Source organism: Pipistrellus hanaki (genome assembly GCF_964339955.1).
Source record: "Pipistrellus hanaki genome assembly, chromosome: 7".
NCBI classification, from domain to species: Eukaryota; Metazoa; Chordata; class Mammalia; order Chiroptera; family Vespertilionidae; genus Pipistrellus; species Pipistrellus hanaki.
Window position 1 is genome coordinate 68,820,939 of NC_140509.1, and position 288,358 is coordinate 69,109,296.

General features: G+C 36.8%; 1 protein-coding gene across 5 annotated transcripts; it reads right to left on the reverse strand.

Annotated features, from left to right (window-relative positions):
- Positions 1 to 13,149: 13,149 nt before the first annotated feature.
- On the reverse strand, positions 13,150 to 237,134 carry EYA4 (EYA transcriptional coactivator and phosphatase 4). Of its 5 annotated transcripts, none has more exons than XM_084889506.1 (19): positions 236,536 to 237,134; positions 207,864 to 207,961; positions 115,673 to 115,722; positions 73,342 to 73,466; positions 65,203 to 65,295; positions 60,564 to 60,630; positions 59,171 to 59,313; positions 58,894 to 59,037; positions 57,126 to 57,205; positions 53,829 to 53,994; positions 46,809 to 46,945; positions 44,947 to 45,030; positions 36,471 to 36,560; positions 28,099 to 28,157; positions 27,831 to 27,991; positions 25,102 to 25,216; positions 22,191 to 22,312; positions 19,847 to 19,947; positions 13,150 to 16,507 (listed from the first exon to the last, which is right to left on the reverse strand). In XM_084889506.1, the coding sequence occupies exons 2-19, from the start codon at positions 207,894 to 207,896 to the stop codon at positions 16,427 to 16,429; spliced, it is 1,851 nt and encodes a 616-aa protein (XP_084745632.1). In that variant the 5' UTR covers positions 207,897 to 207,961; positions 236,536 to 237,134; the 3' UTR covers positions 13,150 to 16,426. The 5 variants fall into 5 exon arrangements, with proteins under 5 accessions (XP_084745632.1, XP_084745633.1, XP_084745630.1 ...); XM_084889507.1 differs by lacking the exon at positions 19,847 to 19,947 and adding an exon at positions 19,986 to 20,086; XM_084889504.1 differs by having other exon boundaries at positions 53,811 to 53,994.
- Positions 237,135 to 288,358: the final 51,224 nt, after the last annotated feature.

Consider the following 288,358-nt stretch of genomic DNA (forward strand, 5'->3'; position numbering starts at 1 on the left):
TCTCTATCTCTATCTCTATCTCTATCTCTATCGATCTATCTATCCATCTATCTTGATTTCAGAGAGAAAGAGAGAACTAGAAACATCAGTGATAAGAGAGAACCACTCACCAGCTGACTCCCATACACCCCACACTGGGGATAGAGCTCACAACTTGGGATATGCCTGACCAGGAATTGAACCATGACCTCCTGGTTTATAGGCCGACACTCAACCACTCAACCATGCTGGCTAAGCAAGAATGTGTACTTTAATTGTCTTATATCCTTATCTTCTCACCTAGTACCTGCCATATAATATGTTCAATCATTGTTTCTTTAAACTCTCACCTCTCAAACCAGGAGGTTTGTAATCTGTCTGCCAAAGCACTGCTAACTTCTGCCAAGGCAAACATGTTCTGCTGCCATCTAAGAAGTCATTCCTTTAAAATGCCAGTGAAGACAGGAAAGTCCAAGAAACATTCCTCCAGAAACACATGCAAACATTCATTCCAGAATGCCTTGGCATTCTCTCATAAGAATAGCTCAGAGAGAGCCCAGCAGAAGGAATATGAAACCAGAGACTAACATTTGCTCATAGAAACTTACAGGCCTTAATATAGGCAGTGCTGAGAGTTCAAGGTCAGGAGGATTAACAGGATGAAGAGTTATCAGTAAAGGACTTCTACAAGCCCCATGAATACATTAAATTCTGCTGTGGAAATAGTCCCTATACTAACGAAATACTTTTAATCTAACATTTGCTGGAATCTTACTCTATATTACCTTTTATTTTGACCAATAGAGACCAAAGATGAATAAGATTTGCCCTTGCCTGACTTGCTTCCAGTAGGGGAGTAAAGCACTGTACAATCGGCATGAATCCATGGAATTCTATGCTTTACTAGCAGAATGGATTGCAAAGTGTAGGGAGGTGGTCTCAGTAAGAGTGGGATTTTTCCAACCTGAGATATATAATCATGTTCAGAAAAGAAAAGGAAGTTTTAGGAAGAGCAGTGGTGAGTACAAGGTTTTACGGAAGTCCAAATGAGGTCCATGTGAAAACCAGCATCCTAATGGGGAAGAGGAGGGTGAGTTCAATACCATGGGTGCCACATTGTCATACTAAAGAGTTTCTGCTGGTCTCCCAAGAGATCCTGGGGTCTTGTAAACAGATTTTCAGTGGGCTGGCTCACACGGTATGCATTAGAGGGTGAGGGGAACTTCAGGTAACAATTTCATACTGTTAATCATCTTGGCACAAAGGAGTTGAAATCTTTAATCAGGAATAGTGCCAAAGGAATGATGTGAGGACATAGATTTAAAGAACATTTCAGAAATAGCATTGGTAAGCCTGGGAGAAGGAAGAGCGACGGAAGGGTCAATACTGAGTCCAAGGTTTTCAGTTTGGAGAACAAGATGGTTATGGCATAAACAAAAATGGGGACTCACAGCTGAATCTTGGACAAATTAAGTTCAGAATTTGTAAAAATAAATGTATAAAAAGCGAGTGTTTTACATAGGACTCTGAATCTATACTTAATAAAGAATGTTTCATAAATAATATACTTTAATATAATGGGTCATTATTATGTAGAAAAAACAAGTCTGCATGGAGGAATACAAAATTAATGATTCATCTTATAATTTCAAATAATTTATTGATCTCCAAACTACAAATTTGAATTTATTGCTTAAGTAAGGGAGAACTGAGCAAAGAAAGATCCTACAAAGGGCTTGGGAAAGAACAGTTTTGGGTGGGGTTGGTTACAGAGGCAACAGAAGGTTGCTATAGTCTTGGAAGCAAGGTGTCGCATCAGTGATAGAGGCAAGAGTGGGTTGATTTTAGAAGCATGCTCACTAGTGTTTGTGCCACCCAATGGCTGGCTTTGAGAATGAAAGGCTGCCACTGATTGGTTGACTTCAGAGTTGGGTTCTCTGCAGCAAGTCTCGTTTATTTTTAAATATATTTTATTGATTTTTTTACAGAGAGGAAGGGAGAGGAAGAGTTAGAAACATTGATGAGAGAGAAACATAGATCAGCTACCTACTGCACACCTCCTACTGCGGATGTGCCTGAAACCAAGGTACATGCCATTGACCAAAATTGAACCTGGAACCTTTCAGTCTGCAGGCCGACACTCTATCCACTGAGCCAAACCTGTCAGGACAGTCCTCATTTCTTGATGAGGCAATTATAAAATTAGCTCTGGTGTTTGTTTGTTACCACAACCCTTTAACATAAGTTTACTGATTAAATAGGTTTGAAACTAGTTTCTCTCTTCACTGGTTAGCAAAGCTCTAGAACTCTCATTTTCTTGGAGCATGAAGAGTTTAGGTTTTTCTTTAACCACTCTTAGACTTGAGACCAATTGAGCAATGACCGAATAGTCTGTTTGATTGCATTACTACTCTGAAAATTCTCAAAATAGAAAGCATTTCCATTTTTGACTTCTCATAACAATAACAGAATATCAAATATGCAACGATTTCCAGTATTGCCAAGTGTTTTGAATGGGTGTGATCTTACCAATTACTCTACCGTAATCTGGCCAGCACCTAACATATCTTTGTATTTGGCTTATTTTCGTGGTGCTTTGAATTGTCTAGCTCTATGGAGAGGATTTCAAATTCAGTATTTAAATGAGACCACTGAAATTCAGAATGGTTCCTTACTAAATTTAGGGGCTGTGCATGTCTGTGTATTGTGGGTTTTCCTTTGTAAATTATTAGTTGTGCCTGTCAAACTATTTGGATACTTTGCATTCTCAGGTAATTTTTGGTAAGACACCATTTGGTTCCCTTACAGCTGATGTCTGGAGCTATATGTGTTTCAGCTGTGGTTCTGGTCCCGACAGGCTGACAGAATGCTTGCTAAGTGGATATCTAAACAGATGTCTGAGCACATATGCCTTCTCAGCACTGGATTAACAGAAGGCCTGAATTTTTTGGAATCCACCACGCTGTTTATATTTTGATGTAAGATTTGGAAGCTGTTTTAGTTATTACTTTAATGTGGCTGAAAGGGATTACACTTCAAAAATTATTAAACGGGAAATAGCATTCAATTCCAAATACCATGCCTTATAGCTTTTATTACAAACCTTCTCCCAGGCATTGTATTTGTCTGTGCTCCTAACTATCTACTTCCCCAAACACCCTTAAGGGACCAGGCTCCCTTCCTTCGCTGTTGGTCCATGGCCTGGTAGAGGGCTTGATTGGTCATAGGTGCTCAATGGTTTTTGTTGAATAAATAAATCAGTAGATTTTTAATGCCATATACCAAAGTGTTGCTCAAATGCAAATAGAACTCACATATTTCTTTTTTAAGCTCATTTCCAAGTTACAATAAACTATAAATACTTCCAAACAGGAAGAAACATTGGAAAAATCATTTTAAAAAAGTATTTAATAATTTTTTATTTTCAATAACAGTTGACATACATCATTATATTAGTTTCAAGTATACCCACAGTGACCAGACATTACATAACTTAATAAGTAATCACCCCCCCCCCAAATAAATTTCTCACCCATCCAACATCATGCCTAGTTATTAGAACATTAACTGTATTCCCTATGCTCTACTTTACATCCCCATGGCTATCCTGCAACAACCAGTTTGTACTTCTTAATCCCTTCCTCCCACCCCCCCTCCCAACTGGCAACCAGCAAAAAGTTCTCTATTTATGAATCTGTTTCTGTTCTGCTTGTTCATTTTTTAAAAAATATGTATTTTATTGATTTTTCACAGAGATGAAGAGAGAGGGATAGAGAGTTAGCAACATCGATGAGAATCATCGATCAGCTGCCTCTTGCACACCCCCTACTGGGGATGTGCCCGCAACCAAGGTACATGCCCTTGCCCAGAATCGAACCCAGGGCCTTTCAGTCCGCAGGCCGATGCTCTATCCACTGAGCCAAACCGGTCCGGCTCATTTTGTTTTTTTTATTCAATTGTAATCCCCTTATTTTACTTTATAAGGGTTTCTAAAACATAGAATGGAGAGAAAAATAATTTTTTATGGACTCGAGGATATTGTGATAACTGAAATAAGTCAGACAAAGAAAAATACTGTATGATCTCACTAATATGTGGAAGCTAAATAAAACAAAACAAACACAAATTGAACTCATACATACAGTGAACTGGTGGTTGTGAAAGGTAGGGGGTGTGCAAGTGGGTGAAATTGATAAAGGTGGTTAAAGGTACAAACTTCAGTTATAAAATAAATAAGTCATGGAGATGTACTGTACAGCATAGTGACTATAGTTAATAATACTGAACTGTATATTAGAAAGTTGCTAAGAGAGTAGATCTTAAAAGTCCTTATCATGGAAAAAATTTGTAACTACATGCGGTGGTGGATGTCAATTGGACTCATTTTGATGATCATTTCACATGATATACAGATATCAAATTGTTATATTGCTCACCTGAGCCTAATATAATGTCATATGTCATTCATATAATGATTAAAAACAAACAAACAAGTAAACAAACAAAAAACCCCCCACCACATTGAAACTAAAATCAGGAAATAGTTCTCTTCATTTCTAATCCAGTGCTTTTCCTATCATCCCATCCTGGTCTTTTAATAGTTATTTTTATTTTTTTCTATCAGTCAAAAAGAGTTTCTAAACTTCACTTTTGTATCAACTTTATTGGACTATTTAAAATTTAATCCCCATATTTTCATTAAAATCAGATTTGGAGAACAGAGCCCTTGTGATTAGGTCTTTGCTGATAATAAAACACTAAAATATTTTCCTAATGATTTCACTAACTACTTCCAGCTACTACTCTTAGCTTCTTTTCTTGTAGATAGCACACAAAAGAATGTCTCTAAAAAAGGAACTCTAATGATAAAAAGGGGATGAAAGTTAAACATGTAACTTAAAGTAGATTTTAGGCTTGATCAAAGATCAAAATATATTGTTAACCCATGGTCAGATATACTAAACAAGCAACCTTGGTTTTCCTTGACAAGTTAACAATATCACATACTCAATTAATTCCTTCCTTTTTCAGTCAGGAGAATACTTTACAACTCTAGACCTCAGAGATGCTCTTGTTGGGGGGCAGACAAAAAGGAGAATGCCTTTAGTAGAAGGAAATAAGTTAGAATATAATGGAGTATATATTTTTGGCATTTTACAAGGTGTGAAAGGAATCATACTTTATAGAATTTCTGCTGCTAGAGAATTTTGGGGTAAATATTGTGTAAGTGAAAAAAAAAATAACACAAAGAAACTAACATATAAATATAAAAATGTCCAGAACATCTCTCTCTCTGTCGAAAGCAGACACTTAGCTACTGCTATGAAACTAATAGTAATAGACTCATGGGCTCCAATTTTGTCTTAAAATGGACCACCAAGTTGACTTGAAAGATCTAAAGCACATCCTTTTTTCATTGCCTAAACCAGTGTTTCCCAAACTTCTCTCATGATGAGAATCACCTGGTGGAGTTGTTAAAACACAGATTCCTGAATCCCAACTAAGAAGTGCTAAACTAGAATTTTTGGGAACATATAGGTAAAATTGTATACTTAACTAGTGCTCTAAGACAGATTTTATATACAGAGCACTTAACTAGTGCTCTAAGACAGATTTTATATACAGAGCACTAAGTTAGGTATGCAATTTTACCTATATGTTCTCAAAAATTCTAGTTTAGCACTTCTTAGTTGGGATTCAGGAATCTGTGTTTTAACAACTCCACCAGGTGATTCTCATCATGAGAGAAGTTTGGGAAACACTGGCCTAAACCAATGGTCGGCAAACTCATTAGTCAACAGAGCCAAATATTAACAGTACAACGATTGAAATTTATTTTTAGAGTCAAATTTTTTAAACTTATACTTCTTCTAATGCCACTTCTTCAAAATATACCCAGGCTGTGGTATTTTGTGGAAGAGCCACACTCAGGGGGCGAAAGAGCCATATGTGGCTTGTGAGCTGCAGTTTGCCGACCACAGGCCTAAACGATCTAAGTAATTGAAAGTAGGCATTGGTACTTACTTGTAGACATTAGAATCCCCCCTTCTCTGCCCATGCTGCACACACTGCTCTTGTCCCCTCTAGCTGGCACTTCTTTGCTTGAATGCCAAGAGCTGGGTGAGGATCCTTGTCTGCTCTTCCAGGCAGTCGGGCCCTCCTTCCTCTGAGCAAGCACACTTCCTCGTTCAAACTTCCACTTAAGTTTAGGCTTTCTTGTGCCTGTCTCCTCACTCTGTTCTCTACTCATAGGTAAGACTAGGAGCAATTTGACTTTAGGAACTGAGTTTTCCTTGGTTTTGTAACTCTAGTCCTTCCAGTATCTGGCGCCGGGGGTGCTTAATAAATGCTTGGGAAGTGAATCAGCAGCACTCCCAGGAAACTCTGGCCAATATAGCGATGTAGGAGCACTACCTTAGTTTCACTAATAGAAACATTACTCTTTCTGGAACATTATCAACACCCTCAAATCACCTGTGGCAGTTCATGCTTGAGGCCATTGTACCTTCAAAAGTATACTGTGGCATACTATTTTTGGATTCCTTTTGCTACCTTACCAAAAAACAAACAAATAAACAAAAACACAAACACACACATTTTTATTTTTGTTGCTAATTTCCTTTAAAAGGACCTCCACAGAAGGAAAGCTTTGTAAATATTATCCACTTAACACTCACAACAACCCCATGAGAAGTTAAGGGCTAGAGATGGGAAGTTGAAGGCTCAGGGGTTTAAGTAATTATTAGAAGATATCAAGAATCACTCTAGGATTTAGGCCCATGTCCAACTCTAAACTGTGTTCTTTCAAACGGACTCTGCTGACTCATTTCACGTTTTAATATGTTCTAAAGCATCGCCTAAGAGTAAGGTAGCCAGCCTCCAAGCTGGACTCAAGTGATTTCTACTTCCAGGAATTGACACCCTGTGTGGTCCTCTCCCATATTGTCTCAAGGATAATGTGTGTGACCTGGCAAAAGGTATACCACTTCTAGGATTAGCTATAAACAGCGCAGCTTTCATTTGGGGCACTTTCTTGTTAGCTCATTCTATCTTCTTATCTTGGTTTTTATTATGAGGCAAGCAAACTGCTATATTGTGACTGGGCTTATGATAAGGTCCATGTGACAAATAACTTACGTGCAGCAAAGAGCCATGGAAGAGCTGATTCTTGTCAATGATCATTTAAGTGAGCTTGAAAGAAAGATGATGCTCTGGTTGGTCCAGCCTTCAGATGATTATAGACCTGGCTTACAGCTTGACTATGATTTTGTGAGACTCCTCCAAACCAGAACCAGCCAGTTAAGTTGCTCCTTGATTCCTGACCCTCAGACAGACACTAGGTAAGCTAATAAATGGTTGATGTTTTAAGATGCTAAGTTTTGGAATAATTTGTTATATAGCAACGGATAACTAATACAAAGGGCACACAAGTAAGTTTTTCTCCATTAGCTTTTCTAACATAGTTGAGTAGAGGAAACTTTAGTCTCTAAAATTATACCATTTAGCCTACTGCTTGACTCAGTGCACATGATGATGGATAAAGACCTTCATTAAGCTACCATGTTAATGTTCAAGCCCCATTTCTAGTGTCTCAAATATAAAGAAAAAATAGGCCAATGTTTCTCTCTTTCTCAATTTAGCAATTGGGGGGCAAGCATTCCCTCTTAAGCCCTTGAGTCTCCCCAAAGCTCTGGTAGGTGGTTATTTATAGCTGATTCTGAGTTATTACTGCATAACATTCCCACGTGCAGTTTGCACAGTATTTATTGAGCAGCCTTTAATGATGAATAGAGTGAGAAACGCCAGGCAAAGAATATGGTAATAACAGTACATAAATTTTATTTTCATTTAGCATGAAAACACCTGATTTCCTTCAACCCTGTAAACATGTCACATTATTAGGCAGTGAAAGGCTGATGAATTTAGACATTCATTTAGACATTGTTTTGAATGGAAAATGTACTTTAACTCCACTTGCCTACACTAATACAGATAATCTTATTTTTTGTTTTATTTTGTTTTGGTCTGTTCTAAGTTTAAAAAAAAAAATCCCAAGAAGAGAAAGCAACTGGAAAGTTTGCTGAAGATGGGATTGGTTATTTAAAAAACATTACACTTCTTATTCTCCTGAGAACAGAGGCAGCCTCAGGATACAACACTTTATGGTCACAGTTCGCAAACGTCTTATGTTTTGTAGTTAATCAGCATGATTAAAACTGTGTTCAGAAGGAAACTCTGATAACCCATTTTGTCTTTAACAAAACACACAAATATGCATTATGTAAAATTTTGTCATTCAAGAGGAGAATTTCAGGGAAATTCTCTACAAGTTCCAAGCAACTCCATTGCAGTAAGTGGACAGCCATGTACAGTGCAAGGAGCATAACTTTGCATTCTAGAGAGTCCACCTAATAGATCTAAATTCCAACTCTTCTTGGGAGGTTAAACTGTACAACAGAATAAATGATACCAACTCCGAGGGATGTGATAATTAAAGGAGGTAACATATGTCAGGTCTTGGCTCATTATGAGTGTCTTCAAGTGTTAGTTTCCTTCCTCTTCCTCTTTTGATATGCTTACTCCAGAGCTGGCTACTGATTAATCAAAGCCTGACCACGCCCTACACTCCCCCATCCTCCATCATGCTTCAAAAGTGCTGTTTCTGCCAAGTAGATACTGCTTAGGTTGGATGAGTCAATGACAATAATAATAAAGGCTTCATAGATATGGAAGGAGGTACAGGAATAGTTGTGGGAAGCCGTGTTCCGTGGGGCCCGAGGGCAAGGATGGAGCATAGGGTAGGGACGCCTACCTGCTCTCCTACAGGGGATTGAGCACAGGGTAGGGACGCCTACCCGCTCTCCCCTAAGCCTTCAGGGTCAACCAAGGACAGGGCAGACCATAGCCCCATTGTTAGAGAGTGCGCGTGATGTACGACTTATCTGGATGTTCTCAGCTAGGCTGTTCTCAATGATATCTAACCAGACGCTTGCTCTATGTATCTTTTCCAAGAATGTCTTGAGGGGCTGACAGGCGGCCTTGTCCTGGGAAAGGGGCACTTGGAGAAATGCCCAGAAAAGCCTCATAAATGTATGCTTGCAACTAATAAAGTTGCTGCAGTCTCATCATGGACTAGCAGTCCTCCTGAAGTCCCGCTTTCTCTTTGTCTTTATTTCTCTTAAACCTCCTAGCCCTACCTCCAGGACCTGTGATGCCGGCTGGATCCGGTAAATAGTCCCTTTTCTTTTCTTTAAAATCAGTTCCTGAATTGAGCATGGTAATAATATATGTTGCCAGAAGTGGTACCTGTTTAAGGTAGTCGGTTTTATTTAGGAAAGCAGTGGGTCCTCAAAGTTTAGAAAATGTACTTGCCATTTGTAAAACTTTAAATGAAAGTTAAAAAATGATCTGTTATACCACTTTTTTTTTTTCGAGCCCTCCCTTGTGTCTTTCCTACCTCACATCCCCCCACTGTTCCCATAGCTAATGTAAAGTAATTTAATTTATGAGCCAAAATAGGACTGTCTCATAGGTGTGTGTTTAGCATTCACTTTAATTTCTATTCATGTACAATTTGTTACTGCCCACTCTTCTGAAAGTTTATTCCACCAAAACATATATTTTAATGAAGGTCATATTTTTGGAAGACATTAATCTGTCTAAGAATAAATGAATAATTCACCTGTCATTCTGTTGTAAAACTCTCTAATTGCTTTCTTTTTTGGCAAATAAGAAATGTCGTATTTGTTCCCAAGAAGACATAAGCTGGCAATGTCTTGTACATAAGTCACCAACAAGAAGTTCATAGAAGAATTTTAATTTCTTCAGGGATGTAAATCTAGATATGTTATTTTTACTGGAATTTGGGGTAAGAGATGGGGAAGAAAGATGTTAAATTAACTGGTAACCCCAAATAATTTTCTGTGGTATTCCTTGTATATACACACTCTACTTTACTGTCATCATTCCTTGCTTTCACCCATACTGTCATAAGGCTGCACAAATAGCAAATGCTTTTTAGATGACTGATATTTTTTGAGACATTTATTTCAAATTTTATTGACCCTTTTTAGAATTATTCAGTTATGACATGGCAAGGTGTTTAACAAAGAATGAGGGAGTCATACAAATTCATCTTCCCACTGGACAATTCTGATGTCATCCACCACCTGCAAATGAACACTTCCAAACACTGGACTCAATGCCTCCTCCCAATAACAAGCACCACCAACCAATAAAAATAACAACTATTGATAGAATCATTATTTTTTTCTTATTTAGCTTTCTCTGTGAACTGTACTTCTTATATCACATTTTCTGAACCAGAAACCTAGAGGTCAAGCTGAGTTTGCCTGAGGACATGAGAAGGGAGCAGCATACGTTACATCGTAATTATTAGCATCTTCATCCCTTTGTTCACTTCTCTCCAGGCTTATGGCCATCCCATCAGGAATCAATCACTAATTCTCTGGGATCCTGTGCCAACCTCTTAGATTCCTCAATCTCTACCAGAGTAACTATTATTAAAATGCAAATACGGACACATAAATCTTATTTTTACCCCTCAAACCTTTCCTTTGACACCTACTGATCCCAGGACAAAATAAAAACTCATTAATTGTAGCCTGGCTAGTGTGATTCAGTGGTTGAGTATCGACCTATGAACCAGAAGGTCACGATTTAATTCCTGGTCTTGACATATGCCAGTTTCAGGCTAGATACCTAGTGTGGGGCATGCAGGAGGCAGCTCATCAATGATTCTCATCATTGATGTTACTATCTCTCATTACCTCTCCCTTCCTCTCTGAAATCAATACAACTATCTTTTAAAAAGCTATCTCATTAATTTTATTGAAAATCCTTATAATCTGGCCCTTGTTTACATCACAACCTTATTTCTCGATAGTCCCTCTTTTTATTCGGTGCTCCAAAAACAAAAAGTATTTGCAGTTCCCTGACCACACCATTCCACTTTCTGTTGCTTATCAATTCTCTCATCTATAATATTTTCCACTTGTTAAAGTGCTTCCAATCCACCTTTGTCTGGGAACTCCAGCTTGGGAATCTTCCCTTTTAGGGCTGGTTAGATGACTCTGCAAGCCATCGACATGAGGTTCAGGGTCAGGAATGTAATAAGTTCAGTGTCAGTCCTACCTGCTGTAGTTCTGTGGAGACTGATGTACTAGGTGGCTCCTTCATTTCTTCACTCAATTCCATGTATTTTCACTAAAGGTTCACCAAAGAGCTAGACTGACATTTTCTTAACAGCCTCAGATTAAGCATTAATCTAAGATTTCATTACTATAAAGGACAATAAAAGTGCCCTTTAGCCACAGAGAGAGTGTCCCCACAAGCCCCAATTAAAGCATTTCATGGGGAGGAAAAATAATCATCTGGCTTGTATAGAATTATCTGCTATATCAGAGATTCCCTCTCATATTATGTTTGGCTATCTTTCAAATGGCGTGCTGACACAGTCCTAGAAGTTCCTCTGGATGAGGGAAAGGCCTGGCCTTGAAAGTCAGAAGTTGGAACATTTTCCCCCTTGATGCTCTGAGGGAGCATCTTTGTGGACCACAATACATCCCTGGAATTGACTTTGGCCTGGTCAGAGTTGAGACTGCTTTGAGTAGTGATCTGTGAATGAGAATAAATGTACTTTTATACAATTACATCCTGTAACTGAGTTTAAAAAAATACAAATCATGCATAGATGGGTTAGCTTTGGCTAGTTAAGGAAAATCATACACCTCTCTTCCTTCTTCTTTTTGTTTTGTTTCTAAGACTCAGATTCATGAACCACAGTTGGCAAGCAAATCTGATTTTTGTGATATTTTGTGGTTTTAAGTAATTTAAAGCAACTAAATCCTACTGATGTTGTATATTACTTTTTTTATTTATCTTTATTGTTGAAAGTATTACAGATTTCCCCTCTTTCCCCCATTGACCCCCTCCAACAAACTCCTGCCCCCCATCCCCAGCACTATTATCTGGGTTCATGGATTATGCATATATGCATATAAATTCTTTGGTTAATCTCTTCCCAGCCCCTCTCCCCTTTCCCTCTGAGATTCCTCAGTCAATTCCATGCTTTTTTTTTAATATAAAAAATAAAAGATGGGGGCAGAGGCAGCAATCATTGATTCATTGTAAACTTATTTTTTCCCCATAAGATCATTCTTAGTTCATGTATATTTTTTTCCAAATACATATTTGCTTTCAGTAATACCTGCTCTTCATTTTTGTAAATCATTAGGTCATCAAATACTCCAGCCAACTTATAAAAATTTACATTGGTTTCATCCAAACTTACCTGTGTGTTCTCTCATTTTATTTTTTTAAAATCTAGCTCTACCATTGCAAATCTCTTTAATTCCAGACCATGTCTATATATATGTTCTATGGTTTATGCACTCATAAAACAAATATTTTCTGGATACATACCATATGCCAGACACTTTCCTAGAAGTTGGTTATACAGAAGTGAACGAACAAAACAGATATCCCTGCCTTCACAGAGCATACATCCTAGTAGGTAAGTCATCCAATATAAAAGTTAAGTTAAAATATGTGTCATGTTGGATACTTATAAATCCAAGGATTAAGTATTATTTAACTGTAAAGCAAGGAAATGGTAGAAGTTTTAGGGTACAATTTTAAGAGAAGGACCTATTCAATTCAGAAGCTAACATTTTAAAAGTTGTGAAGGAGGTCGGTCTGAAATTTGCCTTTGGTTTAGGTATGTAACAGGTTTGTGAGTACTACATATAGTATAATAAAGAAGCTGTTGACTTTCTTTCAGAAAAATGCTCCTTATTTATTACTCTTGAAAGCTACTTATAAACTTTGTCCATATTCATCTCAAGGGAACTTGCTTTAAATATTTTAAAAGGTATTACTTTATTACCAATAAACTATGACTACATTATGCATTATACCTGAATGTAGCACCTCTGTGAAAAAAACTATGCAACGCTCATCTTTTCAGTATGACAGCCCACTTTTAGTTACATTTTACTGTGTTATATCCTAGCTTGTCTTAACTGCAAATTATGCAATTAAAGCACACACAAAAAGGGAAAGTAAGAATACATCAAGAAAACAAAATAAAAAATTCACATCATTTAGAATCGAGCTAAACACACACAACAAAAAACTCTACAACATGAAAGGGTGAAGAAAATGAAAACATTTTCAAAGGTATTTATTGAGAAATAGTAAAGATGTACATATTTTTACAAGCTTTTAATATTAATTTACATTTCTTTAAATTATGTAGGCCCCCATAATCAATACTTTACTAATACATAACAGAAACCCTTGCCTTTGACTGTGAGATCTCCATAATGCTACCATAGTAGGGAGTCAAAATGCAACTTTGGCTCATGATGCTTAAGTGTGTTTTTAAAAGAAATTCTAAATGCCATATTCACTGAGAATATAGGCTTGTCAAAAACAAATGAGTTTTAAAATAATTCATACTGGAGCATGCTATTGACACTATTTTGCATCTTAGCTCATCAGAGAATGGAGAAAAAATTTTAGAGAGTTATTATCTACTGTGCACAAACTGTATGATTCTTTTCTTTTCTTTTCTTTTCTTTTGCCTCTGATTTTGATTTACAAACCTTTGAGGGGTATAGTGACTTAATCTTGTATGCGGTAATATTATACCCAGACCATCTATCTTGATAGTTAAGGTATAACACAAGATGGTTACCTTTCCTAGTCATATGCCACATTGGTACATAAAGTTAGCCAAAAATTCATTTTAGTGGCAGAATATTTTTCATACTGGCTTACCATAAGGCACAATATTCTATGGGTAAGTAGAATGTGGATATTGCCAAAAGGTTTTTTGTTGGTTGGTTAATTTTTCTTTCTCTTTTTTTTTCAGATCAGAAAGGATGAGGATCTTTGGTTATTAAAGTGGGAAGGGAAGGGTTCTAGTCTGAGCATGCTCAAAGTCTCATGACAGGTTGTGATGCTGGCTCAGTGGACTGCTCCATGGTGCCAGACAGGCTCTTCTCCTTCAACCCAGCATGTAGGTTTTATGCTGGCAGCCTCTCTAAACACACAATCAGAGAAGATGAGTGTGGAAAATAGCACTGAGTGGTGCAAGCAGCGACCCCTCTCTTTGTCTCGGGAAGGGTGTTTCTCTCTGCACCTGCAGGTTTAGCAGCATAAGAAGCCTTGCTTGTTTAATAGGAGAAAGAATTTAAACTTTAGATGTAATGCCACAATTTTGTCATTGAAAGAAACTGGCTATACCATCAAGATACTTTTGTTTTATTCACAGCAATAAATATTTATGGTTTTAGTGCACAAAATATAATTATTGATAATCAATGCAGTTCTTTAATTTGTTAAACTTATTTTCAAGCTACAGGCTAACAAAAATTAAGAATTATTGTTATTATCGTCATTATTAGAAGCATTCCAACCTTAATTTGTCTGCAACTGTACTTAGGGCAGAGGTGGCCAAAAGCTAAACAACTTAAAGAGTAAGTATAAGTTCTGCGTGATGAAATCACAAGCTTGTATAAAATTGGAGCTCCAATTCTTTCTGCCCAACATAAACATGGCCTTTGCATTCAGTAAAGAAATACAGATTTGTAGCCTGGAAAATAAAATCACATTTCTAAGTGAATGTTGTGATCAGCGTGCAAACCGCTGACCTTATGGGAGCCACTGGAGCCTCCAATGGTGAGCTATCCCAACCAGCATCTGGTTGACCCTAGTTCCACAGTCTGACATTTAAACACAGAACTGCAGGTGCAGACGTCATGAAAACACACCTAGATCTTGAAGTCTTAAATTTCCACAAGGGAAATCATGTCACACAAAATGACAAGAGAACCTGTACTGTGTTCCTAACATGGGCTACACACCAAGAAAAATAAAAATAAAAACACATGCAAACACAACAACGACAGGTTCTCTGTGCAATGAATGCAGTCCATTTTGCAGTAACAGTGCAGGCAGAAGCCAATGTATGTAGGTTTGTAATGGAGAGAAACTTGATTGATGTGCAAAGACAGAGAACCAGGTACTATTTCACTGCTGTAATTTTAGTAATGCTGCCAGGATCCGGCTCACTTGCTAATTTATTTTATGCTGATATTCTAAGTAACATTTTCATTGATTCACTTTTTCCCCTAGAAACCATCAGGGGCATCCACCTTCCACTACTAGAGACGTTTCATTTTTGCAATGGCATTGGGAATAAATACACTTAGCTTTATTTTAAGCCTCGTTTACTCAATGTGAATTTTAAGCCATGTTCGTGGCATATTCTAAGAAAGTTTGTGATACTCGCTTATCATTTTTATGAGAATATTTTCTTCTACACAACTTATACTTATAAAAAAGCCACAATCAAAACAGTGCAAGTCATCATGAATATGGCAAGTCATCATTAATTTTCCCCAATAAAATTATAGAAAGGGTACTCAGGACTTCAACATACACTTCAATTTCTAAGGAAAGATCCCACAGTCTTTCCCACCTTCTGCTTATGGTTGGATGCACAAATAGTTGCCTCATATAATTACTGGAATTATTAAGAACCCAAATAAAACACACGCTTTGTTTTATTAGTATTGTTTTCTTATTGCAACGGATATTCAGTTTCTCGCCGATGCAGTATTAAGCTTTGATAGCTTGAATTTTAAATTTGGTCATGTTAAGAATGATCACAAAAGTTTGATTTTTCAGTATCTACAGAGATTTTTTTTTTTAAACCAAAGTTACATTGTAACACACAAATGCTGTCTTATCTTTAAGGCACAACACATCAGTATGAACATTCTGTTTGCCAAACTTAAAAAAGAGACAATATTAAGTTCCCATCTTCCCCTCCCGCTCCCCTCCCCAACAAGTGAAAGAAACATTGCATCCACTTTCAAAGTCAGCTGCTAATAAAGTCACAGTAAATTATCTTCATCAATAATTTACACAAATTACAGGTCTAGATAGGATTGTCCTTATACAGTCTGAGTGCATTCCAATTCAGATTTTCTGGGCTAGGTAGGCTAAAGTCAGATTCAAACCTCAGGGCTGAGAAGATCTCCAGTTGTGAGGAATGTTGTTGAACACCACCTTGTCAGACGGAGCACGAGTCGGTGCTTTGCCAGGGTAAGAGTTTTTTGCTAAAACTGTTAATTCCAGTTAGGACTCCTTCGGTGTGTACCAGCAACCTCCACAGATTGTTTTGTTTTGTTGTGTTAAACCATTAAAGTGTTGTAAATATAAGACCATAGAGCTTCCTTTCTGTAGCACTAAAGTTCACCAATCTGAATTCTTCATTCTGGAATTTTCATTCCAAATATGATTTCATCCTTTAAGACAATTTGTATGTGTAAAGCCAGAGGCATTGAATCACACATAAAATTCAGTGTACTTGAAATATATATATAAAAAACGGATCTCCAGCTAGAGAACACAGTTACAAATACTCTAATTCCAGTGCTTGATGTAGAGCCAAGAGGTCTGAGTGACTTGATATCCTCCAAAAGGGCATGTTGTGCTGTGTGGTTAAGAGAGGGGGGCGGGAAAAAGAAGGGGAAGGGATGGAGAGAGATCATAACTATGGTCTCAGTGAAGCAGCCATACACACAAGGATGTGTAGTTCACCCAGGTTCAAGGAAGGGAGTCTAGGAGAGGGATGATCATATTCTAAGGCTTGGTAGCATCAATATGACATTGCCAAAATAATAGAGAAATAGATCTGAACTGGATACTGATGGTAGGAAAAGTACATATAGAAGTTTTTTAGGTAGTTTACTATTTATTGTAGAAAGTATCATTATCAACAGCAGCATCTGGGAGAGCAATTTGGGCATCAAAATCCTATGTGGCTGATGGAAAGCAAGTTTTAATCATGACCTCACTCCTAAAGTTGCATCTCTTAGTTAAAAACAAAATTTAAACATGATAAACTTCCTAAGTCCAAGGTCTTTTGTCTTTCTGAGAGGAAAAGAATGAGTCCCTTTCTATGTAAAAAATCATTCGAAGCTGATTTATATAAGGTAGAAAACAATGTGGAGATGATCAACTCTCTTACTTTTCTGGAGTAACTGGTTTAAGTACGTAGGTTTGATCAATTTATTTCACTGTGGGATTGAGAGAAAGCACTCTTGCAATCATTTTCACTGGGGAAGAAACAGGGAAAGGGACAAAAAAGGGTTCTTCTGGGGCAAAAATTCTTAGGCATTACAATGGTTTGTGGCACTACAAAAATATACCAGTATCTGGTATCTGTGATGGCTTAAAATTTCATAATGGGGTGTTCTCAGAGAAATTTGTATAAAATAACTCCATTGTGGATAATGAAAAAAAGGAACACTGTACTAGAACAATTAAGATCAAAGCATTACTTATAATTTTTGAATGATGACATCTTATAAAATATATATTTATATATGAATTTGTATAATGGAAATACAGTTGTATAAAAATGAAGAATATATTTTATTATAAAATTAATCATTAAAATAATAATCACTATTGTTACATAATTCTTTGCTGTCTAAAAGGATAGCCAGTAGTCCCATGTGGTTATTGAGCATGTGAACTGTGGCTTGTCCAGTTCAAAATATATATTGAATAGTAAAAAAGAGAATGTAAACATCTTATTAATAATTTTCATATTTGTAATGAGTTAAGACATAATATTCTATATACATTGGATTAAAATATATTACTAAATTAATTTTGTCTGTTTTTTTTACTTTTTTTAAAAAAAAAACAGCTTCTAGAAAATTTAAAATTACAAATATGGTTTGTATTATATATTTCTATGGGATATGCAACCACATTACTATTCCTAAACTTTGAAATTTCTTTTCCATTTTACAAAAAAAACCTATATTTTTAGGTCAAATTTAACACATAAAGTCACCTAGAATTACATTTTTTCCATTCAGCTCAGATCTATTTGTAATAATAAAACAGTACTTAATATTTCTGCACATGCGATTACAGCTACATTCAAAGAAAAGCATGCATTATGGTCACTAGAGAAACCAACCACCTGTGTTTCAAAATAGAATTATAAGCCTTCACCATCACCAAAACTGTACCTACATAAACAACCATTTGGAAATAGCATTCTGACCAAGATTCTCATCCTTCTGGAGTCATCCTTTATCTCTTGAAGTTTTAGGTATAAAGCAGAAGTCACAACAAACTGGTACCCCAAATCTACTTTTCATGCTATAAACAAGTAGGGTGCAAGTTTTCATTTTCAAAGGCATAGACTGTTTCTGGTTTGGAAAAGTGAAAATTTTATTGCCCTGACCTAAATATATGTGAATGTCACATAGATTAAAGACATGGAAAATGTTCACTTGTAGTGGCTTGCACTGACTGCTAATTGTTGTGTGTTATTATGGTATCCACATGAAGATTAAAACAACATGGACTCAGGACACAGAGACAGACTCCAGAAGAAATTTCTACTTGTTTGTGACTGGAAGGATTTCAAACAGTAGTCCGCAATGAAAGCTGCATTTCTGGAGGCAGCATCCCTGACGCATCATACAGAATGTCCATAGGCCAGTTGCTCTCCAGGGTCACCGATGGCTAATTAAGACACAGGCCCTCTGTGGGAGGCTGAGCCTGCACAGGCTCTCTGAGTGCAAATGGCTGCCAACACGTCAGCACACCTTCTAAAGTGGGAACTCTTAATCTTTCTCCATTTTGCTTGATTTGAATTGACTACACACACAAATCATCTCCTTTCTCTTTTTTATGAAAGCTCTAAACTTTTCTAGGAAATTGTTTATGTTGATTTGGGGGGAATCAGGCGAACACCTCAGCACATGTGAGTGTTTAGTGAAGGCTTTATTGATGATGATTTGAAATCTCCTCAGGATAAAGAGAACAGCATTCTTTCTACTGAAACAATATTAGCTGATGTGTCATTGTTTCCAAATATTAATTCATCATTTTGCTTTGTTTATAAATCGTACCACTATTGTCTTGGCTGGATGATAGTTTTGTTATCATTCAGAGAAGGAAGCAGTATGTCTCTGTTGTGTTGACCAACAGCCTGGTATCTGGGCCAATCCTGGTATCATTCCTCTTTTGATCTTGGACCAACCATTTAATGGTTTTTTATCTGCCTTGATATCTTCCTCAGAAATATGGGCCAGATGAAAAGGCTTATTTAAATACCTAGGACCTAGGGGAACTTCTGAATATGTTCCAAGCCAGCTGCTTGGCTCCAATCACGTTGCGGTGGCTCACCAAAATAGACAACACACTTCTAGAAGATGTGAGGCATGTTGCCTCTAAGTCTCTACAACAAGTTGTTGGCACAAAAGGATCTGAATAGTACATCCCATTCCAGTAGCGCCTATTAAATTTTCTCACAACAGTTTCTCCTTCGACTATTAAATCTACCCTCAGCATCTGTCACCAGGGAGCATACTTGCTACCAGGCACACACAGGGAACATATGGCATAGAGGAGGATGGGGAAAAGGGTAAGAACTGAATCCCATGATTTTCTATGAAGCTCATTAAACATCTTTATATTGTGAAATTCCATGTGCTTAAAATTGGTTATTTCCCCCCCATCTTTCTTATATAGACCATTATATCAGTCTCTCTCTATCTCTCTCTCTCTCAAATAAATATAACTAAATTTTCCTGCATTTCCTGTCAAATTTCAGGCAAAAAAAAAAAAATGCTAAACTCCAAATGGTTTATTTGAATGTAAGTATTGACCTTCTCATGCTCTTACTGCTTTGCATCTATAAATGGAAATCACTTATCAAGCTGCCATTGGGCCAAACTACAGGAATGCAAACGAAAAAGCTTGCATTAGAAGTATCACACCAACATTGTTTGAGACAGGTTACCTTTTTTGCTGCCTGTTCTTCTTCTACACCATCCCCAATTACAACATATACTACTTTTCTGCCAAACCTTTGCATTATTCGTTCAAAGCAACTTTCTTTTCCTGGAAGATAAATGAGATAAAGTTCAGAGTGAAGTTACCTGGTTAGCGGCATGCTCCTCATCTCGGCCATCTCCAATCACAACATAAGTTATGTTAGTGCCAAATCTGGACACTATACGCTCAAAACAGCTTTCCTTGCCTGAAAAACAATGCACTGCTTATTCTTCCAGCCATTGCATTCATTAACCTAAAGATTCATATAAAGTGGCAAGTTAATTTCTCTTGAACATCAATCACTTAAAACTAGCTAACTAGCTTGCAGCCTCTGGGTTAATAAAATCATCAAATATATTTGAACAATTTAAGTCTTTGCTTGGGGACAGATTATCAAACAAATGTGTTTCATGCTTCAGAAAAAGCTATAGGGTCAAGCATTTGACCCAGAGAACATGTTAGTATTGTTCACTCCACCAAAAGGATATAGAACAACCTTGCAAGCAACTGTAGGTTTTAACATCTATCTTTTCATTCGCTGTATCACTTTTGCCAGTTACTTTTAAATAGTATAGACAGGTAAGCTGAAAACATTATTGTGAACTATTGAAGGTTCACCTATAAGGAAAGAGGGAATACTACGATGTGGATTTACCTTAACAGATAACTTTTTATTCAAGTGGCTGGAAGCTAGTCTGCCCAGAGGAAGTGTACTAAGAGTGCTGTTTGGGCCACAGCTCTAGTGACTCCAAATCCCCTGACTGCACTATGGGAATACCACACAGGACCTCTACTTGTTCTTTTGTTTTAAAACTTTAGCATTAGTCTCTGATTTTCACTCCCGGAATGCTCATGTAGTCATGGTTATTTCTGTACTCTTTCTTAACCTGGTAGTTCCGAAAAAAAAAAAAAATACTAACTTAAAGGAAAATATAAAAATGATTTTTTTAGATTAAAAATTAGAAATAGTTTGGCCAATAAATAAATATTATCCTTACTAGAAGAAATGCTTATCCTGGTATAAAATTATTTGATTTTTCATACAGCAAAATTCTATATATTAATCCTGCTAGCACAAATACATACATTTATGCAAAAATGAATGGGGCTGAGATCAGGGCTCTGAACTGCAGTGCTGAAGACAATGTAAAATTTACTTTTTCAAAGACTGGCTCTCGTTCTCTGCACTCCTGAAACAGCTGCAAGGAGGGCTCCTTTTGCCTGTGTCAATATCAAAACTCTGCAAGGCCCGGGCGGTTATTTTTGGGAAGGGATTTTAGGATTTTGAACTTCTCTTGTCGAGGTGCCAGAGCCTAAGTTTGTTGACCTTCAGGGCACATTACCCAACCCATCTATTTCCCCAGGCGTTTCCTTGACAGGCAGAGAATACATGCACTGTTTTCTTTAACTCTTTCAGGATGGCAGAAGTTGATAAGTTTTGTTTTTCAAACGTCTTAGTCTGCGAAGGGCACTTCGAGTAAAAGAGGACTCCACAAATTGATATTAACCAAAGAAGCAAGGTTGTTATCCTTTGATTGCTACTCAACATTTTTGGAAATGTGGGTTTCTAGCCATTCAGGTGTTATGAATGTTTCAGCTTAACAATAACCCACAACCTTCGGACCAACTAGGTGTTATGAATGTTTCAATTATGTTTTCTAATTCATGAAATTATTAATTTTTTTCTGGAATTAAGGACTAGTTCAAGCCATCTGACACTCTCATGTCAAAATAGTATTTTTATATTAAATTTAGATTACATATGCAAGGATAAAATACTATGTGCCATGTTAAATAAAATATTAAATGCCATGGATAGAGATACAGTGTATTATTCGGAAAACATGTGCCAGGATGAAATATATCTATAACAATAAAAGCGTAATATGCTAATTAGATCAGATATCCTTCCAGACGACCTTCCGAACAAAGCCAGGGCTGCAAGGGAAGCCTGGGTCCCACATGCTGCAGGGAAGCCGAGGTCCTGGATGCCAGAGGGAAGCTGGTGCCAGCAGCCAGGGGAAGGAAGGCCTCCTCTTGCACAGATGTCATGCATAAGGTCTCTAGTATATATATAATAAAATGAGTCAGAACTACCCAGTTGCTGGGTTCAGACAACGGGTTTTATGAAATTTGCATTTGCAAGAGGCGTTGAAGAGGACTTTGTTATTTGAGTGCTATCCAAATGTGCTTGATGTTCTAACAGCAAAATTGATGACCCAGAGAATCATGCAGAGACTCGCTTTAAGAAAATCCCCTAAACACAGAAGTGAACACATTTCATACAGATTTAGAGGTAATTTTCTTACCTATTTTAGTTGCACTGTAAATATTCTCAATGGGGAAAGCACCTCCTAAACTATAGAGTAGAACCTTCGCAAGTGCTGGGATCAGTTGCGTTGTCGTTACCAAGACATTTACACAGTTACTCCTAAGACAGGGAGGAAATACACATATTTGTTTTCTAATAATAAATAGTCTCTTTGAGTATAGATTTTAAACTATCACTGTTCTCAATTCCATAGTATAAAGCACCTGATATTCTAATCATTTATTCAACAGTTATCTATGAAGTGCCTATTATATGGCAGGCACCATGGCAAATGCTAGAAATCTATCCCCAAAATGGGGAAATAGAAGAAAGTGGGCAAAAAGTTGTGGATGTATGGGTGTTATTCTCCCCTTCTGGATCACAAGATAGATACAGAGACAAGTGAATAAGACACCAGCAATTTTAAATGTGTGCTGTAATAGCTGTCTTGTCAGGTCCCTGTGGAACCTCAGAGAACACCTATCCCAGCCTTTAGCCCAACCTTCCCTAAGGTTGGGCTAAAGGCTGGGATAGGTGTTCTTGGTTATGAGAGGGAGGATGGCCTAACTCTAAGTTTTAAATGTATCCAGAACAGGTGTTGGTTAGGGTGATAAGACTCTGAGTTCCCATGTGCTCAGACCCTGGGAAAGTAGAGGACATAGGCAGAAAGAGGGTAATAGGATGGGTGACAGGAGTTTTGGGATTTTGTACAAGAAATAGCATAGATGATGGATCCTGAAGAAGGAAGCCTGGAGAGGATCCTTATTTAGTACAGAAGGGGCTGAATCCCTGAAGCTCCTCTTCAGCGACAATAAAGGGCAATTGCATTAATGGCTGAAGTTTTAGTCCTCTTCAAAGGTCCTCCCTTTGAGAGTGAGAGTCTCTCATTCTGCAATTTATAAGCATTTCTTTCCTGGTAGTACTGGGTGGGGAGAAAAAGGAAACGCCAAGGGAGTGGAGATTGCTGTGAGGCAGAGACCCAGGAAGAAGAGACGGTGGTCCTCCTTCTATGGGAAATTGAGCTATCCTACTTGGAGGGGCTCACAGCCACATCTGTGAAACCGGGAATCAGAGGGCACATAGCTATGGACCTTTCTCTGTTAGATTGTTTGTTTCATGAGTTTTTAATGCATATTAGTGAGGGCTGTAAAACATTTTCTATATTAATTTTCAGAAACCTGGCCTCAATAATAATCTCTATATAATTGTATTATATATAACACATGTAGAATCTATATAATAATGTCATAACCTTTGGTTTGTAACTATCTATGAGACCTCTTTTTAGAAATAATGAAAGCTGTTGAACTCTTCCCCAGAGACATACACATGCCACTATGTTTTATATAGAATTTCAGGGTCTCAGGAATCCTCACCCCCAGCTTTCTTGACCTTTGGTCTCTGTGTCACCAGTTACAGAGATCTCAAGGCAGCAAGTCAAATCATAAAAGCAACCTCCAATTGTTAGACAGTTCTTCCTCTCATGGAGCAAGAACCCTCTTTCTTAGGATTCCTACTAAGCAGTCCTAATTCTTTTCTTCACAGACGAGAAATGTAATTTGTTTTCAGCCTAACATCTCAAGTAGTTGAATTGGTATTATTGTTCCACACATGACTCTTCTTCAGACTAAACCCTGTAGTTCCTCCTTCCAACTGTTCCTTTTATGTGGTTTCCACAGCCTAAACCCTCTGGCCATTGGAAACAAGAAACTTCAGATATGTCACAGCCTGTTGGAATGTAGTTCCCAGAATGGAACAGAGTACCCTGTCCTGGCTCCCCCAGCCTGACCCAGGGGGCCACTCCCCTTCCCCTCCCCACTTAGCCTTTCTGTGATCAGTGCAGTTGCTGGTCATGGCCCATGCCTAGAAACTGGGCACAGGATCTGACACACTCCTTCACTTCCATGTTCCGAATATTGGACTCTCTTTCTACCCTGCCAAGTTTTTCCTGTATGCTGGCTCAAACAGCCCAAATATCCTCTTCCTCCCTGAATTGTTAAGTTATCCACACTTTGCTAAGCATGCGTTTATTTACTCACTCAAATGAAACTAAGACATATGATAATTCAAAGACTGACCTCTCACCTTTCTAGCTATGACTTCCAGATTTACATTATTTTATTCATTAGCATTTATGGCACATGCTATTAAACTAGATATGTCTATTCAATACTATTATTGACATTAACAAGTCAGTACTTCACTGCTTAGTTCAAACAGCACTAAGGTTACAATTTTTTCAAGAGTTTTCCTTTTTTTAAAAAAAACAAAACACACACATATTTTTATTGATTTCAGAGAAGAAGGGAGAGGGAGCGAGAGAGAGAAACATCAATAATGAGAGAGAATCATTGATTGACTTCTTCCTGCACACCCCACACTGGGAATTGAGCCTGCAACCTGGGCATATGCCTTGACTGGGAATCGAATCGTGACTTCCTGGTTCATAGGTTGACACTCAACTATTGGGCTATGCTAGCTAGGCTTTTCTCTTTATTTTTTTTTAAATGTATTTAAGTCATGCATGTTGTCTACAATAACACAGAGACTTAAAACATCCACTCTTCGTATAGAGAGTGCTGTTTTATTTTTGCCATCATTTCCTATACTTTGTCACCAACAGTGATACCATTTTTAAAAATTAGAAATCCCATGATCTTATGCGGGGATAAGTCGTTATGAGGAGAGAAGGGTAAAGAGATGGGATCTCCTGGTTATTCTTAGAGGCAGCAACTCTCATCCTTTACCCCAAAACACATAAATAATGAACATCATTGGACACAGTGAATTGTTAGGTCCCTTCAAATACTAAAATAGTCTAGAAAGTAAAACATATTTATGTATGTTGTGCCAATAAGACTATACCTTTAATACAACATATATATTTAAACTGCAACAATACCACTTACCTAGTACTAATAATTGATAAAGACTTAAGTGCATTTGTTAGCCAGGAGTCTGTCAAACCTTCAATCTCGGCCCTTAGCTGCAGCCATGCGTCTCTCTTGGCAGGGCCAAGCAGTCCTGCAACACCAAAAGCAAGGCAGGGTCAAGAGATGAATGTTATCTAGGAATACCTAGTTTGGTCTCCCTTCCGTCTAGGTTAGATAATTTTTATTCCAGCCTATATTAGAAATTGAGAGAGAGAGACTGATTTATAGTAGCATTATTCTTCATTTCAGAATTGATTATCCATTCATTCATTCCGTAAGTACTTATTGAACAACTTCTAGGTATCAGGTTCTGGGCTGAAAACTGGGATGTCACAGTGAAACAGTGGGCAATGGGTCCCAGTTTCTTCCCTCCCTGAACCTAGAATCTGGCACAGTGGATGCTAATCACCTGAGGAGCTTTGACCACTCCCCTGCCTGGGTCCCACTCCAAGGCTCTGATGCAAGAGGTTTGGAGGAGAGGTCAGGGTCTACCAGCCTCATGTAAGGGTTACCATACCTCAAATGCTTTGGCTGTCTGAAAATGTGTAGCTTCTTAATAACCATAGTCATTACCACTCTGAAACAGTAACAATGGCATTACCACATGTAGCTAATAGAATGTTCCTAATATTTGTACTAAAGCTGTCAGAAATATTTTGTTTTATTACAAGTTAAAAATTGTGTTGAAAATCCTGAATCTATGACACAGTTATAGACAATGGTTGAAACTATGTTGATGTTATGATAAGAAAAAAAGCATGCTAATTTTTTTTTTTTTTTTTTTTTTGCTTAAGTCCTTCCTTTTATGGCAAAACAAGATCACGTAAATCTATTATAAAGACAAATTTCTTATTTTAATTGTATTTCAGAATACTGGGAACTCATATATAGTTCTTATCCCAATAGAGAGATGCTACCATTTCACAGCAATGGGGGGATAAGACACATATGTAATACCTTAATCAATAAATAAAGAAAAAAATTAATATGTTGTGTCATGGCCTTATGATGGAACAATATGCAGCCACTAACTATGATATTTATAAGAAGTTGTGATGGTGGCAAAGTGTTTACAACCATGAAAAATAAAGGCAAGATTTCAAATTTTCAAGAAAAAATAAAGAAATGGACTTTAATGCCATTTCTTAAACTTTTTAAGATATATGATTATTTATTAGTAATCTTGTTAATTCTGAAATAATTTCAATAATACTCTTTAAGAAAGAAATAGTAACATACATGAGTGATAAAAATTCAGATTTTCCAAAAGGATATTTATTTTAAAGTTAAACATATCACACACAATTGATTTTAAATAGAATACCTATTTACTTGATTTTAGAAAATGTCTTATATAGAGCATTAGAATGAATTAGGAAACCTGAGTTGCCTTCCTTAAATCCCGGGCAAGTCAGAAGCCTGCAAGGGCCCATTGCTCATTTGGAAATGAAGGTCATCCATATGGAAGCCTCCTTTTGGTTCTAACATTATTGTTTAGATTCTGTATTTTTTCTTCTTTTATAGTTACTGAGTATCTGTTATGTATCTTAAGGCTAGCAAGTCATTGGGGACATAAGTGAATGGACATGCACTTCTACCTTTATGATGAGTATAGGTGTGTTTAATATGGATAAACATTTTATTTACTATATTGTATTCAATGGCATGTATGTGGATATGCATATACATATATACAAGTATATTTGGTTGTATCATCCCATTTTAATTCTCATTTATTCATCATTCTTTTTTTTTCATTTTAAAAAAAGATAAACAAAGCCCTGAGAGAAACCTTTTATGTGACCTCATGGCTAATCTTAGGATCTTGACCTGAAATTGATCCTAATAGTAGAGATCATCAAGGTTTACGATATCAAGAAGCACAATCTTAGTTTTAAAGTCACAGGTTTTAAAATATATTTTAAAAATTGATCTCAGAGAGGAAGAGAGATAGAAACATCAATGATGGGAGATAAAAATCATTGATTGGCTGCTTCTTGCACGCCCACTACTGGGAACCGAGTCCACAACCCGGACATGTTCCCTGACAGGGAATTGAACCGTGAACTTCTAGTTCATAGGTCAATGCTCAACCAGGGACCCACACCAGCCAGGCTGATGTCACAGGTCTTGATATCATCTGTAATATGTGGATGAATATGAAATGATTTAGATATTACCTTCAAAGTATTTGAACTTTTAAAAACTATGGTAATCATAGTTCACACTATACATGGAAAAGACATAGTCAGATAACATACAATTTTAAAAGGATAAAATAGACTTCTTAAAGTTTTCAAAACTTGGTTATATTTATTTCTGGTAAAATTCCAGCAAGGTAATGCTTGCTAACAACTCCATTTCCATGACTGGTGCTCTCAACTTTAAACAGATCTTCTGGTTTTTACTGGTAGCTTCCTAGCTGAAGAAGGTAAACTGAATGTCCTGCTGTCAATCTTGACTAAGCACCTGAGAATAATTAATTCCCAATGCCCTTGACAGAGCTGCACATTTTATTTTGCTGTCACATCTCCAACCCCCCCTACCCACTCTAAGAAACTTAATATTTTGGCTCCATGTAGGTCAGAATGAGCTCTTGATAACTTATTTCACAGTAGGCCAATCTCTAATATGGAACATAGAATTGCAATTCAAATTCTACCTCTATATAGAGTGCCTTTATAGAATTAAAAAGCCACACATACCTCCGACATTGTTCTTGTAGGTGTTGTATAATTCTTTTACTCTTCTGTAACGAAAAGCCAACTTCCTCATCCAGTCAACCCCTCCTCTTACACCTGTTGGCAAACAAAGGTTTGCACTACTTGCAGCTGCATGGAAGCCATCAGTTGCAAAACTGTAGGTACTGCAACACCCAAAATATATTAAAAAGAGATAAAAGAAATAATTACATGTGCAAAACTCCATAGCTGAATTTCTGTAGGAAATAGCATGCTAAAAGGCATGGCTTACCTTAGGTCCTGCCCATTATCATCAGAGGAGACATCATCTATATGAACTTGATCACACTCCTGTTAAAAACATTGGAAAAGTTATTTGTTTTTCCAATGATGCTTTTCACCAAATGTTTTTTCCATCTTCCCATTTTGATCAGGCCATGGCCAGAAGATGGCAGCATTTGCCCATTCTCTCCTGCTGAGAAATGGCACCATTTCTACTCTCTAAAATCTAAATCCATAAGAATGCCTTAAAAAGGGATCTGAGAACATATGACATGTGAGCAATTTGAAAAATAATATTAGTGTTAATATTATTGATAAGAAACTGTCTTTTGAGTCTTCATAATAATCACTGGTGTTTCCTTTCAGCCATTTCTTCCATTTCAGTACTTAAGTACTGAAGACAAGCTAAACCTGAAGATAAACAGAATTGTTTGGTCTGAGCATCTCGGGTGGTTACTATTATTTATTATTTGTTGAGCGGATGGGGGGCTCGGTGATGAAGGTGCTCTGTGAGATTTCTATGACTTTCTCCGTTGTGCTGGGCCAGGAATGCCATGAAAGAATTCACGCTGGTGTTATTGTAAAAGGCCTGGTCTTTTAACACAGGAAAAAAGTGAATAAGCATGGAAGGTGACATTTTCTTTTGCTCAAGTTTTAAAATCTTTAAATAACAACAACAAAAAAATACTTAAAAAGTAAAAGGGAAATAATGAAGAATTACCACATCCAATGTGCTATACACTCAGAGGAAAATAAAGTGTAGGTACATACACCCAACTATTGGCCTGATTTAAATTGCAGTGTGCTCAGAACAAATGATAACTTTTCTGGATAAGAATTCAGTTCTTCTTTACTATTCTTTACTACTCTATCTTAAAATAATCTGCAAAGTTCCAGTGAAATAGTATCGGACCAAAGGATGACATTTGGCTAGGATACTAATCTCAGAATAAATATGCTTTAGCCTCTTCAGCTTCTTTTCCCCTGAAATTACTTGTCATACTCACAGATTCTGTCTGTATACATAATGCTTACCATCCAAAACTATTAAAAATTATAATCTTTGAAAATAGGATGCCATAGTAAAAAGAAAAAGCTTCCCAGCTATTATTTTTATTTCTTTTTAAAATATATATATATTTTATTGATTTTTTACAGAGAGGAGGAGAGAGGGATAGAGGCTAGAAACATCGATGAGAGAGAAACACTGACCAGCTGCCTCTTGCACACCCCCTACCGGGGATGTGCCCACAACCAATGTACATGCCCTTGACCGGAATCGAACCTGGGACCTTTCAGTCCGCAGACCGATGCTCTACCACTGAGCCAAACCGGTTTCGGCTGTTTTTATTTCTTATAGGACCTGAAAATACTTGATAGTGAAATTTTGCTATTTCATCTCTAGCTTTCCACATTGACTTTAAAAAATATATAAAACCTTAATGACTAGCCCAATCAATACAATTTTAGTTACACAAGTTGAAAATACATGTGAATTAATTTTAAAGGTTCATAAGATTTACATAAATTATGGGTTTAGTAAATTTTGAATAAATCTTTACCAATAGTCACAGATAAGAGAAGGCTCAGTAAAGCTAATCTTAATGGAAACTCCCAGAGGTAATGTTTGGGTCACTTAGATATACCCCCACTAAAGGCACATCTGTTACAGAGTAATCACTCGATGATTTCTTGTTGAATAAATGGCAGAAGTCTAGATATATTATCATTACTGACAGAAGTACCAGTTATTTAATTTTTAAAAATATATAACTTTATGATTTCAGAGAAGGGAGAGATTAGAAACATCAATGATGAAAGAGAATCATTGATCCACTGCCTCCTACACATCTCCAACTGGTGTGCGAGCCTGCCACCTGGGCATGTGCCCTGACCTGGAATTAAACCCCAACCTCCTGGTTCATAGGTCATCACTCAACCATTTAGCCACCCTGGCTGGGCAATTATTTAAATTTTTTGAACATAAAGTTATGGTGATATGAAATAATATTCAAGATGGTAAGAACTGTAAGAAGATAGTTATACCAAGAGTAGAGGGGATGCCAAAACCGGTGTGGTTCAGAGCATCGGCCAGTGGACTGAAGGGTCCTGGGTTCAATTCTGGTCATGGGCATGTACCTTGGTTGTGGGCACATCTCCAGTAGGGGGTGTGCAAGAGGCAGCTGATCGATGATTCTCTCTCGTCAATGTTTCTAACTCTCTATCCCTCTCTCTTCCTTTCTGTAAAAAAAATCAATAAAATATATTTAAAAAAAAAAAGAGTAGAGGGGAACCACTGCACCTAGGAATTAAGATACCTAGGAATAAACTTAACTAAGGAGGTAAAAGACCTGTACTCAGAAAACTACAGGACATTAAAAAAAGAGAGATAGAGGAAGATATAAACAAATGGAAGAATATACCATGTTCATGGATTGATAGAATCAACATTATTAAAATGTCCATACTACCCAAAGTATCTACAGATTTAATGCAATCCCCATTAAAATACTTCAAAGATCTAGAACAAACGCTCCAAAAATTCATCTGGAATAAAAAAAGAGACTGAATAGCCACAGCAATCCTGAGAAAAAAGAACAAAGTTGGAGGATCACAATACCAGATATCAAGCTATATTACCAAGCCACTGTTCTCAAAACTGCCTGGTACTGGCACAAGAACAGACCAATGGAACAGAACAGAGAACCCAGAAATCGACCCAAGCCATATGCTCAAATAATATTTGACAAAGGAGGCAAGGGCATACAATAGAGTCATGACAGTCTTTTCAATAAATGGTGTTGGAAAATTTGGTACATGCAAAAATTAGAACTAGATCACCACTTAAACTATACACAAAAACAAATTCAAAATGGCTAAAGGACTTAAATGTAAAACAGGAAAACCATAAAAATCCTACAAGAATCCATAGGCAGCAAAATAGCAGACATATGTTGTAGCAATATCTCTACAGACATAGCTCCTAGAGCAATGAAGACTAAGGATAAAATAAACAAATGGGACTACATCAAAATAAAAAGCTTCTGCACAGCAAAAGAAACAATCAACAAAACAACAAGAAAGCCCACTGCATGGGAGAACATATTTGTCAATGATATTTCAGATAAAGGTTTAATCTCCAAAGTTAACAGAGAACTCATACAACTTAACAAAAGGAAGATAAATGATAAATGATCCAATCAAAAAATGAGCAAAGGACCTAAATAGATACTTTGCGAAGGAGGACACAGAAAGCCAAGAGACATATGAAAAAATGCTCAAAGTCACTAATCATCCCAGAGATGCAAATCAAAACAACAATAAGATACCATCTCACATCTGTCAGAATGACTATCATCAACAAATCAACAAATGACAAGTGCTGAAGGGGATGCGGAGAAAAAGGAATCCTCTTGCACTGCTGGTGGGAATGCAGACTGGTGCAACCACTGTGGAAAAACAGTATGGAGTTTCCTCAAAAAGTTAAAAATGGAACTCGCATTTGTCCCAGAAATCCCACTTCTAGAACTATATCCCAAGAAACCAAAAACACCAATCAGAAAGAATATATGCACCCCTATGTTCATAGCTGCACAATTTACAATAGCTAAGACTCGGAAACAACTTAAGTGCCCATCAGCATATCAGTGGATCAGAAAACTGTGGCACATCTACATAATGGAATAAAAAGAACAAACTTTTACCATTTGCAACAGCATGGGTGGAACTGGAAAACATTATGTTAAGCGAAATAAGCCACTCTGAGAAAGATAAAATATCACATGATCTCACTCACATGTGGGATATAACGATCAATATAATTTGATGAACAAGAATAGATCCAGAGACAAATGGTAGGGGGTGGGATAGAGAGCAACCAAAGGACTTGTATGCATGCATATTAGCATAACCAATGGACACAGACACTGAGGCGGTGGGGGCTAGCCTGGGGTGGGGATGGCTTGGGGGGAGGTCAAGCAGGGAAAAAGGGGACATATGTAAAGCTTTAGACAATAAATAAAAAATAATAAAAATAAATAAAAAAGAGTGGAGGGGAGGGTGAAAGAATGAGCTAAGAACTGAGGCCATGAGAGGCATGGCAGGACAGGCACTTAGAATGGTTCTTCCTCATTTTGAATGAGTATTCTTTGCAAGGAGTACAGCCCAAATTTTAACCAAAAGGGGTATTTTGCTTCCAGAAAAAACCTCAGGGAAAAGTACTGCGAGCAACAGTAGTAGCTCTTTGAATTCTAAAAGAAAGAGTGGAAAGATTTAACAAATTAGCATGAAAGTTGGAAATAAGTTTCTTCCCCCAGAATACGGAGGCAGCAAAGTAATTCTAGTTGACAAGGATCACTTCTTATTTAAAGATGGTGACATTCTCGGTAAGTATGAAGACTGAATTAAAACACCATTGAAACGGCATCGCGTGAAATTGCTCATTTCCACCTATGTTCTAAACTCTTTCATCAGGTAAGTAATTTCCATGTTTCTCTTTTACAATAAACTAATAATATCCAAAAGAAGTTTGAATGACATTTTTTTAATTACCCTGCCAATTAGATGTTATTTCTATATTTAATATCCTCTTATCCTAATTTTTAGAGAAATTCCTCTGACATTTAAAGTATTAACTCACATGATTAATTTGTACATTTTGTCCTAAATCTCATTTTTTTTTTTAACTCCTGAGGACATCAGTATATCAAACTTATTGGACCATGAGTTCCATATTTGAAGTTATGTTTGAGATTTTTCCAAATGGAACTTCTCTTTAAATTTATGCCTAGTTAGCTATGCTTGTTGACTTTGGACTCTTGCCTGAGAATTACACTGCAGTGAAAGCAACCTGAATTTCAATCAAGTACATTTTTAGAAAAATCAAAATAATTGTTCTTCAATTAGTTTTCACTCAGGAGAACTTTGCAGGAATCATCTTGGCCAAAACATGAGATACTAAAAACAACGTAATGCTTTGGTTTTAACAAATTTTGGTATAAGAACTCAAACATTTGGGGTAATTCTGGAACTAATCTTAAATTCTTTAATTTTGTTTTTTAAGATGACCGCAAAGTTGTCGCTGATCTTTATCAGTTGTAATCCACAGCAGTCTCCTCTCACTTTTGTGAGCCAGAACTCCCTGGTGCCTTTTTTTCTGGAAGTTATTCTAACTGAAATAACACCGTGTTTAAACAGTACATTCTCTTCTTCGGGGGAGTAGTGTGAACATTTGCCTTCTCTGCAGTTGGGCAGGATGTCCTGAAGTATCTATTAGGGGGATTTAAATGTGTGTCTTCTAAAGAATTATGTGAAAGCAGCTGCTACTTACTACATGTGGTACAGTATCCACTGAAGGATTTCAGTCTCAAATTAGATTTTTAGGTTAAGAAAAGAAACCTTGAGATATTAAATACACAAGGGTGGAGGGAGGGACTGTAACAGGCTAATGATAGAGTTACTCTCCTGAGGAATTATCCTATTTGTCAGAAACAAAAATAGCTTAATATCAGTGATGAAGCCCCTAACAATCTTTGCTTAGAAGAGGCTTACAGAAATAAAAAATTGGGTGAAAGTAAAGTTGACTTTCAAAATCAGATGCGGAAGAATAGTGGAAATGTATGTAATTCCACTGAACGATCTTGAAACCCATTGTTTAGATTTTGTTAGGTTTAGTACTTATCTTACTTAAGTCAGGAAAAGTTTTTGAGTTCCCTTGGGCACTTTGTCTGAATGTGCATGTGTACATGGGGCATGTGTGTGTGTGGTGTGTGTGCGTGCACAAGCGCGCATGTATGAATATTCAATCAATTCATATGGAAGAGAACCAAACACTTTTTTAAAAATTAAGTACAGAATTGTTGGATACTAAGTTTTAGTGTTTGAGTCAAATACAATTTTTATCATATTCTTAACGCAATTAATAAGCTGTAATCAAAGAAAGTCAATACCAATGTTTTCTCAGTTAATTTTTCTACCAGAGATCTTGTAGGCATTTAAAAGTATTTTATATAGTATCTATTCCAGAATAAAAATGCTTAAAGCATCATAGCTGAGCACATGCTTACGACACGCAAATATTCATGTAAAAAGTATTTGAAAATTCATTATATGCTACTTTCACTTTCTTTTGTGTTTTGTTAAAAGTGGATGGCAAATTTATTCCATCTGTCTTCTAATGTGCTAGTAAAATAGCTAATGGGTCATTTAGTCCATTTATTTCTAGTAAAAATAATTAATAAAATAAAATAAAAACTATGAAATTTGGATAAAACCACATAAACTTCCTTTTTTTTTGTTTTTTTACAGGTTTGGAAGGACTAATAATCTTAGAATTCTCTTTATAATGAGGCCAATTTATTTCAACCAACAGAAAAACCAACCTAAGAAGTTATGAGTCTATATAAAAATTCAAGTTCCAAATAGGTTAAAATGTGTTTCCTATTATCATGTATATATAAAATCATTCTGTATACTAGACAGGGATCAGTAGTAAGATTACTTTAAATCAGGTTTTAGAGAGGTGATTATTATTTCTTATAATAAAACTGAAACACATGCCTAGAAATACTAATCATTCCTATTGTCCATTAATAATAATAAAAAAAGAAATTGCTTTAAACAGACAATAATTTTATTATCCAGTAAAAACAGTGACTCGCTGAAGAGAATACAACAAAATGCTATTACACAGGTTTCCAGTTCATATGTTTATGGGGTATTCTGAACAACACAATTTTTGCTCTTATGAGTCTCAACTATGAGTAAAACTGGATTTTAAGACCTTGCAATTAAAAAAAAAATCTCATTGAAGACACTGATTATCTTGGCTTTTCTTTCTCACACACTTCTTCCCCCCCCCTTTATTGATGAAAGTATTACATACGTGTCCTTATTCCCCCCACAAACCCCCACCCCTCCTCCATTCATGTCCTCACCGCCCTGGTGTCTGTGTCCATTGGTTATGCTTATATGCATGCATACAAGTCCTTTGGTTGATCTCTCCCCCTACTACCTTCCCTCTGAGGTTTGAGCATCTGATCAGTGCTTCTCTGTCTCTGGATCTGTTTTTGTTCATCAGTTTATGTTGTTCATTATAATCCACAAATGAGTGAGATCATGTGATATTTATCTTTCTCTGACTAGCTTATTTTGCTGAGCATAATGCTCTCCAGTGCCATCTAAGCTGTTGCAAATAGTAGGAGTTCCTTCCTTTTTACAGCAGCATAGTTCATCAGGGTATGGGGGCAGAAGTATATGCTCTGGAGCCAGACTCCAGAGTTTCAAATCACAGTTCTGCCACTTGGCTAGCAGTTACCCTAGACATAATTTTTTATGCTTGCAACCCTACAATTTCACCTCTACAAAAATAATGTGGTAAACATATTAATTTCTAGAGGTTGTTAATTATTCAATGGAAAGCCCAATAAAAAATGTTGAACACAAAGTGGGGAGGATTCAGTAATTAAAAATCTCCTTCTTCATTCATAATACAGACAAACATTTTTACTCTACTGTGAAGCCATGCGATAAAAAACTAAATTTAAATATGACATTTAAAAAAAGAAACAGAAATCTCTTCCAGCATTGTGGTGCTTGACTGGGAAGTATTCCTGGTCCAGTGCCCAAGCTACTCAGTTATTTTAAATTTTATTGTCTGAATGCCTAATGACTCAGATCATTAACACCCCGATTATATACCTATTATAGGACCTATTCAGCTATTCTGAAGCTATTTTTTTTTCTTGGGTTCTTTCATTTTGTTGTTGTTTCACTTTCTCTTCATTTGAGGTTGGAAATGGAAAGATAAATTAGAATACTAGAGAAAATAAGTGTAATCAAACCAGTCAGATGTGCAATGTAAACAGCTCTAGCAGTGTTTCATCTGAAAGGGGAGGAAATGAGGAATGATAATGTTGTCTAAAATTAGGTGTCAGGTTATCTACAAAATGTAATGACCCATGTTAGCACCATGAATAGCATCTGAGACTACTGTCCGGTGATTAACCAAAAGAGTATCTTGGTTCATATCCCAAAAAAAGCTAATGCTAATTCCAAAAGTGAACATGGATTGTATTTGAGACACTATCAGGATGAGGAACAGTATAGTGTATAGGGGCACATGCAGATCTTCGGAGATATTTTTGTCCTAATTATATGCCAGTATATAGGTATAACTCATTACCTAAATTTAGCTTTTGTTTGCATTTATATATTCAATTTTCCCCTTGGCAGGAACTTTACTATTCTCTTATGCTAAATTTCTATCTTTAAGTTTTCTTGAGGTTATCTGGTGTTATAGAAACCATTTAAACATTTTACTATACAACTATTTAGTATACAACTATTTGGTAAACAACTATTCTTACCTTTTAAAATTCTTACCTCTAAATCATTAAAAAATAAATGTGTGTCAGCAAGGTTAAAAATCATTTCCTCCATTCGGAGACCAAGGGTTACAGCCATGGGAGGATCCTGAGAAGAAAGTACACACACAATGAGGTAAAAACTTCAGTTACTACAGTTATTATTAAACATACTTTAAGTGCATATTGTTGTGGGGGTGGGGTGACCATAGATTTCTACTTCAGATTCAAAAGATTTCCCAACTACCTGAAAAGGTACCTTTCCAAACGATTCATTTAAGACGTAATAAGTATACAGATGCATCTGTGAATTTATAGGAATTTATAGGCACATAAAAATGACCTAGGGAACGTTTTGACATAAATCTGTATGTTCATGACAGGATCCAGTCTACATATACCCCATGGACAGTCCCTTGGAGAAATGCATTTGGATGGAATACTGAACAATGCTACGGACTTGTTAAAAATATGAAAGGATTTCCTTTAAAGAATGATACATAAGAATTAGGATTGGGAGAAAAGTAGGTCTACTGGATGTTTGCAGCACTCGAGCAGACAATATCCCCTGAAGGCAGGATACGAAGAGCTGGTGAGGCATGGTGAAATCACCACTTAATTATGAACTTCATTTTGATCAACAGGCAATATTTATCTGCATGAGTGTATAGTTTGGTCTAACCTGCATTTGACTAGGAATAAAGAGAAAAGGGTTGAGGATAACAAAAGGAATTATTAATTGAGTAGATGTAATCTATGTAGGAAATATTATATATACACTTAGAAGTTTAATGAAAGTATGGGATTAGTAAAGATTCAAGTGATTTTTTTCTTTTTTTGTTTATAGAAACCAAGATGTTACACAGCAGCAAGGGGCTGAGAATCAAGACCAGAGTTTGTACTTTACCATGACCAACTACAGTTGAAAGCCTGGCATCAAGAGGTGAAAGACTAAAAAGTAAGGAGGGTTTAGGGATTGGGCTAAGGGAGCAATTCATGTTCAGACATGGTGCTTAAATGATAAAGTTGGAAAGATCTCTAAAGAGAACTACTATAGTGATGACCCTGAAGATACAGAAAATAGAAAACCTAGATGGAATAAACTCTCAGAATTTGAGACCAGAATGAGCCTAATGTTAGTAGGGAGAGTCTGGGTTTGAATAAAGCTGACAAGTCTAGAAGAATACTATTTGTTTGGCTGAGAAATCTTTTTGGAAGACCTCAGAGAGTGATTTGGGTTGAGTGGCTGGGCCAGGAGCCAGACTGTAAGAATTTAAGGAGACAGTACCAAACTTGTGTTTTCAATGGTCTAATAAATGACATTTTTAGAAGTGTATTTTAACTTGGGAAAATGTAATGCTACCTTGATATTAATTTATGGTAAAATACTCAATCCAGGTCAGGCCCAGTAGTATTCATATACACCCCTGGACTTACCTTACTTAGCAAGTAGAAGCCCCTCCTCATTCTACACCTATGCTGCAATAACCAATTTTTTCCCTTTCTTCCTTCCATAATGCTTTGAGAGGGACACACTAGAGCAGGGGTCCTCAAACTTTTTAAAGTGGGGGCCAGATCACGGTCCCTCAGAGAGCTGGAGGGCCGGACTATATGAACTACTAATCCCTACTGTAACACCTTGGCTGCGCTCACTGCCCAAAAAACCTGGCGGGCAGGATCAGACTCCCCTGGGGGCTGCATGTGGCCCGCGGGCCGTAGTTTGAAGACCCCTGCACTAGAGTATAAATATATTTGAAGTGAGTGCCACCTCATATTCTGTAGTGATTAAGAGCTAGAGAATAGGAATTGAATGCTAAGCTAAGAAAGAAAAAGGTCACTGAGGGTGTTGAATAAAGCCAAGACTTGATATCAAAGAAGAGAAAGGACAATAAGAATATGTTAAATGTCAGCATAATTTTCTAATTGTCTATTTCGCTTCCTCAGAGACTTCTGTGGAATTCATAGCTCAAGATTCTCTCTTCTCGAAAAGAGATGTGCATTGTTCACAGCCCTGATGGTATCCTGGTCTTGTGTCCTTCATAAAGAGGACTCTACTTTGATGCTACTGCTAAGTTCATCTGTCTTCCAGTGTCAGGATCATTTGCAGAAACATATCCAAAGATCAACTCAATTCCATTTTATACAACGAAGAGCAATTCAAGAAGAAGAACAAAAATATGAAGCTTTTTAATTTATTTTATTTTTGTCTCAAAGTCTTTCAGAATTCAGAGAGATCTCTCTTGTTCTGCTTCCTTCAAGTATAGAATTCTTATTTTTTCTTATTCCTTTATGCTGTTCATGTTTTTGTTGTTATCTTTGAAAGAAAATATTTAAAGGTTGAATAAAAGTTTTAAAAATATACATTTGTCTTTTTTTGTGTAAAAAAATTCCCCTTTCTTTTTGGGATGGGGTTTGCATAGACTGAAGACATAAAAAACTTATAAATATCCTGTATAGTCATGGGATCATGAACAAAATGTCTACAAAAATATCAGGAAAAATCAAATGTAATTATAGCATGAAAACATATAATTCCATTAGTGACGCTCTGTGCTTTTCAGGAATGTTCACTGATGCAGGACAATAAAACTGAGCTCCATACTCCTCCGTATGTTTCTGATGATTACTGCCTTAAAGATATATATTTCACATGGGCATTCAGAATAATGTCTTCTTTAAAAGGTTTTCCTTCTCCATTGGGTTGGTTAAATTCTTATCCTACAATTTGCCAGTTTTTCTTCTTTAAGTTTTAAATAAAACTATTGACTTTCTTATGTTCTGACCTCACGTTCTTTGCATTGACAAATCAGATTTATGGGGATGGAAGAAAATATACTGCTCCTCTTTGATTGTTACTTTCATTAATTCCACTCTTCTGAAATACATAACTCTCTATGCTACCCCAGCAGTGATAGGGAAGTCCACAAAAAAAAGCACTTTGTGTATCTGCTAAGCATGCAAACAAATATAGCTTTTAGAAAACCAACAATAATTCTCTAACAAGTAAGCAAAGCGCATGGTGTGATGAAAACTGTTTGAGAATTCCCACTCTGGTGGGAATGCAACTCCATGGCAATCGAAGGGATTGCTCATTTGTTTATCATGCTATGGCAATTCCACATCACACACTCTGGGAGAGCTGGGACTTAGTAAGCACTTGGGCAAAATATCATTTGTGAAGCAGGAAAGTTTAGGTTTGAGGTTTGCTGTAGTGTAAACTAGCTGTATTTTACCAAGGTTTCCAAAGAGCAAGGCTTATTCTAAAGGGAGGGGTTTCATCTGCCATGCCAAAGGCTTGGCACAGACAGGCTAAGGATAGTTATGCCACAAGCCCAGGGAAACCATGCCTGGAAGAGGTGATAATCTGGTTTCTAAGAGAATGTCCAGTGAGGGCTGACTTTCAAATATCTAATTTTGCTTTCTTTCCCCCCCCCTCCCCCCCGATCTTACTAAATCCTTGGGAGAGTTGATTCTAAGTAAGTGGATTACAGTATCACATTTTTCTAGCTAAAGGATCCACAGATGTAAGAATCCAAGAAAGATGAGCAGGGATTTGGTGGGGGTCGCCTTAGAAAGGTCTCTGAAGTGTTGGGCTCGCTGGGCCTCGCCAGACTACTGTGAAAGAGCTGCCGGCGCCTGCAATTCCATGGTTTTATCAGGCATTTGAGAGTTAAATATACTTCTGGATTGAACCCAAGTTTTACACAGAGATGTTTGCTCATTTTCATTAGATGTTTGTAGAAATATGGGCACCTTATGAATCAAGAATTACTGCCTTTTTTTTTCAGTTTACCTGTAGGGAGTGTTGAGTTTAGGGTCTGAAATTAAGTGAAAACTTGGACAGAGGAAAAAAGTGGGATAATAAAGGCACCAACAGGAAGCTCTGATGCATATTTTACATATATAACAGTTCCAATAGGTTCAAAGTGTCTACAGCGGAGTTTAATATGGGGCGAACTGAACTTCTGCCAACTTATTCTGTGCTCTGCCCTATTAAAATACTGAAACTACTCCCAAGACATTTGGAGAGAGAGAGGGGGGGGGGGAAGAGAGAGAGAGAGAGAGAGAGAGAGAGAGAGAGAGAGAGAGAGAGAGAAGTAAGGGGGGGAGAGACGATGACAGACAGAGACAGAGAGAGAGAGAGAGACAGAGAAAATAATGAATAACTTTTGGCCCTAAAATATGTGATTCTAAACTAGATGTCACACATGAGGGCCATCATATGACTAAGTCAGGTTCAAGTACAGCAGATCTCTATATCTAAATACTGTGTTAACACAGAGCAAAATTTGGAGCCAGACTGTCTGTCTATGGGCCTCTGCCCTGTACTGGGTCATCAGCTGGAATACTTCTCTAGGGACACAATATAAAAATATCTTAGGAGAAAAAGCAATTATGTGTTGTTGTTGTTGTTTTATTAGGGGACTTTTCTTTATAAAGAACTAAAGTCCTTGGAACTCACTTGGGACCTGAAGCACATGTAGACTAGTGATAAAGGCAGAGATGTGCTAGATAGAAGAAGGAAGACAAGCTTGCTCACAGACTGAAGTGGAAATAGTGAGAGGGTCTGTTAGGAAATAAACTCTTTTAATCAGTGAGAAGAGATGAAGTTCAGTCATGAATCAGAAGGAAAATTTAACCATTGTGATGTTTGTCTATGATGGATAGGCAGTAGGCTGGAGTTCTCATGGGGAATTGGAGAATGGTTTCAGGAACATTCATTTATTTAGCACATATTTACTGAATGTCTACTATGTGTTAAGGATATTCAAATTCTGGGTTGAGAACACAGAATTAAATAGACAAAGTCCCTGTCCTTAGGGGTTTTATATTGTCACTGAATCACCTACCAGATATATAAACAAAGAAAAAACCCCAAAGAAATATATAGTATTTCAACTGGTGAAAAACAAACAAACAAACGAACGAACAGAGCTAGCAGATACAAAAGGCTTTCTTTTCAAAGAAAGCACAGGGAAGGCCTTCTTAGGAAATGGCAGCTGGAGAGGAGACCTAGAAAAGGGGAGGGAACTAGCCATGCACAGACTCCAGTGGTGGCAGGGAACATATGCAGAGGTGAGACTGAGTCTAGTGCCTGTGGAACAGTGTAAGACAGAGATCCAGGTTAGGGAAGTAAAGCAAAGTTAACTATGCAAAAGGAGAGAGAGTGCTCAACTGGGCCAAATGCTGAGAGCCCCAGAAAGATAAACCAGGAAGTTGGCAAGAGAAGGTCATTCCTCGGACTTGAAGAGAGTCATATGACTGGAAGGGTAGGGAAGAGCAGAGAGAAGGGGCAGCAACTGGAAAATGGGCTCAGGAGGATTTTCTGGTGATGGGACTATTACAGCATGGTCAATGGTGGTAAGAATAATTGGAAGGTGTGGGAAACTGGGGACTCAGGAGTGAAAGGGATCATTTCAGGAGAAGATTCCATGAGTAAGTGAGAGGGTCTGGATCCAGGATATGAGTAAAGGTGTAAAGAAAAGGCAGAGCATGTGGTATGGTGCAAAGATGAGGTAATTATTTCAGTTGCTTTTTTTTTTAGTGATGGAGGAGGAGTTTTGTGGGAAATTGAGAGGAGAGCTGAAGGTGTGAGGGGAGAGGTTTGAAATAGTCAGTTGGAAGAGTTGATTCCCCCGGGCATGCTGAGACCCACTTGAGATGTGTGGTCACACTCAGCTGTCGGGGAGCAGGCAGAAAGGACAACCGTGAAACACACTGTCAAAATGTTAGATGCTTTCAAACTCTGCATTCATCATTTCATACATACCACACTCACTCTCTATTCACCCTCTGCTTCTCTAAACATTGAGCTCAGTGACTATCTTACATTATAAGCTAGAACAACAGATACAAATCCATGAAAATATCCTCAGAAAACATCCAGTTCCACCAAGATTCAGATTTCCTTGAAAACAAATAAAATAGGCTACACGTTTGAAGGTTTATTATGTGGTAGGCCATTTTTGAGTTTTAATGCATTAACTCATTTAACCCCACAAATAAAATTAGTCCCTTTATTCTTCTTCTCACTTTAGAAAAAAGATGACTAAGTCTCACAATCACTAATGAAACTACCCAAAGGCACAAGTGTAGAAAGAGGTAGCGCTAAATTTTGAACTCAGGTCCATTCTTCCTCCAAGCCAGAAGTCTCTAACCATCATGCTCAGAGAGATGGTGACCTGCACGGGGTTAGCCAATTAGGGAGGCCTCCAATCCATGGCTCCAAACACTTGATTAATTCTAATCACTCCCCATTAAATCATATTGCTTTCCTTAGCTGGTGCTTTCAGAATTCTTTCTCTAAAACTCTGTACAGACTGTTTAATATAAAAGTAACCAATAGATTTATTGGTTCCCCAGTGCTGCTTTTATATAGGATGTTCTCTAAAATGAGCAAGTAGTGTTGGGAGCTTGGATTTTAATTTGGCACTAGAAGGCAGGGATGGGGAACGTCCAGTCCGAGGGCCATATAAGGCCTATGAAATCATTTGGACTGGCCCTGCCAAGGCATTAGGGTTGAGCTGATTAAATGTTTGACCAAATATGACAGGGTAATTTTTACACTAATAATTCTGTATGGCTTGTGAATAATGTTACAACTATCCAAATGATCCTTGATAGAAAAAAGGTTCCCCACCCCTCCTATAAGGTAATAATTCACCTCTCCTTCAGTCTTTGCACTGCCTTAGGCTGCTTGCTTTGCATTCTTACTGTGAAATAACTTTAGAGAATCATGGCTTCATAACACATGACGTATTAATGCTACAAAATAAGTCAAATCCTTAAAGCACAATCTATTTAGCTTCATTGTTTCTGTGCATCTGGGTTTTCACACCTTTGAAATATCCCTTTGCAGATCCCTCCTTCTAAAGCAGACCACCCTCGGGAAAGCACATAATCTTAACTATTCTATAGTCCAATCCCTGACTTGCTTTCTCATATCTTTTTTGTAAAATTCCTAAAATTCCATCCTTAATCTCAAATGCATAAAAGAAACTGCACACTGTTATTCTCTGGAGCATTTGAGATATTGCTTCTGGAAACTATCATTAGTTTGGCTCAAATAAAGTCCTATAAAATATCTCCTGACTTCAAACCTTCATTCTTCCATGGTAATTTTGATCTTTAGAAATAAGATCATTTGAACCCTAGGCAATGAACAAGGAGTATGGTCAAAATATCATTGTTTTTCTTTTTTACGAAAATACCATAAAGCTGCTTCCATCCCAGAACTGAGCATGGACTTCCTTTTGGAATAAGAAGGGGTGCCAATAAAGAGGCGAGGAGGGTGAACCATAAAAAAGAAATGAAGCTGCTTTTCTTGAGTGACTCATAAACGGTTTCTAAGAATAATTCGAAAAGCAAAGTTCTCACGGTTATAAGAAGCTAGCCCACTATGACAATGGCAGCGTTCAGTGGGTGTGGCTCACTGGTTGAGCAACAAAAGATTACTTCCTTATTCCAAATAGCATTCTTTAGCAACATTTGAGGCAATAAATCAAACAATTTCTTAAGGCTCCCTTATTAAGGACTAGAGGCCCGGTGCACAAATTCGTGCACTGGTGGAGTCCCTCTGCCTGGCTAGTGATCGAGGCTAACTGGGGCCATCTTGCCCAGTCCCTATTGGGGCAATCAGGGCTGGCCAGCCAAGGGGGAAGGAAGGGGAGAGGTATGGTGAGAGATTGGTCCACCACAGGAGGTTGGCTGTGCGAGCACACTGACCACTGGGGGCAGCTCCTGCATTTAGCACCATATGCATTGAGCATCATCACTGGTGGTCAGTGAGCATCATAGTGACTGGCTGACCAGTTGTTTGGTAGCTTATCTATCTATATCTATATCTACATCTATCTATATCTATATCTATATCTATAGATCTGCATAATATATATCTATATATGTAATTTTTATGCTTAAAGTCCATTTCGATTTACAAAAATTTTATAAAATAATTATATCAAAGTAATAAGCTTTATTTTGATGTAGAAAACTCAATCATGAAGAAGAAAAAATAATGCAATTTCTTATTAATTTTGTAAAATTTGCCAATTCACATAAAAAAATAATGGGCTAGTAGAAAAAAATAATTAAGAGCAGATTTGATCGATTGCAATAAAACCACATAAATGTATTTTTTCTAATTATGCTTTTAATTCTCACCCCAAAATATATTTTTTATAGATTTTTTTAGAGAGGAAGAGAGAGAGGGAAGGAGAGAGAGAGAGAGAGAGAGAGAGAGAGAGAGAGAGAGAGAGAGAGATATGTGAAATAGAAACATTGGTTGCCTTCTGTTTGTGCTCCAATTGGGGATCAAACCTGAAACCTAGGTATGTGCTCAGATCAGGTATTGAACTAGCAACCTTTCATACATAGGAAATGCTCTATCAATAGAGCCACCCAGATGGCTAAATATATTTTTAAATGGCTCTTGATTTTTGAACAAAATAAAATTCTAGCAAGGTTTCTTGGGATAAAACATCCTGATTACTTACCTTGCCATACTTCTGGGCATAAGAACCTGTGAGCAGTGAATGAAAAACAATGATGGTTTCATCCAAGTCCCAGACAAACACACGCTAAAGAAAAAGATAAATATCAAAGAATTATTAAATTATAAGGAAGTAGAAATCTCTTTAGAAGTAAAAAGCACCTCATTTTGTTGTTGGATATACTCTTGGTACCATTTTAGAGAAACCTATGTTACCCCATTACTTTCCCCCCAATTTTCCAGATCTAACCCTTGTAAAACCTGAGGAGTAAGATTTATGCAAACAATAAGCTTAAAAATCAGATGTCCTGATTTAAAGAAATTCACCCAAATATTTATCTGCAGTTAATACTGCAAAAGACAAATTTGGACTTAGTGATAAAAGTGAATTTGAAACTATCTTAAAGTTTTATGCCTCATGTATTTGTGATATTTTGCAATACATTCAAAGAATCAAAAATTTAAAAATATTTAAAATACTCATTAATAATCCCTAAATAGTACCAAGTATGAGCTCTTGAGTCAACCTAGACCATCAGGTGGGTTGTTTGGTCTGCACAGTGAAATATTTCAAATTATTGATCAACTTTTTAAGATTAGGAGATTTCAAACAAACTTCAGGGTTCTTGCTGTAGCAGAGAATGTTGAAGCTGTAGCAATGCTGGCTGAGGTGCCACAGGGATGGGTGGGCCCCTCTTGATCAGGCCAATGCTCTCTGTTCTCACAGTAGGCTCGCTTCTTAGCTCAACTGACCCATCGGATTGTCACCTGCTGAGTTCCTCAATGCATTTGAATCTGCTACTGTTGTTCAGGTAAAGGAAATGATCTCTTATGAAGAAGGAGTAATGACTATTACTTAATTGACCAAATCTGGAAATTTAATGTTTTTTCTTAATTGAAGCATGCAATTGCTTAAGAAGTAACAGATTATGGTTAAGAATAGTTTCTCCTGATATTTTATAATAAAAGTCAACCTGTTTCATATGGATATATCACAAAAGAGCTTTTAACTAGAAAAAAAAGACTCATAAAAATTTCTACAGATCTAAAATTTTAACCTGTATTAGATTATTGGAATTTTTTTTTCTATTTTCAGAAAATAACTTTTCATTTTCATACAGATTAATTTTACCTTTTAAAATTAATTGACCCATATAAGTATCTTTCATTACATTAGTACTACCAAATGGTTGTTTCTCAGAAAATTACCCCGGAAACAATTATTTTTAAAATTTGTTTGTACTAATGTGGACCAAAAGATGCAATTATCTCAGACCTAGAATTTTTAACTCATTATCACTTTTAGTTTTTTTTTTTTAGTGTTTTTTTTTTAATTTGGTCATTATAATGGATGAAATCTCAAACTTTCAGCTCTGAAATGCCTACTGCAGAGTAGATCTATTCCCTTCATCATGATATATCCCATATAATAAAAGGCTAATATGCAAATTGACTAAACAGTAGAACGACTGGTCGCTATGATGCACACTGACCACCAGGGGGCAGATGATCAACATAGGAGCTGCCCCCTGGTAGTCAGTGTGTTCCAACAGGGGATGCACCGCTCAGCCAGAAGCTGGGCTCATAGCTGGCAAGTGCATTGGTGGTGGCGGGAGCCTCTCCTGCCTCTGTGGCACTCAGACATCCCCTGAGGACTCCCATACTGTGAGAGGATGCAAGCTGGGCTGAAGAATCCCTTCAACCCCCTGGCGAGTGCACAAATTTTGTGCACCACACACACACACACACACACACACACACACACACACACTTAAAGTTTGAAACTTTATGAAACTGTAAGTATAGAATATGTATTCAATAAAAATAAAACATCATATTACGCTCTTTGAGGATGAGTCAGCATACCTCCAGGTCACTGTCGGGAGGTGGGGAGGGATTATTTTTCCGGCCTCTTCCTCGGGACTTTGACCCGGAACTCCTACATGTTCTCTCATCAAGATCTTTAATGGGTGTGGAGGGGCTCTGCACGGTATCAAACTCTCCTATAAATACATAAGTCACATCAAGAATAGCACTTCATTTTTAGATTAGGCATGAGTCTTCATTATTAATCATCTTAACAAATTCTTATTTCATAGAAATCTTAGGATGAGAGAGAGAGAAGAAAGAGAGAGAGAGAGTAGGAGAGAGAGAGTAGGGGAGAGAGAGAGAGAGAGAGAGAGAGAGAGAGAGAGAGAGAGAGATATTGATTTATACTCCCAAATACCCATAATCCTAAAGGGACAAAAATATCTGTCTGTAGGTAAGACAAATCCCTCCCAAGTTTCAGTCTCTGTGATCTATTACACCTGAACACCTTTTATACTCCATATGCCTTCAACTTCCTGTTTCTACCCCCACCTATAGATTTATCTAAATTTAAATCTGTTCTCACCTCCTGACATCAGAGTTCAGAGGATGAAATGTCTTGTGGATCAATTCCATGTAAACTTGACTCCCCTACCTCACCTCCTAAGGAATCTTGCTCCATTAGTCAAAACCTCTCTCATCTTTGGTCCAACCTTTTCCTCTTCTGGGGTCATAGGCAAGTTTAAAAGTCCTTCCCTTTGACCTTGTATTTCCATCTAGAAGCTATCTGCTTGCTATTTTATTTTTTTTAAATGACACTTCTTAAAAGAATATTGCATACCAGTGCTGTCTGACAGAAATATAATGAGAACAACACATGTAATACAAAAATAATTTAACATTTTCTGGAACCCTCATTAAAAAACGTCAAAAGAAACATGTAAAATTAACTCTATGTTAATTGACCTAATTTATTCAAAATATCAATTTCAATATGTGATCCATATAAAATTATCAATGACATGATTTACATAATCTCTTCTTTAAACTAAAGTCCTGTGTATGTTTACACTTACAGCGGACATCAATCTGTACTGGCCACATTGCATGTGCTCAAAAGCCACATGTGGCCAGCAGCTACAGTACTGGACAGCACATCTCTCTCCACTTCCTGACAGCCAATTTGTCATCAATTAGCTTCAGTTCACCAAAACTGTAAAACTACTCTTTTTCAAAGTCCCCAATAACTATCTCATTGACAAATGAACTAGAGAGACTCAGACCTTATATTCCTGGGTCTCCATGCTGGGTTTGATCCTCTTAGACAGCACCCTTTAGACCATTATTTGGCAGCTGATACCCTGCACTCTCCTAAGTTTAGGTTCTCTCTCACCTGCTCTTCCTAGGAGACCTGGACTCCTTTTTCTTCTCCCATTCCTTTTGTGTTGGTATTTACAAGTTTCATGCTTAAATCACTGTCCTTCTCATGCCACACCATCTGGGTTATCCATGATAATCACCCCCTGTGTGATGACTGTTAAATAAATCTATATCCCCAACCAGGCTGCATCCTAAGTTTCAGACTTTGTATCTAATTGATTTCTTCATGTCCCATAGATTCTTTAAAGTCCGGCATGTCTAAAGCTAATGGTGAAGCATCTTATGAGATAGGAAGTACTAAGCACTGGCAAATCTGTGTGTATATGTGAGGTTGGGGTGTGCTAAGATAAACAAATGGAGACAATAGTGAGGTGTGGTAAAACCTCATAAGTAACCAGAGTCAGATTTATATTATGACTGCAAGCATTTTATTCAATTTCTCTGAATCTCAGGTAGTGTGTGTGTGTGTGTGTGTGTGTGTGTGAGAGAGAGAGAGAGAGAGAGAGAGAGAGAGAGAGAGAGAGAGAGAGAGAGATTAACGCATGAGTAATAGCAGCTACCTTTTTAAATTATTGAGATAGATCTGATTTACATTTAATTGGATTTAAATAATATGCACAAAGTAAAAACTTCTAGGAGAGTCTGATGGCAAGCTATATTGAATTTAGGTTATGAAATTTTAAACATAAAGATGCTATGACTTCATGTTTTATAATGAAATTAAAGTAAAATAATTTTGAGGACAGCTAAGCAGTTCTTAATATAAATAATCAAATCTGAACAAACTATATAACATGTAGGTAATATTTTTTTCTGAGATGTTCTAAATAATAGTAAATTCTACATTGATAGCTTATAATCATTTATAACAGTTATAACATCTTTGGGAAATATTGTGCATGTCAGAACAGTATCAAAAAATATATCTGGCCCTGACTGGTTTGGCTCAGTGGATAGAGTGTCTGCCTGGGGACTAAAAGGTCCCAGGTTTGATTCTGGTCAAGGGCATATACCTTGGTTGCGGGCACATGCCCAGTAGGAGGTGTGCAGGAGGCAGCTGATCGATGTTTCTCTCTCCTCAATGGTTTTGACTATCCCTCTCCTTTCCTCTCTGTAAAAAAAAAAAATCAATAAAGTATATTTTAAAATATATGTCTGTGCTCCAAATATCCTTTGCTCTTAAAACATTACTAGCACAGTTCATTGTGTGGATCTTTGCTATCAACTGTGTGAGAGTAGACAGCATAATAAAATGTTTTAGTAATGAGGTTAAATATAGCTCTATCTTACAGTAAATCATGTTTCAGCTTACTTGCATAGGTATGAATTAGGCTTTAGGTATTTAAACACACACCAACTTCCAAAATACAGCATATTACAACATTTTTTTTCTATGTTTAGTTGTTGTTGTTTTTTAACAGAATTTTCCTAAGGCTACTATGTCCTGCAAATCAAATGTTCTCTTTCAAATAAAATGTAGATTCAAATTAACTCTAATATTTAAAGTAAGCTTATAATAATATTTTGGGGACGACATTACATACAACCTGTCTTTCTCTTCACTATAGATCATTTTTCAGGTGTTAACTATCACAAGGCAGCTTTGTTCTTGCAACAGTGCAAGAGCTGAAAGGACAAAAACTTGCAAAATCCCCAAGCCGCTGTGATGTTATAGGTGGTTGATGGTTGACTGGATCTATAAAGAAGGAGTTTGGCAGAAACAACTTAGCTATTCCAATAAATTGGGAGCAAGCAGCAAGGGAGTGAAAAGAGCGGGAGGGGCAGGAAAAGGAGAATTTATAAGAAATGTTTGGGTTTCAATAAAAATGGGACTTGATACCACTGATTCTTTCCAAGTTACTGAAAGATCTTAAAAGGGCTCTAAAAATTTGGACACAATATGGACAGAAGTGTTTTGGTAAGCTTTTTAAAGAACTAAGAGGAGCAGCTCCATATTTATTAAACCTTAATTATTTTTTTTTCATATACTGTCTTTCCTTTTAAAATGCTTATTGAAATATGTTTGGCTAATCATTGTTTATTATCTCTGTGTGATTGATTGACATTTGTAGCTTGGGGCAGTCATCTGTTCTTTTTTTAATGTGGCTAGAACATCGATATGTATTTATATATGCTTTATTTATTATTCTGTTCATATACATTTGGATTATTCATAATTTTAGGCAACTATGAATAAAGCTGCTATAAACATTCTTGTTCTTGTCTTTGTGGACTCAGCTCCCATTCCTCTAAGGTATATATACCTAGCAGTGGGACTGCTGGGTAAGAGGACAGGCATATGTCCATGTTTAACAGACTCTGATCACCTTTTTCCAAAGTGGTTGTGTTAATTCACTATCCTACAAGCAAAGAGAATTCCAGTTGCTTGACATTCTTGCCAATACTTGATATTGTTAGTTTTTGTTACTTTAGTCATTGTGGGGGTGTGATGGTATCTTAATGTAGACTTAATTAGCATTTTCTTGATGAGTAATGATGTGAAACACTTTTTTTTTATGTTGATTTCCCATTTGATATCTTCTATTTTTGATATAAGTGTTTACATCTTTTGCTCATTTTTAAAATTGGGTTATCTTTTCCTTATTGATTTGTCAGCACTCAGAAACATTTTTATCTATATCTGCATCTTTGTCTATAGCTCTATGATATAAACCTCACTTTGACTCCGTGAATCTGGTCTTTCATTATCCTCTTTTAATCATGGGAAAACTGGAGACATGTGAGACTTAACTTACCAAGATGAAATGGTTTGTGTGTGGAATTCTGATATGATTCCATAACTGCTGACTTAACCACTAGACTTACACTTCCTCCTCCAAACCGCAACACTCTCGATTACAAACCTATATCTGTTTTTTACTAATCAAAAATTATACAGACTTTTTCCATTTTTTGAGAGCGAAAGCCAAGAAATTCATCAATAGGACTTTATAGTAAAAGAGCAGGTCCTGAAGAGGCCACAGCAGAATCTGGGCTCCTACAGCAACCATCCAGGTGGAACTATTCTGACCTCTATAGCTTTTGGAGATGCTATCCTTTTTTTCTGATAAAGGGCAAAACCAGGAACTTGAGCTCAACTGGTCATTAAATATTTATTGACACTTTTTTTTTTTTTTAAGGAGAAAGCTGTCAATTCCAGGGCCTCTGCCAAATAATTTCACTCAGGTAATTGTCCTAGGGTACATTAATGCTGCAGGTATGGAAAATGCAGGTTGGTGGAGAAGTTAAATGTGGTCAGTTCTTTCTATCTAAATCCTCTGGTTAGCTTCCACGAATTGAATTAGCACTTTGTTTCCTTCCTGTCCTTAAGTGAAATGCCATGAAGCTATGGAAAGTCTACTGAGTTCTGCCTAAGAAACTGGCTTCTTTTCAAAGAGTGAAGTGATCTTACTATATCCCTTACTTTTCTGAAGCACTTGTAAAATTTAATCAGCTAATGTATTGTAATGCCTGCCAAGGGTTCATAGTAAAGGATAATATTGTTACAAATGACTAATTATATATAATGTTAAAGATGTTTAAAATATTTTAAAAGGAGCTATAAAAATATCTCAAAATTTAATGTACGAAAGTCACCACTTTCTGAATGCAAATCAAAATTAAAATATACCTAAGATAATCTTTATGCTAAAAGCAAAGAGAGGTCTTTATAAAGATAATGATCTAAAATATTTGTTCTTAATCAGCATGGTAATGTTTCTTTTAAATACACTGTCAAAATACCTAATAAGGTAAAGTAATAACTGAATGTTATTTGCAGTTTCCAAACATCAGTCATTACCAACTACCTTAGGCATTTTCTTGGGCCAACACCATACATGATTGAATAATTATCCTTTAATCAGTACAGTAATGAGTAACTGTACATTCCATGCTTTAGATTTTTAAATCCAACTTTATTTCATTAGGGTTTATCACTAAATCAAAACAACAAGCTGTCTCTTATAGAATATGAAGTATGTTTCTCTTTTAAAAATGAGAGAAGTCAACAGAAAATGATTTATGAAAAATTTGGATTTAATTTTTAGGTCTCTGATTTAATTACAAAATGCAGAGTTGGTTAATAGGAAATAATTTTCATACCATTAAACTAAATACCTCAGAGTTCATCAATAATAACAAAGAAAAATCTCATAGTTACGATCTACTTTACTTTTTGTATGCATGCAAGATCTGAAAGACAAATCAAACTTAAAGTATCTTGACTAAAGTTCTGAGATCACAGAATACCTTAAAAATACAGACTTGTATATTGTTATGATTTTGGTTGAGATAATAATATAGTTACAAGTAGAAATAATTTCTTCTTTAAATTAAACAGAAAATCTGATAAGATCTGAATATTATTTATCATATCTATAAAATCTTTATATAACCTAAGGCCACAAAATTTCCCCCAAGTCTTCCTCTAGAAGCTTTATAGTTTTAGTTTTAACATATATTTATTGTATATGGTATGAATTAAGAGTCAAGATTTTGGCAGATTTTATTGTTTATTAGTTTATTAGTTTTGTGTGTGTTTTTTTTTTTTTTTTTTTTAAATTGCTTATGCATGTTCAGTCCAAGGAGAATGGGGTGGGGAGGGGTGAGAGATTAAGCAAAAAAGAAAAAAAATAATTCACGGACATGGACAACAGTGCCATGATTGCAGAAGCAGGGGATGGATAGAGGTGGAAGAGTGCATAGAAGGAATTAATTGAGATGGAAAAAATAAAATAAAAAATTTAAAAGTCTAAAATAAACAAATAAACAAAAAATACTTATTCATTCTCCAATTGCCTTTGCATTTTTGTAAAAACCCATTTTCCAGTATATGTAAATAAGTCTATATCTGGGCTCTCTGTTCTATTCTATTGCTTTAAGTATGTGTCCTTTTGCCAATGCCGCACATTCTTGATTACTGTACTTTATAATAAGTCTTGAAATCAGGCAATGTGATCCCTCAAACTTTATTATTATTTTGCAAAAATTATTTTGGCTATTCTAGTTCCTTTGTCTTGTAATTTTAGAGTCACCTTGATCATTTCTCCAAAAAGTCCTGCTGGAATTTTTATTGGAATTATGCTGAATTTCTATTAAATTTGCTTTTAACTCTAAATGTTTCAGCTGGGTTAAATATGTGTCAGCAAATCCAATTACAATAAGAAAACAGATAAGCCTCATACAACAAAAAATACAATGGATTTTAAATATGTGCTGACTAGGCAAAGATATTAGACTACTTAGCAATTATCCTAAAAACCCTAGGAGGGTATGGAACATTCACTGATTGGAGGCCCTGATGACTCATGAAGGTGAAGGAACTAGGCAGTCTCTCAAGCATAAAGGAAATATGGTCAGTTATATACAACGAAGATAATACTACAACTTTTCTATGTTGTCAAGACCATCACAAAAGAGTCTGCCAAAAGGCCCACTGACCTTTTTATATCCACTTATATTCACATATACACTGCCATTTAAGATTAAAAATCTAAATCTCCTAACTGCTCCACATCTAAAAAGAAGTGTTTTCCAGATGCCAGAAGGTCATCTTACACAGTGATACTAGCGCAGATTAACATGAGCATAATCGTCTGGGAGCTTTCAAGCCTTGTTTCTGAAATGTCCATTTTCTCCATATTATTAGACACAGCAAAACATATGAAAGTATTTCACCTGGATGAAGATCTGTACCTGGTTGGCTAGTCAGTCCTGGGAGAGATTCCTGCAACTGATAGGTTGAGGTTGAGGACGATGTGCCATCAGCTGTGTTATTTGATGTCATATATGCTCCATACGTTGATGCGGAGTAATACTGTGCATACTGGTTTTGGCCAAAGGCTGTGTAGGATGGATAATCCTGAAACAGTAATTGAGATGTGTGTGTTTGAAATAGAAATTACTCTCTGGCAGGTTTGAAAAGGAAGCAATCGCTATGGTAAACTGTAAGATTAGTATTTGGTTCCATTTGTTTTAGAGTCCACAGCTTTGAGTTGATTCCAATGGCCAGAGACAATTTTGTGGACACCTTCTGTATACACATTGTCTTGAATTACCCTGCTGGTTTAGCAAACCAGATCCAATACACACATTTTTAAAATATATATATATATATATTATTGATTTTTCACAGAGAGGAAGGAAAAGGAGAAAGATTGAGAGCTAGAAACATCGATGAAAGAGAGACATCGACCAGCTGCCTCTTGCAAACCCCACACCAGGGATGTGCCCGCAACCAATGTACATGCCCTTGACTGGAATCGAACCTGGGACCTTCCAGTCCACAGACCGACGCTCTATCCACTGAGCCAAACCGGTTTTGGCATCAATACACACATTTTAATCCGCCTAAAGGGTACATATGCTTCATTTTGGCCCCAAAATTATTTATCCAAGGATATACATCAACATGTCTTATGCACTTGAAGAGGCAAGAAGGGGATGGAATCAGTTCATATTCATAGCATCCGTTCTCCTACATCTAACATCACCTGCAAGGGGGAGGGAGGTGTGGCTGCCCTCCCAGCTTCCATGCACACCTCAGTCTGCATTATTGTGATTTTCATTCCCCTTCTTGGCTATCCAGTATAATTTTGTTTTCTTGTCAGGAGATAAAGAGTAAGTAAAAGGAGATGAATATAATATTTTCCTCAGTCTCTCACAGGACACATGTCACCTGAGGCCCTGACTTGGAGATGTCAGTAAGGTATTCAAACATTTATTTGCCTCATTTGTTACGGGGGGGGGGGGGAGAGAAAACATTGGATCAAATCCTCTGACTTGCTTTTTATTTAAAAATTTTAAGAACCTTAAAGTGACCTTAATAATCCTTCAAAATTTTTTACATATTAAGATCATGAACAAGGATTTGTTGTGATAACTGATATTTAATATATCTAGTGTGTTTTAGCTCAAATTATTATTACTACTAACGACAAAGCCTTGGTCAGGATTAAGGTTCCCTAATACATGGTCCTAAGGGAAAGAAGATCCATGTTTGATGTGATTCCCAAAAGAGGTAATTCTCTGTGTAAGTACATATGTGTACAAAGAAATATCAGAAAGGATTAAGTAGTGTGGCAGAAAACTAAAATTCTATCTATCTGTTAATTTCTAAATTTGATGTTCCCCATTACCACTTGTGAGCCCATAAACAAACAAACAAAAAACTTGCAATATTTGGACAAAGTGCCTAGCAACACATATTTTTCAGAGTAAAGCAGTAAAAACATTGTCATAGTGACTACTTTGTGTCAAATACTGTTCTAAAGCCTCCCATGGACTTAGTCATTTAACCCTCACAACCCCCTCTGCAGTATTATCATTATTCATATTTTACTCTGAAGGCGATGGAGGCATAGAGTGCATCTCAAGGATCTAACTGCTTCTCTTTATTTCCTCTACTGCCATCCTGGTCCAAGCCACCTTGACTTGCTGTTGGAGCCAATGGACAGGTTTTCTAATTTGTCTCCTCCTTTTTTTTTTTTTTTTTTTTGGATTTCTCCAAAGTCCCTGAAGCCAGAGTAATCTTTTCAAAACATAAATTACATGATGCTATTCTCCCGTTCAAAATCCTTTAACAGCTTCCCATTGGGATTGGAATACAATCTAAATGTCTTCCTATACATCACAGGGCCCTACTTGTGCAGGCCCCTGACCATCTGTGCAGATGTGTTTTCCCACTGGACTCTCAGGTACAAACTAAACTCCAGACTGACACACCAAGTTTATCAGCCCTGGACTATCTAATACATGCTGCTACCTATGCCTGAAACACTCTTGCCCTCATTCTTTACCCAGCCCTTAGGAGACTTGGCCTAAATGTCAGTTCAATGGACAGGCCTTCCACAACATCTCCCCTACTCCAATAAGACTTCTAATAATATTTTTAATAGGACCCTGTTCTCTCCCCTCATGCTAATTGTGTATTTACCTATCTACTTACTGGTTTATTGTCAACTTTTCTCAGGAGGCTGTAAAATCCATGAGATAAGATCATGTTCGATCTAACCCATCCCCGCATTCTTTTCTAGAATACCTCCCATTCCTAATACAGAATAAGTACTCAATAAGTATTTGCTAAAATAATAAATTGGTACATGGTCCATGGTCCAAAATACAGGCTACATTTTATATAGGAGCCACTGTATTTAAATATTCAGGTAGCATTGGATCTGTTTTATGATATAAATCTTTCCTCTCCTTTATGAATCTTTAATCCTATCAACTGGAACAGACGAATTCTTTCCCTTATGTTATCACTATACGTAGTAAACAAAAAATAAAAAAAAGTCAAAAGTTGCCCTAGCTGGTTTGGCTCAGAGGATAGAGTATTGACCTGTGGACTGAAGGGTCCCAGGTTCAATCCTCCATTAGGGCAGGTGCTCAGGTTGTGGGCTCAATCCCATGTAGGGGCATGCAGGAGGCAGCTGATCAGTGATTCTCTCTTCTCTCTCTCCCTCTTCCTTACTCTCTGAAATCAATAAAAATATGTTAATAATAAATAAGTAAAAAATAAAAGCCAAAAGTAGTCCAAAAGCGATTTTATTTAGTAATAAATATCATTTTGGATGTAAAATGACAACATAATCCAATTATTGATTAGAGTTCAATCAATTCATGTTCATAAACTGTTTTATCAAAAAATAAAGTTATATTTAGTATATTTTGTTTAGTCTTAAAATACATTATGTTTAGTTTACAATGACAGGAAAGTATGCAATACATTTTATAATTCCATGCCAGATAATTAAAACAATCACAGCTTAAAGTTTAAAGGACAAACCTTTAGCAAACAGGAAATCTAAAATATATAGAGTTACCCAAATCCCCATAATTCTGGATGGCTAATTTTTATTTCCTCAAATATGTTATCTTAATTTTAAATTTAAAAACATTATTCTGGGAGAATATGCACTTATTTGGCAACCTGAAACTATTATTCTTCCCAAATATAGACATAAAGAAGCAAAAATACAAAAACTACCATACCTGTTGTGATCCACTGAAATTCGTTGAATTGGAAACTGAATTATTTGCATAAATAGTAGATGATGGTGCAAAACCAGAACCTACAAGTAAATAAAAAAGGAATTTTTAAAATATTTACTGTAAAATAATAAAAATATTTCACTTTGCAGATTCAATTATATATATATATATATATATATATATATATATATATATAAAAAAATTTTGTTATTAATACAGTGAAATTTGAAGTTGCTATATTTATAAGGAAAATGTGCTTGACTCTATACCTCTTGTGATAACAGGTAACATCTAGAACAGTCTTATCAAGGACTGCAACTAAACTTCAAAGGTTAAATGTCTAGTAGTACAGAATATTCAAAGAATAATATATTAGCCAGACTGAAGACTACTTTCAGACTAGTGGAACTCCATTCTATTGAATTTTCAAATGGTCATATCAACTGCATTTACAAAAAAAATCACCCAAGTTAAATATCTGGACAGTGTTAGTTTAAGAGATTAATAAGAGAATCCACTTAGACTTAATTGATGCTTGCCTCCCCTGTCTTTTCATTATTGGGCTCTTTCCTTAGAACAAAAAGGAAAGAACTAGGGCTCAGACTCAATTGGGTTTATACCGTAATACTAAGGTAATCTAAGGCTTAAGGGCCTTCTAAAATTTACTATTAGGAAATTTATTCAATGATTTTTTAAATGAAGGCAAACAAGTGAACTATCAATTTGCAGATTATTATTTTTTAAATATGTTTTTTAAAGATATGTTTCTTAAGAGGTGAAGGGAAAGACTATTTAGGCAGCTTATTATTTTACCAATGGGGTTGAATAGTATGCAATTAACACAAATTGTCCTGAGCTGGAAAGTATAATATGAACGTATGTGGGGAAATAAATGAAAATGTCTCTGTGGTCTCTGTCACATACTTACTGAGGCTGTAGCATGTGGACAAAGATATTTCTCTCTACATTCTAGATAAAGAGAGACCTGCCATGTCTGCTAAAAAAGTCTAAGTAATCATTTCATTTTAGTCAATTGACTCATGTCTATTCTAGTTGCTTCAAATATGTTAATATATCCCCAAATTTTTGACTCTAATAATATAGACAAAATGACAGCTAGGAATAAGATTTTAATATTTTTATTATGTCACTAATTTTTTTCTGCAGTAACTACACAGTGATTAAAAAGAATTTTTAATTGGAGTAAAAAACAAGGGGAAAAATTAAACAATGACCACATAGGAAGGATTTGGGGGGGTGGTATATTTAAATTATATAAATATTCCTATTAAGAAATATAGTGTCAATATGGGAGAGGTATTTTAGGAATGAACAAAAAAATCATCATTCAATGATAAATGGGCCTTAGAAAGTACTAACTTAATATTAAATAGAATAAAAACAGCATTACACCCTTAAAAAATGCTAACAAGGAAATGGTTGTTTTGTCATGAATCTTTGAAATCACTTAAGTAGATGCTAAACATGTGACTGCTGGCATGGTGACTGGCTCAGAGGTTGCTTTGCTTGGATCAAGTTTACTATCAATTTGACGCAACTTAAATTTAAGTATTTAAATTGAGTATGAGTCATATAATCTTGATGTATATTCAACTTTTTTCATCCTGTTTCTTTGCTGATGAAATCGTGTGAGTAAAGGTTCAATGTTTAAAACTATCTTCATGACTGTATAATTCTACTCTGAAGCCAAGGAGTCTCATTCAAAGAATCTGTTTTCACATAACACATCTCCTGTGTGTCTACTTACCTGGCATCTGGTAAGAATAAGGTGTCTGGCCTGGCTGTGGGGTGGAGAACCCGGGGCTGTAACTGAGGCACCCGCTCTGTAACGGAGACTGAGTTTGTGGAAGTCCACTCTCTGTCTTGATGCCTGGCAACATCACACCCAAATCTGTTTGGAAAATACATGTGCAAACCATCGAGTTACTGAAATGATCTTACTTCCGTGTGATATATTAGAATATACGACTGCCAGCAGGATTACCAGCTTATAACCAAAGGAGAAGAGAGAAGACGTGAAATACCGTAAGTGGGCAGGCTGTAGGGCTGTCCTGTCTGTGAGTAGGCTGTGTAGACTGCTGGCTGCTGCATTCCCGAATACTGAGTCTGGCCTGCATAGGCAGACATTGTTTGAGCTGCTGGTGTAGAAAGAATGTGTGGATAGGGCCTAAATATCAGAAAAATAGCATTACTGTGGCAACAAAGACTGCATATTAATTCAGACAGCTTAGATTCAGTGAAACCTCATAATAGCCAGGAAGTAAGCCTCTTCTTTATCCACAATATAATTTTCACAGTGTAGGAAAGGACATGAGTCTGAACGTCAGGAGCTCAGGTTCGGATACAAACCAGGCTAGTGACCCTGGACAAATATTTTAAACTCTCTAAGTCTATACCTTCCTGAAAAATGAGAAATTTTGGTTTAGATATTATATCTAAAGTCTCTTTCAGGTCTATAATTTTTATTTATATCAAACATGGCAGTCTACTTAATATATCGTATATTTCTTTTACCAATCAGATGAGTAATTTAAAAATACAGCCCAAACTATATATTTCCTATATATATTAGGAAAATGGAACACAGGCAAGTTAATTAATATGCTTGTGAGTATATTTCCAGTTGCTGTGAGTGACCTAATACTATGCAATGACTACAAAAGTCATTAAAAGTGCTACCAAGAACTAAAATCTAACAACAACAACAAAAGGTAGGCAGCTAGCTTTTTGAAAATAAATAGAATGCCATTCCCCTCATCATGCTACATTTTATAGAATGTTCCCAACTGGATATCCAATCCCCCACCTATTCTTAAAGGCACACACTTTAGCTGCTGCAGAAAAGAATGCTTAAATGTGTATGAATCAGGGATCCCAAATCTTGACACCTCTGGCTGACTGCAACCAAATTTAGATATACAATCAATACGGTTAAACTTGAAATTTCTACCACTTCCCTCAATAAGTTGACATTATTTATAAAAAAAAGTACAGCATATTCTTCAAAAATATATTTATTATGACTTGAAATCTAAAAGATATATACTGAGATGATGGAATAGATTATAAAGTGATATTTGAATAAAATGTAATATTTTAAGTTTGTTTTAAGCTCAATAGCATTTTAGGGTTTTCATTTAAAAAATCAGTGTGCCCTGTTTTGAACTTAATGCTTTCCTCAAGGTATACCAATATCTAGGATTAAGTGAACTGTTCAGATAAAAAGGAGTATATCTCTATTTCTATATTTATACAGGATATATATCTGTCCAACTAATCTATCAGAGTATCTATCTATAACACATTTATATACATAAATGTATCCCAATTTAAAGTTCTATTGTGTGACCACATATTAATAAAGGTAATCCTGAAAAATTATTCTAACAAATCTGAAAAAATCTACTGACCACTTACTTGGAAGGATAGAGCTGTGGGGAATATTGATGTGCTGATCTGGGACTGTAGCCACTACTTGTTATTACTGTAAGACACACACAAAAGTTCAAAAAGGTTGCTTCATAAGTATATTTCATTAGCGTATACAAAACCAATTTAAAGACATTATCACATTAAAGATATATATCTAAAAATTCACTGATTTTCCAAAAAACATGAATTCATTTTCTAAACAGAAGCAGATGCCCATTTTATTCTAACTGAACTGCTTCAACTTTGTTCTAAGAGCATGAAGTGAATTCTTAAAAATCATCCACCTCCATTATTCTTTCATTTTCTCAAATAAGTAACATGCTTTTATGTATTAATATGCTATGGATAAATATATATTTAATTATCGGTGATTATTCTTTCATGATGTAAAGGTACATTTTTTTCCTTTGCAAACTTTATGTTTTAAATTCCAAATATGATGCCAATACATTACCCTTCCTCCATATTTATTTTAATATAATTATAATAAAAATTAAGAAAAAATGTGACAGTCCACCCTTGATTTACAAATTGTCAAATGATATCATATTCTATTTTCTTTCTTTTACCAATCAGATGAGTAATTTAAAAATACAGCCCAAACTATTCTACTAACCATTGCAATATACACAGACCGCATGGGTGATGATGTAACACTTAAAAAAACCCCACACAAACCATAATTGCAAAATGCAGTAGCAACCTTATTTACAAAAATATTTTGACCTATCAGAGATAGAACTTTTTTGAGAAGAACAGAAAGGTGAAAGCCAGGTCCTGTTAATATTTCACCTAAACATGCAGCCCCAAACTGGAATATGTCCAAAAGTTTGGAAGTTTCTCTTTCCTTTAACCATCTGCTTGACTAAGACGGATGTATTGCAAATATATGGGCTCTACCGTGTTGAGGAAGTCCCTTCAGAGCCAATCCATACTGGGCAAGCACACAGAGTGTCTTTATTAGGCCATCTGCTGTTCATTCACCTTTCAAAAAGATTAAAGTAGTACACAATGCAGCGCTGGAATTAGTTTAGTCTAATCAATCATAGTTATACTTCAAAGTACTACGTCCTTTCTAAGTTGTTCATAATAATTCTAGAGCTAAACTTTTAGAATTGTAAAAGTGACAAATAGGTTTAGGTTGCTAACTATTTCATGAAACATGAGATTTTTCTATATCAAAATGCTATTAAGTGCCCTTGTGATCTGCTACTTCATAAACAGGTAGAATTTAATGTATTTAAAGTGCTATTTGGCCTGTGAACTCTGAGGATGAAAGTCTATTATAGTTGTCATAGCAACAGTACAGAAAGTATGTTTTCAAGAATATTATGAATCAATTTTGAAAATCATTAATTATGACTAGGGTGTTATGTTGTAAATATTTTCAGCAGCCATTATTTAAGTGTGCTTATTATGTGCAGTTGAAAATACATTGACTAATGAACCATTAATTTTCTATTTTTTTTTTTACTATACTAAGGTCACTAACATTATATAATTTTAAGTGTGACTCCACAGGAAATTCAGTCTGATTCATTAATTCATAATAGTGAATACTGTTTATCAAAAACATAGTTGAATGAGGTTTAATTCCATGACTTTTTATTTATAAAACTTCACTTGGGCACACTCAAAACTTAGACTATACTAATCTTTTGTTTTCATGGTTGTGAAACACAAGGATTTTCCAAAGAGATATAAAATACTGAAAAGAAACATTCTCTGAAGCAGCTTTTATTAAATAAGCCAAGTAGCAGAATTATTTCAGAAAAATCCATATGGGTGAACACAAGAATGAATATATAGGATCCTTTCTCCCTCAAAGAATGAATCTAGAAATCTTTAGAATAATGCACTCATAACAGTATAAAGGGTCAATTAAAATTTCACATTAATGTCTATATGTTCATTTTCTAAATATAACCTAAGATCTTTGTTTTAGAAAACTAGAATGTTTGCATAAAACTTGGAGAATTTATTCTTCTTAACTAAAATTTCTACATTTCATTCTAGCATAAAATCTCCACATAACTGATAACAACAATAAAATTTAAAATGAAGTTGAGCTTATGCTGAACAAAGTAAAGACAGTCGCTACCCAGGCAGCCTAATCTTCAGTATGATTTCTGGAGAACCATGGAGGCCTCCCCCATTGCCATGTAACTAATCTAGACATATTACCCAAAGCACCATACTCATTATACTCCATCATTTCTGCCTATAAAAGTAAGAAAAACTGTTTGCTTTAAAAATTTCCTGAAAACGAATTAAGACAAAATTATAAAGAATATTATCAGCCGAAACTGGTTTGGCTCAGTGGTAGAGCGTCGGTCTGCGGACTGAAAGGTCCCAGGTTCGATTCCGTTCAGGGGCATGTACGTTGGTTGCAGGCACATCCCCGGTAGGGGGTGTGCAAGAGGCAGCTGGTCGGTGTTTCTCTCTCATCGACGTTTCTAGCTCTCTATCTCTCTCCCTTCCTCTCTGTAAAAAATCAATAAAAATATATTTTTTTAAAAAAAGAATATTATCAGGTTCTCCGAGTATGATATCAAGCAATTTTAATGTTTTATTCTTATGATCATGGAACCTTAGCTCAGTGACTGTCAACAGGGTGAGAGGTAGGGGATGCAGTTAGGGGCTGAGTAGAAATTTTGCTTGCCAGGGGACATTAAAAATGTCTGGAGCCACTTTGGGTTGTCATAAGTGGAGGGTGCTACCGTTCTCTTGTATATGGATGATAGAGAAGCTGCTAAACATCTTGCAATGCAGAGGACAACTACCTCACAAGAGGAAATAAGTCCAGTTTAGATAGTGCTGCTTTTGAGGATCGCTGACCTAAGTCATTGCTGTCCTAAAGAACTTGGTCCATGGTGTTAGGGATGTTCTATACCTGAGTTATCCGATATGAAAGCCACTAGAAAAACCACATACAGCTATTAAACTCTTGAAATGTGACCAGTGTAACTACATGGCTTTTTAAAATTTGTACCAAATATTAGTCAATTTAGACTTAAATAGCTACATATGTTTAGTGGGCACTTTATTGGACAGCATGGTCCTAGATAATTCTTAAAAGAAAACAGAGAAACTTTGTTAAAAAAAAAAAAGTGTTTGTGTTAGTGTGTGTGTGTGTGTGTGTGTGTTATTTCCCCCCCCCCCATGTTTATATTTTCCTATGGGTATTACAGAAAGACTCCTGAATAGTCCAGAATACTGTTCTAGACTATTTATAGCAGTTTTGATTGTCTGGTCCTTACCACTCTTAACTTCTCAGTGCCTTAGTATTCTTACCAATAAAATGAATCATAGATCTCTAAAATTCCTTCTGGAGCTAACATTCTATAAGTTTGTCATTCAGCTTTCAATTAACTTGTGATATGCTATTTAACTATGTATGTCATCAATTATAATTCCATTCCTTTCCTGAAAAATATGTTCATATGCATTTACTTTGTAGAAAGTTTACCAGGGTTATAATGAGTAGTAAAAAATGCTAGAGTTAGTTGGTACCTATTTAGCTCCTGGGTGGCAAGTGAATTGCTAGAAACAATATAGATGAACACATATGAATCTTTATTATTTCTTTCTGTTTGGAGTACTAATATTTATGTAAATATAAGACAAGCACTCCCAATCAGTGTGAACACAGGAAATGGGATCATCTTTATCTTAAAAATCAAATATATGCTATAATGACATTATTCTCAAGGTTATATCTCAATGCTTTACACGAAGCTTACCACATGAAATCCCTGTCCATGAGAACATGGAAAAATGTAAAATAAAACAGAATAACAGAACAAAGATTTAATTACCACAAATACTTTTCCAGGTTTAATGTTCATCTTTCTGCTAGCTATACACATTCCTCCTCACATTAAAAAAAAGAAAAAAGAAAAAAAAAAGAATCCTTTCACCGGATAATAAACCAAACAAAATATTGTAACTTTAACTAAGTCAACTTTGTGCGTGTCCTCTGTGCCCACCTGGGAGTTATCAGGTATTGGTATTTAAAAGGATTGATGTTTAAAGACACACCATTGTTCTCTTTGAAGCATTTGAATGAAAGTAGTGCTCTCAGAGGCTGGTTCTAATGCAACCCGCATGTGCTCTCCTGCAGCCCATTAACCTTTAATACTTGTCACTCAGCTGCTTGCATGGGAGGATTTTTTTTTTTTAAACCCAGAGAGGAAACAAGGTTATTTAGAAGGAATCAAATGGATAGTTTTACATCTCGAATGTTGGAGGAAAGGCAGTTTTTATGTCGTTTGAATGGGCAAGTTGATGGGATAAAGTCAACTATTACAACCTAATTATTAAATTAAACACGGTATAAAATAATTATGAAGGAAGCCAGACCTGCTTAGTTCTGATAAGAAAGTCAAGGGGGATTGTTTTGCTGTCAACTAAAAAAAAAATGTAGCAAGATGATTCCAAATATAATTTCTAAAAATGCATAGTTTTATGACCATCAGTTCTCAAAAAAGTTAATGTATTGCTAAATGTATTAAAAAAAAACAAACCTACGTTCTAACAGCCTTGGTGTTTACGCTGCTCATCCACTAGGAGAACTGTGTGTACCCCAATGTGTACGTAACAACACACGAGCTTAAGGCTTTACCTGACCCAGTAAAAGTGTCAAGCGCTCCATCTCCAGTCGTGGTTGTGGTTTCACTGCTGTTCAAAGGCTCTGTTTTGACTGCAAGGAGAGACACTATGTAGAAGAATAAGTACATGTGAGTTTTATTTCTAAATTGATATCAAAGATGCTGACTGTTCTACTAGTGGTTTTTCTAGCTACCATGGGCATGCAAGAGAGAACTTGAGAAAGTCGATGAGAGTTTTGTTAATTTAGCTTCTAAATGGACATGCATTTGGAGAGAACTTAATAGCAAATTCCTCTGGCCAAACCAGTTCTCTTGAATCTGGCTTTTCAGGGCAGTCCACCTTATGAAGTTGAAACAGCAGTATACATATTTGCATTTTTAACTCACCTAAAGCACACTCTGACATTATAGTCAAAAGACAGAAAAAAGGAACCATCGGTCAGTCTTCAGAACATTTAATACAAAACGCAATAATGAGATGTACTAGTTTATATTTTATTCTCCTCAAGAAGATATTTTTTTAAAAAATAATTGCATAAGAGTACAATGGAAGCATACTGAAATATAGAAACCATGGGTATACTCATGTGATGGGTGAAAAGTGAGGCACTCAAATTTTTTGCTCTTAGAAAAGACTAAAGAGGTGTTGATTTTTTTTATTTTAATGGCATAATGATTTTTAATGAATTATAGGGCAAAACATAGAATAAAAGATGATTTCTACAGCAATCAGTGTATCTTTTGAAAACTCTTTATGTTATTTCTTCTTTGAGGTGGTATATTTTGGCAAAATCCTCACTTGGCAATGATGCATCTTGGCACACATAATTGTCATTATTTAGATGTGAGTCGGGGGAGGGAGGCAGTGGAAAAGCCTCTACTGATTTTGTCACACCATATTTTCCCTCTGTGGGCGGAGCTCTGCTACATATACCACAGCAGCAAGGGAATACACTGAATTATTTTCTACTTAACACCTCTTACGTTTCCTGGAATGATGCACTTAAATAACTTAGAACCAAGCAGAAAACTAGAAAGAAGAAGGCTGAAGGCTAGCCAACCACGAACAAATATGACAAAAAGAATGGTGGGTCAGAACATACCCACCAACCAAAGAAGTCAGTTCGTTAAGCTGTTAGAAAAACAATTAGTGGAGAAACATGCAGTCATGATTACGCTCTCTTTCCACAGGAACAGAACTCACTGGACCCTCCCTTAGCAAGCTCTAAAGTTATTTTACTATTCATCATTCAATAACGTCCTGAAGGTTTGCTGGATGATTCTAAGAGGTTGGAAAGGGGGAGTAAAGAAACTTGTCCTACTTCTCCTAGCAAAAGGGAAATTTAAGGTCCACCTTTTTTTCAATAGCAACATCGTTTGAGGAGGAGTATCTCATTATTTGTATAATGATAAGTAATATATTGAGGTTACTACTTTTTAGTAGTAACTTGAAAGGTAGTTCCTATTATGCTTATAGCTGATCACGAATGAAATTTACCACCACAAAATTATTTGCTACTATGTAATTATTTATGGAGAGGTTATTATGTGCTAGATTATTCATATTTAACTATTCCTTAAACCAACTTTGATCAATGCAAACTACTATATGCAATTTACACAGGAGGAAACTAATGTTTGGGTGAGCTGATGGGCCTGTTCCGTTGCAGGTGATATCAAGCTAAAACCCATATGCAGGTCTTTAGCGCCAAATCAATGACCTTTCCACCATAACAGACTCTCTTCAGGTATGGAAATGGTTTACATTCATGACAGTGACTCTTCATGATGGCTCAGAAAGTGGTAAGAATGGGCTATTTTTTAGATGGAGCAATTAGGCACACTTTGATAATAATGAAAGCTCCAAAGTGTGGGAATAGCTAATACTGTTTGTTTTCCATTTCTTCCTCATGAAATATTGATATTTTAAAGGACAACAAGAAGTAGTTTCAAGAAGTTTGAAAGCAGATGACAACACATACTTAAAAGGTACTTAATACATTCCAGGTGCTCTTGCTGTGCTTTATAGATATTAACTCATTTACTCCCCGTGACAATCATATGAGGTAGGTGATACTATCATTTTCATTTCTCAGATGAGGGAACAAAGAGGCACAAAGAGGTTAAATAGCTTGTCTATAGTCACAGAGCTAGTGAGTGCTAGAATTTGAGACCAGGGTGGTACAGTTTCAGAATCCAAACTCTCAACCATACTGCCTTTGCAGGCTGTACTAACTAACCAAGAATTCCTTTCATCTATGTCTGTATAAAGATGATCTAGAAGGGTGTAAAGGTTCTCTGTGATGCAATGTCCACATTTCACTCCTGATATTTATGACAAAAACACCATCCAAAGCCTTCAAAACTAAAACAAGAGAAAATTTCTTGGAACTTCCAAATTCAAAGTGTGGTCAAATTCCTACTTAAACACATCTAAATCTATGAACACTATTTGTAAAGTGCACTTGTAAATGCTTAATAGTAAATTATGATTTTGATTTCAAAAATAGTAATTATATTTTGATGTTGTAGATTAATGAGTCCTGCAGTTTTCTACATGCTCAAAATAAGGGTCTATTTCCATAAAAATAAAATGAAAAAAAAACTATATATGGTACTTTGCACAGAAGAAATACTTTAATTGCCTGGTCCCCCTGCCCACTAATAATCCACTTATGATTCGTTTTTAATAAATCCAAATCATTTTTAAAAGGGTCAAGTTAATTTTATTGTTTTGAAATGACTGACTTTTCACCTTTAAAATAATCTACAGATTTAATCAAGATTGTATGTGATTACTGCCAGGTGTTAGCTATGTCTACTAAACCAATGATTTCCTCCCTTCACATCCCAACCTTTATCCATATCCTCATACACATATTTTCAAATTAAATCTTGTCCCTGCAGTTTATCTTGAGTATTCAAGTACAGCATATTTTTTGGAGAAAGTCTGACTTATTATCATAATAGCATTCACGTCCATTTGTTGCAATAGCGCACTTAATCCTTAAAAGAGCTGACCCAGTAATTTACATTTTATATTTAAGTGTCCACTTAAAAGAGTGTATATCTACATATATAATTCCAAATACACTTCTTGCTGAATCACAAAATTAAACATAGCAACTTTGACCCTTTAGGTTCTACAAAGAATTTCAGGAGGATTTAGATCAGGAGGGAGACAATTCATACCACAGGGGAACAATAAGTATTGCCTGCCAGTTTTAATAATTGCTACAGCCTATGGTTTATGTTTGTCTAAATCAATATATTTATTCAAAAACCTATGAGCTCCAAGTATCTTTTGGTCTTAAGTATTGAAAAATAATTTGATGAAGCAATTTAGGGTTCTCATTCCAAAAAGCAAATGTAAAAAGGACCCTACTGCACATGTATATAATATTTAGAAATAAATTAATTACATGTGATTCACTCACTGATATATTAAATATTTTGGATGATTCTTTTTTATGCTATGTAGATTCTAATATACAGGGATGGGTAAAAGTAGGTTGATATATAATAATTATAATAAATAATACAATCATTAATTAATAAATAATAATACAAGAATAAACTGTTACACGAACTCACAACTGTAAACCTACTTTTGCCTACCCCTTTATAGAAAATGCCATAAATCTGATCACAATGGCTGATTTTGGTTTCCTCAAATTGCTCCGAAGCATTTTCTAAATTTCCATGTAGAATAGAATAGTACCTCCCTCTACTGATTAGGCAACCCACAGGTTGAGAACCCCTAGCAGGGTCACCTAAGACCATCGGAAAACACAGATATTCACATTACGATTCATAACAGTAGCAAAATTACAGTTATGAAGTAGAAACGAAAATAATTTTATGGTTGGGGGTCACCACAACATGAGGAACTGTATTAAAGGGTCACAACATTAAAAAGGTTGAGAATCACTGCTGTATAGAAAGTTTACTGATCCCTGATCTATATGCTAAGGTATGATTGCATTTATTCTATTTTTAATAATAGTTTTATATTTTAACAATTTTATAAGAGACAAAAATTTGAAAGGAAAATTTAGATACCAATATAAATATGCAGATGAAATTAGGATTAAGGTGATAAAACATTTTAAATTAAAGTAATAGTGTAATATATTGAAACAGCAGCAATGTAATATGGTAGGTTAAGGTAATACTATCAACTCATTGATATTAGTATAAAATATATAACTAAATTTATCTTTTTGAAAATCTCAAAATTAATGGAAAGTTCTTAAAAACACCCTAAATTAGCTTTTTTCTTTTTTATTATAATAATTTTATGCAATGATCCAATACCAACAATAAAACCCAGGATTAAAAATAAAATAATTTACTGTCAATGGGAGAGATTATGCACCAAATGCTTAGTTTGTATTATAAACAGCCAACATAAAAAGTCATTAAACCTCATCAAAAATTTCATATCAATATGCCACCAAGACTATGTCATTAATAATCAAAGTATAATCTCGCTAATCAAAGTATAATCTCACTAAAGATTTGCCTTCTGTGGTCAATTTACATATTGTAAATTCAGAAGAATTTATTATCTGACCAAACATTGGAGGATATGTTAACATAATGCATGTTTTATTTTCCTTAAGAATTTATTGCCAGCTCAGGTGGCATGGCTCAGTGGTTGAGCACTGACTTATAAACCAGAAGGTCTCAGTTCAATACCCAGTTAGAGCACATGCCCCAGTTGTGGGCTTGATCCCTAGTGTGGGGAGTGCAGGAGGCAGCAGATCAATGATTCTCTCTCATCACTGATATTTCTATCTTTCTCCATCTCCCTCTTCCTCTCCCTTCCTCTTTGATGTCAATAAAAATATATTTATAAAAAGAATTTGCTGGCCAATTATTATTAAATTATTAATAAAAGAAGGAAATATTTTGACATTTATTATCAAGCAACTTACATTTGCCAGGGAAGTGCTATTAACCTTCTTTTATAGAAAAGAATTAAAGCTCAGAAAGGTTCAGTAACTTGTCCAAGGTGACACAGCTCATAAGTGTAGTGACAAGATTCAAATCACATCCTTCTGACACATAAGACCCTGTTCTTCCCAAATGGCCACATGACACTTAATATTAACAATACGAACCAGAAAACTTGAAGTGTAACACTCAGAAAAATGTTTCCAGTTAAGATTATAAGATTAGCAATGAATTACTAAATATTATTTATATATTTACTATTTAATATATTTACTATTATAAAAGTTGCCTGTGTTATATTAATACTACTGTAGAATAAAACATCAGCCAATGAGCTAGAAGTATTTTAAATCTTAAATGTTTTAAAAGTGATCAAATTTGCCGAAACTGGTTTGGCTCAGTGGATAGAGCATCAGCCTGCGACTGAAAAGTCCCAGGTTCGATTCTGGTCAAGGGCATGTACCTTGGTTGTGGGCACATCCCCAGTGGGGGTGTGCAAGAGGCAGCTGATCCATGAATCTCTCTCATTGATGTTTCTAACTCTCTATCCCTCTCTCTTCCTCTCTGAAAAATCAATAAAATATATTTAAAAAATAAAATAAAATGAAAATGATCAAATTTGGAATATTTTGTGACATGAAATTAATATAAAATTAAATTTCAGAGTCCATAAATAAAGTTTTATTGGAACCTAGTCACACTAATTCATCTATATACTGTCTATGGCTGTTTTGGGAATAGAGGCAATATGACCTACAAAGCCTAAAATATTTACTATCTTGCTCTTTATGAATAAAGACCTATGAAGAGAAACTAATTCAGGCAATATAAGTTTAACTATGAAAAGTATATTTTAAGTGTGAAATTGAAAAAAATTGAAATGAAAATTATAAATATAAAAGTAATGGGCATGATGGAGTATTCCTCATTCACTGGTCATATAATCTAATATAATTGAGATTTGGCAAGTCCAGAAAGATGTGCCTAGTCTAACTGCTTACTCATAATGCACATTTGTGATAGGTAGTGAATTCTGTTTAATCTTGAGTTGGGTGATTCTATCATAGTGCTGTGGTATTATATTTATTTTTAAATTTTGATAGTATGTTAACTTTTGATTTAGAAAAAAGGTTTGTTTATACTTTAATACATATTACCTATATGAATGTAGTAAATGTCTATAGTTCAAAATATTTTCAGACAATATTAATTTACAATTTTAAATATATAACTTTAATCACTGATGTTTTTTTAAATGATGGGATTTTAACTGTTAATGTTACTTTAATTGGAATATTTAATAAAGCCTCTAAAATAGCAAATACCTCTGCCATGCTAAAAAGTCAAAATAAATTAGAAGAAAAATATATAGGTTAAAAAGATAAATGAGTTTGTATGTACACACAATCTGTTTCAAATTCTCTGATTGACATGGATGTGGTGCTCCATTAGCCACTTAATAAATTGATGTGTAGTTAGAAGAACAATAGATGCATCATTTTTTGTAAAATTATGAAAAAAATAGAATACTGCTGATAATAAGAACTTGAGATGAGAATAGTAGTTGATATGAAAAATATAGCCAATAGTTATCAATAAACAACTAAAAGGCATGATCATTTCTTCTTTTCCTTTACAAGTATTGGACACAGAAAGAAAAAGGTGCAAACACAGAAACAGCAACGCAAAGCAAACCAGAGGGGCAAGTCCACACACCCAAACACATGCCGTGTACCATCATCTCTCATACTTGTTGCGGAAGAGGGGGTGTTGCAACTCAGCAACCAGTCTGCAGTGTTTAAAACAGTCATGTTGTCCCCTGAGAACAGGAACAGTATAAGGGTTCATTGTCTGAGTGCCTGCTCAGTGTACACGAATAGTTTTCAATGCTTGCACTGGTTTCTGACCTTTTCGCCAAAAATTATAACTGCATGGTATGACTTTTACATTTTAGTTGGTCAGGTCTGTTTTAGTTCCGTTAAATATATACACATGATGATTAGTGAATTCCAAGGTCTGCTTCCAGAATGCATGGTTTTTAGAAAATATTATTATTTGGACCATGCTAAGGTTTAAATATTAATGTTTTTACTCCAGAAGTCATCACTAAACAGTTTTATACATTTGCAATCCTATAATTAATTAGCCAAAACTATAGATGCATGTTTAGGGACAGGTAAACATTATAAACAAGAAAAATGTTAATTTACAAAGGGTTTGGTGTAAAACATTATTAAATACAGGCAAATTGCAATGCACACAACTTTACAAAGGAAATTTTAGGTTGCACAGTTCTAAAATAAATGAAAAGAGGTATATCAACTTCATAAATATTTATTGAAAATTTTAAAGAAAATATGATGTGGCAAATGCTGATATCTAATAATTTGAAGTTTATAAGTTAAAACAAATTTCTTGTAATTTCTCACTTACTGAATAAAATAACTAGATCTATAAAACTTGAAAATAATTGAATAATTTAAAATGCAACTTATGTGTATATCGATGTAGTCTATATATTGTGATGCAAAAATAAGATTATATTTTCTGGCAAATTAATGCATTTTATAAAAACAATAAGGCAGAATATTTGAAATAACTGTTATTGTTGTCATATGCTGTGTGTTAATTATGGGTTAATCAAATGAGGAGATATCTAGAAAAGTATTAAATTCCTATTTTTAAATACATGCTAGGTATTATTCTCTTAGTAAAGAAAATTGCAGCAGATACACCTTTTCTGTTTCCAAACTTACTTTTAAGGAAAACTACATTTTAAGAAAAAATTTTTGGTAGACTTTCTCTTTCTTATAATTCAAAATAAAATTATAAAATAATGTAATTTTTTTATTCTTTGTCTTCTTTTTTTGTAAGAACCTTTTGGCCACCTTTTCCACATTTTAGAAAAATATCCACAAGGGAAAATGCAAAAAAAGAAGCTTCACTAAAGGCCTTCAATGTTGCCCAAGGCTGTTTAGATGATTTTGAATGTTTCCAGTTTTAGAAGAGGAACAAAAATTTCAAGAAAATGAACAGAACAATAAATAATCCATTAACTATATATTCCTTTCATATAATGTTGATTGTGTTATTGCCAGTGAGATATTTACTTATTAGTAGACCCTAACATGAAATTGTGGCAAACATTAAAATGTGAAAATGTGCTTCGGGGGTCTTGAAGGTTGCACACTTACCTCCTGTCCCATTTGTGGTGACTGATGTGCTGCTGAGATTCGCTTTCTCCAGTTTGGAGCTACCAGGGGCATCACCACCTCCAACAAGAGGATGAGGACTCGCTAGGTCCTGCATTTCCATAGACCTATCAGAGCAGGAAGCAAGAGAGCAAAAGTTGAAATCTCAACAATTACTACCTTTTAAAAAAAATATGTTTCTATTGATTTCAGAGAAGAAGGACGAGGGAGGTGGAGAGAAATATCAACGATGGGAGCTAATCATAGATCAGCTGATTTCTCAGCAGAAAATTTACAGGCCTGAGGGAGTGGCAGGATATATTTCAAGTGCTAAAAAAAGAAACCTACAAACCTAGATTACTCTATCCATACAAGTGAACACTAAAGGATTTCATCACTATTAAACTGAAATATAAGAAATATTTCTATTACAAGAAATATTGAAGTTTCTTCTTCAGGCAGAAAATAAATAGCCATAAGCAGAAATAAAATATGTGAAAGAAAAAAAAATCACTAGAAAAAGTGATTAGAAAAAGCAAACATATAATAAACAATGAATCAGACACTTAAAAAGATTATATGGTCTGGCTGGTGTTGTTCAAAGGTTGAGAACTGACCCATAAACTAGGAGGTCACTAGTTTGATTTCCAGTCAAGGCAATATCTCTGGGTTGTGGGCTCAAACCCTAGAATGGGAGTGCAGAAGGCAGGTGATTAATGATATTTCTCTCTCACTGATGTTTCTATCTCTCTATTCCTCTCACTTTCTCTCTCTCTAAAAATCAATAAAAAACATTTAAAAAAAAACAATATGAAGTTTAAAAGACAAAAAATAGCAAAACCAACTATAACTACAATAAGTAGTTAGGGAATTTACAAAACAAAAATTTCTAAAACATGATGAGCCAAACTGAAGTGCTTTAGAATGTGTTTGAACTTAAAATGTCTATCTGCTTAAAATATACAACAAAATATACAGATCAATATATATGAACCTCATAGTAACTATAAATAAAAACCTACAAAAGATACACAAAAATTAAAGAGAAAGAAATACAAAGAAAACAACTATATAAATAATAAAAAATAATTAACAAAATGGCAAAAAGACCATACCTATTTGTAGTTTAAAAACAAATGGACTAAAATGCTCTGATCAAAAAGCATATGATAAATTAATGGATAAAAACAAAACAAACAAACAAACAAACAAAAAATAAGCAAGACCCACCCTTCTACTGCATACACAAGACTCACTTCAGATCAAACGAAAGACACATACTGAAAATGAAGATATGGAAAATATACTCCACATAAATACAAATGAAAAGAAAGCTGGAATAGCAATACTCATATCAGACAAGTTGGACATTAAAACAAAGACATAAAAAGAGACAAAAAGAAGACTATTACATATAATCAAAGGGTCAAAAGATATAATATTCATAAATATCTATGCACCCAATATAGGAGGACTAAATATACAAGGCAAATATTAACAGACATAAAGAGAGAAATTGAAATTTTTACAATAACAGTAGGAGACTTTAACACCCACATTATATATAATGAAAGGCCAGGGACCATAAGCATAATGACTGGAACAACCGCTTGACCAGTCTCCATGAGGTGCATTGACCACCTCTTGGTCCCCTCCCCCTCGCCCCCATGAGTAGAGGGTCATGGTGGCGGGCAGGGTGCTCATGGCTCATGGTGACAGGTGGTGGACAGGGTGGTGAGTGGTGGCAAGCAGAGGTGAGTTATGTGTGCATGATTTCATGCACTGGGCTTCTATAATAGTACAATAAGAAATAGAAAATCCAGGCAAAAATTCAATATGAAAACAATGACCTTAAACATCATATGAGAAGATGCTCAACATTATTAATCATCAGGAAAATGCAAATCAAAAGTACAGTGAGATATGTCAGAATGGCTATTATTAAAAGTCAACAAATAGGTGTAAGAATGTGGAGTAAAGGGAACTCTAGTGCACAGTTGGTGTGATTGTAAAATTGTTGCAGCCACTCTGGAAGGCAGTAAAAAGGTTCATCAAGCAATTAAAAATAGGACTACTGTACAATTCAGAAATGCCAATTTTGACTTTTTACCAGGAGGAAACAAAATGCTAATTCGGCCCTAGCCAATTTGGCTCAATGGACAGAGTGTTGGCCTATGGACCAAAGGGTCCCCAGTTGGATTCTGGTCAAGGGCATGTAGTGGGTTGCAGGCTGTTCCCTGGCCTGGGCCCTGGTTCGGGCTCATACAGGAGGCAGCCAATTGATGTGTTTCTTTCACATCTATGTTTTTCTGTCTTTCCCTCTCTCTCCTACTCTCTCTAAAAATCAGTGGGAAAATATCCTTGGATGAGGATTAAAACAAACAAACAAACCAATTCAAATATATAAAAGCACCCCTAGTTCACTGCAGCATCACTTATAATAGGCAAGAAATGAAAGCCACCTAGATGTCCAACCATAGATTAATTGATAAAGAAGTGGTACCTATATACAATGGAATATGACTCAGCCATAAAAATGTATAGAATTTTATCATCTGCAACAACAATATAGATGGGCCTAGAGGTATGGTCCAGAGTGAAATAAGTCAGACAGAAAAAGACAAATACCATATAATTTCACTTATACATGTAATCTAAAAAAGAAAACAAAACATAAACAATCTCAGTGATGCAAAAAATGAACTGATCATTGCCATAGGGATGCAGATTGGGGAAGAGGAGTAAAAAATGTAAAGAGTTGAATAACAGAGACAAAATTCTAGTTATAAAATACATAAACCACAGGGGTGTAGTATACAACAGAGAGAATATAGTCAATAATATAACAGTAACTTTGATCAATAGACTTATTATGGTGTTCACATCATAAGGTATATAAATGTCAAAGCACTATATTGTACACCTGAAACTAATACAGTATTATATGCTTTAATTTTAAAAAATTAAAAAATTAAAAAATTCTTTTAAACAAATCTCCTGAGAGGTGTGTGCTTTATTGAGTAACTATATGGGTTGGAAATCACGAACACAAATATAAGTCTATGATCTACTACCTAGAAAAAGTTATTGGGTTTGTGTGTAGATGGTTTTCCAAATATCTTCTCAGTTTATAGGGCTCACTAAACAACACCGAGTGTCTCCCATAGACAGGCATTCTTTACTCCCTTCCCTTTTATGCCAAGACATTCTGTATCTTTATGAGGTTACTCAACCCATTCACTTTGAGCGCAAGGAAGTTAGCACCTGCCACGAGGGATCAGAATGTGAAATGTGATGAGAGAGCCCTGTGATAAGGGCCTGACCTTAGCAAACAAAAATAAACCCTCCAAGAAAAAAAGATGAAGAAAAATGCCATAATATACAACATACAGTATTGTGTGGCTCTTAACACAAGCAATGAAAGTCTTGCTCCACAGGAAGCTGTGGCCGAGGCTGCGTGCGATTCACGAGCCACGATGCCAGAAGACGTCAGGGAACTCCCCCGTTGCCCCATCCGTATGACACTATAACATGATAGTCCCCATTTAAAAAAAGTCAACCAGCCATCTTAATGATAGGAACCTGGGCCCCACTTCTCATCTGGCGTAATACTTCATGGAGCAGGTCCAAACAATGCAGGGCCCTTGAAATCAGCAGGAGCTCAGCACTCTGGTCCCTGCCAAAGTGCAACATGAGAATTGGGGCTGGTATAAATATTCATTGGGAAGTTACGGCCAACCTCCTCGCGCTGTGTGCTTAGTGCAACTCAAAACTGCTCCACCTGGTCCCTTCTGGCTCCCTCATGTCTACCAGGGGCTGGCAGCTGGAAGGCAGGCTGAGCCTTACGTCTTTCAATGTGCTGTCGCACCAGAGGGGCAGGCAGGAGGGATGACAATGCATATGCTCAGATTCAATTACAGGACTGTCATTTTCCCAGGTGGGAGGCAACACTGACTGTAGAGAATTCAATGCTTCCGTCTGTGCAGGTCCCTTAGGAGATGACTGGTGGTTTGCAAATGCTGGCTGGGGGTGTGGAATAAAGCACTATGGTCGGCCCACATCACAAAACTCTTGGCGAAAAGTATCAAGCAAACTGAATAATTCGTTAGGTCTACATGCAATCTTTAGTTTTCTCTTGTTTTCCCAAGTAAAATCATTCTGTAACTTCTGCCTGCAAAATACGAACAGCTGCCCATAAGTTCTGAAATAAGGGGCCATGTAGCCTATATGATATAGGATGGAAGTTTTGAGATCTCTGTCAGAGGAATCTCATTGATTTACATGTGACAAAAATTAGAAGTGTCTCAACCATTACCATTTAAGGGGAACACACAAGGTTCTGAATTTAAAGCCTTGAACAGTTCCTAAAAGCTTGACAAAAATACATACAGAATAATCCTTTATTTATAATAAAATGGTCTACTGTAATTAATTTTAAAGACACTAATCTCAATCTGTTATAATTTGTTGGTGCTGAAGGGGGATGGTGGGCTTTATATTCTGCCTGCTACAAAGCAGGAGTCACTCAATACAAAAGTGAGGCTGCATGCAGAATAGTCAACTAGCATTAACTGGATTATCTCTCTACAAATAGTTACCATGCTAGAAATTACAAAAATGTTCTATTTTTAGTCCCCAATAAATGATTTGATGCCTCAGTGGACTATAACATTGAAGATGTCTCCTAAGCACAAACAACTAAAATATAAGTAAGATTATTCTTTGTTTTCAAATATTTCTGAATTCTTCCTTCTCTGTGCTATATTTCCCCCCTTTAAGTGATGAGCTCCCAAAGAGAGATTGACATGTTCATTAAGCTTATAGAACTAGTCACCAGAAGAGCTTTCATCAGAACTTGATTAGGAGACACTTAGACTTTAAAACATCAAATTGCTGTTTGTAAAACAACCCTTCTCACTACTTTTCCCTCCTAGCTGCTATATTATCATTATTCTTTCTTTCAAAACCCAGAATCTTTAAACTTGTGTTAAAGCTTCATATCCTCTTTCTTACCTCACAGAAACCCTATCTCCACTTCAATCAGTATCCATGAAGTCTATCTTGAGTTACCTTCTAGTTACTAATTTAATTGGCTTCTTTTGTTTTTTATTTCTTTAACTCTTACTTTGACTCTCTTTAGCCCCTGATAATGTTAATGACTTCTTAAACTTTCTTCCTCCTAGACTGACTTAATATTTCTATAGTGGCCCTAGCTGCCTGGTTATGCATTTTCCATTTTCCATTTCCTTCTACCCAAAGAATCATGATTTTTGTTTAGGTATTCATCTCTCGCCAACAAAGCTCAGCATCTCAAGAAAAACTAAATCCACCTTCAGCTCTGGGAGATGGAGGCCTAATTCCTCTCCCCAAGTTCGTGACTATTTCAGGAATCATTAGGTATCATATTTGTGCCAGTGGAACACAAGAAGGACTTTGTTGGAGACTAGTGGCAAGTTCTTCTCCACTCTTTTAGGAGAGCTTCCTGAGCCAAACTGCTTCTTCAGCCAGTTGTGAAGAGAGAATGTGTAGTTCTGATTTCCACAACTAGTTATTCTATTCCCAAAGAAACAGAATTAGGACAAATCCAAACAGTGGATGGCAGAGCAGAAGAAGACAAAGGAAGCTGGTTTCTTGAGGAGGCTATTGAGCTCCCTGATCAGCCACTACCCCGGCCATTCTACCTCTGGAATTCCAGTTATGTGGACCAATAAATTACCTTATTGTTTAAAGCTAAGTGAGTCAGCTTCTCTATTACTTGCACTTGAAACCATTTTCACTGATACAACTCCTCTTTCCTGGTTTCTTGACGTCACATCTGGCCGTTGAATTTCAGTCTTTATGTGTCATTCTTGTCCTCTTAACCTTTTGATGCCTGTAATCTGCGCCTCAGCCCTCATCTCATTTCACTCAGGTAAGCGCCCTTTTGGGGAATTTCCACACAAGCTTATGTCATCAACATTGTTGATCAATTCAAAATCCATCCTCATTCTCCTATATCTTTTAAGCAGTAGGTCTTATCTACAATTCTATATTACTCAGACCCTCAAATGTTTTCCACAGACTCTTCTAACATTGTAAGTCCACAGCAAAGCTCATCATCATTCCTTTCATACCCACTCATACTCTTATCTCTAACTATACTATGAAACTGGTCAATCAAATCAGGTCTGAAGCCCTCAATCTTAACAGAATTCATCAAATACTTTCAGTGCTTTTGCCTAAATAAATTTCAAAATATTCATTCCTTTTCATCCTCATCACTACTTAAATTAAGTCTTCATAGTTCATCACCTAAACTTTTCCTACCTGCTATGCTTCACTCAGACTCTTAGCAGCCAATTCTCTTTTAAATGCACACCAACAAGAAGATGCTCTATAACAGTATCTCAATAAATAAACAACTTTCTGGTTGCTGTTTTTTCTTTTCTTTTTTCCCCCCCTGCAAATCCTCCTTCAGAGAATAATAAGAATTATTTTTCTCAAATGTAACTGGGACTTTGTCACCCCCTTCTTAAATATTTAAGTTCAAAATTTAAATACTACATTTAGATAAATGAACACAGTGATTTGCTAGTCCTGTTATTCCACTTTAAAAAATCCATCAAGCCTGGCTGGTGTGGTTCAGTGGTTGAGTGTCAACCTATGAACCAGGAGGTTACAATTTGATTCTTGGTCAGGGCACATGCAAGGGTTATGGCCTTGATCCCCAAAAGGGTGTGTGTGTGAGGCAGCCAATCAATGATTCTCTTTCATCATTGATGTTTCTGTCTCTCTCTCCCTCTCCCTTCCTCTCTCTAAAATCAATAAAAATATGTTAAAAAATTACCTCTAAAATATCACATTGTTTAAAATTCAGAACTCACATTTATTCATATTTCCTTCAGTTTTTAAAAAATTGTTACTTATTGGTTTTGAGAGAGAGATCAATTTGCTATGCCACTCATCCATGCATTCATTGTTTGCTTCTTGTATGTGCCCTGACCAGGGATCAAACCCACAACTTTGGTGTATCAGGACCATGCTTTAACCAATAGAACTACCCAGCCAGGGCTCATAGTGCCTTTCTGAAGAAAAGAATATTTGAAACTCCATCATGTAGTAGACATTTTCATTCCTTTATTTATTTACTTATTTGACAAATATTTGGGTGCTTTCTAAGTCCTTAGTTTTTCTTTATGAACAAAACTAGAGGCTTGATGCATGAAATTCATGCAAGGGGCTTGGTCATCGCAGCCACAGCTGCTTGCCTAGGCCCTCACAGCCCTGACTTCATTCAGAAGGTTGTCTGGAAGTTTGTTTGGCTGTCTGATCTAATTAGCATATTATGCTTTTATTTTTATAGATGGACAAAAATTCTCTGCTTTTGTGGAGCTTATAGTCTTATGTGGAGTAGGGGAGAAGAATACAGTCCCTTGTATTTTAACTACTATTTACTTTGAAATATTTTGCAATGAGTTATCTTACCTATTTATAAGACTGTCTACAATGCAGTTAGAATCTGGGTGCTAAGAGATGAGAAACACCAACAGAGTCCATAGGAGATGTGGCTCGGTCACACTGGTGCAACTTCAGACAGACATAAATTATTAGCAGAATTCAGACAGATGGAGGTGAGAGGACAGGGTATTCTGGTGAGAGGATAAACTTGAGCCCTGGAACACAAGCTGGAATGAACATAGCTTGGCATGGGGAAGTGGGAAGAACAGGCTGGCGAGAATGGAGAATGTGTGTTGAGGAACAGAAAAAAGCTGGATTGCTAGAGTAGCTAGAGCTTTTTGAAAGCCAGGCAGTAGAATCTGAAAGGGGGGTAATGCAATTTAAGCAGTCTTACAGGAGATTAGCTAATCTGCATCAGTATGCTTTAGAAAAGAGGGAGAATTTAGTGGCATAGGCTGGTTAGGAAACTAAAGCAACAATTCAAACAGGAGATAGAGCAGTTTTTGACTAAAATGGTGATGAGAAGATTGAAAACAAGTGAAAAACATCAAACATATTTTAGCTGAAAAATTATAACTTGATCAGATATTTAAGTCATACATTAATCTATTCCTGTGCATTGAGCACCACAATTTGAGTTATCATATTTAGGGAGCATCCTCCATATTTATTGGGTACCTCCTTGGCAACTGCCATGGTACCAGTTACTAGAGTCAAAGGTAAAAGGGTCATGACCTGCACACTCTGTGACAATAGACATTGGTAGCACCGATGAGAAGTGACTAACTTTGCTGGGTTTTGTCTGAGTGTGTGTACAGGCGTGCAGAGGGACAAAGAAGGCTTCCAAACTGAGTTGAATCATTGTGCCTGGTCAGAATTGGTGACAGATTCCAGAAGATGGAAGGACAGGTGTATTCAAAGGCACAGAAGTGGGACAGAACATTGTGTTCAGGAACCCGCAAGTAGTTAAATATTTTTGCATCAGAAAGGTTAGGAGGCAGGTGGTGTAAAGCCTAGAGCCTCTTGATTTGTGCTGAGGACCCGGAATTGTAACCTGCAGGCAGGAGGAGCTAATGGAGACCTGGAAGCAATGCAGCAGCATGGTCAAAATGACATTTTAGAAAAGTACATGTGATGACCAGGTACTAGAAACTTCAAGAGGGAAAGGGAAAAAAGAGTCTGGGAGGCAGGATGGGAGAAACTGACATTCTGAGGAAGGAGATGGGTAGAGACCACACTAAAGCATGATAGGGGAAATGGACCAACACTTGTAGGAAGCTGAGGTACCAGAACCTGGAAACAGATTAGACATGAAGAGAGGGAGATTCAGTGACAGTTGAGGTTTTGAACTCAGCGGTTGGGTGAAGGACAGAACAAAAGACAAACAAAGGAGGAGACTTTTCAGTTAAAGACAAGTGATGGGCTGCTTTGAAGGATAGACTTCCAAGGAAGCAGTGCCGGATGCCCTGATATGTGGGTAAAAGACTATTACTGACTTCAGTTCAGTTCAACTGCTCCATGCTCTTTAACTTCTTAGGTTCACTTGCTTTGTATTCCTAATTAGCTCTCAGATCTGCCAACAGATACCTAGTGTTTCATCATATAATTATCACTGAACACCTATACATGCCAGACACTGTACTAGGCTCCGATTTACAGCAGGGATTATTTCATGTTCAATGTTTTGCATATGAGAAGATTTATGGATATACACATTGGGCAAAAGTAGATTTACAGTTGTGAGCATGCAAAACAGTTTATTCTTGTATTATTTATTAATTATTATATAATTTACCACATGAACAACTATAAACCTACTTGTGCCCCACTGTATGTATGTATATATATATATATATATATATATATATATATATTACCCTAAAAATGTTTAAATGGTCAGTTAATTCAGTAACTGGAATACACATGTCCATCAAGAGGTAAATGGACAAACTGTGGTACTGCCACCCAGTAGAATACTGCTCAGTAATGTAAAGGAATGACCCATTGAAAGATGCTTATGACACAGAGGATTCTGAAAATCAGTAGAAAGGGAGACCCATGGTTGCCAGGAAATGGGGATAAGGAGAGTGGAGAAAAGACAGAAATTGTTAAGAGGCAGAAAGAAACTTTGGGGATGATGGAAAAGTCTCTATTGATTATAGTGATGCTTCCATGGTGTAGCACATTTCAAAACATCAAATTGAATGCCTTAAATCTCTTTATAGAGCTATTTAAAAACAAAACTAACAGGCAGCTTTATGTGGTAGGTTATGCATTTAAATTTATTTGTATTTTTTTACATTTTAAATATAATGTTATAAAACCATTTTGCCTTTATAATAAGATGCATTTTAAAAATTATAAAAAGTATACTGGCCAGGTACTCAACTACTCTTCTAATAACTGGGGAGCTGCAACTTTTAAGGACAATGAAATACTATATCAAACCCACTTAGCAAATGTTATAAAATCATATAAAGTCAAGTACTAGCTAAATGTGGTAAGATGGGTAATTCCTACACTTCTATTGAGAATGTAAATTGGTACAGCTAATTAAGAAAGCAATACTGCAAATATCTAGTAAAGTTGAAAATGTATTTATATTACTATGATTGCAGAACCAGTTTTCAATTTTCCATCATTCCAGGATTTGGTGTCATTCTAAAGTACTGGCATATATTTATGTGTGTATATTTGTGTAAACATTGGTATTTCAGACTCTCCTAGATTTCTCCCCATCCTTCTCTCCTTTCCCTCTTCCTTCTCCTCTGATTTCTCACTGCAAACCCTCTAGTCATTTCATTACTCTTGGAAACCCCTTGCCTCTTAGTATCTTACTTTCTCTTCCCCATTCCCACCTCCCCATACATATTTATGCCCCCATCCCTCCTCTGAAAAAAAAAAAGAAAAAAGAAAAGGCTGAGCAGGAATCAGAAGTGCCACTTGAAAAACACACATCTCTCCTCTGAGTGGGAACTGTCAGTGGGCAAGGTGGCACTGGAGGAGCTGATGGAGGATGGGAGAAGAATATATAAGGTGGATAGGAAGAGGCCACAGTGTCAAGTAAACACACCAGGAAGGTACTGAAGCCCTTACAGGGCCAGCCAGGGTGGAGGTGGCAATCCCAAGGGCATTCTTGCTGGAGGTAACTAAGCACCCAGAAAACTGCAAAGCCAACAGTAGTAAGGGAACTAGTTTATAATTTTATAATTTATAGCCCTTAATTTTTAATTGAGATGCTTTAGATGTTTAGTGTCACAACATGTTTTATTGAGTTTGTACATCCTGAAATTTTAAAACACTATTACTAACATTTTTGTTACAGGGTAAATGCTGGCATGCTGATGTTGACATTTGTCAAAATAAAATTCCTCTTTCCTTTCAACTCTACAAAAAAGTTTTCCATATCATTGTTTGTAAGAGGAAACAATTAGACACATGTAAATGTCCATCTAGAAAAAATGCACGTGCACACACACATATGTATGTATAATAGAATATTATATAATTTCATAATCAATGAGCTAGAACTACATGTATTAATACAGATAAATATAAAGAATATAACCTTAAAGAGAAAAAAAAACAAGCCACAAAACTATGCATATTGTTTTATATTCGCATGGAGTTAAACATAGGCTAACAGATATTATAATTTTCTAAATTTATAAAGTATTGTGCATTCATCAGAATAATAACTTCTAAATTCAAGATAGTACTTTTCTGAAGTAGAAAGGAGACAGGTATCTCAGAGGAGTACACAAGGTCCTTCAGAACTGTCTGTAGTGTTTATTTTATGATCCAAAGTGATATGAACTGATGTCAAGATCTCATCTAGATAGAAGGTGGGTACTAATGTTTACAAGTGAATAAAAAAAAATAAAAGTTTTGTTTCCTTTCAAACCAAAAGGAGTAGTAACAAAAACCACGTAGACATAGGACACCTCCAAACAGCCATTATAATAAAAAATAGCGAGCTGATCAGTTTCAACAGAGGTAATCAGGCTGACAAATTTCCCTTCCAAATTCACAGCCCATCTCTGATTTTATGAATAATAGGAATATATTCTGATTAAGCTGATCATGTAAAGAGTTTGGCTCTTAGTAATGTGAAGGTTCTTACAGGAAAACATATAAAGCTGAGCTGCTCTTATTTGAATTCAGCTTTAAGCAAAAACAATAAACATGGTTTCAATCCCTTCCCATTATTTGATGCCCAAATTCAATAAGCTCTGAACTCTGCAATTCAATTCCTCTCAGCGTCACCTCCAAGGGAGGTAGAGATTTGGGACTCCCACAGAAAGACTGCCTAAACACAAAGACACTAAAGAACCTCTAGGCTGCTCTTGAGGACCCATGCAAAATAAAAGCTATTGTAACCAAATCAATGTTAGGCATGTGGAATAAATTCAAAACATTATGGCTTGTCGCAAGCTCACTGTATTAAACCTCATCCTAAATGAGATGTTACTTGATTTATTTAGATTCCTTGGCATGTTTGGGTTCATGTGTTGGCAGTGGGAGCAGCTCTTCTTCCTGAGAATTCTTGGATGGAAGAGCTGAGCTAATCTGAATGACATTTATTTTGGAATAGACTCCAGGTGCATTTATATGTAATAAGCATGTGGTAGGAACAGCAGTAGTTCTTTCTGCTGAGCACATCTGCCCAGGGGGAAAAGCAGGGGCTCACTTTGACCTGCCTCTAGCATGACTGGGCTGTCTCTCCCCTTGTCCTCTCTGGAGAGGAGGTGTGTCTAACAGGGAGCCAAGTGGAGGGGAAAAGGAAGCAAGGTTTTTGTTTTTTTTTTTAAAGGCGTCTGCATCTCCTTATCTGCAGAGAAACCTGACTTGGAGGGCAGGCTGTAGTCACAGGAGTAAGTGAGAAGAAAAGTGAGCCAGATAAAAAGGCTATTAAATAGTGGCCTATTCTGTGTCAAGTGTGCGGCTCTTTCTTGAATGAACTGCAGAGCCTACTCGTTTTGCATCGAATTGAGTGTCAGAGTTTAGAGAGCCGCTTGTCAGATTCCACAGGCTCATGCCATCCCTAGCATTAACCCTAGCAGATTATGCATAGCTCAAACTGCAAGCACGCAGGAGGGTTAGCTTCTCAGCCCACAGTCACCTACAGGGACACAAGTTTGGCAGCGCTGGTTTTTCCCATGCTTACACAAGTGCTGACGTTCTCAATGTCATCGAGGTCATCCCTCCTTCAAACATTGTTTTAACAAATGGTCAACTCAAGAACCTGCTTTTAGAGTTCTATTTTAAAAGTCCAAGTGGCCTGGCAGGAAGAATGGCATGTCTGGAAGGCCTGGGCTCTAGGCCTAGCCCTGCTCTTTCCCAGAGGCATGACATGATGGAGACTCAACTGAGTCTTCATGTGTAGAATCAGGAAGGTAACTTCATTCTGCCTACCAAGGAAGGTGGAGTAAAGATGATAGAGCATAGGTTTGGGAAGTTTCTTTTAAATTTGTAACTTCTATTCAAATGCAAGATATTATTTGTCATAATGGCAAAAATAATCATCAGAAGAGATGTAAACTTATGTTTACAAAGTACCCCTTCTTTCTAAAGTTTTTATTTAACACTGGGATGATCATAAATATACTATCAGCTGTGACTATGAGGGATGCTGAGTCCATGTTCATGCACTTCCTAAGGAAAATTAATGCATGAATTTATGCATGAATTTATGGCCACCCCCCCCCCCAAAAAAAAGAATGTCTCTTAAATTATGGACAATTCCTACACACTAAGTTATGAGTGATTTTTTTGGTAAAGTTCCAGGGAGGAGAACTACAGATCATACCAGAGCTTTCCTTCGCAGTTACCCGCCCAGATACAACCCCACAGCTTTTCTCCTATGACAGCTCACCTCAGAATGTATTCCCAGTGTTTATATTTATGCTATTTCCCCCACTTACACACTACACAGGACCCCGAGTGGAAATAATAACATGAAACAACCTTTCTGATTTCTCAGATATGAGACATTTCATTCATTCATTCAAAGTCTTTTACGATGCCCACTTTGTGGTAGGCACTCTAAAAGCAAGATGAAGAAGATATGCTTGTCCTGCTTAATGAGATCCCACCTATTCAGACTGTCATGGCTCATACACTGTTGGAATATACTGTGCTCCTTTCCAGTGTACCAAATCCTCTCGTTTTGGGCAGTAAGATGTTCGAGTCTTCTCTTCCCATGGGGGGGGGGGTGCGGGGGGGTGAGTTGTCCTAGAAGAAACAGTATTTGTGGTGTTGCTTTTCATGTCATAGTTATTTTCATATAGGGTGAGATTATTTCATTCCCTAACAAATAACTTATCTGAAATCTTCATCTGAGGCACATTTAGAGGATGGCAAGTTTTGTGAGCTAGAATTCATTTCCTTCAAGAGTTTAGTTAGGAAGGCAAAGCATAACAATAACACATGAAAAGACAATAACAGCAAGATATTGTGAAGGAAGGCACAGCAATGACATACAGATAATGTGTGTTCTGGGGGTCCCAAGACATAAGGCTAGGGATACGTCACAAAGGAGAAACTTTGATACATCACTAAGGACTTGCAATGGGAAATTAGTCAAATGCAAATGAAATGTTTCCATTGTGATATAGGACCAACAACATTCAGGGAAGCACATGCCCTAACTGTCGGGTTTAAGCGATCAGACTCTCAAACCTCAGAGGGAAAGTAAGGGAGGATGGGGGTAAGGGGAAGAGATCAACCAAAGGACTTGTGTGCATACATATGGGCCTAGCCAGTGGCCATGGACAACGGGGCGGGTGGAGGGCATATCTAGGGAGGGGTTTGGGATGGGAATGGGGGAATTAGGACAATTATGTGAGACCATAATCAATTAAAAAAAAAAAAAAAAAAGCAGGGTGACATTCCCTAACTGTTGAGTGTAAAGCAGGGTGGCATACTGGTTCATGAGTTTATGTAAATGGAAATCATACTACTGGGCATTTATCTCTCCCAGTCTCTATCCCTTCTCCTTCATTTGTAAGCTACTGAAGTCACATCAGGAATTAAAGAATCCAAGGAACTGCAGGAAGGAATCTTGAAACACTACTGCATAATTCCACCCTCTATAACAAAAAGGAAAGTTTATCCCATGCCCTATAAGTGGATGTAATTAGACAGTGTAACAGTGGCCCAGAGACAAGAGAGAAAAAACAGAGAATTATATCACTCTATTTACATTTATCATCACAAGGAACAGAATGCCACGACAGTCTTCACCAGTTTAGAAATTATTGCTCATAGTTTCTCTATTTTCATATTTCAAAGAACAAATTATATAATATTCTAACCTGAAAATGCCAACATTATAAACTTTATAAAATCATAATCTATCATTAGACCTATGATTATTATAAAATTGGTTAATCTACTTATAGAGATTAGTTTCACCCTTTACACAGTTAATCTGTCTAAAATAAAAAGTACTATGTTAAACAAAAATTTAAATTCATGTTTCAGACTTTATACAACATACCTGTGTACTCTTATCAATTTTGAAAGGTATATTTGAAATTTATTGGGAATAAGCATGAGTAGTTTATATTTCTGTGTGTATATACAATGTATGTGCATTTATGTAACTGTGAATATATTTCAATGTTAAATTCCACAGTTAAAAAAAGCCCACAGTATTATGGCAATAATAACTTTCATTAATCATGCATTTAACAAATATTCTTAAGCAATTAGCATATGCCAGGTGTTTGCTGGACACTGTGGGAGAAGAGGTTTGTGAGACATCTAAGAGTCTAGCACACACATAACAAAGCCCAGAGCTGTCACATCTTCTGTGTGAAAAATGTGAGCTATTACTCCAGCAGAGACTTGCAATCAAACTCCCAGAATGCAGTCAATCATGACATGAACTTTACAGATTTTTGCTAGTTAGTACATAGGTTCAAAATTTTATTGCTTTCCTAAACTGCTAAATGATGCAAAGCTACAGTAGGAAAATGAAAGGCCACAAACAAAACTAATACCACCGTCATAGTCATCAAACACCCAGAAAAAAACAGTAAAGCCAAAACACATCTGGAAAATTGGAGAAGAGGTGTGGGGTATGTTTTCTGAGCAGGAATGCTATGCATTGCATACAATACAGGGATTGAAGCACATATCAGGTTTAAAAAGCAACCATGGCTATATATATATATATATATATATATATATATATATATATATATGTGTGTGTGTGTGTGTGTGTGTGTGTGTGTGTGTGTGTTTATTCTATGTTTTGGGTAATTAAAATCTATAGAAAGATCCAGGCTTTAATTCCAGAAGCTTGTCTTCAAGTCCCAGTTTTCAACTAGTCACACTAGTTTGTAATTTTAGACAAACACTGAACCTCTTGAAGCCTTACTCCTGGCTGTATAGTAGGAACAATATCCCACAATTAGATATTTATAAAACAAATAATGTTTTGGGTGTTGTTTTCTATTTTATGAGTAAATACAGCCTGGTTATGAATATCCAATATAGAGTGTATCTGTGACATGTATAAATATACTTGCATATGTACATAAAGTCCTTATTCATTCAACATTCTATTATATATAGAATGTACAAATATGATTCAACCATCACAAGTCCTCTGAGTTTATCTTGAAAATAGGCCTATATTCATCTTTTATTTCTTAGTCCCATTTACTATATCCTAATCCAGGTCCTCTCTCTGTCTCAAATCTGAATCACTAAAATACCAACCAGACTTAGTTGCTTTCACTTTCATTTCTTACCTATCTACCAATTGACCCGTCTTTCTAAAAGATGGTTTTCCTTCCCCTGTTTAGGTACCAAATAGCTTATAGAACAAAGTGGAAAGAGAAATAAAAGTCTAGTAAATAAAGATTTTTAAGTTCTCCACAATAAGGGAAAACATGCAACCATTTGGGAATGTATACAAGGAATTATTCACCAACTCTAGGAGGTACAGTTTTGAGAAAGTTTCTTTGACAAGAAAGAACTTCATTTCCTTAATATGAGCTTTCTCCTTTCTTTCCTTCTAATTCAAACTGACTCATCCAGCACACTGACTCACCTGTCTCCTTCTCCCTTACACTTCACTCACTAATCATTTAGCCCTCAGTACAATGAGGTTCTGCTCAGCATCAAATGATCCAAATATTAGTCACCATGACTAATGTTTCCCCTATATAACCCCATCCCCTGGCAGCTCACCTGTGACTCCAGGCATAGCACCACTTCCTCAATTAATTAAATCTTAGTTTCTAGGCTGCAAGCTTTTGTTTGTGTCTTATTGGGTGGGCTGTGATACACACAGGCAAGTGACCCCCTTAGTCCATTAACAGTAATTAGCAGAGAAAATCACAAGATACATTCTAAAACTTAAAGAGGAGCTAAACAAAGAAAGGTAAGGCCATTCAGGCAGAGTTGGGGTTACATGTAAAAGCCCAAAGTGGGGGTGAGCATGAAGAGCCTGCAGAATACAAGGAACAAAGAAAGAAAAGATGGTAATGGGAGGTCTGTAGGCACCAGATCATGAAAAACCCCACATGACTGGTGAAGAAGAGGATTAGTATTGCAGGCAATGGGGAGCAACCAGTGGTTTAAGCAAGGAAATGTTCATTGCATTCTCTGGGTGATCATAACATGTCTATGTCCAGCTCTGTGAAAATTCACAAAGCCGAACATTTATAGTGTGTGCACCTTTTTGCATGTGTTTTACTCTTCAAAAAATAAATTTAAAAACTGCCCAACTGAAAAAAATACACATCATTTTTACTTCTGAAAATAGCAAAAGTTAAAGAAAAACATTAATGCTTAATGTTAGCACGTATAAGACATGAACTCCTATGCCTTGCTGGTGTGACTTTAATGTGGCATAAACTTAGTGGAAAACTAACTGGCAAAATGTTTCAGGAGCTTTAATATATCCATGGTCTTTGTCCTAGAATTCCATTTCTAGAAGTTCTCTATAAGAATATCAGAAATATGAGGAGACTTATGCAAAAATATATTCAATGAATTATTTATGAGAGGAAACTCTGAAAGGAACAGAAATGTCCCCAAAGAGGAAAATGATTACATAAACAGTTATATCCTGTGATGTGATAATTATGCAAATAATTTTCAATTATAAGGTGAAATGCTCATAATACAATGCAGAATTTAAAAAAAAAAACACCAGAAAGATAAAAAAGTGAATATACAGTATTATATATATATATATATATATATATATATATATATATATATTTTTTTTTTTTTTAAATATACCAAAAGTGGTTATCTCTGGGAAGAATCATGTAAAAAAAATAAGTTTTGTATTTTCTAGATTTTCTAAAAATAGTATGTGATATTTAGTTAATTACAGATAAAAATATCATCCTGGTGTTGCTTTTCTATTGACTTTTCTCATGGAGTTTCATATTTATTTAACAACACAAGCAACTACTGCGTTCTGCTTCATAAGACCTATATTAACTAGTTGACTCAAAACTGTCTGAAGGCAGGTGTATTTTACTTCAAATACAGCACTGCTATTTTGATCTTCTCTCACCTCCCTTCCCCTTCTCCCATGACTCAAGGCTGAAGGAGGTAAAACCCAACAAAGAGGAGGGTGAATCAACACTTGGGGGCAATCATTTAATTGACCCACTGGGGAACCAGAGCTCTGTTTGAAGTGGGCAGCAAGGAGTCCACAGAGGGGAGGAAAGCCAGGTCAACAGGAAGTACTGTGGCTGCATGAGAGAGTAGGGAGCTTTCAAGGGGGGAGGAGGCAACCATGACTGATAGAAGAAATGAAGATCTTAGGCCAACAAAAAAATATGGATGATTTTTTCCCTCCAAGGAACCTCTTCACAGCCAAATTGTAACTTTTGCTTTTAAAATTGCTATTTTTTAATGTTAGGTGTTAATTTTTGAAAAGTTTGTGACTGAACAGCAATTGCCCAATGTCTTTAATTAAACTGGATTTACACTAAGTTAAATAATACTGTTTCAAATAATGTGTTTGTTTTTTTTCTCTCTCTCCTAGTTTTCATACCCTGTTGTTCACTCTAAAATTTAAATCAAATTTGGAGAAAAAGCAGCATATAACGCATATTTAAGAAACATCATCAACACATCCCTATTTAAAAAATATGTATTTTTTAACATGAGTTCATTTTACTCATATTATGTTCAACAGTAAGCTTTCTAAAATGCTAACTTATCCTTTTTTTTAGGCAAGTACACTATCCAATTGATATTTTACTCTCACCTCATTAAATTAATGAAGTAGATGTAATCAACAGATGTAGGTAGTACACAGAATGCTAGCGTCATGATCTAACTTTATATCCGTATCCAATTTGCTTTCACAAATATTAGCAAATTTGCTATGTTAAATGTTTAATAAATATGAGTTGGTTGTAGTTGTATTTGAGATGTTTTAAAAGCCTAGCTGCCTTCCTACTTTATTTTTAGTCCATTCAAATGACTGTGAAAGAAGTAAATGTAAATTTCAATGCTTTAATTTTGGTTGGGAGCAGTAGATGCTTCCAAATGATCCTGCCAATCCAGCCCTGAGCATCTTCTTTGCCATCAGTATCCAAGCCCTTTCCATGTGACATGGCAGTTATAGACTCAGAACCTAAGGACCACTGACTTGTTTTCACTTGTAGTAAAATCCACACTGGAACAAGGGTTATCCATGATTCAAGTCTAGTTAGGAGAAGGTGAGCTCTTTCTTCACTACTTAAAAAGGACCTGATATTACTCTCTACTCAAAACGACCATGTGGCTCCATGAGCCCCATCAAAAATAGCCTTAAGCTACTGCACAGTTAAAGCCGAATTTAATCCTAAATCCCATACAAATGAGAACACACTCTAAATTAGATGAATACGTGGGTAGACAATACATCATGACTAACATTCACTGAGGGCTCAGTTTATGCCAGGCACTATCCTAAAAGCTTTGGGGGTATAAACTTAACCCTCCCAGATATATGTTATGTAGGTACTTTTATGTTCACCTCATGTTTGGGTAGGTGAACTGAGGCACAAAGAGGTTAAGTAACTTATCTGGCGCTCCACATGTAGTAAGTTTCCAGGTTTCAAGTTAAGTCAGATTGGTTCCAGAATCTACAGTCTCTACCACACATTTTACTAGGTTGCCTTTATAGGAATAACTTAATTTTTTTCTCTGATGAAATTCATTTAATCTTATGTGTAGATTCTAGAAACCGGACAAAGAATTTTTTTAAAAAACCTCTGCACAAATCAGTTAGGAGGACAAGACTATGCAGACAGTCCATCTGCAATGTAACCACATAAAAAGGTTTCCCTGTAAATTCAAGCCCATTAACAAAGGTGCCTGGTGGGATCTCAAGGAGCTAGATGCAGCCTTTGAGGAGGAATATCTCCCCTAACTCTTCACCAGAACCTTCTGCTGGGCATTCATTAGGATAAGCAGGAGGAGGGATGGTCTGCTTATTATGCAAATGGCCCAAATGTAAAATGGGTGATGTTTGCAGTAAGAATCCCTGAATTTTCAGTAATAAATGTTCTTTGGAAAAATTCAAACTATAGCACCAACAATAAAAGAAGTTCTATTAAAGTATGGCATTATAGTTCTGGGAATATTTGCATAATTAGATAAATTAAGGCTTTTTAATCCCCTTTTCATGTTTAGTTCTTAATATAGGCCAGATTGGTGGTGGTGGTGGTGGTGTGTGTTTGTGTGTGTGTGTGTGTATGTGTGTTTCCTACTTTAAATCCTCCAAAGAATGCTAGAGGAAACCAGGCAACCAAAACATGCAGCTTTTGATTTTCTAGCATTCTACCATTTGGACAATTGACTTGAACTGCATGACAGATAGTGGTCTAGGAATTTAAGAAATATGAGTTTGGTTTCAATAAGAAATACCTTTACGAGAAAGCTGAAAAATGGAAAACAGCAGCAGTTTTCTGAAAAAGAAAATCAGTAACAAACATAGAAGCCCTGCGTTGGATATGAATCTATACAGGATTCACTATTCAATTTACAAATTTCTATGAGGCTCAAGTTAATTGAATTTAAGAGACTAAAACCACTAGAGCCGGGAAGATTTATGATTGCATTTTATCTGTGGCATCAGGGGTCTTCAGATGATTCCAGAGTCAGGGGAGCTGGCACCCTGTGAGCTGCTTCAGTTAAACCTGCTGCAATGTGAAGCCCCTGGAGGTAGCATTGTGTGTGTTGCAGGCTCTTACAGCAACGAAGGCAGTGAGCAAGGACAAAAAAAAGAGTTTGGAGTTCCTGGGTCCTGTATCCTTCTACCCCTCACCTCCATTCAATATAGAATCCAATCTTTTACCAATTTAAGAAACACTAACAAACTTCCAAGACTAACTAGAACGATCTAAATAAACCTCTTGTAAGGAATGCCTTTCGTTCATTGAAAAAATGTGGAGACTCTTACTTCCTAGCAGTGTAGGTTGATAAACCTATGCGAGAATATGTAGTTAATAAAACTGAATTAGCATTTAAACAACTAATTTAGCTCAATTGACATGTTTTAATTACTCCTTTGCCTAAAAACAACAACAACAAAAAAGTGATAACAAAGTTTGTTTCTCTTTCTTCCTAAATTCAAAGACATAGTGTATTGTACTGAGATTATACCAATGGCTATAGGCAAAATGCACTAAAGGGAAACACCAACAATGAATCTGAAAGTTAAAAGTCAAACAAGCAATTAACCTTCCAACCTATAAAAAAAAACAATGCTATAAATGTGATTTCTCTAGTCAGCTATTCTTTGTAATTAAAATAATAATAGTGTATCTGGAAGTTATATGTTTTGTTAAAGTATAAAAATAGGTTTTATATGACTTGCTAGCAGGTTCCAACTTGAAAATGTATAAAGGTTATACAGTTTAACTGATATATATGAGCTATGCAACCTATATGATATACATTGGGATTTAATTGAAGACAACAGAGGATTTCTAAGAAGAACATCATGAGAAATCTTAGGACATTTTAAAAAAGAAGATTCACAAAACATATACTGGGCCCTTGCCAGGTAGTCAGCTGGTTAATGCATCATCTTGATACACCAAGGTTGTGGGTTTGATATCTGGTCAAAAATCAACCAAGAATACATGAATATGTGGAACAACAAATCTCAATTTCTCTCTTTCTACCTCCCTTCCTCCCTCATTCCTTTTCCCTTCCTCTCTATCTCAAATCAATAAATAAAAATTTTAAAAATAAAATAAACATATACTGGTTCAAAGGCTTTCCAAAAGGAAAGCTGACCAAAGTTTTCCTTGCCAGCCTTACCTTCCACTCCTGCTTACACTTATCTTAGTATGTGAGTTACAAAGCAGACATGCCCACATTTATGCCATTGCATATGATGTTCTGTTTGCATGAATGCCTCCCAAAGGGCAGCTAGATATCGTTTCTTCCAGGAGATCCTGACTTTTCTCTTTCTCCTTATTTGACCAATTAGCAGTCATTTTTTAATAGATAGTCTACAATCTATTTTGTGTCATTACCTGTGTATACGTTCTCTCTCCTATTAGCCTCTTTAGGGCAAGAACTCCATCTAATAGATTTCTAATTCCTTTCAATACCTAGGACAGAACCTGGCCTACACTAAATACTGAGTAATTAAGTGCACTAAAGCAATGAAAGAAAATGATAAAATTAGACAGTCTAATATATAAATACCAGAGGCCCAGTGCATGAAAATTCATGCATTGGAGGGGGGTCCCTCAGCCAGGCTTGCCCCCTTTCACAATGCGGAAAAGAGGAAGAGAGAGGAACATTGTTGAGTGAGAAACATTGGTCAGCTGCCTCATGCACCTACCGGGTATTGAGCCTGTAACCTGGGCATGTGCCCTGACTAGGAATTGAACCAGTGATCTCTTGGTTTATGAGTTGATGCTCAACCACTGAGCCACACCAGCTGTGCAATGTGGCTGTTTTAATATAAATTAATTAAAATTAGAAATTCAATTGTTCAGTTGCACTCCACAGTTCAAACATTCAATAGCCATATGTAACTATTGGCCATTACACTGGAAAGCATACATCATAGAACATTTCCATTACAGATAATTACATTGCATAGCACTGCTTTACAGAGAAATAAAAATGATCCTATCAAAAACAAAGGCAAATTATTCAAATTGACCCTTAGCTCACAGTCTTCCAATAACTTTCCAGCTCATTCAAAAGTAAATAGTAAAACCCTTACAATGTCCTTAAATGAACTGTCTATCTACCAGACCCCAACCGCCACCCTATCACCTACCAGGCTCTCCTATTCTCACTGTTCTTTGGCTGGCTATAATATTCCTAAAATAAAGCAAACATACTCTTACCTCAGGACCTCTGCACATGCACTTATCTGTGCCTAGAATTCTTCTCTCAGGTATTCCATGGACTTAGACTCTCACAAAAGGTTTCTCTGTAGCATATAGTGCTCTTTGACAGCATTTACCCACAACAAAACTCCTTTCAAAATTGGAGTCAATCCTCAAGCTCTGCTGCTTTAGCAACTAAATTTATGTAATATTCTGAATCCGTTCTTGTCATTTCAAGTATCTTCACAGCATCCTCAACAGGAGTATTATTATTAACCATCTTAATAAATCACTTTCTTTGCTCATCCATAAAAAACTCCTCATCCATTAAAGTTTTATAAGATTTCACCAATTCAGTCACACCTCCAGGTTCCAATTCTAATTCCAGTTACTTGGCATTTCCATCACATTTTTAATTACTGCCTCCACTAAAGTTTTGAGCCTCTCAAAGTCATCCATGAAGGTTGAAATCAACTTCTTCCAAACTTCAGTATATTGGTATATTAAACTCTTCCCATGAATCAAAAATGTTCTTAATCACATATCGAATGATAAATCCTTCCCAGAAGTTTTTCATTTGCTTTGCCTAGATCCATCAGATGAATCACTGACTATGGCAGCAATAGCCATACAAGTTGCATTTCTTAATAAGTCTTGACAGTTGAAATTACCATGGGCTTCAGAATGGGTGTTGTGTTAGCAGACATGAAAACAATATCAATCTATTCTCCATCTCCAGAGCCCTTGGGTGACCATTGCCAATGAACAGTAATGTTTTGAAAGGAATAGTTTTTCTGATCAATAGGTCTCAAAAGTGGGCTTCAAATATTCAGAAAACCATGTTGTAAACATATGTGCTGTCATTTGGGCTTTGTTGTTCCATGTACAGAGCATGGGTTCAGCAGAATTCTTAAGGGCCCTACAATTGTCAGAATGATCATTGGCTTCAACTTAATGTCACCAGCTGCATTAGGCCCTAACTAGAGAGCCAGTCCTTTGAAGCTTTGAAGCCAGGTATTGATTTCTCTCTAGCTATGAAGGTCCTAAATGGCATCTTCTTCCAATATAAGACTGTTTCATCTATATTGATAATCTGTTGTTTAATGTTGCCACCTTCATGAATTATGTTAGCTAGATCTTTTGGATAACTTACTGTTGCTGTTTCCCCTTGTACTTTTATGTTATGGAGACAACTTTCTCAAAGTTATCCATGAAGTTTTCTTTAAACTTCATGAACCAATCTCTGTTAGCTTCATATTTTTCCTCTTCAGCTTCTTCACTTCATTCAGTCTTCATGGAACTTATGAGAGTTGGGGCCTTGCTCTGGATTCAGGTTTGGCTTAAAGAAAATATTGCAACTGGTTCAATCTTCTATCCAGACAACTACAACTTTTTTCATATCAGCAATAAGGCCATTTTTCCTTCTTATCATTCATGCCTTCCTCACTAAGTTAATCATTTATAGCTTTTGATTTCAAGTGAGAGATGTGCCACTCTTTTTAAAAAAATATATATATTTTTTATTCATTTTTTTACAGAGAGGAAGAGAGAGGGATAGAGAGTTACAAACATCAATGAGAGAGAAACATTGATCAGCTGCCTCTTGCACACCCCCTACTGGGAATGTGCCCACAACCAAGGTACATGCCCTTGACTGGAATAGAATCTAGGATCCTTTAGTCCACAGGCCAATGCTCTATCCATTGAGCCAAACCAGATAGGGCAAGATGTGCCACTCTGTCTTTCACTTGAACACTTTCAGGCCTTTGTAGGGTTATTAATTGGCCTAATTTCAAAAATGTTATGTTTCAGGGAATAGGGAAGTCTGAGGAAAGGAAGAAACATGGGGGAACAGTGGGCCTTGGTAGAGCAGCCAGAACACAAACAACATTTATCAATGAAATGTTCTATCCTATATGAGTGTGGTTCCTGGAGCCCCAAAACAATTACAATAGTAACATAAGATCACTGACTACAGATCACCATGACAAACATAATAATAACAAAAAAGTTTTAAATATTGCAACAAGTGCAAACATGTTATACAGACCCAACATAAACAAATGCTATTAGAAAAATGGCTCCCACAGATTTGTTAGAGGCAGGGTTGTCACAAACCTTCACTTTGTAAAAAAACAAACAAAACCAAAAAACAAAAAAACAATATCTGTAAAGCACAAGAAATCTAATTCCAATAAAATGAGGTATGCCTGTGCTGTCTTTTCCAAAGGAGCACAGTGACTGGGAGAAATGAAGCTTTTCAATAAATACTGGCTGACTGGAAGTAAATGAATCAATGGAATGAATTTATTCATCGCTTCAGTAACTAGGGATCTTATCTGCTCTCCTTGCATCACTAAATAACATCAGAATTAGAAAAGAGACACTGGGCTTTATATTTTTCATCCAATCTATCTCTTGGTAGCAATGCTCACTTTGACTTTTATAAAGAGAACCGAGGAAGCAGTCCAAAGACAACAAGAGTTTAAATTCCCTAGATATTTTAACAAAAATACGTAAGTTAGAAAAAGATATCTCTCAGTTCTGAAGTAGCTTATTTCTTTCATAAGAGATAGTCTAAATTGTGAATGTGTAGATATAGGACTATAATTCACTTAAACTTGAATACATTTTTAAAAAATAGTTTCAATCATGAAAAATAAATATTGCTTGAGATAAAGAAAAATGCTTAAAGTATAATCTTGCTTAATAAACAATTTCATCAAATTGTATATGGAACTAATAGTACACTCTATGTGCTATTCTGGACTTAAAGATGCCAGAATAAAGTCTTATTTTCTCTCTTTATTTTTAAAAAAAGGCATTTAAAGGAAAACAGAAATATTATTTATTTTATATGGCTATGCCATCTAAACACTACTACTTCTATTAAGCCTCTAGGAGTTAAAGCTTATAAAAATATCAATAAAGCAAGGTAGATAGTTATTTCAAAGTTTTCATCCTCTATCAGGTCATTTTCTCTTTTTCTATATAAACAAATCAAGATGGTCTGCAAGAAGCTTGATATTTTTAAGCTCTTCTGTTTGTAGAATCCCAGAATCCTGTTTACCTTCAGGTGCACTAAAACCACATGTATTTTTATTTAACAAAACACTTTATTTTTCCTTTGCTATTTGACCTGCACAATTATTAATATGAATTTTTTACATAACTGCATAAACACAACAGAAATAATAAAAATAGCATTTGATGTTATTCTAAATGCTAAATTAGCTTACTTAATTCGGTCTTCACAATGACTCTAGAAGGTAGGCACTGTTGTTATTATTATTATTATTTTAAAATATATTTTATTGATTTTTTACAGAGGAAGAGAGAGGGATTGAGAGATAGAAACATCGATGAGAGAGAATCATTGATCAGCTGCCTCCTGCACACCCCCAACTGGGGATGTGCCCGCAACCAAGGTACATGCCCTTGACAGTAACTGGACCTGGGGCCTTTCAGTCTGCAGGCCGATGCTCTATCCACTGAGCAAAGCTGGTTTCGGCAAGGCACTGTTATCATTTATCCCCATGGTGAAAAGTAAAGAAATGGAGGCACTGCGAGGCGAAGAGAAGGGTCCCAGGTGGTAGGGCAAATGCCGAGAAGCTGGGATGCCACCCTAGGCCAGTCTGTCTGCAGGGCCCCTTCCTTCACCGCTGTGCAATGCCATTTCTCAAGCGCTCAGCAGAAGGTGTATATTATTAGTGCTACTATTTTCACAGTTAATGGAAGTAAAATAACAGTTCTGTAACCCATGCTCCTCAGTGATTCTTACTTTTCCTGTTCCCTGTTGTCCTCTGTTTTATTTCTCCATAGACATGAGATTTTATTATATTTGCAGAAGGATTTATTCTATTATTATTTGGGGTTTAGATTCTAATCCTGCTGGCTAAATATATATCTAACATAATCCTAATCATTATCGCCCGAGCTCATATATAAAGACCATACTTAGTGATGGTTCAGGATTTTTACCACAAGGGATTAATAAAGAACATCTCCTTGCCATGTCTGACAGCTTTACATTGCTCTGATCCCTGAATCACTGAACTAGACAGAGGCAAGCATACGATTCCCAGTTGCAGTAAACATACTCATCATGCTGCATCAAAATGAATTTGCTCAGGGGAAATGGACTAGGTTATACATATTTCAACATTTGTTTGAATTTAAGATTCTGGATACTTAACTGGATTCTCACTTTGGAATGCTTTATATAATACTGTGTAATTTTATGAGTGCTACCTTTTTAGGAATCTGACAGGGAAAAATAAAACATTTTGCTAAGCAATAAAAAAAAGGGCAGGTGTATTTGGAGAGTCAATTTCTAAATAATGGGCAAATAATTACATAATATAGATTGGATAATAAGAGCTTGCCACTCTATAATTTAACAGATGCATTGAATAGTTGTCCCTAACATGGTATTTAGGGGAAGTTTTAAGAATTGCCATTAGACAGCCTTTGGGGCCATTATGCGATCTGCTAGGTATGCTTGCTGAGCCCAGAGTATTCAATGGTATAAACACAGTGTGTGCTTGTGTACACATTCATGTATGTAAATCCCCCTCCCCCTCCCAGGAATGTATACCCACTTCCCAAGAATCACAAAGATAATTTTGAAAACTATTATGTTTTGGTTGAAAATTTGGAACAAAATGGTAAAAGAAAGTCCTCCTATAGCCAGTGAAGATGGCTGGCCATGGTGAGATAGAGTGGACAGCTCTCCAGCTTTCCTCTGTTTTTCCTTTAGTTCATTGTGATTACTGCTCAAAGACTAGAGAAGGCATCACAGTGTATTTTCATGAATTTTGCTAAATAAAAATCCTTGTACTAGCAGACTGTTCATGCAAGGGAGCATGCATGAAATTTTCTAACTTACATCTGATCAGTATATATTTTAGCAATGCTATTGTTTTGCACATGATATGCATTAGGCGGGTTTCATTTTTATTAAAAAAAACTGTTTTAAGTAGAGAACATATAAGCAGACAAAAGTACATAGAAATAAGTAGATAAATATGCTGCTATTCTGGTATGTAAATTCAGAAACATAAAAATCAAGTGGCATCAGAGAATGAAGTAAGGAATCCTTATGACTATATCATATAATTTGGGAACCTTAGTTTCAAGTTTTTCAGCTCTACCTATCTTATTGTTCCTTCCATCTATGTTTTTCTAGTAATAACACAAAACCCTGTCTTTAATTTTCTCTTATTTAATTTTGGCTAAACTATACAGGGCTGGGTATACTGACATTAAACAATTATCATCCCATCAGAATTATTTAAGAAACTCTGGAAATTGTATAGGCACGTTGCCAATTTATCCATGTAATATGGAGGAGAAAAAATGCTGTTGACATTTTTAAAAGTCAGGAAACTACTTTTAAAGCTAGAAAAATACAAAAGTATCGTCATTTAATGGGAGCTTAGTTGCATGTCACAGCACACGCTCCTGCCAGAATCCAATGCTATATAACTACTTACATTTTGATTTTCAGCAGATGTAGTCAAAGCTGACAACATTCTCCTGTGACTCATTAGAAAATATTTTCACTGAAAACATATTCTTGATTTAAAACATAAGTGGCCACATTTGATTTTTTTTTTCTCAGCAGCTTGTATCAACCTGTTTTTAACTCCCTAACTTTCCCCACCTTTCTACACTACATACCAACATCTTGATCTAGTGAACTAACCCAGACAATGAATAATATTGAATATCAGTTTCTCATAGTAATCCAGTACTTGAAAGAGAAAAATATACTGAAGTACTAGTTTAACAAAAGTCATTTCCTTCTGTCCCAAGTGCTTCATTAGGAATAATTTATATTTGCTCCAAATTAAAGAGTTTGGAATTATAAAGGACAAATTATAACATAAATATGCTTGGTTTGACATTGAAAACAATTGTGCGTGTGTGAATTACACCCAGAAAATCCACCAGCAGAGCAAGCCGATTCCAGGGACACTGACCTGGATTTAGCCTGACCTGGTGTGGGCAGAGCTGACCTGAGCTGGCACAGCTCTAACCAGGGCAGGGAGAGACTGCAGCCCAAAGAGAAATACCATGTAGCGATGTTATATGTGAGAGGTGTTTAATTAACTGTCACCTATGTGCTTTATGATTAATCTTTAAACAAATGCAACCTCCTGCACCTTATACCAATTGCAGCAGCAATAACAACCCTGTGCCAGTTTCTAGTCTGTGTACATACTTCACCAGTTGCAACGGGGGACAAGATTTTATTAAATACAATTTTAATCTGCAAATGCCTTTAAAAAAAAAAAGCCATATTAAGACGTTCTTTAGGAAACTAGCCTTTCTCATTGTACAATTTACCAAACAAATGTCTACATTTTCAGTGAAATTCTGGACTCTATAGTTTAGAATCCTCCCAAAGTTTTCAAACAAACCATCCGTCGCATGCATGCAAAAGGAGTAATTTTAGGAGAGGCCATTGAAATTTTAGGAGAGGAACACTTGTCAGACCGGGAAGCTCTACCTCCTATGACTGGCAATATTAACAGAAAAGCCAACAGGGTAAAAGTAACATGAAAATGTGAAGAAAAAAGTAGCCACTGAATCAGACTCACTAAACAGGAAGAAATGGAAACCTGCCCTGATAGTCACTCAGTTAGGGAGAGTTCAGCCAACTGAGGCAGCTTCACTGTGGATGTGAAAATTCAATTTAATGAAAAACTATTACATAAAATTTCTTTTCCCATAAGAAAAGGGATAAGATTATTTAGAAAGTAACAAACACTAAAAAAGGCTTCAAATAAGCTAGCCTCAGCAACCTCTTCAGCCTCACCATACACACACAGAATCAATTCACATGGTTTGTAAAACCAGTTTGGTTACCCCCAGGAATTGCAGAGATGGAAAACAAGCATGCCTTTGCTATTCACTTGATTGTTAACCTGAAAACAAGCCCCACATTTTGCACTATACTCTTTGTTTTCCAATTATTATTTTTTTTTAGCAGCCACTCAGCTATTTTAATTAAATGGGTCCTTAATGAATGACTACAGGGAAAAGGACACACAAAAGAATTCCATGTGAGAAATTTTAGAGTCTATCATAAATGCAAGAATAGGAAATCAGTCCCATAGACTTTCCAGCCCGTCTATAGTACTGTTAAATGATAAATCAAGAAGAGTTTGTAATATTTAAAAGCCAACTATTCCTAATAGTCCTCAGAGATCCTTAATTCCCATTGCATAAAGAAAAATACTTTATTGTGAAGTGAAATGCAATTTTATAAAAACTCATATGCCCTACTACCAAGAATTTGTTAGACAGAATGCAATACTAGTAGGTAGATTGGAAATGAAACGGAAAGAATTAAAAAGCACTACACATGTCAGGATTTGGGAAATAATTTTGAACCCACACAGTACTGTTCTTGCATTGTTAAGCAAAGGCTTTGAATTCTAGCTGTAGAGTTTATTGACTCTGTCAGTTATTGGGATGCAGACCCTGAGTTGTTTTTCTAAGGAACTGATGGGTTGTGCTTTGTCTATACTCTCCCACGGATGCCCTTGTTCCAATGTCAAGTGTCTGTGAGACCCATGACTGGGATTAATTGGTGCTTTTTCCAGCAACACTGAGTGACTCATTCTGGACCCTGAGAATGTTGGCTTTACTAGCCTCATATCCAAGTTGTTTCAGTCCACGAGGCATGTATGAACTTAGGATACATAATCAGGCACCTATTGGGTACCTGGGGAGTTTCTGGAAACATGCCAGGGAGTTTCTCACTGTGACTAGGGCTATTTCTGAGATTTGGAGGAAGTCAAGGTTGAACAGTCATGCAATGTGATGGGCCCGTATAACAAAGAGCTGACTCTTCCAAATCCTCCCCCAGGGAGACACTGGTGGGTCATCTACACTCCCAGTCACGTTGTACACACACACTACACATAGTTATCATCAGTGCTTCTCTTTAAAGCAAACAACAAAAAGTAACAAGAAAACCTAGGGTAATCACTACCCAATGAGCACATATGAAACATTATGTTAAGGAACGTGTAAAAGACCGCGTCTGAGCTCCAGCAGCCTGTTTTCTCTCCCATGTGACGTCAGACACCATGCTCCCTCCTAAAGCCTGCAGTCATCACCACAACAGCTGCTGCCTGAAGGGTGTGGTGCATCTGCCTTGGTGTTCTGCCAGACCACATTCATCATCTTTTTCCCAGGCACTACCATGATATCTACCATCCCTGTTAGTTGAGACTCTGGATGGTCCATCTGAAGAAGAATTTTAAAAAAATGAGAGAACAAGTAACATGGGGATATAAATTATAAAGGATTACATCATTTCATGTAATAAGACTGTGGGTGTTCCTGAAAAGATACTGTTATTTTAGAGAGGTATGGAATTTCTACAAATTAATCATGACAGAACATAATAATCAAGCCTACAAAAACAAAACAATTGTTCCTTAAATGAACTTTTGTGTCAAGCAGCGTTTTCACATATGGTGTGGCTTAAATATAAAGGTATAACACCCCATCATAAAAGTCATCCAAAGAAAGAAGAAAGGAACACAAAAGGAAAACAGATAAAGAGAATGAGGGAAGAATAGAGAGAGACTAATTGATTGTTAAATATCTATCACAAAAAGTTTGATAAGAGTATAATAATAATTAGAGTAACTATAAAATTTACTGGGGTTTTGTTAAAAGCAAATATCTAAGCAGAGAGGACACTGGGATAGCACATATAATTGGGACTGTATTTGGGGCAAGCTCGGATGTATAGTCACCTACTTGCTGCAGTGAACTTAGAGGTCTCTCTTAGATTTGACTGAATTTACAAATGACATTAAAGTTTTATTAGTTACTAGAGGCCTGGTGCACAAAATTCATGAAACGGGGGTGTCCCTCAGCCAGCTTGCACTCTTTCCAATCTGGGACACCTCAGGGGATGTCTGACTGCCAGTGCAGTCAACATCCAGCAGTCAACATCCCTCTCGCAAACCGGGACCACTGGCTCCTAACCACTCACCTGCCTGCCTGCCTAATAGCCCCTAACCACTCTGCCTGCTTGCCTGATTATCCCTAACTGCTCCCCTGCCTGCCTGATCATCACTAACAGCCTCTGCCTGTCTGCCTGATTGCCGCTAACTGCTCTGCCCTGCTGGCCTGGTCACCCCTAAACACCTCTGCCTTGACCCCCACCATTGTGGCTTTGTCCGGAAGGATGTCCAGTCTATTTGGTCTAATTAGCATATTAACATTTTTTTAAATATAAATTATATGGCATACCACATTGAGAATAGTGTAGGTAAAGACTCATTCATTCATTCATATAATAAATTATTTGTTGCTTTCTTATTATGTGTCAGGTACTATACTAGGTACCTAGACTGGATTTAAAAAATCCCAAAATGATCTAGTCATTGAATTGCTCCTAATGGGAAAAATATATACTTTTACAAAACCTCAGTTATCCATAACCTTCAAGAAATGATCATTAGGGTTTACTCAAACTTTCTGGGTGGCTGAGATGTACATCACTATCAGCAATAGCACCTTTTATTAAATAATTCCAAAATGTGTTATGATGCTAAGCATAATTTAACTTTTACTTTGAGAATCAAGGTGATCAATAATAATGAGAATCTTTACACTGAACTGGGCACATCAGTGCCCTCAGGGATTATGAAGCACAGAGGGCTTCTGGTGTTAATGCCAGAATAACCATAGGATTAAGCAATTTGCATTCTTACATTTATGTTTGATTATTTTTCTTTTTCATTTGTTGGTCTTAAACCATCATTTCTCAATACTATTGCTATGCCTGTTTGTAATAAGAGTATTTAAATTCACCCAATATGTGGCATGTACTTCTCTAAAGTTTCTTCCATCTATTCATCCATTTAGTCCTTAAAATACCTCCATGGGATGATATGGTATTATTCCCATTTTACAGACAATGAAATCTGAAGGCCAGAGGAGTGGTTTACTCAAGGTCAGGGAGCTGGGAACTGAACTCAGTAGTGTCCTGTGTTTTCACACTATGTAGTGTTAGCATACCCACATCCACTTTAATGAGCTATGAACCTTTAGAAAGGGTTCTAAAGTAAAAGAAAATATGAGAGATGCAAGCATGTCAGTTTGGGGCAATGAAGTCTATGACACCTAGATTTGTCATCAGGCCTTTTTCTTTCTCTGGACTTCACAAATACACCTATGTGGACAAACAGATAGATAACTCAATTTGCCAAGTTTATGGAACATTAGAAATTAATTATAATTGAAATAAAAGCATTTTTATAATACAAGCATATGCCAACTATCCTTAACTTGGATATTTTATTAAAAATTTAGAGTTTTTAAGAAAATTAAAGTTTAATTTTAGTTACATGAATTTAAAAAAATATAAAGACAGTTATTTGGCACAGGAAGCATGCCAGAAAGACATCAAGTATCAGGTGATGGAAATTCATAAACACACGAACAAAGACTTCATTCATCCATTGGCTTACTGGAAAGCAAATGAGAACATTTTGTAGGTTGCTAAGACAACTGAGAAGTGATGATTTAAATGTGAGATAATGAGCAGAATCTCTGTATCTCTACAACTCAAATTTTTGGAATCCTTACTAAGCCCTCATCTACATTCACTAGTATAACTAAGACTTTAAGAGCAAAACTTAAAAAAGAAAGAAAGAAAGAAAGGAAAGAAGAAAGAAAGAAAGAAAGAAAGAAAGAAAGAAAGAAAGAAAGAAAGAAAGAAAGAAAGAAAGAAAGAAAGAAAGAAAGAAACAGCTTTCAGGTATTTGAGCTAGGCTGGTGAAGAAGCCTGAAGCCGTCTGATCAGGAGAGAGCCTGGTCTTGGAGGACGTGTGTGGTGTGGCAAAGAGAGGTGTTTCTGGCTGGATCAGGCCCATCTTGTAGCAGTGATGGATGAGGTGCCTTTCAGAGAATTACCAATAAGTCAAAAAAATTATTGGCAACTGAAATAGTAGCTTTTTCTAGAATATTGCTCTTTCAGATTTGAAACTCTGAGCTCATTCCTTTTAGCCACACTGTCCTCCCTGCTTGAACACACCAGGGAGGCTTCCTCTGAATAGCCCATGTACCGGCTCATTCCCGAGAAAATGCACTTCCCCCGCCCACTTCTTGACATATTCCCTCTTTTCCTTCAAGTTTTCGCTTTAATATCATCCAATTTAAAATTACCACTAACTTCTCCCCAGTACACTGCATCCTTGTTTTATTCCCTAGTACTTACCATCTCCTAACATACTCCATCATCATGTATGCTCCTGTTTTTTTTTCACTGAAGTATCTCAGTTAAAAAAAAAAAAAAAAACACCAGGAGTATACATGATGATGATGGAGTATGTTAGGAGCACTCATAGATGCCCAATAAATAATAACTTTAAGAGCAAGAATAGTGTTCCTGAAATTAAACTGCTGGAAAGAAAACCGTGAGATCCTCTTGTTTCTTCCCACCTTAAGTTGACACAGCATGAAGTGGGCCTCCCAAAGCCGCTATGTTTGCATTCAGACTGAGTCTAGAACTTTGCACGAATACCCACATCCAGAATAACCATAAGGATTTATTCAGCTCAGGAACTCCTAAGCAGACTACCAACCAATAAGGGGTATACTCAGAGGCCTTCACTGCCTCCATCCATAATAATTTTAATTATCACGATGATGCAAAGTAGCATCTTGTCTTAGTTCCTCAGGTCCTCTGAATAAAAGCCACAAAACAGATGCTACTTTATGTAATGTGTTGCTATGACCAAATTAACTCAAAGCAGCTAACAGTCCCCAGAAAGACTGTTTCATATTATCGCCCATAAAGACTTCAGAGAAACTCGGTTTACAAGAGGCTGACCAGAAACATGGCTACTCTCTGGAATTCATCACCAGTACATGTGGTGAAATCAAGCACTTTCTCCTATTTAGAGAATAATGCAAGCTGTCAGTAGGAAGAGGCCAGGTCCCACCCACTTGCGCCATGCTTATTTCAAGTCAAATACATTGTTTCATCCTTTATATACATTCATTCTCAATAGAAAAAAAAATTAAAAATATTTTATGTAAAAGATTGGGAAAATGTATTTAAAGCATGAAAAAAGTCATGTATAATGCCTCCCTAACTCACCACAATTTGCTCAGTCTCTCGGGCCTTTTAAATAAATCTCATGCCTGGTTTCTCTGCCTCCAGACACCAATGCCATGGCTAATCTGTCATCACAAGTTCAATTTTAATCAAAAGTCCATTGGTGACCTTCCAATGCTTGCAAAGACAGGTTGCCAAAGCTTAGAGTTTGGACTCCAAGTTATTGTATTTATTTGATATGTTTGAGAGTTTGGTTTGTTTAAAAAAGAAAGTCCATGCCTAGATGCTTATTTTGGCAAAACTGTCTTCAGAAAGGTCAGTAATGTAAGCTGCAGTATGAAGTGCATTCATCAGATAATCATTTAACAGCTGGATTAATCACAGGAAATAGAGGAAGCAATTTACATTTGGGTTGGTAACTGGGAGCAGAAGAGAAAACTGGGTACACTGAATATCAACTTGTCAGCCTGGCGATAGGAACAGGAAGGTCAAACATTAGTAGGTTTATAGGAAGAAGTGAAAGGAGCTTCTCTTTCTTTAAGTTTGGCTGTCACTTCACTTAAAGATCTCTCAAGCTCTCTACTTTGCAGGTCTTATTTTGTAGACTTCTGACCTATGAAATCAACCTCCAATATTTCATATTAGTGAAATGGATAACCACTGGTATATCTAATTAGGGAACGGGAGAGTGATGCATGCTGGATTATATAAAATGAAAGACTTGGGAAAGGGGTTCTGAATATAAACAGACCAGTTACATATTCTGGGCAGAAATGTAAAGTAGATGGCATTTTGGGTTATCTGCTCAGTAACTTGGAATTTCTTCTCACCCCAGCTTCATATACTCCTAAGTGGTGGTTCCTGAAAGCCATGTTTCTGTTTTGTTAATCTGTCTTTCTAATGTCATTACCTTTCCTGGAAATGCTCTCAAAACTGGGAAGAGAAAAATAAAGTTCTAACAAGACTCAGGTTAACTAAACTATTTTATATAGAGATTGAGTCTTCAGGGTCTTTCTCTTCAAAAATTAGATTGCATTCTTAGAATACCTATCTATTAATCATTCATCATTTTCAGGGGAAGGAAGGGGCCCTTATAATTTGAAAGAGCTGGTTTTAAACAACTATAAGGAACAAATTATTATTTTGTACTGTGATTAGTAATTTTCTGGGTTATTTTGTCCAAAAGATAGTCTATGATAGTAATATGACTAAGTCCAAAAAATGCTTATATAAATCCCATGGACTGTACAGCTAGATTGTGTTTCTGAGAGTACCTAATTTTACTGGTATTATGTCCTAAAATTTTCAAGATTGAGAACATGCAACCTGGTAGTAATACTTTCTCAGGCTTCTTAGGAATAGAATATTGGGCTAGATATACTTCTAATTTGACACAGTGAAATACTATGTGTGTTTTTACTAATACAAAAAATATGGCATTTAATTTTTAACAAAAAAAAATATGAAGATAAACATTTCTGAATTCTTGAAGTACGTGATAATTACTATCAAATAAACATGTATAACTTAATGTCTGAATTATAACACTGTTAAATCATAATTATTTACACAAGATAAATAAATTGTATTTTTAAAATTTTTACCCATAAACACTGAACAGATAAACTTCCTGAGACTCACGGAACTACCAGGATGTTAAACAGAGATTGATTCTAAAAACTGGAGAGTCTCCTGCCTTTCTCTTGATAATTGTAAAGCTAAGATAGACTAGGTACGGTAAAGTTAGGATGGCCATGGCTTTGCTGATTTCAGGCAACCAATAAGTTCTGAGCAAACCCAATTTCTTTAATATATAAAGTAGAGGAGAGTCCACCTTCACCATTACCTACAGAACCATCTTACACCCTAGATTAGGGGTGTCGAACTCAATCAGAGAAGGGGCCAAAATCTAAAATCCAGCCTAAATTGCGGGCTGAATGGTTTACTGAACAGTCATAAACTGACAATGTCATAAACTGACAGCGGAGTGCAGTGATGACAGCGCGGTGCGGGCCACGTTGCAAGGCCTGGCGGGCTGGATTTGGCCCGCGGGCCTTGTGTTTGACACATGTGCCCTAGATAGAAAAACTATCATCTTAGCTCCATCAAGTACCATATGTACTTCCTATATTTTAATACTCTCCTTTATATTCCTTTATTATAATCTACTGCTAGTAGTGTGGCCAAGATGGGATGAAGCAGTAATATAAAAAGAACTAATATGCCCTGGCTGGTTTGGCTCAGTGGATAGAGTGTTGGTCAGTGGACTGAAGGGTCCCGGGTTCCATTCCAGTCAAGGGCACATGCTCAGGTTGTGAGCTTGATCCCCAGTAGGGGGCATGCAGGAGGCAGCCAATCAATGATTCTCTCACCATTAATGTTTCTATCTCTTTTCCTCTCCTTTCATCTCTGAAATAAATAAAAATATATTTTTTAAAAACTAATGTATTTCCTGGAAATCACTTATCAACCCAGTTTTGCCAAAATTATTACTACCATTCATTCCACAATTAACAGACTGAGTTTAAAACAAAAATTGCCTGACTTGAGTTTTATTTTTTGTCTATATTCTTGATCTCATCTTGGGGAAATTGCTCTACTAATTGGTGGCCCCAAAAGGAAAAAAAAAAAAGTAAAGAATAACACAACTTCATCAAATAAGATCACCAAAGAAATCATTCTAATACTATGGAAACTATTTTAACAAATAAGCACTCTAAGATTATATAAAGAATAAAATAAACTATTTCCTCACCTGCTAACAGAAATAAAAAGGACTGAAAGCAAAAATAATACAAAAAAATGTGAGGCGCAAAGAGACATCTGCGATTAACTTCACCTGTCTAGGAACTGTCTCTTACAGTAAAATTAAACAAGATCAATATATTTTCAGTGATGACTCAAAGGAGGCACACATCTACACCAATAACACCATGAATATAAACAAAATCAGCATAAGATATTTCAGTCTATGTTGTACGATGGTCTACCTAGTAACAAACAATTTTAAGGTATAGTTAGGTATTTTATGGTTAATACTTTTAGGAACAAAGGCCAACAATATTATATTCTGCATATGGCAAACAACACAGAGAAAAGTAAACAAATAAGTAAACAAATAAAGAAAATTTATATGCAGCACATTACAGGCCTTTTCATATGACATTAAGTTCAATAGTTTTAGGAACCTGAGAAAACACTCACCCTAAAGTCTGACTTTCAGTGTGTCCACACAATGTTATATCTAAGAGGATATTTTTACCTTACTAACATTGAATGGGTTTGTAAATTCTCTTTCTTCACATCTACCGTCACATCTGCAGCTCAAGCATTTCTTTCTCAAGAAAGAATTAAGGCCAAGCAAGACAAAGAATTTGCTGATACACATATGTCACTCCAAGAATTTTCCTGACAAAGTCAATTTAATTACTTCCCTACTGTAAAAACACTTTCCATCTGTATTCATTCTAATCTTTTCAAATCCAAAACCAACATACTATAAAGTGAGCTAAATGAGTGACATGAGCTTTAGGTGCCAAGTGAGGCAGCACTTTATAAGGCAGTGGGTCTGTAGCCGGCAAGCATTTTATGCTGATGCAGTATTTCATTTGGAGCTCAGTTCTTTACTTCATGTTTTGTTAGAATAGAATTCTTTAGCCATAGGCTTTTAAATCTCTATCTGAATCTCTCATTCTCTCTCTCCCTCCCCTCTCTCTCTTTCCCTCATTCTCTCTCTCTCTCTCTCTCCATCCTTCCCCCTACCATGGAGCGAGAGGAAGAGAGAGGGGAAGAGAGAGAATATCCGAATGTTTGTGGTTTTTGATGACCATAAAAGAATCTTGTCATATATGTATATACTAAAGTGATGTTGTCTATAATAAAGGCATTTTGGTGTGGGGTGCTTTATGATAGGTTATTAAAAACTGAACCTCAGTACATGCATATATATATTTCAATGAGGAAGAGATAGAAATTTAATGATGAGAGAGAATCATTGATTGGCTGACTCCTGCATGCCCCACACTGAGGATCAAGCCTGCAACCTGGGCATGTGCCCTGACCGGGAATCAAACCATGACCTTCTGGTTGAAGCTCAACCACTGAGCCATACCGGCTAGGCTGGACATTTCTTGATTCGTTGACAATTCAGTAAGTTATTGTATGCTTTTTGCACAGAATGTTCTTTACCATAGTTTATTCTCTTCTTGGTATTCCATCACTGCATTAATTAAGTGCTAGTTTTGGCACCCTAATACCTATGACTAACAGAGAATCTAAAAATAGTCACATATTTATTTTACAGACACTTTTAGGCTGTGCAGACTGTCCCCTGAACCAGAAGTTAAGAGAGGAGACCATCCACTATCAAAATGACTGGACAATTTGAACCAGTAAGTGATTCTAGATCATCTTGAAGGTCTTTCCATCTTGGATTTTAATAAGAAAGGATTGTTGTTATGTTTTGTTTTTGATATCACAAAGTATTAATCTTTAGAAATTGATTTGTCTAATTTTATCCATTTATATCACAAATTAGGAAACTTTTAGAAGCAGGTAATCCATGGTAATTGACTACTGGTTTCCAGAAAGTCGAGCTACTTTTCAATTAATATATATTATTCTAGAGGCCCAGTGCATGAAATTTGTGAATGGGGGGGGGGGGGGAAGGTTTGTCCCTCAGCCCAGCCTGCACCCACTCCAATCTCCAATCTGGGATCCCTCTCACAATCCAGGATTGCTTGCCCCCAACCACTCGCCTGCCTGCCTGCCTGATTGCCTCTAACCACTCTGCTGCCAGCCTGATTGACACCTAACTGCTTCCCTGCCAGCCTGATTGCCCCTAACAGTACTCCCGTGCCAGCCTGGTCACCCCCAACTGCCCTCCCCTGAAGGCCTCGTTGCCCTTAACTGCCCTCCCCTGCTGGCCTGGATCCTCCCCAACTATCCTCCTCTGCTGGCCAAGTCACCCTTCCCTAACTGTTCTCTCCTGCAGGCCTGATCACTCCCAATTGCCCTCCCTTTTAGGCCTGGTCCCTCCTAACTGCCCTCCCCTGCTGGCCTGATTGACCACAACTGCCCTCCCTTGCCAGCCATCTTGTGGCAGCCATCTTATGTCCACCTGGGGGCAGCCATCTTGTAAGTTTGAGTGACGGTCAATTTGCATATTAGCCTTTTATTATATAAGATAATATATTATACATTAATATATTAATATAATACATTAAATATGTGATATATAATAAAATGATAAAATACATTTTAGGTAGTCATTATTTTCCTTAAAAATAAAATTGTACTTTTAAGGCCATATGACTTGAAATTTACTAGATAAAAGAAAATGATCCAATTCTAGTGAGCTCTAAACTCTATTTCTTCTCTGACTTATTTACATCAATTGTCAATACAATCAGTTTGGTGACTTGCTTCATTTATTGAAGCACAGCATTGTCTGTCCAAAAATCCCAAGTGGCTTTTTGGACAAATAAAAAAATATTTGATATGAAATATTAGTAAGAATGGTGGTATAGTTCTGTTTTTCTTAGTAATCCTCAAGACCAGCTGCTTGCAAAAAATATTGAATTACTTAAATAAGATGTCATAGGTAGGTTATTCATAGAAGTCAGAGAAATGCTTTGGAAGGAAATGTCTATGCATCCTGGAATTACTGCTTTGTACGAAAACATGTAATGGTTCATTCATTTCCTAATGCTCCAATAAGCTAAAACTATCTGGTCCTCTTTTGAAATCTAATTATAAAGAAAAATGATCAAATGTCATAAATTTTATAGCAGATTATATACTTAATAATCCAAAAAAAGACTATATATAAATCATTTTAATATAAAATGTATAGAAATTAATTATAGAAATGTCATACTGCATAAAGCAAAGAAAAGGTTACTCAAATTGTGAATGGACTGTAAAAATATATACTTGCCATCCAAAAAGAATATAAGGCAGTTATTAGCACTTTACCTAGAGCTATATTGTTTTATTATACCAAGAAAATCTCCGTGTTCATCAGATGTTGGAACAAAGGATAAGATAAACAGACCCATCTTACCATTAAATATAAATTTCTTAATCAATAGGTTATGATATACCATTAATATCATATTAAAGATATGTGTTTATTGTGGCAATGGTATTTGCAGTACTTTCCCTTATCTACGTATTTAAAATTGAGACCCTGGATCTCAAAATGAAAATGGGTAGATCTGAAAAAAATCTGTTGAGCATTTAGTGACTTGACCACTTTCATTCATCATTTATATAGGCTCCAAATAACCAAAAAGAGAATCTCAATTAGCTATGATGCACACTGTAGCTGCCAACCGGCCTGATTCATCCCAATTGGCCCCTCCCAACCTCTCTCGGCCACTCCCTCTAACTCCCCCCCAATCGGGGGCGAGGCCTGGGCTGGCCAGCCCTCCAATAGGTCTCTATTGCCAGCCAGGCCAAGGGACCCCACCCATGCATGAATTTGTTCACCAGGCCTCTAGTTAAGTTATAATTTTCTAGTTTGACAGCATCCACAAAATCTAGCAATAATTAAAAAGAAAAAGAAATACTGTAGTTTTTTTTCTTTCTTTCTTTCTTTCTTTTTTTTTTTTTAATAAGCATACTAGTAGATTTGAAACTTATTCAGTTTGTGGTGAAATTTCAAATGTGAATACATGAAAGGAGGTTGGTAAGAAAAATGAAGATGAATGTAAAATGCTGTCAATGAATGCCAAGGGAAGATATTTTCAAGTATTTCTAGAGATGTTTCTGCTATGATTCTTTAAAGCTGACTATAATCATTGTTGTAGTTAACTAGAGGCCCGGTGCATGAAATTTGTGCATGGGTAGGGTCCCTAGGCCTTGCTGATGATCAGGGCTGATGTGTGAAGTGACTGGGGGTGGATGGACGCAATCAGAGGGGCCCCCTGCTGGTACCTGCCTTGGCTGGCCTAACACCACCCACATGCTGGTCCTACCCCCCACCCCCACCCCCTCGCCGCCACCACTAGTCATGGCCTGTGGACTGGGGGCAGTTTCCGTGTTGAGTGTCTGCCCCCTGATGGTCATTGAGCATTTTGCAACAGGTCCTTCTGCTCTTCGGTCGATTTGCATATTGGGCTTTTATTATATAGGATGGTACCCTAGCCCAGTGGTTGGCAAACTCATTAGTCAACAGAGCCAAATATCAACAGTACAATGATTGAAATTTCTTTTGAGAGCCGGAAACCAACTTCTGTGCATGGGCCACGAAGTTTAAATAGCATTGTATGTGTGCGCCTGCATGTGGTACTTTGTGGAAGAGCCACACTCAAGGGGCCAAAGAGCTGCATGTGGCTCGAGAGCCGCAGTTTGCCCTAGCCCATCAATTTCCAGACAGATAAGTTCTTTAAGAAACTCAGTATTTCAAATCACAGTTATATCTGGAAAATCAATTTTCTTAGAAAGGCTTGCCTCCATTTTACTGTACCTGGAGTTCTGAGGTTCTGAAACATCTGATTCTGTGCAGGTTTTCTTTACCTGTAAGAAAAGAGTTCTAGTTATTCTCATATGAAAATACAACTTCCTTGTTCAGGTTCACACACTTGTTAAACTTAAAGTGGATACAGCTCTGCTCACCGAGATCTCTATAAAATACTCCCCACATTTTACAGCAGCAGCATGCAGTACTAAATAGCGTATTTCATTATTTTCCCATGAACAGCTGCCAAAGGCACTTCCCTAGACTCCATTAGTATATAAAATGTTCAGCTAAAATAGCCCAGGACTAGCTCAATATGGAACAAAGAAACCAAAGAACCAGGCTTCCCACTTAGGAACTAGAGAGCCATACTGTTCCCAATTCACTAAGAAATGTTTTTCAATCGATACGGTTTCTGTCTCTCACTAAAGCGCACAATAATAAACAGTAGATTCTGGGAGCAAAGCATTGTGTTAGCTAAAACAGTCATAGATTAATTTTCATTTTTCTCAATCCAGTGGCTGTATGTTTTATTTCTCAGCATATTAATGAAGTTTCTGCATTGCTCACAGGCTTCTCATATGTATTTGCAGTATATTTTTGCAGACTGTATTTCAACTTTGTGGTTTCTAACCCACAAAGGTTAAAGAATGAAAATAACTTTTACTTCAAGGACATGCTATCCATGTCTATACAATAGAGTGCAATACATTTTCTAAAATAAGGTAAAGCACAAATTCGCTGCCTTTCACAATTTAACTGCAATCACAGTCACATATGTTTGATTATTTTTATGGTCTTAATGGTATATTGTATGTCTAAAGTAGATTCAATTTAAAAAATCCTTTAGTTAATCTGAAACATTAACAACACACATTTCCAAGTCCACTGTCATATACTCTGGTGTCTATATTGCCATAATCTATTTATGTAATTACAGAATCCAAGGCATTTCAAATTTGGATGTATAGCCTGGAAGTGTACATAAGTATACTGAATGTACACCATGGGTATGAACTTCAGTACAAGTGCCATCACTTAAGAGTCTGTTTTGAATTTTAACGATACAGCATTGTCTTTGTAGCACATGACTAACTCTTTTCTCTTCTGATTAGAAGAATGCTTAAAACAAGCACAAAGAAAACCCCTACACATTAAAAAAAAATCTGTCTTTTCCTATAAATTTAAAGTCCAGACATTTTTATAATGTGGGAAAACAATTATTTGCTTGATCAAATGTTATCTCATTTACATCTTATGTGCACATTTATACAATGTGAAATATAACTGATTAACAAAGAGATGATTCTATTTGTAACATTTTCTATGCCCACTACATGGAATTCAGCACCATGAGATGAAAGGGTGAAGAAATGTTTCTAAGAGTAATTAGTTTAAAAAAAATACTTTTCTTAAAATGTCAACATATAAGTCACTACAAAACCCACAAGTCTTATGTTCGATAAAATTTGTCCAAGGAAAATAAAAACTGAAAGGGAAGGATACCAGAATAAAAACCTTATTTCCCCCTGATTCTTTCCTATGATTCATCACCAGTAACTACAGGAACTGCCCAATAAATATGTAGAAATCATCTCAAAGTGAATGTCACATTCATCAAGACTATGACGACTTGATTTGGGGACTGACTGAAGAAGCTCCAGAGCACATATGCACAACTAGAAATATACACCCAATCAAGAATCAGAACCTAGATAAGCTTCCTATGGCTCAAAAAACAAAGAACACATTTTTAATACCCATAGCTACACAAAACATCATTGTCCAAATAATTACCAGAAAGTTCTGATTATTTTAATTTTCTCTCAGAGGATTAACTGTAATGGTAGAGGACACATGTATTGATTACTTACTATCTAATATTCATAGAGTCCTAGATCCATAGCTAATAAATACGTGATAAAAGACTGAAGTATAGATATTCTCTTAGATATTGTAAGAAGCATGCATTATTCAAAATGATTCTTTTTAGGGGTTTCATTCATTTGCTCATGGTCAAATGAAGGAAGACTAATATTTGGAATACCATGACTACTATAGGAAAGACCTATACCGTGTTGTTGGTGTTCAAAGGATAATCTAACCCAGCCAAAGGAAGATGGGGATGGCAACAAACTTCTGAACAAGTCTTAAAGAATATAGGCCTCAAAGAAAGGCAAGTATTTCATCATCATGAGGTTTGTGAGGAACCATATCACGAAGACCTTATAAATGGTAAAGAAACTGGAATATAATCTTGGTCCAAAGAAGACCATATAAGGGTTTTAAGAAACAGAATGAGTAGAGATGATATAGAACCGGGGTGGAGAACGTCAAGCTGCAAAGGCCCACGAAATCATTTGGTCTGGTACTGCCAAGGCATTAGGAGTGAAGTAATTAAATGTTTGACCAAATATACCGTGTTTCCCCGAAAATAAGACATCCTCCGAAAATAAGACCTACTTACAGGTTTCCTGAGTGAAATACAATATAAGGCATCCCCCGAAAATAAGCCCCCCCCCCCAGGCTAAACATGAGAGATTTGGTCCACTGATTCTGAAAGAAATGGAGTCACAAGAAATTCACCAGGAAATTCAGGAATTGGATTGTTATGATGATGTTCCAGAAGATGATGACATGATTGTCATTGAATAAATGAGTAAATTCTTGATACTGTAGGATTCAGTTTGTCTGGTTTGTGTGGACAACTACCGTATTACCGTACCATATACAGGTAATAAATTTCCTTTATTTTCATTTAACAACAAACGTGTACCATATTCTTCTTCATGCAAAAAATAAAACATCCCCTGAAAATAAGACCTAGCACATCTTTGGAAGCAAAAATTAATATAAGACACTGTCTTATTTTTGAGGAAACAGGGTAGCAGGCTAATTTTTAAGATGATAATTTTGTATGGCCCATGAATGATGCTCTAAATATCCAAATGGTCACTGGCAGAAAAAAGGCTCTTATCCCAGGTAAAGAAGATAGTATGGATGCCAGACTGCAGTAGCTCAGTGGTTGAGTGTTGACCTATGAACCAGGAGGCCACAATTTAATTCCTGGTCAGGTTTGAAAGCTTGCCCCCGAGTAGGGCATGTACAGGAGGCAGCCGATCAATGATTCTCTCTCATCATTGATGTTTCTTTCCCCCTCCCTTCCTTTCTAAAATCAATAAAAATATATTAAAAAAAAAAAAAAAGAAGATAGTATGGGAGGAGGACAAGGTGAGGGCTGAAAGACAGATATCTGCCAAATGCAACAGAAGAGAAAGTGTAAGTTTCATGAAAGCAGAGATGGCACTCATCTTGTATGTCACTACATCCCTAAACTTAAGTAGGTGCTCCCGGCTGTGGTCCTAAATGTTTGTGCCCTCCCAGAATTCATATGTTGAAATTCTAACCTTCAAAGATAAGGAAGGTGGGTGTTTAGAGGTACTTAGATCATGAAGGTGGATCCTTTATGAGTAGGATTAATGCTCTTATAAAAGAGACCTCACAGAGCATGTAGACCTTCTACCATTGAGGACACAACCAGAAGGAAATGGCGATGAACCAGAAAGTAGATTATCACCAGACACAAGCAAGCTGGTGTCTTCAACTTGTACTTTTTAAATTCCAGAATTATGAGAAATAAATTTCTGTTGCTTATGAACTACCACCTAGCCTTTGGTATTTTGTTACAGCAACCCAAATGGGCTAAGAGAATCCCCAAATATTAATTTACTAAGTAAATAATTCAGTTCATTTGTGGGAGATGGTAAAGAACCATAGGGAGTTAAGAGAATGTTTTTGGCAGATATTTCTGACACAAAATTGTCAGAACATTTTTATTAATTGAGGCAAAGTATAAAGTAGAATATGATCTGATCTTTTCATCCATCCTTGAAAAAAAAATTTAGTAATACCAAAAAATGAAAAAAAAGTTAACTTATGACTTTAAAATACTTTAAAACCTTACCTTATTTCTGAATCGATGGAGACAAGTTTTAAGAATCATAAAGAAAGTTATATGTTTATAGTGTCTTGAACATGAAATTGGAAGCCAAATGGAAAGTTTTACCTAAATTTGAACACACCCTCTCATTTGAGAGATCAGCAACACTTCATTAAATGGTGACTGCTGAAACATATATGCTATTGAAGAAAGAATATTATTACAAAATATCTAGAACCTTCTTTCTTCAATGACCACTGATTTAGTTTTGAATACAGTTGAAACAAGCAGGTCAAGAAATGAGACAAAATTTTATCCTACAATTTAAATACAAATCCTAGTTTTCATAAAACACACAAGGAGGTGGGCACAAATGTGACAATGTTAAATACATTTAAGTGTTTGCATTAATGTGAATTTTAAATCTACTTATGTTATTAAAGTACATGCATCATCAAAGCAAGATGAAAAAGAATTAAAAGTTTAACTATTATAATAAACATATAAATGTATCAAAACACTGAATTTTTAAAAATAAAGGAATGAATAATACCTAAATGAATACTACCTAAAATTTTTGAGTGTTTGTCATATGCAGGAACAGTGCTTAGGTAGATATTAATTTTTTTTCTAATTCACAGATGATAATATTTAGAACCAGAAAAAATAATCTGCAAGTGATTTCTATAATAAATTTCAAACCCAGATTTATGAAGGCATTATAACTAGGACATGTTAAGAACACAATATTCATTAACATATAAGCTGCAATGTTTAAAATTAAGATGCAAAGTCTTAAAATTTAAAAGTTCAGTTTTTATTATATTGTAATAATAAGTATCACCAATTATGCTTTTTCACTCACTGTGCTGGACTATATATATGTAATCACATCTATGAAGACATGTATGCTGAATGAAATCCTTCATTTACAAATGAGAAAACAGGCTCAAAACAACAACAACAAAATAACACACCTAAGGTCCAATGTTCCATAGCTAACACTAAGAGGGGTGGAATTTGAACCGAATGCTATGCATCAAGCCCTTCTTTCTCTTTTATGCTAGATATGCCTATTGCTTTTGTTAGTTGTTGTTTTTTTTTTTACTAAGAGTTAAACCTAATGTTCCAAGGAACACTGTTTAAAGAACCTACCAGTTACTTCCTGTAATATATTTATGAAATGAATCTTTTAAATTGGACTACTGAAGAAACCAGTTTTACCAAGCACTAGTAACAGCAATGCTCTGAAGAAAAGATCTAAATACCTCTAGCATCCACCACCCTAACAACTGCCAAAAAGGTCTAATATGAAAAACAACTCCCATTTTTTTGTTTCATGTCTGAAATAGCAAGATCTATCCATTCAACAAGGCTTTACTGAATGCATTGGGTGTACCAGAGACCATTCTGGGAACGGAGAAGAACTAAACTTGGGCAGACCAGAGAATAACCACTGAATGGCTTAGACCTTGCAACATGACTAGTCTAAACTGAGGTGTGCTATAGGTGCAAAAGGCACACAGGATTTCAAAGACTTAGTATGGAAAAAAAAAAAGTAAAACATCTTAATATTTTTATATTGAGAAATGAAATGATATTTTAGATCTACTAGGTTAAATAAAAGAAATCCCTTGTTTCTTTTTAACTTTTCTAATGCAGTTACTAGAAATTTTAAACTACATATGTGCTTGTACCATATTTATGTTGTATAGCACTAACATAGACCAAAAAAAAAAAACAAAAAAAAACCAACCAACCAACCAACCAACCAAAGAAACAAAAAAACCTGTCTGCAGGGATCATCCATTCTAGTGGAGGAGACACACAGTAAATAAGTAAATAGGTAAAATGAATATAATGGCAGCAGTGGTAAGTGCCATGAGAAAATAAATCAGAATGAGTAGGTAGAGAAGATTGGTTAATGTTATTACATTATTCAATAGTAAAAAAAAAATTTGTTTTTATTTGACAATACCAGTCACTCTTTAAGTTTTCTTAGGCTGTATGTACATGAATAACTGAAGTTATAGATATACTTTTTACCTCAAACAAATATAAAATAATATTGAATGTAAACTGTAATTGGAAAAAAAAACATACTTTTTGAAATAAATTATAAAGAATATAGTATTTGGTATTTGGAATAATGAAAACTTTCAATATCTGGAAAATATAGGTAAAAATGTAATTTCTAGAATGTTTTGCATTATAACTATGATATTCAAGTATAAAACTCACCTTAAAATATTTCATATTGTCTAATCAAGTAGTGCTTTGAGCAGGTTATGATCGTTTGTATGAATTAACTTTTGTAAGAATGAAAAACATGATTAATTCATAAGAAATCTGCAGAAAACAAGTTTCTTTTATCTTACCATTCGATCTTTTTAAAAAGCTGGAACCAATTATCACAATCATTTTCTACTTAATCTCACTATTTGTAAATCCTGAAGTATTAATGACAATAAAACAATTTAAAAGACTGAATAATGGAAGAAGATATTTTTTTAAAAATCTCTTGTAATTTCATTTTGTTTTGAAATGAACTAATGACTAAGTCTTAATTATACTATACCATGATATTAAAAGATCAATTCTGCAACTATATATCCAAGATTAAACTTTAAAAAATGAAAGTTTGCTAATGTAATGAATGACTTATCATATATAATTTTACAGGTGATATTTTAGAAAATCTTTCTTTTCGGAACTGTATAAAAAATATAATGTGAGTCAGATTATTGTCAACTTTGATTATACTAAATGTGAATATGCTACAATGTGAATGTGACTGAATCAATATTTATACAAATACTGTACCATATCAATGCCTAGTTTTTGTATAAATGTACATATTATAAAAATTTTTTTATGACTGAGTTAGATAAAATAATTGTAAATAATTGTCTGAGAAAGCAGAATGTCTTATCTTTAGGTTCTGACTTTGTGAAAAGGAGAGACTTCTTGAAGTATCAATTGCTATGTGGTATTTTTCATCTTTCCTAATACTTTTTAATTATATAGTGAAATTAAAAAGTATTTTCTTATAATTATTCCAGTTTTAGTCTAGTCATTTAATACATTTCAATTAGATGACCCTTTCTAACACATTTACTTTTTTTCAATTAGTTGAACCAACTGCTACTCCGAGTTAACTGGGCTTCTCCATGGCATCCTGTTCTCTAGTCAGTAGAATTAAATAAGTACAAATGAAAAGATCTCACTTCTGTTTTACTTCAGAATGCACATAGTAAGATAACTAAGAAAATATAAAAGTAGGTATTCAAATTAATTTAAAAATTGAGTCAAAATAATACTAGTCTGGATAATCAGCAAAATATATCATTTTTACAACAGAGGCTTTTGCCAAAAGTTATTCTAGTGTTTGTTCACTGAGAACAGCTGCAAAAATATATGTTTATTTTCTAAATTCACACGTTAACAGAACTTATAATAAAATACATACAGACTTAAATGAGATCACCTATACGTATTTGTGCACCACGTACATACATATTCTTTACGTTGAGCTCAGCACAGAATCAGTGTGCGGTAGTCCCAAACATATAAACTCAGGGAGACACTGTAGAAACTGGCTTTAACTACTGTCTCCTCCACTCTCAACAAGACCTGTTTTACACTTTTTCTGTTTCAATTCAGTTACTGAGTTCTAAAAACTCAAAGCATAAAAAAAAAAATCTCTAGAACACAAAGTTTGTCACATATAGTCTTACTAATCTACCCATACAAATTTGAGAGGCTTTAAATAAATAAAATGACATTTAGCCAAATGGTGGTAAAATAAAAATTTTTTAAAAAGTAAGTGTGAGAGATAGAGTTTGTAAAAGTCTAATTACTAAATAAATCTAAAAACTATTTTTATAGTGTCATTCCTTCTCCAAAACAAAAATTTTGCAGCCTAAAATTCATACATTTCTAAAATCCTTTTCATGGAGTTAAGTTTCTGTACTGCTCCCTTTTCTTAGTATATCCCCTTTCAAGTTCTTTACCATTGCTCACCCTGACTTCTTCCCCAACCCTAAACTAAGTATCAGTTCTCAAAAGCCCAAGCTACCACCCATTTATTATAACAGTAAGATAATGCTACTGCGTAACTGGAAGTCTGCATCTACTTTAGTTCAAAGAAAAATTGTCATAACCATTCTTCAACTGCTATACACCAATAAAGTAAGGAGATACAATTGAATACTCTGTGTTTAACTGCAAGAGTAATAAAATAAACACATACACTGTGACTAGTAGGACAGAAAGTTGAAAAGTAAAAATCCGCCACCAAAAACCTAAAGTATAATAGAAATTATTTTATCCCTTTAGTACTGGACTGCCATGGGTAAGACATTCATTTCCAGGACCAAGGTTTAGGGGAGGGATGTTATACAAAATCACACAGTGGGGAGAAAGCACATTTTTTAAATGTAAAAAAAAAAAAAAATTCTATAGGCTGCAACTCTTCATCAACTACAACTGTCACAGCAGTGTTCAAATTATTTAGGAGTTCATTGCAAGGTTGGATATATTTAAAAAGCAAAGCATAACAATGACTCGGAAACAAAGCACAATTATTTATGTGTAATATATACCGAGTAAATCAAAGTCAAACCACATAAGCTTTTAAAATTCTAAAGCATATTTTCTCCTTAATTATGTCATAGTCCTTTGTCACCTGCCATAAACTCCACATTTACTGTATGAAATATTCCGGAAATTTTCAAACTCCTTCGAATGGTACGTTTTTCATTATTACCCAAAAGGGACTATATCAAAGGTAACACAGTACTTAAAATGCCACAAAAGGAACCGTAAGATGCCTTAACATATCATGTTACAGCTCATAAGAAAGTCCTCCACTCCCCCCAGGTTTGGAACAGGATAGACTGTTCAGCTGTAATACTCTGCATTTATATGAAAGATGAGGGTTAAAATAATTTATTTTTCCTCAGCAATGTGTACTAGCAACACCTAAGAGATATTTACCCGTATAGCTTCATCTCCTTTATACTTTTTGTTTTTCTTTGCAGACCCGAGTATCACAAGACAGACAGTAGTGTAGAGACAACAGAAAACAGCAAAATGGAATATTTAGTTCTAAACCAAGATCTAATACACATGCTAATTTGGCAAAATCCACTGCAATTAAACTCAAATTGCTAACCTCACGGAGTGCATTTTCTCACTGAGTCCGAAAAGAATAACCCCACCAGTATTCAATATAACAATCTTTAGCTTTAAATTTCTCTCCACTCAAGTGAAAATATGAAGTCATACAAATAATGCTTTAAAAATAATCTTCAGAATTGCCCCTGTTCCCCCTAAATAGATAATTCTTGCTAACGTTTTTGGCAATGTCTTCTATATCTTTCTGTTGTTTTCTTTTCTTTTTTAAATGATATTGGAATGCTTTGACCACAAGGTTAAGAACAACTCCCCCATTTATCATGACCTGCCAAGCACAACAGGCTCCCAGACAACACAGCCCTCAACCACTTAACAAATTCAGCTCATCTCAGTCGTGAAACTTCAAAAGAATTTGGCCACAGGCATAGATTAGCTATCATTTGTTTTAAAGCATAAAGATTGATCATTGTGTAACATACTCTAGTGCACCTAATATCATTGTCTATCAGGTATAACTAACCTTTTCAATTTAAATGATAATATAGAGATAGTCTGGTTTATTAATATATAATTGTTTAATTTATATTTAATAGTTTTAGTAAGAGATTCCATTAAAATCTCTCTTGGGTTTGAATACATCTATAAACCTTAAGATATATTTCAACAAATATGTAAAAACGTCTCATGTGACCCTGGTATCACAATTACTCTTAAGGAAAATCGAGAAATTCTTTAACTTTAAAAGCAAATTGATGGATAAAAATGTAAACAGAAAAATGTTAAAGGCAATTTTAAATTGAACAGCATATATCAGTATATGATATATAAACGAATTTAAAGATGGTTTTATATGATGTAAATATTTCTGATACAGCATGTGGGTAAAAGAAGTATATTAAAAGATTTATATTTAAAATTTTATAAATTTTAGATTCTTGATCTTCCATTAAGACAGCAACTTTTATAAGAAGAAAATTCTGAAGTGTTGGCAGCAAGTTTTATGTTTTTTAAATTAAAGTATATATAATAAGAAAAAATGGATCTATAGCATGCTGCCTTTTCATCTGATATTTTAGCCACATTTTAAGTTTATAAATTTATCCTAAAGTAGTTTTATAATAAATCCATCTTGCATAATCATTGTTATGAAAAGCTGATAGCTTAATTTTCCTTAGGTTTTAATCCTCAGTGAAAGTCTTCATTAGCAGATTTAACAAAACACAGATTATAGCATAATTACACACTGTAAAAAAACAAGTTATGGAATTTCTGTTTGAGTAGATTTTCTATAAAACTGAAGTAACTTTTTGAATCACCTACAAGGCTAACAGCATAAGATAAAACAGCTCTATGTGAGGCATATTTCATACAAACAAATATGTGGTCAGAAGAAACAGTCCCATTAACTGTGCAAGTTCAAGTAAAAATTATGCAATTTATTATAAACCTTTTAAGTACCAAAATTGATTCATTAGATGCAAGTTACATTTAGTCAGATGATTTCACAATTTTTGTGGTCCTCAATACTTGTCTATCATGAAGAACGAAGTACCCTCTTCAGTCTCAATGTAAAATGGATCCACACAAGTGGTTAAACGCAAGGGTTAAACAGTAAAGAAATTATAGATTAGGTCTGTCTGCAGGGAAGGTCTCATTCTAGATAAACCTAATAAATAATTGAGATATACTTACGATTTTTTCCTCTTTGACCTCAATTAAAATGGCTAGAGCGGGTTCTAAGGACAATTTATCCTGGTTTCCTCAATACACACTTATGAAGTCATCTGGCTTTTGTATTTCTTTCACAGCTGCATTGCCTTCAAAATTGGCTTGCACCATTTCCCCAAAGCAAAATGTGAGACTGGCCCGGACACACACAACCACCTTCCTTCTGCGGGTGGCTGTGAGCTCAAACAGTCAGATCAAACAATTTCGGAAACTCCAAGAGTACTTTATAAAGAACGAGGAGGACAAAAGAGAAAAATCAAAGTAGACATAAAAAAAAGAAAAAAATTTGGCCTCTCTCTTTCCCTCCCTCCCACCCTTCTACCCTTCCTCCCTTCAAGAAGTTATAACACAATACCTTACATGATTATTGGTATTTGCTTTTGTTGCCATTTTGACAAATACTAATCTTTTAATAGTTTAGGAAACTTTTGACGAAAAAAATGAATACTCGATAAGCAAAATAAGGTAGTGCAACATCATTATTCAATTACGCAGGATTCAGAAAACAGGAACTGCAACTAAGAAAAGGAGCAGGAAACTGGATAGTGCTGACTGATGCTCAGTAGACCCTGGAAACCAAACTGGAAAACTTATTGGCTGTGATAATTCATCTTCCCTTTCTTCAAACAGGTTCTCTAAACAATCCAACGCTGGCAGTAAGTCAGTTTTCACAGACACTCAGAACTAGAGGGTATTTTCTCCTCCTGAACTGTGTTTTTCTCACAAAAATAACACAGTGATACCACCAGAGCAAATCTCTCCTCAGTTGTCTTGGAAGAAAGAAATCTTTAAGATACCGTATTTATTGTGACAATTCACCCCCGTCTTAACCCTTCGATGCAGCAAAACAGCAATCCACACTCTTTCTTCATGAGATTCAAAGGAACAAAAATGTATTTAAACAATTTAAACCAGCGTCACCAAGGACTTCCATATAAAGTTTTTAAATCAAAGCTCATGATCAAGTGCGCATCCAAACAAAGCTAAAACCAAGTAGAAATAAATAGTTTTTAAAAAATTTTAAATTCAACTTGATCTTACTTTTATGGTTTTGGAAAAAATAATAAAGTTTCATAAATTGCTCTCTTAAAAATATAAAACACTTCTCATTGAGATGAATACATTTGCAATCTGATGAAAAATTAAAATTCAGCACAAAATTTCTATATAGAAATTATTTTTAAAAGCCTTTCATTTAAATAGCTAGCATTAATTTTTAAAATCCTGAAGCATGACCCCATAAGGAAAAACTACTCGAAGTCAACTATTAACAGTTTCTAATAAAATGTAATTGATCAATTATTGCATCACCTGGATTGCTTTGAGCATTAACATCATGAAATTCTAGCAATTAAATTTTATGAACTAAAGACAAATGTATTTTACAAGTTTCAGCATGGGCAGAAGTGGGGATTTTTCTCTATAATAACCTACTTGCTCAATTTTTATGTACATATTTCTCCTATCACCCTGGTGCCCAAAGTGAGAAACATCCATACGACTTATTCTCACTAATACTTTTGTCTGAGCTAGAACTGCCTTTGCTTAGAGGTATCGCTTACCACGTAACATAATCATAATTACAATGCTTCAATCAAAAGCTAAATACAACTTACCTCATTCAGAGTCCAAAAACCTGAAACTAATTCCAGTTTTGTTTGGAAGTGAGTTGTGTGTGTGCATGTGTGTGAAGTTCAACAGCCAAAAAAAAAAAAAAAAAAAAATCCTCTCCGGTGTGAGCAGAGTGAAACCCAGTTAGAGGATTACGGAACCCTCTGAGAGCTTTATTGTCTCTAGCCAACAGGCAGGTAGCCTTGAAAACACCTTGCTCTGCAGGAGCCACCGGGCTCCAGAGCTGTGCGGTTATTTAGGTTAACGAGGAGGAGACCTGGAGAGTAAACACTCTTGGCTCCGACCAATGGCTTTCCACGACCTTCTGCTTATAGGGAGAGGACCTGCTGTGAGAGGTGGCCCCCAGCACAGCTCCTGTCTTCCCCGTGGAGCCTAAGGGACAGCGTTTACCCCGACTGCTAGGCTGTCAACCTGCTGCCGTGGTGACACACTCACAAGCCACTGGTGCAGCCATGCAAAGAGTTAAATCCCTGCCTCGAGTTTCCTAAAAGCAAGTTTTAGTTTTATTTCTTTTGAAGCAAAACATTTCTGTAGAAAAAAAATACCTCCTGGCAAGTTAAGGAATGGGGTTTATTTAAATAAGGATTAAATAAGCTTTGGTACTCAGTGAAGGTGTCCAACCAAACATTTCATGTTATTTGTTTGTTCATTTTGGTTTTTTGGTTTTCTTTTTTGGATGAGGGAGAGGGCCTGTAAGAGTTCACGTTCATTATTATATCATTCCATTAAAAAAAAAAATTTCTTCCTCCTCTAAGCAAATGCACGTACTTACACACACACACACACACACACACACACACACACAATGCTGACAAAGAGGGGAGATAATTATAGACATTTTTATTCAATTAGACTTTTATGTATTTGTATTTCAGGTAGGTGAAGGGATGGACACACACAATAGAAATGCTCACAAAGAGATGGCTATTTTATGTAAAATGTTTTCTAACATAAAGCCTTTCACAGAAGAAGGGATATGTTAGGTTCTAATGAAAAGAAAAGTAAACAAGAATTGTTAAGTTTAAGAAACGAGATAATGCAAAGTCTGTTCTTTAGCATTGAGATTCCCTTTTATCTAATGGTTTATAAAAAATAATTGTTTTCTTTAAAGAAAAACAACACTATGCAACTTTTCCAATTCATCCTGTTCAAAATGTGTCTCAAAGATGTCAACAGAAAGACTAAACTCATCTCATAAGTTCCTCCTACAACATTTCCATTTAGCATTTACAGGCATTATGGGAATTACTGCCTCCAAATTGTCTACATAATTCTGGGATGATTTCTTTTTTTCCTCCTTGATCTTTATGGTCTAGCTCAAAATGACAGTGGGACAAAGAGTTCAAAATAAAGACCTACAGAGCCAAGAAGTAAAAATACCTCATTCAGAGTCATTTGTAGCACAAGTGGTTACTGAAGTCGTTTTCATTTTCTAGAAAGGGACTCAGTGAAAAGCCATTCATTACCTATCTCAGGTTTGGGCAGGACTACAGAAAGCTCAGTGCCCTTAGGAACTGAAGACGGCGCTGTCTCCCCACAGGACAGGTTGCTGCTGCTGCTGCTGCTGCTGCGAAACTGGATTAGCTCAAACGTTCCACCTGCAGCACATTTCAGCCCAGGTTGTGATGCCAAAACTCACTTGACAGCTGCCTGGCTCCGTCAGAGTTAATAAAACATGTCGATTAATTATTTTAGAGATGCCATTCTGACAATTCTTTCCTAGTAGGGTTAGGATCACTAAAAGGGATGTCTCCTTTGCAGTCCAATCTCAAGCAGTTAGAGCTTCATGAGTACTGTGCTATAAATTTGAATTCTTAAGTTCTACAGAATGTGCTTCTGAAATGGCTACTTTCTTAAGGGATTAGAAGTCATTCAATATTTTCTAAACTCAAGAGCTCAAGAAGCATTCATTGAAGCAGCATCTATGTCTGTTCCTGTACGATAGAGACCTGGCGGACCATACCTAATGCCCTGAAGAGTACAAAATAAATTCTTCATGAAGGAAAGAGGGCTGGCTGGGGGGTGATTTTCTTTCCCAGTCTTTAGGGGTGTGGACAGAGGGTAGTGGCAGGGGCAACTAACAAGGTGTGGTGAAAACTTTGTGAATAAGGAAAATATAAATATCAAAAATAAATATTATCTGTAGCTTCAACTTTTAAAGAGGACAAAAATCTATTAATACAATTTTTCTGATGAGAAATATGATCTTTACCTCAGCGTACATCAGGGCACTGAAGTGTTCCTGGAGTCATAAAAGCAAATTGTACATCTTTATTAAAGGCTATTAAACATAGGGGTGGGGGATTGGAACCATGTTTTCTTAGTAACATCTATACACAGATAATGGTTGGGATGTCCTTCAAGACTCAATGTACCACCTCTAATAGATGACTTGGAACAAATAGATAAACCATTCTTTCTAAGCATCCATTTCTCCAACTGCGAGATAAAGCTTTCCATCTCAGAGTGTCAGTGGTACAGTATTTATTTTTTCAATGTGAACTACATATTTTTGAAGACTCCATCTATCCAAATGTATTTCACTTAACTTTGTTTTCATTTCCCCTGCTTAAAATCAGGCATACAGCTGTCAATTAATGCTGCTAATTATTATGATATTACCCTGTAGGTGCAAATGAGTTAATAAAATTGCCCAAATCAAAGGAACTGAACTTTTTAAAAAGCTGGTAGAGCCTTATTTGGGGTAAATGCATATTTTCTTCTGCATTTGAAAATCCTGAAAGTGGCACTTTGATCTCTAGAAACTCTATATAGTTCCCTCCAGTCTACCTTTCAGTGATTTAAGTGCAATCAATGAGGACTGCCCTATATTCTGATAAAAGCGAAGCTACTATGAACTGCTGACAGCTAATACATTACAGCAGTGACTTGCACAGTGTTGATCTACACTAGTATTCGTTAAATGCAATAATATCCTTCAAAATAATATGTAAAACAACATTTATTCAATCAATCATGACAATTCTTAGGTTTGGTAAAAATCACATAAACATTTTTTAAATTGAAAAAACAGGTCAGTTACTGTACTTTCATGGGATTCATCCTTCATATTCGCCTTGACTATTCACTCCCATAAGCAGCACAAGGCTGGTGCTCTTGTAGTCTTCTCCACTTTTTCCCCAGATCGTTTTTTTGTATATTATCCAGTAATCTATCAAGCACCCCCCTTCTCCAAAGTTATAAAATGCTACCAGGGTCTTATGTAACATTCCCTGTTACTTTTCATTATTGGCTAAAGAACTATAAGACAGCTTTCTGAAAAATCCCAAAGAAAGGTATTAGAAATCTAGAGAGAAAACAGAGCCAACATTGGAGAGCAAAATAAAATCAAAAGTACACTCATATAATTCTGACAACTTAAAACCATAGAGAATGGAGAGGAAAGTAATTTAAAATTTTTTATGTATACTATGCTTTCAAATTGTTGGTTTGAAAAAGACCATATGGAACCAAAACTAAACAGCTACCATAAATTTATAACTGCCTATTTAGCCAGATTATTGAAGTGGTATCTATTAATATATTAAAATATAAAATCCAAAGCCTAAGAGCCTATTTTTCAATAAACATTTAGCAAATTATGTCTATGCCATTGTATAACAAACACCATATAGTAATCAATGCAATAATCATTATTTGCCATTTGTTTAATTTTCTTCCTTCTTTTTCTGTTAAGGCTGACAAATCCAAGTACATCAAGAGCCAAGTGGGTAATCTGAAGCATTAAAGCCAATTGGGTGGAGGTAAAGTTATTGGCAAAATTCATGACCTGCCCCAAACTATTTAAGTTCTATACTTCCTCCCTAGATAACTCATGTATCCTTATGTCTTAAATACCATCTATATGCTTCAGATTCCTATTTTTTTCCACCTCTTGAGATCTATCAGCTGAGTTCCAAATTCTCAGATACTCCTAACTTATATCTCTATATACATGTCTCACAACCATATCAAACTTTAACATGTCTAGTACTAGGCTCTATTGCTTCTCCACTAATTTTATCTTTACTGTCCAATATTTTCCTTCTAAATAAAGCTAGAAACTAGAGTCATTGGGTCCTTTATTTCCTCTAACTCTATATCTAAATTTATGCAAGCAGCAGGAAAAACTGACCTCAACCATGTGTTCCAGAGTACTAGACCAAATCAGTTCAACAAATCCAAGTCAGTGTGTAGAGGGTCAGAGGGCTTATCCTTATGTTTCTGTATTGACCTTTCCTCCTGGTCTGCAAATACCAATGTGCCCTATAGGAGGAACTCCAGGACAATCCTGTCATCTATAACAACTGTGGCTAGTGAGTTGAGCCTTGGCTGAATGCATTCTAGGGCCAAGGTGCTATTATTGGTTACTTTAGCTAAAATTGGAACAATCATCTTTTCTAACCTTTTCTAACTGGAGATAGAGATCATGGTCCGCAGGGCACACAAGTATGAGACAGTTTAACCCTCCATGAAATGCCCCTGAGTGACCGAAAGTAGCTTTATTTTGGACAGAAGTCTACATTTGACAAGTATATGATTTATCATCTTTAAACACGTGAAGTATCTTATGACATCCCTCACATAAAAGTGTTCTACACATGTACAGTACCAAGGTGCACAGAGCCCGCAGAAATAAAGTGTTTTTTTTACAATTCTTGGGGCCCTACAAGTGGAATTGACATCAGTTGGGAAGGTCCAGGTGGATGGTGCCTCCAACAAGGCTTCTAGTCAGTTGATAGGCCTTAAATTTCCCAGTTTTGCTCCAATAATTGTGTCTAGTCTTGTGTTGGTGACAAGTCATTTCAATCTTTGCTTGTCCACACCATTAACCAGGTCCATTTATTTGCCCCATGGAATAAGTGAATAATAGCTCTGAGAAAGATGGGGAAAATATCTAAAAGTGTTCACAAGCCCTTTGCATTACTACTGTGGTTTAAAGACTTGGAAAGGTTAAAGGAAATGTTGTTCAAATCATGTGGGAGCTGTTGGGGGCACCAGATCAGAAGTCAGTTAAATTTAAGGTGCTTCTAACAGTATTGGAGGGCATTTTCCTTCAAGAGGAAGGTTCTAAGAGTGTCTCTAAAAGACAAAAACCATGAATGTTTTCCAATCACTACACCTCTGAGGTCTAAGGTTTTCTGTCCATATATTCAGACTTGTTGCTTTGCCCCAATCACTAAAAAATCATGTGTCATGTTCCGATAGCTTCAATCATCTCCTACTTGTACATAGACCTTTCATCCAGAAATGCCATGAACAAGAGGGCCAAGGCCATATGTTCTTCACTTTATCTACAAGATCCCCTCTTGGGGGACTCAAGAGAACAGTTTACTCAATCAAGTAATCCATATTTATTAGTATTTAGGATGATTCAATCCAACAAGAAAGTTCAAGTGGCTAAATTAGAAAAAGTTTGAATCCTCTGTGCCAACCTTTTTTTTTTTTTTTTTTTTTTTTTACCAGACCACCACCCAGAAGGTGTAACAAACAGGCTTATCTAAGGTAGCTATTAGATAATAGAGAGGAAAGTAATTAAATTTAAACTACTTTTGCCAGCGGCTCCAATAAGGGACCCCAAATCCCTGCTGAATTTTATAAACAGGGGGAAAGAAAGACTCATCTATGTGTTGAAATAGGATGACATATCACATTTTCAAAACTTAAAATTTGATATAAACTCTCACCCCTTTCATTCTGATTATAACCCAGGAAGTGGCTGAGAAACTATCCCTAACAAACTAATTGGATTCACTAAAAGTTGTCTTACTAGTGAATATGAACTAGGATGTAGTCAGGGAGGCAGCATTATAAATCATTTAGTTGATTTTAAGGAACTGTTCCAATGTTCATCAGAGAATAGGTACTCACCATAAGTGTCTTCATGAAATGCTTATGGATGATAGGAAGCAGAGAAGGGCCACTGAACACCTTGCCTATCAGCCTTGGCTTCTGTGATAGAAGGTGCATCACTGTCACACTTATATAGATCAATTTCAAGGGCCACAATAGTGTGGCTGGAGTTAGCTGATTGAAATGGGCCAGCAAAGCCATAGCCTGAGAAAGTGTCAATAGCAGTGATGTACCACCAACAGTCCCAACAGGGAATCTAATGCTTTCAATCTGTCCAGGATGGTAGGGGTAAAGGCCCATACAACGTCTTCCCTCACTGAGACAAAGAGGTCCACTGTTAGCAGGAGTTACCAATCTTCTATGCCAGTCACCCCTACATCTGAGACACAGAGTGCTTTATTTTGTGCCTGTGACTAAGGGTATGCCACAAGTCTAGTACAATAATGAATCTAGGCAGCAATGGCGGCAGTCTGGTTGGTGCAGCTGAACCAGCAGCTTGATTCCAGTTGGTTCTCATCAGAGAATAGGTACTCACCACACATATCTTTATGAATGACCCTGACAGCTTAACCATTTCCACAGCTTGTGGCCCCCGAGAGGGATGCTTTTAATCTGCCAGTTGGTAGATTTTCAAGTGGCAGACCAAACAACTAGGTCACTGGCAACATTCCCAGAGACAATAAATATATAACAAGATTCATTAGGGGAAGTACTGGCCAGCACTATGAGAACTGCCTTGCATTCTGCATACTGAACAGAGACAATATCCATTCTGCATATCTGATGGTCAGGCTGAATAGCCCAGTGGATATCATTAGGTTTCATTTTAGCCAGTCCATCATTGAATCAGGCCCAGACACTTAACAAAACCTCCTGTGAATCATGAGGATAAAATTTTCCCCAAAGGGAGAGCTGCCACTTTTTCACGTGAAGTGAAGATGTTGCTGGGGTCAGCCCAACTTGCATTCCTGAGCGTATTATTTCCATTTGCCAATCCAGGCTTGTTGGGCTCTTCCCACCTTTTATGCATTGAGTACGAGCTGAACTATTCCAAAAGGAGAATATCAGTCTGAGGTGTTGCAAGGCTCCCATGGGCCAGGTTTTCAGTTTGACTGTAAAGGAGTGTACCTGCTGGTATCCATGTCACGGGTGGGATGAGTCCAGAACTCCAAGTGATTCCTAAGCTGCCTACTTTTGCCAGAGGCTCTGATCAGGAAAGTTATAGTGACTTGAAGCTCAAAAGAGGTCACTAGGGTTGTGGGGCCCCAAACATATCTACAAGGAGTTCTTCTGGATCAGGAGAATCCCTGATGGATTTTATAAACATTTACAGTGCAATCATGTACAATTCAGTAGCTACAACAATGCTACATTGAATTGGACCAATGTGCCTCCCTCCAAGGTCTATTAGCTTTCTCCCCACACTGTAAACCCTGCAAACCACGTTCACTGGATTTAGTTATCTCTCCCTCTATGAGATGAGTAGAATAATGATTTGTTAAATTTAGAAGTCCCTCCCCTCCCCAGATCTCCCCAGTGTATACCATTTCTTAAATACCATTTGGATGAGCACATATGAATTTTGGCCCTCAATCAGGACAGGGAGACCTCAGCCTCATTACTAACCTATATCTTTTTCCTTAAAGAAGCTGAAGTTGTGGTAGAGATAAAGGGAAAAATCTAGGTTCACTGAGGGAGAGAACAGCTCCTTGTTAGTAAACAAGATGCACCTACTTTCAGTTTTGATTGACAGCTGGATCAGGGCTCAATCATATGAATTTCTAAGAGTTTCAGTTCATACAATGAATGTTCTTTATTGGGTAGCAAAATCTTCGTCAGTGAAATCATCTATTTCAGCTTAAGGAACCATTAGACTTAATAGCCATAACCACTCTATCTGTTCCTATGGTATTCACTCCTTTTGAATGACTCGAGCTTGATTTGTACAGAAATGATTGTTTTTGAGGAGTCTGTTTTAATTGAGAGTATTTACTTCCCAACTATTATGATACCATTTCTAAAGTTCCATCCTTATTTCAACATAATTATTGAAATCTTCCAAGGCAAATGGGATGACTTCTAGAATTTGTCTCCTAGAATTTGTTTGGGTCAATTCTCATTTTCTAACAGATAATCTTCATCAGCATTCCAACACAGTCAAAGCCCAATACAAATCAACACCTCATCTATGACTTCCATAGGAGCTTTTTGTTTCAGGGAAATTTTCCCCAAAAGGGAAATTTTCCCAAAGCTCCTTTAGAGCAGCTCAGATTCACCTCAAGAACTCTTTTACTGTCTCCTAATGGATCTAGGTTGCTATACCAGACTACAGGAGTGAACTATAAAATGGACCAATGATTCCCATTCTTCTTTATTATATACCCAAAACCTTCATCTTTCAAGTAAACCAGTCAAAATTCTAGCTATTTGATTGGCTACTCCTTAAAATGGTTTCAAATTATCTCCTTTCATACCTAGCACATAAAATTATAACTATTATCGTTAGAGGGTCAGAACCATCCTCCAACCAGATTAGTATTGTCACAATGTACTACTTGTCACAATGGGGCAGATCTAAAATTGACTCAGATATTGGCAAGGAAGTCCCAAGGAAGTTTGAACTAATTGCTAAATACTTAGGTTATCACCATCTCTACAATTCATTGCCATTAACTGGCAAAAATAAATAAATAAATAAATAAATAAATAAATAAATAAATAAAAATGGACCATTTATTCCCTGATTGACCAAACAAGTTGGTTGAAGTGTTCATTAATGATGTCCATGAATTTCTCTCATATTAATCACCTACCATTCTTCATCATTAATCACTTCATAATTAATCACTTCATCATTCTTCATAGGGACATGACATCTGCACTTGCAATGAGTTGCATTACAACAAAACAATCCTGAGATTAGGAATCACAAAACTTTCACAGTGGGCAGCAAGCATGTTATATTTTATATGCAAAGATTTCCAATGTAAAATAAATTTTACAAGTAGGAATAATTATACATTACTGCCTGGTCTGTGGAGACAACAAAGTACTGGGCAAAACACAGTTTCCCTCCCAAACAGCAGTAATGCCTCAACTGCCTACTACTGGACCCTCACAACTTCATCTATCAGGAAAATACCTAAGTAAGACCAAAAGAACTTTATTCTGAATAGTCATAAAACATATCAAAGCCTACACACTTGAGCTCATTGACTATATTAATACAATAGTCCAATGAACTCTTATTCTGAGGCAATTTATGATTACTCATACCTAAGAAACTAAATATGCTAATTGCTATGTTGCTCCTCAGAACAAAAGAAAAGGACATAGCTGACATCACGTGACAGAGTTTCCATACAGCAGAGAAAATAGAAAACTATGATTCAAATAAGGGAATCTAATAGGCTACCCTCCCACACTCCATCTGCCCCCTTATGATTTTAATCCATTAACAGATTGCACAATAATGACCTTGGGCATTAGAAAAAACAGATTTTCACAGGAGAAATAGCTCAGGACTATGTATCAGACACTGGAGCTCTAAGGTAAGCTACTGACAAGGTAACCTTGATCAAGTCATCCTCCTTTGCCCTTAGTTTCTATATTTGTTAAATAAACAAAACAAAACAATGTCTTATGTATCTCAACTGGTTGCCTTAAGCCATTTTCAATAATGTGCTTTATAATCTGTATAGAACTCTAAATCTATGTCAGACAATTCTCTGTGTTACTGTGTTCCAGCCACCATGCATTTGTTGGTTTCCTTGAAAACAAAAAGAGCCTTTTTCTACAATGCCTCTCATCCATGTTTCCAGTTCCTGAAATACTCTCCCTCATGTTCTGTAAGACTAGTTATCCCTCATCCTTCAGATCTCAGCTTAAATTTCACTTTCTCACAGGGACCTTTCTTGGTCTCCCCTATTCTTTCTTATAGTACTCTCTTGTTTTCCTTATAGCATGTATCACAATTTGTATGCATTTAGTTGTTGGATTGTTTTTACCTATCTAATGCCTGTCTTCCTACTAGTTCTTGCACACTTTGTGAAAACTGGACCAATATCTGTTTTTCATGAGTTTACATATATACAGAACATGCACAGAACTGCTCAACTACTCTCAACAAATTTTATTAATAATTGAATATGTAAATATAAATAATACTATTTATACATTTTATTATATATATGTGACTATATATGTATACGGAATAATTTTTGAAAAATTCTCAGTCAAAAATGTTCAATTAGAAAGTAGTTGATACTTTAAGTGGGTAAAACCTAGGATAGCTGAAAAACCCAATGAAAATGCATGACTCCTTTTATATGTGAGTTTCATATAGAAAGATGACTTTATAGATCCATTTTAGTCCAAAAATAGTTTTTGAATCACCTATTCATTTTCTCATTTGATCCTGTGAGAGATTTGTCATCTCAATTTCACAAAAGAAAATAACTGAAGATTTAGATATTTAACAATCTTTTTTTTGGTCACAAAATAATACTCAATGGTCAAGATTCAAATTCACATATTTGAATCAAATATGTGGCCTTGTATTCAAATGCCTCTGCTATACTACCTCTGCTTTAAAGAGAAGGCTCTGATCAGAAGGTTGACTAAGAAAACTTTGGTTTTATTATTTTCAAATGAGTTTCAGACCATTGAGTTTCACTGGGTTAAAGCAAGAACATCAACACAATGAACAGTAGGTCAACAAAAACTATGAATTTAACAGTGGAGTTCTTTAATATTTGCTTTAATTCAAACCACATTGAAAGGAAAATATCAGTAACAAGACTTAATACTTCAGGTAAACTATATATATATCTCACATATAGAATAAATGTTCCTAAATACAATATATAAATACTAGAGCCTGGTGCATGAAATTTATGCACAGGCAGGGTCCCTAGGCCTGGCCAGCAATCAGGGCAGATCAGAGCCTTCCAGCTGCCAGCTGGGGCCTTCCTTCATTCCGCACCAACCCCTGGTGTCAGCACACATCATAGTGAGCGATCAAACTCTCAGTGGAACACTGGAGAGAATAATTTGCATATTAGGCATACATATACATATAAATAGATTTATATAATACTGTCTCCAAAATTATAATAAGCATTATCATAATATGAAATCTGTTCTCCAGGTAAAAGTATTAAAAAGAAAGCTTTATCCTTCCCCTTAATTACAAAACAAACAAACAATTGATAAAGGGCCTCATTTTGTGTGAAAGCAACCTTAGTGTTAATAAGAAAAGAGCTACTCTGGATAATAGGCTTCATGTCTTTGAAAACTACTGCAAAACAAATAGTTTAGATTTTTTACATGACCTGGAAATGGGAGTGTTTTGATTTATGTCAATTCTGAAATGCATGGTGCAAAAGTAGAAAGTATTTTAGAAAAATTTCCAAATGATTTCTTCAGTTCAAACATCATCCTATAAGTACATCTGCTTCCAGCACCGAATTAGATTGAAAACTGACTCCTATAGAATTCATTTTGCTATTTTTAACAACATTCAGATATTTCTGTAAGACAGATTTTGTGATAATACAAAGGTCCTCCCTTTCCTTTGCTAGAAAATGAACCTCAGTTCAGAAAGGCTCAGTTTAACCAAAAGAAAGAAGAGATATAAAGGAGGAATAAAAGACAGTTTAAGAGCTAGTAAACGACTATGAAATATATTGTAGTTGTAACCATATTGTAATCTTTAACAATCAGGTTGAAAACACAGTCAGTAGTAATGATAGTTACTGTTATTGTTATGGGTAGTGGTAGTGATAGATTGAAAAAGTCATAGCAATAATAATGGTCAATAGATTAAGAAGATACAGGCTTACTAATATTTCCCAAGTGTTTATTCTATGCTATCTGCTTTAGGTTCTTCAACTTGTTTACTTATCACAATGACTCAGCTACTGCTTTTTTACCTTATTTTTTTCTGATGAAGAATTTTATATAATTGGAAAATAGCATAAATGGAACACAAATCCTCTACTTTCTGATTCTAAAACATGTACTCATTTCCATGGTCTTATGTTGCTTTCTTTCCTGTCAAATCTTTTATAATGATTCCTATATTTATTATTGCTATGACTTTTCAATCTATCACTATCACTACCACAACAATAACAGTAACTATCATTACTACTGACTGTGTTTTCAATCTGATAGTTAAAGGTTACAATTCCTCTCTGGAATTTATTGTTTACAAGGTTCATTCACAAACTCAGGCGACATTTTGTCATAAAACTATAAATGAGGATGTTTAAAGCATATACAGCATTGTCCTTAATATTACAAACAAAAATGCTATTATATGTTTGTTTGAATCTTTCTTAAAATACTGTACCACATACAATGTATTATTATGTGTGGGTTACTTAGATTAAGCTATAATTTAGGGGTTGCAGGCATTCTATTATTTTTTCTATTTTTAAAAAATGCAAAAACAGAGAAATGGCATTCTCTTTGGAGAACTCACTTTCCCTGAGGTAATACAAATGTTCTGGTGTTTATATTCCCATCAGCAACTAATGTTCTGAAAATTAGAATATTTAATGTTTAAAAAATGGGGTTCAATTGATGAAAATAGGCTTCTAGACTAGCACCGCGAATGTTAGAAATGAGCTCGCACAGATGAAATTAAAAGTATTCAAGACAAGCGGATGGCTAAATTATTTTAGCAATACTTCTCACTTTTGCATAAACTGAGTATAAAAATCAGATGAAACTGAAGTCTTTACTTTTGTGAAGTCTGCCTAACTCTTTAAGTAATCCTAAACTGAGTTGTAAACTATAGAAGACTGTAATGAGAGAATCCTACCTTTGGTGTTTTGATATTTGTATCAACTGAAGTTTTTATACAAAGTGATGGTCACATTCTAGCCAGTTGCTCAGTGGATAGAGTGTTATCCTGTGGAGTGAGAGGTCCCCGGTTCAATTCCAGTCAAGGGCACATGCCCAGGTTGTGGGCTCCATCCCCAGTGGGGGGCATGCAGGAGGCAACTGATCAATGTTTTTCTTTCATCATTGGTATTTCTATCTCTCCCTCTCCCTTCCTCTTTAAAATCAATAAAAATATATTAAAACAAACTGGTGATCATAGTACCTAAAAGGACGTAGAGCTAGAACTTCCTTGAGCCTATGGAACAAACTATAGGGACATTTGTGTGTGTGCATTTGCTAAGAAATGCTTCATACATTTTTATATAGAAGGCAGAACTTGATTAAGATTTCTTTCATTTTTTACCTAAGTGCAAGGTTTAGAAGGGAAGGTGAGTAACCTTATCTTAATGTTGAGTAACTCATCTCAACATTAACTAACAGAATTAAAGAACTGTCATTTTATAACACACACACAACCCACACACACACAGAAAGAGGCACACACATCAGCATCATTCATTGATGTTAGAAATGGAATACTGATGAACAGGTTATTGAGAACAGTTTATGTGAACTTGGAATAGAGGAATAACTCAATAACAGTTATTCAGGAAAATTCTCCACATCATTAGAGAAATAAACATTCTCATAACAATGCCCAATCACAGTTTTCTAAAATGCAAGTGAAATTTATACCAGAGTAGATAAAATACTACCCCTAGTGAAATTTTCATTTCAATGTAAGTTTACTTTCATTGATAAAAGCTATGAATTTATAATCATCTGAACTTGTACTTACTTGTCCAAAATATCTTTAGTGTCAGGACAACAAGATTATTGCTTTCCACAATTACCAACCATAATATTTTAGTGGTATTAAATGTGTTGATATAGCTATGGTGGTTATTTCCCAACTTTCATTATCTTACAAGACTCTTCCTTTGATTAAACTTGGCTTCAACTCTGTGTTTCTTTCTCCTTTCAGTGCAGCTATAGTTCTGGACTCATTATCATCATGTTTTTAAATTAAGTCAGCTGGTTATGTTCATTAATGAAAGCCTTCAATTATTTCCTTTTTCCATTTATTTTAATTTGTATTTATTGATGAAACTATACTAAAAGAAATTTTATAAAAAAAAGAATTCCACTAATCTGTCAAAAATTTTTTCACATTTTTCTATATTCCTTTTAAGATATCTACCATGTTATACAAGTTACCTTTATATGACATTTTAAGCCACTGATGTAAAATATGTGGCATAAATACTACAAATTATAATGTTCATGTACATGTTGCATAGTTTTCTTCACATATTGAGTATTATATTAAAATATTTCCCTGCTGTTTCTTTATCTTTTAAAACTCCAGGCTATTCAGCATCATAAAAAAATCTTAATACAAGCTTCCTTTTGAACAAGAGATAAATCATTCCTATGGCAGCCATTAAATTGTGAGATTATTGTATTTTAACAATTTTAACCAGATTAGATTTCGCTTTGTGCACAAAACAATGCCTAAGGTACATACATGACTGAAACCATTGGCCTAACTCTAATGACTTTTAGCAACAAAAATATAGATAAAATCAAATATATATCTAATAGAAACTGGCTTTGGGTGATAATGATGAATCAATGTAGATTCATCAATGCTAAGCTAATGTACCACCATAGTGTGGACAATATGCCAGGCTGTGTATGCGTGGTGACATGGAGAATATGGGAACACTGTACCTTCCACTCAATTTTGCCGGAAACATGCTCTAAAAAATAAACTACTCTAAAAAATGTTCATTAATTTAAAAACATGGCAACCTTCAAAAGGATTAAATTAAGCTTTAAGGTTTCTGAGATCAAGAGAAACCAATTAAAATCTATAGTTCAAGAATAAGTAATAAATTAAAAAGATAAGAATTCATGCCGAGACCGGTTTGGCTCAGTGGATAGAGCCTGCAGACTGAAAGGTTCCAGGTTCGATTCCAGTCAAGGGCATGTACCTTGGTTGCGGGCACATCCCCAGTAGGGGGTGTGCAGGAGGCAGCTGATCTATTTTTCTCTCTCATCGATGTTTCTAACTCTCTATCCCTCTCTCTTCCTCTCTGTAAAAAAAAAAAAAAAATCAATGAAATATATTTTTTTTTAAAGATAAGAATTCAAAAATATTATTTCTCTTATGTTATTTTTCTCTCTAGCATATCAGTCTCTTCCCATTTCTTGCTTTAAATTCTTCCACAAAACATGTTTAAAAATAATCTAAAATGGTTGAAGGCAGTGGGAAGAAGGTATAAGTAGGTAAACAAGTTTGGTATTTTGTTGTTAACTATTACAGATATAACATGAGCCTTTGGTATATGTTTGAGATTTTCCATAATCAAATATAATAGAAAAAATCTCTCTCATGGTCATCCATTCCTGATCATATTTAAGAGCTTATATCAGCAGAGTATTCCATAAAAGAAGGCAAGTATAGGAGAGCACTACGAACGTAGCAGATTGTGTCTAGAGTCCGTTTTTGCATTGTGACACAGGCTTCAAAGATTGGGATACCCTTACACTAGAAGTCAGATGTCAGAGTTCCAGAAGGTTAAGAAGCCCAGAACACCTGGGGATAATAGAGCATTACAGACAAAAACTCCAGAAATGGTACTGGGGATAATAGAGCATTACAGACAAAAACTCCAGAAATCTGCCTGCGGTCCCTTTACATGGTTGATAAAAACTGCACACATAAAGGCTGAAATTCCACATGGCTGGTCAAAAACCAAAACAAAACAAAACAAAAAAACAAAAAGTGATGAGTTTTCCATCTTAATGTGTAGAGTTTACCGAGAGCTAGAAGACAGTTGTGTCCATGCAGCTGGAGTGGAAAGAGCTCACTGAGTAGCTGAAACATTCTGGAACTACACACCTTAAGGATAAAGCAAAACTAACACTAGATTAAGGGCTACACTGGACTTTCCTTACACTTAAAAACAAGCCTCTAAAATTCAAGATGATTCAAAAGTTACTTAATGGCTTGCTAAAGCAAGATTTAAGACTCCACAAAGGAAGGTGATAAAATCCAGACACTCAACAGCACAACATTCATTTATGTATGGCATTCCATAAAATGTACCAACCATTCAAAGAAAATATAACCAGAAATATCAGTCATTAACAATATATACAGAAGTAACAAAGATAATTTGGAGAAATGAATTTTAAAACCATTATCATAAACATGTTTGATAACATATAAATTTGAACATAATAAGAAAGGAGATGTGTAAAAAAAAATTAAACTTCTTGAGCTAAAAATCGATTATGTGAAATAAAAATAAATTTAACAGAAGTTTTAATACTGATATAGAAAATATCAGCAAACTTGGGGGCATGGTGAACTAAAGCACAGAAAGAAAAAAGATAAAGGAAACTGATAGATCCATAGGGACTTGTGAGACAATATTAAGCAATCAAACATTTGTAGAATGGGTGCAGAAAAGTATTTGCATAATAATATGCAAAGTTTTTCCAGATTTAGTGAAAATAAAATTTAGAAGGAACCAGTCTAAATGTGCCTTTAGTCATAATCTGACAGAAAAACTACAATATATTAACCTGATGTAGGACTTGTATCCAGAATGTGGAAGAAACTCTTACTACCCCCAAATAATAAGATAAATCCAATATTAAATGGGCAAAAAAACTAATCAAACATGTTACACACACAAACAAGAGATATAGAAGGGTTAATAGCACATGAAATGATGCTCAACATCATTATTAATAGGGAATTGGAAATAAAAGTACTTTCACTTAAGTTGTCAAACATGTTTATAATAATGGTTTTAATATCCATTTCTCATAAAGTTAAAATTTGAAAGACAATGCCAAATTCTGGTGAGAGTGTGTAATATCTGAAATGCTTAGACATTGTTGATGTGAATGTAAAAGGTAAAACTATTGAGGAAAATAGTTTCGCACATTTTCATAAATTTAAACATTTATCTTGCAATTCTACTCCTAAGTATTTATCCAATAAATGAAACCATAAATTACATATAGAAACTTATATCTAAATGTTCATAACTTATCCATAATAGTTCCTGAACCTGCAAACAATCCAAATGTTCACCAACTTCTGAATGAATAAACAAATTGTGATAGAGTCACAATACTGCATACATAGCCATAACATACAGCCATAAAAAATACTTATCACTGAGGCCCACACCACACGGATTCAGTGAAGCTCCAATGCATCATGTTAAAAGACGGAAGTCAAACAGAAAGATACCATATCATATAAATGCATTCAGATAAAATTCTAGAAAAGGCACAACTAAACTATGGTTACAAAAATATCAATGGTTGGCCAGACCAAGGAACAGAATTTATTGATTGCAAAGAGGAGTGAGGAAGCTTTCGGAGGAATAGAAATGTTCTATATCTTAATTATGGTGACAGTTACACAGATGCATACATTTAGGGAAAATGCATCAAACATTATATTTCATATGGGTACATTTTATTGTAGGTAACTTGTATCTCAATAAATATAATTTTTTTTTCAAAATCTCCCTCAGATCTAGCCCTGCTTCTCCATTATGCTTATATCTAGCTGCACAAAGACAATCCTATCCAAGACATCATTATCTCTCTCCTTTGCTGTTGCAGAGGCCTTCTTGGTATTCTCCCTGCTTCTATCTATAACCTACCACAATTCATCTATATACCAGTGAGTACTTTCGAACTGTAGAATAGGACTCTTAAGTGGGTCATAAAATTGAAACCAGAAATTTTTTTATCATAACATAATAAAAGCAATATCAGAGTATCTTCTGCCTAATAAAATTAAGTATGTTATCATAAAATTTGAAGAGAGTGCATATTGGGTAGTTATGTAAAATATTTCTGAGTCTAAGCTAAAAAATGTAAGAAAGTCTCTGCTTCAAACATAAACTTGATTGTCCCTAAAACTACCCAATTCACTGCGGACCGAAGGGTCCCAGGTTCAATTCTGGTCAAGGGTACATGCCTGGGTTACAGGCTCAATTCCCAGTAGGGGGCATGTAGGAGGCAGCTGATTGATGATTCTCTTTCTTTTCCTTTCGCTCCTCTCTGAAATCAATAAAAACAAACACTATCCAATGACTTCCCATTGATTGTACTTCATATAAAAATCCACGCTCTACCTCCTGTGCTCTAAGGTCATCTTTACAATTAAGTTATAACATGGTCCCTACCTACTTCTTGGTCACCTAGCTTAGCTCTTCCTTCTCTCATTGAATTCCATTCTCTCTGTTTGGCCTGTTTGCTCTTTCCCAAAGACATTAAGCTTCTTTCTGTTGTGTGTTTTCTTCCCCACTTAATATTCCCATTATCCAGTAATTCTGCCCCAGATTTTTGAATGGCTGCTTTTCCTGTGGATTTGTTCTCTGCTCAAATGCCATCATCTCAAAGAAACCTTCCTTAATTACTCTGTAAATTTTCCACCATCCCAACCCCAGCTCTGTCTATCAGGACATTTTGTTACATATCTTTGTAAAATTAGCTTTTTCATTAGTTAACCTTATGACTGTCTGTCACACTCTTTTCCACAAATGGATTAGAAGTTTTATCCAAAGATGTACCTTTTTTGTCTTCACCCTTGTAACATAGCACTTAAAACAACATATGGCATATAACAGCACCTTCTCAAAAATTTTTGTTTACTTGTTTCTCTGTTCAAACACACTGTCAACATCATAGGACAGGTAGGCCCCTGTTACCTGGGTAGCAATCAATAGGGGAATCAGAAACACTTCAAAAATTCTAGAAATGATTTTCATCAGATATTCTTTTTATAAAAATATTTTTTTATAAACTTCAGAGAGCAAGGAAGAGGAAGAAAGAAATAGAAACATTAATGATGAGAAAGAATCATTGATCATCTGCCCCCTGCATGCCCCACACTTGGGATCAAGCCCACAACCCAGGCATATACCCTGACCATCTATGACCTACTAGTTCCTAAATTGACGCTCAACTTCTGAGCCAAGACAGCCAGGCTCACCAAATATTTTTTTATTTGATTAGTATTTAATTCTTACATATTTTCCATTCAAGTTATTTTACAAATTTTTTATATAGATATGGTTTGCTAAAATAGGTAGATCTCTGATGTTTATGCTTCTTTTACCAGAGCTCCTAAATTGGTAGCCTGCGATTTGAATCTGGCTAAAAGAGGTTTGTTTCACATGCATGAAATTTTGAATTTGAAGTCAACAGTTACAAGTTATTAAATTTCACATAAAAACCTGGATTTCCAGCTGCTCTTCCAAGTCAACTTCTGTGTTAAGTCAAGCACAAACCATCTATTTGTTGCAGGCATTAATAATCAACCCTATGTCCCAGATCTCAAAACGGTAAAGGCAGCTGCTCTTCCAAGTGCACCATTTGCCCATAATAGCAATGAGGCATAGACCCAGATGGGGACTTAACCCTCTGGTTTGACCACAGCCTCCACACCTCTATATCGATTGACCCCAAAACATTTCACATGTTTGCATTATCTACCTGGGCCTCAAAGAATGTCATCCATGCAGTCTACAACTTCATGCTCTCTGATTGCATGTCTATATACTAAAATATCTAGTTTTCCATTCCAGGCAACCAGTGTTGGAATAATTCTGAATTAGAAACACTCTCTTTCTCTAAGAAATAACTTATCTTCTCTTTTACTTTGTATATTGTGCAGAAGTAAATATTAAAATATATTTCATGAGTCTAGAAAATTGAGGGAGAATCCAAAGATTAGACTTTGTATTACTTGTGCTCTTTCCACAGAATCAATTTTCTTATAGTTAACTGAGTTCGCAGACAAATAGTAACAGTTAGTTACTATTAGTCTCAATTTCAATTTTTTAATATACAACTACAGTATATTTTAAAACATGCCCACACATGGCCACTTATTACTAAAACATGATGAAGAGAATTGCTTGGCCAACCATATCTTTAAATAAATTGTTTTCATTCCATATTCAGCTGTTTTATAACAATAATACAGGCTTGGTGCACAAAAATTCATGCAAGAATGGGCCTTCCTTCCCCTGGCTGCCAGCACCACCTTTGCTCTGGCCAGAGTTGTCTTTCCACTTTTCCACACTGCCCAGAGGCCCAGAGTGGTTGGGGTGGTGCAAAATGCCTGTGTCCCACCACACCCCAGCCACTTGGCACCTGCATATGCAAATTGACCCACCATCTTTGATGGGTTAATTTTTATACTCACTCCTGATTGGCTGGTGGATGTCACAAAGGTATGGTCAATTTGCATCTTACTCTTTTATTAGTGTAGATGAATGGTGTAAAATTTTTATGGTATTTATACAAAATTTCTCTCTATATCAATATCATCAGAACAAAGAAACTTACTAGTTTATCTCATAAAAATGATATCATTGGAGAATAAAACTGATAATTGATAAAGTTGGGAACATATCTTTAGAAATTAAAAGTTGATTATGAAGGTTTTGGATTTACCTTTTTAATTTTAAATACTTAAGTGAATCTTTAATTATAGATATGTGTGTGTGTGTGTATGCAAAGATGTATACATCATATTTAGTATCCGTATTCTTCCTAGATTATGGGAAAGTTTAGTTTGTTAGGAGTGTTTGGCCAAAGAACTCCAGCCACAAAATACCACCCTTCATAAGACAGAGAAGGCAGAGTCTACATCTCACCACCTAGGTAAAAGCTGCAGTGTCTAAGCAGCACACTATATGGAAAGAGCATGCTTAGTCATTTCCTTTCTTCCATAAAATAGCTTTACATATTTCTTAAAATTTATTTTATTGATATTTTACAGAGAGGAAGAGAGAGGGATAGAGAGTTAGAAACATCGATGAGAGAGAATCATCGATCAGCTGCCTCCTGCACACCCCCCACTGGGGATGTGCCTGCAACCAAGGTACATGCCCTTTACCGGAATCGAACCTGGGACCTCTCAGTCCGCAGGCCTATGCTCTATCCACTGAGCCAAACTGGTCGCGGCTACATATTTTTTTAAACAATTTAATTCCATTATTCATTTAAAAAACTAGATAAGATCATAGTTTCATACATATACACACAGTTATAAAAACAGCATGTCAAGGGCTAACATTTTCCCCTAATTAAAGAAACATGAAGGATTATCCAGTCTTTTCAGAAATGAGACTGTTTCTTTCTAAACTGAAAGCCACCTATTTACAGATTAAGTAGAAAGGAGAAAAAACTCAAGGCATGAATGGAATTTTTAGAAGATAATCTAGTAAGTTTTTCAGTTCTGATAATATTGATATATGAAGTAATATTATAAAACACCATAAAAAATTTATATATTTCATGTTGTCATAAAACAACTGAAAATGGACTGAGTAAACAAAGAGATGCGACTTTGATATGATTAAAGAAACATCAGAATCACAATTTGGGTTACTTATACATGCACAAAGATGCAATATTATATTAAAATAGGTTTAGTTTATATAACCTATACATGCATAATATATAAAAATATATAGTATTTACATCAAAGTGACCACTTCCAATGGCATTTCATTTAAAAATACCAACTTTGTCTATAGGCAGTTTTTTGTTTTTTGTTTTACCTAATTTGTTTATTGACCTAAAATTGATAAAGTCAAAGTATAAATGGAACCAAATCAAATAGACTGTAAAGCTGACCTAACATTTTAACTTAACTCATCAGATAAGATTGAAATAATTTAATAAATTCTTATAATCATAAGCAAAAGAAAATTCTCAAAAAACTAGAATATAGTTTTGAACTATTCAGTTTGCAAAACTGTGTCTTTGAAAAATCAAAAAACACCAAAAATCATTTCAATAGGAAAAGGGGCATGGACATCACTTTTTATAAATACTTGAAATCCCAGGTGCCTTGACCTACTCCAGAATATTTCATCTGTGGAAACTGAAGACCTGAGGTAAGCCAGATACATCATGTTATCAGGGGTCTGGGTCTCCTTCCACCCAAATCCCTTTGACATATAACTATGCCTATCGTCTATGCAAAGCTTTGCTACCTTCCTTTGTAGACATACTGAGTGAAGAATCTACTTCTCTCTATTCTCATTTCAAGAACAAGACGATATTTTTATATCAGAGTATAACAAAGACAAAGTAATGATTTCTTAAATAATAAGTAGAATTTACTTATAATTAATGGATAGCAAACTGTTAAGACTTCCATGGCAATATTTTCTGATGAGCAAATAAAACCTTGAACGTATGAGTCCATAACATTTTATTTCTCACCTTATAACAAGAAAATATTTATAAATAACATATGTGAACCACTTAATACTTAACTGTGAATACATAAATATTTATGAAAAATATAGTTCTCCTTTAACTCACAATCTTTTATTTTGAAATAACAACCACTATTTCAAATGAGATAAATGAATGCGTAAACTTTCTGTAGATGGTAAAGTAGTGTATTATTTGTTATCATTAGTCTTGTCAAGTCCATTAAAATAAGGGCATCAGAATATAATCAGAGATATATGGAGGGGTGGGTGCTGCTGATGGTGGAGGAGGTGGAGAGATTCTTGGGCTAGTAGAGGTGGGGAACATTCAGCCCACAGGTCATATAAGGCCCTCAAAATCATTTGGTCGGGTCCTGCCAAGGCATTAGGGATGAATTAATTAAATGTTTGACTAAAAATGGCAGGCTAATTTTTAAGTTGATAATTTTGTATGGCCTAGGAATTATGTTATAAATATACAAATGGCCCTTGGCAGAAAAAAGGTTCCCTGCCCCTGGGAGTGAAGCTAGTTTCTAGGGAAGGAGATCATTATTGTCCGAGGACACCCGTTGAAACTGAGTCTAAGTATAGTATCAAGGTCTATGCCCAGAAAGACAAAGGGAAGTAGAGGGCTGAGACCAAGGATGGCACAGTAGAGACAGAGTAACAGAGAGTAGATGGCACAGTAGAGGGAGGGTAAGCAAGTGCATAAGTAAGTATGAAATGAAAACCAATACTAGATCTAAAGTAAAAAGCAAGTTAAAACCCATCCTGGGAAATTCAGCTGAGGAGTCACATGTAGGAACTATATCTGCTAATGTGTACAGTTTTGTTCTGATGGACCTCTTCACAATTGAGCTTTTGTTACATTGGACTAAGGTAAAGCTCTTAAAGAAGTCTACTTCTTCATTTCTTAGGATATCTACACATATTCTACAACAGTCCATAAAATATTTTAAAGAAGACCAATTTATTCTCTACCTCCTGAGCAAAAGCCTGTAAAGTTAATAAATCAAATAACACAGAATAGTCATTAAACTGTAAAATTTTCATATTTATGGCACATTTTCATGATTATGTTTAACCTATAAAATAAACACAAATTCATTCTACCAAAATCACAAAGATCAATATTGCTAAAATAGGTAATAGTGTTCAGAATACAGAACTATTAATTGAGTATAAAACTAGGAATCAAGTCTGTACTATATTAAAGAAATATTAGCATCACAATATAGGGAATTTCACCATTAAAACACATCAGTTCTGTTTAGTTTATATCAAGCCTACTTTATATAGATATACTGAATAAACATTTCAGAAATCCCAAAATTTCTTATAAATCAGGCCCAGATATAAAAATGCTAAAGTTTTACAATATACAGGGTAAGTTCAACATATGCTTTTAGCCAAGTTCAGTTAAGTTCATAAAAATATTACAAACCACATGTCTTATAGTGGGCACTTTAAATTGGATAGGAGCAATATGCCTTGTTATCAGGTAAGCTTGGGTAATATAGAACCTAAATTTAGATGCTTACTATAAAATAGCCTCCCCACCCTCTTGATTTGCCTGCTGACTTGTATCTGTCTCACTTTCCCCCAGACAGACCCATACAATAGACTTGGAATTCAGCCCATTTGGCTGGACCCTGAAAATGTGTCCAAGCTCTATAAAGCCCTTCTGGGGATTCTATCTGCCTATGTAACCTATTTACCTACTGGCTAGAATTCACCCTTAGATTTCTATCAGTCCAGATCCAAAATGGCTTTATGATACCACCCACCTGACTCCACCCTGCCACAGAAGAAACCCACAGGTGTTGGATCCAATCTAGACCAGTCTCAATTTCAACTCACTTACTGAGATTTTATTATCTGGATTTGGGGGCTCAGTCTGATAGCAAACTTCCCCTAAACCCTGATAATTGTGAGTTAATGATCCTATGTCAGTCAGCTCATTTAGGGTCCTGCATGTTTCAAATGATCCCTTCAACTATTATGGAGACAATTCAATAGCATTAGACCACATCCTGTATTATAATTAATCTGCAATTTCACTAGGAGAAGAAATGTTGCAGAAGTAAACAGGTTAAAAAATTTATTCAGTCACTTGGGGAGACTGCTGGAAATCAAATTTCAATAGACGCTATCCATTCCACACTAACTATTTCACTTGTTGAATGATATGCTTTTTTTTTCTCCCTTAAGTGGTAGTTGGCGTAAAGCCACCATCCCCATTAGCTACATACTTGGTGAGAAACAGTGGAAATTTTTTGTCCTGCTTATCTAGAAATCCTGCTCTCCCTTAGCTAGTCATTTGTGAGTCAATGTGTTCTTTTTTTTTTTAATTCAACTATCGCAAAAGTTCTTTGTTTCAAGGCTAGAAAAGATTTTTCTAAATTCTATTCAATGCTAAACTCCTAATTAGAATTTAAGACTGTTTTTATCTGGAAGTCCATAAAGTTACAGTTTGAATATAAATTTCAATGCTACAGTGGACTCTACAAAGGATTCCACTACTAACGGTTCATCACATATCTCAGGAAAGGATCTAGATGAGTTCACCCGGTAAAGTAGGAGAAAGAGTGGCTCTGACCAAGAGGTGGCCTGAGTGTCAATCTTAGCTTTACCACCTACCTTTATAATTTAAGTTACCATACATTGAAATTCATCCATGTGACCATCCAATCACTTATTCCTTCAACTAACAAGTATCTGCCATGTTCCAATCACTTCGTAGGCACTCAGGAACAAAGCATGAACAAAACAAAACTCTGTGCTTTTGGGGTGCTTGCATTCTAGGGGAGTCAGACAGACAATAAATAAGTGAACAAGTAAAATATATAGCATGCCCGAAGGTGTTAAGGGCTATGAGAAAATGTAGCTAGAAAGGAGATTGGAAAGGAGAAGGTGAGGAGCAAATCCCAATGATAATGCAAGATTTATACACAGACCTCATAGACAGGAACTGACAGGAACTTTAAGTGTAAAAGGGAGACAAATATTCAGGGGATGGATGTGTATTGAGTCCCAAGGCAGAACTATGCTTTGAGGGTCTGAAAACAACAAGGAGGCCAAGTGGCTTCAGAGAGTGAGAGAGAAAAGAGAGGCTCAAAGTTGAGGTTGGAGGGAGTGGTGAAACAGTTATCCAGCTTTGGAGCCAGTAAATATGTGGGAACACACAGGAAGATAACTTCAAGTCTGTGTCACTAGTCAGCATGAAATTAGAAGGAGTCTCAAGGAATGGTCAAAGTATGGATGTATTCTGAAGATTTGACCAACATGATTTGATAACAGACTGGATTTTATTTTATTTTTATTTTTTAAAATATATTTTATTGATTCTTTACGGAGAGGAAGGGAGAGAGATAGAGAGCCAGAAACGTCAATGAGAGAGAAACATCGACCAGCCGCCTCCTGCACCCCCCACTCCGGGGATGTGCCTGCAACCAATGTACATGCCCTTGACTGGAATCGAACCCGGGACCTTTCAGTCCGCAGACCGATGCTCTACCACTGAGCCAAACCGGTTTCGGCAACAGACTGGATTTTAAATGGAAGTTTCTTATCATGGAACCCAAAATATAGGAAATAATAATATATAATTCTTCCTACATTTATACTTGCTGTGGTGTAGACCCTGGACATGAACTCTGGACTTATCACCTTGAATACATATTTTAAGAGGTTATCCCATTTTCCAAGTAAGATTTTGCTAGATGAAACAGTGGATAAACACAGTAAACAGATGCCTAGGTGCCTTGAAGAACCCATGTTATGGAAATGTGAAGAAAGGAATTAGAGTGACCTTAAAAACATTCCAGGTCAAATATTTTCAGGTCTTTATGAATGGCACAAGTCCTGGGAGAAAGATGTATATGTTCAAAGGGGTAAAGGCAGAAGAAGAACCATTCATGTATCCAGAGTAGTCCAAAACCAATTGGGCAAAGAATAGGACATGAGGTTATAAAAACTGCTGTGTTACTTTTGTATTCTGTGGGTACCTATCACCACAATCCCTCCAGTAAACAGAAGGAATATGGAATGAACTTTAGACCACACATTAATACATTAAGCCTATGCACACTCTTAATGTTGGTGACAATTTTTTAACCCACTTCAATGTGTATGATAAATTCTGATATGACTGAACATCTCATTCTCTTTTAGTCTTTATCCCCACCTTATATTAATCTCTAATTTATGGCTAAATGATCTCAATCCCATGATCAATCTTCTAAACTTGCTTATTGTTTTCAGCAATTATTTTACACACCTCTGTAATCCATCCTTGGCCATCATTCCTGATGATTCAGCATCACTTCATAACATTTTCTGCCTCTGGATGCACAGTCCTTCACTACCTCAAAGTCAGTGACTTCCCAGTTCTTCTCTACTTCAGCTGCCTATAAACACCTACCTGGACCTTGTCATAACATTAATAAACCTATCAAAGCGTGAGCTTCTAATAGGCTCTCTCTAAATACGACCTTTTCTCTTATTACTTCAAAAACCACTTGTCCACTGAACATTCTTCCCTAACCATAGGCCTTAGGCCACTTCTGGTTGTCATGTGTCATTAAGCAGCTAAGAACCCATGACTTTTCCCCTTCATTTCTCCTGCATATTTCCATTTCCTCTCCAGGGATGGCCTCTGCTTTGCAGACACACATAATACTATTTCCCCAAGTCTAAAATACAAAAAAGAAAAAAAATCTGCTATTCTTCCACTGATGGCTCTGTACCACCTCTGGCCACTCAACCATCATACAGTCTGACCTAACTACAGCCATCATACACCTGCAGGCATTGAAAACACTGGTGTTCAGAACAAATGCTTAGATACTCGGAGGCTACAGATCTACTGCAGAGACCTAAGAAAGCTGAAGTGGGCCTTTCCTGATGGACCTCACTACCTTGTGCTGCTTCAGCACAAGTCCAAGAAAAGCCCCTTTTTATGGCCATTTAGTTAGTTCCCTAAACAGACTGTCCAAACTTACAAAATGATTTCATAAGTGATGACTTGTGCAAAGACATTTGACAAGTCTGGACCAATTTGCATAGAAGCTGGGTCTCCTGATCCCAGCAAAATGCCCTACTTAGCACATCCTGCACTTCACGGATTCCAGTCCCCATGTGGTCTTCTGATGGTGATAAAAATGACTATGGCAATCACTTTATAAAACATACTATGGATGCTCAGGAGTCAGCATCTTTACAGGATAAATATGATTCTTCAGAATGTGTATTTTTATTACATAATACAGCTGCCTATTTCTGAGATAGCAAAAAAGAAGGAATTGATCATTTTTCTAAATTTATTTATGTTACAAGGTTTTAGCAAAAACTAAAATTGTTACCTCTCCCATAATCATTATGCCATAGTTATTGTAAATTAAGCACTACCATATCATAATATAGCTTCATAGAGAAAAAACAGTGCAGGGAAGTGCTTTAAAACATTTTCCCATTAGAAAAATATTCATCATGTACTTGTCCACAAGCTATTTTAAATGAGAGCAATTAGGGAAGTATACCAAATTAGTGCTAATTTATGCCCAAAAGTGTACTATCGTGTCTTTTAAAGGTGTATTTTTCCAGCCAAACTATATACTTCATGACCCCAATATAATCAAATGATACATTTACACTTTAATTCCTCAAAATATTTGAAACCCATTATGTCTGAAAACAAACCTTCGATCTTTCTTCCCAAACTTGTCCACTTTTAGTATCCTGACCCTCCATATCTAACACCAACATTCTCCTAGTTAAACAAGTCAGACATATAGCAGACATAAATTATACTCCTCTCTGTCTTACCCTACCCACCCCCCTCCCATTAACAATCCTATCTAATAAAAGAGTAATATGCAAATTGATTATCACTCCAACACACAAGATGGCTGTTCCCATGTGGTCAAAGATGGTTGCCCCCATGTGGACACAAGATAGCCACCACAGAAGGCCAGCAGGGGAGGGCAGTTGTGGATGATCAGGCCAGCAAGGGAGGACAGTTAGGAGGGACCCAGCCCTTCAGGGAAGGACAGTTAAGGGGGAACCAGGCCTGCAGGGGAGGGAAGTTGTGGGGGAGCAGGCCAGCAGGAGAGAGCAGTTAGGGGCAACCAGGCCTGCAGGGGAGGGCAGTTAGGGGCAACCAGTCCTGCAGGGGAGGGCAGTTAGGGGCAACCAGGCCTGCAGGGGAGGGCAGTTAGGGGCAATCAGGATTGCAGGGGAGCAGTTAGGTATCGATCAGGCTGTCAGGGGAGTGGTTAGGGGTGATCAGACTGGCAGGCAGATGCGGTTAGGGGTAATCAGGCAGGCAGGCAGGTGAGCAGTTAGGAGCCAGCAGTCCTGCATTGTAAGAGGGATGACCAACTGCCTGTTTAGGCCCACTGGTGGAATCAGGCCTAAATGGGCAGTCAGACATCCCTCTAGGAGTCCCAGATTGGAGAGGGTGCCGGCTGAGTTGAGGGACACACACCCCCTCCCCCTGTGCATGAATTTCGTGCACTAGGCCTCTAGTATAATATAAGTGTAGTTAATTTATACCGTCTAAAATTTCTTTACTTCTCACATCTATGCTTCTCTCTTTCATTACTATTGTACTATCCTGGCACAATGCAATCATATCACCATCTATCTGGTATACTGCAAGAGCTTCCTCATTGGTATTCTACAGTCATTCCTTCTGTGTTAAGTCAAGCACAAACAGTCTATTTGTTGTAGGCATTAATAATCAACCCTACATCCCAGACCTCAGTGAAGTTATGTAGGGTTTGAGACTCACACCACAAAACCCATATTTACATTGCCGATGTGATTACATTCCAGGTATTCAAGACTTGGAAGATCTAGCATCTTTGGGATTGTAGACATTAAGTTGATGCTGAATTAAGTAAAGGATCAGCCCACCAGCTATAGCTCCTCATGTACCAAAAACTCTGTGACCAGGAGCATAGGCTGAGTCATCCATGCTATCCCTCTAAATTTTTATTATAAAATTTTCACACACATAAAAAAAATTGAAATAGTACAATGAACTCAGATATTAACTTCCTGATTCTGTAATTCTTTTTTTTTAAATATATTTTATTGATTTTTCACAGAGAGGAAGAGAAAGGGATAGAGAGTTAGAAACATCGATGAGAGAGAATCATCGATCAGCTGCCTCTTGCACACCCCCTACTGGGGATATGCCCGCAACCAAGGTACATGCCCTTGACCGGAATCGAACCTGGGACCTTTTAGTCTGCAGACTGTCGCTCTACCATTGAGCCAAACCGGTTTCGGCTGATTCTGTAATTCTTAACATTTTCCATATTTACTTACCTTTATTTATATCTATATTATATTTATAATTTCTGTTAAATTATTTGGAAGAAGGTTGACACGTCATTTCCTGAAAATAGGCTCATTATCATACCTATAAAAACTAAGAATACCATAAAATACTCTAATATCCTCAACTGTATCAAGAAAGTCTTTTTTCTATAACTTTTAAAACCAAAATAAAGTCAAGATCTTTGCAAGTTGTTTTGCTGTACATCTCTTTTAATATCAAACAGCCTCACCAATTTTTTTAAATCTATGATACTAAGTTTCTAAAAAAAATCTATGCCAGGAGACTTGTAGAATATCCTATCACATGGTATCAATTAATTGACCCTCCATTCTTACATTCTCCACAAACTCACAGTTAGATCCAGAGGCTTGATTATAGTCAGATTAAACCTTTTTTTCCTTTTGCATAAATACTTCAGATGGGAGGCTGGGAACTTCATATCACATCACAAAGCCTATAATACCAAGCTATTGCACCATTAGTGAAGCCAAGTTTAACCACTGGTTAAAGTGGTGATCCTCTACTGGAAAGTTACAACTTTTCTTCTGTAATTAGTGCTCATTCTCTAAGGTGATATTTTGATACCATCTGAATATACCATTCCCACACAAACATTCATCTAATGATTTTACTTTCTGTTTATGATACTTCAATCAGTTACTATATTGGGAACTCAAATATGGTGACTTTATATAATTCTCCTATTTACATGAGCTCGCAATTTTCTGAAAAGAAGAGCTTTTCCCCAAGTCACTCCTACCCTCAAGCATAACTATGGACTCATAGTTTATAACTTCATTTATTGGTGTTTTATAAATCATAATCATTATTTTTTATCCTTTCTTAATGCATCTCACCCATGCTCTTCAGTGCAGCCTAAATCACCTTTTCTAGAAGCAAATGTCTTTCTCAATCTCCTCTCTCTCTCTCTCTCTCTCACACAGACACACACACGCGCACACACACACACACACACATACATACACACCACACACTTTAACACTTTAAGGGCTTCCATTATTCTTATCATAAAGACAAAAAATAAAAACAAAGCAAAACAAAAGGACAACCTTAACTTGGCCTATAAGTGCCTGTGTCCTGCCCCTATTCACCTGGACAGCTTTCCTGCACTTAAAGCTTGCTTGGCTCCCAGAGTTCCAGGTACCAAGCGACCTCCTCCTAAAGACTGTACTTGGTATTCCCCACCAAAAATGTTCTCCACAAGCACCTCTTCCTACTTAACTCCTATCCACCAGTTTCAGTCTTCAGTAAATCCTTTCCTCAGAGAAAACTTTCAACTATTTATTGAAATTTGCAGTACTTAAGATAATTGGATTTTTATGTTTATTTGCTTTATTCCTCTTCACAAACTTGACTGCAAGCAATGTGAAGACAAAAATATTTTTTTAACCAGGTGCAATGCCTGAAACAGTAGAAACTCAATAACTGCCTTTTGAATAAATGAATAAATGAACTTGGTGCATGGTGTTATTACTTTTATTTACCTTTGGAACTATTTAGAGACAGAATGGATGTGCCTGTAAAAATTTACAAACAAGCAACCCAAGTCTCCAGAACTTACTATTGAGTCTATCTAAAATTAGCTAAAACAAACAAACAAAATAAGCAAAGCCCTAAGCATATAAAAGCATATTGCTGAACCATTGCTGTGGTTCTTCCTTTAGAAATTTATTTTTATTCTTATTTTTTTTAGTGATCTGGATCAGTGGGCTGCCTTGTAAAATTCAAATATGCAGAAAGACCTCTAGCAGGTCATCAGTCATGTCTAAAAATAACTTTTTTCATTTGTGGAATAAAGAATTATCTCATATATATTTAAAAAAAACACACCACATATTGTGTCATGGAAAAGGTGATATAAAATAGTCCATTAGAGCTTTGATAGTATTCTTACTCCTAAAATTAGCTGAAGAGTATCATTAATTGGCTATATAATATATATGTAGTTCAGTAACTGGATAGATTTTGACTTTTCAACAATGAAAAAAGTTCTCAACAAAAAAATAAATAAATACATGCTAAAATATTCTTTATGTAGATACTATTTCTAGTATTTATATGTTAATAGTTGTAACCTTCAAAGTACATGACAGAGGCTTAATAAAATAGACCTTAATAAAATAGACTATTTATTTTATAAAGAATTTGATGGAGGTCACTAGGGTGTGTTTTTTCCTTGCTAAGAGTGATCAAATAGATAGATTGGCAAGTGCACACTCTTGTAGGAAAAGTACTGAAACACAATACAACTTCTAGTTGGTGCTAAAATGTTCAGTCCTGGTGACACATGCCAACTAGACACATGGTAGCAGAAAAATATATTTAGGCAGAGCCTGCTAATCACAATTACTAATACAATTTCCAGACACCACTTTAAAAAGGCCTGCTCTGAATGCCTTACTATTACTACCAGCCTGTAAACAAACAGATGATGTTGAAAGAAACATTCCACCCTGTACTGCACTATTTTAAAGCCCTGGTGGCAAAACACTGAAGGCTTGAATCTCTTTTACACAAGGAGTGTGAGGAACCAGTTACATGAATTCTGGCCAATGTACGTTTGAGGCATATCATGGACAATTTAGGCTTGTAAAGACAGAATTTTTTTAAAAAAATGCTTTGTTTTTAGCACATGCATCTGATAATCAACTTTCTGTCATATTACATGTTGAAAGCTATGATGTGGGTAGGAATATCCTTCCCGAAGACTGACTCAGTGTTATTGAGTGAGACAGCAAAATGGGCTGAAGAACTGCGCAGAGGATCGAAGCTTCCTCTGCTCTTTTTAATTACACTAAGTGGCTAAGATTGAGAGATAGCTGAGAGTAGTGGAATTTTACCAAAGAAAAAGGAAGATTGCCTCAGCGTGTATATATACAGCCCACCAGTAAGTTCCTAACCATGAAGAATGGATTCTTTTCAGAAGGCAAGATAATTCTATTACCTGAAAATTTTTTTGTCATTACACAGTAACAGTCAAAATGTATAGTGCAACATAATCAGATTATAGACTCTGATACTTCTCACTATACTTACCATGCTATTTGTCCTTTCTATACATTCATTGTTATCTCTCTATATATATAAAAGCCTAAGCTACTGTTTGACTTAATGAGCGTAGCTTGATGGTTCACTGACCATCAGGGGCAGAAACTCCAACCTGTAGGTTAGCTTGCTGCTGGGGTCCAGCTGATCAGGATGAGTGAGACAGGCCTGATACGCCTTGGAGCCCTCCCAAAGTCTCTCCTCCACCAGCCAACCTCCAGAGGTCCCTCCCAGGCCCAACCATGCACTGGTGGTGTTCCGGATTGTGAGAGGGTGGAGGCCAGGCTGAGGGACCCACGGGTGCAAAAATCCATGCATCGAGCCTCTAGTCCTAATATATTAAGACAGAATATTAAGATATTTCTAGCACAACTGGTAGAAAATAAAGAGAAAGTGGAATCACAGGGGATTATTTGGTGTTAGAAACGAATAAAGGTAAAATATTGATTGAGCCAGTAGTCTCCGTTTTCACACAGTCTTCTCAAAAATGCTTAAAGAATAAATTAGAAAACTGTTCAGTTTTCTTCTATGAATAAAATATTGAGACTATAACCAAGAAGTACTAATGTCTTAGTCAATAAGCAACTATTTGATTATTTCTTATACCACCCTCACATAGAATTAGAATAAAATTTTATTGTCATCTATTTTAATTTCCTTCCAAATGCCTAAATTTCCTTTTTGGAGGCAAACTGTGAGTTGTCTAGCCTCTTTTTAAAGATTTCCACTAATGGAAAGTGCTTTGCCTCTTAAGGAAGCTCATTCTAGTGTCTGATATATTAAATCAAGTTTTCATCTCTTTTGTTCTCATTTATCAAGTATTCATTAAGGGATACTATGTACCAAATCCTGGGTTGGGGTTTCAGCACATTCCTGCCTTCTTGAGGCTTACAGTCAAGAAGGAGATATATATAAATAATCACATAAAATGACTATGTAATTATGCATTTTGATATGTTATCTCTTTTAAGAAAGCTGGCTGGCACATGGCAAGTCTAAAATAATTTAACACAATATGAATGAATCAATGGAGATGACAGACTATAAGAGATGGGAAGCAATGATTTAGACTGAGAAATGTGAAAAGGATTTTCAGAAGTAACATTTAAGCAAAGAGCTAAAGGATGACCAGCAGCACATCTAGAAAAGATCCCAGAGAAGCCCCAGGAATTGCAGGATGAGGCCTAGCAGAAGAAAAAGGAATGTTACCATCCAGTTCCTGAAATAATATTATTGAGACTCAGCAAAATGAGTGTGGGGTAGGCATAGGTGACTGAAAAAAAGCTGAAGAAGTAGTAGGAACCTTGTAGGCCTTAAGGAAATTAGACTTTAGTCAATAAGAAATTAGCTTTAATCAAGGGAAATGGGATGATTAGTTGTTCTTTTTAAAGACTTTCAGTCTGCATTCCTGTTAATTTGACCATCACCTTGATTTCTATGACTACAAAAAATAAGTCTCATTTGTTGTTGTTTTTTAACAACTATCCTCCATTCAGACAGCCAAGGGAAAGCGAGGCTGAAGACTGACCAAATATGGCCAGAGAAGGCTTTTGTTTGATTACCACGAGGATGCCCAGTACTCCTGGGCACTGTTGAGTCTCCATTGAATTGTGGTTTAGTCTCCTGATCTATCCACTGTCCTGTAAGGATGGGTCTAAGCCTGGTGGGGGCCAGTGACCCCTCATGGACAGATTTGTCAAGAACTGACAGACCATTCATAAGAGAGCACAACTGCAGACCTACAGTTAGTATCATACTGTGACCATAATCACTATGTTTAGCCATTAAAGGTGATCATTATCAAAGGGTACAAAGTTCTAGCTTAAGATGAGTAAGTTCTGGAATCTAATAGATAGCATGATGACTATAGTTAGCCATACGGTATTATATACTTGCAAGTTTCCAAGAGAGTAACTCTTTTTTTTTTTTTCAATTGTGAGAGCATTTTATGAGTGTTAATGCGCTATACAAATATAACAATGATAACGCACACAGTCAGGCCCGAAGGAGAAAAGGATTAAATGCAGAAGGCGCTGAGCAAGGATTATCCTGAGAGGGTACGTTCCCACTGCTGTTTCTCATTGTTCCCATCATGGTGCCACACAAAGCCCTAACGCCCTTCCCGGCTCTGCTCTAATGCATAATACAGGTGATTAGTTCTTTTCTTTTTTTTTTTTTAATATATTTTATTGATTTTTTTTTTGCCCCCCTCTCTCCCTCCCGTACATACCCTCCCTCTCCAGAGTTTTATGTCCATTGGTTGTACTTATATGGATGTACACAAGTCCTTCGGTTGATCTATTATCTCCCCCAGATCTTCCTCCCCTCCCCACTGTAATTTGACAGTCTGCCTGTTGTTTTACTGTCTCTATATCTGTCTCTTGGTTCATCAATTTATAATGTTCTTTATCATCCACAAATGAGTGAGGTCATGTGGTGTTTCTCTTTCATTGACTGGCTTATTTCACTCAGCATGATGTTCTCCAATTCCATCCAGGTTGCTGCAAATGATGAGAATTCCTTCTTTTTTATGGCAGCATAGTATTCCATTGTGTAGATGTACCATGGTTTTTGGATCCAATCATCTGCTGACGGGCACCTAGGCTGTTTCCAAATTCTGGCTATTGTAGATTGTGCTGCTATGAACATAGGGGTGCATATATCCTTTCTGATTGGTGTTTCTATGATAGTTTCTTGGGATATATTCCTAGAAGTGGGATTACTGGGTCAAATGGGAGTTCCATTTTCAGTTTTTTGAGGAAACTCCACACTGTTCTCCACAGTGGTTGCACCAGTCTGCATTCCCACCAGCAGTGCACGAGGGTTCCTTTTTCTTCGCAACCTCGCCAACACTTGTCGTTTGCTGATTTGTTGATGTTGGCCATTCTGACAAGTATGAGATGGTACCGCATTGTTGTTTTGATTTGCACCTCTGGGACAATTAGTGACTTTGAGCATGTTTTCATATGCCTTTTGGCCTTCCTTCTGTCTTCTTTTGAAAATATTCTATTTAGATCCATTGCCCATTTTTTAATTGGATCATCCATCTTCCTTTTATTTAGTTGTATAAGCTGTCTGTAAATGTTGGAGATTAAACCTTTATCAGTGGTATTATTTGCAAATATATTCTCCCACACCGTAGGCCTTCTTGTTGTTTTGTTGATGGTTTCTTTTGCCGTAAAAAAGCTTTTTATTTTGATGTAGTCCCATTTGTTTATTTTCTCTTTAGCTTCCATTGCTCTAGGGGCAGTATCAGTGAAGAAGTTCTTTTGGCATACGTCTGAGATTTTGCTGCCTGTGGATGCTTCTAGTATTTTTATGGTTTCCCGTCTGATGTTTAAGTCCTGTATCCATTTTGAGTTTATTTTGGTGAATGGTGTAAGTTGGTGATCTAGTTTCATTCTTTTGCATGTGTCTGTCCAATTTTCCCAACTCTTAAATGTTCTCACAACAAAAACATTGTAATTATGTGAGGTGATGCATGCAGTTAACTAACCTTACTATGGTAATCACAATACATATGCAGCAAATTATAACACTTATACATCACCCTTCCACAAAGTAACATGTCAATTATATCTCAATAAAGTACTGAAAAAGGTAATGTTTTCATAGCTGAGTTAAACACTTTCTCACATTATTTTTTAAAACCCTTTTCTTTTACATCTGCAAAATACTTTAAGAAACAAAAATTGCATCAACTAAAAAAAAAGCAATGTGTACACTAAAAATACATAGATTTGGAATTCAAATCTGAGAGTATTGAGCAATTATCCTCTCTTTAGGTTCTGAAATAAAAATCAAGCCAGCCTCTTGGCTGATCACATTGCGAGGACTCAGCAGTGCTCTATAAAAAAGCACTGTTGCAGGAAAGTAGGTCCTTTCTTAGAAATGGAACAGACAAAGCCTTTCATTTATTATTTATGGGGCCTTGTGCCCATGTCAACTCCTGATAAATAATTAAAATTAATCTCATTACTGAAGATTTCATTACAGGATAATTTAATTAAATGATGAATTGGCTCCCAGATGTTACCTTCTGTGCCATCTTTTAAATAATGCTGCTGATGACACAGGGATTCACGAGGTATCAGTCGGGCCTTAAAAAAGTGAATTATTTATAGGGTTCTGCCATTCTGCCGACAATAAATGATACTGATCACACCTATGCATTATCCTTGTCCAAAGTCACATTTTCCCAAGATTTCTGATATGTTCACAAAGTTGTGAAGGGCCATCATGTTGTCAGTCATAAAAAATGTATCCATTTGGTGAACATTTTAATTCACAGGAACTACTCATTTTATAGGATAAGTACACAGGGTCTCACAATTAAACATCTGAATTTTCAACTTTCACAATGGAGAGAAATATATTAATCATTATTTTTTACACTTTTGGTGCAAAAAAAAAAAGAGTTCAGGTACAACTGGTAATAGCATTAGGAATGAAGCTTCAAAATTTTGTTTGATTTCCTTATATAAAGTAACCAATAAAAATAATCTTATAAAGTCAATGTGTGTGTGTTTTCTTAATTTGTGCCATGAACCAACACAAATCACAATTTTTAAGTGCTTCCAGTTACCTCTTACTTCACTGCTATAAACATACTGCTCTCACTGCGCTTAGCATAAGATACATAGACTGATAAATTGACATAAGAAAAAATGAAACCCACTAAACCAGACTGGTAGGGGTGAAAAAATTTAAGGGACATTTCTTCATTTACTTGGGAAAATATGAGCTTTCTGAAAGCCACAGGGTATCAAAAAATTATCAGCCAAACACACAGGTTTTAGTTATTCTACTTGGTTTGTTTTAAGGATTCTGACCCAAAAAAAGGATATTTATATATTACAATTTCAGTGTAAGTGTGTACTTTTGACTAAGAGGGCAGATTTTTCTGAAATGGGATTAGAAAATCAAATTACAAAATATAATATAAGCTTTCCATGAAGAAATGTATTGCTTCAGTAGGGTTTTATTTACTTATTTATTTATTTAAAAAAAAAAATATATATATATATATATATATATATATATATATATATATATATTTTTTATTTTTTTTTTTTTACAGAGAAGAAGAGAGAGGGATAGAAAGTTAGAAACATCAATGAGAGAGAAACATAGATCAGCTGCCTCTTGCACACCCCCTACTTGGGATGTGCCCGCAACCAAGGTACATGCCCTTGACCGGAATCGAACCTGGGACCTTTCAGTCCACAGGCCGATGCTCTTCCACTGAGCCAAACCGGTTTCAGTTATTTATTTATTTTTTTAACTCATTGTAGTTAAAGGGGTAATTTATTACTACAGAGAAATCAACTATATTGTCATATCTTTGGCATGCTATATTCATTGGCTAATCAGCAATATACATCATAAAATCACAGTAACTGAGGTGGATCGTATTTTGGACAACATCTAGTCTATCTTCTAGCTGTTGAAGGAATTCCTTAAACATCTAACAAGGAGACCCTTGATTTCAGTAGCTCTACCAGATGGAAACATAACTTTTCTAGACAGTTTGTTTCATTTTCAGGAAGCTGATAGGATTAAAAAGTTCTTCTAGGAGCCCTTTATGAATCATTTGAGCTGTTCCATCCTCTTTCTCTCTTTCTTCCCCTTGCCCATTGTCCATTTTTTATTAAGTGGGCAAGTTCCCAACTCTAACCAAGTGGATCCACTTGCTCAATCCTTTGTGTTCATGGCTCATTTTCTGCCAAATCATGTCTCCTTTAGAGGTGATCTCAAAGCACCACTTCAGAATTCTTTTACATCATGTCACCATTCACTTATTAGCCCTTACATGGTTTGTACTATACAGATTTATATGCAGGCGTAGTCTGTATTACAATGGCAGATCTCAAGCAAATAAGACACACAATTTGTGGAAAAACTCCAGGTCTTATGAGAAATACCAAGTATACAGTTCTATCAATATGAACTAGAAACAGACATTACAAAAAGACATTATGATAGTGTATGCAATGTAAATCCAGCCATGAGCATTTGCAGTTCTTGCAGAAATAATTAACAATTTAACCATGACTGGATATTTCTGAAATTTTTCTATTAATTGAAATTTGTGACTTGTTATTTCATAGTAGATAAGCTAAAATTTACCAAAACTATAAAAAATATCTCCTGTGAACCTGGAAAAAAATTATTATTTGACTTCAAATACCCCAGCTAGAATTTTAGCTCTTTCATGATGGATTAAATAGCCATTTTTTAAAATTTCTTTTTAGTGCCTATAAATATTTTGTGGTAGTTACCCAATAAGTGTCATCTGTAGACTGGAAATGGACTTGCTAACACATAGACACTTAGGGTAAATATTATTTATATTGGTAAAATAGACATGGGAAAAATAAATTCAAAAAAGTTTTAAAACCTTGAAAACTTTGGGTGGTATAAAAACATACTTAATCATTAAGTCACAAGATACTAAAATTAATTGTCAACACTCCAAGAAGTAAAAGTATTTTTAAAAGATTTAGACAAGTAAATGAAAGATAATTTAAAAGCAGACTGAGAAATGTCCTTGCATTTAAGCAGCCCTCTATTTGTTTAACTGAATTAAATATCCAACTTTTTAATGGTGAAATGAGTCTTTTATATAAACATCCAGTACCATTTTTACAAGCCAAATGTTTGCCTGGAATGGTCCAGTGTCTCCTATAAACAGTCAAATTGATCAAAACAATCCATCTTCAAGATCTTAAAATTTATCAATATTGGTTCTTATATATCACTTGTATGATATTTCTTAGATATTTTTCTTTTCCGTCCATACAAAATACTAACCTGAATTTAATTTATGACTGTATTTTTAAAATATTTATCAGTGAATGAAAACTATAAACTAACTTTAAACAAATGACAAAGAGGAGGTAGATTTTATTTTTATGTATATATCATTTTCTCCTCAAAGCAATCAGATTATTTAAACCAGGTATTTTATCTCTTTAGAGAAAGCTAATGAGAAACTATCATTTATTAAGCACTTATATATATAAAATTACCTATACTTATGGATAATTACCTGTACTTTTGGGTAAATTCCTATAGCCAATTTATAAAATAGGTAAATTACTCCCACTTTAATAAAGAACCAAGGTAATTTAATAAACTTGCCCACAGTCTTATTGCTAGTAAATAGTAGAGCAAGTATTAAAATCCATGTCTATTTATTCCATATAATAACAACATAATTTTCATGTTCTAAGTGTCTTACATATTATCCCATTAAATTCTTACATAGTCAACCCTATGAAATTGGCTATTCTTAATATCACTGTTTTTAAGGATAATAAAACTAGGCTTAGAGAGGTAAAATAATCTTCCCACTACCAAATTGTAGAACTGGGCTATAACATCAGGCAGTGCAACTCCTTAGTATTGATCTTAACCTCTGCTCTAATATCGCCTTCCCAAAGCCGCTAACTTACTGGCCCTTTATCCCACAGGGTTATGCTGGTTACATAAATAATTCTGACCTTTTTTAAATTCTACCATTTTGACCTATATGGAAAGTAACTTAACCAGTTTGCAGTCTCTAAGTCTCTTTTCCCATTTCCCACCCCACCCAACCTGCCATCTGGGCAATTGCAGTGGCTAACTGGACCTGAAGAATCTTGATTTTCCCTCTCTACAATCCATATACATATGAAATCGTTCCTGTAGACTGATTTTGTAATAAAAAAATTACTATTACTCAATATCATTTCAAGATATGTTCTGATATGAAAGCTAAAGTATCACTAGTCTCTTGTATATGACCACTTACTGAATTATATCAAGTATTTTGAGTCTAGAATTGTAAAAGATAATTTAGAGGCAGAAAACCTTCTACTAGGTTCTTATTGCTGAGGACAATCAATACATTCAGCCTGTTTTTATCTCCTGTGAATCTTAAATTGCTCCCTATGCTGTTCCCTATGTACCATGACCAACATGAAATCTGACAGATCCTTTCTCCAGTTTTAATTCATGTCTAATATCTTCAAGCACTGATTTTAAAGTTCCTTGAAAAATATCTCTTTAAATTAATAGTAGTGTAAGTTTCAGTTGTATTTGACTAATAATAACTACAAAATGTTCAGATTTGAACAAGCGATCAAATTATATATACTAGAGGTCTGGTGCATGGGATTCATGCACTTGGGTGGGGAGTCCCTTGGCCTGGAGCCCTTTGGGGAATGTCCTGCTGCTGTGGAGGCAGAGAGGCTCCCACCACTGCCACTGCTGCACTCCCCAGCCTTGAGCCTGGCTTCTGGCTGAGCACTGCTCTCCCTGTGAGAGTATCCTGCATTGAGCGTCTGCCCCCTGGTGGTCAGTGTGCGTCATAGCAACCAGTAATTTCCCTGTTAGGCCAATTTGCATATTAGCCTTTTATTATATAGGATATATTACATTGAAAACAAGCAAGATAATCTCTGCTTTGACATACATCATGCTGGGCCAACTGTGAGGCATGAGTCTTCAGCAACAGGTGCCACCAGGAGGTCAAGCAGCAGGGACAGGGAAGATGAGAGCCAACAAGCAAGCCCGAGAGGCTTGGTTCAGGCCAGGAATGAGAGCCTAGAAAGGTCAAGTGATGGAACTGGGCATAAGCCCAGGAGACCAGGATGCCACCAGGACAGAGGAAATCATCTGAGGGCCAGCTGCCCATTGTAGCAGCAGCACTTCAGCCACAAGGAAGATAAGAAGAGGATAATTCAGAGTTTGGAAGAAGAGTGAATCAGCCTCTCCAAACAAGTGGGCTAGGTCCCCTTCCCAGCCGAGTAACAAATCATGTGGACATGAGAGAGGAGGGCCAGTTCCACAGCCACACAGCCCTGCCCAGTGCTTACCCAGCTCTACCAGGCACCAGCCTCAGTAGTACTCACCCCACACCTGCTAGCTGAAGGGGCTGAGGTCCCCAGCACGTATGAAGCTCTAGTCAAGACTTTCTCTGGAACTGGGCTGCCCTGGGCATTACTGCCTCCACATGTGAGGGAACAGGAAGAAAGGGCACAGGCTGCAGTCTCTTCCCAAATAAGAACAAACAAAGAGGTATGCCTATCCCTCAGGGTCTTCCTAGGAGAAGGTCTATGAAGCATCAGAGATGAAGAGGCAGACCATCAAACAGGAAGGAACCATAAGACAGGTGGGTAATGATAAAATTCAGTTTATCACCTGTGACAAGTTAATGGGTGGGGGCAGGAGGCAGGGTTAGGACAGCAAACTAAAGCCTGTTTCCCTACAGCTGAGTTAACAAAGGTGAGCAGCCACAACCATTTGGTTAGCCATTGTCTATTGTCTATTGACTTCTTTCCTGCGACAATAGCAAAGCTGAGTAGTTGCAAGCAGGACCATATGGCCACAAAGCCTAACACATTTACTATCTGAAGTTCCTACAAAAAGTCTTTTCTCCTCTGCCTTGGAGATGTACCAGTCTTTCTAGATGCAACTACTCAGCTGCAGATATCTAAAGTCAGTATCTTCAGCTGATCCACAGTAATTAGATGGATCACATAAATGTGAGCATAAGCAATAGTAATTTTGATGCTAAAAAATGTCCACATCAATATGATATATTTCAGCTCTTTCTTCTTTTCTCCCTCCCTTTCTTTCTCTCTCCCCCCACCCCGCCCCCTTAACTAAAAGATTTATCTTCTATAACATTATCTGGGTCCTTTCTTCTTGGCATCACAGCCATAGTCCTTACAACCCCCACTCTCACCTGCCTAATGTACATGCCGCATTGTTTGTTTTATGAATGAATTCTTGGTTGCCATATAGTTTTACCTGTGATCTAATCTGGCATCCTTCAAATGTGCTAGCTGGCTTTTAGATATAAGACTGACTCTGTCAAAATAATTATTGAAGTAAGTTCTATAAGTTTCTAGGAAAAATTAACAAAAGTTGACAGAAAGGACTAGATTTATTAATTTGCTTATTTTTAAATATTGGCTTATTATCTAATAAAAAACATTCCTTCGGTTTATTATTATTATTACTATTATTATTATTATTATTATTATTATTATTACTACAGGCCTAGTGCATGAAATTTGTGCACATGGGATGGGGGAAGGGGGTTGGGGGAAGAGGAAGGAGGGTCCCTCAGCTCGGCCTGTGCCTGTGCCTAAGCTGTCAGTCAGACATACTTCCTGCCATCACTGCTGCACTCACCAGCTGTGAGTGCGGCTTCCAGCTGAGCAGTGTTCCCATTGTGGCAGTGCACTGATCACCAGGGGGCTGCTCCTGCATTGAGCGGGATCAAGCCGAAACCAGCTCTCTGACACCTCCCGAGGGGGTCCCGGATTAAGAGAGAGCGCATGCCAGGCTGAGGGACCCCACCAGTGCACTATTGGGGCTGGAAAGGGACTTGGGAGGGACTACCGAAGGGCTCCAGGGTGTGCCTGGCCCATCTTGTTCTGTCCTGATCAGCCAGACCCCAGCAGCAAGCTAACCTACTGGTCAGAGCATCTGCCCCCTGGTGGTAATTGCACATCATAGCAACTGGTCAACTGGTTGACTGTTTGCTCCCTGGTGGTCAGTGCATGTCAAAGTAAGTGGTCGATCGGCCTTAGCATATCATTAGCATATTACGCTTTGATTGGTTGAATGGACAACCAGATACTTAGCATATTAGGCTTTTATTATATAGGATTAAAATCCATAGTCAAGAAAGTTCATGTCACCTTTCCCTCAAGTATTAACTGAGGACCTAGTATGTGTCCTGAGGTGGGAACCAGTTTGGACCAGAGAAATAACCTGGTATTTATTGGTTTTCTATTTTCTGAGGGATCCTCTATTTTTCCAACACTTCAGACACACTGTGAAATAATTTTAGACATTTATTTTACAAAAAAAAAATTCATAATATCAAGCTATCATTATATATTCCATAAAATAGTAACACTTTTAAAATTGAATACTTGAAAAAATTGGTGAATTAAGTATTATATGGCACTTCTCTCTCTTATACACACATAAAGAAAGAAACACACACACACACACAAACGGATTTTAAAATTTTTGTTTCTTTCAAATTTACATGTTTCATTTCAGAAGCTAAAATGTTATAATTAAAAAGCTTCTCATTATAGACAGTTTTTTTGGGGGCAGAATACATTATAAATTCTCTGTCATACAAAGAGATGCACTGTGTAATAATTAAGGCCCTCTTCCAAGTTTAAGAACTTTACGTTTCTAAGCTGAAGCTACAGGCAGACTGTTTTGACAGCAGTGGAGAGATTATATGCATTATATATGAACTGGTATCCAATATTCCAGTTGTCTTTGAAAACTTGAGGGGTTGATTTTCAAAAGAAAAAGAAGAAATCAATAATATTTGAACTTGTTCGGATGGAGGTGGAAATTTTTTAAAAAATTAATGGAGGATGAGTTTTAAGCCCAAACAGTTCTTTTATTATCTGAGAAATCAAAGTGGCCTCCAGATATCCAGATACCACTGTATGCAGCTTTTGTTGGATCTGTACTGAGAACTTCGCTTCGGTACCACCTCTTCCTGACGTGCACCTTCTAACCTCAGGGAGACGACACAGACTTTGTAAGATTACAGAAACAAATGTGGTAATGCCTTGATTATTTCTGTCCACATGAGAATATAAAACATAGTCACTGGAAAACAAGTCTTTGAAAGTACTGACCCTTGATATGCTCACTCCTATTCCTTTCACTCTCCTCTCCACACACATGCACACACATGTGCTCATGCACATAATCCTTGCTTCCACTAGAACATTACAACTGTTAAGTTGTTACGTACAGGCAAAAAAAAAAAATACACATTTGTACAGAAACTTTTGGTGATACAATCACTCCAATTTAGTATGGAATGAAAGCATGGTATTTGGGTTCTATAACTGTCCTTATAACCAAAGTTTACATAATTTTAAAATCTCTAAATCATATTAAAATGTCGACACATTGCACCTTATAGAATTTTTGAAAGAACCTGTAGCAAACCTTTTTCACTTTTGTTGAAATTCAAACTCAGGAACCTAGGCAACACTATGTTCGGAGTCTCAGAGCTCTTCTTGGAGTCACTTTAATTCTTAATGTTTTAATTACTTGCACTTATTAAATAATTGAAACTCTCTAACAAACAAAAGATGAGATGGCCCTCCTTCTATCTGACCGACATCATGGTATGAGCTAAACCGAAAAAGAGAAAAACAAGAATTATGTTGGCTGGGGAGATATGGAAATGAGTAGAAAAATATAAAGCCTGTATTCATTACGGGTTTCTGATCCTTACACATGCATGCACATACATGCATACACACACACACACAGATATTTTGCATTGATTGTGTAGATATACAGTATATATATATATATAAAATAAAAATAAAATTTTCCTGATAAACTGATAATGCTTACATATTTAGAAACAATGACTAGAATCATAAGCCCTCAAAGATAGGGTAATGAGATATCATTTGTCTTATCTCAATGGGAATGTGCAGTACACACATTTAAATTCTGTGATGCATACAAAGTCTAAATGTGTTTGTAAAATATCCTTTATGCTGCTAACTTTAATTAAAGTTCTGTATATTTGTCTAGTACTTCCAAAGCATACTGTTCCTGAATTTACCTTATGTATGTCTATTTACAAGATTCATCACAATTATAGAATGTTAGTATACTCAAGATATATTCTTTTTTAAAAAATATATTTTATCGATTTTATACAGAGAGGAAGGGAGAGAGATAGAGAGCTAGAAACATCGATGAGAGAGAGTCATCGATCAGCTGCCTCTTGCACGCCCCCTACTGGGGATATGCCCGCAACCAAGGTACATGCCCTTGACTGGAATCAAACCCGGGACCCTTCAGTCCCAAAGCCAACGCTCTATCCATTGAGCCAAACCGGTTTCGGCTATATTCTTTTTTTTTTTTTTTTTTTAATATATTTTATTGATTTTTTACAGAGAGGAGGAGAGAGGGATAGAGAGCTAGAAACGTCAATGAGAAACATCGACCAGCTGCCTCTTGCACACCCCCTACCGGAGATGTGCCCACAACCAATGTACATGCCCTTGACCGGAATCGAACCTGGGACCTTTCAGTCCACAGACCGACGCTCTACCACTGAGCCAAACCGGTTTCGGCTTGGCTATATTCTTAATATATGTACAAAAGTGAGAACATTTTCCTCAGCATCATCTCCTTCTACTGACACTCCTGTGTCTATTCCAAGAGAAATTAGACTCAACTACCATGACATTTAATGCTATAAATATTTTGATGAGGGAATTGTAAATAGTTTCTTAAAAATTAATGAATAAAATTAGCTTCAGATTTACTCGTGTACCACACTTTCTTCTCAACAACCTTGTATTTCAAGTTTTCAAAGTCTACTGGCCTCTTATATTTATATTAGAGGCCCAGTGCATGAAAATTCATGCACTGGAGGGGGGGGGTCCCTCAGCTTGGCCTGCCGCCTCTCACTGTGCAGGAGCCCTCAGGGGCAAAGGCTACCCCGCGATCAGGGGAAGGCGACACCTCCATCCACCTCTGCTGCTGCCACTGCCAGCAGTGCAAGCCTTAGCTGGCCCTGGTTACCTGAGCCTGGGGCGACCATGGGCAGCTGGGAAGCCACAATCGAGGCTTGCCTGCACCTCTGGCCAGCCCTGGGAGTCTGGGGGGCTGAGGGGGTTTGGGGGTCTCCAGAGGCAGGCATGGAGCAGCCAGACCCACCTGGGGGTGGGCCTGGCTGTGCCACATGTCTACTGCCCCAGCAGGGCTGAGGGAACTGGGCACCTCCATCTTGTTGCTGTGGGCACTGCCATCTTTGAGGGCATGGCAGTCAATTAGCATATTCCCTCCTTATTGGCTGTGAGCACCACCATCTTTATAAAGGTGTGATGGTCAATTAGCATATTCCCTCTTTATTAGATAGGATACTAATCATGTAGGAAAAACCTTGTAAGAAAAAATCCTTATAGGAAAAAACATCACATAGCTGGTGGTGTACAGACATCAATGGAAAGATTGTGATACTGAGTCACAAATATTCCTGTGTATAAATTAAAAGAGAGCAGTCTTTTATAGTACAATGATTATGCAACTTAATTTTTCTGTAGTGGCCTTAGTTTACTCATTGTCCCATAAAACTACTAACAATGCCTTCTTTAAATTTGAAACTGTCTCAGTTTGGATAATAAATTATATAACCATTCTATCTAAATTACCAAAGCCTGCTCTTTTACTTTTTCTTGGTAACTATTTCCTAAGTCAAGTCTCAACATCCAGTTAAGATGTTTCTGTACTTTCAATCACTGACATACCTCCTCAAACTCAAAACCTATAGCAATGATAAAAACAGTAACAAAATGTAAAGTCATAAAGCTATAAGAGATATTTCTTTTAAAAAATGGGGGAGTGTATTTAAGCAAAGTACAATAGTATGGGAGGTAGTATGCAAAACACAGAATTTATTCTTGTATTATTATTTATTAACTATTATATTATTTTCCACACAAACAACTGTAAACCTACTTTTATCCCACCCTGTATTTAAGGATCTATTTTAGTTCATATACAAATAAATCCATATGGGTGTAACAGGATAAAAAAATAAATTATTGAAAACTTTAACTGTTTACTATAAAATAACTAACTATATTGCAATAAAGAATAGATAAATCCAAAACTTTAGTCAGTATTAACAATGAGAATTATTCATTGAATATAATAACATGCTAAGGTATGTTCAGGAAGAGGATATAAACACAGATTAATTTTATACTTTAAAATATATAATAATTTACATATACCTAAAAAGTAAGAATGTTCCTGTCTGCCCTAGCTAGTTTGGCTCAGTGGATAGAGCATCAGCCTGTGGACTGAAGGGTCCTGGGTTCCCTTCCGGTCAAGGACACATGCCAGATTGCCAGCTCCGTCTCCAGTGTGGGGCAAGCAGGAGGCAGCCAATCAATGGTTCTCTCTTATTATTGATGTTCCTATCTCGCTCTCCCTCTTCCTTTCTCTCAGAAATCAATAAAAATATAGTAAGTAAAAAAATAAAAGTGTCTCCTAAATAAACAGAACTACAATTTATAGCTTCCAAATAAATAGAATAAAATAAAATAAAAAGTTTTAATAATCCAATAAAGAGCAATAAGAGGCCGAGGCCGGTTTGGCTCAGTGGATAGAGTGTCGGCCTGCGGACTGAAGGGTCCGGGTTCGATTCCGGTCAAGGGTGTGTGCCTTGGTTGTAGGTACATCTCCGGTGGGGGTGTGCAGGAGGCAACTGATCAATGACTCTCTCTCATCTATGTTTCTGCCTCTCTATCCCTCTCCCTTCCTCTCTGTAAAAAAATCAATAAAATTAAAAAAGAGCAATAAGAGGGTAAGTAGCAAAACAACAGGATGATAAAAGAAAACTAAAAAAAAAAAAAGATAAAATTAAAATAAACATATCTGTAAACACAATAAATTTAAACAATAAACTCCCTATTCAGAGTTTTCAGATATTTTTAAAATGAAGAAATCAAACTCTTTCTGCTTTGAATGAAACAGCCCTAAAACAAAACCATGCTAAACAATTGCTTTTAAAATGAAAGCATTGGGATAGAAAAAGGAATATTCAACAAATACTAACCAAACCCAGCTGATACACCAACATTGATATAAAACAAATATAGTTTAGTTTAAGTCAAAAAAATTTCATAGGAGTAAAAACGAACATTGTCCAGTATCAAAAAGAAATCCACCAAGAAGATACAAAAATTATGAACTTCTATACACACAAATCATAACATGCAAAATATACAAAGTGAAAATAAATAACAAATGAGCAATTTTACAAGGAGATTTTTACTCATCTAGTTTCATGGCAATTGATTATATCCAAATTATGATTGCTGAATCTAAGCACAGAAGCTTCTGTTTAGTCCTGAAATTTCAACTTCTTAAAAGACATCACCACATGGATATCCAGGAAGGTTTAAGCAATTCCAGGATAAAGAAACTCCCCTCATTCCCCAAGGATCTGTGAAGAGAGGCACCCTGTGGTCTAAAATCTGGTAGAGGAAGTAGGAGAGGACAAGAGGAGATAGGGTTTTATTAGCATTGCACCTCATCAGGAGGACTGACTAGAAAGCAAGCCTTTGAGCTGCCTGCTGAGAGTGTGATAACTGTAAAGATGGCCTCCTATATGGGCATTTACTGCTTGGACACAATTCCACAGATTCATATAGGCTGTAGATAATCTATTGATAGTATTTTATGCTCAAGTGATCACATTAATACAATGTCAATTAAAAAGTGAATGGTGCCAAGGGAAGTTAAAGAAGAAATAGAAAGCTAAGAAATAGAAAGTCCCTCCAGGACTTAGACGGAAAGCCAAAATTAGAAACACTCAAGTACACATGAGAGTATTAGGTAAAAATAATCATGAGGGACATCTATAAGTGGTACCTATTGCGGTATGAAAGATGTTCAAGTGTGCTGTGTGTTTAAACGAGCTGTTAAAGCTGCTGAGGTAACCAAATTAGTTCAAGAGAGTCTGGGTGGTGATAAAAAAAAAAAAAAAAGTGTTTACTATTTGAACCAGAAGCATATGGACAGCAGAATAAAAAGAGCATCTGGAAACAGAATAAGCCAAGTTCAAGTCTCATCAGGTGGGAAGAGAAGACATAACGATGAACACATAAGCTTCACAGCAATGAGGGTGTGAAAATAACCAGGATGAGCAAAGTGAAGCCATTAGTTTTTGCTTCTCTGCACAGATAAGCCAGTTTTCCTTAGTTTATCCACTCTCAGGAAAATCTTTACAATACATGCTAAACAATCACCAATGTCCATTCAGCTCTGAAAATCTAAATTTATAATAAATCCTCTCACATTTTTTTCCTTTAGTTTTACCCTCAGTGGAGCCAGCAAACAATAACCAGCTACACATGGAAGAGACAAACACCTATCACAAATCAGACAATGAAATTGCTCACACATTGTCGTGTTTCAGAAAAATAATACTAATAACCACATTCAAAAAAATAAAGCACATCAACTCTGACAGTAGATCAACAAACAAATACAAGTACATTCTGCAAAGTACATATATTTATCTTCAAAACTGCATGAAAAAAGCAAATTTCATTATAAGGTAAATTGTGTGGTCACATTGGTCTAAGAAATAGATCATGGATGGATGGATGGATGGATGGATGGATGGATGGATGGATAGATTTGAGTAAAATTGAGAAGAATATAAATATTCAGATGGATACGCACGAAACTATTACATGGTTATCACCTAGGGAATATGAGTGATGTGATGAAATGACACTATTCTCTTTCATTTCATATACTTATACTTAAGAGCAGTTTCACTCCAGAACATTAGACATGTATTATTTTATAACTAGAAGCCCAACGTGTGATTGAAATCATGCGACGAGGCGTCCCACTTCCCCCTGTGGAAAGAGGCACCCCGCAGGCCACCGCAAGAGTCAGGCAGGACCGGCGCCACGGGCGGCCAAGGCCCACACCTGAGTCCATGCCCTCTACACAGTGACCCCCCCACCTGCACAGTGATCCCCCCACCTGCACAGTGAACCCCCCACCTGCACAATGACCCTCCCACCTGCACACTGACCCCCCGACCTGAACAGTGACCACCCCCACCTGCACAGTGACCCCCCCACACCTGCACAGTGACCACCCCCACCTGCACAGTGACCACCCCACACCTGCACAGTGACCACCCCACACCTGCACAGTGATCCCCCACCTGCACAGTGACCACCCCACACCTGCACAGTGACCACCCCCACCTGCACAGTGACCACCCCACACCTGCACAGTGACCACCCCACACCTGCACAGTGACCACCCCCACCTGCACAGTGACCACCCCACACCTGCACAGTGACCACCCCACACCTGCACAGTGATCCCCCACCTGCACAGTGACCACCCCACACCTGCACAGTGACCCCCTCACCTGCAGTGACCCCCCCACCTGCACAGTGACCCCTCACCTGCAGTGACCCCCCCACCTGCACAGTGACCCCCCCACCTGCACAGTGACCCCCCCACCTGCACAGTGACCCCCCACCTGCACAGAGACCACCCCACCTGCACAGTGACCCCCCCACCTGCACAGTGACCATCCCACCTGCACAGTGACCCCCCCACCTGCACAGTGACCATCCCACCTGCACAGAGACCACCCCACATGCACAGTGACCCCCCACCTGCACAGTGACCACCCCATATGCACAGAGACCATCCCACCTGCACAGTGACCATCCCACCTGCACAGTGACCCCCTCACCTGCAGTGACCCCCCCACCTGCACAGTGACCCCCCCACCTGCACAGTGACCACCCCACATGCACAGTGACCATCCCACCTGCACAGTGACCCCCCCACCTGCACAGTGACCACCCCACCTGCACAGTGACCACCCCCCACCTGCACAGTGACCCCCCCACCTGCACAGTGACCCCCTCACCTGCACAGTGACCACCCCCCACCTGCACAGTGACCCCCCCACCTGCACAGTGACCACCCCACCTGCACAGTGACCACCCCACCTGCACAGTGACCACCCCCCACCTGCACAGTACCCCCCACCTGCACAGTGACCACCCCACCTGCACAGTGACCATCCCACCTGCACAGTGACCCCCCTCCTGCACAGTGACCACCCCCCACCTGCACAGTACCCCCCACCTGCACAGTGACCCCCTCACCTGCACAGTGACCACCCCCCACCTGCACAGTGACCCCCCCACCTGCACAGTGACCACCCCACCTGCACAGTGACCCCCCACCTGCACAGTGACCCCCCCACCTGCACAGTGACCACCCCACCTGCACAGTGACCCCCCCACCTGCACAGTGACCACCCCACCTGCACAGTGACCACCGCACCTGCACAGTGACCCCCCACACCTGCACAGTGACCCCCCCACCTGCACAGTGACCACCCCACCTGCACAGTGACCACCCCCACCTGCACAGTACCCCCCACCTGCACAGTACCCCCCACCTGCACAGTACCCCCACCTGCACAGTGACCATCCCACCTGCACAGTGACGAGAGGCCCTTCTGGAGCCGGCATGGCCTGCAGACACCCTCTGGAGCACAGAAGTGCTCTCTGCAGTGTGTGCTGCACAGTCTCAGGGCTTGCCCATTAGCCAGATCTTTCTGCTGACACTTCAAATACTTTGTTTTGGTTGATTTTGCATCTCCCCCTTTTCAGGAATTATCACACTGTGGCTGCCACTGTATTCCAATATGAGTTTTTATCAGACGACACAAAACATCTTTTCAATAATACAAATCTTAGAAGTAGAAAAATGCTTTTACAATGAGTTAATATAAGAAACAATATCTTTGCTGATCATTACCATAATTCAATACCACAAGCTTTCTGTTTGTGTTGACATAGTTTACATTTTTATTATTATTATTGAAAGGCTCTATGAATTCGCTTTAATCACACTAGTCACTTCTGTTCTTAAAATGTATTTAGAATCTTTTCTCTCTTCTATCAGCGGTACTTATCTTTTATAAATCTTATTTTACCATTAATTTTGTGGGGAAGGGGAACTTCCAGTAAATTTTCTGAGTTTTAAGAGTGTTTGATAACCAAATCTCAAATAGTTGTTTCATTCTTGCTCATTCATGTCCCACAAAAGATACTATAATTTTCTCTATTTAAAAAATTTTATTTTATCTGATTAAAGAAATATTTCACAGTAAGGTTGAAATAATCATAAAAGGAGAGAAAAATATTCAACTCCCTCCAACCCCTGCCAAATTTAATATTTGTTGGTTTTCCAAAAGCACTTGGTAAACATCCTATAAAAACCAGACTTGGCAGTTGCTGTTCTGCAGCCTACCCTGACCACACAGCTGCACAGGTCACATGTGAGTTAGTGGCCGAAACACTGAATTTCTGAACCGATTCAGTAATCACAGATCCTTCTCATCCAGGGACTCCACTAACGGAGTTCCAAGACTGGCTCATCTCCACAGGGTGGACTCCCCTCAACTTACACACATCTTTTCCGCTGAGGGGAGCTGGGGAGAAGCAACGTTTTAATGGAATACTCTTTCTAAGTTCTATTAGAATGTCAGCCATCCCCCAATTACAGACCCTATTATTCAATAATTAGGGATAACCTGGCATTGGTTTGTAATAAATTTGGGGTTCCCATAATCAACTACTATAAGGAGAGTGCTATAGGTTATTTTACAATATAAAATGTTTTATAGGGCTGAAAATAGTTTCACAGTTAAGGATGACAAAGAAAGTAATATCAAAATAAAAATAACCATGAGTAACAGCTTTTGATTAATATTATAGTAATATTGCTTTCTTATCTAAATATTAATTGAAAATTTGGTTTGAGAAGCAGAAATATTTTCATGCAAAAGGCACGTTATATCGGTGTGACTGGAAGAAAAACTACTTTATGATCATGTGAGAAGATTAATCCAGTTCATGAAATAGAATAATAAAAATAAAAATGATAGATTATTTTTCTGAAAACTAAATTATCATTTGGTTTCACTTAAGGACATATTTAAACAGTCTTTCTAAATTGAGAAAATGCAAACTAATGATGGAAACTGAAAATGGTCAAGTAATATAAATTTTTCAAGAGTTACCAAGTTTTGTGTATAATATACAAGTTTCTGTAAACAAACAGTCTCACACAGGCATATATTGTGCTACTTATAGTATTCTCAGCTATATTTTCCTCCCAGAATAAGACTTAATCAACTTATATTTGAATTTTAGAAGTACAACTCATATGTATCAGATGAATGATTGGGCCATATTTACAATGTCATGTTTCTCATAACCACATATACTTCCACGGATAGCTTTTACTCAGATACTAAGTGTAATATCTCTATTAAATATTAATTTAAATTTAAATGTCTTTGATTTCCACAGTTTGGTGATTTTTTTCATTGCTTATAAAAGAGTATTGTTTGCCCTGACTGGTTTGGCTCAGTGAATAAAAGAGTATTATATTAAGTATTATATATATATATATATATATATATATATATATATATATATATATATTTAAATGTATTTTATTGATTTTTTTTACAGAGAGGAAGGGAGAGATATAGAGAGCTAGAAATGTTGATGAGAGAGAAACACTGACCAGCTGCCTCTTGCACACCCCCTACCGGGGATGTGCCCACAACCAATGTACATGCCCTTGACCGGAATCGAACCTGGGACCTTTCAGTCCACAGACTGACGCTCTACCGCTGAGCCAAATCGGCCTCAGCATATATTAAGTATTATATTTAATGAAGAAAAATACTTGGCAAAATTAATAAAGGAACCTGTATTATCTATACTAATAAAAAGGTAATACGTTAGACTGGGAGACCAGACATCTTCCTACCATCCCGACTTCCTTCCAGACAAAGCGACAGTGGTGAAGGCTGAGGCAGCAACAGTTAGAGGTGATCAGGCTGGTTGGGGAGGCAGTTGGGGGCCATGAAGCCGTCTGGGGAAGGCAGTGGGGGCCATCAGGCCAGCAAGGGAGGTCAGTTGGGGGCCATGAGGCCAGCAGGGGAGCAGTTAGGTGGTGATCAAGCTGGTAGGCAGACAAGTGGTTAGAAACCAGTAGTTCTGTATTGTAAGAAAGATACCCGACTGTCGATTTAGGCCCCATCCCTGTGGACATCCGGCAGTCGGACATCCCCCAAGTGGTCCCAGATTGGAGAGGGTGCAGGCCGGGCTGAGGGACCTCCCCACCCTATGCACGAATCTGTGCACCGGGCCTCTAGTCTATATATATATATATATAATCCTAAGCGACTATTAGGACCAGATGACCAGCCGGTAGCTATGATGTGCACTGACTACCATGAGGCAGATGCTCAAAGCAGAAGCTGCCCCCTGGTGGTCAGTGTGCTCACACAGCCAACCTCCCGTCATCCCTCCCCCAGCGGGCAGCGTTCCCTTCCCCTGGCTGGCCCCAATCGGCTCTGATTGCCAGCCAAGCCCAGGGATCCCACCCATGCTCAAATTCATGCACTTGGCCTCTGGTATATTATATTATGTTTGTGCCTTTGAACATAATACTAAAAATGGTTTTGTGTGCATGGCATTTTTTGCTATATTTTGTTGTAAAGGGCAATCATAACATCCCAGTGCAACTTGGAAGTTTACTAGCTATAGAATATCATATCCACAATTATAATCTTACGTCTTCTCTGATTCAATTTAAAGTTTTTAAAAAGGTAAAAATCTCTCTGAATAAAACATTATTTTAAAATTACATATTAAATTTATTTTTAACTATTTTACATAGGTAGATTAACATTTTTATGTACAAAAATATACAATTATTGAAAAAGCAACATTTTTCACTTTAAAATTATTGAATTTAAAATCAGAAGTCCTACAGTTCTGAGACCCAGTTTCAATGTCAAATAGTCCCTTATGTGTACATGTCAGCAATGATATCTGGATGGTGGATAGATGGTGGCAATGCAGGTCCGACCCTCTCACGACTCAAATGTTTTTTGTTATTATATATTTATTCTAGTCTGCAGTTGGAAGATTTTTTAAAGAAAAGAAATAGGAGAAAATAGTTATAGAGATAAAGAACATTGAATAGACTGTCAAACTACAGCAGGAAGGTAAGGGAGGTTGGGGGAGTGGCTGTAAGAGATAAACCGAAGGACTTGTATGCATGCATATAAACATAACCAATGGATACAAGACAGGAGGCAGGGGGTGGGGAGGACAGCAAGTGAAGGCATATGCGGGAGGTATGGTAAGCTTGGGGGGACATATGTACTACTATTTGTAATGCTTCAAACAATAAAAAATTAAAAATAAATAAATAAAATAATTTCAGAAGTCCTGGATTCAACTCCTTCCTTCTCCACTTAATTAGATAAATGATTTAAGAGATTTGTTCTACTTCTCTGATCCAAGTTTTATCCTCTATGAAAACTGAGATAATGAGGGCTGAATTAGAAGACTAGCACTTAAGGCCATGGAACCTTGGGCAAGTTACACAGTTTAGCAGATCTTCACTTTCCTACCAGGTAAAATAATTATTATAAATGTATCTACCTCATAAGAGTATTGTTCTGAATAAATGAGATATTTTGAATAAATAAGTGCTTAGAATCATACTTAGTAAGAAATAAGGGCTCGGTAACTATCAGTACTTGCATTGCATAGGGAGAATGAAACAGTTTCCCAAAAGGAAAACGCTCAGACAAGCTTTAGAGCACTCAGAGCTGGATTAGAATGCCAGATTATTATTGAGGTCTGAAATGCCTCCAGTGCATAGCACTTAATGGGTATTTGATTAAATACCCACCTGTTATTATGTCAGCAGGCCCTCAATTCAGGTGAGTTAACTGGACTGAAGACTGTTCCTTTCAAACTGTCAAATCCCAGAAAGAATTTGTCTCATCAAATGGGACTTTCTGCTGAAGCTTTTAAAAGACACAAACCTGAATTTTATCTCTCAAGACTGAAAGGAAATCTAGACAAATAACATTTAGCTTCATTGATTTAGTTCTTTATGAAGCCAGCAAAAATGTCATGATCTATTAAAAACACTCAGAAACTCTGGGAGCTAAGACGGATGTTGGAATTCTTTCAAACCGTGGAACCCATGATCCAGGATGCAGAGACGTGCTAGGGAGGCTCCTGATGAAACTCGGCTCCTATTTATCACAGGCTGGGTCCTGGCACTGCGCTTGCTGTGTCCCAGATGGTGGTTTAAATACATTTCAAAATATTGTTGGCTTAGATCGTACATGACAGAAGATAATTTAAACACAACGTCCCAATTGTATATCTGTTTTGGTTATAACACTTACTGTGTGTGCAATAAATGCCCCACTACAAAAATAATAAAAAATGTTTTTCTTGTACATAAATCATTCCCTGCTTTGCTGCAGCGACTGGAGATGTGGATTAAGTACATGACTTTTTTTTTTTTTTAAGTTCCTATTTGAGGATCTCTGAACAGCTCAGTTCTTTTACAATTTAAATTTATGTCAGTGGTTCTTATTTTTTATACTTATATTGTATTTGATATCATTATATATCCTTAGAATTATGGTTGGTACATAGTAACAGCTCAGTAATTATCACTATTTGTATATTGTAATGTATTGATTCCAAGGATGCAAAATGATACATATTTTATCCTTGTATTTGATTTACAGAAATAACTATTTAGAAACAGGGCTATAGTATCGGTATCTTTTAAATGTTAAATATTATAAACTAATATTCAACAGACAAGAGAGATTCTGGATATAATAATTTTTCAATAATATTTAATACCCAACATAACTGAAGGATACCAGTCTGGTTTTCAAATTATAGATCCCATTTTTAATACAGCTCCACAATAAAACTAAGTTGTTCAGGAATGTTGAAAGAATAAAAGAAGTATTTGTTTTTCCCATTGGAGAATATACTTTTCACCTGGAAAAAACAGCTGATCCAGTGCAAACTGTGCAGGGTAATGGCAGTGAGAGACGCAGATTCCAGCACTGGCTCCACCAGCTGCTGGCTGCAACAAGTCATTCTGTTACCAGAACCCAGGTTCTTTAAGTGCAAAATAACGTCCACTTATGAGGTCCTTTCTCACACCATATGCTTATGACTGCCTTCTAGTATCTATTCCACAAAAATACAAGGTCAGGAGTCAATCTGTTCAGATATAACCTAAATTCTTTCACATTCCTAGGCAAGGATCTTCACCACAGCTTTTAACCTCTCCTTGCCCTAGTCTCCCTGCTTTTGTAATTCATAGTAATCATGCAATATAAATGCAGTCTACCTGGCAGAGAAAAGGACCAAGAAGCATCACAGAATTCTTCAACAACACTGAAACTTCTAGGGAAAAGGTGATATTTAACCCAATGTTTTACTGTGATTATATTGGACATACCATCTGAATAAATACACACACACACACACACACACACACACACACACACAAAAGAACATTTGTTAAGTACATATGTCATCACTTTACTCAGGTGTTATGAACAATGGCAGAAATATAGCATAGATATGTCTTCCATATATTTATTTGCATATTTTATTCTTATGTATACTTTACTTAAAATTTTGAATAGACATAAGGCAACCTAACCTACTTGAGAAAGACAGATGTGGTTTTCCAACACAAGTCTGCCATTGACCAATTCTATGGTCATGAACAGAATGCTCAACTTCCTCAGGCGACTCATCTGAAGCCTAGATATTGGAATAACAATAGCTACCATGTTGGCTTACCCAGCCTGTTATAGAGAAAAAATGTTATGGAGTCTTTGTGCACACAACCCGGGCTCACTGTGAGTGCTCACTGAGTTGGTTAGAATGATCTTCTTGGTCGTCCAGATCCCTACACATAAGTCCTCACAGCATCTGTTTGCAGGTAAGGTTGTCACGTCTTAGCGAATAATGGAATATTCATTTTCTCTCTCAACCCCAAAGCAACACATGTTCATTAGGCTCATCAACTCATAATCAAATAGAACCTGTGTTGAACCCTCTTTACTGAATGTCATTAGATGTTTTAAAAACTAACTAAAAGCTAACATGTATTGTTTGCTTACCATGTGCCAGGCATTGGAAGTGATTTACAAGTTGTTTAATCCTTACAAAAACCACTTCTCACCGCTCCTTTCCTATCACACTGGCCTCTTAAACTGTCTTCCTTTCCGACCTTGTCCTACCTAGTCTAGTCTCAAAATAGCAGCCAAAATGTTTTTGTTAAAACAGTCAGATCATGTTACTGCTTGCCCCAAACCCTACAATGCTTCATAACAATGACCAACAAAGAAAGACCTGCAAACTCTGCCCCCTTACCACTTTGACTTCATCTCCTATGGCTCACTCGCCCTGTTCCAGCCATAGTGATTCCTTCTGTTCCGAAATCATGTCAAGCACATTTCATATGCATCCCTCAGATGCATTCATTGATGGGACCGCTACCTTCTTCAGGTCTTTACCCAAATGTGTTCTTCTCAGAGAGGTCTTCCCTGACAACTTTATGTAACCTGCCTTTACCCCACTCCTAACCTGTTCCCAGGATTCCCTATCCTCCTTCCACCATTGAGCACATTATACATTTTATGTACATTGTGCATTGTACATCTCCCCATCCCACTCCATCCAGAATATAAATTCCTCAGGATAGGCTTTTTTGTTTGGTTTGGTTTGGTTTGGTTTGGATTGGATTTTATTTGTTTAGTGCTGTATTCTCAAGTACTTAGAAAGTCCTGGAATACAATAAGTATTCATAAATAAACTCTTGAGTTAATGAACACACCCTAGAAGATAGTATCATTTGTAACCCCACTTTACAGATAAGAAAAAATGGAGAGGGTCTCTGATCTTGCAGTAAGATGTAGAGGCAGAATTAGAGCTCACACTCTAGAATGCATACTTGATCAGAGTGCTACTCCACCTCCCAAGATAAAGTTCATGGTCCCCTACCTTGATGCACAAAGCTCTGGCCCGGCTTAAGTCTCTAGACCCAGCTCCTAGTACTCCACAACACAGAGCTGCTTGTAGCTCCCAGTGCATGCCGCAGCATCTCACCCACCTCCACCTTCGTTGAGCTAGTTCTTCAGCCCAAGTGTTCTTTCTCTTCCTCCTGTTATTCCCTAGTTTTTCTGTACTCACATTTTAGGGTCTGGCTGGGAATGTAAGAGAAGGGAAAGAATGACCCTCTTCTAGAAGGAGATTTGAGTAGGGTGCCCTCCTCTGGACTATCAGAGAATCCTGTACATGTTCCCTGAATGCACATTTCACATTTTATTAAAATAATATATGAATGCTTGTCTATCCACTAGATAAATTCACTAAATAAGCTAATACATTATGTGCATCCCAGAATCTAAAATAAGATGTAGTACTTCAAATGAAGTTTGAAATGAATGATGGCTGTAGAAACCCACTAGAAAGTTTATGTGTTTAGGGTATGGGTTGTAATGACTGTCACAATCTGTATCATATATACAATTCTTATAACTTTCTTCAGTCAGCCAACACATTTATTTGAACCTCCTGTTAAATATGGTATATTGTAGTGAGGGCTATGATGGCTGCATGGTTGTATCTATATTGAACATGTGCAGACTTTTTTTTCCTTATAATCATACCCTAAACAATACAGTATAAAAACTATTTACAGAACACTTTCCATGTATTGGTATTATGAGCAATCTTATGTGACTACTTATATCACATAAATTAAAGTATAAGGGAAAATGTGCATAAGTTATATGCAAATGCCATGTTATTTTAAATAAGGGACTAGAGCATTTGTGAATTTTGGTATCTGAGTAGATCCTGGAACCAATCCCTTGTGGATACCAAAGGATGAAGCCTACTGTGTTAGACTCCATGAACACCATGAAGATGAAGCAGATAAGTCATTCCCCACCTGAGCCCTACACCCACTCCACCCCCACCTCTGACTAAGAGGGAACAACCTCATATTAAATTTAGTGCCACATAAATTTCACAAGAGTGGTATGAACAAAGTAATCTCAGACTATCATGCATGAGATACCACTTCCAGGATGGTGGCTGATAAGAAAAGATAATATTATGGAAGTGAAATTTGGTTTAAACAAAAAGAAGTGGTTGCACTGTAACATTCATATTTTATATTGGGAAAGAATATTCCTCTTATACCAAATCTTAAAAGATGGAATAAAGTAAAATAGCTTTATTTCCATCCAATCAGAGGAATTCAAATGATTTAGTGTTTCTTAGCAAAAATTTTACTGCATGCGGGTAAAATATTCAAAATATCTACAACTGAACATTGAAATGGGAAAAGGCAGAAAGGAAAAAGAGAGAGCCCAGTCACAGTCACCTGCAAAACCATCGTTTCATTGTCCTCCCTTCCTGGAATTCCCTCCTCTCTTTCTATCCCAGTTAAGCCTAAACCTAACTCCTCTAACAAGTTAATCTGATTCTTTCCTGTCTTCATCTCAGGCTGACTTAGTCATGCTCCTCTGTACTTCCACAGTTCCTTGTCCTCATATGACTATGGGACCCACCAGATGTGAGCTCTTTCAGTGCAATGCGCATGTCCTAACCTAATCATATTTCTACTCCTGAAGTCCAGCACATTTCCTCATCCAAAATACAGAGTGATGGTGCATGAATGGATGTACCAATGATAACCACACAACAAACTGAGTATAAGATACTAGACTGGAACTTCAATCTTGCAGGCAGGACCAAATCCCAGCTCCATCTCTCACTGGCTTTTATATGATGCAAGTTAATAAACATCTGCAAGTTTCAGTTTCCCTCATATATAAACAGAGATAAAAATAGCATCTACTTTATATGGTTGTATAAAGATTAAATAAAATAATGCACATAGAATTTAGCAAAGTTCCTAGTATGCACAACTCTTTTCATTCACTCTGTATTAGGATAGTGCCTTTTTATTTAAAAAAAAAAAAGAACCCCAAAATGCATCCAGAAATCCATTAATATCTTAATAATATAAAAATCATATTGGTGTACCAAAGGAAAATGTGGAAATTCAAAATGTTCACAAAGGAAAAACTCACCAGCCAAAGACAAAGGTGGTTAGTTAGCATTTTCATCATGTGTTTTGAATAGTATAATGTTTAAATAGTATAATGTTTAAAAGATAAACATTTAGTCATCATGTTTTCTTTAAGGAATTTCTTTCTAAAGGGTTTTTAATGAACAGCTTACATATTTAAGTTTTCTTATCGAGGTCATTTAATATATTTTTATGATTATAATAATTACACATGTTCTAGGACCCTGCTACAGAGCATGAACACACACACACACACACACACACACACACACACACACACACACTATTAACCAGCAAGACTCATAGATATGCCAGTCTCATTATAATCAAAAGTGTAGAAAATAAAAAACATATGGTATGAAAATTCAAGTCCCAGTTAGAGTTGGCCTTCAGCAAAATAAAGTTTCTTATAATTTTGTAAAAATTTTGCTTTTAATTTTATAAGCCCTATAAAAATAATCAGACATACAGAACACTTAGAAGGCCAGTACAGCAATGTGGTAATTATCTAGCTATTGTACTTATGAGAAGTTTTAAAAGGAACTTTGTGAGGTGTTCATAATACTTTTCCATTCTGACACTTCCAGTAAGTCCAGCTCCTCTAAAAATGATAGGAGCTAGTATAAGCACGCATCACCCTTATAAGAAACCAAAGTTATGGTACATTTTGTACAAATATTTGTGATTAATACTGAGATTAACTAAACATTGGGTAATAAAAGACACTAAATTTAATGAAAAATCAGCTATCTTCAGCCAAATATTTGTGTTAATCATTTGCTATTCTTGTTCATTAACATTTAATATGATAAGAGAATCAAAGAATAAACTATTAACATTCATCACATAAATTTCTATTTGCCAATTTGTTGGGAAGGATAATAGTATGTTAGCTTGATTTTAAGTGTTTAATGGCAGCATTTCAATAGCAAAAATACAACTATGGCATTGAGTTTATGACACATATGAAAGATAGAAAGAAAATTATTTTATTTTTTTAAATATATTTTATTGATTTTGTACAGACAGGGATGTCCAACTGCCAGTTTAGGCCTGATCCCACAGAGGTCGGACATCCGTCTCACAATCCAGGACCGCTAGTTCCTAACCACTCACCTGCCTGCCTTCATGATCACCCTCAACCACTCTGCCTGCTGGCTTGTTCACCCCAACCTCCCCTTACTCCCCACTGGCCTGCTCTCCCCCAACTGGCCCCCCTGCTGTCCAGCTTGCCACCAACTGCCCTGCTCTCCCCAACCTCCCTGCTGGCCTGATCACTCCCAACTGCCTTCCCCTCCTGGGCTGATCGCCCCTAACTGCCTCTGCCTTGGCCCTGCCACCATGGCTTTGTCCTGAAAGATGTCTGTCTGGAAGGTCTTCTGCTCTAATTAGCATATTACCCTTTTATTAGTATAGATGGCAAATAATACATCTTGAAATATTAGATATTGAAAGTCACCATTTCATAGCCCTCAGCAAAACAGTCAATTCAGTCAATAATTGCTAATAGATGCTAAAACCACTCCATGAAAGGTTGTTGGAGATAAAGTTCTTCAAGTGCCTGAAGGTATTTACCCATAAAACTGGTGAACAAAAACCACAATGCTGGGCTGGGCTTCAAACCCTTCATGTGTTTACAACTTTGCATGTCACTAGGAACTATCATGGACTAGCTGTTCAGAGAGATCCTACCTGGCCAGGCAGTTGTAAACATGCTGTATAAAAATCATATCTGAGATGGTAGAAAAGTAAGGAAATTCCTCGGAGGACAAAAATGAAAAGACTGGAAAATTCTGCAGGGTTAGTGAGCACAGACTGGGTTTTACCTGGTGTCAATCCCCAGTGGACCCAAAGTTGGGTTTTACTGAGCCAAAATCAGGAGTCCAAACTCCTTTGAGTGAATGGATATTAGATGTGGGACATTCACATCAAGGTGGGATCACTGAATGGCTTTACCCTCAATAATAAAGTAGAAAAAGCCCCATCTTGCAGATGAGGGTGATGAGGGGGCCACATGCCTGTCCTGACCTTGGCTTGGATTTTAAAAAAATCAGAAAACACTTTCCTGAGAATTCCTAACCACAAGCCCACAATCACTCAATTTGGTATTCAACATTCATGCTAGATGGGTTGCCAACAAAACCTAAATCAAACTGGAGTTTAAATGAACCCCAGATGATAGGGCTTCCAGGCATCTGGCAGGAGCAAATTCAAGTTCTCTGTGGACGAACATATTTTAACTCCAGACCCCAAAGGATTCCCACAGCTAAAGTTCAAAACAACATGAGCTCAAAAGCAGGAACACAAAAACTAGCCAAAAGAACAATGGTTGTAACCACTTAGACCTTAAGGCAAAGGGCATTTGACAAAGATATTAACACATAATAAAAGTTAATTCACCAGGAAGAATTAACAATTCTAAATGTGCGTAAACCCAGTAACATCACTTTATTATGTATTAAGCCAAAATAGCATTGTAAGATAAAATTATAAATCCACCATCACAATGAAAGTTTTTAACACACCTATGTTGGTAATTAACAGATTCAGTGATCCCTGTCCCTCCAAAAATTTGATAGGTTAAGTAATAAAAAATGGTAAAATTGAAGCTTTGAATAAAATAATCAGGTATACCTTAATGGACATAAATGGATCAATGAACAATAGATGATAAAGGAAAAAGAAGAAAGACCAACAAATGTGCTGGAAATAATAAGCCATTTAGGGGGGAAAAAACCTTCCCCACATTATATAAACACTGAACTCATGATATCCTTGCCAATCTTCCCTCCTGAAGATTTTCTGATTGTAGGACTTAGGGTAAAAAATTTGCAGTCATTATCAACCCTCTCTTTTCCTCTAACCCCACATCAAATACAATAGCTTATCTTGTTGGCTCTGTCTTTGAAATACATCTCACATCTCATCACTTCTACAGTTACTACCCAAGACCAAGCTTGATAAGTAGCAGGTGTTATTATTTTTTGAGAAGCCTTCCTTCTGTGTCCCTATAATGATCAAGCCCAATCCCATCCGATACACCAATGGCAAATGATATACAGGTGCAGAGATTATATACATATGTCATCAGGAAAACTGAATGTCAACGAGATACCACTGCATGTCTATTAGAATGGCCAAAATCAGAAACACTGACAACACTGAATGCTGAGGAGGGTGTGGAGCAACAGGAACTCTGTTCATTGTTGGTAAGAATGCACACTGATACAGCCACTATGGAAAATAGTTTGGCAGTTTCTTAAAAAACTAAAACTAAACATATTCTTACCATACATTCCAGCAATCACACCCCTAGGTATTTATCCAAAGGATTAGAAAATTATGTCCACAAAAAAACCTGCACACAGATGTTTACAGCCAAATCTTTTAAGCAACTACAATGTCCATCAGTAGGTGAATAGAAGTATGTATCTCCAGACAATGAAATAGAAGCATGTATCTCCAGTCAGTGCTGAGAGAGAGAGAGGGAGAGAGAGAGAGAGAGTTATCAAGACATGAAAACATATGGAAGAACCTTAAAAACATTTTACTCAGTGAAAGAAGTCTATTTGAAAAGGCTACCAATTGTATGATTCCAATTACATAACATTCTGGAAAATGAAAAACTATGGCAACAGTAAAAAGATCCGTGGTTGCCCTGGCCAATGTGGCTCAGTTGGTTGGACATCATTTCCATGAACCAGGAGGTTGCCAGTTCATGTGTTGCTAGGAGGTTGCCAGGCAGATGCTTGGGTTGCACAGGCTACATCCTGGGTAGGTGGCATGCAGGAGGCAGCCAATCAAAGCATGGCTCTCATATTCTCCCTCTCTCTCTCTCTCTCTCTCTCTCCCTCTTCCTTCCTCTCTCTCTAAAAATCAATAAACTATTCTTTAAAAAATAAAAATAAATAAAATGATCCGTGATTACCAGGGGTTAGGGAAGGAAATGGACAAATTGGTGGAGTACAGAGAAATTCCATAGCAGTAAAAATACTCTGTTTGATACCATAATGATGAATACATGCCATTACACATTTGCCCAAACTCCAACAGTAAAGGTGAGTTGTAATGACCCAAAACTATGGAGTTTCTGTAACTACTAGAGTCCCGTAGTAGGAGATTCACGTACCCAAGTGGAGGAGGGGGAAGGAGGTAAGGAGGAGTGGGAAGGGGCAGGTCCCCCAGCCTGGCCTGTATCCTCCCTCGCTGTCCTAGAGCCCTCAGGGGATGTCCGACTGCTGGCTCCCTGGGGAGCAGGCCTAAGCTAGCAGTTGGACATCCTTAGCGCTGCCAAGGAGGACGGAGAGGCTCCTGCCACCGCTGCTGTGCTCGCCAGTCTTAAGCCTGGCTCTGGGTGTCTGTCTGAGCAGTGCTCCCGGCTGTATAAGCTCACTGACCATTAGGGGGCAGTTCCTGCATTGAGTGTCTGCCCCCTAGTGGTCAGTGCATGTCATAGCAACTGATCTTTCCAATGTTCAATCGATTTGCATATTAGTTTTTTATTATATAGAATGATATGTCAATATGTTCAACAATTATAGCAAATATATCACTTAGAATCTGGTTGTAGAGACCTGAGATAAATTAAAAATATGACGTAGAACATAATTCAGTGTGGTGTTCTATGCTATCCACTTTTTGTTTTACATTGCTTTATATTTTTTTAGATATATTTTATGTGACCCATATTTAATTATTTTAATTAGATTTTAGGATCAAAAACTTACACCCTATGTGACCCTTTCTTTTCCTCCCACTCCCACCCCACATTAAATACATTAGCTTATCTTGTTGGCTCAAATTAGATTTAAAGAAGCATGCTATAAAAATATAAATATAACACATCTTCCTGAACCATCATTTCCATCAATGTTTGGGGTTTGAGTAAGATAATTTAACTATTAAAATTTAATTTTTTATTTTATATTTTAACACATAAAGATATAGAAGAGAATGAATAATGTGAATGTTTCAATATCAATCATGAACCTTCAAAGAAGTCTCTTTTTTAGATTATGTTTTTATTTTTTAATTACAGTTGACGTACAGTATAAAATTAGTTTCAGGAGTATACACCCCAGTGATTAGATTACTAAGTGACCACCCCAATTGTTGGAGAGCACAAGAGACTTGTTTGGAAAGTTTGTAAGGAGGACATTCTGACAAAGAGAAGTGTGTGGAAGGCTGCTTGCTCTGTTTATCACAATTCAACTTAGGGGAGCATTAGGGGGGTGTCAAAAGCGGTGCCCCTAATTATCCCTTGACCTTTCCAAACAAGTCTGTGCATATGCAGACTCCTGGGTATTTACTGGAATCCTAATGCTTAATCCCTGGATGCCCTTGCCTAGAGAAAAATGTAAACACGTGTGTCCTCCTAAAATTACTCACCCTATTGATTGTATCTAAAGATAAAAATTCCAATAAAAGGCTAACGAGGCGGGCGATGGAGGCTGCCTGTTTGCTGTTGGTCAGGACGTCCCTTAGTCCTCCCCCCAGTCAAACTGTGTCTGAGTACTTTGTTCATCAGCCATTCAGGGGCTGCTGATCAGCCCCAGCACACAATAAATTCTGTAACCATCTAGCATCATTAGAATATTACTGACTATATTCCCTATGCTGTATTTTGCATTCCCATGACTATTCTGTAACTACAATTTGTACTTTTTTTTTCTTTACATGATTTTTCAAGAGTGTGGTGATTGCAGGGGAGTGGGGGTGGGAGATGGGTGGAGGTGGAAGAGGGCATAGAGGGAATAAATGGTGATGGAAAAATAAACTAAAAAAAATGTAAAGAAGTTTCATTTGAGACTTTCTTTGCAGTTCTACAGATTTCACCTCAAACTTGATGTCAAGAGGATGTTTGGATGCTTTCTCAACTGCTATTTAACAATGAACTGGGATTTCTAGCCACTGTGATAGAGCAAAAAAGAGAAATAAAAGACAATTAGATGGAAGAATGTAAAACTAAAACTGTATTTACTGACAATATTATTGTCTATATAGAAAACCTAATATAGTAAGAGCTAATAATTATCTGGCAAGGTTGCATAATTAAAAATCATTATACCAATATCAACTTATTTCCACATACAAGGAATAATAAAAAAATAAAAACTTGCAACACCATAACAAATATGAAAGACTAAGAATCTGAAAAGCTGTGCAAGACCTGTATGCTGGAAATTATAAAACTACTGAGAGCAATTTAAAAAGACATGAGTCAGAAGACAATAAATGTTCATTGTTAAGAAGTCAATTCTCCCCATTTAATCTACAGATTCAATGCAATGTCAATAAACATCCCAGTGGGTTTGTTTTTCTTTACTTTTTGTTGTTGTTTTTTTGTAATTAACACACTACTAAGACCATGATAAAGAAGACAGAATGTGAGAAACATTCTACAAAATATATATATATTTAATAAAGGATTTGTATACATATGCACACTCACAGTTTGTTGTATGTAAATTATATCACAATAAAGAATTTAAAATTAAAACAAATTAAAGAAGGCAACCCCTGGTTTTGGAAGAATTAACATCTCATTTTTAAAAGTCAGTTTTGCCATCCTAAGGACAGGAAAAATAACTTCTTTGTTTTCTTTCACTTAAATCAAGAAGTGAAAACACACAAACAAATCTTAACTAATGTAACAGAATATCTCAATTCAGAAACATCATTATCTCACAAGGAAGAAGTCTGGAAGGAAGATGTGCCAGGCTTGGCATCTCAATAATTTCATCAACGATACAAGTTCTTCTCTCTGTCCTTCAGCTTGGCCATCCTCAGCATGTTGGCTTTTCATTCTAAGGCTTATCACCTCATTGTCAGAGAATGGCTAACACATCACATTCTCCTGCAATAGCCTTCTCAGCAGCAAGCCATGAAGGGATGAGAGAAAGGAGTCCTCCTTCTTGCAGCACTATATTTAGATGAAATAAGATCGTCCCCAGAAGCCCCTTGGGTCATTTGCCCAACACTAGACCAATCACTTTCAAAAAATACTAAAATTACCATAAATCTGGCTTCAACCAATTCAACATCTAGGACAGTTGGGTGGCCCTCAACAAAATCAGGATTCTATTAACAAGGAAGAAAAGAGGGAGATGACTACCAGGCAACTAAAAATGGCTTCTATATTTGTTGGCTAGTAACTTAAATAGAAACCCTGAACAGGGTTTTATATGGATTCAATCTCCTATCTTTCATATTGTAGAAAAGAAGCATGAATATTAATATTTAATTTTCATAGAGTCTCCCTCATTTCTAAAAAGCATTTCTGGTAGCTTATAATACAATCTGCTTTAAAATAAGAGTTAAATAGTCTAAGTCACATTGAGAGAGAGAAAGACATTGGATGTATAGGAAAAATCTCCCAGAAATTTATGTATGTTTGTTTAAATGGTTTTTTTATTTTTCTAATTGAGAGAGAGAGAGAGAGAGAGAGAGAGAGAGAGAGAGAGAGAGAGAGAGGGGCAGGCATAGGTGTGGACATTTGTGAAGTGTACCAGAATACTGGTGTGAAAGCCACTGCTGCCACTGAGCTCCTGATGACTTCCAAGTCTCAAAGAAACAAAAACGGAAAGGAAAACATGACTAATAAAACAGCCCTTGATGTGGACAGTACAGGATATGAAATAGTTATTTTCTTTGCAATGCATATCTAATTTCTTAAGATCATTTTTACTAATGGCACTTCATCACAATCAATGAAAATTAGTTGACACTTTCTGTGTGCCCAGGGCACTATGGTTGGGTTCAGTGTAAGAAGCTTTGGGTTATTTCATCCAGTATGAGAAATCTTGGCTAAGGGTTTTCACTGTGCTGGAATACTGGAAATTGGATATGGTGGGGATTGAAATCTCTCTGAAATTTTCAGCAATGGTTTATACCCTGTATTATTTCAAAAAACTCCAACAATGACAGGTCGCCTGGACTCAAAACTGCAACAAATGTCATTGTTGAAAACACTGGGACATGAAGAAAACCAAGCATGCTGAGATCGTAAAGTATACAATTTGGGTCTTAAAAATCCAAGCTTGAATCGTGACTCTACTGCCCTCCTGAACAGCCTCTTTAATCTCCCTGGTCCTTAGTTCACTCTAATTACATCTATGAAATGATAAGAGATGGACTGACTGCTATCTGCAGTCTCCAAGCTTAAACATGCAAAGACTTTGCCAAAAGGACATTTAGAAAAATAACAAAACCATTTAAATAAACATACATAAATTTCCGGGAGCTTTTTCCTTTCGTCCAAATGTCAAAGGATATTGTTTAATAAAGTCTGATAAAAATTATAATAAAACAAAATTTGTCCTTTTCTATTAATTCCAAAATCTGTTATTTGTCCCAAAGACAGAGAAAGCCAGTCACTGGGAGTGCATCCCCTCCCCTCTGCCAATTCCTTGTGTACTTAACCTAATAGAATCAAACAGCAAAGTAACTTTGAGCCTTAAGATCCCAGCATCGACAGTCAATTCATGCGACAAACACCAATATCCTGAAGGCCTTCAATTAATTCCCTTAAATCTCAAGCTTGACATTAAGGGCTCAAATATTAAAATACTATACATACAATTCCAATTATACAATAGTATAAGAAATAATAACAAACTAAGAGGGGAAATTAGCTTAGCATTAAAATCTTAACACTACTCAATCAGAAACATTCAATGTAAAATTTACTCCCTTGCATACTAGCACGTTCATTCAACATTCTAAAATATAATTATGCATAAGCTAAAATTATCATTAATGATGCCTGATTTACTGCTGTGGAGAAACTTGTGCACAATGGAATGTGTCTGAATCATCCAAAAAGTAAGCAGATACCATTACAGTAAGTGCCATATAAATGCTCAGCAAAAGAGCACTCGGAACAACCTCTTATCCAACAGTCGATAACAAGTTACTTAACAACCATTTAAATGCCTCTTGTGATTATTCACAAAGGGTTTCCATCACAAATTATCTTCCCAGGATAATATGCAAGTCCTTTAATTTTGAATGACTTTCAAAATCTAAGATATTAAACAAACAAACAAAATGAGGAAAAAGCATCAGTCTAGCTGGGACCTCAGCCAATGCAAACTTTACTTCATGGAAACAAAATAAGAATTCCACAGTCTCAGAGTGAGGATGGAAACAATCACCCCAAATGTGAATCAGTGAGGATATGATCATGCAAATCACAGGGTATTGAAGAAGAGGGAGCAGTCAGTCTTGGGGTGTGGGGTCTCATGAAGGATACAGCGCACTGCTAGAAGCTAGAGCTAGCAGTACTCTGACATTATGTGTCTCTTTCACCTTATGAAAATGCTCTCAAAGCCCAAGTCGTAAAGCCTTTTTACTTTGAACTCGCAGACTTTCAAGCTTACTTCCCTTAATATTTAATATGTGAAGTATTGTTATGATCTGTGACATCTACTCTGTTTTTTATTACTGAACCTCATAACTAAACTATGTCGTTAAACAGTATACAAAACCATTAATGTGCATCAATTTGTCAATGTTATGCATTTAAAAACCACTAATTATACATAGTACTTATCAAATATCTAGATTTTATAAAATTTGCGAAGTAAACAGAAAACTTGGAGGCAGGGGCTATTCAGATAAGAGTTAGCAAAAATATAAAGTTATTAAGTATAAAGACAGTTTGAAAAAACAACTATAATATACTTTTTAATCTCTGTTGCATACTTTAACTTTCTGTGCACATTTCTAATCTATTGTTTAATTCCCGGTCAGAATAAGGTAACCCAAATATGCACTCTGTTATATAAAAGGCCCAGAGGATGAAATTACATCCCTCTCTAATAAGGCCCTTTGAAATCCTATACCAGAGTAACTTAGCAGCCAAATTATTTTTTTTCTGTTAATGCTGATTGAGCAGTAAATAATAACTGAGAGAAAAACAAAGATGTAAAATAAAGTGTTTCCCACCTTTGCTTTAGCTTTTCTTAAATGACCACGATATACCAACAACTTTAGTAGAAGTTCAAATAAAATTGTCTCATCAATCCCCAAATAAAGCAATAATTTAACACAGGTTTCCAGGGGCTGATTTTAATTTTCAGATGTTAAAACCCTGTATAGAAAAAAATTCAAGTTTTAGTGTGCAGGTTGAAGCAAAGCAAAAAGTCTGTGTTGTGCTCGTCTTAGCCTGAGAAGGAGCATAAGCTGTCTCAGCCTCGGCTTTTTGCATCTCTGAAATAAAGAATTGAAACAATGTCATTTCTAAAAGTCCCAATAAGTCCTCCAGGCCTTCCTATCAAGCATGACAACATGAAAAGGAAGTAAAGTGGACAAGACATTTACTATAAAGAAATGTAAGTGTGCCCTTCTAGTCCTAAAAATCCTGGGGTGGAAAAACCAGCACAGACTCCTAGTTCTACCTAAGCCCCCTTTTCAATCAGTAATTGAAAACCACCTATTTTATAGTCCTCAGTCCACCCCTTTCACACCATTCTAATGTGATAGATCTGCAAATTAAAGAAAATGATCTTAGAAAAAATAGACACAGATGCAATTTGTTTTATTCATAGGTATGAACATTCAAAACATTTCAAGATTTTTTGGTTGCAGGCATGAGTTAGGAATGAAAAAATAAATAGGGTATTTTCCCAGAAGATTCTGCTGGCAATTAATATTGTTGGCTCAGGAGCCAGGGTACCTGGATTAAAGTCCTGCTCATCCACTGCCCTCCTTTGTGTGGCTCGGTTGGATGGGCATTGTCTCAATCATTGAAAGGTTGTCAGTTCGATTATGGGCCCAGGCACAGGTTGGAGGCTCCACCAGAGATAGGGGGCATGCAGGAGGCAGCCAATTGATGTTTTGCTCTCACGTAGCTGCTTCTCTCACTCTCTCCTTCTCCTTCCCACTCTCTAACAATCAATATATACATATATAAATCCTGCTTAACCACTACTAGCTGAGTGACCCCGCACCTATAAATTAAGAGATAATAATAATAGTGCCCACCTCATCAAGCTGTGTGAGAATTAAATGGGTTAGCATACATAAAGCACTTAGAAAGCTCAAGTGAGGACTATGTCAGTTGTGAGCAGATGGATCTCCCTATCTATCTAGTTATAGTTCCATGTTTACATGTGTCATCCACAGTAATTTGGGCAAAATAATGAAAGCTAAGCAAAGTAAGCAAAGTGTTCCTTTCTTTTTTAAACTTTCATTTGCTTTTTTGCAAACTTTCTTCACCCTGCCATCCTGATTCCTGCCAAGAGAGTTAACATGAACTCCTTAACATATTAACCCTTACAGGGGTATTTGCATCCTAAAGGAATCTGAGCAGAGAAATCAATTCTTAATCCAAGAAGATATGAAGTGATAGAATTTCATATGCTTCCAGAGAAGTACTTTTTCAGTCTGACACTGTTGTTAAATTTGACCCAATCACGTCTAAATAAATAGGTTCTTCTTTTTGTTGGATATAATGATATCCAAAGAAAACAGAGTGAACAGTTTCTTCCAAAGATGAGAGGCATTTTCATTAACCACAATGTGTTTATTTTTCTCTTGTCTCTTCTTAATGGTTTCAATGCAAAAAAAATAAACTTTCAGTGCTAACAGAGTCTTAAGTCCTAGTCAATGCGACCCTCTTTGCTAAAGAAAAACTGAAAATGTCTCTTAATAATATATGTATTGAGTTCTAGGAGCTCACCTGCCATTTGAAAAAATAATGGCCACTGTTAATCTTTATACTAATTAGATCCTTAATCCTACCATGTGTCAACCTGCTTCCTGACCTTGCGTGAACAAATGCCCTTCCTTCCTATGTTACCAAGAAAATGAATGCCATCAGGGGAGGGCACCCTGGACTATGCAAGGATACATGCATTCTCTAACATTTTCAATGTCAGAAATCAATGGCGTCTCAATACCTAATAGCTGTATACTGGCTCTTGCTGTCCTGAGAGAGGTGAACCCAGTAACCAGTAATCCATATGCAATGTGATTGTTGGAAAATTTGGGAAAAAGCACATCAAAGCAGAAGTCACAGACTACCATCTCTATCTAGATTTACTCTCTTTGTGATATCCTTTATGCTGACCTCCACTGAGCCCCAACATGCCTTCTGCAACAACCTGACTCTATTCTCCCCTGTCATCCACAGCACTCAAGCCTCCTCTTGCTTGAAAAGGTGCTGCTTTCAATTACTGTTCTGTTTTTCTTCTTCAGTCACACCAGCTGCCTCTTACTTCCTCATCATCTTTTCTATAGTGAGCCTCTGAGATGCCTCTTCTTGCCACAACTCCAGTGGGGCTGTACACTGAAGTGCCACCGATGACCTTCTAATCAACAAATGAAACAGCCTCTTTCTCAGTTCCCATTCTGTTTGTTCTCTTGAGATGTCAGGCAGTGGTGACTAATTCCTCCTGGAAGTTATCTTGGCCATTGGCTCTGAACATTATTATCCTGATATTTTCATTGCTTCCCTGACTCTCTCTTCTCTGTCTCTCCTAATCCATCTTCCACCTTCTACTTCGAAGCTCTTTCCAGTGTGGTCTCAGAACTTTTCAGCGAGATTTCTCATTCTACATCTTCATCCCCTCAGAACTTCTGATTCAGTAATTCCAACCCATCCACAGCTCCTGGGTGGGCCTTCCTGACTTACATTTTGTACTTTTAAGTCTCCATTCCTGTTATTCATTGGGCCAGGTTGGGTCCTGTCAGGTCCATACAATGTCACCCCTCTGTCAAGACCTAGTTAAGGAATGACCTAGCCTCTATAATAATTCCTTTCTTGACCATTCTTGAACAGACTTACCCCACAGTAGCATAGTGCTTATTATTCTATATGGTTAACTTGGCAATGTTATGTTGCTTTCTTGCTTAAATTCTGTATTACCATGTCTTTGTCTATTAACCCAAATTTTCTCAATAATTTAACTAAATATTCAGGTAAACCTCCTCAGATATTTTGCTGAGAAAAAATATATAAATAAAAAAAACTTGTTGAAAGCAGATGCAATATAGTTGAGTGATTCTTACCTCCCCCCAGAAGACATTTTTGATTGTCAGTAACAAGAGAGGGAGGTGAGTAGGTGCTAGTGACATCTAGTGGGTAGATACCAGAAATGCTTCTAAATATCTTATAATGCACAGGACACCCCACTACATATAAGCTCCATTAGAATAACAACGTCTCCATTTTGTCCATCAAGCATTTCCAACACCTAAAACCATGCTGCAAATATAGCTGTGCTCCACCATTATTCACTGAATGTCCACTGTCCAAATCTCATTTAAAAATAACTTTAGAACTTGACATAATATCTTACAATCCTATGCTAAACTAAAATTTTGGGAAGGACAGGAATTGTACTTTCTCTTTCAATCGTTAGTTTAGCAGAGTTCCTGACAGAGAGTGAGGAATCTTTAAATATTTCATTGAATTTGTTGAATTTTCACTCAACTTTCACATATTATGCTATCTTATAACTGTCTGTTCAAAATATTTACTAATGATGATTGCACAGTTGGTTTGTATTCATGGGGGAATAAGTTAGGTTTCTTACCCATGATATTTAAAACCTTTGCTCTTTGTTTAAATAAGTTGAGATCAAGTTGAGTTTTAATGGACACTTTTAAAACGCCAAATGTACCGAAGGGTCTGAAAACCATTTAAGTTGATCAAAGCAGGTATAATGCTGTGTTCAGCAGCATGGACTCTGGAATAAGACTATGTAAGCTTGTATTCCATCAACCCAGCTTTCTAGCTATCACTACCTTGAATAAGACCTCTAAGCTCAGCTTCAACATGCTCTCTTTGGACTGGTCTTATGACAGAACCTACCATATAGGCCTGCTGTCAGGGTCCATGAGATGAATCCCATAAAGTGGAGGTTGGTGGTGATTGGTGCCTATCTATGAATGCAACTTTAAGCAGCATATGTCATATAATAAAACATTGGTGGCTATTAAGTAAAATTAGGTAAAATGAATGTTACTTTTTATATCAGTGAACCTTTCTACTTGCTCTATACCTTATAGCAGGGGTGGGGAACCTTTTTTCTGCCAAGAGCCATTCAAATATTTATAAATTTATTTGCAGGCCATACAAAATAATCAACTTAAAAATTAGTCTGATATATTTGGTCAAACATTTAATTAACTCACCCCTAATGCTTTGGCAGGACCAAACCAAATGATTTCATGAGTCTTACTAGTATATGATCTGCAGGCCAGGCATTTCACACCCCTGCTTATAGCAAAAATTATATTATTTTCATTTTCCCCATTTCTCAAAGATTATAAGGTGGGTGGAAATGTGAAGGGACTGATAAATATAGATTGGTAGTTACAAAGTAGTCATGGGTATGTTAAGTACAACATAGGGAATTTAGTCAACAACATTGTAATAACTATGTATGGTGCCAGATGAGTACTGGAAATATCAAGGGGAACACTTTGTAAAGTATATGCCTAACCACTATGCTGTGCAGCTGAAACTAATACAAAATAATATTGACCCCTTTCTCCCCCCACCTAATATGAGGGACAGGAGGAGATTTGACTTTGGGTGGTGGGTACATGGTCCTATATACAGATTTTATGAGTTAGTAATCCACACATGAAACATATATGTTCATGTTGACTAATGTCACCCCAATAAAACTTAATTAAAATAAAATAATAATAATAATATTGAATGTAAACTGTAACTTAAAAAAATAAAATAAAAAGTGAAGAAATAAAGTGAATTATATAAGAAAGATTATTTATTGAATATCAGCAAGAACTGTGCTAAGAAGTATACAAGGTGAATAAGAACTGCTATTACTCTTACTTAGTTTATACTTTAGTACTGAAGCAAATAAACAGATAAGACTTCAGTTCTATGGTAAGTCCTGGGATAGAGGTAAATGCCCAAAGAAATGGAAGCACATTGCAGAGACTCCAATCCAACGTGGCTAAGAGCAAGGGGAAGAAGGAGGCTGTCTGAGAGGCTTGCTCAGAGGGAGTGAAACCCATATTGAGTCTTCAAGATTTACAAATGATCCTGGTGGGGAAGAGGCCATCTGGAAAGAGGCATTAGCAAAGGCATAAAAACCTCAGAGACCCTGAGAGATTCAGGGAACCAAAAGAAGCCAGAAATAACACTGGTGAATTTCAGGTAAGCAATTAAGTCTGTGTGCTTTACTACGCTCGGGACCTTCTCTTGAGTGCAAGAAAGGGCCTGGGTAGGATATTAAGTAGAACAGTGATCAGGTATGTATTTTAGAAAGACCGCTCAGAACTAATTTAAAGATATTCAAGAGGTAAAATAAAGATCCAAAATAAGGAGCTGAAGCAAAAACAATAGCTCTGAAAGATTAAAAATTAAGAATGGGCTGGACTTTGAGATGGGGATGAAGGAGAAAAGGATGACTACTTGTTTTCTGACTTAACCTAGTCAGTGGCTGATGATGCCATCCACAGAAGTAATAAAGCAGAAGAGAAAGGGAGAAAATTTGAAAGAGAAGAGAGCTAGTGAATTCAGATTTCATCTACTGAGCTTACAAACTTATGTGCCAGAAGGTAGCTGGATATGTGAGAATTAATGAGTACTTATTACAGATTGCCTGAATTTGTCAGGTTAATTGTAATAATAGCTAACATTTATTGAGTTGCTATTCTAAGCAAAGCATGTGCTAAATTTTCCATATAATTTATTTTTGTTAACCTTCCCACCCCACAGATGAAGAAAAGTTTAATTAATTCCCAGAGATTGCCAAATGTCAGGGATGTTTGATTTCAGAGTTCAGTCTCTAACCCACTACACTATGTTGTATCATAAAATATCCATTATAGGTTTTAGGACCAGATAAAAGTGGGTTCAATTCTAATCTCTGCCACTTAACTATTGTTTGAGTAGGCTACCCTCTACACACAGTTTCTTTTACTGTAAAATGGTGACTATAGCAAGTACATCACAAGGACATAGTAAGGGCAGGAGAGAATATATGGCAAATGCTGGATGGAGTGTACTTGTGCAATAAATGACACCAATTATTAAGCCAATGCATAGAGAAAGGATTCTTCTTTAAGTAAGATAACTATGATCTAAGTGGATTCCCTTTCATCTTATTATGCACTTTCTTTTAAAGCTACCCTATTTGTTTTGAATCTTAATAAGTGCTAAGTATCTTGTTATCAAAAAGTTTTGAGACATTAAGACACAATGCAAGATTTAAAATAATTTAAATGTTTTATTCAAATAGAAATCATTTCAATGTAAAGGAGATTAATTCTGACTTCTTTGACATTTCTAGGATAATGAATGTCAAATAAGAAAACTCAAAAGCATTAAGTCATGTTGATGTCATGAAGAGAGCTTTGGACTTGGAGTCAGAAGACCTGTGTGAAGTCCCAACTCTGATGCTCATGGCCATGCCAACATGGGCAGGTCACGTAACAGTCCCAGGCATCCCTTTGCTCATGTGCAAGATCAAGAGGTTGTCCTCTACGGCCTTCTATGTCTAAAGATGTGGAAGGAGGAGGAAGGATTTTTGATGTTTATAAATTCGAATCATTAATCCATTAACACTTGACAAAAAGTTTAAGCTCCCTGTGGTTTAAACCAGAAGCACCGATGCTTGATGGCCTAACAAACCACTGCAGAGATCAGCAGCTTCAATAACCCTCGAGTGAAGAGTTCACTGTCAGGAAGGGGAAGAGAAACAGAAGTGCAGGTCATCTTTTTTTCTCTGAATATCTTTTCCATTCTCACCACAAATTCAGCAGCTGGCTTCAAGCAGAGAGACCATAAGGTCACCCTAAATTTCTGGTTCTCAAACCTGGTTGCACATTTGTAATAGCAGAAACTTATTTTTTTTAATATATTTTTATCAATTTCAAAGAGAAAAGGAGAGGGAGAGAGAACTAGAAACATCAATGATGAGAGAGAATCATTGAGCAGCAACTTCCTGCATGCCCCACACAGGAGATTGAGCCTGCAACCTGGGCATATGCTCTGACCCCTGACCGGGAATGTAATCGTGACCTCCTGGTTCATAGGTCGATACTCAACCACTGAGACATGGCCGATCAGGAATTTATTTGTTGTTGTTTTTTAAATTCTGAGCTCACAACTCTAAAATATCACTAAGGAGAAACCAGTATTTGGTCTAAAGAACTTTTTGCAAAAGGCTGTGTGAAGAACCTTGGGTAATAACCTCACTCCAATGTTAAACACAAAAACATATTATCTTTAACCTCCATTGTATTAAAAACAAAAATTCATTCTTGAGTACACACACATCCTAGGGTAATTAGCTGGATCAACTATCCCAGACTCCACCTGCTTTAGCTCTGAAAGATCCATGGCCTAGGAAACCCTTGGGTCTCTGGAAAACCAGGACAGTTGGTCAATCTTAAAATACACACACACACACACACACACACACACACACACACACACACACACTTTTATGTAACTCTCAGAGTGTCAGAACAAAGTTCAAGTCAACAGCAGCCCTCTCATGAAGCATCACCATTCAGAGGATAGACATCATTATTCACTCAGGTACATACATGGTGACATAGACTCTGACACCACAGGATCTATAAACATGGGATGCATAGATGATATACCATCCTGCTATCATCCATGCTATGAATAATCAACATTAAAAAAATTACTACTTTGAAACCCAGGCTGGCCAGGCAATTTCAAAGAATAATATCTCTACCACTTGAGAGATTGTTTATAGTTTTATGGTGTTAAAATTTTTCTTACATTTTGTTTCTATGTGAAATATAATAATACTATACAATGAAATTAAACAATGCTCATGTGTGTATGTGAGGACTCAATTATCATTTCTTTTCAATAAAATAATGAAAAAATTAACTTATCTTGGAATAGCATGTATACTCTAGAACACATATACCTCTGTATTTTAAAATTAAACTCATTAAAGAAATCTTTTCTAAAACCACATTATTATACACAAACACACTGCCCTCTGTTGCCTGATTAGACTCTCAGATCAAACCATGATCACATAAGCAACACACACTTGGTAGATACACGTCTCCTTACATGTGACATCACTAGCTGTCTGTGACCAGAACAGTGTGGACCACAGTTGGCAGTAGTGTGTATGAGGAAAGACCTCCCATTGACTCCAGTTCCACACAATAAAGAGCTAGTCTCATGCAGACTGCTAATGAATTAGGAGAAAATACCATCTATACCTTTTGTAAAAAATAAGAATCTTAGAATGATTGCTAGCAATCTTATGCACTCTTTATTCTGTAAAGAGCTTTGCAAAATAGGAAAGCCCTTGAGGACTGTGGTTGCCATCCTTGAAATGAAAAATAGGCATGCTAGTCAAATCCTGTGTCTTTTATATGCTTCTAACATTCAACAACAGATCCACAATCTGAGCACATTTGGAATAAAACTAATAGTGGAGATGTTTGAAATTGTTTACACTGTCTAAAACATTTAGCATGATTCCAATTCCCTGATCTTTCTGGCAGTGGTTTAACAGGTAAGTAGACAGTTAAGGGAGACCACAATCATAAACAGGAACACCATACATTTCCAAAGGTCTGTTTTACTATAATAAAAGAGGATTCTCAAATCAACTAAAAATATGTTTTAAAAACTAGCTTTTTATAATATTTTCCTTTCAGTATGATTTTGAGTAGTCATACTTCAACTTTCTTCAGCAAACTTGAGATTGAATTAAGACTTACTGATTGTTCATTTAAGTCCTGGGAGTCTTCCATGGGGTTTTCTCACGTCTCCTGCCACCCCAAGTAGAAGCAGCCTCCTTTGATTAAAAATGGGCTATCTAAAGCAAAAAGATGGAAACAAAGGAGAAAAATGAAATAGTTATCTTTTTCATCTATTTGTAGGAAGAAGGAAAAAGTAAAGATAAAAATTATGATAAACAAATACATATATATCAACAAGTGAATCTAAAAATCAACTGAATTAAAAATCTGATGAACAGAATAAACTGGTGAATATAATAGAATCAGGGGCAAAGAAAGGGAATGAACTGACAATTCTCAGGGGGAAAGGGGTGTGGGGGGGGTACATAAAGAGACTGGACAAAAATCATACACCTATGGATGAGGACAGTGGGGGAGAGGGTAAAGGCCGAGAGTGGGGAGGAGAGCTATGGGGGGAGGGGGGGAGAGAAAGAGGAACAACTGTATTAATCTGAACAATAAAGATTTTTTTTTTTAAATCTGTTATTGGCAAAAAAAAAAAAAAAGCAAAAAACATACTAACAAAAAGATATCTGTTAATCCACAAATTTATTCTTCATTTTCATTGGACAAGAACCCATAAGAAGAGGGGTCTGCACCCCAAACACCATGTTTCAATAATGTTAAGTTGTCTAATACTTTTAGAAAGCAATCTGTCACTGCATTTTAAATGCTATAAACATGTTTAAACTCTTTTATCCAAAATGAACTGTCCTAAGAAGTAAAATTCCCCCACATAAAGTCACCAGGTATTCACTAGTTTTATTCATGATAATAAAAACTGAAAACAGCTTCATCTTTACATTGGATTGATTAAACAAATTATGGGCAAGCATTTTAATATAATGTTATTTAATGATTCAAAAGAATAATTATTAAAATGGAAGAGTATCATTGTGTATTAAATGAAAAATAAGAACAAAATGTTAGTTATACTACACTAATGTACACAAATTTGAATATTGTTTAAAAGGCATTTTTTAAATAAAATGATCAAGAATACTATGTGGGGTTTTATGTCCTTTGATTATTGTTGACTTTATGTTGTCTATGCAATAAATAAATTTTTTCTCACTAAAATATAGCAGGCATATAGTAAGTAAAACCAAATGATGCTACCATGGTTTAACAAGCTCAGTTAAAGCTATAAATAGTATAGTAAAGATGAATTTTCTAGGTAGATGAACCTCTAAGTGGTCTGTGGTTTCTTCTACGTGGACTAACTCTCAAAGCCAGAGTACTTTCTCTAAGGGTGGGAACTGTTTTTTGTTTTGTTTTTTAATCTTTATTGTTGAAAATGTAACAGATATCCCCTTATTTTCCCCATTAATCCCCTCCAGCCCCCACCTCCGCCTGCGCTATGCCTTAACCAAACTATTGATTATGTCCAAGGATTATGCATATATGCATACAAGTTCTATGATTAATCCCTTCCCATCACCCACCCACCCACAAAGGGCACTCTTGATTGTGTTTACTAGTGTTATCTGTAGTGCCTAGCTCAGTGCCTAGCAAGCATTAGGAGTTAAATAAATAAATATCAATTGAATGAATTACACAATTAATAGTGGATAAAATCATGCATAATGTATCTGATGATGTGAGGGGGGAAAAGTTAACAGCCAGATAATTTAACTTTTGAAAATTCTGTCTTAAATATATACTTATTTTAAGAAAAATTCTGTTTTGTCCTACATTTTTCAGGTACATAACTACATTTTACTTTTCACTTTGTATAAGGGCAGTAAGAACAACAAATTGGGGGACATTTTATTTGCTAAATGAGAATACTTTAAATTTTCAGAAAATTCAATATCGAGAGTTAGTCCACCAGATATTTTCCTACTCAAATGATCTAATAATAAAATACTTATAATAAAATTATTAATGAAACCATTCTAACCAATTGTTAACTTACAACATAGCATGCTGATTTAGTTTCCTAGGGCTGCTGTAAAAGAAATAAATTGGTGACTTAGAACAATAGAAGGTATTCTCTCAGTTCTGAAAGCAAGTCCTAAATTAAAGTGTTGGCAGGTCCATGCTTCCTCTGGAGGTGTTGTGGGCAGTTAGACAGACACAAGTTGATCAAGGACAACGTGTCAGGCACAGAAGGTCACCAGGGTGGAAAGCCCCAGGTGCCTAGCAATGGACAATCAATTGCAGGGTGGGGCCTTACCCCCAGGGTGATTTTTCTTCTCCTAGCATATCAATTGTCAAGGTTTTGGTCCCCTGACCTTTCCATCCTAAAGATAACATTTACACATTTACGCCTCCTATTTCAGCTCCAGGCCCAAATAAGCAATAAAACCAGCTACTTTAAATGACTCCTTGTCCTCAAGGCAATCAATCAGTGGAGACCATAACCCTAAAAGGACACACCTGGAAAGCTGCTGAATATTCTATTAAGATCTTCACCCGGGACCACCCCCAAAATCTCCACCCTCAAAACACCTAGGATGAAGGACCCAGTCCTCCCAAGTCTTTCCCTTTCCTTTCCTCCTCCCCCTCCTTGCCCTCCCTGCCCCAGGCACATTACCATTAGCTTCTTCACGCCCAAACTCCAAGGGTCCTTCCTTTACCTCCATAACTCATTTCGTAAACCCATTTCTTCTAGGAATTACTTCTACCTCTGTAATTTACCAAAGAAATGTTCTCTTACAGTTTGGTTCTTGGTTCTGAATTCTTTCCCAGCCAGAACCCAAGTACCAAAGTTGCTGAACCCAGGTTTAGTCTGACCCCACTGGTCAGACACCTGGTGCCATTCCTACTGCCTACAACAGAGGCTCTAGGAAAGAATGCTTCGTTGTTTCTTCCTAGTATCAGATGTTGGCTGACAACCCATGCATCCCTTGGCTTGTGGGTGCATCACTCCAATCTCTGCCTCTATTGTGTTCTCCCTGACCACCTCTTCACATGGCCTTCTTGAATGTGTGGGTATCTCAATGTCTAAAATTCCCTCTCCTTAGAAGTATACCAGCCATTGATAGGCCCAACCTAATCCAGTAACAACTCAACTCAACTTGGTTATAGCTGCAAAGACCCTATTTCAAAATAAGGTCATATTCACAAATGAGAGAGAACATATTGTTTAGGGAACAGAATTCAACCCACAACACATGCAATTATCACACCGAAATCATTTTAGGATGGGACCAAGATTTCAATGTAATAACCAGAAAAGATGAACAAGAATTAAAGTAAGAATATTGAGCAGGGAAGAAGTCAACATTTTTCTTAAAAAAAGGCCACCAGGGCACTGGTAATCACTCAAGTGAAATTAAGACTTCAGGAAAGATATTGGAGCATAACACTAGCCTCGTTAGGTTAACCACCAGTTGAGAATCTATTTAATGTTCCAGTTGGGGAGCTATTTGCATCAATGTTCCATGTTACAACATAATACTTTGCTTTATATTTCCTTAAAATTGAGATTAATTGTTACTTAGTTTAACATTTTTATGGTAACATGAATTTCTTTCTTTGCCAAGCACACTAAGGTACTAAAATATTATGAGCTCAGTGATTTTTATATGATTGAACCAAGTAAAACTACCTAGGCTAATTGCAGACATGGTATTATTTTACATCATAATTTAGCAATGGTTGTTATGCTAAATCCTTTAACGTTAAGTTTTCACAAATATATGAGAAAAAGACAAGAACATGCCCGGAATCAAGTAAGAGAAGTATTACTTAATAATAAAGATATAAAATTAAGGAGTAATAGTTACCTCCTGCTGTTTTATAGGCCAATAATCTTGTTCCCAGCTCTGTTTCAAGACCATTCCTTCGGAAAAGGTGAATTTAAAGCAGGAATAATAGTAATTTCACCCAGTCCATGTTTGATTATTTCTTCCACAGTTAGGTTTTCAATATACAAGAAACCAACTGAATTCTTTCTTTTAACCATAAAGTGAACGATAAACTCCTGTCTCTTAAGAAATTAGAATTGTTCGAATTCAAATATATAATGAGATTTACACATCAAAATTCAAAAAGAATTCTCAGAAATGGAATGCGGCACTTGGTCCAGGTGGTGGAGACAGCAGGCACCCTGTGCCTTGAAGAAAGGAACATTTGTAGAGTTTGTGTGATATAGCCCAATCCTCTGTGTTTCCAATCAAACCTTCAATGAAAAGAATGCCCAGGGTGCCTTCCTCTGCTGCAGACATGTGAATGCGGAGGGGGAGATCTCTGTGCCAGAGCTGGAGAGGGACAAGGACAGAAGCTCCATGTAGAACACTACATCTGTCTCTGGCTTATGTAGACAAACAGCACAGCCTTCTGCTGGCCATAAAAGCCAGGCATCTGGGCTTCGTCACTGACTCCTTCCCCACTCCTCTCCACATTCGATGAATTAACCAAGTCGTATCAATACCTCATAGAGATCCCTCAGATCATTCCATGTTCCTCTCCTCACTGCTACTGCGGTAGTTCAAGCCATCATCACCCCTGCCTGGACTGGAGCCACAGCCTCGTAAGGGTCACCTTTCCTTTAGTCCTGTTCCCTGGCCCTCATTTTTCAAAGTGCAGTCAGAGTGATATTTTAAAAATAAAGATTGATTGTACTCTCTCAAAACAGTTCAGAGCTTTAGCCCATCCTTAGGTTAAAGTAGTAATTTTTTAAAATATATTTTTATTGATTCAGAGTGGAAAAGGAGAGAGAGGGAAAGAGAGGAAGAGAGAGAGAGAGAGAGAGAGAGAGAGAGAGAGAGAGAGAGAGAGAGAGAGAGAGAGAGAGAGGAGAAACATCAATAATGAGAGAGAATCATTGATTGGTTGCCTCCTGCACACTGGGGATCAAGCACACAACCAAGGCATGTCCCTGACTGGGAATCAAACCATGACCTCCTGGACAATGCTCAATCACTGAACCACACCAGCAGGCTAATCCAGTAACTTTTCGTCAATCTTAATAGTAATTGAGACAGTGTCTAGCAGGGTACCTCTCTGGCAAAATGTCCTGTCAAGGGCAGCCAGCAGTGGGTGTTTTGTTTCCTGGAGCCACTGTCTGCAGTGGGAGTTCTGAAGGAGAGTTCCACCTTCCTCCTCCCCCTGTCCTGTTCCACTGTCCTTGCCATTCCCCACCCTTCACCATCATCCAAAAGCCTTGTAGCCAAAGCCTGGGAAAAGCACAAGAGTCTCCTGTGAGGGAGCATGCATAGTAGAGGATATGCTTATTTCTTGCTGCAGTGCAAAGAAAAAAAGGGGGGTAGAATACACGCCCCCACCCATGTTCCAAATGTCTAGTGTCCACCTAGAGAATGATGTAAAGATTGCAGGCTGCCCAAACTTCTGTCCCAGCCTCTCTACAGACCCTGGAATGGAAGGGGGTGTGGGGTGTGTGTGTGAATGAATCACCCTAACTTAACCTCTCGCACAGCCCCCTTTTAATTTATGCAAGGATTTTCAGCAATCTACATATACATACAAAGTTTCCTTGGCTCTATAATTAGGAATAATCAATCTATTGTTTGGCTTTCAGGTTTAAAAACTTCCAAGTAAATTTTCAGAAACATATTGTGTATAAAATTAAGGTCTGCTCATGTGGAAGTAGATTATACACATACAATAGACATCTATTACATTGATCCATATCCAGTGTGCAACCCGTGAGATTCTCCAGATCTTTTCCAATTATACCAAATTAATTATATCAAATGACTCATCACAGTCCCTTTCTATTGCTTAAGATATGGGCCTGGGAAAGTATCAGGCTAGTCCTCCTTCAGTGGCAAAATGCCTAGGATATAAAACTTGGGAGCTCTTTACAAGCCACGTGGAAATAGCTGGTATACTAGGGAGAGATGACAGAAGGGAGCTGACCCAGAAAGAAGAGCAAAAGCAAGGATGGCAAGAAACTTCTGGCAGAATTTAAGGACCTGGATCGTGTTACTCCTAAGGTCTCTACTGTTTCTATGCTCTTCCTTATGTTGGTTGATTCATTCTTCCTTAGATTCAATGCCCTATCCTCACAGTGTTCTATTAATTCTCTCCTTTATTGAACATTTTGCCTAACATAAAACTGTAACTGTATAGGAAGCCTAACAACTTATATTCTCCTTACATTATTGAAAACTTTTTATATCTGGGATCAGCTGTCAAGAAGGGCATTGCTTTCATGTCCGGTGCACCCACTTATCTACACCACCCTCCAAATTTCATTAATGAGTCTGAGAAGCTGGGTCAGGCACCGGCTGATTCCAACAGCTCAGGCAGCATGCCAGAGAGGGGAGCCAAAAGCACAAAGAACACCTAGCTCCAATTCTGTGGCCAAGAGTTCAGAAAGGTGGACGTGGGCATTCTTTGACCACGCATGTGACTCTCTTCCCTGCTTGTACAAAAGGAAAGTAGCAAAGGTGTCCAAGAAACAGATCTGGGTGAACAGCAATGAGCATTTTGCTTTACTTCAATTCCCTTAAATAGAGCCAAGCTACAAACTAGATGCTGAACTATTTTTGATCTGTTTATAAAGACAGAGCATGTTCTTTTGCAAAATGGTGCATTTAATACAAAATGTTTAGTAGTAGTGGGGTTAATTTCTCATGCTAAATAATTATAACAAGCTCAATTTCATGATAATCATTTTGGTCATTAATGATAGTTTCATTTGATGGCAACAAACTTCCTAGTGTTATAAATTATGTTTCTGGGTTTTTGACAAGAAGGGCAAGCCAATGTTTCTCCTATTCTGTTCATGTTTGCTAATTGTTGATGGTTGGCTAGTTATCCTAGAAAACAATAAACACAGTTATAACCAGACGATTCAGCAGAAATATCTGAGACAATACTGAGCTTGATCAACTTTTCTTATTCCTCCAGGTACTCAGGCCTACCCTGCAGACCAACTTCCCTTCACAGCTGTTGCCCCTATTAGTTCTTCCAGCCTATTTCACAATTACTCCGCTGAGCATTTTTTTCTTTTTATAGTCTTAAAATTTACATTATTACTTTTATATTTTTTCTACCAAAAAATGGATACTATATAAGGTCATGTGCCCTCCCTTTATACAAAACATTATACATTTTGTTATGACAATACATGTCTTTTGAATACAGTATTTTAATTATATTCCATTATGCTGGTCATCTTTGTATCCAAATCTTGTTCAAGTATTCAAGTTATATATCAGCATTATGCTACACTTATTTAAAAACCTTAACTGAATTTATTGGGATGATATTCTATAAAATAAAAGCCTAGGTGGTGTCATGCCCTCAAGATGGCTACCCTCACATCATCACAAGATGGCTGCCACAAGATGACCACCACAAGATGGCCGACAGGGGAGGGCAATTGTGGGTAAACAGGCCAGCAGGGGAGGGCAGTTGGAGGCAACTAGGCCTTCAGGGGAGGGCAGTTGGGGACAATCTGGCTGTCAGGGGAGCAATAAGGTGTCAATTAGGCTGGCATGGGAGCAGTTAGGGGGTGATCAGGCTAGCAGGCAAAAGCAGTTATGGTAAGGCAATCAGGCAGGCAGGCAAGCGAGTGGTTAGGAGCCATCAGTCCCTGATTGTGAGAAGGATGTCCAACTGCTGGTTTAGTCCAGATCCAACAGGGATCATGCACCCCTCCCATGCATGAATTTCATGCACTGGGCCTTTAGTTGGTTAATGAAATGATATAGGTTTTGGGTGTACAATTCTATAATACATCATCTGTATATTATATTGTGTGTTCACCTCAAGTCAAGTCTCCTTCCATCACCATTTATTCCCCCTACCTTTACCATTTGGTAATCAACATACTGTTGTCTGTGTCTAGTCTATGAATTTTGTTTGTTTATTTTTTGTTTGTTTATGCTTCAGCAGTAGGAACTCTCTGCTTTTATATTTGGCTCTTCATATCTGAATTAAAATATTTTTCACTGTATAGTAAAGCAGTACCTATGCAATTTCTTGTGAAACTGTAGTGATTTTTAACTCTGCTCACCTAAGAATATTACACTCATCTGTGATTTCCAGGAGCTACGCTGACTGACTATAGATAGTAGCCAAAATTCATCAGTCTTTTACCAATTCTCTGAACTCACATAAGTTTGTAACAATGGACAAAATCTTAAGTCATTAGCATTTACCCCTTTTTAGTTTGCCATTCTACATAATATCAAAGTTGTGACTGGTTTCTCAATGTTGTGAGATTGAAGCTGCAGATAACACAATTATAGATAGGCATGTGAAAGAAAAGAGAGATGTTTTTAAAAAAATAAAACATGAGAGAGGATGAGTAATCAGAGTTCATGGGGCAACAATTACTTGCTAAACTCTCCAGAGAATAGGTTGAGGACAGATCTAATTCCTATAGTCTTTGGATTCTCTATGTAGGATGCTGTGCTGGGGGAAAGCACTGGAAACTTTTCTTCATTTGAAGTTACTTTTCAAGAAGTGAGGAGTTCTGAATTGGTTATTACTAATATTTTGATAGCCTTAAAATGCAAATAAAAATGGCGCATGTGATGTAACTGCCATAACATACATACACCGATTTTTTTCTTTTAAGATGAATAGTAGCTGGAACTAAAGAGCAACTTAAAGTCTGTTGTGATGATCTAATTAAGAAGTCAAGAGAACCTGGTGGCTAAAAATAACATGGAAAAGGCATAGGTAAGCGTGATAATGTAAAAGAAAAATCAATAGACCATGAAATAAATGAAAATAACTGCTAAGGTAGAAATGATTATCAAGTGTCACACCTTCATTCTTGAGAAATTGATGATATAAAAAACTTGAGAGGAAAGCTTATGTTTGTATTGTTTTTGCTGTCATTATCTTTATTTGTGAAGATGGGCAAGAAACAAAGAGAATAGGTAAAGCAAAAAGAAGGGAATCTAAAAAATCTATCCCATTAACCAAAGGAAGGCTAGAAAAACCCAGCCCACCCTCTGATTCAACAAGCAGCTGGTCATTTTATGGAGCCTTTGGAAAAAAGAATTTTTAAAAAATATAATAATTGCTTAAGATAAATCAGCCTCACACAAATGTAAATTCTAAATTATTACTGTATCTGTGGCAATAAAAACTTCCAGCGAAAAAATTAAAAGCAAGACTGATCCAGCTTGAAATCCCCAGACTCAAGGGGAAACAAATGCAAAATTGTTCCACAGGGTCCAAAGGATTCCGAGAGAGAAATTCATCAACAATGATGAGCCACATAAGGAAATAAAACACTGTAGAGACAGCAGCTTCAACAACAGAACTGGAATCCAAAAATTTGAGATTACAGGATAGTCTGAAAAATATCAAATAATAAGTAGCTTAAAACAAAGAGACAAAAGAAATAAAAACAAAATTGAAATAAAGCTCACACCCTGAAAAATAGATACACATTTGGAAAAAAAAAAAAAAAAAAAAAAAAAGACCATAAAAATATTGTTTAAATATATGCCATTAAATATAATGCTATTTGTCTTCCTAAACTTTGGGAACACTTGAGAATTTTATTTGTCCAGTTTTTAATTGAGGCATGCAGGAAAATTTGAATACATTTTTTCCTCCCTAAAAATTTCCCTGAAGCACTAGAGTATAAGGAATCCACTGATTTTGTAACTACACTCCAAATAATATCACATTTACAAAAAAAAAAAAAATACAAAACAACACTACCATTATAACTTTTAAAATCCAAAGAACTTTCTACGTTCTAAAGTTGTAAGAATTCAGAAAATATCTCAAATAAATTTGGTGGTGTGGTTCCATTCCATATTGTGCTTTCATGCTGCATGTTTTCCCGTTAAGGACAAACTTGAGAGAAACAGAAAGAGACAGAGAGAGTATGAATGGGATCCATAAAGTCTTATTTGTCTTGGGATCATGAGGTGCACAGAAATAAGTGGGGTTTATTTACAGACCGATCATAAGAGTCTGTAAATATAATACTTGAAGCTTTTAGCTCCAGTGAAGAGAACCACCTCCCTCTCTTTTCCTCCTTTTATTTCTTCCTTACATATTAGTTTTAACATTTACTGTGCAGAACTTCCACTCTGGTCTGCCCACCCCCAAGAGCCACAACACATAAACTGAACCCCGTTTTTGTATATAAGGCAGGCTATTAGATATTAAGAGAGTGCTATCTTTCATGTCACCCCTAAATCTTTTTATCTTCAGTTAAATAACCCTGATTAATAATACCACATCTTTAATAAACTAACATCTTTGTTTCCCAACAATGATTATGAAAAAATTCAGTCAGCCACAAAAGTGTAATTGCTAGGAATTGCATTAAATGGAAGGTAGATATGAACTAGGTCATAGTGCATCATTATTTGTAAGCCACTCAGTTATAAGTGGGCATTAAATTATAATAATTCAGAATTAATAATATAGCAAATATCACATTCCTACCCAGACCAAAAAAAAAAAAAAATAGAAAGGAACCCAATTAGCTGAAATGGAAAGTAAGGACAATAAATTTTCAAAGCAGTAAGAATGCTCCTTTGAGAAAGACCCTAGCGTTTAGTTTTGTTTCCTGGTTTGTTGAAGACTGAGTTATTCTTTAAGAAAATTAAAGAAGAAGAAAAGGCTAATGGCAAACCAAACCTTCCTGTGTAAGCTACAGGAAGGTTTGGTTTGGCTAGGCCTTGGGGCCTGTCTGGGCTTGTTTACAGGATCTAAGGGTTGGGCTTCCAGGGCTCCCAGGGCTCTTGGGCCTGAGGAGTTTCCTGGGGAAGAACCCTTCCAAGGGAAGAGCTAGTGGGGAGGTGAGCTGGAACTAAGTCTGAGTCCTAAGTCTCAGGGCTGCAAGAAAAGATCAAAACAAACAAGCAAACAAACAACAATTACTTGCTAAATTCTCCAGAGGAGAAATTGAGGGCAGGTGGCATCCCTAGTGTTTGGATTCTCTATTATAGAATGCTATGCTGGGGGGAGGCAGTAGGTATTTTCCTCATTTGAAGTTCTTGTGGCACCAGCTGTTCACTCGTAGTGAGGTCTGACCTCGAAAACCACTATTTGCTTTAAATATGACTCTTAAATCTTGGAGGAAAAGGTGAAGAAGGTAAAGGAAGGTTACTCTAGTACGAAAAAGACCACAGTGAATAGGAGTTTAAAATGTGAGAATTGAAACTCAGGAAGGTGACAGAGAAACAGAATAATGTGTTCTTTCTTGACTAAACCGAATACAAAGATTGGTTGTGGAGATGTGGACACCAGTCCTGGCCACACTCTTGATAAGTGCTGTGTTTTCTCCTGGTCACCAGTCAATGGCTTCAGCCAAGTTCTTGTTCAAGAACTTGAACAAACTTTATCAGTTCCCAAAGAAGCTTCAGATCCTTCTCATAGACTGACTGTGCCTTGCCCTATACCTGGCCAATCCAACTTGCTTTATAATGCTTTAATTTCTTTTTCATGGTCATAAAAAAAATACAATGAGCTTCTTTAAGGAAAATAACTAACACATATACATCCCAAATTTATTCCCAGTCCCTACAAGAAGACTGTATCTTATGAAAACATTGATTCCTTTACATGCATGAATAAGTGAAGGAAGGAAGGAATAGCAAATAAAGAAACACTAGGAAGATACAAGTCAGGAAACCGATGACTTTAATTTCATGAACTTTCAGACTGAATTAGGCAAACAGAACTGTAGGTTTCCATGTCTGCCACGGCTTAATGTATGGCTTTGAGAAAACCTTGTAATTTCTCCATACTTCAGTTTCTCACTCTATAAAAGGAGTATATGGCTTGAAACTTAATTCCCTCACAGCAATAAGAGTTTTGATTCAACATTTATAAAACGCTTTTTAGCTTCCCCGATTAATAGGCAAAATATTGTGCTAGTTGTAGAATAATACACTTTCCAAAAAGTATAAAGGTAACTGTTCAAGTCTGATGTAAAATAATACTTTACTTGAGAAAACAAATAACCAGTCATATTTATTACTTCTCCATTCCATTCCATTCGCTAAGTAATAAAAAATTACTTGTAACAGAAAAAGCGGTAAATTAATATTCATGCCAGCTGAAGTGTTATCATCAGAGGCTTACCTACGTTTGGGGGAGGAGCCTTGTTTTGTTTTTCCAGGCCGTCCCACATGTTTATATGGTGAGGTCAGGAATGTTGGGCATGGTTTTGAGGGCCTCTAGCGTATTCATTGGTTTCTGGCGTTCTAATGCACTCTAGTCTTATAACCATAAAAGTACTCTTGAGTGCTTCTGGAAATATATAACAAATCCTTAATCAATTTAAGAGTGTTTTAACTGCATACATGAAATTTCTTGGGAGGAATATGTTAGCTATTCTACACACATACAGTACTTAAGTTAGTGAGAGAGTTCCTTCTCAAAGGCACAGAGCCATTTCCCCATAGTAATATAATTTTCAGTTTTATGTGCATAAGTCCTATTGAATCCCTTAGAATAACAGGAAATTCTGCAGAGGAAAAAAAGCCCACAAAAATTGATAGCCATATTTATCCAATGTTGAAGAAATAAGTTAGCTATTTTGAGTTAGATTACTCTTTTAAGGCACTAGATAACCATTTAAAGTTAATCAGAATCTTAATTAACCAAAGGCTTTAAAAATTGAATATTCTGAAGACAGAATTTTCTACATATAACTCTCTAACAATAAAGGCAACTGATTAATATACTTCATTGTAAACTTTATGCATCAGGTTACTTTAGCCATGACTTGAGTAGTAATTTTCTGAATTTTGATACGTTAACTTTAATTTTCACATTAAACAGACTATAACACCTAACAGATTTACAAATTATTACATTCATAAGCCAAATTTGATATTTTGATATATACTAATGCTTATCAACAAGTTCAGAATGGAATAATCTCATTTATAATATAAAGTCCATACCTTTCATCTATATGTTTAAAAGTGATGATGATATATGTGAGGTCCTTAGCTAGAACTGTGCCAGGCACACATTTAGCTCTTAATAGAATAACAAACAATCCTTATAAATTCCGATCTACAACACCAGCGTTAGAGGTATGTCTTGTATAATTCTTATAAATATTTTGTGGCTCTAGGTGAAAACATCTTAAATATCATATACACTGATTTTTCTACCTACCAATTAGTTTAAAAAGTATAAATAGATACATAATAATCACAGATATAATTAGTAGTAATAATTCTTAAGCAAAATATTAACTATATATAAAGATTTGCTATTAATATGGCTAACAGAATTAGTTGTGCTTATCAGTGATCTAGTCCAATTAGTGCATGCATCTCAAGAAATTTACCACTATAGCACCGTCTTATGAACCAGATCACAAATATTCACAATGTTAAACTAAGCAGAAAATGTTGCCCTTAGCTTTTATGAGAAAGACGCATCATAGAGATCTAAGGTGTTATAATCTTTATAAAAGTATTTTGGTACCATCTATGCAATTTGCGCATACTGTTTCCCCTATTGATTTTATACCTATAGTTTAACCTACAGAAATATTGGGCAGATGTACAGAGAGGTATATACAAATCATCTCTGCAACACTCTTTGTAATAGTAAAAACCTGGAAGCGCCGAAACTGGTTTGGCTCAGTGGATAGAGTGTCAGCCTGCGGACTGAAAGGTCCAGGTTCGATTCTGGTCAAGGGCATGTACCTTGGTTGTGGGCACTTTCTCAGTAGGGGGTGTGCAGGAGGCAGCCAATCGATGATTTTCTTTCTAACTCTCTATCCCTCTCTCTTCCTCTCTGTAAAAAAATCAATAATATATATATATATATATATATATGTGTGTGTGTGTGTGTGTGTGTGTGTGTGTGTGTGTGTGTGTGTAAAAACACCTGGAAGCAACCTCCATAAGTAACAAGAGAACAGTTAAATTATAAAACATAAGCATATGAAATAGAAATACCCAAAACTGCATGTACTAATATGGAAAAGTGTTCAAAATAAGCAAACTAAAAGCAAGGTTCATGAGAGCTGATGAAACATTTGGAGGTAAAAATGTAAAATAAAAATAAATTACAGCCGAAGCCGGTTTGGCTCAGTGGTAGAGCATCGGCCTGCGGACTGAAAGGTCCCGAGTTCCATTCTGGTCAAGGGCATGTACCTTGGTTGCAGGCACATCCCCGGTAGGGGGTGTGCAAGAGGCAGCTGGTCGATGTTTCTCTCTCATCAATGTTTCTAGCTCTCTATCCCTCTCCCTTTCTCTCTGTTAAAAATCAAAAAATATATTAAAAATAAATAAATAAATAAATAAATAAATAAATAAATAAATAAATAATAAAATAAATTACATCCTCTTATAGTGCTTCCATTTACACCTGGATAGTAAATAAATAAATAAATAAATAAGTGTTTGAGAAGAAATGTACAACAACAATTTATCCTGATTTGTGGAATGTGGAAGAGATGAATAAAGTGGGGACATCTCTTTTCACTTCACATATTTGGTGGTGTGTTTTTTTGTGTGTTTTTTTTCTTTTCTTCTTTTTAGTAAAGTAAATCATGTACTTAGCAAAATATGCAAATCACAAGAAGATCTCTGATGAATTTTTATTAAATGAACCCCTATATGTCACTACAATCAGATCAAGATTTAGAGCATTATCAGCATCCCAGAAGCCTCTTTTCTTCCTGATTCCATCTATACCCCTGGTAATCCCTATCAAACCTGGGAACTAGTGAACTAGTCCGATTAGTGTACGCATCTCAAGAAATTTACCACTATAGCACTGTCCAGAAAATTTTGGGTTACTTTGTCTGAAAAAATTATTTTTAAAAAACTGTGCTTCGGCAGCATAAGCATCCCTCTTTTGAATATCAAATACACTAAGCAGTTCATTCAAAGAAATCAATTCAAAATATATACCGAGCACTTTCAATATCTTTTCTGTGGGAAGGCAGGGATTCCTTATAACAATTCTGCAAGGCAGGAGCTACCTTTATTTTACTCTGGAGCCATAGCTTTCAAGCAGGTCAGTAAATAACGTCCCCAAGGTTACACTCCGATGTAATGAGTGGCGGCAGGGCCTGGATACCCACAAAGGTAGTCTGATCCCAGTATTTGCAACTCCCTGCCAGCCGTGAACAAAAGAAAAAAAGGGCAAGAAGTAGAGTTGAGAGAGCTTAGGTGGCCTCCAGCAGCGGTTCTCTTTTTGGCTTCCTTTCGAATAAATAACTTAATGTCTCTACATCAGTAGAGTTAGGCTCCGTTCCTCTTCTGGTCTGAATCTCTGATAAATAATGTGACCTACCACAATACAGAGCAAATATGCTTCATCATGGTGTATGAAATCATGTCCTGCATTCAGAAATGACTCATAAAAGGAAATAAAACCACAATTTTTGAAACTATTGGAAACAATAATTTTAATTTAATGTTATTTTTGGACATGGGGGGGGGGATTTCTTTCCCCTTAAATAAGCAAGTTTGTGGTTTTGAAGGGTCTTGCTCATCTTTTTTGTGGAAAATGCCTAAAAACAAACCACTAGAAACTAAACTTTTTCCTTCCTCAGTTGTGCCTGAAAAAAGGCTTAATTTATCTCACCAGAAGGCCACATATAATTTTACCATACACATTTAGGATTTTGGGTGCCCATATTTTGAAACATTAGTTAAAAAAAAAAATACAGAACATGCTTCCTCTTAGATGACGTCTTTCATTCTGAGGGTTAAAAATTCTTTAAAATAATATGAACTTTATCTCAGCAGAAAGCGACCAATAGGGTCAAAATTTGTTTCTGGAGAAAGCTGGAAGCAGGAACCTCAATTAGAAAGTAAGTCTTAACTTTGGTGTATTCAAAATACCCATTTATGCTGGACACATCTTTACTTCTGTTAGAAAATCAGCAACATTGATCCAAATGAAGCCTTAAGTAAGTTAGAATAGGAACTAAAATCTGCTTCCATGACCAGAAGCAAACAGAACCAGTTTCCAAATGTAAACAGGATTCCTTATTTGTAGTTATCTGTCTGTGGATACATGCACAGAACACTGCAGTTACTGAATTTCCCTCAATATCTACAGAGCAGAAAGATAGGAGCTCTCCCCTCAGTGAGTTCACACTCTCTCTAGAAGTCAGACTCACATATAATTAACCCCAGAACAATGTGCAGTTATATTAATAGCCCGAAGAAGGTGCTATGGTATTACAGAGAGGGAAGCGTGAATTTTGCCTGAGTCTTCAGGAAGGCTTCCCAGAAGAGGTGACATTTGAGCTGAGCCTTGAAACATGAGTAGGTTTTTCTGACCAGGTAGATAGCAAAAGAATACGAGGCAAGTAGGTTAAGGCAGGGACAGTGTAGAACTTCATGAGACTCTCCCAGGGAGAGGAAAGGAAGTGTCTGTGTTATTTGTTATTGTTTTTTAATAGATTTTTAAAATATATATATATTTTTTTTAATACATATTTTATTGATTTTTCACAGAGAGGAAGGGAGAGGATAGAGAGTTAGAAACATCGATGAGAGAGATACATCGACCAGCTGCCTCTATGCACACCCCCCCATCAGGGAAGTGCCCGCACCAATGTACATGCCCTTGGCCGGAATCGAACCTGGGACCTTTCAGTCCGCAGACCGACGCTCTATCCACTGATAGAGCTATTTTTAAAACATTTTATTGATTTTTTACAGAGAGGAAGGGAGAGAAAGAGGGACAGAGAGCTAGAAACATCGATCAGCTGCCTCCTGCACACCCCCCACTGGGGATGTGCCTGCAACTAAGGTACATGCCCTTGACCGGAATTGAACCTGGGACCTTTCAGTCTGCAGAATGACACTCTATCCACTGAACCAAACCAGTTTCGGCAGTATTTGTGTTTTATGCCATAGAGCATTCATTAAAAAATAGGTAAGTCTTACATTAGAATCCATTGTAGAAAGAATCACCCTAAGAAAACAGATATGTGACTTGAATTCTCTCGGGGCAAGAGGAGACCTCTGATTGATGAAACCAAGAAGCGTTCATTTGGAAAAACAGAACCTCTGGTTTGCTGCCTATTCTCCAATGGCTAAGGGGCTACCAGGCTTCCCGATCAAGGTCAGGCATCAAGTGCCTGGATGAACTTGAGGTTTGCTAGGCCTTCTTGTACTTCCAGTCAGTGTGCAGAGCAGAACTGTCCTTCATTGTCTGAAAACTCACGATTTAAGCTCCTGACCTACAATCCCCTCCCAAGTTCCCGGGAATGGCCCTGATCTGTCACTGTCCTGCCCAGCATCCACTTCATCTTTCTGCTAGCAAGTACCTGTGTCAGGTCCTTCTCTCTTCTCTTCTTAGAAAACTGAAAGACATTTTGGTCACATACAGTATGTTGTATTTGCAGTCCTTAAGAGTACATTTCAAAAATTAAAGCATAAATCAAAGGTGAAAAAGAGAGAGAGAGAGAGAGAGAGAGAGAGAGAGAGAGAGAGAGAGAGTGAGTTATGAGGTACCTCTTCCCTGCTTGCTTCAGCATCAATTAGTAAACGATATGAAATCCCCAAGTCAATCTGACTGCTTCATGGTAACATGATTACCTGCTTAATACAATTAAGGTAAAACCACTAAATTACCCAATACATTTGTGTGGAATTTTAAGTATCTTTGCAATTACTAGTGGGATTTAAAAATAAATGCTCTACTGTATAGAACTTGTATGGATATTAGTCTAATCATATATTTATAATACTGTTTCATATTTTAAAGTAATTTTCACATTCAACTCAAAATTCTTGCAGGAAAAGTTATCCTCTCATTTTATGTTAACATTATATGTTCCCATTTTGCCCCTTTAGTAATTTTGAAACATCTTTCATTTATACCTAAACCAGGCAGACGTCAGAGATAGTATTCAGACTAGAGTCACATTTCCTTACACAACTGCACATCAATTCACAGATAAATGTATGTCAAGATTAAACCTATAGAGTTGAATATACATTTGGATTTAGTAATTCACTAAAGAAGCTTTTGCATGCAATATTTTTCATTTTTACTTTCTCCAGATTGTACTATTGTTATTAAACTCAAGATCCTGAAATTATGGTACTAATTGAAAGCTAAACAATACTCCATTTGAAAATTCATCACTATATTAAATGAACAAATGACTTCATTCATAAGTATTTTTTACCCTTACACAGTTGTTATTATAGGTAACTTTACTCCTGACACTACAGACTGAATAAAGTACAAGTTTCTTAAAATTGAATATTTGTCTACTGAAAAGGACAAGTAATTATCATTATTAAAAACAATCCAAAATTATCTACTAGCAAGTAACAGTAAAAATAATAGAAAGAATGGACATATAATTGATTAATTAAATATCTACTTCCTACATATTCTCCCAGATACTTTGCTCTGCCCATGTATATATTATTTCCTGAAAAGAAAAGTAAGCTGAAGATCATCATCTATGTAAAGTTTTTCTGTAAATTCCCTCTGCATAAAGTTAATCTATAAACACAGACCAATGAGAGTTGTTTGACCTTGGGATGAAGGTATGATTGTCTACACTTGACTGAAAATAGAACAATCCTCTCCTGCAGGTCTCTGGGAATCTTTTGACAATATCAAGTTATTTTAAGTTTTACTTTGGTTATGGGTTCCAAACTGGGGGCAATTTTGTTTCCACAGGATATTTGGCCATGTCTGGAGACACTGTCATTTCTTGGGGGAAGGTGCTGCTGGCATCTAGTGGGCAGAGACTAGGGATGCTACTAAACATCCTACAATGCACAGGACAGTCATATACACCAAAGAAAGACTTATCCAGATGCAGCTGGAAGCAATTCCGGGTAAGGAGTAAAAGTGGGGCCTTGATAATTGTCATTTTAACGTCCCTTCCTCCTTCAGTCCCACTCTACTGTGTAGTCATTACATCTGAATCCAAGGACCAGTGACAAGTTCTAGAAACGGTGGTGGTAATAACCTCCTATTGTCTCTGGAAACATAAAAATCATAGCAATATTTTAAGTTATCTTTTTCAAAGTTTATACTGAGTTCATCAATCCCAGGTCAACTAAAAATTATACAAATTCCTATAACTGGTACCGTCAGGCTAAAAAAAAAAAAAAAACAATTGAGAAAACAAATATTGGTTATAAAATAACAGCACCATTATAGAATGTTCTTATAATTGTTTAGATAGTTAAGTAACCACATAGATCAAAATCTTAAAAAGTCTAGATTGCTGTGTGCTGAAGTATTTGGTATAAAAAATACTGTGCAACGTAAGTGGCCAAAGCTGTTTACACACGTCTAACGTCTTTTCTTAGGGCTCCAAATAGTCTCAGATTTGCCAGGATCACCCCTGAATACCAAATTTGTACTTGGAACACTGTACTAAACTTATGGTCCCCAGTCCAAGTCCCCCAAAGGACTTTAAGCTCTAAAAATCTCTAGAATATTTTGGTTACTCTAGTGGAGGATATGCAATCATAATAGCTAAAACTTATGTCAGACACAACTCTAAATGCTTACGTATATTTACATTTTGAATTCTCATAAGAACCCCATGTGTTTTTTCTATTACACATGAGAAAACGGAAGCAAAACCAGTTCAGGTAACATGCTTATCATTATAGAGTTGTTAGTGTCAGATATGGGGCTCCAACCCAAGCAGCATTGGGTTGGAGCTCCATATTCTTAGTACTTAATCATTATGCTATACAAATAAATGGGATATTCAGATGTCAAGTGCTATAAAATACCCATCTCTCCAGACACTTTCAGCTTATCTACTAGATCAGCGACTTCCAATGGTCATGTGAGATATAAATACATTTCTACATCAATGCACACATTGATGTAGAAATGTATTTATATCAATATCTCCGTTGAGCCTGAATTTGGAGTTGCAATTCTACTGAGTTAATACCAGAAATTCCTGAGGTTGTTCTTAAGGTTGTCTTGCCTTAAAACAGTTTTCCCACTATTCCCAATCTCATGGCAGAGAATACCCAGTGTCACCATCTCTGCTCTCATCCCCACTTACTTTAGACATTAAACAAGGTCATTGGTGCCAATTCAATGCCAACGGGAATCCCCAATTTGGGGTGTAGTGAAGAAGGAAACTCTGTTCGGTGCAAACAACTCAATTGTGACACAGTACAGCTGTGGAGTAGTTCAATTCTTGTGCTAAAACTCGGTTATAAAACTGCATGGCTGTGGAAGAGCACTGCTGAGAGGCAGCTCTGAAGCAAGGCCCCTCTCCAAAGTAATAATATATAGCTTCCCTCTATCTTCAGTGTGTTTCAGTTTCTGGGGAGGGGGTAGAAGATAGGGAATCAGTCTTCAGTTCGTGGTGGAAAGGAAAACTGTGCTTTCAGAGCCAGAGCAGAACTGAGCAGAACTGAGTTATGGACCCTGATTGGCCCATCCTCATACAAATGAAGACTCCAAATCCTCACTGATTTGTCCAAAAAACACTGCCCTGATTGGTTAGAATGAGGCACTGTGATTGGTTGGTGAAGAAGCTAATGAAGATATAATTGTATGGCTCTGATTGGACAGGGAAAGTCTCAGTTGTTGCAATTCTAAGAACTAATGCCTTTTCAGGGTTGTGGGACTTGAGAAGGCAAAACACAGTGCAGGCAGGCAGTTCAGTGCAGGAGTCAGGCAGCTTAGTGCAGGCTTCTCCCTGCAGGGCATTTCAGAAAGAGCTTCTAGGCTCTGCACTTAAATTTGATCCCAGTTAGCCACCGCAGCCCTCCTTAGTAGGTATCTTTTTCCCCCAGGGTCAAAGGCTTTCACTCAACAGGAATTTACTTACCCCTGCTTACTGGAGACATTGAAATGACAAATATTGGTAATCACTTCAGTAAAATCTCAGTATAGAGCAAGATTTGAACTCATGTATCCTGTTACATTTCAATGTGGCAAGTGCTATGCTAAACGAAGAAATTGTGAGCTTTGCAGTAAACAGAGCAGAAACATCCAATTCAGCCTCTAGAGTTCAGAAGGACTTAACATTTGGTATCTTGAATCATGATAAATAATTAGGAAAGGAAGTTTCAGGGGCAGAGAAGAGATGTCTTTCAGACAGAAAGAACCACCTGCACAAAGAAATGAAATGGACATGGCCAGGATGTATTTGAGAAATGCATATTCCATACAGATAGAGAAAAGATTTCCTGTGCATGGGTGGTGAGAGATGAGAATGGCCACCTAAGCAAGATTCTCTGCATGAAGTTCCCTTTACTTTATTTGACAAGAATTTTGGAATTTGTCCTATAGACAAGAAGAAATTTTTAGAAGAATTTTAAACCAAGTTAAAAATTGTGAACAAATGTGGTTAGGAAGGGGAGAGTCTTAGAAATTCACTATGTTCACTATTCCTTGCAAATGGTATATGCCAAGAAAAACTAAACCTTATTATAATAAGACACTAAAAGCCCCCATGTCTTCAAAATTATGCAGAGTGAGGGGGAAAAAACTATTCATCTCACTTTAATTGTTGTATGTCTTCAGCAACACTGATAATGAAAAGGCATTTAAAAATCACTTATGTGTACCCAGAACTTTGCTAGGTATTTTCCTGAGTAAAGCCCAAAAACTAAAGTCAACAATTCAGGAAATAAGACAGACCTAAATTTTAAAATCTTCTTGGGTCAACTAAGCAAAATAAAACAGAAGCATCATCTTAACACCTGAAAGTGCATGTGAAACATTTTGGAAGTACTACTGTCCTGCACAGACTTATTGAGATTTGCCTTCTTTAGAAGCAAAGTCTGATATCTGTGTAAGTTTGAGATTACTGAAAACCTCCCAAAAGGACATTTGAACATGGCTCACCAATCTTGTGAGTAAATTTAGCTAGAATTACTAGTCATATTCATGAATATGCATTTGCATTAAAATATAAAAGTTTAAATAAATAAAAAATTAGCTAATTCAGAAACCTGTTGACTCCCCAAGTCATCATCACTTTCAACAAACTGGACACACTAAGGTAGAAATATTCAGTCTCAGAGCATTCAAGTGTTTTCAAATCCTTTAACACTAGGGAATTCAGAATCAGAGGTGAAATGTAATGAATAGATAGTCCCTCTGGGTACATGCAGAGGTCTGTAAATTGTGTATATGACCTTGCAGAAAATAAGCTCTCCTGCTATGTGGTACACCTACTTGATTAGAGATAGGATTTCAAATTTAATGCTATTGATTTTGTGAGTAGAATTAAACTTAATGGCATTCAAATGTAAATTTTTATCATTTCATTGTGGTCTTTCACAAGAAACATCACTTTCAGTTTAAAAAAAAAGGAGGAAAGAAAAACAGGAAAAGGATCAATAACTCACATTAAAATTTAAGGTCAGTTCAATTTATGCCACTGCTGATGTTTCTTCATAAAATCTTTAAAGGAAAAAAAGATGCTCTAATAATATAAATATTTGTGTGTACAAATTTGATGTGCCTACATCAGACCTATTACTCTAGGTGGGTAACCTTTTAACTATTTTCATTTTCTCAGTACTAAACTGAAATAAAGTTACAGACTGGTTAATAATATCTAATTTATATTAGCATGGACAGACATACCTTTTGCCTATGTTATTACACTGAGATATTTTGTGGTATTTGAGAGATGTCTTTTGTTCTGCTTTATTTCTGGTTTGGTTTGGTTTGGTTTTAGTGGATGGCACACTAACATACTAGAGCAGGTTCTCTGATCTGGCCACTTGTGTCAGAAGACTCGTTTGTGTTTCCAGTGATTTCACACACTGAAGACCCTCACAGAGACTTTGGAGACTTTGGGAGGCTGCGATGATCAGAAGGCAGAGTTGGTGAGTGATCTGAAGGCCACCACGTCCTGAGCAGTGGATATTTCCAGTAAATATATCCAGAGCAGAGGGTACCAGTATTTCTCTAGTGGGCAGCAAGTCAGTTTTCACTTGAATAAAAGGGGATGTGGCTGAATAAATAAGTGAAAAATGAAAACCACTGCTTCAGTGAAAAAAGGACATTAACATTTAAAAATAAGATTAATATTAACAAAAGTCTGAAATCTGTGTAAGTTGAAACTATTTCCAAAATATGAATGACCCTATTATAATTTAAACTTGCCTCTAGTAACTCATGATGCAGTCTTTATTAATTAGTTCAATATAAATATGTAGATTTGAGAATCATAACCAGCATTCAAGCTTAAACAAACAAACAAAAACTACCCTGTAAGACTAATTACGTCTGACCAATAGATAAAGCTTGAAAACAAAGGGAAATTCTACATGTGAGTTAAATATTAAAAAGATCTAGTAATATGTTCTTGATGTTTGGGAAGCATCCCAGAGTAAGTTTCCCCAAATTAAAGTCATTTACCACCAATCTTCATGATTTTGGCTGTTTCAGCCAAGCACTTGTTCACTGTTATTTAATATGTTTCTTTAAATAGGTGCTTTTTAAAATTATTTTTACTTCAATACTTTTTTTTGGCCTTGTCTTAAACAGTATTTTTCGTGAAAGTATACGCTTAAAATGAAAGTTAACACTTTTTTCTAATGTGCTTAGAAATAAATACAAAACTAATCATATAAAAATAAAATATTTGTTTGAGTACCTAAAATGAACTCATATATATATATGATTGTTGGGAGCAACTGACTAGCACACTGCTTCAGGATAAGGGATCTGGGGTCAGACTACAGAGTTGGGATCCTGGTTCCATTCCACTGCATGTCAAGACCTCAGTTTTCTCATCTGTAAAATGGGAATAATTAAAGCACCTAATTTATTACATAGTTGAGCAGATTAGATTAGCTAATCCACAAAACACTTTGAAGTATTTTGCATGAAGTAAATCCTAAGTAAAAGTCAGCAATGATTTGATGATGAGGATTGAGTGATGATGGTAATGATTAAGCAGAAAAATTGCAACTGTACAAAAACCAAACTGGCAACTTTTATGTTAAAGTATTCTTTAAGATATACATATATGTAAGAAAATATACTTCAGATATGAAATTTCAAGATGGCTATTTTATATTGGCTTAATAAAACTTCACTTTGAGATTACTAGTATTCCAATGTGAGCATAGCAATTTCGAGTTTACCTAAAAAGTTCAATCTAAAAAAATGTACCTGTGACTAAATAATATTAAAAAATCCTAACATGATAATGCATCCTTTGTTCATACATTAAAATATATTCACCACTGTACATAAATAAAAGCTTTAAAATGTGACTATTTTGTATTAAAATGTTTCATATGGGGGAAATTTAGAATTTCTGGCATTTTAATATGGTGTTATTCTTCATCAGCCATGCACTGCAATCTCAGGGTGAGGAAAGGGCCAGACCAATGCTGAAAGGTTTCAAATATCAAACTGTACTATTATGTCAGTGCCCTAAGATCAATTAGCACCTTTCAATGACAGAAAAGGTTACCCTGAGACTCAGAGGTTCGCTCTCTGAAACTGTTTTAAACACCATATAAATGTGGTTTTGATAACTTAAAACGGTTTCTATTTTTAAATTAATCTGTTTCATCTCTTTTTCTGAAAGAGGGAAAAGCGTTGGGGAAATAAGAAAAGCGCTATTCACTTTCAGTACTTCTCTCCTAGTGAAAACATGGATGGGGACGTGATAAGAACAGCCAAACTTTCAAGAGCAAAACAGTGTATCGTGAAGGCTTATTATATTCATGTGCAGGGCCACATGTAAAGCTAGGTGACAGTAATGTTTACAAAGTCTTCAAACTCAAAAGCAAGCGAACTTGCTTTTTCTGCGTGTGAATAGGTGATTCTTCCACTTGAGTTCAAGCTCAATGACAAGTTTAGCTCCAGGTACGGTTTAATGAATATTCAGTGAAAACACATCTAACTGCAAAATGCAGTATTGCAGATACTGTGATTAAATACGCATTGCATCTCACCCATTTCTAGAACGAATGCCTGAAAGAGCATGTTATTTCTTACTTCGCTGGGAAAAATTCACGCGAGAAGCAGGTACACTGCAACTTCATCCCATGCCTCCTTGGTGTTGATTTCATTCACCTAGTAACCATTGTAATAAAATCCCCAACTGTATTTCTGAATACAGTTGGTTTAAGACACTCTACAGGGAGACATATTATAAGTGTTTAGAATGTGTAAGAATAATATCCATTTGTAAAAGAAACTGTCATGATTATGTTCTCAGTGAAAACAAGAAGGCGTTTGGTAGTTTGTTTAGCTCTTCAATGAGAGGATTCAAAACGTCTTCTACTTTGATAGCATGCTCTTCTGTTTGTTTCTTAAATGAGTGATCTGAAATATTTACAACCAGACAGTACCTAATTTTAGGTTTTTAGTGCTTTAACAGCTCCATGAAATATGATCAGCAGCTGCAATACAGAACTATGGTGAATAAACTCCTTATAGAGGGGGGCCTGCTTTTACTGGCTTCTCAGTGTTCCTGCATTTACCTCCGAGAAGGGGGAAAATTATAATGAGAAAACATAATAACTACTTGCACTCTTGAATTTCTTAACACTTCACAAAGTCTTGAAAAGAATTATCTCCCCTCTTCTTGAATTCTACATAAAAAGTTCTATCGGGTGAAATAGTTTAATTTTATTATTTGAGGGTTAGTGAACTTTCCAACCTCCTAACTTTTCATAACAAAAGTTATGTGGTTGTGTGTGTGTGTGTGTGTGTGTGTGTTTATCATTCTAACTTTCTAAAACTTCTGAATAATTCAATTCCAATGCATAAATTTTTTAAAAAATGAAATACCAAGCCACACAAATATATTTTTAGATATGGCATCAGTCATTTAAAGCTTGCAACAGAGATTGAAAACATGAAACTGGACACTCTATTTCTCGTGGCTATGTAAAATTTATTTACACCCCAAATCACAATATAAATAAAAAAAGGAAACTCTTAGATACGGAGAACTTGTTTTTCTTTTTCTTTTTAAATCAAAGAGGTTTTTTTTAAAAGAAAATTTATACAAAATGAAAAACTCATCTTGCGACTTCCCTCAAAAAAAAGAAACTTTTATGCAGACAAAGTTTTCAACTAGCTTCTACAAATCCTCTAGAATTCAGTCTCTGTATTTTTAATAAGAATAATAATTGTTCTTGAACCAATTTTTAAACAAACCTTGCTTTTTTAATTTTTAAAATTGAACATGTTATTTAAAATACATATTAACTATTAATCTATACATATACATAAAACTTTTCATTTTGTACAGAAGAAATTACGTTTTTTTAATATCCAATAAAATAAAGATAATCAAGGTGTGTTTTTTATTTCAGTTGTTTAAGAAACTACCTCTAATTATGATGGCCTTAAAATGTTGAAGCATATTATTTTCAGGAATTTGACAAAGGAAAACAGGCTTTTGAAAAGCACATTGATTTTAGACCCTCACTTGTTATGAAAGACAAGGCTACAGCCCTTACTAATAATAAAAAAAAAGGGAACAGTTTCCAGATAATCTAATTATGTTATTTTGAAAGCTGTAACTGTCAAAGGTTTTTACTATCTTGAGCAGTCATTTCTAGAGGTTGGTGTAACTCTGAATGGCTTACAACTTTTAATCAGGTGGAACAAGCTATTTTATGGTTTATAATAACAATAAAATTGGATGCAGTTATATCTGCGTTTGGTATTGTTGCCATAAAAATTAGACTCTGGCAGTCTAGCCCCACACACAACAGTTTGTCTCTTGTTACTACTGCTTCCTATTTCTTAAGATAGTTATTTAAAAAAAAAAAATACACAAATGCCTTCGAATGCAGTCCTAAAATGCATCATACCACACGTATCCAGTATTTTGTTTTAGTATTCTTCCTCTCCACACCCTTTCCTACTTTTTGGCTGTCCAGAAATTATTATACAAACTGTTCAGAAATGGTTTAAAATAAAATAAAATAAAACAATGTTTCTGCTTAGGAAGCTCCACCCGGAAGGAAAAAAGGGTCCAGTCCTTGTCCCGAGGAGGTTTTAAAAACGCAAGAAACACAGCCCAACAAAGGAAAAAAAACCACTTGCAGGACTGTCAGTCACCCAAGCCTAAAGGAAACTTCAGAAGCTGCTGAAGGGGAGCCCTGGGCTGCTAAAACGCTCCTGACTCCCCACCTAACTCCACAGGGGCCCCGCTGAGACCGACCAGCGCCCGCCCGCCCCAGGGTGCGAGAAGCGGCTGCCGAGGGGGAGAGGAACGGAATGCCATATTCCAGAAGATACATTTCGCTCCGTCAGTTACGCTGATCCCAGGGTGCCACGCCAGAAGGGGTGAGGGAGAAAGAAAACTGTTAAGTATGAGCTCTTAATGTGAAACCTAACCTGTGGGTTCTCGTAGGTATCAGATTTTGGAAGTGTCTGTAATGACAGCCAGGAAAGCAAATGAATGGCCAACAGCCCACTGGGTTTGAACACGAGAGACTCCTGTTACCTCCGCACAGATCAAGTGCACCAGACACACGCACACAGAGGTGCTCCACGTGGAACTGCCCTGAAACCAAAACACACGCCCCTTCCCTCGCCCGCACCTGGGCGGACAGGGCCAGGGACCTGCGCCTTACCCCCCATTGCCTCCAGCTAGGACTGGGGCACCACTGCCCGCTCCGCAGTTCAGGGGAGAGGGGAGACAAGACCGCCTCCAAACACCCCCCACCCCCAAACACACACACACCCAAAGCACAACCCCCTCTAGTCTTCAAGGGAAAGAGGCAGAGCTAGGGGTGAGGGGAGACACCATCACCCCAACTAGGGGAAGAGATGACAAAAATTCAGCCACCACTCTCTCTCTGCCAAGGGACCAGGTCGGAAAATGCCCTAATAGCTCCAAGCTGTTGCGAATAACGCGTGCAAAGAAAGAAGCATCTTTCAAGTGCCACCGAACCAAAGTTCTGGCTGCTGCGCGCAGGGCACGAGAGAAAACAATCCCGCACATGGTCTGCTGCTTCCAGATCCCAAACCTCGCTCAGCGATGCGAAGGCGCGGAGCCGGTCCCGGTCCCACGGCCACCCAGCCCGGAACCACAAGGCTTGGGAACAGAGAGAAAAACCTGCTCTCCCAGCCAGGTCCCTTGGTTTGGAGAAGTTATAATCAGTCCCTCCGGGGCATCCGCTTCCCGAGGCAAGGAAAAAAGCCTGTGGTTCCCCGGACCCTGGATCGGTGCAAACTGCGGGAGGTGGGCTGACCCTGACCGCGCCGCACAAAAACCAAAAACCGTGCCAGTGCGATGGCCGCGGGCTGCAGCCGGGTCCGCCTGGAGACTCAGAGCCACAGGCACTGAGCTGAGCGTACACAGGCGCCCGCCGGGCAGCGTGGAAACCCCAGGCGCTCGGGGCCTTCCCGGGACCTGGGTCGGCATCCTCAAGTCACACTCATCTCTAAGGGGTCGCCCCGAAGTAATGACTGTCTCGGGATGGAGGGGAGACCCAGAGGAGCGGGGCGGGGTGCAGGTAGCGAGCGGCGCGCCGGGCTCTGCACGGGCTCCGACGCGCCCGCAGGCGGCTGGAAGGCTCAGCCCGGCCTCCCGGGGCGCGGGGCCGGCTCCAGCCCAGAAGGTAACGCCGAAGCCCGAGCGGCCGGGGCGCTGCGGGGTGCGGCACCCAGCCTCTGAGCGCCCGCGGGGACCCCGGTGCCTGCGGGGACCCCCGGCGCCCGCGCTGTCCCGCTCCGCGCCCTCGGTCCCCAGCGCCCCGCGCACTTCCCCCGGTAGAGTGGACGGGGCCCCTTCAACCCTGAACCCCAGCGGGCGAGCTCCAGGCTCCAGACGGGGGGTGTGGAAAGAAGGGGCACTCACCTCCTGCCGCCCCGATCGCCGCGGGATCCTGAAGTTCAAGGCTCTGTCCCCGCAGCGGATCCGTGGGTCCGTACGTAGGGATTTAGGGTCGTTCTTTCCAGGGTCGAAGTTTCCCCTTCGCGCTGTGCCTCTGGTGGAAACAGGACATCCCCTTCGGTCACCCCCCTCCAACAAGGAGCGAACACAAGTGGGGGAGCCACGGGGCGGGGGACCAGCCGGCTCGGAGGGGGAGGAGGAAAGGAGAGAAGCCAAAACGCCGCACTGGCGACAAGGGTGGGGGGGAAAAAAAAGGAGAAGAAAAGAAAAAGACCAGGCGCGCCCCGCCGCCGCCACCGTCGTCCCTCCCCGGCGTCCCCCAAAGCTCCGTCCCCCGCGGAGAGGGGAGCGACAAGTTCACGTGGACCGACCCGAAGTTTTGCGCGGAAGCCCCGGGCGCGGAGCGTGCGCCGTGCGCCGCCGCCTCGCACTTGCGCGCGGGGCGGGGGGCGGGGGACTCCGGAGGCTGCAGAAGGCCTGGGGGCAGGCAGGCTGCGAGGGCCGGCGGCGCCTCTTTTTTTATTCGATCTCGGGGGACGATCGCCCGTAGTCATCGTTTGCGGTCCTGCGTGGGGACCCGCTCGGGAATCCCGGGCGTCCCCCCCCCGGTGGCGCCGCGGTGATCCCCGCGCTGCTGGCGCCGTCCCCACCCCGCCCCCAGCTGTCCAGGCACCGGCCGGCCTGGGCGACCTCCAGGTGGGGGGGAGGGACCCGAGACCGCAAGCCCCTGCTGGGATCAGGGAATTGCTGTGGGTCCCCACCTGCTCCTGCGGGGCAGTCACCGAATGGCCTCTCGTTTTGCCAATGCCCTGTCCCCTGGTGTAGGCCACTGCGGACGTCCTGGTGGACTGCTTTCCACTTACCCAGGGGTGGAGACAAGAGGGACTTCGCCTACTCGCAACAACGTGGAATAGAAAGGAACCCAGGCCTGACTGGGGAGCTTTCACGGGAGGGAAGAAATGCCCTTTTTGGTGAGGATGTATGCTAGGAACGGGTGAGCAGTCTGGGGATGGGCTGTGCTGGGAAGGGCCTGGGCCCTTTCCAGCGCTGGGCGCAGGTATAGGCATCCCTCCCAGAGGCCCAAAGGTCAGGCAGTGATGTGGACTGACTTCCAAGGCAGCGTCAGAGCTTCCCCAGGCACATTGCTGAAGTGACATTTCGTGCCTGAGCCTTCTCTGAGCATGTATTATGCACCCACATAGGATTGCACAGCCAGAGCCTGACACAAAGTGGACAATAAACAATACATGCATTTTGCATCCATTTAATCACCTCCTCCTAAAACCTATTGTCTATTTCCGGAGCATCTTCTTTGTCACATCAATTACGAGTTTTCCTGTATTGAGAACTTACTGAGCGCCCAAGGCCATCAGTCTTTATACTGGCCACTTCTACTGTGAGTTCATTTAATTTCATAACTCTACAATGATTATTTAAACCGGTATAAGAGCTAAGTAAACTGAGGCCCAAAGAAACCTAAATAACTTTCCCAGGGACAAACCCAGTGGTCTCTAACCACATAGCCTATAATTCAACTAGCAGTCTCCCCCACCACACACACACACACACACACACACACACACACTGCCTTAGATGTGGCCTGAAAAATTACAAGTTAATTGGTATACATTACTCCCATTCAAAAAATATTTAGTTGTAATACATTGTCAACTAAATTACATTCTGTAAAAAGTTCAGGAAAAGATTCCCCCTCCACTTCAGCTTGGTTTTACGCAACTGATACGGATACTGTCAAATTCAAAAGCAAAATCAATATTGAATATTTGTAGTTGCAATTTATTTTTTCCTTAATAGGACATTATCTAAAATTATTAACAGGTGATGGGTAAGGTTGTAAATTTAAACTGATAAAGGTATTTTATTGCTTATCTCACCACTCACTGGGGGTCCTTCCCTGCAGATTAATTGGGGGATGAGGGGGTGGGGTTAGTCACTTGCCAAGTATAATGTTTCCTTTCCTGGTTCTCAAGGAACAAAGGTTCTGGTGGTGGATTTGGTGCAAAGAGGATTTGGAGCATAATCTAGACTAGAGAACATTCTGGCCTAAACAAGATTTGTTAATATACACTTAACACAGCAATATCAATGGACAGATTTAAATAACTTTGCAGATTATCCCCCCCTCCCGCCCCCATTTTACAGGAGAGAAAACTAAGGGCTCAGAATTTTTTGCAATATTCTAGTAAATGACAGACCTAAGATCCAAACCAATCTGCATATAATTCCAAAGACCACTCTTAGCCACTGTGATGTAAAAGGAGCCAGAAAATTACTAATTATTTTCAGAACAGCATACGTATATGTTACAGGCAAAATATTCCATTTAAATGTTTTGTGACTCATTCAGTGTCTAGAAATTCTCGGTAGCTATAGCAAATATCCTATGAAAATTAAGTACAATGCTGAATTTAACATTCTCAGAAGGCCACAAAATTTTGAATTTCATTTTGTTATAGAATGTTAAATGTTAGTTTGACCTCTAAATAAAGGTGCAGAGATGCATAATTTGGATAAAATAAAAATTCAAACTTTGGTACAGCATATTGTTCACATAAATACAGTTGTTTAGCATGTTTCTTTACTCCCTATTACAATCAAATTATCAGCAATATTTACTTTATTTTCAAGTTTATTTTCCTTTGCTCCCACATAGTTTTTTTGTCTCTACATAATATGTTTACAGAAGTTATCCAAAAACACACAGAATTACAGCACAATATTAGTCATTCAACTTATTACTACCTTCTAATCTATCTAGTCTTATCTACACTAATAAAAGAGAAAGATGCAAATTGGCCGTATCTTTGAGACACCCACCAGCCAATCAGGAGTGAGCATGCAAATTAATCCAACAAAGATGGTGTGTTAATTTGCATACACAGGTACAGAGCAGCTGGGGGCGGGAAGCTTGCATTGTCACCCTGGCGACAACTCAGGCTTGCATCATTGCCCTGGCAACAACTGCCCCAGCCTTTACAGGCTTCTTGTAGAATGGGAAGGCAGAAAGGTGGCTCCAGGCTGGCTGGAGCAAAGGTGGTGCTGGCAGTCAAGTAAAGGTAGTCCCATTCTTGTGTGAATCTTGGTGAATCAGGTTTCTAATAGAGGCTTGGTGTACAAATTCGTGCACAGGTGGGGTCCAGCCAGGCTGGCCAGGGGAGAGGGATGCAGGAGGTTGGTGGGCAAACCCCACCCCCTGGTCAAACTCCCCGGTCAAATGCCTGGCGGAGGGGACAATTTGCATATTATCCTTGAATTAGTATATTACATGGATACTATTAGGAGTGATGTAAAATATCACATTTTCAGTCCACATTGAGATAAGTTGAATGTAGTAAACAAAGAATTGTAAGGTTATTGCTTATTTAAATAATCCATTATTTACAATATTTCTACTGAGTGCCAGTTTCATAATTATTGCCATATCACCTGTAATGTTATTGACTTTAAATAATATTTTTCTTTAAATAAGCAATTAAATATATTTTTTATCATCATCATCAAAGAAAAACCAATATAATTAACCATGAGTACATAATGACCTGGCAAATGAATCTATATCATGGAAATAAATATCATTTATCCTGTACCACTTAAAATTATCTTACACACCAGTTTGAGAAACACTAGCTTAGAGAATTACATTTCTTATGTCCCTTACACTCTCCAAACATATTTTTAAGCTTTCCCTTTCCATTACTGTAGAGAAATGCTGAGTCCAAGATACTTTTAGATACTATTTTTTACATTCTATTATTCAATTATTGATTTTCCTGCCTAAAATTTTTCTACAGGTGACATAGAAGTGTCTTTTTAAAATTAATTTATATTTTATGGTTTTGCTTACTATCTTACCTGTAGTAACATTCAAATAATTCATAAGCACATAATTAAAAACCAAATTACTCTCCTGAGAGACTATGTCAGTTACCCACCACCCTTCCTCTCCCTCCACTTTCCCCTCAACACATGCTTTATCTTAGGCCTTAACCACTGAAAAAGAAACCATCCAACTGTTAACATCATGAAGTGGCAGCATCTATTGGCCCCGTCTGGTACTGCAACAAAATTCTACGGGGCAATGAAGAGGCAAAAAGAGGAGATCAATGAGAGAAGCTCAAAGTCTGAAAGAACATGTAGGGAAATTAAAAAGTCTGAAATCTGCAAGTGACCTAGAAGCATTAGCAGGTCTACATGACAGGAATCAGTCCATCAGAATATCTGTAAATGTTCAACTTCATCTGGGAAAACACATTTGTTCTGGGAAGAGAGAAACTATAATATTATAGTGAAAAATCAGTAGAAATATAAGATCCAGTTATTAGCAATTCCCTTAACCAACCCTTCTAGGGCAGTTATCATCTACTTTTTTTTCTTTCTTTTTCTAGTGTGCATGGCACGGTTTTGGCATTGGGCTTTATATAAATCAAATTAAACAAAGCCTTCTAGGAGCTTATAAGCCAAAAAGTAATTTTCATATTAATTTCATTTTAAAGTAACCTTAATAGAAAACAATTCCATCACTTTAATAAGAAAGAAAGAAAAAAGAAAAAAAAAAACGAAAAAAAAAAAACTTTAAGCTTAAGAAAAGGGAATGGGACACTACATTCACCAAAAAAAGAAAATAGAGGACTGAATGCTTATAGAAATTTTCTGAAAATAGATCTCTTGAGTTGCTCCCAATTGCCATACCTTTGACCTCCAGCTGAAAGTATACACAATTCTTAAAAATAAAATCAATCAATTGTTTCTTAGTAAATTCTAAGCCAAACCCTTTGAGCTTTGGGAAAATGAACATTTAGAGGCCAGCATAAATATGAACTAGATTTAAGACTATCTTACTGGTCTTCTTACCAATGACAGAACAATGAGGGTACATGATTGTCCAGGAATCTAAAATGCTGTGCTTCTCACTTTCTAAAATCTATAAACACACTTTCTGAGTAATTTTGTGCAAATGAATGAAGCTTAAAAATGGTTCTACTGCCCTAACCAGTTTGGCTCAATGGATAGAGCCTTGGCCTGTGGACTGAAAGGTCCCAGGTTTGATTCTGGCCAAGGGAATATACCTTTGTTATGGGCACACTGATGTTTCTCTCTCATTGATGTTTCTAACTCTCTATCCCTCTCCCTTCCTCTCTGTAAAAACATCAATAAAATACTTTTTTTTTTTTAAATGGTTCTACTGAAAGTGAAGAAATCAGACCAGCAGGGGACCTATAGGGTCATTCTCTTCTGCTGGGCTCTCTGCTCCACTTCCTCATTCTTGGCAGAGTCTCTAAAGAAAAGGAAAGTACGCCCTCTGGGAGATAACTTCATTGCATTTACTTTCAAATTCTCTCTTCAACTTCCCCCCCCCAAGTTAAATCCCTTTCCTACCATATTATGCAATTCTACTCTAGCTTTCATGTTTACACCCAACATTCAGATGTTTATAAACAGATATCATGCCCACTTTTAGTCATCTGTTAGCCACGTTAAACAAATGTAAGGCCTTTTAATCTTGTTTCAGATCAGTCTCTCCACGCCCTTAATCATTCTTATTGCTTGTTTCTGAACTATTTCCAGTTTCCTAGATGTTCATTTTTCTTTAGGGGTATCCCACATTGAATGCATTGTTCCAGGTGTGGTCTCATTAGCATGCTAGAATGAGTCCCTTTTTCCCTTCTGTGGCATTAGGTTTTGGCTTCACTGCAAATTCCCACTAGCTCACATTACTTTCATATTTTAACAAACACACATGTAATTTTTTCTCTATTTTCAGTTCACTTAGTGTTTCTTCTGGCATTCTATAACAATCCTGATTTCTCAAGTACTTCAAATGCACAGTTTCAAATGGATAATTGTAGTCAAAATATGCCCAATGTCACTTTGTTGTTCTTTTGATTTCTTTACTTATCAAAGAAATCATTTCAACATAGGAAATATCCAATTAATCTCTTTTTATACAACTCTTTTTGTATATCCTTGTGATGTTTATCTGCTTATGAAAAATGTCCACTGATTAAAATTCAAAAGTCCCCAAATACACAATTCTATGATTGGCAGAAGGAGGAATTTTACTTTATGGAAGGAAAGTAAATTGATCTGACAACTTTAAAGCAGTGTGTTTGACATGATTTACTCCAGTATCCATTTATTTTATAAAATTGCAAAGTTTTGAAGATTGCTAAATTTCAACAAATCCATTTAGATTGGATGTTTTTGAGATAAAATATTTTAATATGGAAAACTGTAACAAAAGCTTTTTTTTTTTTTTTTTGCCATTTCTTCCATTGTATTTTAGAACACATTTAGAAACAATTTCTTTATACATTGTTGTTCATTTATAAAGTACTAGAGACAGGGTGCACAAATTCGTGCACATTGAAAGAAAATTAATTAGAAGGTAGCCAGCAGGGCTGGACTAGGTGAGGTGGGCTGGACACAGCCTGGTGCCAACCTCCCCAGCTGGTCCTCCCCAGCCAGCTGTACCTGGGGTGGTGCCAGGGCTCAAAAGGAGTCTTTGGATTGAGTGGGGGCCCTCTTGTAGGTAGCATCTAAACATACTCAAAACTGAATGCATCATCCCTTTCTCTCAGCCCTCTCACCAGTTCCTCTTCCTGACAGAATAAGTCAACAGGACAAATTTGTCTTGAGTTGGCAGTATCACCTCATTTACCTTTCCTTTTTTTTTTTTTTTTTTTTTTTTTAAATCATAGCAACCTCCCAGAAGGCACATCTTAACTGGCATTCCTTCCCCTAGGCTCTTCCTGCCAGTCCATTAGACAGAGATATGAGGTCTTTTTTCTCTAACGTCCCATTCTTCTCTCAGTTAAAAATCTCCAGTAGGTTCCAAATGTCTACTTAATCAAGTGTAAATGCCTTAACCCAGCAGTGATAACTGCCCAGAGCAGATGTGACATCCCAGAACCTGGCATCTTCCTTTCCCTCCCATGCACAGTACTTTGTATCCAACACGTAATAAACATTCACAAAAGGTGAGGGGGCTTAAATGAAGGATTAACGAATACTCCAGTAGTCCGATGGGGACCCTCCTGCTGTGTTTTTAATTTGCTTAAAGTTGGGAATGCCAACTCACAGAGGATCACTTTTGGACAATTTGATTTACCCTCTAAGTCAAAAACAGCTTTCATCCTTTGTATTCTACCAGATTGGGATCTGTGCTGAACTATTCCAGCTTCACAACAATTTCCAAAGTGATCTATGAGTTTAAAAACATGCACAAACAGAGATTGAAGCATGTGGCTCAGGAGGGTAGGCCAAAGACAACCCATTGAGGCAAGAAACTTAAGAGAAAGGGCTGGGTTACAAAAATGCATGAGGGGAAGGACTGGGGATGGATGCCTCTTAGATTTCTCTCTATTGGCACTGCCTCGCATAGTGCTGGGATGTAATAAGCACTGTTATTGCACTGAGCTAAATGAACTGATCTCGTTGCACTCCTATTCACTTAATTTTAACTTAAAGTGAGCCGTAGAAATCTCATCTGAAGCAAAGGGATGAGCCCACAAACCTTTATTTCAAGATGAAATGAGTTAGTGCTCCTGTGAGACACCTTAGGGAGGCTTTTGCTCCCCAATTCTGCCTCATTTGAATATTTGAATGGTTAAAACACACTGTAGCATTCTTTTCATTACCCTTCAAATCAAAGGCAAGTCTCAGTTGTAAGAAATGACCCTTTGTCCTCAGAGGAGCCAATAAAGAAGCTATTTTAATTTGAATGAAAAAAAAACACCAGAAATCTATAAACACTTTCCCCCCAAATTGGCCCTGTTGCCAAAAATTGTTAGCTGCCAGGACTGATGCCACCTAGGACATCAATCCAGAGCAACCCAAGAACCTGGTGGCATTGCCTAGTTTTCATCCTGGGTTTCACATCAAATTCCTAAAGCCCTCTTCTCTCAATGTCAAATCCTTGCCTAGTCCTTTGCTTTGCAGGCCTGTTCTTTGGTGAATGGCCCCACAGACAAACTCCTTCCTGGAATTTCCTTCACCCTTGGAGGTGAAGGAGGTGCAGAGATGAACCAGGCACAGGCCCTTCCTCCAGAAAATTTCAGTCTAGAGTAGAAAATAGGGCACTTAAAAATAGTTATCACATGAGACAGAAAGTGTCAAGCTCCTTAAAAGAAACATTGACAAACAGGCTATTTTAGAACAGAGCAGAGACAGTTTGCTCCCAGCTAAGAGAATGAAGGAGGTAGCATTTGGACATGGCCTTAGCGCAGCGTTTTTCAACCGCTGTTCCGCGGCACACTAGTGTGCCGCGAGATGTTGCCTGGTGTGCCGTAGGTGCAGACAAGACAAGAATTTTATAATTTTTCACTATTTTGTTTACTTAATCATAATAAAGTAATTATAAAATACTTTCTTTGTGTTTATTTGATTCCTATTCAAGAGAATTACTTTATATATAGTCAATATAGGCACAGAGTTAAATTTTTTAACATTTTCTAATGGTGGTGTGCCTCGTGATTTTTTTCATGAAACAAGTGTGCCTTTGCCCAAAAAAGGTTGAAAAACACTGCCTTAGCGCACGAAGAGAGGTTATGCCTAGGGATAGGTATAATTCAAGACAACAAAAACAGGAGCCGTGGTTTTTTCTTTCAGTCTCCTTCCTTACACTTGTACAGTGGTCGGCAAACTCATTAGTCAACAGAGCCAAATATCAACAGTACAACGATTGAAATTTCTTTTGAGAGCCAAAAAATGACTTCTGCACATGGGCCACGAAGTTTCAGTTGCACTGTACGTGCACGCCCACACGTGGTATTTTGTGGAAGAGCCACACTCAAGGGACCAAAGAGCCGCATGTGACTCTAGAGCCACAGTTTGCTGATCAATGATCACTGCACTAGTATATACTCCTCTCCCTGTGTTCCCTTGGGATGGCACCAATGCCCTCCCAGGAGGTGGAAATGAGTCCTTCCATTCCTTAGTCCTATCCATCCAATCAATTGTGGGGTCCTGTAGTTACCACTTTGCTACAAGTTTTGCATTCTCCCTCCTTTGTTTTTGTTTGTTTGTTTGTTTGTTTGTGTTTTTGTTTTTGTGTGTGTGTGTGTGTGTGTGTACACGTTAATTTAATATGGGTGTAAGTGGCTTCATAATTGGCTTTCCTATCTCTAATGCCTTGCCCCACATCTCCCATTAGATTATTCACTTTACAGCACAGCTCTGTTCAAGTCACTTCTTTATTTGGAGGGCAGGGTGGTTGCAAGGAATCTTGCAGAGCCTCTGATCTCTGGTCCCATTCTCTCTTTTCAACACTATCTCCTTCTCTGTCAGCCACCTGAAGGATCTTTGGTTTCTCTTATGATCGTCCTCCACAGTTGTATGTGTCTTAGGTGTGAATAAAAATCTACTTAGTATGATGACCACTGATAGCATATTTTCTTCATCTTTTAATCCTCTATAGTGCTTATTGTAGAATCTTTCATGTGGTAGGCACTCTGTATAAACATGTGCCTACCAATATTGAATAAACCAATAACTCTATGTACTAGTACATACTACCTGAGCCTCCTTGCATTGCCTGTGCCTCATTGAAATACACCTTTGAATTGATTGATGTAACTATATATATATATATATATATATATATATATATATATATATATATTTAAGACACAGCAAATCCTAATAGTGATAATAAGCCAGTAGAAAGAGTTACTTCATAGGCTGTTGTTGGGAATTAATTCATGGTATTACAAAGAAATTTAATGTCATCAGAATAGGTTGCTTATATCATGATGGCACTGAGAATTGTGTAACTAATCAAGTTTCTTTGTTTGACTTGCTGCTCAAAAATTTAGAATCACATATGGACTTATCCACAGCAAGGCTGCTATGGTTTGTCTTTTTGTATTAGCCTTAACCCTATACCACTTAGGGTCCCATCCTAGCTTCCTCCTTTCTTATATGCTTTTAATTTGTTTTCTAATCATATTTTATCCATATAAGCTGCCTATAAATAAATAGCTTTTAAAAATGTTCACACAGTTTTGAATGATTATGTAACAAAAAATAGGCAAAGGCCATCTAAGTATATCCAGGGCTAGAATTTTAGGAATCTTGCATTTAAAAAAATATATAATTTGTTTTTATAAAGTGATTCCTTCCACTGTTTCTCTAACTTGTTTATTCCACCCTTGTCAGCAATTCACCAATAATTTTCAGATAATTTTTTTTCCTTTTTAACAACAAGATAATAATTGTCATAAAATAATTGATTTTATAAACCTACTAGAAGCCTCTACTCAGGGGTGTCCCTCAGCCCGGCCTGCACCCTCTCACAGTCTGGGACCCCTTGGGGGATGTCCACCTGATAGCTTAGGCCTGCATCCCAAGGGATCAGGCCTAAGCTGGCAGTCAGACATCCCTCTGCCAGCTTAGGAGGCCTCAGGGAATGTCCACCTGCCAGTGTAAGCCGTTTCCCCAGGGGATGGGGCCTAAGCCAGAGTTGGACATCCTTCGTGCTGCTGAGGAGGCAGGAGCGGCTCCCGCCACCACTGCTGTCTCTGCCAGCTTCTGGCTGAGTGGAGCTCCCCCTGTGGGAGCACACTGACAACTGGGGGCAGCTCCTGCCCCTGGTGGTCAGTCCGCCATTATGGTCAATTTGCATATTACCCTTTTATCATATAGAATAAACAGATCGGATTCTAATCCAGTATGAAATTCTCATTCTGTAGCTACAATACTCGAGTTGCAGGGAATTTTAGTGACTTGTTTATTGGTTGTTGGAGAAATGGAAGTAGAATACAGGTCTCTCAACTCTTCCCATGCTGGTTGAAGTTATTGAACGTATATTTTTACTTGGATGAAAAATTTTTAACAGTTACTCTCTTAAATATAATATTATTTTTATAAAAATATGCAACTAATTGAGCAGTAAAATAATTGGAAAAACTCACTCTATTTTATGTTCCCCTTTTTTTTCTGTTTTTCAGGTTTATTCTTTGCAGCACCTTGTATTTTCTGGTTAAAATCGGAAACTCATAAAACAATTCTTTAGTGTAGGTTTCCTGTTGTTTATAATTCAGAATATTATTACAAAGATGGAATGAATTAAATCCATTTACCATGGTTATCAAATTTCAGGAATCAGGAGAACGTTACCTACCCCCTTTACTAATATTACATCTAGAAGTTGGATATCAATTCAGCGGCAAGTTATAACTGACAAATAAGAATAAGCCAGAAGTATTATGTGTGTGTGTGGGCATTATTTTTTAATTTAAAATATACATGAACTATTTCTAAAGTACAGCCACCATTGAACTTAGGTTTATTTTAGAATCAAAACATAATTTAAATATATTTATATTGATAAGGTAAGTGCTTTATCAATATTAATATTAGATTACTTTTCTCAAAACAATGCTAGTACATTTTGAGCACATCACTGCAATACTTAAAAAGACTGTCAAACTAAAAACAACGTGTGATGCACACGCAACACACAAGGACTGGCCACTTAGGCTGAGGACACAATTGTGCCTGGATTTAAGTACCCATTGCCAACAACTGAGCATTTCATTTGCACTTGTACTATCACAGCATTTTAAAATATTTCTATTGGGTATTTTATCATAACACTTCATACCCTATGACATAACTTTTAAAACAATCACTTTCATGCCATCATTTAAATTCTTGCTGAGAAAAATTTCAAGCTTTCAGTTAATTTGGTGAGTCTACATATTTTATGTTTGTGGCAATCCTCAGATGAATATGTAAAATTAAGAGTAGTTTTCTGTTTCCAAAGAGCAAACATCACAGCTCATCAAGGCTTAGGCTCATTTCACAAACTAAACCCACAATGGCATTGTTTATGCATTTAGTTCAATATGCAAGCAATACCTCCTAGGGGGTTGTATTTCAAAACAACAACAAAATAACCTTGCTTTGGTTCCTTTGTATTTTATTGTACCTTTGAAGTATGTGCTTATGTGAAACAGCTTTGTATGGGCCTGATTGGTCTGTATATCATGAGTAACTAACTAGATTGACTCCAAGTTTAACCTCATTGCTTGTTATGGAGTCTAGAAATTGTACCTGGGTGTCATTCTTTTTTTTTTTTTTAATTTTAAAAATATATATTTTATTGATTTTGTACAGAGAGGAAGGAAGAGTGATAGAGAGTTAGAAACATCGATGAGAGAGTCATCGATCAGCTGCCTCTTGCATACCCCCTACAGGGGATATGCCCGCAACCAAGGTACATGCCCTTGACCGGAATCGAACTCGGGACCCTTCAATCCCCAAGCCGACGCTCTATCCATTGAGCCAAACCGGTCTCGGCTGGGTGTCATTCTTGATCAAACATAAGGGACAATGTTTTGTCTCTTCACTTTTTTCAATCTGAATTTCACTTAGATCCCTGAAATCATTGAACAGAAACTCTGTTATTTTTATGAATGGAATGTAGTCACCAAAACTACCATCCAGGTGCAGATGAACCATAATTCTGGGCAAACATAGAACAACTATTTCTCTTATGTTTCTAATATATTTCTAAAGGATAGCAAGAATGAAATAAAATATTTGGTGATAATCTTACCAGTGCTTAGGCAAATTTCTTCAGAAAATAATCTAATTATAATAATCATCTATTTAGGATTTTAATTTATTTATAACTTAGAAGTCAACATCCCAAAGTATTGTTTGTGCTACTTTTGCTAAGTCAATTGCCTTGCAATCCTCATCCTGAAATTCACCTCCAGAAAGCTGTTCATACACATGGCCTTAAAACATCCTGCATGTTTACTTGACATTTTATCAACTGAAATGGCTTAATATCACCTAAAAGACTAGATATTTAACTGAACATTTCTCCCCTTAGATCACCTTCATAAATATACGTCTATTCTCTATTTAGTACCCATTTTTATATAAAAACCTTAAAAGTGCCATTTATTCTATTCTGTTTTACTGCTGAGAGTCAACTATTATCTATGCCAACACAAAATCTACTATTTAATATATAATCTTTTATCATAAAATTTTAGTTTCCAAAACAAATAAAAATAGTTTGTATTTCAACATTTACCAATCTTATCAGTAATTTTGTATGTTAATTATATGTTATTTTGCTTATGAAGTTGAGATTCTTTAGTTTATTACAGATTAGACCATCCTCTCTGAAACTTGAAAAATTGAGTATCTTATTGAAAATCAGCCAGAGATATCCAGTGTCTTAATTGTTTATATTGATAGATTATGATTTGTTCTCAATAATTAGACAATTACATTATTAGGTTTCTATAATGTCTCTAAACAATTATATGTGGCTATGATCATTTGTGGTAATGGGTGAACATCAATGGAAGGAGGAGTTGGAGAAGAAGCTGCCTAACTGGTAATAAATAGAAGGGTAAAGAGGTAGGGTTAGATAAAGTAGTTACATGTTGATCCTAGTTGCAGTCATAGCTAAGAATGTCTGCTTCCCCCTCTCCGTAAGAATTCCTTTGATATCATTCGCAACCCAAGGTCTTTTAGCACCATCTCAGGACCTGGCACATAGTAGATTTAATATTAATTATTATTTCCCCAAAACTACATTTCCTGAGATATGGGGCAGTCATGATCCTACATGAACTTTGAGACTTCTATCACCACAGAACAAGAAAATTGTTCTGTTTTTTTACCCTTTAAGTTCAGCTCAGTCTTTCCTTAAATAATACCTTCTTAAGGTCAAGGAAAATGTCTGTGGAATAATAAAATAAATCTATTTTTAATATTAAAAAAGAAAGAAATGTTCTCTGTTATATCTGTCTGAATGGTGATGTATTTGGGGGTCTTCACTCTTTGCTTTTCTTACTTGAAGGCAAGTTTTAAATTTAAATAATGTCCCTTAATTGATGTCACATACATAATGAGAGAAAGGCCCCGGAATGATTATAGGACACACACAAAATAGTCAAAGCCTTAATGATACTTTCGGTTTTTCATGAAAATATACCATTTTGAAAGTGCCGATTTGACAAAGAATGACCTTTTGGCTCTGAAAATTATTTTCCCTATAATGTTAAAGGAGTGTCAAGAAATTAATCCTCCCAGCACACTTATAGAAACAATAATAGTAAGAGTTGGTTATGAGCTGCTTTGATAGGGTACTGTAAAGCCCTTTAGTCTTTAAAGAGTCCTGGCATTAGGTAACTTTAATTGTTGGTTTCAGATGTCAGTCTCCATCAGGAACACAGCTGGAGACTGATAGGTGTCACTTGGGAAAAAGCATTTTGGATTACTTTGAAGTCAATTGGACTGAACATGAAAATTTTATAGTTAGTGGCAGATTTCTTTTAAAGATATATTTAAGTGAAGTATCCCTTAAACCAATTACATTAAAAAACTATCCAGAATAAGAAACCTCAAAGGAAAATTTGCCTCCGTGGCAAAGTGTTAATCAGATAAACCAAGAAAACATTTTCCCCAAACCCATAATTGCCATGCTTTGGGTTGTTCTTATGTACATGCAGCCCATTTTAACTCTTTCCATTTCATTTCTGAGCCTCTTCCATTTTGAAATGGTTATTTGAAAAAGTCACAGAAATGGTAGCACACACAGGTCAAGGGGAAAATGACATGATGGGTAGGTACAGTGGGGTGCAGTGTAGGAATTCCATCTGTGCCTGGCTGACACTGATCCCTCACGTTTCATTGGAAAATGTGAGCCTCCCTAGAGGATGCAAGACCAATGCCTCCTGGTCCTCAGGGTTGTATCGTTTATACAGAGAAGAGGTTAGGAGTGACTATTTACTCTCCCTAATGGGTACAAGAGGACAACAAGCATATTTTCTTCTAAGTATCAGAATGCTTCAGTTCTATTTCCTACCAGAAGGTTTACATTAATCAGTTTTTAATTGATCCACAAGTTATAGCAGAATTTTTAACACCCTTGCATCACAATGAAAAGTAGCATAATATTAAACTCTGTGTATTCCAAATTAGTGAGCAAACAGAAATGAACAAGTGTTAAACTAAGTGCTTTGTACTTGCATTAGAGAATAAATTGCTTTTTACAAGAAAAAACAACAACAAACCAAATACGGAAAATAAAAGAAATGATATGTAGTATATAAATGGGTTGAATTCAGTGTTTTATCCAAAGTTATTTCCACCATGCTCTCAGGTTTTCTAGCTCTTGTTTAATTCCAACTTCAGTATGAATAACCTAGTTTTAATACCAGATGAATCACTTTATGCTTTACTTCCTCAGTTTTCTCACTCTTGGCATTCCCTATAGTATCTTAAGAGAACTCCTTCTATTCTTTACTTAAATTACTGGAGAAACCTTTGTTCTGGACACTTCATGGGTTGTACTGTTACGGTAGACATAAAGAGCAGAGTGACTCTGTGGGTGATGACTGTTATATCTGCCACCAGGAGCATTTAGGTTTATCTCAACATCCAGTTATTAAGCCAGCAGCAAACAAATGAATTTGCATTTCTTTTTAGAAACAGAGATACAGTGATCCTGTCTTAAAAAAGAGTAATGTGCAAATTGACTACCACTCCAACACACAAGATGGCTGCCCCCATGTGGTCAAAGATGGCTGCCCCCATGTGGACACAAGATGGCTCCCACAAGAAGGCCAGCAGGGGAGGGCTGTTGTGAGGGACCAGGCCTGCAAGGGAGGGCAGTTGGTGGCAATCAAGCCTGCAGGGGAGGGCAGTTAGGGGTAACCAGGTTGGCAGAGGAGGGAAGTTGGGGGCGACCAGGCCTGCAGGAAAGGGAAGTTGGGGGGGGGGGGGGAGACACTAGCCTGCAGGGAAGGGCAGTTGGGGTGACCAGGCCTGCAGGGGAGGGCAGTTAAGAGCAATTAGGCTGGTAGGGGAGCAGTTAGGCATCAATCAGGCTGGCAGGGGGGTGGTTAGGGGGTGATCAGGCTGACAGGCAGAAGTGTTTAGGGGCAATCAGGAAGGCAGGCAGGTGAGAAGTTGTCAGCCAGCAGTCCTAGATTGTGAGAGGGATGTCCCACTGCACGTGTATGCCCCATCCTGGGATCAGGCATAAATGTGCAGTGGGACATCCCTCAAGGGGTTCCAGATTGGAGAGTGTGTAGGCTGGGCTGAGGGACACACACCCCCAATGCATGAATTTTGTGCACCAGGCCTCTAGTTAAATATATAAATGAAAACTCTGAGTGTGGAAACTATTATTAGCATTACATAGTCACAAAGTTAGAAGAGTGAACTGTACTTTAATGTGTACATCTACCATGGAATATGCAGCTTTTCCTAACAAACAGTAATAAAGCTTTATAGTTTCAGCATCATTCTGCTTTGGGCCACCAGTTTCTTCCCTTTGATACTCAGACCAGAAGTCAAGGTGGGAGAAGCACTATATGAGGGATCCAAAATCTTGGGTACTGCCACAATTTGTTGTCATTAGCCTCTCTGTGCTGTTTCCTAATCTGCAGAAAAAGAGGATCCAGCTCAGAGATGATCCTTAAAGCCAGCATCAGCAATAACATTGGGTTCTGTCCCCACCCCTTTAAGGTGCTTATTTGCCAGTCAATGAATAAGCATTTAATTGTTGCTTAATATGTATCTAGGAGGGATGAATTTCTTAGTGGCTAAATAAATCTCTTTCCTAACTGAGGCCAGGTCTATTAATGGTAAGTAAATTAAACCAATAGCATGAGGATTGCTCTACTCAGATTTCTTCAGGTTTTCTGTGAAGAGTAACTGAGGGTCAGGGAGCTACTGTATGCATGGGTCTGGCTGCTAATTTAGCATCTGAGGAGTGGTGCTAATCCAGGATAATTGCTTTTCAGGTCCAGTTTACCCTGGGTGTTCGAATATGGCCATTATTCAGATTATGTCTTATAATAGCTTTCAAGTGATGGAGGAGGAGAAGATATGAATCATATGAGTAGACATAATTGCATGTAGTAAAAAAAAAGTATTGAGAAAGTTCAATTAAAACCACAAATATACACACAGTAGATGTATTTAATCAGGACTGGAATTGCCCACAGGGCTGTAGAGAGTCATTAATGGGTTGACTGAGTTGATCTATTTTTAAAAATGTGTTTTCTCTCCACATGTCTCACCCACAGCTCAGTAAAGGATTCTCAACATTCCACCATCAAGAAATGAGTCCTTTTAGTTAAACCAACCTCTGCTTCCTCACATGGACATATCTTTGTTCGTTCTTTTTTTTTTTTTTTTAACATATGTGTATTTTTCCCCATGTGAAACATATTTTTTGTTGTTTTTATGAAATGCAATGGATCCTATTTTTTCTGAACTATATATATGTTAATATGTATTATGTGTGCATTCTTTTTTATTTTTTTATTTTCAATTATAGTTGACATTCAATATTATAATAGTTTTAGGTGCACAATATAGTGGTTAATATTTATATAACTTACAAAGTGATCCCCCTTAAAAGTCTAGTACTCTACTAACACCATACATAGTTATTACAATATTATCGACTATATTCCTTGTGCTTTAACTTACATTCCTATGCCTATTTTGTAACTGCTAATTTGTACTTCTTAATCCCTATTCACCACGCCTCCCAACTCTCCTCCTGTCTAGCAGCCATCAGTTTGTTCTCTGTATTTATGAGTTTGTTTCTGTTTTGTTTGTTCATTTATTTTGTTTTTATGATTCACATGTTAGTGAAATCATATTACTTGTCTTTCTCGGTCTGGCTTATTTCACTTAGCATAGTACCCTCAAGGTCCATCCCACATGGACATATCTTTGGAGAGGTAGTCCCCAAATGCTTTTAAGCTCTCTCAGTAGGACTTTTCTGTTTTCAGTGTGATAGCAATGTGAGGCACTCTTTAAGCATGTATAGCACAATACATTTTGACATGGGCTAGGGAGATACCAAATTTGAGTGGCTTGGAAAATGTCACTGTGGAGATAAATGGGAATCAGAAAGGTTCAGAAGGGAAGCCTCAGACCTCAGGAGTAAACAAAAAGAGAAGACAGGAAATTAACAAAATATATACTTAGTCAAATTGCTGCCTATTTGGAGCCTATTGCTGGCTTATGTTTATATCTTGGATATTTTTTGATAAAACTTTGATTCTGATTCTTCTGAGTACTTAAAGCATTTTATTTACATTTTTACCACTTGAGAACTTAGGTGAGGCAAAGTTTTCTTATTAATTCTGATTCCATAAGTGCTGTAGCAAAGTTTTCTTATTAACTCATGAAAAGAAGGGCTTAGAGATGCAAAGTCACTTATAAAGGTAACTCTATATTGGTTGATTAATTTATCTAAATCTAATGTGGAGATAAAACACCACTTTTCCTAACTTCTAGAAAGCTCAATGGTTAAAGGGAAAGTAGGTAAAGAAGACTCATTCCCAAAATACTAGCAAAGTTTAAACTAGTACAGATAAATGCTATATGTTAAAGATCTCTGTAGCAATCTTTATAGAGTCTATAGTAATATCAGCCCACTTTATTGCATGCTAAAATGCTACATGGATAATCTCCTTTCATCCTGCCAACTCTGGAAAATGGATACTATTTGCAGCCCATTTTACAGATAAGAAAAGAAGGGCTTAGAGATGCAAAGTCACTTAGTCAAGTTTACTCTGCTATGTAGGAAACAGCAGAGATTCCAATCCAGGCCCTGAGACCTTGGAGGTGAAGTGTTAAACAACTCTGGGAGATGGCTCATACAATTGAGAAAAAGAAAACAAACAGACCAAAACCAAAACTAAAGATAATTATTTGCTACAGCACTTATGGAATCATGTAAATATACATAAGTTTATAGACTTGGGGCCTGAGGCTAAATTGAATCAAGCTGAACTAAAATTGTCACTAACCAGCACTCCTACAGCGCCTTTCAGACTGACTGATGGGCTCACCATTATACAAACTGAAGTAAGAGGTCATTGCCAAACGTAGGAACTTAGAGTAGACTTGTCACTAAGTAAGAAATTTCAGGGGGGGAATGGAAATTACAGCTGACAGTATTACTACTTCAGCATTGTTGTTATTCTCTGTGTCTCTGCTAGCGTTCTTTTAGGAGGAGCACTGATGGGAAAATTCCTCTGGCTGGTTCAAATATTGTGGCCTAATTCGTTCCTGGTGCCTTTCAGTGAAACTGTGCTTTTGGTTCCTGTGACCACACGTGTAGGATAACATTGCCATCGTGGCATCCGTGGCTGAGACACACAGCTAAGTCTGGGAGGCTTATTCCATTTAGCCCTCACTTGATCTAGTTCTCTGCACTCTTTTCCGTGGGGGTTTTGTTATTTGATGTCAACTCAGCAGGATCTGGACTTTATACCAAATTTCTCTCAGCCCCAATTTAAGATAAAAAAAATAACATAAAGGAGTAACTTGGATAGTAAATGTCATCCATTTCCCAAGGTAGGCTGTTCGTTGAAATGATCTATATGGCTAAGAACAGGTGTTGTGTTCCTGAGTGACCTAGGAATACACCTGAGGGCTGAGACAAATAAAAACAACATTATAACTAGACATCTTTCCCAGGCTTTCTGCACCTTGCTTACCACTGTTCTCCCATGATGAGAGTTCCTTTTTCAAATACAACTATGTCTATAAATTAGCAAGAAAAAGACATAGAAAACCAGACAAAAGTCTTCAATACGTAATTTGTCAAAGAGGGTATATAGAAAACTAATAAACACATGAAGAGATGTTCAATCTCATTGTCATCAACATAATACAACTTTAAATTATGGTGAGACATTATTATATATACACAAAAATATTTAAAACAAACAGGCAAATAAAACCAAGGGAGGAATTGGAAAAAACCAAACCCTTACACTCTGTATTGGTTATTCATTTGGAAAAACTTTTTGTGAGTCTCTACTAAAGCTGAAAACATATGTGTATACTATAACCTAGCAAGTTCACTCTAAGTTATAATATATATCCACCAGAAATGCAAAGTTATGTTCACACAAAAAATATATAAACAAAAATCATGTGAAGAATATTCATAACACTATTCATAGTACCCTAAACTAGAAACTACCCAAATGCCGATCAGCAATAAAATGAATAAGAAATGTGGTATATTTATACAATGGAATATTCTATATACAATCAGAATGATTCACAAAGACATGCCCCCATATAGCTGAATTTTACAGGCAGTATGTTGAGTGAAAGATGCTAGACACAAAAGAGTGCATATGGAATGGTTCAATTCAAATAAAGTACAAAATAGATTATAGTTATGCTGTTGGAAGTTAGAATAGTTCAGACTCTTGGAGATGTAGTGCTTGGAAAGATTTTTCGGGCTGTTGGCAATGTTCTCTTTCTTGATATGAGTGCTGATTATATGTGTGTGTTCACTACCATTGAGTTGCACACTTCTGACTAAAGCACACTTCCTGACTCTAAGTTATGTCTTCAATAAAATCTTTGTGTAAAAGGGGAGGGTGTATATTAATCTGTGTATCACATCAATGAGGTTGCATTTATCAGATTAGCTAGCAAGCTCCTTAAAAAGCAGACCATGGAGTCCTAATAGGACAAGAAAGATTTGATATGGATGGGAAAAAGGCAGAGAATCTGACAGTTTCTGCGTATAAGACAGCTCACATTAGGCCCAGATGGAGATCTATTTTGTGTGTGGCTGCATCTGGAAGGCAGATACTTTAAAGGGCCTGCATCAGGGCAGGTGTAAGCAGGTAATGGGAGAGAGAAACAGATGCTGGAATATAAAATAGAAAGCTAGAGTACAGGACTTTTAAAAAAAACTTCTCTGATTTCAAAATTTACCCAGGACTAGACATACTCAGAAATAAGGCTAATGTAATTTCAAGTGACATAGAGTTTAATTAAGCTTTCCCTAATATTTCAGAACAGTATGCCTTTCTCCCTTCAAGCCTTGGTGATCTTGCATGGTGCCTTTTCTTAGTTCTTTATTAATAATTCACTAGGAGAGGAGCTGAGAATGGGGGGAAGAAAGTGGAATGAAATCCATAGAACACTTGTTCTATAAGGAGTGTGGACAGTGAAGGTTGACCAGCCGAACTATGTGATTTTTATACATGAATGTAATGCAATTTAAAATAGTTTCAATACTAAATACAAGGGCTTAAACTAATAATGTTATTCTGAAGTTAATTTTAGAGAAACATTTTATATATTTATGCATTATTTATTTCATAAATAGTTTATGAACTCTTATCATATGCTGCTATTAGATACTGTTTTTCAAACCTATAAGAATCATGAGCAGTCCCAAAATTTCTCAAAGAATTTGAAATTATTGCTACAATACAAATTACAAAATTTTTAAATAAAAGAGTGGAATGCATCTGAAATAGAATGTGCTCTTTAGAATCTTTCTGATGAGTTTAAAAAAAAAATATGGCAGATAATTGAGAAAGAAATAAAATAGTATAAAATATCCTGAACTCTAAGTTTTGTTGAATATGTTCCTAATACCAGTTAAAAATGTTTACTTTTTTTTCTGTATGTCTAACTGGTATCACCATACGAATATTGAGTCCTTGTAAGAAACTCTTACGGTGTTTATTTTTGTCGATGTGATGAAGCGGCACTATTTCTACTGGCAGGACATGCAGCGGAGTGGTCACTTTTTTTTCATTTCACTTTTCTGGGACTTGTTACTTTTTTGGGTTTCAATGAAGACCATGGTTCCCACCATGGATTTTAATCTCAGGGAATTCCTTTCCTTCTTTTGGTCAGGGAGAGCAACGGTGGTCTCACATCGGCTCTGCAAACTGAAGTTAACCAGAAACATTCCACTTTTTTCCTCTCTGAGTGAGGAGGTCCTCTTGGCAAATCTGCTTTTGTCTTTCAACAACAATGTTGCTTAATCTCCACAGGGTTTACTCCTGCCATTCCTTTCTTTTTCCTACAGCTGATTTCCCCATTTGAAACAAAGATACCTGGGTCTTCAAACTTTGAAATAGAAACATATATTTTTAAAATAAACAAGCTGTTTTGAACGTAGAAAGTGGAGCCCCATCAACTGATATCTGTCTGAGGAATTCATATTTCTTAGAAAAGGGCTGGCCAACCTTTCCTGGGCTAACCTGGCCCTGAGTCTTAGAAATATACTTCTGAGACACTCCACTCTCTCTACCGGTATAGGAAACTTTATATAAGTATCTGCAATTGCAATAAACAGAGCTCTGGAACAGAATCCTAAATGAGATATAAAATCATGCTTTGAAAGTTGTACATTGTTCTGATTCTATTTTCCATGGGCCATCAGGCTATTTTTTGTTTATTGCTTGTCATAATTCTGCTCCTTATCTAACCCTCTTCCTCGTAGCAAATAAAAAAGGGCTTATAGATAATGACTAAATCAAATGTCAATGGAATATTGTAATTCTCTTTAATGATACCTTGTGTGATATGTTACATTAAATCTAGAGCCATGAAGAGAACTAAGTTTCATTAATGTCTATAGCCAATGCCTTGAGAAGGTTACTGAACCTTCATGTTTTCCTCACCAATTAAATTAAAATATTTCTTCATGACATTAAGGATCTTAAAATTTTTCTAGTTTACAGAAAGAAAAATTTGGGGTCAATCTGGCACTTTCATTGTAAACAAGAATTCAGATAGTTAATAATCATGTTTCCCCAAAGAATTTTTCTTTACCAACCATAAAATGAAAAACAATTCAATATTTCTAAAATGGCACAAATTAAATGCAGAAATTGTGAAACATGTCATTCATAAAAGTGGATCTATAATAAATTACAACTTATTATTATTAAACAACAAAATGAAAATAACCTTTATTAAAGATTGAACACATAAATTCAAATAGAATGGAATGCAACATAATAAAAGTAATTCATCATTTAAGAAATATTAACAACTCAAGCTCTGAATTTAGTCTACTGGGGAAAAAATATATTCCAGTCTCCTTGGGAGGCCTATTAATATCCTTAAAGCCTCAGTTATGGCATTTAAAAAGTGGCTTAATAATGATACCTACCTCATTATTTAAATAAGATAATGGGAAAGAAATAAGTTAATGCCTGTAAATTATTTGCCACAGTGACTGGTACATAATTGGTACTCAGTAAATTTTTAGCTATTTTTGTATTGTCATTATTTTCATTTTACATACAGAAGATTCTGGTTATTCATTGTAGTTATGTTCTGAAAAGTCCCTTCAAATATTGAATAGCAAGCACTGAGTCATTGCCCCTAAGAGAAATATAGGATTATGCTCATTCAAGCCTATATTTTAATCTATTTTAATACATAACCTTGCTTTTATGATATATTATACCTTAATATATATTGTTGATCCATTAACATTGAAGTCAACCAAAAGCAATACAACTGTGCCTAAATAAAACTTATAAAGTTTATAACTTCTTCATAAGGAACAACCTAGCCCTCTTGCACTTAGGAATACTAGACTACTGTAGCCCAAGCCTCAGAGTACATTTTAAACAGCAAAATCACCACAAAAAGCACAAAAATGTGAAGAAAAATCACACTAAATAGGCCATGTAAAGGATACTTGTTCAATCTCAACTGGGCATGTGCATTTCAGGTGACTCAAATTTTTTGTAGCCTATGAATGACTGCAAAAGTCCTGTGAGCATTGATTTTGAGATTACAAAGAAATGGTAGGTTATTTAGGATTCACAAATACAGAATCCATAAATAATGAGGATTAACTGTACTGAACTGAGAATACATTCAGTTTACCTAGATAAAAGTGTTTAAGAGGGAAGCAACAGGAAAATAAATGAGAGATTTATACTCATGCCAAGAAAAGATCTGATATGTTCTATTAAAACATTAGTCCTTTTGCTAATTCTGAGACACTATCACTAAAGAGTTTTAAATGAAAAAAAATGTCAGATTTAGATATCATGTCTAGATAACTGTTTTAGAAAAAGCATTGACACCTAGAATAGAATCACTCTCTAAAATGGTGCCTTGTACTTTGTGTACACTCAATATTTACTGAATAAATTCTGTATTTATTGAATGTTCAAGTGCAGAATAGAGATTAGTTTTGTTGGAGCCAGAGGCAGAGCTGGAGGTAGGGAGATATTAAGTTTTGGAAACAGCCTAAGATATTAAGTTAAGGAAACAGCCCATTAGCAGATGAGGGGATTAAAAAACTGTGGTACATATACACAATGAAATACTATGCTGCTGTAAAAGAGAAGGAATGCTTACCATTTGCAATAGCTGATCAGCATTATGCTAAGAAAATTAAGCCAATCAGATAAAGATAAAATCACAAGATATCACTTATATGTGGAATATAATGAACAACATAAACTGATGAACAAAAATAGAACCAGAATCATAGAAGAATTGAACAGACTGTCCAACCTATGAGGGAAGGCAGGGGGTGAGGGGGTAAGAGATCAACCAAAGGACTTGTATGCATGCATATGAACATAACCAATGGACACAGATGGAGGCAGGGGTGGCCAGGGAGAGGTCAATGGGGTAAAAGGAGATGTATGTAATACTTTCAACAATAAATAATTTAAATTTTAAAAAAAGATACTACCTCTATTTAACATTGTACTAGAGGTTCTTGCCAAGGCAATTAGGCAAGAAAAAAATTGCATTCAGGGAAAAAAAAAAAAAAAGTAAAACCATCTCTACTTTAAAATGACATGATCTTATACATAGAAATTCCTAAATATTCTACTAAATACTAAAGATACTAAAAATACTAAAGATAATAATCAATTTAATCAAGGTTTCAGGGTACAAGAGCAATAAACAAAAACTAACTGTATTTCTACACAGTAGCAATAAGCACACCAAAAATAAAATAAAACAATTATATTTAAAATAGAATGAAAAAATAAAATATATTTTAATTTAACAAAAAAAAAACACACACACAATAGTTATGCTCTGAATGCTATAAAACAATGTTGAAAGAAATTAAAAATTTTAGTAAATGAAAAGATATTCTTTTTTTTAAAATATATTTTTTATTGATTTTATACAGAGAGGAAGGGAGAGAGATAGAGTTAGAAACATCGATGAGAGAGAGTCATCAATCAGCTGCCTCTTGCACACCCCCTACTGGGGATATGCCCGCAACCAAGGTACATGCCCCCGACCGGAATCGAACCCGGGACCCTTCAGTCCCCAAGCCGAAGCTCTATCCATTGAGCCAAACCGGTCCCGGCTGAAAAGATATTCTCATTCATAGACCGAAAAACAAAATAATGTTGATATAATAGTTCCCACATTGATCTACAGATTTTATATAATCCCTATGAAAATTGCAGCTGTTTTTGTTGAAGTTGTTGTAGAAATTGGCAAGCTGATGCTAAAGTTCATATGAAAAGCATCTGACCCAGAATAGCCAAAACAATATTGAATAAGAACAAAGTTGGAGGACTTACTATGAAGTTATAGTTTTGAAAATCTGCTGTGGTTTGAAACATACTATGGGGCTATGATGGTTTAATGTTAACATAAATATAGACATAAAGACCAATGGAATGGAATTGAGAGTCCAGAAATAGATACGCACATTTGTGGTCAGTTGATTTTCAAAAAGGGTGCCAAGACATTTTAATGGGGGGAGAAAACCTTTTCAACAAGTGGTACTGCGATAACTAGATATATCATGCAAAATGAGTTGTGTCCCTAACTCACACCATCTACAAAAATTAACTCAAAATTAATGAAAGATCTAAATGTAAGATATAAAACTATAAACTCTTAGAAGAAAACAGAGGTATAATTCTCTGTAGTCATGAATTTGCCAATGGTTTCTTGCATATAATATCCAAAGCCTGAGCAATAACAACAAAAGATAAACTGGGCATCACCAAAATCAAAAACTTTTGTGCTTCAAAGAACACCATAAAGAAAAGACTTCACAAAAAATTCAAATTGTATATCTGATAAAGGACTTGTATCTAGAATATGTAAATAATTATTACAACTCAATAATAAAAAAAGAGACAACTAACCCAATTCAAAATAGACAAAGGATCTGAGTGGACAGTTCTCCAAAGAATGTATACAATAGCACACAAAAAGATGCCATCAGAAAAATGCCAATCAAAACCATAATGAGATTCCACTTCATTCTCACTGAAATTGCTATAATCAAAAAGGCAGATATAACAAATGTTGGCAAGGTTGTGGAGAAATTGGAACCTTCACACTGGTGGGAATATAATGGTATAGTTTCTTTGGAAAACAATATGGTATTTTCTCAAAAAGTTAAACATAGCATTACTATGTGACCAAACAATTTCACTCCTTAGGTAGATACTTAAGAAAAATAAAAACATATGTCCACACAATAATTCTACATGAATATTGATAGCAGCATTATTCACAATAGTAAAAAACTAGAAATAGCCCCATGACTATCAACTGATGAATAGATAAATATTATAACATATCCACACAATGAAATATGATTGAAGTATATTTAATAAATAAAAAGCAATGAAGAACTGTGAAATAGATAAACCTTGACAACATACTGCTAAGTCAAAGAAGCCTATCATAAAGGTCTGCAGATTGTATGTTTCCATATACATAAAATGTCTATAATATGCAAATCAATAGAGACAGAAAGTACATTATTGGTTTTCAGGAGCTAATGGGACAGGGTTTGGGGCAATGTATGCTAATATGTATGGGGTTTCTTTTTTTAGGTGCTGAAAAATTTTGGAATTAGTTAGTGGGGATAGTTTCATAACTTTGTGCATATACTGAAAACCAGAGAATTGTACACTTCAAAGACTGAATTTTATGATCTGTGAATTAAATCTTTAAAACATTTTAAAGAATCTGTAAGACTTCTCATTCCAATCATGACCCAATAGTTGCTGAGAGAACAGTCTTCTCACTGTTAATCACTATAAACATGGATAAAAGTTGTGATAGAGGCTTTGAAGCACTGGGCAACAGGTGTAACAAACTGTCATTGTTGAAAGAATGGAGAAGTATGAGATGAGCCTCATCTTTCCTGTACTTGAGCATATGAAGATGGAGCCAAATAGAATATAGTGAGTTTATTTAGCTGATGAGGCAGTTATTTGATTTCTGAAGAAGTAAAGAAGGTGAAATTTGAGAAACAGGTTCCCAGTTTTGAGGAAGCTACTCAGAAGGGTGAGGATAAGGATGGGGGTTGAATTGCTTCCTTAGCTGTGGCCTGAACTCAACTCACACAGGGTCAGAATCCATGAAGCTCAGAAGAGCATAGCTCCTATGAGGCAGAACAGTAAATGAAGATTTCAGAGTTTGCTCTGTGTTGGGAGTGTGGGAGGAAGAGAGGGAGAAAAAATGAGTTGAATTACAGATATACAAGTGGATATATTTCCTAGCAATAGTGGTCATCATCATGAGGAGTTTTAACCTCTCCAGTGATCAAACAAAACAAAAAATGTCTTAAATAATTATTAAGGGTTATTGACAATGTCAATCCATAAAAAAATCAAATAATAATGGAAGCTGTTAAATATCGAGTAAATTCCATATCCCAAAAACTCACTAACTGTGAGGAAAACTGCTGTAGAATGAGAATAATAAGAAAGTTAAGTATAAGTATTTAATGAAATTTATTTCTTTAGGCAAACTATTGTTTTGTGGAGTGATAGGCTGAAAAAAGATGAGGAATGGAGAAAGAAAAGGAAATTCTAAGATAATTAATACTCAATAAATTATTCTCTCGAACAGAATTCTTCCAGAAATATATTTTTCCAACAAGACCTTATTAATCCATTCACCTAGGTGAAATCTGGTTTAGAGTCAAACTACACACAGTTACGCTAAAAGCACTACTCAATTTTAGAATAAGGGATTCATATCCACGAAGGTGTGAATCAAGCAGTTAATATCTCACCCTCATGTCCTTTCCATTTGAGTAAAGAATACATCTGTCAATTCCAAACATTTATTCACCTATTGGCTGAACAAAAAGGTCAATTGAAAATGAGGTCAGGAAAAACATGAGCCTGGTCTTATCACATTAACAAGTGATTTTAAAAATTGTTTTAGCCTTGTAGTACGTGGTTAGTCATCACCATGTGCGCCACTAACTCAAACTAGATACTTGTTCTTTTGCCAAATAATGTCACTTTAAATGTGTGCAAATATCAATATTACAGTGAAATTCAGGACCTAAATTCTGACAAGGTGTGACCACATGCATGGTAATGAAATTTCATCTGTTCCCTTAAAATTTCTCCTCTAAAGATGCTTTATTTTAGGAGAAATGGAACCCATTTACGTTTAAAATATCCATTCAAGACAGCTATGAAAAAATAAACTGTACTGAAAAAATTCTAGCTCTAAGTATATATGGATTTGTTATTCACTGTAACTCATTTGTAATGTTTTCTAAAGAACTAAATTTTTTAATACATTATGTATGAGAAAGCAAAGTTTCACTGTGTTGTATATTAGGTTAAACCCTTTAAAATAAATACTAGACAGTGAAATTAATCACAATATGCCTCCATTTCACATTTTCCTGCAGTTAATGTTCATTTTTTAAAGGGCTGGCTAAGGGCCCAAAGAGGATCATGTAACACTGAAAAAAATCCTAGATCCCTGGAAAACATTATAGAGACATTCCAATGTATTTAATTTTTTTAAAATGATATTTGTCAAATTGCTAGCCATCTATTAGACTGTGAACTCTGTGAATATACCACCATTTTAAAATGTTGATAATATATCTTATTGGCCTTCCCACTAGCCAAGAGTTCCTGGTAAAATATTTTCCTACCACATAAGCCACTAGTCATCAACCATGTCAAACAATATTTTCAATTTGGATAATGAAATTCTACTTTGACTATACTTAATAAATAATCAAGAGACATATAATCTTAGCCATATAATATTTTAAGCATATTTAAATCAAGTTATATTACATATAGGAATTTAAAACAAAACATTTATATTGATCTCACATACATAAATATATTAACTATGTTTTATAAATATATCATTTTTTAATCTTTTTTGTTCAAATTATTACAGATGTCCCCTTCCCATCTCCCCCCTCCCATAGCTCCCCTCCACCCAGTTTTCACCCCATCCCAAGGCCTTGCCACCCCACTGTCCACATTCACAGGTACATATAAGATCTTTGTTATATCTCTTCCTGCACCCCCCACATCTCCTTCCCCCCCTCTGAGAACTGTCAGTCTGCTCCATTTCCATGTTTCTATTACATTCACCAGTTTATTCTGTTCATCAGATTTTTTATTCATTTGATTTTTAGATTCACTTGTTGATAGATATGTATTTATTGTCACTTTGTGGTTCATAATTTTTTATCTTTATCACTTTCTCCTCCTCTTCCTCCTCCTCCTCCTCTTCTTCTTCCTCCCCCTCCTCCTCCTCCTCCTCCTCCTCCTCCTCCTCCTCCTCCTCTTCCTTCTTCTTCTTCTTCTAGAATACCTTCAGCAACAACAAGACTGTGCATACAGCTCACAAAGGGGTGCGCCAAGAGTGTCCATATCAGGTGATTGGGAAGGCTGAGCCACTGGGCCCTATAGAACACCTACTCTACAAGGCCACTCTATCAACTCAAATATATAACTTTTAATTCAGTCTTATTTAGAATGGAATTAAATGGCAAATATGTATTTAAAGACTTGGAACTGAAATATGCTAAAAATATCAAGTAAATTAACAAGCTGTGTTCTCTTTGATAAATAGATAAAATATACACAATATAAAAATTACCATTATAATAATTTTAGGTGTACATTTCAGTGCCATTAAGTACATACACCTAGTTGTGAATTATCATCATCCATCTATCTCTAAAACCTTTTTATCTTCCTAGCCTAAAACTCTGTACCTCTTAAACAGTAACGCCTCATTACCTACTCCTGCCAGTACCAGAAAGTATATTCTACTTCCTATCTCTATGAATTTGACTAATCTAGATATTTCATATAAGTGGAATTATACAATGCCTTTCTTTTTGGGACTGGCTTATTTCACTTAGCATAACACTTTCTTCCATTTGTAGCATGCCATACTTTTCTTTCTTTTTAAGATTGGGTAATGCATAAAACCACACTTTGTTTATTCATTTATTCATCAATGGACATCCTTTGGCTCTTGTGAATAATGCCACTATGGACATGGGCATTCAAATATACATTCAAGTCCCATTTAATTATTTTGGCTATATAAGTGAAATTTCTGAGTTCTTTGCAATTTAATTTAAATAAATTATTGATTTACCCATGGGCTCATTATATATTTTAAAGTCAGTTGTTGATATTTTGAGGGACACTGTTATCATATCTTCCCCTAAAATCTTTATGATCAACACATTTTCTTTCCCTAAAGATTGATAAGATTTCTTATAGCTCTAACCTGTTTGGCTCAGTGGATAGAGAATTGGCCTGCCAACTGTCTACAACTCTTTATTGTTTTCCAGTGGTTAGACCAAGACTGACTTAGCCAAATGCTCTTTACACTGCAGATAGCAACCGAGGGAGCACAGCAGTGGATTATGTCTGTGTATTGGATAAGTCATTATCTTTCCTTCCTCACACTTGTATACACAGTGTTAGGAAACTCCTCTTTAGGCACAAAGATAGCACACACTCAAGAACAATTTAAATTCCTTAGCATATTTTAAAATTCCAAAACAGAAAAAGTAAAGGTTATGACCTCATGTCATAGCTTAGAAAATGAACTTCAGTTCAGTTTCCTTTTTAAAATGTTTTCACAAAATTACAGAAAACTTTGAACAAACCTAGTAAACTTTGTAATTTTTTTGTGAGATATTAAGACAAATTGGATAACAATCTAACTCAGGTAGACTAAATTTGATTCATCCAAGGGCTTTTACAATCTCAATTTACAAGTGAATGAGATTGCTCTCTAGTCTGTAATATTTTTATATAGATGTTTACAGGTAGTCTATTTCATTTGAAAGCAAAAACTAATACCATTGAGAACAGAAGAAAAACACAAGACAAACTCTCACCCCATGATGAACAAGGCAATTTAATTCTAAATCAAATACATTGATTGCCAAAAAAGTCTTAACAATGTCATCCTGAGGTGTTTAATTTGAACTTTGATTTATAAGAAATGCAACTTGAATTTTAATTTAATCATAATTGACCTTGTTACCCTATATTTGATTGGCTCTGTTTTATTTTCCAATACTCAGGAGGTCCTCCATAGAAGGGCATGAAAATGATCAACCCTCCCTGTTTATCTATATACTTGTCACGGCTTTAGTAGATTTAGTAGTTAAGTCCTGCTGTTCTGTGTATCATCAGCAAACAGTCAGATGACACCAATCCCCCTGAGGAATAAACCTTTAGAACTGTTAGAGACTCAAGGTATCATTGAAAAGGAACTTGACAATATGAATGAGAATTTAAGGAGATTGCTTCCAGTCCAGTTGTGAAATAACTGATGGACAGGGGAAGAAAGAAAAGAGTGACTCAGCTACAAATGCTGAGAGATCATCTAATTTCACCTGCTTATTCTATAAATGAAAACATGCAGTAACTGATTACTCTTAGATTAGGAGGAGGGCAGGATTTAGGAGGGAAAATCAGTCATTTGAGATTTGAGAAACCTGAATTCCAGACTTAACCTTGCCATTAATATTGGGCAAGATAGTTTTTCTGTGTCTCAGTTGCCACAAATATTAAATGAAAGGGTGGGTTAGAATTCCATGATGTTAATCTTAAACTAGGCTGGTTTAATTCCCAGGCTAATACTACTTCTTCTTGGGAAGAGGTCTGAGGGATAGGCAAGGGCCAGCTTGGATAATAAGAGTTTCCAGCGAAATATTATATATTTATAACAACTAAGAACCTTTAAACATTAATATAAATATATTTATTCAAGGGGACTTTTCCCTTAAAACCCAAACTGACTGTAGGCACTTCTGCCTTCTATGGGGTGGGAGTGTGGAGAGAGTGATATGCACTAGTATGTGTGACTGTGTGTGGGTGTGGGTGTAAGTATGTGGTTTGGCTATGAATATTTCTTAAAAATTGAGTAAAACTTTTCTGTACTCCTCACCTCCCCTTGTAGACATGAGCAAAGGATGGATAATGGGTAGTAGCTGAAATAGATGTTTAATGAGTCCTTGAATGTGTATTAGAAACTCAGCGTTGAATTTAGGTCTGGTTAGAGAAAATAGAATTAGCCTATAAAGAAGAGGGTGTTTATTTAGAACAGGGGATATATATATATATATAGCTGAGGATCAACATACTTTTATGTAGAGAAATGACAAATATTCAAAATGTTACCTATTGCTATGTAAAATGCTTTAGTTTCAACAAACTTTCAGTAAAATCTACACTGAAAAATATTTTATTTGCTTTTCTAGAGGGAATCAAGGAAAAGAGTTATGTTCCATGTTTGAATGAGCAGAAATGATTGAACAAATATAGTAGTGAGCCTCAGAATCCTGTGACATCTGGCATTTAGGGCCCGGAAGTGACCATGAAAATGTGTATCCAGCAGGTGCAAAGATATCTTAGAAAGAACATGGAATGGGTGACCTTTGAGTTGGCATATTTGTGCATTCATTTTCAGTATCTCATCACTATAAAGGAAAATAAAGGAAAATAAAAGGAAAATAAAGTAATTGGAGGAAGGAAAGAGGCAGGAAGGAAGGGAGAGGGAGAAGGAGAGGGAGAGGGAGAGGGAGAGGGAGAGAGAGAGAGAGAGAGAGAGAGAGAGAGAGAGAGAGAGAGAGAGAGAGAGAGAGAGACTGATTTCTTTCTAGAAACTATAAGCATCCATGATGCACAAACATCCAATTTGGCAAGAAAAAGAAAAAGTCAAGTTAGTTGTTCAATGCAGAGTAGTCAAATAATTGGCTGATTGGGTAAGTTTTTCACTTTCCAACCACTTGCTTTGGCATAATATAGACATAGCTCAAAAATAAATAAGAGTAGAACCACATTCACTTTACTCCAAATTCTGAGAAATTCAAACATGTTTTTAGTTTTATCAGCAAGAATCCATGTGAATGACTTGTCCCATTTGCTCTGGGATTCTGGAGTTTTAAGTGGGCCAGAGTTTTGAAGTGTTGAAAGATATTATAAAGCACTTACAAGTATTCAGCTAGTCAGACTGCTCAATTAGCTGAACATTTATAACCTCAAAATTTTGACAGAGCATGATTCATGTAAGAACGACCCCTTGGACAACAGATGGCTTTATTGTAGGTATGCCTGAGAGAAAGCATAAAAAGTAAAGTGATTTAAAGGAAATAAAAATGGAACATGTAGAGAAAGTAAAATTGAACTTAGGAGATGGATTGTACTCTTAAGAAAAGGAAATTATTGAAAAATTTAGCTGATATATTTTTAATGATAGGGTGGGTTTTTTTTAAAATTTTACTTAAGAATATTCAAGACATTCATTTATGTGGGACATACCACAAAAACAAAATAGGCCATAACTAATATCTGGTTACTATCTAGCCAACTCATACTAACTCATATTACAAATCTAAATTAAGTATTTAGAAAAAATAAATAAAAATAACAGGGCTTGAGAAGTAAGAACCAAAATGTCAACTAAAAACCTAAATCCATAGAATTTTAGCTTCTTTTTTTAATTATAGCTATGGGATACTTATATATCAAATTTTAATTTAAAAGGGTTTATTGATTTCTAAAGAAGAAACAAAAGGTGATAGATCCATCTAAATAAAATTATGTATTTTCAGGTATGTAAAGTGCTTTTAGAAGCAGAAATTAGTACTACATAGACATTTACTTTAGACTTGAGAAAGAAACATCAGATTCTAAAATATGCTTCATGTAGAATCCATAGAACAAACACAAAATTGCCTAATTTCCTTCTCATTTGGAGCCTATTATGTACATATTATATTATTGCATCTCTCTCTCTCTCTCTCTCTCTCTCTCTCTCTCTCTCTCTCTCTCTCTCAAAGCACAAAGCCACTCATTACTGGGGTGAAAAAACAAGCAAAGAACAACCATGGAACAAGAATAAAGTGAACAGATTCTCTCAGAGGACTAACTTCTCTCCAAAGAGGAGCTGCAAACACTCCCCTGGGACCAGCTGGTCAAACAGCCTCAGGACATGCAGCCAAGTCTAAAGAACAGGTTCTGGTCTCCATGCTCCTTGAAAGGCTTATAGGAGAGTGGATCTCCCAGCCAGAGAGGAGTACTGCCAGGGGGTAACTTCCCTCTGCTCCAAGCATTGGACCTTGAGGAAGTGAATATTGCTCCACCAGAGACTAGCTTTCTGGGTGTTCAGGACCCAGCCTGAGACTAGGCCCTGAGACTAGGCCCGGAGCCCGCAGAGCCCACTCCCGCTTCCTCTGGGCACATCAGGGAAGGGAGCAGGTCGCTCACACCTCTGCCAGCATTCCCTGCAGAGTTCTGACCAATCAGAGGAGGTGCCTACCCAAGGTTCAGGAGAGCCAGGAGCAGTCCGTGCAGGTGATGGGCATTTCCACGCTTACTGCTCTCAGGTTATAGATGGCAACCAGTGCTACCTGAGGCAGCAGCACAAGGGCTTCCACCTGACTCCACCAATGAGCCACAGGTGAGAACAGAACACAGTCCTTCCCATCGGCACTCCTACCTCCTCACCACCGCTACCTAATTACTAAAGGCATAATAAAGTGGTATTGCTGCTTATCAGTTTTTCTGAAGGAAATATAAAAATAATTTACAATGGAAAACAAATCAGTTTATACTTTCTCCCCTTTTATTTAGACACTGCCCACTTAACACCATTAAGAAAGAAACAATTTTAATAGACTAGAATAGTACTACTAATTCTTGACTAATTGTTTACATCAGTGGTTGGCAAACCGTGGCTCGCGAGCCACATGCGGCTCTTTGACCCCTTGAGTTTTTAGCAAAGGCCAGCTTAGGAGCACCCTAATTAAGTTAATAACAACGTACCTACCTATATAGTTGAAGTTTAAAACATTTGGCTCTCAAAAGAAATTGCAGTCGTTGTATTTTGATATTTGGCTCTGTTGACTAATGAGTTTGCCGACCACTGGTTTACATGAATTATAAATGTGCACTTTAATATTTTTGCACGGTTTTGCACTTGTTTGACCCTCATTACAAGTACAGTAGGTTAGCCTCATGTTATAGATGAACGCAGAGCTCAAAAAAATAATTCGTCAAAAAATCAAACTGCTGATACAGAGTAGAGCCAATATTCAGGTACAGAACTTCTGACTCTAAATTAGATTTTATCTTCTTTAATTATGTACCTTTAACTCCAAGCATTTACAGAAATATTTTTCTAAAAAATAATTTATTATAAACCTATTATCAACTCATTAGGGACACATTATACATGTATAATTTTAAGTAATTTTCAGAGATTTTATAAAAATGTATCAGTGCTCTAGAGATCACTGGTTGCACAGGAAAATACATTTTTTTCAATGTTCATAATTTGAATGACCCAATAAATCAGAAAAAGAGTACCATGCTTCAACACTTTAGACATTCACTGTTAGTTCCTAAACTTTTTCCTTTATACATTTTTTTATAGTTTCAAGAATAAGAAAACCTATTAGAAAATTTAGCTGTTGTAAGTATAACTGAATTATAAGAAGAAAAGAAATCAGGAGCATGAGAGAGAGAGAGAGAGAGAGAGAGGAAAGAATCTAAATATGATACTAAGGTTTGTTTGTTTTTTAAAATCATGATGATTTAAGTTGAGAATTAAATGAAATATCGTGCTCTTTGGGTGCACAAAGCATTAATAAATACAAAAATGACAAAATTGGCATTGGGTATAAATGCTGCCCATAAATACATTTTTTAGCTTAAAAACAAATCCAACACACATTACTGATAGAAAATACAATTAAAATGCAGAACAGTTCATTAGCAAGCATAGAATATTCCACAAGTTACTTACTAGGACAAGTTAAACCCTAACAAGGCTTCTGCGGGCAGCTTCTATGTGAGATATTCCTTGTCACTGTATAGATGTTTTTGCTCCTCTAAATGCTAAATGCTCCATGACTTTCTTGGCAAGACTGAATGTAAGTTATTCTTATCAAACATCAGACTGTCATAATGATGATTTTTAGGATCATCCAAATTAATTACAACTTTAAGTAGTGACACAGACTAAAATAGAAAGAGCTGCTGATGATCTAAGACTACTCTCAGCACGTCCCAGTGAGTTCTTGGACAGGAGCACAGTGTCTTAAAAAAAAGCACATAACCCTTTAGACCCAACAGTCAGCTAAGGCTGGTCATGTCAGCCATCAGCATAAAAAGACCTTTCAATCATTTACATGTAACTTTCCTCTAATTAGTGAGAACTGATTTTAACTTTTCCTCTTTCTTTTCCCAAACAGGACCAGATGGGATCAAGTTTAGAGGCCAGCTGCTTCATTAAAGAAAGAGAGGGAGAAAATGAGACTGAGAGCAAGAGTGGGAGAGAGAAAGAGAGACTGGTAGTTTTTCTTGCCTATCAGACCCCATGATTCTCAAAGAAATGGGGTGAGTAAATGCCTATCAGCGGAGTGGTCTTTAAAGATTTGTAAGGAACTTTGCTAGGGGCTGAGCTGATGTTGTAAAACAATAAGACATTTTCAGAAGTGCCTGGCAAACAGAGTATAAAAATATCAGGGTCTGGTGTCCCAAACTGCTAACTCCTAAGTGGTACAAGTGAGATTGTCTACTCTATTTTGAATGTTCTGTTTCTTGTCAAATAATTATACATAGAACGTTTCAAAATATATTCATTTAAATGTATTATAATCAAGATAACATCTTTAAGTTGCAGTTATAAAGCAATTTTAAAGGATTTTGAAACATTTAAATAGAATTGGCTCTGGAAGAACTGTAAATTCTATCCAATCTCTAATGCAAACCTGGAGTTGGGGCAATGTTTGGGAAAACTTTCACAAAGCTACAAACATTTCAGTTTTAGTCCATGGGATTGACAAAGTTCATATAATAAAATTTTATTTTTCTGAAATTTTAATTTTATTGCTAGATTTGAGAATATCAACCTCTGGAGGAAAGAATGTTCTGGGTCTTTCTAATTACATTACCTCTTTAATATAATTTTTTAAAATTTTATTATATATAATTTTATATTATATATATAATTAATTATATATAAAATTATGTTTTTAGGTCATCAAACTATAAGGAGATACTGGAGTCATATACATTTAAAAGTAGAATTAAAAAACTGTGCCTCCTTTCAGGGCTTGATATATTTATTCATTTAAAAATGTTCACTTGGAATTTGTACATGGGAAATTCTAGATGAGGTAGCAAGCATATGATATTTCTCTAGCAGTTTTTAGACAACACTAACAACAACTAAGATTGACAAAAGAAAACATTAAGAATTTAGTTTTGTTTCTATTCATCCTGACACTATTTGAGACAAACTGCCTAAACTTCTTTAAAATCCAAATTTTTGTACAGAACCCAATGGTGCCCTCAGTTTTCCTCATATGGCTTTATTTCAAATAAGAAGCAGATTTACATAATAAATAAAGGTAACTATCCTAAGAAATTCCCCTGAATCGTCTGCATGATCGAAAGAAGATAGGACAAAAACAAAAAACAGAACCTCTAAAACCAAAACCAGCCGAAGCCGGTTTGGCTCAGTGGTAGAGCATCAGTCTGTGGACTGAAAGGTCCCAGGTTCGATTCCGGTCAAGGGCATGCACATTGGTTGCGGGCACATCCCCGGTAGGGGGTATGCATGAGGCAGCTGGTCGTTGTTTCTCTCTCATCGACGTTTCTAGCTCTCTATCTCTCTCCCTTCCTTTCTGTAAAAAATCAATAAAATATATTTTTAAATAAATAAATAAATAAATAAATAAATAAATAAATAAAACCAAAGCCAAAAGGGCCAGGTAAAATCAGAGCTCATAGAATAGCTTCTGCTAATAGATAGGATTCCTTCCATTCTAATAGGATGGAACAAAGAATTCAGTTAACTCAGTTGTCTGGGCCAAAATCTAGGTTCTCATGCACCAATGAGTGTGTGCAGCTTTTGAAGGGAGTGGTTGTGAGATCCTCTTCCTATTTTCCTGCATCTTCAGATTAAGCCACTCTGGAGAAGTCTGAAAGCTCTATGGAAAGAGCTCAGTCCTAAAGTAAGGCAGAGAGGAGCTGGGCTTGCAAAACGCATATCCTAAGGGGTCCCTATGTTTTTCAATACAACAGGCTCCAATGCCAACCTCAGGAGGGGCAAAGAACAGGATGTCTTGGCCAGCAGGCTTAGTCTTCTCTGCAGCTCCTGGAAGAGTTACCTGCATCCTGTCACCTGCCTTCTGTCTCCTTTCTGCCGACAGCCACTTCTAGTTGTAAAGTATTGTCCCCAGGTTCTGAAGCTGTGCACTAAGTAATTCTTGACTCCTTGGCCCATAACAAATACGTAAAATCAGGAGATCATAGTGTCATTCCTGAGCAACTATAATTTTACAAAGGGCTGTGAGAATAGTTTCCTTTTAACTAGCTTTCATGATTTATGCCAGATTTTCCAAATTTAAGTCCATGCTATATGACAGAAAGACTTTTCTAAAATTAAATATTTTCTATTTTTTAAAAATTTCCTTTCCTACTTTAAATCTTCTATGGCTCTTCATTACCCATATTGGTAAGAATAATTCTAAACATGGAATCCAGTCCAACAAAGTCATAAAATACCTTCACCTTCAACATACTAGACTTGCTATTTCTAAAACACCTCCTGAAGAAGGTTTGCTAGAATGAGGATCTTACTTTCAGACCACCCCACCCCTCTTTCCTGCAGGTAGAGATATAGAATTAAAAGATTGCCAATCAGTATGAGAAAAGCCTGATTCTGGAGTGAAGAGCAAAAATCAATAAGAAGGGAAAAACTACAGAAATGGAAAAGAAAAGAGAAGGCAAGATTTCTCTGCCAATTCTGAAGAGATGGCCTATTAGGTGCCTAATATCAGGTAGAATACTGGGGGGGGGGGGGGAGTGTGAGGTAGAGGGGGCTGGGATGGGAGGGATAAAGCAGATTGGCTACTTCACAGGGCCTTCTTCCTGCAATTGAACAGGGCCCCACGGTAATGTCCTGCTGTCACTTTCTTGAAAGTCATAATAATTTTATTTTTGAACTTGAGATTTACAAGCAAAGTCTAATGAGACTACTGAGCATTTGAGAGTGGAGATATGCTCAGAATGTGTGTCTACTGTTCCTCGCCTTCCAGTACCACAAACTCCGGTGGACTCAGTGTGTGTGGGGGTTCATTGAGTCTCTGAGCACAATCTGAGCTTGTTATGTCTACAACTGAGTGGGTAGGGTGCTGACAGCTCCAAGAGGCCATGCTTTCCTTGAGAATCAGAACATGCTTTGAACACAGAAAAAACCACAACAATGTTCTAAGAAACACTAAGCCCAAGGAGCCCTCTCATATCCTCCCTTCCTTCCTTCCTTCCTTCCTTCCTTCCTTCCTTCCTTCCTTCCTTCCTTCCTTTCTTTCTTCCTTTCTTTCTTTCTTTCTTTTTTCTTCATTACTTTTAACCACTTAGGCTGAAAATGATGACTTAAAAGGAAAGGGAAAAATAAAGCAAACTACAGGTCCTTTTCCTTTGAGTCTTCCCTTATCCATGATTAAGCCAAAGGTAGAGCCTGTTGGTGAAAAAAAAAAAAAAAGTGTGAATATCAACAAATTAAATAAAAACAATTGTGTTTTGTGCAGCCCTTCTGCTACTCTAGTAAACATGAAATACATATGCATGTATGAGCTATAAAAATGTGAATTGTGTAATTTTGGTGATTTCACTTACAAGGTAAATGCTCTTATATTTTCATTTAAAACTAGCTGTACCGCATAAAGATGAAATGGCAAAATGCATGCTAATTTAGAATTTTAACTTTGCTTTACTTAGAACATGAAAAGCAAATTTAAAAATCATGGCGAGTGGAGAGGAAGACCACAGAAAAAGGGAACCTTTAGGACCTTTAACAACATTTTTTTCTTGCTTTTTGAGCAAGGGGCCCTGCGTTTTCATTATGTACCGTGCCCCAGAAATTATGCACCTGGCCCTGCCACTTCATTACCTCCAATTGTGAGTTTATTATTGCAAACCTCAAGGAAAGGACTACTTGATAGATTTTTCTCTACCTATGACTTGACAAATTAGTTCTGGGCCGGTTGAGGTGTGGATTAAGTGCTCCTTTCAGCCATGATTGGATGTAGTCCGAATCGTGTCTGGAGGAGCCAAAGGAGCGGTTCCAACCCTGAGAATAATTTTCCTAATTTATCATCTTTTCAGCAATTGTAAAGGTAATATATTTGCATGACAGTTTTTAGGACCATGGGGAAAAGTTGCCTGAGGACCCCCTATGAAATACTCAATTGAAATATCAATGTTCAGAATATGAGATGTATGGACACAGAGCTGGGCTTCATTTCCATCCAGGCATTTTCCTAAGTGCCAGAATGCAAACACAATGACCATCAATGGAGTAACCTCCTTGAAGACTTGAGAAAGAAATCCTGAGGCTTCCCTTGGTCACACAATTTGTGGCAGATCTATACTAATAAAAGGGTGATATGCAAATTGGTCAGGATGCCCTCACAGTAATGACAAAACAGCAGCCTGCATGGGGTGACAAGGCCAGCAAGGGGGTTACTGAAGGATGACCAAAGGACTGAACAGCAGGCTGTGTGGGGCAACCAGGCTGGCAGGGGTTGGGCAGTGACGGGCGACCAGGCCAACAGAGGGAGTCAGTGAGGTGCAACCAGGCCAGCGGGGGGGGGGGGGGGGGGGGGGGGGGGGACAACGACACGGGACAGTTGGGGGCAACCAAGCCAAAAGGGGGGCAGTGAGTGGTGACCAGGCTTGCAGGAGGGTAGTTGGGGGAGACCAGGCCAGCAGGGGAGGCAGTTAGGGGCAATCAGTACAGCAGGCAGAGGTGGTTAGAAGTGATCAGGCAGGCAGGCAAAGTGGTTAGGGCGATCAGGCAGGCAGGTGGGTGAGCAGTTAGGAGCCAGTGGTCCCGGATTGTGAGAGGGGTGTCCGACTGTCCGTTTAGGGATTAGGGAATAGTTGACATCAGTTTGAGTTATATACTAGTAGATTTTAAAAAATTGTCTTTAGCATTTAAGGAGATAGAAAAATTAGCTAATTTCTCACTTAATATTCTCTGTCTTCCTGATAACATTTGGCTCTTCAAGTTGACTTCTTTCTGGGCACAGAATCAATTTCCTTTATTCCTTGGTCCCTCTCCAAAGGAAACAACTAACTCCAGCGTCTCCAATTTTACCATCTATCATTTTGTCCAGCAAGTGGACTCCTTGGAAAGATGATAAAGAGAAATGTCAATAGAGATAGTGGCAAAGGCAGAGAATATTTCCATAATAAGGGGAAAGCCTGTTTCCCTGGCCACCCTGGATGGCCTATTTCCTCCGCTCTAAGTATAGAACATCAGGGCTTTCCTCACACCTGACCCCGATGCTGCCAGCTCTGGGAGATTAAGTCTCTACTCCATTTTAAGCTCTACATGTAAAACAATATGTCTCAGCCACTCTTTCAATAAATGGACTTTTTTTTTTCCTTTACAAAATTATGCTAATGATATATTGCTGATGAAAAATGTTTGCTGCTCCTTATAAGTTGCCAACTTTAAGCTGTACTTTCCATCATTATTAACAAGTGAAAACTAAGAGGGTTTCTTGGGCTGCCTGTGTGTTGAACCCCAGCATAGAGTGTTTGAACCTTATTTTCTGGACTGAGCAGCCAATAGTGGTCGGTCACATGCCTCCGGGAGATGAATCACTTTGACTCCAAATGGAGATTATAGACACAGTATCTGCCTTATGTTGATTCATGGTACAGTGGGGCCTTTACCTGTCCCTGTGGCCTGAAGAAACCATTTGTGGTTTTGATCACATGTGATTTTCCTTTGCCTCCAGCTTCCTCTTTCTGGTCAATCCATCACGCACAGACAAAGTCAACTTTCTACAACACATATTATATTGTGTTATTCCCTGCTCAGAACCCTACCAAGACTCCCCGCTGGTCTCAAATCTACACTCATAGCATAGCAGGCAAGGAACTTCACAATCAGAACTCAGCCTTCTCATCTGGTACCATCTCTCTGCCCCTCCTTTTCCCTGTGCATTCCTGCCCCTTCTTTAAACATATTTTTTAATGTTCCAATAATTCTTACTTATGGGATCAGCAATATTTATTTACTAGTTTATTTAATATTAAACCTTACTATTTTAGTTTTGTATGGATGTAAAGAAAAGATATTGGTTGAATAATATCCACACACCCCAATGTTGTTTATTTAATTCTCATTTGGAACATTTGATAAAAAGCAGATTACTTTTAGCATCGTCTTATACCTGAATCAGAATTTTTGGAAATAAGATATGAGAATCTGAATGGTAAGCAAGGTATTCATGTCTATTTAGCAAACCCTAGAGTTTAAATATTCCATGTCTTTGATATTAAAAGCAGCATCATTCTCCTTATTAATAATATTATCTTTTATCTCAACCATTTCTATGCCACTCAAACATTAATATCTTGCCAGTGTCTACTGTACTCTGTATCCTGCATAGGGCATATATTGTCCAGAAGAGACATACTTCTCCAGGGCTTGTTATTGAGCAATCAAGAAAGGCTGAAACATACTTATAAATATTTCAGAAGATAAAAGAAATGTGCCAAAATGCTGAGGTCTTGCTGGGATTCAGTGATTAGAACCAGAAATGTTTGATCTTAGAAGCCTTCATGGAGATAGTTTGTTTCCAGGAGAGGAAAATCATTCCAACTTTTGGAAATTTGCAAAAGCCAAGTATGTGGAAGATTCATGAACCCTGATCAACTGAAAAGTCCATCTTAGTCTGTGACGGGAAAAGAGACGGTGCACATGGAGCAGAAAGTGAACCTTAATTGGTACAAAGGTTAGAAGCATACAAAAAGGTTAATTTAATAGGCAAACCATTCAGCAATTTATGGTTTATGAAATGAGCAGCAATATAATTCCAAGAAATATGAAGTCATCCAGTGACAGTTATTGATGTTTACGCAACAATTATTTTTGAGTGGCGTACACATGCAGTCACTCTTTTGGGCACCAGGAAGTCAGCAGTCAAGGAAAGAGACACACACAAAAAAAAGTCTTATCCTCAAGAAAATAGGCAGTAAATATTGAGGATGACTGCTGGCATCCTTTCCACCCTTCCTTCACTGAGTGGCAGCAATGCAGTGAGAGGAATTTTCCTTCACTCATGGGATAGGCCAATCTCATTAAAGGTAACCCTATTATCTCTATCCATGGTCGCTTGAGGAAAGGGGATCAGTACCTAATTCTGGATAATGAGATTATAGGAAATATTTGCTGGAGGTTAATAAAGGTACAGGGAACCAATTTTTCTTTCCTATTGGACAACAAAAAAGAAAAAGCATATGACCTCAATTTTTCCACATGAGAGGATCTATCTTTGGATGAAACAAACATTGTTGTTAGAGAAAAAGAGATGTGAAAAGAGCCAGCTGACTCCACTATCCCAAAAGTATGCACTATCTCTGTGGGTGTTTTTTTTAAAAAACTTTCATAGCAAAATACACCTTAACTGATATACATGAATAACAATTTTTACATATCTCATTTTATCCTCAACCGGGATGAATATTCCCTGCTCATAAAAATAGAAATTTAAAAAAACTTAAATGTGAGAAAAATACCAGGAAGTTTTTACCCAAGTCTAAGCATGAAGCTTACAGACTTAGAAATATACAGTGTGGAAGCAAACTAACAGTCCATGAGTACCTTCTACATGCTGATGACTCTTTAGCACTTCACAGGTTATCTCATTTTAGTTTAATTTTTATAACAGGTCTCTGAGTTTATTTTACAGATAAGTAAACTGAAGCTCAGAGGGCTTAAGGAGGTCACCATAGGTTATAATGTGCCACAAACATGAACTCAAACTCGGATTTTTGGTCAGCATATTCTATCCTCTTTCCACTTCACCACAAACTACTTCTTGTGAGAAAGCATTTTCTATAATTGAGATCTCATAGAAGAATAATCATCAGGACTTGACAGTGTGAGAGTATAAATCAGAGAACAATAGAGGAAGAAGCACGAGTCCTTGTGACTGGAAAGATAGTGTAGTAATGGTGGAAGCATTGAGGCATCCAGAATAAAACTGTGATAAAGAGTAACTACAGTATTATGCTAAGCTAAATAAGCCCGTCAAAGAAAGACAAGTATCACATGATATCACTCAGATGTGGAGTCTAAAAAACAAACTGATGAACAAAATAGATGCAGAGACATAGACACATGGAACAGAGTGATGAATCTCAGAGGAAAGGTGGGGGTGTGAGGAGATTAACCAAGGAATTTATATGAATATATGCATAACCCATGAACACAGACAATAGTGTGATGAAGGCCTGGGGCAAGGGGCAGGTGCGGGCTAGAAGGTGTCAATGGGAAAAGAGAGGACATCTATAAAACTTTCAACAATAAAGATAAACTTTTTAAAAAGAGTAACTAAATGATACTAGTGGATATGTCAAAGGCAGAATATTTAGGAGTTATTAGCATATTGCAAAAGGATAATAAATTAATCTTTGGGAAACCCCAGTGAAGGATATGAGAACAAGAGGAAACAGTGAAAGAAGGAATAAAAGGTATGAGAAATATTGGCTTGACTATAAGCAAAATCATATGCTAGGTTCCTAGAAAAAAGGTTTAGGAAAAATATAAAAAAGTCTATCCAAATAAAAAATGAACCAATTCATCATTACACTTTGGACTCCCATATTGAAGATGTAGAGTGGTAAATAGTTGAACCAGGTTTATTTGCTTATACATTTGAGCAAAGTAATGCCTGGGAAAATATGCAAATTTTAGAACAGCAGAGATTAGATTATCATTTCTCTTGCCTTCCCATTAGTGTTCCCTGTTATTTGGAAAGGAAGAAAATGTGGAAGAAAACTTATTGGATGCCTGCTTTGGGGTAGACTTCACTATTAACTTCAGATGTAATCCTTGATCCATCCTGCTGCATGGATCTCAGAATAAAGCTACATTATAATAATTGCAGTGAATCATGGACATTTAACCCCCACAATAATCATATTAACTTCTGTTTTTCTATTAATAAAAGAAGTGGAGGCTCAAAAGCCTTAAGTCAGTAGCCTTAGGTTATGTCACTTGAGGTGGTGAAATCAGGATTGGAACGTAGATTTGCATGACTCCAAAGCTTTGGGTTTATCTAGATCTTATAGATCTTTCACCCATACTTTATTTTAAATGGTCCCTCCATGAGGGAAAAAAAAAACATAAAGTGAAAGATTCAGAGGCAATAAAAAATGTTAGATATTTATTTACAAAGCAAATATATTTAACTCGGTCACTATACTCTATAGAACTTTCTAACCAATGTTCACAAGTACAACAACATGTGTAATTTACTGGCTTTTGTAGAGTAACCAAGATTAAATTTACTCCTCTACTTTAAACAGCTAGAAAATAGGACTGAATCTCTAAAAGCATGTTTTTTCAGGCTATAGACCGAAGCTAGCCCAGGTCAGTGATTCCCAAGATAAGGGAAACAAATAAAGTGAGCTCCAGGTATCTGCTAAAAGAGGGGTAGGGTAGCAGGAAACAATGTAGGAAGAGTGAACCCGGAGCTCAGTGATCTGGTTGAGTTGAAGAGACAGAGTTGAGTGTTTGAGGCTAAGGTGGATATAATTTTAGTGATAGAGTCAGGGAAAATGTCTCTGCACAGAAAGAGAATGCCAGAGATTTACAGAGGAGCTCCCTTAAATCTCTGGCTGAATAATATAGATATATGAGAAGAAAATAATTGAATCCAGAGGAAACACCACTGGAAAGCAATATCTAGAAAAATCTCCCCAAAACTTATACAGGATTGGGAAGAGGTTGTGTTCTCAGCAAAAGTTCAAAGACTTTCATATGGGACATAGAATTCTTAGAAAATATTGCATCAGTAGCGAAGATAAATTAGACCTAGACAGAAAGCAATTCCGGATCCACCCTAACAAAGCTTAATAGCAAATGTTAAAATTGATTCCAAAAATGTATTTGCATGATAGAACAAAGACTAAAATTATTTAATAGTTAAATTTAATAAACACACACACACACCACCACCACCACCAAATGCCTACCTCTGAAAAACATAAAATTCACAATGTCTGGCATCCAATCAAAATTTACCAAGAAAATAAGCAAAGAAGAAAAATAATACAACCCATAATGAGACAAAACCAATCAATAAAACAGACTCAGCAATGAGAGATGATAGAGTTAGTACATAAGAACGTAAAAACTGTTGTTAAAAAATTAAAGAAACAAAATATCAATGAATGAGGAACAATGTCGAATTGAATAGCATAAGTATAATTGTAGTCCAATTACAATTATAAAGAATTAAAAATATTTTATTAATTACTGATTATGTTGAGTATAGTTTAAAGAGCCATGAATTATCAAATAATGACCACTTACCACATGTCAAATATAATAACTCATATAATAAATAAGGATAAAATAACTACTACATCTGTTCTAAAGAGTTCACATTCTCCTCAGTGGCAGAAGGCAAGTAGAATGTTTGCTATCTGTCTGGTACAAGGCAGAATATAAGAATATTTAAAGCACCATAAAGAAAAATATAATTTAAGAGCCAGGCTCAGAAAAATGCTCTGTGGATGGTGGAACTTCATCTGAGTATTTGAGAATGAGCAGAAATATGAGTCACAATTATATAGAAAATATATTTTAGATGTAAGAAATGGTTAAAGATAAAGACAAGAATGCAAGAACACCAGGAATATTTTTTGAGAATAGTAAGAGCTGTAGTGATTTTCATCAATTTGGGATGAAGTATATCAGGCCTGAATGTCAGAAAGAGAATTAGTATGAGTGCAATCCTGTTACTTCCCTATTAATTCCCATTGTCTTTTACTTATTATTTAGGAACCTCAGGAAAAACATTAGAAATGCAGTCTTTATACTGTGCTAGTTGGTTTATGTGAGAAATGCTCACTTGTCCGAATGCAAATAACAGAATCAGAGACAGAAGCATGGCGAACACGAGACTTTTAATATGTTCTTGAGAGTCAGTGTCCAGTCATACAGGCACAAATGGAGTAGCAATCACAGTCTATTTATCCCCCTAAGCCGAGTCCTTCCTCTGGTTCCTCATTAGTTGAGTACTATGGGTTTAATAGTTTCCTCATCCATCGCCTAAGTCTTATTGGTTTCTAAAAAAAAAAAAAGGGGGGGGGGGCTGAGGCCTTTTCTAGTTGTCTCCACCTCTCCCTGATTAGTTGAGGTGGGTGCCTGGGGAGGGGGGGTTCACACCATGATGCTGGCTCATATCCATCGTTCTTTGTTCTTATATCTTCTTCCTTCCTCCCTACATTCTGTTTCCCCTGGGGAAGTGCAGTAACTATTTCCATTAAAAGTTGGCTATGCTGGAGATGGATCACATAGACTCACTTCCTAGAGATTATTATTTTGTTAGGGCTGCCATTCCAAAGTTTCATAATCCGGAAGGCTTAAATGACAGACATGCATTGCCTCACAGCTCTGGAGGCTAGAAGTCCAGGATCTAGGTGTTGACAAGATAGGTTTCTTCTAAAGACTCGGAGGGAGGGCTTTTTCCATGCATGTCTCCTAGCTGGTGTAGGTTGCTGACAATACTTGGCTCTCCTTGGCTCGGAGATGCATCACCCAGCCTCTGCCTTTGTATTCATATGGTGCACTTCCTGGGTGTATCTGTCTATGTGTCCAAATTTTCCCTTTTTATACAAGGACGCAGTCATATTGAATTCGGGGTCTTCCCTACTACAGTATCATGTTAACACACTAATCATATCAAAACGACCCTGTTTCCAAATAAGGTCATGTTCTGCTGTACTGAGGGTTAGGAGTTCAACCTATGAATTTTGGAGGACACAATTCAACCCTTCATGGTGGAGAAGTGTTGGTGGCTTTGTAATAGGGGAGGCTCTTGGTCAGAATTGTCCTTCAGGAAGTGTGATCTGTCAGTTGTATGTGAATCAGCCTCTGAAGGGCTCTAGCCATATCCTCCCACTTTGCCTTATAGCCATACACACACATACATTGTAACTAAACAGTTCCCTAGCTAGACTCACCATACCTTTTCCCCTCTTTTCCCTCACTGATGCTGTTGCCATGCCTAGGGTTTCTCTACCTCACTAATGAATTATTCCTACTCTTCAATGCTCATCTCTTCAAGTGTTTTAGTCACATTCATAATGCACAGGATAAAGCCTAGCACATTTTAGGAAGTCTTCCTTAAACATGCTCCTCCCCCTCTGAATGGTGTTCAGAATCCTGCTGTCATGACCCTGTCTTAAAAAAAAACAATAACATCCATGGATTATAAAGCATATTATTCTTTTTATTACTTGTGTACATACTTTTTTCCTCCATGAAACCATGACACAGTTCTGGTTGGATCTCTTGCAACTAACTGAGAGGTAAGAATATAGCTAACTCCCCCCTCTTCCATAAGGCTTATTTGTGAAAAATTAGTATGCGTTGCAAAAGGTACACCTACATTGTGCTTGCTATATGCACGGCACTGTTCTAAGTGTGTAATGTGTATTAACTCATTTCACAAGAACACAGTGAGTTCGGTACTATGATCCCACTTGATAGATGGTGAATATAAGGCACAGAAAGGCTCAGTAACTTACTTGAGATTGCATAGCAACTGAATGACAGATGTTACAATCTAGTCCTTAATCACTTTGCCAAAATGCCTCTCAAATACCTTTGCTGTCTCAAAGTATTTTAGAACTATTTCCAACCTTACCTTACCATTAAGTAGCTACATGATGTTGAGCAAGATATTGAACTTGTCTAATTTTTTTTTTCAGTTCTAAAATGGGAACTATCATCACAGAATTAATACGTTTAAAGAAGAGTGTCCAGCACTGAGTAAGCCCCCCCCCCCTCTCTCTCACACACACACACACACACACACACACACACACACTCACTCGTGCACGCAGACGCGCACGCGCGCACACACACTGAATAACTGAGAATTTATTGTATACTATGTGGCTAATTGAAGCCATACTGCCTCCTGCTGATGATTAATAGTGTCTGGTTTCTGAAGAAGTACGGTATTGGCATTTTTTTATTTTTTTATTTATTTTTTTTTTTTGGCCTTTTTATGAAGGATGGGACTGGGCTGTCACTTTCTATGAAAATGAGAAAGAGGAGGTCAGAGGTGTTTTTGATAGCAACACAAAGGACCTTTATGTGGCTTTAAAAAGGATTGCAGTGTTAGGAGCCTGAGAACCTGGGCTTCATTGGCTTACAGCAGTCATCGTGACCTCTCCTCCCTCCCCTGGAAAGGGGCAATGGAAAGGCACAGGAAAAGAGGAAGAAAATTTTAGAAAAAAATTTTTTTTCAAAAAATATAACCTTGAAAGGAAATTAAAAAATCAGAATTCTGCACAATAAGGAAACCCTGTTCGTTGAGCCTGTTGAACAGTTATCAACAATTCTTTAGAAAATGCTAGCAGTTTACATGTGGAGCCAGTTGCTTCCTAATTGCTACAGCAGGCTACCACTGGGAAGAACAAAGGAAATATTTAGCACATCGTAAATTCTTCTGTAGCCCTGTGGAGTGGCTGCAGTTCAGATTACACGTTTATAACTAGCATTTGAGAGCAATTTCTGACTTCACTTTGAGCGAGTTGTTGGGGGAGCTGTTCGGCACTGTTCCTGGTACGTTTCTGGAGAAATACAGACCCAAGTGTTTAAATTCAACAGTCCAGTTCATTTGTGTTGGGATGCACTGAAGCGTTGAAAGATGTACAACGAAATGCGTCTTCCCTTCTGGAATTTGCTTTTTAATGGGAAGTTGATCTCTCATTGGGTGGAAAAGTGTACCTCAGATACACTTGTGGGGGGCTCTGACAGCTCTCAACTGAATGGTGGTCTTTCCACAGGATAAGACCGAAGCATCTAAAGAATAGGCAGGATCTAAAAATAGATTCAGTTCTCACTGCCAAGGAGGGGGAGCAAGAGAGACGCAGTAAACACATTTCACATCACCATGGATGGATTGAAGAAGGGACACCACAGAGCTAGATCTAGTAAGGGCATCGAGAAGCCACTTGGATATGGAAGGTCAGAGGGTCCACTAAGATGGCTCTCTTGAAGCTATTATACTTGTTTCACAGCTGACAGATGTGTAGGTCTGCAGAGTCTAATTTGTCTGCCATTGTAGAAAATAGTTCAATCTTCTGTGAATTTTAATGGGTACATTTTCTTAGCAACAAACACATTGTGGAATGATTGGCTGATGATTTATTATTTATGAGTTGTCTCTGCCTTTAGGCCCTTGTGCTAGGCATAGCCATAAGGACTACCTTGTAATTCTTGACCCAGATGACTGATAACATATGGGAGGCAAGTTCCCCCTATGACAGTAAGTGAATGTTTTACCCCAGCACAAGGAAGAACAGGCTGAGGTTCAGGTCTTTCAAATATAGAAAAATGAGTGTTTTCCTGGATGTGTGGTGGCTAAATTTTCTATCCTCACTCCAAAAGAATTGATAATCTTCTTACTATTGTGTTTTGGCTGATATTTGGGAAAATTTTCCAAATAAATCATTAAAAATAATAAAAACAAATCTAGACGAGCTTCCTATTTATACAGACTAGTTCCCAGACAAAATGTCTATAGATTGAACTTTGGGACAAATCTTGTCTAATTCTCCCAGGGGAAACAATAAACTGTGACCTTGCCATCTTCTTCCTGGCCAAATTTAGGATTGCAGTCACTTTTTGTTTAAAGTGTAAAACCTTAGTGAGAAGTGGATATGGTCTTGCTCTGCAATCTGAATTTTGGTTTTGAGATATAATTAGATAATTTGATTAAATTGAATAAGGCAGCTATTTAGTTATTACATTTGTTAAATTATTATAATATCTACAGTTTCCATTTCAACATCTTGCACACTTTTATACAACTATTGGCTGTTAAACATGATTGAATTTCTCTATTATGTATATACTAGAGGTTTGGTGCATGAAAATTCATGCACTGGAGTGGGGGATCCCTCAGCCTGGCCTGCCCCCTCTCACAATCCAGGAGCCCTTGGGGGTGGGAGGTAGCCCAATGATCAGGGAAAGGCGACACCCCCATCATACCTCTGCTGCAGCCACTGCTGGCAGTGCAAGCCTCAGCTGGCCCTGGTTACCTGAGCCTCGGACCAGCCCTGGGTGGTTGGGCAGCTGCCATCCAAAGTTTGCCTGTGCCTCAGCCAGCCCCGCTTGCCTGAGCCCCAGTAAGTGGGAGATGCAGGAGGACCTGAGGCCCCTGGAGAAACTGAGGGGACTCTGGTAGCTGGCATGCCGAGTGGCTGGCCCCAGCTGAGGAATGGAGGATACTCTCAATAACATGAATTATAACTTCCAATTTGTTGGACACCACAGTCAGGCTTCAGCTTCGGGGGAGGGAGAAAGAGAGGGATGGACAGCTCATTGGAGGAGCCTGAGCAAGCTGTCAATCAATAGGGAGTGCAGGAGGACCCGAGGCTTCCAATGGGACTGAGGGACTGGCCAAACCCTTGCTGTGGGCACCACCATCTTGAGATGACATGATGGTCAATTTGCATATTGCCTCTTTATAATATAGGATATATAAAATCTCTACCTCAATAAGGAAGAATTAATCAACTAATCTCAGTATATTTTCTGTACATAATCTTGTTTGGTAGTAAAGTTGCTGATTTTTAATTTGACATGATAAAAAATACTA

Coding starts and splice junctions, on each gene's coding strand:
- EYA4 (XM_084889504.1), bottom strand. CDS start 207,896: ATGGAAGACTCCCAGGACTTAAATGAACAATCA. Junction 73,467..115,672: donor TCAGAACCTCAGAACTCCAG/GTACAGTAAAAT, acceptor CTGCTCTGATAG/GTCTATGGAAATGCAGGACC. Junction 59,314..60,563: donor CCACAGCTCTATCCTTCCAA/GTAAGTGGTCAG, acceptor TCTGATATTTAG/GCCCTATCCACACATTCTTT.